At 44.7% G+C, this 219,986-nt stretch overlaps 1 protein-coding gene and 1 pseudogene across 1 annotated transcript; one reads left to right on the forward strand and one right to left on the reverse strand.

The window, feature by feature from the left end:
• Positions 1-20,759: 20,759 nt before the first annotated feature.
• ValRS (Valyl-tRNA synthetase) lies at positions 20,760-203,419 on the reverse strand. The gene is made up of 26 exons (XM_070529138.1): positions 202,907-203,419; positions 200,397-200,469; positions 198,996-199,096; positions 185,587-185,714; positions 179,001-179,165; positions 171,519-171,600; positions 165,467-165,586; positions 159,913-160,021; positions 159,038-159,223; positions 139,464-139,588; positions 138,729-138,832; positions 137,580-137,661; positions 133,929-134,005; positions 122,050-122,140; positions 111,956-112,061; positions 90,956-91,026; positions 90,270-90,395; positions 89,149-89,253; positions 70,969-71,116; positions 65,405-65,532; positions 57,459-57,614; positions 56,124-56,333; positions 51,735-51,846; positions 47,185-47,360; positions 34,659-34,808; positions 20,760-20,949 (listed from the first exon to the last, which is right to left on the reverse strand). The coding sequence occupies exons 1-26, from the start codon at positions 203,069-203,071 to the stop codon at positions 20,881-20,883; spliced, it is 3,165 nt and encodes a 1,054-aa protein (XP_070385239.1). The 5' UTR covers positions 203,072-203,419; the 3' UTR covers positions 20,760-20,880.
• Positions 144,982-146,150, forward strand: LOC139052035 (tigger transposable element-derived protein 4-like; annotated as a pseudogene).
• Positions 203,420-219,986: the final 16,567 nt, after the last annotated feature.

The following is a 219,986-nucleotide window of genomic DNA, read 5'->3' on the forward strand; positions in this document are numbered from 1 at the left end:
CTCCAAGCTCGTAAAAAGAGCTATAGCAAAAAAACTGCATCCGCTCTGCTCTAGACAAGTCATGCGAACATCAAGTTCACGACAGCGTCGACGCCCAGCTAAGGCGTCTGGAGAAGGCTGGGTTCCCCGGAGAAATCGTGGCCTCGGTGGTAAAGAGCCAGATTCGCGAGGCAAAGGCTGGTGGGAGGCGCAGGCTGAAAAAAGACGCACGCCCGCAAAAGCGCCCTGTCGTAGTGCCCTATTGGCACCAGGTGTCTCACCGCCTCAAGAAGGTTGGCGACAGGTGCGGGGTGCGTGTTGTGTTTTCAGCACCGGAAAAGCTGGGACGAATGTGTCGCCTTGTAGACCAATCCCAGAAGAAACCAGCCTGCAAAATTAAGCACACCAAAGCCCTCGTTGAATGTGACGTCGGCGTTGTGTACAGTATTCGCCTCGCCTGTGGGAAATGCTATATCGGCCAAACCGGGCGCTGTCTGAATGAACGCTTGCTAGAGCATCGCAGGAATGCTACATCACTAAGTGGCGCTGGTCATTTAGCCGACCACATACGCCGTTGCTCGCACAAGCCAGCATGCGAGGCTTTTTTCGAACGAACACGCGTGTTGCGCAAATATAGCGATCAGAAACACCGGGAAATATTTGAAGCGTGTTGTATCTCCAATGCAAACGAGAACTGTGTCAGTGCTCCTTCTGTTGCACTCGGGACAAAAGAAATTGATTATCTCAGGGCAAACGGATGTGTCGAATCAGCTAGGCAGGGCGGGACATGAACAAGATTGTACTGAGTGACGTAAATAGAAGAGAGAAAAAAAAAAGAGGGAAAAGTTTCTCTTTTTATTTTTTTGACACCTGTGATGACCTTTGCCTAGACCAAGGAAATATTTTTGAGTGGTCCTGCGCAGTAGCAGTCCCCCACCCCCTCCCCCTGTGTACATAAAGCCCTGTTTCCAATGAATAAAACTCAGTTGAAGTCCGCCGTTAGTGTTGTCTTTCTCGCCTCGTCCTTGTTCAAATGTGCGCTGGAACTATGTTTCAGGCATTGTGTAAACAGCACGAAATTTGGCAGCAGCGGCAGCGGTATACACAGAGAAAAATATGGTTGGAAAGCAAAGGGAAAAAAAAGACCAACCTGTGGCAAAAGTAGAAGTAGATTAGCGACTTGCTCGCGACCGCAACCGCCGCTGCCAAAAGTGATCCCATCATGTACTATAAATATATTGGTGTACAGATTACAAATAAATTAAATTGGACCAATGTAGAGTATGGCATTAACAATGCAATTCACCTGCTCGGGTACTTACAGTGCAACTTTTCCAAAGCGCTGTCTACTTTAAAACTACACCTTTACAAGACGCTAATACGCTCAAAACTTGAATATGCATCTGCAATATGGGATCCCAGTCGCGTTAGTCTTACTACTTCACTTGAACTAGTACAATATAACTCTGCTCGTATTATTCTTTCTAATTATAACTGTACCGAGAGTATAACCTTAATGAAGCTAACCAGCACTTATTCCCCTAGCTAGTCGCCGTGTTTCGCTATTTCATAAAATTTTCTGTCATACCACACTTCACGACGACTTCATATCATGGCCTCAAGTACATTTCGAACTGCATCGATCATCGCAGTAACGCAGGGATTGATTCTTGCTACACGAAGTCTTTCTTTCAATCTTTCATCCCCCGTACATCTCAGGAATGGAACCACCTTCTCTCAGGTATCGTAGCCATCACCGATAACAAACTTTTTTTGTACTACATTAGCTAACATTGTATAATCAGGAGAATCATTGTATTACCAAAACTCACTGCTCTTGTTTGTTTGTTTGTTTTACTCTACGGCTTTGTAACCACTCCCCTCTTTTATGGCATACGGCCCTGAGCGTACTTTAAATAATAAATAGAATAATAAAGTGAAGAGTGACTGCCAGAGTTTCAGTGAACATGAAGCATCATTTCCTCAAAATTGGACTGAGCGGTTTTGAAGGCTTTAAAATTCTTTGCAGTTTTATGTAACAAATAAACGCTGTGAAGGAGCATGTGATACATGTTGGTGATGCCCGCCAATCAGATTTTCAAATAGCAAATGACAGAATTTGTGCATTATCAAGTAGGACCTTGCTACATCACGAGAAAAGAAACAAGTTGGGACTCAACTTGTTACTTCTCCGATTGTCATAAAAAAAAGTCTTCGTAAAAGTCTTACGCTGTTCGCGAAACACTAATAATGCTCCGGACGACTAAAATACGTAAGCTATGGTAAAAAGGTGCATTTAACCCGCCTACTTGGAACGCTGCCTACACATTACCCCCACCGTGCCCCTGCTTTTCCCCAGATATGAACAAGGCACGTATCTTGTTTAGTTCACCGAAGACACCCGAGAAACAAACTGCAAGCCTCACATTAAAAAGAAAAAATAGGAAAAAAAGACGAGTTCAATAATTATCTACAACATTACATTTAATGCAAGTACGTGAAAGTTCAGCAGCGCATTACAATAAAAGTTATCTCCATTTTCACGTAATTTGAAGTTCATACCTCGTGCAGTTGTTTTAGGAGTCTGGGAAACATTTGGAATAGCGGCAGTATAACACCTCATTGGAACTCTTCTTTAAGTAACTTTCTACAAAGCCTGCAATGAACCCACATAGATTAAACACTTATCGCTCGTCACTGAGAACACGATTCCTATACTTCAACGAAATACGAATAAACACAATCACATAGTTTACCCAGGAAACCGGGAAAACTAAGTGCCTTGTATAACACATAAGAGTTGGGAGAAAGCAGGTATTGAGTAAATATTTTCAAAGCACATAGGTAGCCTATACAGTTCAAACTTTCGGTATATATAATCATTGTCATCAGCCTATTCATGCCCACTGCAGGGCAAAGGCCTCCCCCATACTTCTCCAACTACCCCGGTCATGTACTAATTGTGGCCATGTTGTCCCTGCAAACGTCTTAATGTCATCTGCCCACCTAACTTTCTGCCGCCCCGTGCTACGGTTCCCTTCCCTTGGAATCCAGTCCGTAACCCTTAATGACCATCGGTTATCTTCCCTCCTCATTACATGTCCGGCCCAAGCCCATTTCTTTTTCTTGATTTCAACTAAAATGTCATTTACCCGCGTTTGTTGCCTCAACCAATCTGCTCTTTTCTTATCCCTTAACGTTACACCGATCATTCTTCTTTCCATAGCTCGTTGCGTCGTCCTCAATTTCAGCAGAACCCTTTTCGTAAGCCTCCAGGTTTCTGCCCCATATGTGAGTACTGGTAACGCACAGTTGTTATACACTTTTCTCTTGAGGGACAGTGGCAGCCTGCTGTTCATGATTTGAGAATGCCTGCCAAACGCACCCCAGCCCATTCTTATTCTTCTGGTTATTTCAGTGTCATGATCCGGATCCGTGGTCACTACCTGCTCTAAGTAGATGTATTTCCCTTACCACTTCCAGTGCCTCGCTACCTATCGTAAACTGCTGTTCTCTTCCGAAGCTGTTAAACATTACTTTAGTTTTCTGCAGATTAATTTTCAGACCCACCCTCTCCAGGTCAGTGAGCATGCATTGCAATTGGTCTGAGTTACTAAGCAAGGCTATATTGTCACGTGGTAGTGACGTTAACGAACACAGTAGCAGTACTGTGAAAGACAAAACTAGCTTTTATTGGGCGAACCTGTGCCCACAAAACAGGCTACACTTAAAGCACAACGATAACGGCGAACACAGCCGGCGATCGTCGAAAATCTGATCGGCGGGTCAAGCGCATCCGGCTTTTATAGATCAGTCGTGGAATGTTCCAGATTAACCGATGGGACCCGCGTGCCTTCCACAAAGTTCTGCACTATTCGCGTCGCGCATACATGGAATCAGATTACACAAGTTGCGGTGAAAGACAGTGGAGGGAACCATCGATAACATTCCAGAAACTTCTTTTACATGCAGGCGCGTCCTGCGCTGCACGATAACATTTGTTAGGCGGCCAAACGTGGTCGCCCGATAAAGATAAGTACACGTGTCAATATCATCAGCGAATCGCAAGTTGCTAAGGTATTCTCCATCCACTTTTATCCCCAATTCTTGCCACTCCAGGTCTCTCAATACCTCCTGTAAACATGCTGTGAATAGCATTGGAGAGATCATATCTCCCTGTCTGACGCCATTCTTTATCGGGATTTTGTTGCTTTCTTTGTGGAGGACTACGGTGGCTGTGGAGCCGCTATAGATATTTTCCAGTATTTTACATATGGCTCATCTACACCCTGATTCCGTAATGCCTTCATGACTGCTGAGGTTTCGACTGAATCAAACGCTTCTTCGTAATCAATGGAGACTATATATAAGGGTTGGTTATATTCCGTACATTTCTCTATCACCTGATTGATAGTGTCAATATGGTCTATTGTTGCGTAGCCTTTACGGAATCCTGCTTGATCCTTATATATATATATATATATATATATATATATATATATATATATATATATATATATATATATATATATAGACACCATATTCAGGATGACTTGGTTGCTGAAGTTCGCAACCAGACGTTCTTGGGTGGTGCAGGCACTGTAGGTGCTTAAGCAAATCCATAAATTAGAAGTGGCACCTAATGAAGTCATGTACAGGAAGCTTAATTTTTTATTCTGCAGGCTAAGTTGATTGTTGGTGGCCATAATCGGCTTTTCAGGGTTCTTAATCATGATGACCTCCACCTGCTGGAGAAATTCACCCACATGAATGACATCTGACCGCTGGCACTGCTTAATTGTATGTGTCACAGATGATAATTGGCCACGAACTCTTGCCTCACCAACAAAACAAATTATTTCACAACATTCAAGAAGGCCGTGATCTCCACATTGCAGCGGTCGACGTGCAAGGCGACTAGCGGAATAGGCTACTGCTTCATCTCCAGTGTCAGAGTGGAAACAATAAAATTCAAACAGTGCCAGACGACAGTACCAGAAAGAGGAGGAGACAAACACGGCGCTGATACCCTGGAATAAATGTGCTAGACAGCTAGGTGACAGAGGGATTGGTGTCGTCGATGTTAAGTGTGTGGGATGTCGTAGCTGCCGAAGGACGAATCCCAACATAAAAACGTAACGACTCTTTAATCGACTAACGACGGCAGCGGACGAGCGTACCAACGCTACGTTCGTCCCAGTAACGGAAGGTAGAAAGCGGTCCTCCTCAGCTGGGCAGCCTGTTTTTATAGCCACCGTCGGTGACGTATACCTCGGGTGACGCGGCGGTGGCGCTATGCTTTATCGGCCACGCACTCCAGCGTGCAGCTGTGTTATGCGGCGCCGGATGATAGGAAGACGGAGGGTGCGCAGAAATATGCGCCGAGTGTGTCGCCACATCACCTCCCCGCGGAGTGGAGAGCCCTCAGGGCTTGTAAAAATCTGGGCAGCGTACCCGACGTCCGCTGCGTGTAGTGACAGAAGCAGGCTGCGTTGTCGGCGGTCGTGGATGGACTTCTGTGGGTGCACTGGTATTCCCTAAAGCCCAATTCCCCGGTTCGGCGGAATCGGTGTAGGTCGGCTTCAGTCGGTCGATAGAGGCGCGGACGGCGTTCCGTTTAATGCGCAGGGTGAAGCTTTTGTCGTCGCGACGGAGAACTGGGTAGGGTCCGCTGTAAGGTGGCTGTAAGGGCCGGCGGACGGTGTCGTCGCGGAGAAAAGTGTGCGAGCACGTTGCCAGATCCTTGAAGACGAAGGGGGCGGTGTTACAGTGGTGAGCTGCAGGTGACGGGCGGAGGGCAGCGATGGTGCGTCGGAGCCGGGCGATGAAATCGGTGGGATCTGACATCGCGGTGGTGGATGGTGGTACAGCAACCATTAAATTCGCCTGGGAGACGGAGTGGTTTCCCGTAGACCAGCTCTGCGGGTGTAGCCTGAATGTTTGTTTATTTGTTTATTGCCAAAACAACGCTCAAGAGCGGTTTGTCTTGGTGCATAGGCAAAAGGCGGCATTAAAAGCCACCTGACTAGGCCTTTGACACCAGACAGCACGCGCAGCACGCAACATGAGCGCAACATGCTTCAAAACACACTGCATAATATCAAACACATACAAATAAAAATGCATGTACAGAGTATCAAACACGATAAAGCAAGATAAGGAAGAATGACAGAATTAGTCGTCAACACATTCATCATCAGCAAGACAGAAATATTAAGGCCAATGGACTAGAATTGGATTTGAAGAGAACAAAACAAATGTACAACAAAATTACAACTGTTGGAAGAAATACATTTTAGTTAGTTTCCTGAAAGCAAGCAAGGAGGGAGCACTCTCCATTGTATCTAAAAACGATGGATAACAATTCAGTAGGTTCGGAATTTGCCATTTTAATAATTGCACACCGTATCTAGTTCTCGTTTTAATCTTTACAAAGTTTTTATTTCTGAAATAATATGGTGTCTCCGTATTTGTATATGTATGAAAAAACAGTTCACGATTTGCATTTAATTCGAGAAATATCAACTCCAACAAACGCTGTTTATATAACATTTCTATGTGAAGTATCCGGTTCTCGGCAAAGTATGGGGATGTATGATCACGACTAGACAGATTTTGAATGAATCGTATACTTTTCTTCTGCATGATGTATAGTCGTTCCAAATTATACTTTGATGTAACCCCCCCAAACTAGTAGACAATATTGTATACGGGAATGTACAGTACTAAAATAAAGTTGCCGTTTTAATCTTATTGGCAACAACGTCCGAAATCTATTTAGCATTCCAATTGATTTACCAATGATACCTTTTATAAAATTCACGTGACTTGTCCATCGAAGATTTTCATGAAATATTACCCTAAAAACTTGTATTCTGAAGCCTGCTCTAATGGACATGATTTAAACGTTATAGAACTATCAAGGTGAACTGGTTTATTAACGGATGAGAAGACAATGTATTTGGTTTTCCTAACATTCAGTAAGAGTTTATTTGCATCTAACCAGCAGGACAAGTTTTGAAGCCATAAGTTAACAGTACGAGTGAGAGACGAAAGGTTATTAGATGTAAAAAAAAAAAACATTTGTATCGTCTGCGTAAAGGACAATGTCTGTGGTCAGGGGGATGTTGACAATATCGTTTATATACAGCAAGAATATTGTTGGTCCTAATATAGATCCTTGCGGAACTCCATAACTTATGAATTCCGTATCCGACTGTACATTCTTAATTACAACGAACTGAGTACGGTTAGTCAGGTAACTACGCAGTAACTTAAGTGGAAGTCCTCTTATTCCATAGTAAGGTAACTTTGCAAACAGTATGGGATGTTTAATAGAATCGAAGGTTTTGTTAAACTCTAGGAAAATGCCTATTGTATACAGTTGATTTTCTTTATTAGTTGCAATTTTTTCTCTAATGTTTAATAATGCTGACTCAGTCGATTTACCTTGTTGAAATCCGTACTGATATTCGGATATTAGGTTGTTCTTACATAAATGCTGAGAAATTCTAGAATTTATAACTTTCTCTGCTATTTTGGAAAATAGCGGAAGTACTGATATTGGTCTGTAGTTAGAAATACAGTCAAGAGGACCACTTTTATGCAGAACTGAAACCCTAGCAACTTTCATTTTATCCGGAAATATTCCTGTCAACAAAATAGTATTAATTAAGTGGCAAACTACGTCGGATAGCAAATCCGAGACCGCTTTAATTGGGGCTGCTTTAATGCCATCGAAACCACACGAAACATTACTTTTAGGACTTAATTATAGCAGCAATTCCAACTTCGGTAACCGGGTAAAGAAATAAAGTTTGTGGCAAATTGTGTTCCATATATGTTTCAAAATCCTCACAGGTGGTCCCTTCCGACACCCCAAAAGTCAAAAAGGGGTGGTTAAACTCATTAGCGAGAGCCTTACCAGTTAATCTCTGCCCATCTATTTTCATTTCTTGAGGGACGTCAGTTCGCGTTTTCCGCAGTATGTCTTTGATAGTGCGCCAGGTTTTCTCAGGGTCATAATATATTTCGGCAAATTTACTAGCATAATAAGAAATTCGGGACTTCTTAATATCTGAGCTCAACTTATTTCTGATCTTTTTAAATTCTACAAGCATTGCCAAGTCTGTGTTTTATAAATTTATGGAAGAGTTTATTTTTTTCTTTTATTCGACGCAATAGCTCTCGGGTTATCCAAGGTTTTCTTGCTTTCTTACATTTCTTAATTATCTTGATCGGAAACGCACGATCATATGCTCCAATAATTTTATCAAGAAATCCATCATAGAGGTCATTAGGATTAGTCTCTTGCATTAATGTACCCCAGTCTATCAACGATACAAGTTGTCGAAAATTATCAATACAACTCGACGTTATAGGCCTAACAGTAATGCTTGTAGCTGGGTGTCACCCTATGCACCGAGCGTTTCGGAGCGAAACAATAAAGAGACATATGGTCACTGATAGCAGTAGTAGGTACACCAGCATTAATATCGCTTTAACGAGATTTGTGAGGCATAAGTCAATCAGAGTCTCCGAAGTGGCCGTTATGCGTGTGGGAACATCAATAACATTTGAAAAACCATTTAACGTTATAATATCGACAAATTCTGTAACTAAATCCATTTGGTTCAAAATGTTTATATTGAAATCCCCTAAAATAATTACTGCCGATGTGAAAGATGAAAAATACTCCAACATTGGTTCAAAAAAGCGGTAAAACCCTTCTAAGGATCCAGAGGGCGGGCGGTAGATAACTCCAAGTGTGAATACGTTAGCTGTGATGAAAAGGGACTCAAAATCTGGATTAACAACAGAGTATTCGGGTATAACATTATATGAAAATTCATTTTTGATGTAAAGGGCCACGCCACCACCCCTCCTGTTTTTTCTACACAGTGCCTCGCAATTGTAGCCATCGAGCTGTACGACATCCCAGTCACAAGTAAACCACGTTTCACTAAACGCCAGTACGTCGAAATTGTAGTGTACAGAAGACAAAAAAAGAGTGCAGTTCTTCTTCATTGTTCCTTAAGCTCTGCGCATTTAAATGGTAATAAGAAAAAAAAACTTGATTGCTTCTGTTGCACAGATACAACGTTGCGGAAAGATGCGATATCATGATAACGGCAGGAATCCTTTGCCACGGGCATTGGAAATCGCTATCGCATTTAAAGAACAAAGGCTTAACCACCTATACCATTTTTTCGAGGTCATGTTCGTTACGGATACGAATGACGCCATCGCCCTCATCCTTACGGACAAGCACATGCCCATTCTTTTGCCACACATAACGGTAGCATTTTTCTTCAGCCTTCTTTCGCGCAAGCCACAGGAGATGTTTGTTGAAAGCAGTCATGTTTTCAAAGATACGTATGTTAGGCTTTTTTAACTTAAGGACAGAGCGGCTCTGTAACCACGCTTCCTTAAGGGTGGTTGAACGAAACCGAACAATTACAACAGATTCTTTACCGGGCCGTGCTGACAGTCGGTGAAGGGCGTCAACATCGGAGCTCGTTATCTCGGGCAGTTCCAGTGTTCGGGCCAGGTCGTTAATCTTTTCGAGCAAGTTTTCATTCTCAGTTTTTACAATACCGTGAATTTCAATGTTCAGGCGTCGGCTGTACTGCTCCAGGTCATTCAGTTGATGCTTCATTTGCTCAACTACTGGCGAGGCACCCGATTCAATGCGTTCTACCCGCTTCTTCAGGGAAGTAACATCCTTCTCTTGTTTGTTAAGTTTGTCCATTATTTGGTCGTACTTTTCAGAGATAAGAGCGAGTGATGATTCAATGCCGGTCACTTTCGTGACCAGTTCAGGGAGGGCGTCTACTTTTGCGACAAGCGGAAGGAGAATGGAAGACTTATCGTTAAGCTCAGTTAGTTTGCGCTCAATGTTGGAGGCGTTTGATTCACCAGGGACACATGCGCTTCTACTACTAGCCACTACACAGGTTGCACAGTTCCAAGTAGCTTTCAAAGAGTCCTTTTGTTTGCGGAATTTAGAGGCGCTAAGGCCAGAGCAAACTCCAATGTGGTAAGGGTAGTCACAGGAAGCACACGTTATGAACTAATCACCCTCAGACACTTGGCCATGACACTTTAGGCACTCGATCAAGCTTTCCTTAGACATCGCAGAGAAAACGGCAGCGGCAGCAGCAGCAACGGTAGCACAAGAAATAACGTATAGTACAGAAAGGTCGAAAAGCAACCAACCTGCAAAGTAGTTCGGCAAAAATTAGGCAACGTTGAAGCGTGCGCCCGTTGCCGCTGGTGCGTGAGAAATGTCAGAGCCTCCGGTGGTCCGTTCCTTTATATGCTTCCAGCGTCCGTCGTCGATGCTGTCGGCGCTATGCAACTTTCACCGAGCCAGTAGCTTCTTATCCGGTCCGTAGGTCAGGTGACGGTGATAGCGGAGCGGATGCTTCTGCAAAGTAGTTGGGCAAAAATTAGGCAACGTTGAAGCGTGTGCCCGTTGCTGCTGCTGCGTGAGAAATGTCAGAGCCTCCGGTGGTCCGTTCCTTTATATGCTTCCAGCGTCCGTCGTCGATGCTGTCGGCGCCATGCAACTTTCACCGAGCCAGTAGCTTCTTATCCGGTCCGTAGGTCAGGTGACGGTGATAGCGGAGCGGATGCTTCTGCAAAGTAGTTGGGCAAAAATTAGGCAACGTTGAAGCGTGTGCCCGTTGCTGCTGCTGCGTGAGAAATGTCAGAGCCTCCGGTGGTCCGTTCCTTTATATGCTTCCAGCGTCCGTCGTCGATGCTGTCGGCGCTATGCAACTTTCACCGAGCCAGTAGCTTCTTATCCGGTCCGTAGGTCAGGTGACGGTGATAGCGGAGCGGATGCTTCTGCAAAGTAGTTGGGCAAAAATTAGGCAACGTTGAAGCGTGTGCCCGTTGCTGCTGCTGCGTGAGAAATGTCAGAGCCTCCGGTGGTCCGTTCCTTTATATGCTTCCAGCGTCCGTCGTCGATGCTGTCGGCGCCATGCAACTTTCGCCGAGCCAGTAGCTTCTTATCCGGTCCGTAGGTCAGGTGACGGTGATAGCGCAGCGGATGATTCTGCAAAGTAGTTGGGCAAAAATTAGGCAACGTTGAAGCGTGCGCCCGTTGCCGCTGCTGCGTGAGTAATTTTCGGGCTTGAAGGTGGCGTGAAGACCTAGGGTGACGGCTGGGATGGCTTCAGGCCAGGTTGAGTCCAGGTGGCACATGATGGCTGCTTTGAACTGTCGGTGGAAACGCTCGATCATCCCGTTGGCGCATGGGTGGTAGCTGGTGGTCCGCGAGCATTCGAACCCGATGGTCAGCCCGAGCAGCCAGAAAAGGTGCGATTCGAACTGTCGTCCTTGGTCGGTGGTGACGCGGCGAGGGGGCCCGAAGCGGTCAATCCCGCCAGCAAAGAAGGCCGAGGCGACGTCTTCCGCAGTGATTTCCTCGAGGGGCCATGCCTCAGGCCATCGAGTGTACCGATCGATGGCGGTGAGGCAGTAGCGATAGCGTCCAGCTGGAGGCAAGGGTCCTATGATATCAAGGTGGACGTGTTGAAACCGACCAGAGGTCTGGGGAGATGCGCCGAGTGGTGAAGTGACATGCCTGGTGACTTAAGCGCACTGGCATTGAATGCAGGAGTGCGCCCAGCTGCGGCAATCCCGCTCCATGGAGGGTCAGACATAACGGTCGGCCACGAGGCGTGTAGAGGCGCGTATGCCGGGATGGCTGAGATTATGTAGCTGGTTGAAGAGGCCACGGCGATGGGAAAGGGGCACGTAAGGCCTGCTTCGTGCTGTTGATATGTCGCAGTAGATAGTCGTTGTCGATTCAGGTATGGGGACTTGCTGCAGCTGTAGTGAGGACACGCCCTTAAGAAGCTCCTACAGTTCGGCGTCTGTGGTCTGAGCCTCGGCGAGGACATCAGCTGTTATCTGCGAAGGGCTAATAGCTGCCACACGTGAAAGCGCGTCGGCGACCACGTTGTCCTTCCCGCTGACATGTTGGATGTCGGTGGTAAACTGGGCAATGAACGAGAGCTGGTTCTGCTGGACCGGCGGGAGTTTGCCGGGCCGTTGAGAGAAGGCGTAGGTCAGAAGCTTATGGTCGGTGTAGATAGTGCAGTGCTGTGCTTTGAGAATGTGGCGAAAGTGCTGAACTGCTTCGTATATTGCCAGAAGTTCTCTGTAGTAAGCTGGCGAACTCGACGGGGCGGGGGTCGTGGTTTCGTCAGTGCGACTGGCCGCAGAAGGGGTCGTTTTGCGAGCTAGAGTTTCTTGGAGAAGAACGCCAAGGGATACCAGGTGTTGTCTACGCGCTGCATAAGGGCGGCGCCTACGGCGATGCTAGAGGCGTCCGTGAAAAGCCCCAAGGGAGCGTCTGGCACAGGATGGGAGAGAAGACAGACAGACAGACAGACAGACAGACAGACAGACAGACAGACAGACAGACAGACAGACAGACAGACAAAGAACTTTACTAATGGTCCCGAGGAACAGCGTTAGGGTACCTCCCTTTTCAGGGAGTCCCCGTAGCCGTAGCGGGCCGCACCCACGTCGGGGTAGGAAGATCGTGGTCCACCGCCCTGTCGCAGGCCCTCTGGACAGCCCGTAGTTGCTCCGAGAGGTCGCGCGCTTTTAAGGGCTGCCTCCCAGTCGGTTAGAATGGTTAGCGATAAGCTGCGTAACGCAGGGCATTGCCAGAGCATATGGGATAAGGAACAGTACGCCTCCCCACAGTCTGGACAGTGGGGTTCTACATTAGGTGCAAAGTGACTGAATCGGACCCTGGAGGGGAGCGACCCCGGGGGCCGATTCAATCACTTTGCGCCTAATGTGTGGCGGTGCAGAGAGCAGCTTTGCATTTTTCGAAAAGTTCTGTTGAAGCCGGTGTCCACGTGACGGGTTGGTTTCCTCGTAGACCAGCCAAGGCATCATGGAGGGGATGATGATGATGAAAAACGTTTATTTGCGCTATTTTGCAGTGATTTTTGCGGCTTCAGATGGATTCTTCCATCTTCTCTCCAGGGTCGGTTCCCCTAGTCCAGGGCTCCGCTGAAGGTAGCTGCCCTGCGCGCATGCCTTACTAGTCCTCGTTGGACTTTCAGGATGGCGCTGGATAGCATCCTCTCCCACTGTTCCGCACTCGGGTTTTTTATTATGGCTAGCCCATCTGTTTTCTGGCAAGCCCATGTGGTATGGTATAGGGTTGGTTTGTCTCCACACCATGGGCACTTGCTCTCGTACTGCGTGGGGTAGATCTTGCTTAGCATGTTTAGGTACGGGAATGTTCCCGTTTGTAGCTGTCGCCATGCTACGGCGTCTTCACTCAGGACAGAAACCACAAGAAAAGCAAAGTCGCAACAGTGATCAACTCGGTCGGACCTAAAATAAATCACCAGCGCATCAATTCGGAACCGTACGGTAGTTGAGGCCGAAGAGGCAGCCGTGGCTTTAGCGGCAGCGGAGGGCTACCGATCCAACAGGTCCTTAACCATACTCACAGACTCACAAGCAGCATGCCGCAACTACCTAAACGGCAGAATCAGCCACAGCGCGCTCCGCATCCTCCGCTCAAGTGGCAAAACCGTCAACAACCAGGCCAAACACCCGATAGTTTGGGTGCCGGGACATACCGACATCACGGGAAATCAGGAGGCAGATAGGATAGCTCGAGGGCACGCAACAAACCGAGCATCCAACAATACCGACCCCGCTGAGGAACCCGAGCCGGTAGCCCAAAGCTATTCAGAGATACTAAACTACTACAGAGGCATAAGACGAAAATACCCGCCCCCTCACAAACAACTAAATGATGGAGGGGAGCCTGGTATTCGGCTGCGTGTGGCAAGAAACGCCTGAAAAAGTTCAGCATGCCGAGGAAACGGCGAAGGTCTTTAGTGGTGGTTGGTTGAGTGTAATTTTGCATGTCTGAGATGCGTTGAGGTAAGGGTCGAGTTCCCTCTGATGAGACTTAATGGCCGAGGAATTTGACGACTGAAGCACCGAGCGTGCTCTTTGGGACATTGACGAGTAGGCCGTGGTCATCGAGGCGTTGGAAAAGCATGCAGACGAAGGTGCCTGTGGTGTTCGTCGGTGTTGCGGAAAAAGACCAATATGTCATCAAGATAGACGAAGCAGAAGTCGAGGCCGCGGACGACTTCGTCGATGAAGCGTTGAAAGGTTTGTCCAGCGTTCCTCAGGCCAAAGCTCATGAAGGGAAACTCGAACAAGCCGAAAGGAGTAATAATTGCAGTTTTCGGGACGTCGTCCGGATTGATGGGTATCTGCGTGTCGGCCTTGACCAAGTCTAGCACGGAAAAAACGTGGCAGCCGGAAATGTATGTGGCGAACGGGGTACCTGTCCGGAATTGTGCGGGTGTTGAGGGCACGGTAGTCCCCACAGGGCCGCCAGCCTTCGGTCTTCTTAGGGACGAGGTGAAGTGGTGAGGCCCATGGGCCGTCGGAGGGGCGGGCGATTCCCTCCCGGAGCATAGCTTCGAATTCTGCTTATGCGCATGCGGTCCAGAGCAAGACGACGGGCGCGACAGAAAACCGGGGGGCCTGGGGTGGTCCGGATGTAGTGCAAGGTGGTGTGCTGCACGTCACGTGGCAATCCGCTGGGGCGCGTCAAACCCGGAAATTCGGCGAGGATGGCGTGGTACGGTGAATTATGTTCGACACTGAGTACTTTGATGCTTGGCTGGTGGGTAGTCGTTTGCTGCCCTGGCGCAGAATGAGACGGTCGTGGTGGCAGTCCGGAAGGAGGTTGTAGTGTGCCAAGAAGTCTGAGCCGATGATTGGCTCTGTGACGTCGGCGATGACAAAATTCCAATGAAGGTCACGGCGTAGGTTTTTAAGCTGGACGTGCAGGCGGAGCGAGCCGCAAGTTTTGATAGTGAACCGGTTTGCCGCGCTGAGCTCGAAAGACGTAGAAGGACGGGGACCTTGCAGATGGGCTCGCGGGTAGCAGCAAATGTCGGAACCGCTGTCGACAAGGAACCGCTGCTTTGTTATTTGGTCGGTGACGAAGATGCAACGGCCTCCAGTTTGGCAGCTCGCAGCCGTGGCTACGAGCTGCCGTTGGCGTTTCCCCGATTTCTAGCTGAGCAGGGTGGTCGACATATGCATTGCCGTGCTCTGTCCCCGAAGCGTCTATGGTAGTAACACCGGTCGTTGTCACCAGGCTGCTGCGACGGGGTAGTGTTCTGGCTCCGGCTTTGTGAGTGGCCCGTCGGCAAGTGTTAATCCAGGCGTCGTTGAATTAAGCTGAGCTGTCGTTTGATACCGTCGATACGGCGCGCAAGCTCTATGGTGTTCAGGGGTGCGGCGACAGCCTGGACGGTGGGCGACAACGGCGGCAAATAGACCTCGATGACGCGATCAGCGATCCCGGCGAGTTGGTCGAGAGGTAGCGTAAGCTGAGCCTGCAGAATTGCCCGGACGTGCGGTGGAAGTCGTTGAAGCCAAAGTGCTCGCAGTAAAGAATCCTGGACTTCCATGTTGACCGCGAGAGCGTGTATGTGGCGGAGGAGCTGCGAAGGCTTGCGCTCGGCAAGTTCTGCGGACTGAAGTTGTCGCACCTTCTGGTCTTCCGAGAGTGACAGGCGGCGAATGAGCTCCGTCTTGTGGTGTTCGTAAAGGTTGGCCGTTGGTGGGTTGGCAAGGATATCCCGGACCTCGTTGGCGTAGTGGGCATCGAGGTGGGCGACGACATAATCGTAGCGGGTCCGGCCTTGCGTGATGTGCGCGAGGGAGAACTGGCCTCGACTTGGGCGTACCATACCTCGGGCGAGTCGGCCCAAAACGGCGGAAGCTTGACAGCGACACGCCAGACGCCGTGCGGGGCAGCGTACGGGATGCCATCTGCCGGGGTTCTGACGTCCTCGGCGGAGCAGGCAGGATGCTGCTGCACGGAACCATTGGGTTGGTCGTAACGTTCCTGAAGCTGTTGCTCTTGCTTCTGGATCACCTCTTGCTGCGCGTGAAGCTGTCGAAGTTTCAGCTGTTGTTGAAGGGCGTCTTGTTCGTCCATGGCGATGCGTTCTTGTTCGTTGTCCTGGTCACCAGATGTGGGATGTCGTGTCTGCCGAAGGACGAATCCCAACATAAAAACGTAACGACTCTTTAATCGACTAACGATGGCAGCGGACGGGTATACCAACGCTACGTTCGTCCCAGTAGCACAAGGTAGAAAGCGGTCCTTCTCAGCCAGGCACCGTCGGTGACGTATACCTCGGGTGACGCGGCGGTGGCGCTATGCTTTATTGGCCACGCGCTCCAGCGTGCAGCTGTGTTATGCTGGGCCGGATGATAGGAAGACGGAGGGTGCGCAGAAATGTGCGCGGAGTGTGTCGCCACAAGTGCATAGACACATAGAACGAGAATGTTAATGTCTATGGCAATTCAGAGCCGTGTCCTCAAATACTTTGCGCACCAGCTATGTGTGTGTGTGTGATATATATATATATATATATATATATATATATATATATATATATATATATATATATATATACATATATATATATATATATATATATATATATATATATATATATATATATATATATATATATATATTCCACAATTCATGCCATAAGGTAGGCCATAGTTGGGTGCAGCTGACTATAATACTTTATAATCCTGCACTCTTACGTTAGATATAGCAAGCTAATTTTGTGTTTTCACTAGGCGGTTCCAAAAAACTGGGCATGATGGAATGATGGAAGAAGAGCAAACTGATATGTCAAGGAGGCCAGCGGTGCCTAAATCGACCGCTGGGTAGACGTCTTCACATTCTAAAGAAACATGCTCCATAGTTTCCCTATCTTTACCGCAGCAAGCACATGCTTCTTCCTTCTTATATCTCACTTTATAGGTGTGTGTTCTAAGGCTTCTAAGGCCACTCGTTTTTTGCCATTGCCAAAGTTAGTGGAAAAAAATTACCAATTATTAATATCAAAAGCACTGCAGAAGCGGGCAGTGCACACCCTTTTATTCTCTGCAAGGTAGAAACTGACAGAGTGGGGTAGCAAACTGGCCTATAGACCCTTTTTGCGGGGCAGTTTTCTCTAGACGAACGAGATGAGGCTTTCAGCAGTGTGCCGCACGTTGTCTCAGCGAAAACAAACAAAAACGACATCAATACCGCTTCTTTCCTGCTACTGTGGGATCAGCTGTCGGAAATGCAACTGGGTGTTCGCTAATGCACTGGGCTCCATTCATGCTACAAAATGTGAAACGGTTGAGGGAAGCCGTGTGGAGTGATTGGCTACAAAAATAGTGACTGGCATATTAACGAATGGAATGAATCTATGTGACCAAGCCCACGGACTACTGCTACACAAGGATGGCCTATGTTGCTGGTCACCCTTCACGATGCACAGCTTTCCTCGAGGACTTAAAGGACTTCAGACCCGGAACATTGGCAAAAGTGAGTACCACTCGTTACGTACGTACAGTGACAAAGGGAGAACACCGCTCCCGGGCATAGCAAATTTCTCGCACTTTATTTACAGACATCCACCCTAACTCACACGCAAAGTTATGCCCACTATATCGGCCAGGTATGAAGAATAAGTTACCGGGTGCTCACTTGAATCAATGTGCTGAAACATAGGTGACAGCGACTACACACGAATGTTCGAAGCTGAACTTCTCGTGGCAGTCTACAGAGTAAGCGAGTGTCCTACGTAACTTTAGCCAAACATTAAAAATATGCAAAATTTTGTTAGGCTGAGTGACACTGTGCTAACACACTTATCTCCTGCTTTGGTAATGCAAGCTTCTACAATTTCTTTCTTGCTCTTTGCATGCTTCAGAAACCTGATGTCATTGAACATTGGGACACATGAGGATTTGTTGCAATGCGCAGCTAAATGCCTACCATACCAGCTCTCTGCAAGAATACAGGAAACTTTCAGAGCAGTCAACTGGAAAAAGGGAACAGCACAAAAAAGACAAGGACACGAGAGAGCGACACGCACACAGTGCTGACTTACAAGTTTATTTATGAAGCAATGAAGGAATAAATATCTAGGGTGATACCATGTGCAATATGTGAAAGAGAATTATCTGCAAAAAACCTGGAATATCATTTGCAATGCTGATGATGATAACCATGTACCTACAGAGCACACGAAATGCTTGCGATTTAAACCGTCAAGATGCCATTTTCCAAGATGAAAGTGCAATTGAAGGAGAACGGAGAGAATCGAATTCAGTCAATTGAATTCCTCTGGCAGTGCATCAGGCTTTCCTTGGGGAAACCAAATACGAAACCAAGGCGTCCTAATAATGTCATCACTCTGGGTGGAGCGACTGTTCCTGATGGCATGAAGGCAGTTCTTGGCAATGGGCCAAAATTCAGCTATGAACCACAATTGTCTGCTTATCAGTTTCTGGCCATGGCCAGAGATATGGCAGACAAGGCCAATGAACATGAACGGGACCATGCAACCAGAGAAAGCATTGACTGCATTATGAAGAACATGCATCACAGGAAGGCACATCAACTACCATTTAAAACAAGTGGTATCCTGGATGAAGGACCACAACATGAATGTCTTGCAGTCTGACAAGGAAGGAGGGTTTGTCTTGCTACCAGAATTCCTCTGAAAAAAAAAAAAAGCCGCGGAAGCAATTGTGAAGAATTTCAAAGCAGTCCAATTCGATCCAAAAGAGCAAAGAAAAGCTAATCTCAAGCTACCCACAGAACTTAATCTTGAACCATTAAAGAAGCTCACTAGCAAATTCTCGGTTTCTAGAAGTGTTCTTTATGTGCAAAACACATAAGCCAAACCACCCATTAAGAGTTATTGTGCCCCAAAAGACTTCGTGACAGTTGCAAGTCTGATGTTTTTTGCAAGGCCATCTAAAGAACCTGCCGGTGAATGGCCCCTACCAAGTGCGAAGTTCTGAAAAATTTGTGAGTGAACTAAGGGGACCTTGTGTTACAAATTTTAATGGCATCAATGGGTTTTCTGTCGATGTAGATCTGCTTTACTGACTTGCGATGGTTTGCTGGTTGCTGTACGTGAAACACAGTAGGCATAAACGTTGACAATTTCAAAACGCTCTTAGAAATTTCATCTTCAGTCAACAGCCATCAATCATGACGGAAACTTTTATATCCAACGTTCCGGTATTTGTATACGTTCATCCATCGCACCCATGCTTAGCGATATATTTTTATTTAGCACTGACAAACGCATTTACGCTGCTTTGTTCACTCCTCAGTTACGCGCATTTATCGCTACCTTGATGACTACCTGGTTCTTTAAAGCAGTGACCTGGTTATTGCTTTGACGAAGAAATGAAAAATATTCAGAGAATTTTGACCATGCACGGTGGGGGACTAAAGTTCACCTTTGAACTGCTGAATAAAACTAACATTTAATTCTTAGATATTAATCTTTCATTTGCTTCAAACCACCATGTTTGCTGGGCTTATCAACCTAGGTTTAAGAAAGGCATGCTTCCCTATGACAGTGCTAATTCAAAACTCGTGAAAATGGGAATAGCCATCTCCTCTATGTATTCAAGCTGCAATGAACGAATCCTGTGAGCACCAAATGAAATACAGACTCCTACAGCAGACAGAACGTCTTAAAATAGCCGAGTACCCATCTTCTGACATCAAAGCTGCGTGCTAAACACTCCTGCAAAAAACAAAACACTCGGGAAGAAAAATCAAAAAGCATGAAAAAGAAAAGCGACCTTTTCATGTAATACCATATGTTCACAAGTTATCCCACAACCCAAGAAAGTGGCCAATAGGCACCAAATCAACTTAGCATTTTCTGCTCCCTGTAAACTCTCAAAATTATGCAACGTTATAAAAAATTGCAAATGTCAGGAATGCACCACGAATCACGAGAAAAAATTCAACAAATGCACCTCTGACGTCGTTTACGAGATACCTTTAGATTGTGGACAAGCGTACATCGGACAAACCGGGCAATGTTTTAATGATAAAGCTAGGCAGCATAAAAGCAATGTAAAAAACAGGTACGGTAGCCATTTGGCTCCGCATTGCAACTAATGCTCATGTACCCCAATGTTCAATGACACCAGGTTTCTGAAGCATGCAAAGGGTAAAAAAGAAAGAGAAATTGTAGAAGCTTACTACATTACCAAAGCAGGAGATAAATGCGTTAGCACAGTGTCACTCAGCCAAACAAAACTTGAGATAAATTTTTTAGATAAGCACCTCTACTTGCAGGCAGTACGCATGCCTTTTAACCTTTTGGTTATTGTTGGTGTTTTTTGACATGTTATAAAAGCTGGTTGATCTTTCAATAAAATTTCCAGTTGGCAGTACAGCGCTCATCCTGTTCTGTGTGTATTCGTTTGTTGTCTTGGTCTTCTTCGCACTGCTTCAAGTTTTACTCAAAATGAACCAAGTTGAATGAGTCAAGTTGTTGTTGAAAAAATCCCAATACAGCTTTCTGTTGCTCATTATGTGCTACATAAAAGTGTTTTTTCGAGTGTCAAAGAAGCCTGCAAATACACACAAAGTGCCTCGATCAGAGAAACCAGCCAACAAAATTTGAACACTGATACTGAATAGCACAATAACTGCGGTTAAACATTTGCTCTGCAATACTATTTGCTAGGATACAGAATTGGTGGCTGAAGAAGTGTAGATTCCTGCAAGGTACCATGGACCACACAGTGGCATCTAAAGACAAGAAATGTCACAAAGAGCAAAAAAATACCAGAAGCCACTTACCAGAGGAGAGCAGTATAAGTGAAAAATGGCGAAACCAAAAAGGCTGACAGCATAAACGTGCAAAACAAGAGTATTAAGCTTTATTTAAATAAGCACTGCCAAAGCAAGTGCACATTGGTGGAAATACAAAATGTACCCAGAACCATCTTTAATCAAAAATTCATCCATCTTAACTTAGTTTAGTCCATGAGCTTCAATGTACACATTGTCTCAGCAATCCTTGCCAACTCCCCTTCAGTCTGGCGGACCTGAAAAACATGAAATGTGAAACCAGGGTCATACACAACAAAAGAATAGCAAAGGTCATGTCGCAAGGTTGATATGTTTTATGGATTCCTTCTCTGCAACAATGCATCTGCAGCTTTGGTGTCTTTTGGCAAATGAGTGGTGGACACACAGTGGCTCGCTATGCATACTTTTACAGTCCTTGACTAATGAAATTACAAATATGCAGAAACTACTAAATTGCAAAAACTGCCCCGAAATTTATGTTAGCTTGACCCCTTCAGGCACTGTGTGTAGATTTGTAGAAGCCAATTTACTTCATCAAAAACATGATCTTCAATTAAAATAATGATATTTAAAACATGTAGAATGCTTCTTAATACACTTCAGAGTGAACCTGCGCTGCATGCTTTAGTTATAAATTGTAGGTTGTTTTAGTTGGAATGTAGACATCTGGTTTTTTTGCTTGGGGTGTCACTGTCGTCGTGAGGTAACATCACTTTTTTCGTTGTTTTTCACAACATTTTACATCAGGCATCTCTTTTTCAAGTCGCCAAATAAGTGCTTTCCAAGTATGCTAGACACGGTATAGTTCATGTTCTCATATCTGACGTTCCTGTAGAGAGTTCTAGCATAGATTGATTGATTTGTAGAGTTTATTGGCACAAGGGCCAGATGTGGCCAAAGAGCGCCAAGTCGATGATCCGTGCTTGTCAATGATATGCGAGTGTTGATTGTGGGGAGTATATGATACACGGCTGCATAGTGGCCTAAAAATATTCGCTAAAAGGTGGAAAATATACATGTGATGCAATGTGGCTGTAAAAGGGCCTAAAATTTATTCGCTCTGAAGTGCGTAAAATACAAGTATAAAAACATGACAGTGATTGATGGTGTCTGCAATGAAAATACATGTTTCATGAGATATGGATGATCAGTAAAACAACAAATGGCTGTAGCACTAGTGCCTCAGCAAGGCCTTGAAAGCAAGGGCTGGGAGGCACGTGCTCTAGAAAATGGTTTCATTGCAGCTACGACCTCCAGGTGGAGGCCGTGCTACAAGTAGCCTGGCCAAATTACATTTAGGGTGTCAGTTTCAGTTAAAAAGTTTAATACTGTTCCAAAAGTAAAAAGGGGTTCGTTGCTCAGAAAGAATGCTGGGTGTAATAGTATGTGTTGGAGATAAGCGGAGGGGAAGTACATTTTCCTTTCTGCCTCTATTTCAGTGCATTGGATAAGAACATGAATAACTGTAAGCCTGTTGCCACATTTGGGACATGTCGGAGGTTCGCCGTCAAAAGGTAAGAGTGAGTGGCGTACGTATGTCCTATTCCTAATCTACACAGAAGTACTTCCTTATGCCTTGCTTGTCTTTCAGTCATCCAGTTCCCTAATTTTGGTTTGATAACGTGTAGCTTATTCTGTACTGCATTATCCCATTGATGTTGCCAGTACTTCCTAAGTTTATGGCATAAGAAGGGCTTAAGTTCTGTTGCTGCTATGGGTCTATTAACATCCATTTCATTAAAGATGACTGACGTTGCACTTTCGTCAGCAGCTACATTGCCTTTTATGCCCCTATGGCCAGGTACCCAACATAGGACGATGTTTTGGTTGTATATTAAAGCTAAGCATAGTTTTATGTATAGTTTATTAAAAACAGGATTCCTATGTTTTCGAAAACTCATTAAGGCCCTTATTATGCTTAATGAATCTGTGAAAATGATGGCCTTATTGAGATTTGTTTGTCTGATATGTTTTACAGCAGAGAGTATCGCGTACGTCTCAGCCGTGAAAATACTTGTGTTGGGATTTAGAGAATCCGAGGTGGAAAAACATGGCCCAAGAGCTGCATACGCGACACCAGCAGATGATCTGGAAGCATCTGTATAATATTCGGCACAGCAGTACTTCGCTTGGAGTTTGAGGAAGTGTGACTGTATGTGTGCCTCAGGTGCATGTTTTGTTATTTCGACACACGAGGTATCGCAGTCTATGGTCTGCCAATCCCAAGGTGGTGGAATGCGAGTGGGAGGCATTAGGATATTTTCTGGGAGATGTATGTCTGTTTTTTCTGTCATTGCTTCCAAGCGTAGGCTCAAAGGAGTTCTAATACGCGGGCGGTTACTGTAAAGTCTGGCAGCACGCAGGTCGCTAACGATCGAATGGCATGGATGTTCGGTGTCTGATTTTACCCTAATATAGTATGATAAACTTAAGAATATTCTTCGTAGATGTAAGGACCATTCGTTGGACTCTACAAAGAGACTTTCAACAGGGCTCGTTCTAAAGGCGCCTGTTGCCAGTCGTATACCGAGGTTGTGGACTGGGTCGAGAATCTTTAGCGCGCTCTCTGTTGCGGAATGGTACACCACGGCTCCATAGTCGAGGCGTGATTGTACGAGACTCTTATACAGGCTAAGCAGACACTTCCTGTCACTGCCCCAGGTTGTTCGAGAGAGCAGCTTGAGGAGGTTCATGGTCTTCAGGCACTTTTCTTTAAGATATTTTAGGTGGGGAATGAAGTTAAGTTTTGTGTCCAGGATAACACCTAAGAATTTGTGTTCAGGGCTGAAAGTTAGTCTTTCTCCATTAAGGTTAATATCGGGTTGTGGTAGTACACTTCTCTTGTTAGAAAACAGGACACATGTGCTCTTTTGGGGGTTCAATTTGGAACCATTCTCGTCCGCCCACCTTGAGAATCTATTCAAGCCAAGTTGTAGCTGCCTCTCGCAAATGCTAAGATTGCATGACCTGAACCCTATCTGTACGTCGTCCACATACACGGAATAGAAGAGTGTGTGAGGTAATACGGTGTGAAGGGAATTCATTTTAACAATAAATAACGTACAGCTCAGTACTCCACCCTGCGGTACACCTGTCTCCTGTATGAATGGTCGAGATTGCACGTTGCCAACTCTAACATGAAATGTCCTGTTAGAGAGATAGCTTTCAATTATTCTCAGCAGGTTGCCGCGAATGCCCATTGCAGAAAGATCCCGAAGGATCCCGAAGCGCCACGTAGTATCATACGCCTTCTCCATGTCAAGAAACACGGACAACACAAGCTGTTTGTGCACAAACGCTTCCCTGATATACATTTCCATGCGTACAAGCTGATCTGTCGTCGATCTGCCTTCTCTAAAGCCACATTGATATGGATCTAATTTCTTGTTAATTTCTAGATAATGTACCAGGCGACTGTTTACCATCTTTTCAAAAACTTTGCATAAGCAGCTCGTCAATGCTATAGGCCTATAACTATTTGCCAAAGAAGGGTCCTTATCCTGTTTCAAAATAGGAATTATGATGGCCTTTTTCCAAGCAGAGGGAATGTGGCCGGACGACCATACAGAATTGTAGAGAGAAAGAAGGGTTTTTTGTGTTTCAGGCGGCAGGTGTTTAAGCATTTCATATAGGATGCGGTCAGATCCGGGGGCAGATTGGTTGCAGCTGTTTAGGGCTGCCTGAAGCTCTGCCATGCAAAAGGGTCTATTGTATGCCTCGTATTTTGTGCTTTTCCGTTCTAATGGTTGTCCTTCTATTTGCCTTTTGTACCTTTGGAATGTTTCAGAGTAGTGCGACGAGCTGGATATCTGTTCGAAATGTGCGCCAAGAAAGTTCGCCTGATCTTCCATGCTGTCGCCTTGAGTATTCACTAAAGGCAGAGAGTAAGACTGTCGACCCTTTATTCTATTAACTCTATTCCAAACCTTTGTTTCGTCAGTGTAAGAGTTAATGCCTGATATATACTTTCTCCAACTCCCTCTTCTAGCTTGTCGCCGCGTTCTTCGAGCCTGGGATTTGACCTGCTTGAAATTGAGTAGATTTTCTGCTGTCGGAGAATCCCGAAGTAAACCCCATGCCTTGTTTTGCTTCTTTCGCGCTTTTCGACACTCATCGTTCCACCACGGAAGACGGCGTTTTGTGGGCACTCCACTTGTTACAGGGATACATTTGGAGGAGGTGTCAAGGAGAAAAACCGTAAAATATTCAACCGCAGCGTCTATGCTTAAAGTACACATGTCGTCCCAGGATAGACAAGAGAGCTTTTTGAACGTTTCCCAGTCAGCCGAGTCAGTTCTCCAGCGAGGTAATTGTGGAAGGCATTCATTAGCCATTGGTGTGCTTAGAACTACAGGGAAATGATCACTCCCGTATGGGTTTTTAATAACTTTCCATTTAAAGTAAGGCAGAAGAGTAGGAGATGCAATGCTAAGATCTATTGAGGAGTATGTTTTGTTTGCCATGTTATAATACGTGGGCTCCTTCCCGTTCAAAAGACATGCACCTGAAGAAAAAAGGAACTGTTCAATCAAGCGACCTCTCGCATCGCAGCGCGAGTCGCCCCATAGGTTGCTGTGCGCATTTAAATCTCCAAGCACAAGATATGGTTCAGGCAACTGATCTATTAGTGTTTGGAATTCTTGTTTGTGGAGCTGAAAATGCGGCGGTATATATAGGGAGCAGATGGTTATCAGCTTATTTAACAGTACAGCTCGAATGGCCACTGCCTCAAGGGGTGTTTGTAGCTGTAAGTGTTGACAGGCTATAGATTTGTCAGCTATGACGGCTACGCCGCCGGATGATGCGAGGGCATCATCGCGATCCTTCCGAAAAATAACATACTGAAGTAGGAAGTGTTTGTGTTTAGATTTCAAATGAGTCTCTTGGATACACAGCACTTTAGGAGTTAGTTGATTAAGGAGTTCTTGGACATCATCGAGGTTGCAAAGCAGGCCTCTGATATTCCACTGAATAATCAGTGTATCCATATTAAAATAAATGCTGTGCTATGTGTCAAAGAGGACTTGATTTAGCTTACAGCGCCCTTTTGAGGCCCTGTAATTGGAGTTTTGTCTTTCCTGGAGCGGTCGACAATGTCGCGCCGCTCCTTAGGCGTCAACTGCGCCTTCTGACTGGGTGTAGTGTCCATGGCCTCTTGAGAGGCACTGGACACCCGCTCTTGCGAGCGGTGTGTTTTACGCGAAGGCCTTGTCTCTGAAGACAAGGCCTTGGAGCCCACCGTCCTGGTGGTTGGTGGGTTTGTCTTGACCTCGGAGCTGGGCTGACTGGTGCCAGCACCAGCAGAGGCCTCCACTGTGGACAAATTCAGGAGAGGTAGGGCAGCCTTCGCTGCTCCCACCGTGGGGGCGGGTGGCGTTGCCGCACGCTCGCTATGCGTGGCGCTGGCGTCCGCCAAGTGCCGTTGTGGTACTGCCCCCCGACGTACCACTTCGGCGAAAGATGTGCTCTGTGCAAATGTTGGTGAGATGCATTGTCTTGCTTCTCTGAAGAGAAAGTTAGGTTTTCTTTTACCTTTATCGTAATTATTTCTTTTTCTTTTTTCCAGACTGGGCATGATCGTGATATGCAGGGTGGCCACCGTTACAATTACTACAACGGGGCTCAGCCTTACAGTCATCTGCAGAGTGATCATTGATGCCACATTTCGCACATGTTAGCCGCCCTCGGCAGCTCTGGGAAGCGTGGCCAAACCTCTGGCATTTAAAACAGCGTCGCGGGTTGGGGATGTAAGGTCGAACTCTGATTTTGATATATCCAGTTTCTAATGTCTCTGGTAACGTGCTAGAGCCAAAAGTAACTATTAGGTGTTTAGTTGGCAGCTCCTTGTTGTACCGTCTGATCTTTATTCTTTGTATGTTTATTACATTTTCATCCTTCCATCCTTCCAGGAGTTCTTCATCGGTCAAGTCCATCAAGTCGATGTCAGAGATTACGCCTTTGGCCGTATTCATGGTTCGGTGTGCTGTTACACTGACAGGGATGTCTCCAAGTTGTACAAGGTTCGTTAGCTTGTCATGTTGTGCTTTGTCTTTCAGTTCACAAGTAATAGGTCCCCACTGGCCAGCTTGGTGATTTTATAGCCGCCTCCAATGGTCTCTGTGAGATACTTCGCCACAATGAATGGTGAAATCGTTCTTGCCTTCTTGTCAGGTTTGTCACTGTGTACAACGTGAAATTTCGGGAAAGTCTGAGTGGGTTTTAGAGAAAATTGAAATGTAGCATCGGTGCGCCCCCTTTTAGAGGGAGGATCGGTTGAAAAAGGGTTGGAAGTTCCCATGAAATATGTTGAATATTCAGCAACGATGCCAGTCACCCACCACCGAGCCCAACAAGGGGACAAGGCAAGGTATGTGGTGAAACAAGCCCTGCCATGCCAACTGTACATTGTCGCTATAACCACATATGTTATAACCAAGGTAGGTCATAGCACACCAGGTTAACCCTCGCCGCCAGGAATGTTGGAAGTTATCAGAAAAAAAAAGAAGACAGGAAAGACTAAAAGGGAGATGGAAAGACGAAGATGTGCGAAGAGAGAGACAGGAAAAGGCGACTGCCGATTTCCCCCGGGTGGGTCAGTCCGGGGGTGCCGTCTACGTGAAGCAGAGGCCAAAGAGGTGTGTTGCCTCCGCCGGGGGGCCTTAAAGGTCCAAACACCCGGCATTGGCTCAACCCCCAGGATCCCCCTTTCCCCGGACACGGCTAAGCCGCGCACGGCTACACGCGGGAGGGTCCAACCCTCGTGTGCTCGGGTCCGTGGTGTCACAACACACCAAACGCCTGCTGACGCAGACGCCCCTGTGGGGAGTTCTAGCATAGAGTCCACATTGTGTAAACATTAAAAAGCTCACCAAAAACTGAAATTTTTTAAATTCAATCTGAAGCTGTGTGCTTTTCGTTAAGTAGATGCAAAAATGTGAAACTAAATTTTCATTGCACAGAATTAGTTCACAGCTGAAAGGGTAAAGCAGCCACAAGAATATCACAGTGTTAATTTATTATTTTTTCATGAGCAGTTTTTCTGGCAAAAGCCATGGCTTCTATATGAATTTCATCTACTGCAGAGAGATTACTGTCACGGACAGTAAATTAGCTAAGTGTTGAATAAACCGCCTTTTTAATGATGGTTTACGATGGCAGTGCTTACAGGATTACAGCCTCTGACACAACTTTTTAGTGCGCACAAAAGCATGTTACTACAAAAGTACGCGTTAACAGTAAAAAGCCCCACCCAAAGTGTATTAAATCAAATGTGCTGTTTTACTATAAACTATAATATCATCAACAGCACACATTATTGCAAAAATCCTACACCTATGCGAATATATGGCTTATTTTATACTTGCTGTCTACAAGTGTTCGCAAATGCATCTCAATATTCCACCCAGGCACTTGCAACACCACATTTTTGTCTAAGGGCGTGTGAACCATCTAGACTGGCCTCTGTATACACTGACCTGTAGTTAAAAGGTTGCTCAAAGTTTCAAGTTATTGGAAGAGATTGATGCATGTCCACAGGAAGTGTCTGGAATGACTAAAAATCAAGAGTGGCAGAAATGTGAAGAAGAATGCAACCTTTGCGTGATTAACAGACGGGGTTTCACGTCCTATATCAATGTGGGGCTATTAGAGATGTGGAGGACCTTGTATTAACAGTGGTGCTACAGAGGACTTTTGATTTGGAGTAATTTTTTGGAGCAGCAGAATTTTCATATGGGAGCACTTTGGATCAACTAATTTTGCAATTTAGAGCAGGGGTCCTCAAGCATGTTGGTCACAGGAAACCCTGCTAAGCTCCATGAAGTGCCAAGGAACTGTTCGCCTCCCCACATCCCTATTAGAGAGGCTAGCCATAGTGCACGCTTGGTGCCAACAGTGGTGTTGGGCAGGCTACTTTGATGGCAATGTGTAACTCACATGGTCCAAGCTGGGTGCAAACGTCATGAGCCAAAACAGGACAGCACTGAAACCAAGGCGTGCCGAGAAATAATGGCAGTCTTTAGTGCTTATCGCACGGGGACACTTATACCATTTCATCACAAAGTCTTACAATTAGTGCCTGCTCTAATTCGAGTACAGTAAAACTTCATTAATTCGGATTTCACAGGACTGAAAAATAAAAAGCCTGAATTATCGGGGGTATCAAGAAAACAATAAACAAATGCTTACTACGTCAACATGCTTTTATTTACCGAATGAATTGGCAAATCCTGTTTCTATTATGCACAAGAGCAGTGCAGAAGCTGGAATTCTTGCTCTCTACCGACTGATTAGTGCTCGCAGCGGCAAAGGCATCGCGCGACTTCCTTTGCAGCCGCAATCTATGTGATCATGGACGGCGACCTTGCGGTTCTGAAGGCAGCCGGCCGACGCAAGCACACAGTCAAAATGATACTGACATTTGCTGTAACAAGTGTGGCAGAAACCGTGGTCGCCATTGATGTGATCATGGATGGTGACTACGCAGTTTTGAAGGCAGGCGGCCGACGTGCGCACAGAGTCAAAACGAAACTACTGTTTGCCGCAACCGCTACAGACACCATGGTGGCTAACAGCGCACTTAGGAAGGCATGTGGCCAGCTGCCAATGCGGCCAGTTGCCACCACGGTTATGCGCGGCGATAAATGCAAGAATAGAGGCTTTAAGGACACAATTAGGCACGAAGCATTCTGGCGTTGCTATCAGTAACATATCGCGCATGATTTCTGCTGGTGACCATGGTGATGCGGACTCTACCGCTTCATTTCAGTTGGACGCTAGCACCATTTTTGGCTCTTTTGCATTGCGCACATGCGGTGCTCTGCACTAGCCAAGCTGCCATACTAAAACCAAATGAGTTGCACTGTGCCGCGCACCTAGTGTTCACTGTCTTAGTCACTTGGCGAGCGCGGAAGCAAGAAAAATGATCAGTGGCCTGTGGAACCCCAAGGAGGGGCCTGCGGAACCTGTGGGTTCTACAGAGCCCACTTTGAGAACCCATGATTTATAGCAATTTAGATAAACTCACTCTGCATTTTTGGGCACTTTGGATTAGCTGATTTTGTAATTTAGAGCAATTTAGAGATGCTAATTTTAATTTTCTGGAGCGATTTGGAGTACCTTGGAGGAGCAAGTAGCATTTAAACAATTTTAAGAGCGATTTAGTACTTATTTTAGAGCGGTTATAAGGGGCTAGATAGAACAGTTTGAGCCAAACCAGATCTCACAGAGATAATGTTCTTGGGCAGAAGTAGCAGCACTAAATATATTTTGCCCCAATAATGTCAAAAACAGGAAAAGCTAGTCATACATTAAAAATCATGTATTAACTTCCTCGGGTATTTTCTCAACACAAATACACAGGCAAAGGACACTGACTCAACATTATATTTAAGGAATAACACTTTCAAAGTACCTAAAATGTGGTTGTCAACATGCAGAGTTCCTGCCCCGAAACTATCAGAATTTTGACTTTAATAAAATATTACATTTAATATCACTTAGCCATCACATAAGGCATACTTGTTGACATGCAGAACTTTCACCACCAAGTTCTAAAGTTGCTGCAGCTTTTGCTTGATGTCTCCAAGCCTAGTCCTGCTCTCAGCAAGATTGGCATTTGTCTCAGCCTTGGCCACATTCAATCTCCACCGTGGAGGGAGCGTCATGTCACTCAGCTAGCCTCAGCAAGCCAATTCTCTGACACCGCCCCTCCCTCTCTTCGGGGGCTTATCTGCATGGTGGCTCTGGAATGGTTCTGGGGAATGATTATGCCCCCATGCTTGCCAGACTACTTAAGAGACTGTTTAATCAAAACATACTTGTTTCATATGCAACCAAAGTGAGGCAACTGAAAGCTGCTTCTTTTTTATCATGTTAAAGAGTGCCCATTTCTGCTTTATATCCTCTAGTCTTTATCACTAGGCTTCAGGATTGTCAGGTGACGTTCTGTCCACGTTTTTTTCCTTCATTCATGGTTCTTTGGCTATGGAGCTGTCGGCAACACTGAACAAAAGCCGGGTAATACCGTCAGTCACCCTTTACAAAGGCAATGACCAAAAGCATTATCATCATCATGAGTAAGCGTACCATACCATGCAGAAAAACCATGTTGCACCAGTCACCTGAGAGCAAGAACAGACTGTACATTACTCCGAGACAGGAGGAGAATTTTGACTTCCTTTACCTTTAAAAAATTTGTGATCCTGTTGTCTAGCATCCCGCAGCTACAAAGAAACAAGGATTTTGGAAGGTAAGAGGAGGATTAACAAAAATGCACGGCACAGAGTTGGTGAGGCTGTGCAGATTTTGTCATGGTGGCGGTGCAGTTGCTGGTAGTAGATACCATCAAATTCTGAAACTCGTTTTGGCACAGTTCAGCACAATTTTGGTCATTTTATCAGGATGGCACAGCCATCCTGATAATAATCCTGGCGCAATTGGTGCAGGAATGGAATCGCTGAATGAAGTTCGAATGTGTTAACGTGCACCCAATGCTCTGTAGGCAAACGTTTTTACATCCATCTTCCATTTGAATGTGGCTGCCATGGCCAGGAACCAAACCTGCAACCTTGTGCTCAGCAGTAGAATGCCATAGCCATTGAACCACCATGGCAGGTAAATAGGCAGCTCAAGCAACAACACGTTTAGATACTGAAGGGGCTCAGAGATGGGCCCATAAAAGTAAATTGTAATGTGCAATGTGCTTTCATTAGTTCCATACTCTCAGAAAAGTAAACTTTAGTGAACCCCATATTTGACAGTGTTTTGGCTCAATACTGTCTTTGCATGCAAAATACAAAACAACTAATGGGGGAAAAAAAAGAATGTTTTCACTCTGACTTACGGTTTGCATGTGTTGTGATCCAAAACAAAATAATTTTATTCAAAATATTTCTTTATCCAAAGTTTTTTACGGTACCAACTGCACTGTGTGCATTTCTGGCCACATTACCAAAGTGCAAAATCCACTGATGACTGCTCGATGCAGCATACAAGGTGGAACTTTGCCTTTCATTGTCTCAACATAGAGTGGCAATGAGTGCTGTGAAGGCCACTCTGGCACATGGAGGGAGCTCCTTGACTGTATCACGCAATGACGAATGAGAAACTAGGCAGCTGCTCAAGGCTGTCAATATTTCTTTGCCACTATCAAGTTGGCGCTATAGAGAGTGGCTCCCCCCCCCCTAATACGTACACATTTTATGACCTCCCGTGCTGTTGGAGTGCATGTACTATGTTACTGCAGCTCTTTTAGTGGTTCATCACTTTCTAAGTAAACACTGCTTATAAACGAAGTCCACTTCTCCTTCTGATGAATTTGTCATCACAAGTGTCTAATGTATAAGCAGAACTCCTCTAATACATTTTCTATGAGACCACAAGAAAAAAAAATGTAATATGTTCCTTAGCGCACATGCTCTGGCAATGCCCCGCGTTACCTAACGGCCCTCTCTCCAGCGAAGCCGACTGGGAAGAGGCACTCCGGAGCCCATCGCTCCAGACACAACTAGAGGCAATCCAGAGGGCCCGAGAAAGGGCGGAACATCATGGCGTTCCTGCCCCGACTTGGACGCGGCCAGCGGCTTCCGCGGGTCCCCGATAGGGGCCTCCGCTGAAGCTCCTCAGGATCAAATAAAGTTCATTGTCTGTCTGTCTGTCTGTCCAGAAGCGTATCTCGCAATGCTCCGCGTTAAGCGGCACAGTGTTCAGCAAAGACGAAGACAGGGTGGACGCCCTGCGAAGCGACGACCACCAGACCCAGCTCCGGGCCGTCCAGAGGGCTCACGAAAGGGCGGAGGCTCACGGGCTTCAGTCTCAACGTGGGTGCAGCCCGCGACCTCTGCCAACCACTAAACCAAGAGTGGGTGGGGAGGGGTTCCTCAGGACCCAATAAAGTTATTTCCTCCTCCTCCAGAAGCGTATTACATGAACATGCTGTTCAAATCACGAGAACTATCTGTTAAACATTAAAATGATGACACTATGCGCGGCTCCGCCTCTGAAAGATTTAAAGTCACTGACACACAATTTGGACTTGTTAGGGACCACTTAAAAGTTCAAATAATTGGGAGTCCGAAGTATCGGTGTCTACAGAAAAGCCGAGTCGTATTATTGGATGACCACTTTCAGAAATGCCTTCACTTTTGGAAAATTTCATGTGACTAGTGCCTGACACATCGGCGTCTACGAGTGCCAGCATCCTTGGCACAGTACCAAGCATGCTGTCTTATCACGGTGCCAGGATCACTGTCACTCGTCAATGCATCTAGTGCTATGAAACTGATAGCAGTACCTTCGAAGGTGAGCATTAAGAAAACAGCCCAAGTCTGTAAACGCGTTGCTGCGTGCACTTACACTTGCCTGCAACCATTGTCATGCTGTTGCTACAGATAGACAAAAGTATAGTGAATACATGCACTGAATCTTCTTCCCCTAGCAACAAAACCAAAGCCAATTGAGCTGCGATAGCCAAATGATTGCTGGTTTCTTTGCAACCATGGAAGAAGGAAAAAAAGCTAGGAAGGAGCATGACTTCACTCAGGCAGCCTCAGCAAGCCAACCTCCTCTGACGCCGCCTTTCTCTCCGGGGCCTCCATGTGTGCAGTGGCTCTTGGGAACCAATAGGCCCACAAGGTTGCTAGAGTATTCAAGAGACTGCTTGGTACGTGGTAACTTTTACGTATTGTCTTACGAGACGACAGCATCCACTTTGGATCCATCAAGTCGTCATTCTGCACTGTTTCATCTTATTGCTCCCAACAGATACTTGTATTTGCTTTCAATTTGAGCCATGCTGCTTTGACAGTAAAGTATTAGTTACAAGTGGGTGTTGTTCTTGAGGTCCATGCTCAGTTTCTTGGCCCATTAGACTTAAGAAGAGCGACTGTATTAGGTGGGCATGACCTCCGTAGTGTTGCAACACCTGTGGCAAGTCAGGTGCACTGCCAAATATCTGAGGCTATACATTAACAATTCGTGTTTAAAGGTAGGCGACTAGAAGCTACCATTTGCCTATAACGTGACCAGGGCTGACTTCTCCTTTATATTTTTAATGACTAGGCTCCAGGATTGTCACGTGACATACCCTCGTATTTTTTTCTTCCTCCATGTTCGTAACAGTCATTGTCCGGCGCTTCGTTAGCTTAATCACCGCCCTCATTGGTGCAGGCATCAAGAGTGGACTTGGCGCCACTTGAAATTGCTTGAAGAAGTCGCCATGGAACAGGTCGCTATTGATCATGCAAATGAAAAACAATGGACACACGGAACTAACTCAACAAATGGCAAATGCAACCGATGAAGCTTTTCAGCACTTGGCGGCTTGGCTCGGCTTGTCTGCAGTTTTAGTTTAGGCATGGTCTAGAGCTACTGGATCAACTAGGCTTTGCTAGTTTCGGTTTCGAGGAGGAGCTGGCAACATGGCCAGTGACCATGCCGGCGATGCATTCAAAAGAAAATATTGCTATCTTCACTAGTTCAGGTGGTCAAATTGGCATACGGTCATGCAGGCGGAGTTTGAATATTGAAAGGCACGCTGTAAGGTGTCTGAAAGTTCACAAGTTTTCGCTAAGACCGTGTCGTGTCAGAAGCACACATTAGTGGTGGTCAGAAGTGCGCAGCTAGGGTGTTAGTGCAATTGACGTTTTTCTTAACATTTGTTACGTCATAGATGGTACACTCGATATTTTTATAAGCCAAAGTCTCAATGTATTATGCGGGAACATTTTCGGAACAACATATCAAAGGGGATTCTAACACATAGGTGACTATGAACCTTCTGCAGGGACTTGGCTTTAGCACCATTATACTCTGGAAAATGCACGGACGAGGAAAGTATCAGCGGGGTTCTACTGTAATCAGGTATTTGCACACTTCTCATAATCACATATGAACCGGGTAAAGAGGGAGAGAGCAATGCAAACATGCTACTGCCACCAAGACTCACCTTGTCAAAGTTTATGACCTGCACTTCGGCTGGCACCTTTGTAGTGTAATCTGAAGCAGATATTGCGGTCTTCAACTTGGATAGCTGGGTCTCAAGCTTCTCCTGCTTTTGTAACAGGCGCTCCATTTCTTTTGCAGGGTCCACAACACCCTGCATATACATGCCAAGTTCACATACATGGCATATGAGAACAAAAATTTAGAGTACCGATGGCCCACCATTACAGCTTTTTGTTTCCTTCAAGTGTTCCAGAGAAGACTTATTGCAGCAGCAAATGTGTAATATGTGCACCCTCATACAACAAGGCTTTAAATGACACTGATCAGACAGACGCAAGCCTACGTGAGCACTTAAGCAAGCCTGAAGAGATGACCTATTCACTTCAGATTGTGATGAGTTTCCACAATCAGCTTTGCATCTTCTCAATTTCCACAAATGCTTATACAGAATAGGTGACCACAATAGTGTATCACCTAAAAAAGGTGCAAACAGATTCGGTCAACTTTTTTCATCAACATTATGGGTTCCAGCTGTGTGAGCTGCAGAGAGCTGTGACTGCAAGCATTGAAACCTGTCTAGAGCCACTTCAAAATTTTAAAACCTCCTCCTCATGTTTTTCGAAAAGCGCTTCCCTAATGTCACTGTTCAATTTTCACAGTTGTGTGCCATAAAAATCTGCAAGTGCCTTCAGACACTGCACGCAGTGTTGCCATTTTAGCAACCTTGTGCTAGATTTTTTTATTTATTTATTCAAAAGAACCTTACAGGCCCTATGGCAGGGCATAAAGTAAGGGGGGCATATTAAACAGTAAAGGTATAAAAAGTATGAATTTCTAACAAGAACAGTGGAATAAAAAGATTACTGTGTTACACAATATTGAAGGCACAGGGAATACAAAGCAATATCTGAAGGCACACGAACACTTGTTACTGTTAACAGAGCAAAAGGAATACTGTTTATGAAAATAATATACAACATTGCAAAAATGCACGATCATATACACTAGATTGGGCACTTGTGAACGGCATTAAGTGGGAAAAGCGTGAGTAACTTAGCGGAACATGTCAGGATTAGGTATGGAGGCTATGTTATCAGGGAGGCCGTTCCAGAGACGAATGGCACGAGGTAGTGCAGATGAATTAAATGCATTTGTTTTACCGTATATGCACATGAAACTAAACTGATTATGTAATCTGCATGAAAAAGAGTGGGGTATTTGCAGTTGTAACCGGGTTCGTTCATTAGTGTAAATATATTTGTAGAATAAGCACAGCAGAGCGATGTTGCGGCGGATATCTAATGGCGGCAACGGAAGGTCAAGTTTAACTTGTGTAATGCGTGAGTCTATACCGTAGTTACGTGATATGAACTGGACTGCTCTATTTTTTATCATTTCCGTCATATTTATTAGGTCACTTTTATGACTTTTTGTCAGTTTAGAGACAATTTTCTATTTAGCGACCAGCAACATTTCTCGGCAGCATGACTGGACAACTGGTGATATTTTAGCGACTTCAATGTCAAAAATGTTGGTTCGAAAATGGCTCTCTAGAATGCACTTTATTCTAAAATTTACAACTAGGAGGCTAAAATCGGCTGTATGGCACATCAGCTCCATGATGATAAAGCAACAATAGTTTCTTATCACGGAGGCTATGCACTGCGGTTAGTTTTGCCGAGGGAAACAGGCTTCACATTGTGCTTAGAAAGTGCATGTTTTTTGTTTTTATTCCTAAAGAAATACATGGTAATGGCTCTTAATGCTGCGTACACTGCAGTTTCATTAAATGCGTTCAATTGGTGGACGTCGGCAAGTGTAACAGTAAATTAAATTACCAAAACTTATTACAATAAATTTTATTGTAGGATTTATAATGCAGTAGCTGAATAAGATGTATAGACTGTAGAAAGGCGTATATCGAAGCAGCTGGGTTGATTCATGCAAATTTGAATGCACTGCTTCCGTTTCTCATGGCTTCCAGACAAATCATTAATTCACCAAACAATCAGGTGGATGAAGAGGGGGTAACTTTGTATTTGACATGTACTTTCTATAAAGGTCAAGTAACTGTCATTGCCATACGAACGACATGACCAAAGACATGTTGCAAAACTTAGTTCTAGAAAAGTTACAGGCATGCTGTGTACCAATTGCATTTGCATGCTAGGAAGTTTAGGTTACCAGCATTCTTTTGACTGTGCTGAATATGTAACCTTACAATCTGAAGGCAAGTGTATAATTCCAGCTGTCATCATCTGTTGTTTTGTAAAAGTGTTAGTAGTAAAGTGAAAGCCCTTTACAGCCAGCTGACAGCTTCACCATTCATTCCTCAACTTCACGGACACCCAACACGAAAAGTTTTGGCAGATGTGTTGCACTATGTTTGTCTACATTATAGTGTTACAAAATGCTCACATTATTTAAATTTCCCTCAACAGCTTTAGCAGATATTTGAACAACATTACAGAAATATTTCGCGAATACATAGCAACTTCTTTGTCTAAGTTTAGCTAAAAGAAATGTTGGCAACACTGATTGTGTTGCTGCCGACTTTGCAATGTTCAACTATTTAAAAAACTCAATTAGTAATGAGGAAAAATATTTCTCGAATTTCATTATTCCAATTACCAGGGTAAAGCAATAAATGTACATGGTAAACCTTTGTTCATTTGTATCTGTCTCTGGTGCTGTTCTTTGATACAGCATGGTTTAAGAATAATTGTGATGTCTTATACTCCAAGTAGAACACAAAAGGAAGAGGACACACAGCTCTCCGTCCCGTATCTCTTATGTTCTGCTCAGCACACTGAGACATCATAACGAATCTACCGATTAGCCCAAATTCCAGTTCTGCTTTAAAGATTATCGGGTAAGTTGGGCATCATCATCATATCTTATGGGCATCATTAAGGAGTGTGCAATAGAAGTCGGTGGCAACTTTGTTAGACAGGATGCCAGTAAGCTATCGCAGGAGACGAAAGATCTGATCAAGAAGCGCCAATGTATGAAAGTCTCTAACCCTACAACTAGAATAGAACTGGCAGAACTTACCAAGTTAATCAACAAGCGCAAGACAGCTCACATAAGGAAGTATAATATGGATAGAATTGAACATGCTCTCAGGAATGGAGGAAGCCTAAAAGCAGTGAAGAAGAAACTAGGAATAGGCAAGACTCAGATGCATGTGTTAAGAGACAAAGCCGGCAATATCATTACTAATATAGATGAGATAGTTCAAGTGGCTGAGGAGTTCTATAGAGATTTGTACAGTACCAGTGGCACCCACGACGATAATGGAAGAGAGAATAGTCTAGAGGAATTTGAAATCCTACAAGTAACGCTGGAAGACGTAAAGAAAGCCTTGGGAGCTATGCAAAGGGGGAAGGCAGCTGAGGAGGATCAGGTAACAGCAGATTTGTTGAAGGATGATGGGCAGATTGTTTTAGAAAAACTGGCCACCCTCTATACGCAATGCCTCATGACTTCAAGCGTACCGGAATCTTGGAAGAACGGTAACATAATCCTAATCCATAAGAAAGGGGATGCCGAAGACTTGAAAAATTATAGACTGATCAGCTTACTGTCCGTTGTCTACAAAGTATTTACTAAGGTAATCGCAAATAAAATCAGGAACACATTAGACTTCTGTCAACCAAAGGACCAGGCAGGATTCCGTAAAGGCTACTCAACAATAAACCATATTCACACTATCAATCAGGTGATAGAGAAATGTGCGGAATATAACCAACCCTTACATATATAGCTTTCATTGATTACGAGAAAGCGTTTGATTCAGTCGAAACCTCAGCAGTCATGGAGGCATTACGGAATCAGAGTGTACACAAGCCATATGTAAATATACTGAAAGATATCTATAGCGGCTCCACAGCCACCGTAGTCCTCCAAAAAAAAAAGCAACAAATCTCAATAAAGAAAGGCGTCAGGCAGGGAGATATAATCTCTTCAATGCTGCGTATCCGGATCATGAGACTGAAATAATCAGAAGAATAAGAATGGGCTGGGGTGCATCATGAACAGCAGGTTGCCATTATCCCTCAAGAGAAAAGTGTATAACAGCTTTGTCTTACCAGTACTCACGTACGGGGCAGAAACCTGGAGGCTTACGAAAAGGGTTCTACTTAAACTGAGGACGACGCAAGGAGCTATGGCAAGAAGAATGATAGGTGTAATGTTAAGGGATAAGAAATGAGCAGATTGGATGAGGGAACAAATGCAAGTTAATGACATCATAGTTGAATTCAAGAAAAAGAAATGGGCATGGGCAGGACATGTAATAAGGAGGGAAGATAACCAATGGTCATTAAGACTGGATGCCAAGGGAAGGGAAGCGTAGCAGGGGACGGCAGAAAGTTAGGTGGGCGGATGAGATTAAGAAGTTTGCAGGGACAAGATGGCCACAATTAGTACATGACCGGGGTAGTTGGAGAAGTATGGGAGAGGCCTTTGCCCTGCAGTGGGCGTAACCAATCTCATGATGATGATGATGATGATGATGATGATGTGTTTTGGTGGCTGCACAATACTTCACTAGGTGAGCCACTTGTCTTGTCATGATGTCAGTAGCTGCTCCAACAACATGAATGGTAAGCACTGGTTTATATGGAATGTGTGATAGCACCTTCGAAGAACAACCACATGCAAGCCCCTACAGGGTATTCTACTGCCTCTACCACTGCCAAGGTGCTTCTCCTAAATGTGCTGTCCCTTGCCTGTTGTCCTGTGTAGCCGCTAAGTGGCACGTGATGCTATTAAATTGGCTCCGAGATATAATCCTTTCTAGATATAATCCTTTTTGCCCTTTTCTGGTCTCCTGTTCTTTGCAATCTTTCATCACATCCATTGTATCAAGATGGTTCCTGTCACATTTCTGAAAATGAAAGCCACTATGGGCCAGTTTTCACTTGCATGGAAACCCCTGCTTACACGCACATTGCTGAAAAGGTAGGAGAAAAAAACGCAGTTTCGTTAAGCATAAGCCAAACATCATGAGCACTATATGTGTGCACCAGCCAGACTTGTACACATTACAGGAAAAATGTAACCACTTACAACTAATTTTTATTAATTCAAAAATTCAATTCATTAGATGACCAATTACTGCCCCACGAAAGTAACTGAGCAGTTACTAAAAAGTAATTTATTACCTCAATGTTACTTTCCTCCCAACTTTCACTAACATAGCACCAATGCAGTAAATAGAATGAGCTGGCCTGGCTCTTTCAATGTGTGCTCTGCAGCCACCTCACATGTTGTTTATGTTCACTAACTACTGCATTTCAAAATTTTCACTGGTCATTTTCTCCCATTTTCCTGTGAAAACATACACTGAAAACTCGCTCAAAATTGCACACTGGAGGGGAGGACGGTGTTGAACACCACGCCCACAAGATTGTGGTTACTATATGACACAATGCTTGCGTGTGAGTCCTTTATGAAGCACAACACTTCATTGTTGCTGGGGCTCAGAGAAGGTGCCCTCGGTAGGGTGAATGGAAAGCTCAAGTAATCGTCCGTAGGTGATTCCCTGGAATCAATGTCCAAAGTGGCCATCACTATCGAGCCATAATACTGGTTCGATTCATTGGCCAACATGTTGTGGAGCATTATGGCAGTTGCAGCATGGAGTGCCACGCATTAGGCCGTGATTGAGCGATTGTCCGGGAATATGCATTCCTTGCTTCGAGAACGCTGGTTTTAATGCTATATCACAGGCATTGCGTGCAGATTCGGTGCCAGGCGTAAATTTGCACTAAGGGGCCGTAATCTCAATCAAGCACTCGAGCAATCGAGCAATCGGGTGGACACAGCGGACGTCGACTGGCAAGGACGCTAACCGGGACCCTGTTCTGCATTCTGCAGGGCATTTTCCAGATCGGCGCATCTACGGCAACGAGCGGCTACACGTGCTGGGATAGAAGCGATATTGTCGACGTCTATCAACTTCGTCCGGATAACACTGTTCGCCAGATGACAGCATGGTTATTTCCTGGAGACATGGCTCCACTAGCGACACCACCTCGTAGTCGCGGTGTGACGTCACCTGAGAACACGACTATAGAAGAAGCACCTCACCAGTTCATCTTCTGTGGGCACGGCGGATGCTGACTGGCAATGACGCTAACTAGGACCCTGTTCTGCGTTCTGCAGGTTAGTCCTTACAGTAGTTCTTTATGGACTGGTTGTTGTGGCATTATTGTCCTGCCGTGCCCACGGAAGTGTTTAGACCTTGCCTATGAATGTCTTCTTGTGTGCAAGTTGCTTCGCTGTGGGGACATTGAATCAAACCCAGGTCCCACGCAGAAGGAATTGTTTGAAGAGTTGCCTGAGGGTCAAACTGTTATCCATAACAATATTTCAGAAATGAAAGTCCAACTATCTAACATAGAAACATTGATAAATAACCTTCAACAGACGTACACTCAACTTGACAAAAGGTTATCTGAATCTTCTGCGACGGAAGGGGATCAGGTTCAAACTACTCTAAAGTCTATAGAAAACGTTATTGGCTTCCAGTCAAAGAAACTAACTGATCTCGAAGACAGAAATAGGTGGTCAAACGTAATTATTCATGGCGTTTCTGATTGCGACGATGAAACAGAAGCAGCCCTCAAGGAAAAAGTTCTCACCGACATAATGAAGGATAAAATGCAAGTACAATGCAAATCAATTGGCTTCATTCACAGGCTCGGCCGACAAGGCAGCTAACGACGGGTCATCATCTATTTGCAAGATTTTAACGAAAAGAAACTTATATGTTAAAACTGCAGCAAGCTCGAAAATTCAGGCATGTCTGTACAAAATGAGTACTCACAAGCAACGCTAAAGAAACGGAAGCTTCTGTGGGAAAGCGCAAAAGATGAGAAACTGCAGGGTAAAAAAAGTACGCCTACTTCATGATAAACTTAGGGTCAATAAAGATTTGTTCTTTTTTTGGGGGGGGGGATGAGACAAAAAAACATGCGCATCAAGATAAACAATCAACGCTCTCAGCAGCTTGAACCTTGACGCCTTTTCAAAGAATGTGACAAGCACTTGTGCATAATCACCCTAAATGCTCGTAGTGTAGTAAACAAAACAGAACCACTTGAGGTTTCTTTACTAGAACATGACCACCACATTGCCGTCAGCCGAGATGTGGCTGCGGACTGAAATAGCCGACGAGGATGTCTTCCCTAATTGTTACCAAGTTTTTCGTAGGGATCGGCCTTTCAAGGAGGTGGCGTTGCAGTTCTAATTAATGACCACATACAGGCTGTTCTCTTGGAAGAAATTCCCGGCCTTGAATGTTTGTGCATAAAAATCTCATGCTGGGGCCATAGCTTCATTCTGTTTGCCATTTACAGACCTCCTGATGCATCAGCTGATTATCTGTTCAAACTGGAAGAGCACATGTCTCGGTTCCAAAGAAGCAAACTGCTACTTATTGGTGACCTAAACTTAGCAGGCGTTAATTGGGAGCGTTTTGAATCCCATCCTCAAAACAGCAATAATTTAAACAGTGTACTTAACATGATGTTAACACATGACCTAATTCAAATAGTTCAGGAACCGACACGTGTGCAAGGAACTAGCAAATCTGTACTGGATTTGGTATTTTGCCTAGAGGATTACCTGATTACACTGTTGAAGTTGTGGAAGGCATCTCTGACCACCTGCTTGTGAGTGTTCACTTACTCATTGTCGCTTGTACTCAATCTAATAACACTGTGAAACTTTCTTTCGAAGACTACTAACGTACAGATGGTGCATCCACTGTAGAACATTTGGAAACATGCCTTATCGATTTTAATGATACTGATTTGAACCCACTTTGGCGCTGTTTTAAAGATATGTGCCACTACTGTATAGATAAGCTTGTGCCGAGCAAACGTAAATTTGTTCGTAGACAAATGCCGTGGATTACGCGTGAAATAATCCACTTAAAGCGAAAGATAAAAAGGTTAAAGAAACAGCGCTTGCCTTTAGGTCATTTAAAGGAATTAAAAGAAGGTCTTGCACGCACAGTACACTCTTCGAAAGAACATTATTTTAATACAGTGCTGCCAAATTTCATTGTAGAGGAACCAAGAAAGTTTTGGAATTATATAAGTGAAAAAAAGAAACCGGTGTCGCAAATTTTGGTTGATGGTTCTGTGGTTACCGATCACGGGGATATTGCGCACCACTTAAATGACTACTTTCACAGTGTGTTTTCAAATTCCGGTGCTTGTCCATCCAATGATGCAGTGTTTCACCCCTGTGATGTAAATTTTATTTCATACCTAAAAAATTAAATTATGGGGTTTTGCGTGCCAAAACAACTTTCTGATTATGAGGCACGCCGTAGTGGAGGACTCCGGAACTTTTGACCTCCTGGGGTTCTTTAACGTGCACCTAAATCTAAGTACACGGGTGTTTTCGCATTTCGCCCCCATCGAAATGCGGCTGCCGTGGCCGGGATTCGATCCCGCGACCTCATGCTCAGCAGCCTAACACCATAGCCACTGAGCAACCACGGCGGGTGTATTTCATACCTAGGCGTAGTTTCTATGTTACTAAATTTAAAAACTCATGTGGTCCTGACAACCTTCCTAACGTGTTTCTGAAGAGATATGCTGAATCTGTTGCAAAGTTTCTAGTTATTCTATTTTGTATTTCATTATTTCATGGACAATTACCGAGCGACTAGAAGATAGCCAGAGTTGTGCCAATACACAAGACTGGTGACCGCAGATTACTACAAAATTACCGTCCAATATCACTTACATCATCATGTTGTAAACTAATCGAACATATTATTGCCAACCAGATTAATGAATTTTTAGATGCGCACACAGTCCTCTCTAATTTCCAGCACGGGTTTAGAAAAGGATACTCAACAATTACATAACTAGTGACAGTAATACATTCACTTGCTTCATGTATCGGTAAGAATGGTCAAATTGATGTAACATTTCTTGACTTCAGTAAAGCTTTCGATAGAATTCTCCATGACAAACTAATATTAAGACTCAAACGCATTGGCCTCCCGGAAATTTTAATCATATGGATATCAAACTATTTAACCAATCGTTACCAATTTGTAGCAGTTAATGAGCAACAATCAGGTTGCCTTCCGGTCGGCTCTGGCGTGCCCCAAGGAAGTGTGATGGGGCCATTATTGTTTTTATTATATATTAATGACATTACTACTGAACTTGATCCGTATGTTCAAATCAGGTTGTTTGCGGATGATTGTGTGCTTTTTCAAGAAAAAACTTCAATTAACGACCAAATTCATTTTAACTCCTCTTTTGCTAAGATTTTTGAATACTGTAGTGTGAAATGTGGGACATGAAACTTAACACTGATAAGACCGTCTTTCTTCGCTTCTCTCACAAAAAAGCTCCGCTTTCTTTTAACTACAGGCTAGGTATGTCACCTTTGCTAGAAGAGACTAAATATAAGTATTTGGGTGCCACACTTACTAATACTTTATCATGGAATTTACATATAGATAACATCTGCTCTTCTGCATTCCGTAAACTATACTTTTTAAGACATAAGCTTAGAAATTCTCCCCCTAGCGTAAAATTACTTGTTTACAATTCACTAATTAGACCGAAACTTGAATATGCATGCATTGTCTGGGACCCGTTTAATAAACACAATATTACCCACCTAGAAAAGGTACAGAGAAAAGCTGTAAGGTTTATTTACTCTAAATTTTCCTCGTATGACTCACCCGCTGAATTAATGCAGATGAACGGTATCCAATGTCTTGAACAACGAAGAAAAAATTTACGTTTGCAATTTCTTTTCTTGGTTTGGAATCAAGATCTAGCTATTATCCCTTCTCCATATCTGTCGCTTTCAACGTCGAGGCATACATGCCACCATCATCCTAATTCCCTGACGCCGTATTTTGTGCGAACAGATTTATTCAAGTTTTCATTTTTTCCTTGCACTGTAGCCAATTGGAATGATTCTTTATTGCCTTTTGCCACACTTTGATGTTTTTACCTTTGTTATTATTGTTTTGTTGCCATTTAACCCACCCTGCTTGGACCTGTACAAGGTTTGCAGCATTGAATAAAGAAAGAAAGAAGAAAAGAAGAAAGACTTTCCTTCCGGTATACAAGAAACGATCACTTTTGCGCTCTGCACCAGATGTGTCGGCACCTATGGGCATGTACTGGAGAAATGCTGCTGCATGCGTGGAGCGCTGTTGCTCTGCGTTTGGTGCCGAGTTATACACAAGTGATCGTATCTCCGAAAGCAATTGACCGAGAATCCTGCCCCACGGCAGTGCTGCCTCTGCTGATCGACACATGCGACGCACTTTGTACTGTCGGCAATGTGGTTCTATATCCTCGAGAAAGCTCTACAGTATTCCTACAGTAAATTTCTACAGCAACGAAATTTCTACAGTAAATTTTCATTCTGCAATGTATTAGCTATCTGTGCTGTCTCATTTCACAATGAAATTCTCTCCAAAGCAAATTTTTTTCACGTTCCCCACCGATTTCGTTATTGCAAGGTTCAACTGTAATTTGTTACTGAAAGAATTGCTCGACCCCAAAAAGTGCTACTGAGTAAAAAAAGTAATTGTTCAATTCCAAAACTAAAGAAAATGTAACGTAATTAATTATACATCATTCTTTACGTGCAAGTCTGGCACCAGCCCTACTCCATGTACATTCAACATCAAAAGTCTACAGACCACAGGATCTGAGAATATGCTTAGTATTTCAGCAGACTGGACATGGAGCCTGGCTTTTGCATTAACAGTCTCTGCTAGTAGGTATACGTAAACAACACAGTGTTGTACAGATTTACTGGTTTACTGGTACAGATTTACTGGTTACGGTCATGAACTGCTTGGTAATGTTTTCTCAGATTACATGGTTTATCAACTTTTGACGCTGACTACGATGCAACATGCCTTCAATGATCAGGGGTAAGAGACTGCAACAGAGCTAAGAAACTGCACATTTAATAAAAAAGTTTCAGGACCTCTATAAAGTTTTCATTGTAAGGTTCGTAACAGCACAACACAAGATATGGACAAAAGGAAGGTAACAACGATGACACGGTGCTTCCTTTTGACCGTGTCTTACGTTGCGCTGTTATGAACCTTACAATGAATCCTAACCAACTGGCCCAACTTGCCGCCTTCTTGATCCCCGATAAAGCAACTGAAATGTGCAAATCATGTTTAGGGCAATGTTTTTCAATACGCAGCCCTTAGACCTCCTCATATCCACTGGGACTGCTGTAGAGACTGGTGCCACTGACAAGCATCATTTGTCAAAAGAACGATGAAATGTCCGGTGAGAGCTTTGCAGCAAGCTTCCTGTGTAAACTTCTGTCCTCAAGAAAAACTTTGTGGAAATTGAAAGCATGAGATAGGCTTGTTGTTTAACCGGACTTATCCTGCGGATCAAATTAAACAAGATCGAGAAAAAATGTCAAAACTCACTGCCGATTTATTTGGCAGTAAGTATTAGCCCGATTCTAAAACACTTCTAAATCTAATGCATGCCTGCTTTCTGTGTCCTAAGACGAAAACTAATGTAGAGGTAACATTAAAAAGCTCCCGCACAAAGTAGAAATCTAACGCTCACCCGATTTTTTAGTAAGAAAACAGGCAAGGGTCTCATATGTGTTGCACAGTGGCGGCTGAACTCTCAATGTGAGCTTCGCCGCAATACAGTGGTGTTATATGGCAAAACATACGAACGCCTCACATGCGGTTTCCAGCTTAATTTCCTGGGAGGGTGGGGGGGGGGTGGGGGGAAGAAAGGTGCATGTGAGAATTGGGTAAATACCTTAATCCGTTACTGCTTGAAAATCTTCCTAGGGCAAGCCAAAAATAGGCATTTTCGATTAGAGATGACATGTGTTCACCGCATTCACTGTCCCCGAAGCGCTGCAGAGACGGACACTACCAGTAAAGGGGCCGCTATTAGAGTCATCATAGGGGTTAGGCAAGTACATGGTGATGGTCAAGTTCGAATTATCTGGTCAAGGCCAATTTCAGGGTTAAAATAGTGAAAGTGTGAGCCCATAGAAATGCATGAGTGCCAACCGGGACCTTCTTTCGGAGTCGAATTAACTGAAAAAAAGAATTAACTGGAGTTGAATTAATGAAGTCTACTGTACAACTAACTGCTCACCACAATGTGTGTCAGTTAACTTTTGATTTGGATGATCAAACATTAAAATGGGGGCAAATTAAAGTACAGGCTGCCGAAAGTGCATGTTCTATAAATATAATCTGCACTGAGCATGCCAAGGTCACAGCTGTCACACATGACTATAGAGCATTTAAACGCATCCATTGATGAATAATGAGGATGTGGCAAAACATTTCAACAGCATACATGCCTCGCTCCGAACTACCTGTGCAATGACAGCAACCTAAAAGACCACACACTTTTTCCAAATGATAAAGACCATGACAACTGTCAGAAAAGCATTGGCGAATTGATGCTCCCTATGAATACATTTTAGGTGCTACACTCACACATGGTGTGCCTTACCTTCAGCATGAGGTACGCCTGACAGGTGTCAGAGATCGTGGTCACAGCACACCCAACTGGCATGATAGTGCCCTCTGAGAGGAGCTCCACTTCCGATGATGAGGTGAGCGCAGCAATCACCACTGCCAGTGAACGCACTGTCTCCCGGTTGCTGGGACAACTGCACTGCACGTACACTAAGCCAGAGGCAAGAACAACGGGCGAAAGGCTCAGCCGATTGCCTACCAAGTTCAGCAAACAGTTAAAAAAATTCTACAAGCATGTGCTCCCATGTGCACAGAATGGCACAAATAAGCAGTGGGTTTCGAGGCAGAAAGCACAGTCACAAATTCTACTCTTCTTTTTCTATCTCAGTGTGTGCGCTGCACACTATATCTGCTCATACCTACACAGCCCTTTGTCAGCATGGTTCAATTGTCAAACTTTTGACAGTCTAAATTATTTCATGCTGGAATTAGTGCATTTATGATTGCAACCCCATTTTATTTACGGAATGCACCAGTGACTAGCTGAAAAAAATTTTATGGTGCCCACCGTATTCCTCCAGTGAGCCACCCTCTAGCATTATGAGGCTGCCTAGATAATCAAACACACCGAAAACTGGTTGGCCACTGTAATTATCCTAGTCATAATGTGCACAATGTTTACTTGTAAGTTATTTAGCAATACAAATATGTTTGCATGATGCCAATCAACAATCCTAATCTAGTAATTATTTTGGACACTGCCCACACATGTACACACTTAATAATAAAGCAGTAAAGGTAAAGAAAATTTTTTTAATGTGTGGCCAGATGGGAATAAATTTAAGTACGTAATGTATGCATAGTCCTTTCAACCAGAGATAAAGGCATTTTTTAAATTTATTTATTTGTTTCCACAAGCAAGAAGTACATGGTTGTGGCGGAAAAACAACGAGAAAAAAGCTGCAGAGAAAGCAGCTTGACTGGCCCCAGGTTACGTTTACAATGGCAGCAGCAGGGCAGGTGGTAAACGTGTAAAGGAAAAAAAGAGGAGAAAAAATAAAAAAGAGCAAGAACACCAACGGCAAAATTCACTAAGTACAACAGTACACATTCAAGATTGCAGAAACACTTCATGCAGATTTTTTTCGGAACAAGTGAGCACATCGATATTGCATCTGGTGAGATCACTGAGTAAACTGGGCAGCCAGTGGCATAACATTTGTTGGCCATAATTAGAACAAAGTTGAGGAACACACCAAGTCTCAGAAGCTGAAGTTGTGTAAGGGGTTTCTCGTTTTGTGAGATTAGCAAGAGAGCTGAGGGCACCAATATTTTTCTCATATCTTCTGTAGGTTGACAACAAGCGCAGGTTTATAGGGCAGGCAATTTAAGGGTTCTCAGCGCACTGAAAAGAGGAGCGGAATGAAAATCACGAGGCTTATTACAAATGACACAAGAAATTTCTTCTGGATAACAAACAGCTTGTGAATATTTGTGACTGAAGTTGTCCCTCATACGAGGCAGCAGTAATTTAGGCGACTGAAAAAAAGTGAGTTATAAATCAGCAATTTCACGGATTGCGGCAGGTACCTAAAGGAATGGACAACACCCAACACCTGTGACGGTTTGCCGGTGAGGAAATCTAGATGAGAGCGCCATGTCATATCATGATCAAAGTGCACGCCCAGACATTTTATTGCTTGTACAACTTCAATAGTACAGGAGTTAAGCACAATATCTCCAGGTAGCACGACATTCATATTTCTTGGATGAAAGAGCAAGGCTTTGGTTTTTGCAGAGTTGATTGTTAGACCGTTTTCGAGGGATCATTGGTGTACATTAGAGAGCACACTGTTAGCACGTAAGACCAGGTCATCCAGGGATTTGGATGAAAGAAGTGTGGTGCCATCGGCATACATAATGTACAGTCGCGTTCATAAATTAGGAGACCATGCGAGCCCATGGCCGTGTGCATGCGTGCGCTGTCTGGCGGCTCAATGCCTGCTGTCGAGAGTATCGCAGTGCGCATGCGCGTCCATCCTATGTCGCTGGCCTGCGTGTTCGCTCGCTGCGCACCGGCACGCGGGCCGATGATCGTAATTTGCGTTCGTTGTCACCAGGGGTGCGATCGGAGATCTTTGTTCATTTCGCGCTCTGTCCAGCTGGCGGCATGCTTGCAGAAGACTAAGCGTCAATACGCAAAATGCGCTTATACACTTTCACAGTGTAAGACTTCACAAACAACGTCTGTGTCCGCCAATAGGGAGGCGCGATAACGCATTGGAAATATCTGAGCATAGCAGCGTGAAAGCCTGACAATGAGTTGCGCTTCTTCGAACATGGCATTCTGCCGACGATAGCACTTTGTGCCGGGAGCGCCCCACTCCGCAGAAAGCGCGAGTGGTGTCTATTGGCCACGGTGCAAGATATGTACTCATTAGGTGGGGAATCTTGTCGGCTTGCTGAGACCTGAGCAACGGCGCGCTTCCATCGACCCGGTGACGGCAGCGGATACCTACCGTAAAAACCAGAATATAGGTCGAACTTTTTTTCAAAAAACCATCGCAAAAAGTCGACCCTCGACTTATATACCGGACATTGGCGGAAAAACTACGGAAGTCCTGCAACAACGGGCGGATGAAGTAAACAGCCGCCATCGCCATCAGCAGCAGCGCGGCATCTATGGCGGCTAGCGACGTTGTGGCACAGCACACAGGCATTTTGCATTTCTATTGTCGCAAAGTTATATTAATTAAAGGCTGCATTTTCATTTTGTTTCAAAATAAGCGGAAGCCGACGTCAATTCACCGTCGCCTTCAAGAAAAAGGCGATTGAGTACACGGAAGCCCACGGCAACCTGGCGGCACAGCGCGAACTTGAAGTATCCGAAAAGAGCATTCGGTAGTGGCGGAGGCAAAAGCAACGTATTACAACTTGCAGCAACCAAAATAAAACGTCATTTCGTGCCAGATCGCAGCGGACTGCAGAACTGGAAGGCAAGGTTGCGGAGTCCGTCCGAGAGCTGCGTGTAGGACCGCTGCCTGTGACTGCCGAATGCATCCGTTTGAAAGCGGTAGAGATCGCACGCGCCTATGGACTGGGCAGCGAGAAGCACTCGTCATCCGACTCTGATCAAAGGCGTTGCTCTGATTCGGAGTAGCGCTTGCGCACTTCGTGCCCTTCTGTGCACTGTACACCCTGCCAATTTTTAACAGTATCGCACTACCATCGACCCGCGTGTTTGTCAGCACCTTGTCATCACGGCACGGAGCGGCGAAATAGCGAAAGTAAGGGCATGTGTACACATGCGCGTATCTCGTTTGTTTCGCTGCTCAGCGCCGTTAATAAGGTGCTGACAAGCACGCGGGTCGATGGTTGCGCGATACCGCTAAAAACTTGGCCAGGTGCACATGCGAGCAGCATTTAAATAAATACTGTCACCATTGTGCAACCCCCTGAGTCGCCTTTGTTTCACGGTAAGGGTGCCATGTCTTTCGGTACTTTTGCCATTGAAATTTTTTTTTTCATTTTGAGAATTCGTTAGTTGGGGGATCGACCTATATTCCGGTCCGACCTATAGTCCGGTTTTTACGGTAGCTATTGGTGGGACGATGCAACTTCAGTTAAAATGCAGGCGGTGGCTTGCGCGGGCAAGGAACGCTGCATAATACAACCAACCAGAGAATGGCGTCTGCAGGCGACGACGCGTCGCCGTATCTGCTCATTAGCCCGGCGATGCCCTCTCCCCCACCATCTCCCCTCACCATGGTGACCTATAAATATATAAAATTATACTTTCGCGCATCACCCAATCACTTCGGATTTTCCGCGAAGCACCATTGCCATACCAACGGGACATAAAACCAATGAAACACCTTCTGTCTTGAAGTTGCGTCGTACCGCTGATAGGTATCCGCTGCCATCGATGTGCGCGGTTGCACCTAAAGAGTAGATATCTTGCATCGTGGTATCGGCCAGACAGCCGTGACAGAAGCGGGGAAAGCAGGCGCTTCCGTAGTTGAAAAACATCACCGAGATCAGACCAAGGGAATAGAAGATACTGCTCTTCGCGAACAACACTACTGGCGGCGGCGGCTGCAAATTCCTGTGAACGGCGTGCTCGCGGGTGCGCAGCTAGATAGGATGGACGTGCATGCGCACTGCCATATTCTCGACAGAAGGCACCGAGTCGCCAGAAGGCACCGAGCCGCCAGACGGCGCGCGCATGCACACGGCCACGGGCTCGCATGGTCTCCAAATTTATGAATGCGACTGTACATTGTGCCAGAATCAATGTTAATTAAGTCGTTGACGAAAATATCGAACAAAAGAGGGCCCAAGATGCTTCCTTGTGGGACACTTACATGAACAGGAAGGACACTGGATGATAACCCATTTACATGCACAAATTGCTTTCTGTGACTCAAGTAAGATTTAAGTAAGCTGAGGGCAATGCCTTGGATGCCATAATAAGTTAGTTTACGAACCAAAAGTTTATGATCAATAGAATCGAAGGCTTTAGATAAGTCGACAAAAACACCTAAGGTTGCTGCACAAGAAAGGAAAAATGGCTCAGGCACTTACAGTGGACCTTAGTCTTGGTGAGGTTGTAGTCGGCACGTAGAGACCGTACTTTGTGCACAAGGTCCTGCATGAAGCTCACCTCCTTTTCTAAGGACTCATTTCTTGCTGGGAACTGCCAAATAGATTTTAAGAAATGCAGGCATGACTGAGAGAGTCCTTTAAAAATAGACCTATTGAACAAATTAAATACAGGGACAGAAAAGATTTCAGTCAATAAGATATTACTGTTCCATGCCATGCTGCTAAGAGTCAATAGTTTAGGATGCATCAACTAGCTTTCGAACTGTACATGCACCCAACACTGTTTCCAAGGCCTTCCCATTGTTTAGCTGTTTTCCTTTCAATATTACATGTCAGCAGAAATAATGATGCTCCCATGCTCACTGTTATTTTGTGTGTGTGTGTGTGTGTGTGTGTGTGTGTGTGTGTGTGTGTGTGTGTGTGTTTGTGTGTGTGTGTGTGTGTGTGTGTGTCTGCGTGTGTGTGTGTGTGTGCGCGCGTGTGCGTGCGTGAGGTACCTAAAGGTTTAATGAACGTTTGAGTATACCTGAAATATCTACCTGAAGTAGATGTTTTCCACTCACCAAGTGCTATATCTTTTTCGGTCTGTTACATGCCTCACACTTTGTTCCAGTAAAGATACAGTAAAATCTCGATAATGCAAATCCCTTGGGTAATCTTTAGACTTTCGTATCATGTGAAATTCGCATTAGCTATAATAAATGATAGCCACAACACCAAAGTTCAGGTAATATAGGTATACTTGTTTATTTATGACGATTACTTTTAGTTGAAAAACTCCTTGATTACTTTCTGGACCAGTATCCACTCAATGCTCTACAGAATGTCCTGATGAAATGTGCAGAATCTCGTGCTCATTTCTTCACCTACGTTGCCAGACTTCAATACACGCCGCAGTGAGTCTTTTTCGATTGCACAGGTCTCTGTCAGGATCATGGCAGATGCATAAGTTGACTTCACAACTCTGCACCATGGCCGTACCTGCTCAGATATTCATATCATCTACTGCAATCTGGGAAAACATTCAAGTCATCCTGAAACATAACATATTGTGCTTAATGAATTACGGCCAGGACTTCTTCAAAATTCATATCACCCTGAAATTCAGATCAACCATGATCATATCATTAAGATTAAACTGTACACAAAGAAAGAAAAAGAAAGAAAGAGCTCAACTATAAATTTATTATGCTAGGCATGGTACCTAAAGATGTGAATGTTGAGCAAAGCAAGCTCAGACAGCCTCTCATGTGTCATGGAGCTTGCATGTGGTACTGCCCAAGCACATGGCCCAGGCCTGTACAACACAATGGACCGAAACTAGGAAAACTTCAGTTTTTGACAATGTATCATTGGATCTGGTCAGTGAAGCATGCATCAAATGCATCATTAACTCATAGCTGGAAAATGGAATTCACTAAAAGAATAAATTTCTTTGTAGCGCAGGCATGGAGCTTGGAAATGAGAGGACCAAATGCACAGGTCTGACAAACAAAAGCAAGGTGCAGCCCTTGATTTCTGGCTGCATCATTAGGCTTTCAAAAATTCCACTTTCACGAATTCCACATTGCAAAAGCTGTTGGGAGGAGGATTTTCGGTATTACAACACCATGGTGACGGCTTAGCTGGAAGAACAAAGGACGATATTGCAGGCACTGAGTTTTAACCTCAAAAAGCAACATCAAAGCAAACTGTTCTGCTTTTCCAAACTAGGCTAACACATAAAAAGTTCTTAGTGTTCAAGGAAGATACTATATTTACCCAATTCTAATGCGCCCCCGAATCTAACGTGCATTCAATTTTCGTAAGGAAATAAATGGGCACCTGAATGTACCATGCCCCTGTTTTATAAAAGAAAAATTAGCCTGGCTCCGAAAGTGATCTCCCGAAGTGATCTTCGAAAATGATTGACTGAGAACACCGCTCCAGACCACAGTGGAGCACAAAATGAACCCACAGCAACTTTCACAAAAACGTGCTCCGTTGTCATTTTGTGATTACAATGATGCTGCGTCTGATCGCTCTGATGGTAGGCTGTTGCAGTGGTGTGAGCACAGTTTTGGTTTTGTATGTGCAGGAAATTTTCAGACCCATTTTCTCAGAAAAAAGGTGCGTGTTAGATTCGGGTAAATACAGCAATGGAAAAGGAGAGACTACCAGTGCGAGAAGGTTCGTGACATGGGTGCTGTGGGCCTTTCTTCACCCATGCCATTGTCTTTCTTGCAATCCTACCAATATGCCCAGCGGTCAGTGCTACTACAGTAAACCTTCGTTAATTAGACCTCCATTATTTCAGAAAATTGAATACCATATTTACTTGAGTCTAATGCACACTTTTTTCCCGATAAAGTGGGTCCAAAAATTGCTTGCACGTTAGAAAAGAGTACGACTCTAAATCTGCGTTACAGTATCACCATCGGCATTCCAAAACAGCTGCCTCGTACACGCTTTGAGCCTAGCTGTCGTAGCTTCCTCCATGTGCTGCAGTATGTGTGCTTAGGCAATGCTTCCTTTGGCTTAGGTTAGTGCACCGTCCGCCTTCCCGTTTTCTGCGTTTGCTTTATCAGCATGGGAGTGCTGACTGCATGCACATGCCAAGTTCATCACGATGCCGCAATGAAAAGGAAAGCAATCACGTGTGCGGAGACGGACGGAAATTGGGCCGTAGCATCACAGGTATTCAAAGTTCCTGAAACTTGCGTGCGGGACTGGTGCAAACGGGAGAGGCGTTCTACACCGGCGGCTGCTACGTACGGCACAGCCACGCGGCCCCTATCTTGAAAGCGATCTGCGACAAAGAGAAGAGTCTATGCATCTAGGCGCACGGCGCTGTGTTCTTGTCACTTAGTTTGCGTTGAAGCGAGAGGCCGCATGAAGGTCAACTCCCTCACTCCTGCTACTGCACTTTCTCGCTCCAGCGTGTTGATAAAGAATTTCCGCAGTCACTGAGTGAGATGTGTTCATGTTTGCTTGTGTGCGCATGACACCATGCTTGCTAATTTAGCTAGTAAGCGAATGTTTAAAAGTTTATACAGCTGATAAAATTACTATCCTTACTTTTTGTATAGCTGTCTACTAATTTGCTATCGTAATCGATGCTTCACCTTTTGGGCAAAACTGCGACTTTCTTTATTTATCGCAACTTCACTGCATCGGGAGTAAATCTTTTTTTTCCAAATAAGAGAGAGTTGCATTTCTGCATGAAAGAATGCGGTGCGTGGTACTCTAAAGGACTTTTTCTTTCTTTAGGTCACGGAAAACGGGTGCGCACTACAATCGAGAGCATTTTTTTCTCCTTCTTTTTAGACGCGGAAAACGAGTGCACGTTACAACAGAGTAAATACGGTAATTCAAACGCCATCCTCTGGTCTTGGCAAGCAAACGCATTATTTAATGCAATCAAACTCTTGTTAATTCAGACGTATTTGGCCGCACATCGGTTATTTTGGACAACTCTCTGAGCTTGGCAAGCACAGAGCGCTGCAAATGTGCAATGCAAAAGAGAAAAAATGGTGTGAGCATTTAACCGAAATGAAGCAGCGGAGTTCACATCACCATTATTGCGTTGATAGCCACCACGGTTTCGTACACAGTGGTTGTGCCATACAGCAGTTTCGTTTTGACTCGGTGCACGCATCTGCTACACACCTTCTAACTGCATAGTCGCCATCTATGATCGCATCAATGGCAGCCGCGCTTTCTCATCAGTTTTTGCAGCAAACGGTACTTTCGTTTTGACTCGGTGCGGGCGTCAGCTGTGTGCCTTCAGAACTGCCAGGTCGCTGTCCATGATCACATCGATAGGCACCACGGTTTCGTACGTATAGGTTGCGGCCAAAAGATTTCACTTTGACTCGGTGCTAAGCTGTCGAGGATGAAGAGCACCAGCTGCGTCACTATGGGCAGACGATCTGTTGGCGACTAGCTCACTGACGAAAAAAATTATTGGGAGGTGACCGCAGTAGTGAAAAGCATGTCTCAGGTAAAGACGCGAGCCACAGCTGTGCTGAGAAGGAAGTCATGAGGCCTTTGCCACTGATAGCACTAATCAGTCACGAGATGACGAGAATTGCAGCTTCCGCACCGATATTGTACAAAATAAAAATTGCATTTGCTGGTTGACTCAGTAAATAAATAAGAGTTGACGTAGCAAGCATTTGTTTATTGTTTTCTTGATACCTTCAATAATTTGACATTTGGTTTGACATTTGACATTTGACATTTTTTTCCGTCCCATGATAACCAATCTAATGAGGTTTTACTGTAAATGTCCACGAAACAGCACATTGAAAGGCGACCCTATGGACCTAACCTGCACAGAATAATATGCTTAAGCATTCCAGAGTAAAGAATGACTGCTTCACTTGCCTCGTCCACTTCAGGGTAGGCATCGACACAGATACTGGGTGCAAGGTTGGCACGTGGCCTGCGGGGAAGCCGCTGGTACAGCTCTTCTGTCAAGAAAGGCATAAATGGGTGCAACAACCGCAGGCCTGCGTGCAGGCAGGTCAGCAACACCTCAGAAGAAAGACGCTTGGCCTCCGCATCGCTCCCTTGAAAAACAGGTTTCAGAGATTCCTGCATGGGTAAAGCAGTAGATCAGGGGGAGTATTCTATGCGAGCCCACCTAGTGGACTGTCCATTTGAACCACCGCTGATTGGCTGAGGCTGCTCGTCTCCTCCTCACTCGCACAGCTCCACCCAATCAGCACATCAGCAGCGGTTGAAATGGTTTTTATTAGGACTAGAGGAAGAGGACACTCATCTGTGAGCAGGGGGAGGAGAAGGAGCTGCCTCAGAAGTAGAGGAGCTTTAGTGCAGTGCCACAGGGAGCGAAGTCAGGGCTTCTCCATGTTTTTTTTTTTTTTGCGCCCCTCTACAGTATTTTGTTATAATGACTGGATTCTGCACTCTATGGCACAACTAGTCTGCCTTGCACACTGCCTTGCTCAGGAAACATGAACAGAGAGCTTCAATCAGCCACAAAACAGCACACACTTTACTACTACAATTAATTGAGGGAAAACAGAAGATGACATTTTGAAATTAAAAACCAACTGGAAAGACATTTTAGACCGCGTAAGAAGCCTAGTTTCAGATATTGCAGATGTAAAGTAAAACTACCATGCAAAATTTTGTGTCTGATATACGAGTGGAAGCATCACAAAAAGCTTGCAAAAACAGACATTTCTGATACCAAAACTGAAAAAGACAAAAAAAAGCAAATGCCATTACGACTTGCAGAAAATGACAAAGAACCCAGAATGTTGAGAGCCAGCACAGCGCCTGGGCGTGAACCCTGAGATCAAGGGGATAGGTATCATATGCGCTTACCACTAGGTGTCCATGTCAGGTTACATGTTATTTAAAGGCTGTTCATAAGAAAATTAGACATTTGCCAGCCTTGAAACATTGCCAAGATAGTTTTAATAGTACTACTATATAGTACTACTCATATATAACCAGCTCAGCTAAAGTGAAATTTCATTGCAGCTGGCCTTAAGGTATACTAGAGCAATTCGTGCCCCACATATACCTACGCCTAGCTATAACACAGCACTGTCATAACGGTTGACAAATTTTAATGACTCCATATGCAAGAAGAGAAAAAAACAAAGCAGAAACAAGTAGTATAAGTTGACAACACAAACGAACAGGACCTGCCAAAATGCAGGCAAATTCTTGGGTAGTGAGAGCTCTCACCAGGTAAACATCACAGAGTTCATAAAGCCAGAAGTTGTAGATGGCAGTGGTGATCTGCGGGAAGTCATATGATTCAAATCCTCTGTTGCACAGCTCTGTAGCTGCTGACAGCCGAGACAGGATCCATTTGTCCATAAGTGCTTCTTCCTTGGGGGCCTAGTAGTCAAGAGTGAGAGCAGGACAAGCTTTGATTGATGTACCAGATAACTGTTAGGCTCTAAAACAATTAAATGTTTATTGACAAAACTTCAAACAATGCAATGTTGAAGGCCTTACTGGCAATGAAGCTGTAATACACTATGCACAGCGCCTATGGGGAAGCCACTGAAAGCCACATAGCGGCGGCCGTTGAAACCGCAAGCGGGCCTTATGCCAAAGACGCCTGCTTCCACTGCATGCATGACTGAAGGTGTGCGTGCAATTTGCCGCTTGTGCACCTCCCAGATAGTTACTTCGGTGGTGTTAGTGTGCGCAAGGAAATTGCACTGTACAATAGTGGACATGTGTCCAATTTCCCGACTGTCTGGGACGACATTGTCTCCTTATGCACCAAGTGTTTGCCGCAGACGAGCATCAACAAGCTTGCCTATGAAGTGGAGCACATCGCCAATATGCTACTTTCATTATAACGCCCCGGCTGCTAATGGCTTCGTTTGTTGGCTCGTGAACCAAGGTTCTTCATGCACACACTTGCTTTGTTCACATGCCATGTATGTTTATAGTAGGTTGTTGGAGCGCTGTCGCGCCTGCGAATGCATGGTTCATACAGGCGCGGCCACGTGAGAAGCCAGCAACGGTGAAGCTTGCAAACTAGCACGATGAACTTAAAAAAAATAGTACATATAGGACTCTGGCAATAATTGAGAGTTGATTGTTTTTATGCTTGCGTCTTACCACTGCACAACATGGATTTCACATGTTCCATTGTTAAACAAGCAGAGCGTTTCAATGATTTCACAGGAGCATGTGAGTGAGATTTCAGAAGACGCCACAGCTGAAAATTTTCCTCCCTGGCCAGTCAAGAGCATATTGCTTTTATATTTTATTTTTTAGTGTCACCACCATTTTTACTAGGATCACCCTCGCACCCAAATACAGAATTAAACCGTATGTTGTATCGCCTGTTGTAATGCCCCAAGTCTGAATAGCCAATGCAGCGCTTTTTAATTAGGTAAAAGAGTATGTTGACACAATATTAACAGTTTGAAAGCAAATACACGGCATGGCATTAAATAATTCTTGTAAACCACATGCTACATTGAAATAATTGTCAAAGCAGAGACAACTACGGTGAAGTAACAAACATATATTGGCCCATTTCATGCAAAAGAAGAAAAAGAGAACCAGCACTCGCTAGCACCACTAGCAAGAAAAAAAAAGTAACATGAAGGTTTCAGAATTGACCACAACGCGTGACACAGCTGGAATAAAGTGAATCGGCATTAGATGCAGACATCAGGGCTTCGAAGTTCAGGCGTTTCCCACTACCGTGAAGTGATAATAAGAGGCATTCAAAATGAGGTTGAATGCCCTGTCAAAAGTCTTTAATGCTCACAGAAGCCAGGTTGTACAGTCAACATACAGATAGCTGAGGCAAGCATACACCGAACGTTCTACATTATAGGTCGCATTTCAGTGCCACCGATAGGTAGAGCAAGAGCCGATTCCTACAATGTATGGGAGATTGCGTGACACTTTTTTGAAGGCGCCATCATTGACTTTTTAATAAGGAGCCCTTTGTTCAGAGCGTCTAAACAAAATGAGCACTTCACAGCTTCGCCATGTTTGCCATTCGTCATGTTCTATGCCAGTGCCTGCAGTAGAGTGTGCAAAGACAATCACTTTCCATTGTGCTGAACCAGTTGGACGACCAGCCTCTGTCGGAAAAAAGAATTTTACAACATCGATGCAACTTAACATCGCATCACGAGGCCGTGCAAGCACTGCTTCTTGAGATCGACTGGCTTGTGTGAACGCCTGTGATTGCCTGTGAACGCCTTTTCTGTTACCCGTTTTCTTTTTCTTCTTCTTTCTTTTTTCTTTTTTTCAAAGGGGGCATGCCATCTCGTCAGTAACAACAACCTAACGTTTATTGTGTTTTCTGGACTGTAGACGAGGCGACCAAGTTTAAACAACCCGCCGTGATTGCTTAGCGGCTATGGTGTTGGGCTGCTAATCACGAGGTCACGGGATCGAATCCCGGCCACGGCGGCCGTATCTCAATGGGGATGAAATGCGAAAACACTGGTGTACTCAGACTTACGTGCACATTAAGGAACCCCAGGTGGCCCAAATTTCCATAGTCGCCCCTATGGCGTGCCTCATAATCAGATTGTGGTTTTGGCATGTAAAACCCCATAATCTAATAATCTAATCTCACACTAAAAGCGCAGCGACATCAAGCAAAAAATAAAAACATATTAATCGTTCTAAAACTGCAGTAAGCAAAGCACGATTGCTTATCTTCTCCGTTGAACAGCTGCGATCCACTGCCGCCATCGCTCTTGCTCGTGAAGCAGCACCAGAAACTAAGTGGGTGCCTGGCGAGTTCTATTTTTCAAAGCAACTGAACTACGCAACAATTATTTCAAGACATCGCTGAAGGCTCACAGAAGTGTTAAATCAGGATCAAGAACGCAAACGTAACAGAACACGCATAGGCGCTGACAGGAGCAGTGCTCACCCAAGCCCGCCTACAATTCACAGCCTTGGCGACAGGCGGTGTTGTCGGTGTTTTAAGCATGGCATATAACATAACTTGCTAGGGCGAGGGAAGAGGTACAGACAGCAACACAGAATTCAAGAAAAGTGTACAAAAGCTCATCTACTCCATAAAGCTTCCATACCATCTATACACTGTTTGTTCACAAATTTATACAATTAAACCTTGATATAATAAACTTCAATATAACAAAATTCTTCGTAAAACAAAGTACAGTCCATGCCCATTACAACGAATCCAGATACAAGATACTCTCTGATATAACAAACTATTCCCCTTATTTTGTTTGGTCTGCCTATACTACAATGTGCTAAGCACGAGGTCATGGGATCAAATCCTGGCCACGGCAGCCACATTTGAATGGGGGCGAAATGCAAAAACGCCTATGTCCCGTGCATTGCAGGCATGTAAAGATCCCCAAATGGTCAAAATTTATCTGGAGCCCCCCATTAAGGCGTGCCTCATAATCAAATCATGGTTTTGGCAAGTAAAACCCCGCAATTCACTTGAATTCAAATATATTATAATGCAATCAAATGCGCTTTTAACGGACCCAGAAACAACAGATTATTGGCTACAAAAGAAAAATTTTTTGACAAATTTTGTTTAGATGGTGCAAATACAAAATACTTTGTTGCGACAATGTTCGCATGCAGCCGTGCACTGCATTTATCTACAGTTAACCAGAATATAACAAACTTTAATATAAAGAAGTTCTCTATATAATGAAGTATTTAGCTTTTTATAACTTCTTGTCCCTAGAACACAATGGGACGTATTCTTGGATGGCCACTTTCAGCAATATCACTTTCAGTGTGCGCTCATTGATTGGTTGAGCAAAACTGGATGAGCTGATTGGTTGGACAAGCACTATGTCACGCGAAAGGAACAGTATCACCGAAAGTGATTGTCCAAGGACATGTTACCATGTTTAGAACCTCACCGAAACGAAGTGTTTACACACAATTTCATTATAATGAAATTTTAATGCTGCCCGAAAGGCATACTGAGACAATAAATGGAAACTCCCGCAGGCACAGATAATAAAATTGTTGAATTACAAGTGGCTATTTGAAAACGCCCCTCTCAATCTCGAATCATGTGCCGCATGACCAGGAGCAACCGTCTAAGCTGAGCAGCGTTATGTTCCATATAAAGTCAACATGCGAGAAGATCCTATCACACTCTGTATGCTGCATTTTGTGTGCGAGCAAAAGCATGCGAGGGTGAGCCGAGAAGGATGTTAACTTGATGAGCACCATCTTCCCACATGAGCAAGGGGAAAGGGGAGAGCAGAACTCGCTCGTAGTAACACGATCAAGTGTGCACGAGAGGGAGGGACAGGTTGGCACACATCTCCCTCTTTAGAGCAGCTGTCACTGTGCATGGCTGTCAGCACGGCTGAGTGCATATGCAGCCCATGCACCCTGTTTTAGAAGTAATCTGCCACATGTGCAAAGAGTGGGCGTGCCAAAATGATGCAGCCTCACGTGCGCTGTCTTCCTGCACATTTACAGTGCAGTTAATTTATAATGATATTAGGAATGAAACATCGATCATTATAACCGATCATCACTATATCTTGACTACCATTAAAAAAAAACAAAAAGAAAGTACAGCAGCTGCCGCTTCGCATCCAGCTGCTGTGCGAACACTGGTGGCAATAATTTAGCTTGCATGAAATCAATGAGCGACTCGATTGGGGTCGGTGTCAAATATTGGCCATTGTCAATCTTGTTGTCACTGCCATTGTTGTTGTTGCCTCCGTCGCACAACACCGCCGCGACTACGATCACCTCCGTTGGAGATCACTCCGCAAAACGAGGCAGCACTATCTGCACTCAGAAATTTCTCTATCGAAGCACAACCTGTTTCATCGTCAGTTGTGACGTGCTCCCAGGGCTCAGTAATGTCAGCGGCTTCCACTGTGCTGGTTTAAATATCGTGGGGAGTTTTGCCTTGGCGCACAAAGCCCGCTTTTTCCGTAGATCGGCATGGCCCCTGGTTGCAGCTGTCATGATCACGGCGCTCCTGCATGGGCTTGTACTTCTTTCAGCCATGCAAAATTTGCAGCTTCATCTCAAGCAACACAGCTCTGCACTTTGTCGGCAACATCTTCTACTAACTGGGCTGTCCGCTGCTTCGCCGCTGCTTCCGCGGTGCATTTCCGCACCTGCTGAGAGAGTGTAGAAAATGCGGACACCACTTCGTTTCTCGCTTTTCTTTTTCCTCTCTCTATTCATGCATCGAGCACAGTTCCATAGCATAGCGGAGCACAATCGCAAGCAACACAAACGTGAAGCGGCTGGCACCATCTTGAGGTGCACTGCACCATCTCGTGATGCTCTCCGTGGCTTTCAAAACCGGTGCAGAAGCAAAACGTGCTGTGCAGTAATTGCAGCAGATACAAACTCACGTAGGCAAACTTTTCGTCCTGTCTTGGCATTGTTCATTTAAGGGATAAGCAACGCACATGTCATGATGATTCTGCATGAAAAATGCCATCCAGAAGGCAAAATTTGATCGTTGTATCCGGTATGCTGTGAATAAAATATTATTCAATATGTTGTTCTTTTACTCATAGCCCCAATGCATAAGTTGATAGTAAGTCAACTCCTCGTTATAACCAATATATCGTTATATGTTGTATCGTTATAAGTGAACTGCACTGCAGTACTGGAGGTTGCATAATCTCGAGTTTCAGAGATGTGCTGAAGGGAGAGGCAAACGAAGCATTTCTTCCCCGCTGCTGGTGCTTTTCGTGTTAGTGTGGTCCCACTGCAGGTGATATCAGCCACAGGGGCAGAGTGGACACAAAAGCATGGCTGGCTTCACCTTATTCGTACTGTCGATGTGAAAATATCATGACACGGCATGAAACCATATCTTCCATTACAGACTATCACATTCAGCAAACTAAATTTTTTTCTCATTTAAATTTGCCTTTTCCGAATGGCCGATAATTTTTGCAAATTTGCAGCCCCTTCCGTGTGAAAAAAATTTAGTTACTTGCATAAAAGGTCAAATTACAATGTAACAAAATTTCGATATAACGAAGAAAATTACCAATTTTACGACTACGTTATCCGGTAAAACCTCGTTAAAACATAGTAGGCCGGAGCTCGGAAAAAGCACATACTAAATGGTAATACTGCTTAACCAAAATAACATGAGATCGCCCACTTACCTATCTAAAACGGAACACGGAGAGAGTGCAATGAAAGGGCAAGAACATGCAGTATTTATTCACTTCGTGTGACAATGGTCTCTTATTTTCGTTTGATGCTGCGGCGGCCTAGCAGCGATGACAGCGGCCTCAAACTTACTAAAGCTGCAAGCCAGCTTTTCAGCCAGCCCCATTTTCTCAGCAAATGCTCGCATGGCAGATTCCTCATTGCCATTGCCTATCTCCATGCACGGGCACGGTAGTGCTACAGAAGTCGTGGGGCGCCTTTTTCATTGCGGGGTGCTGTTCTCGTCGAGACGATTGCATTCATGGGGCCGACGTAAAGCGCAGCTTCTGCCACTGTCGGGCCTGAATAACCCGTGCTGTCACATTCCGTGTCGTCTTCATCACTGTTGTTAGGCAATACTTTGGCAACAGAGGCAACGATGGCGAAAAGTCGAACCTCGTAGCCGGCATCTTTTCGCGGTCACAGCGGCGCTGCCAAGCAGCTTCGTATTTCAAGTGCCATACACCGTAGTCCGGCGCCGCCTTTGGGCCCCGTTCGATAGCACGAATGATGTCCAATTTTTCTTCTACGCTGAGCACCCAATGTTTTTCCTCCGAGCTGCGTCAGGGCGCAAGTCCTTGCTTGCACAACACCGAAATGATGTTGATGTTGATGTGGCTTCACGCACAAACGCACAGGGCGCTTGGAGACCATTGTTCCGATCTCTGAGGCTTGTTGTTCTGACAGGCTGCCCAATGAAGACGACACACCGCTGTGATTACTTGACGAAAAGTGGAAACACTATGTGTTAACCGATACGTATGCAATAAGCTGGTACAGTTTATGCGGATACAAAACGCATTATGTTCAATGGCTGCTGAGTCAGAGATTTGGTTTTACTACTTTTACAATGAAACTACTGTTTAAGCAGGTACGGTTCAACGAGGTTTTACTAAATAGATGTTTACCTGTAATCAATTTTTATAACGATTTATTTTGAACCTCAAGTAACAACATGTGTTTATACGCGATTACAATACGTAATGAAACTCCCCTGTCACCGCTACGGAATACCAAGGCAATAAATGGAAACTGCCATGGGTGCAGATGGTCAAAGGGTTGATTTACATGCGGTTGCTTGTGGATGCACCTTTTAAATCACATGCTGCATGACAGAGAGGAGCTGCTGAAACAGACTAGCGTTTTCGTCAGTAGTGGTGAATTCAGCTGGTAATTGCCTACGAAATCTCACATTACGTGCACTCTGATTTCAGAGGTCATAAGCCTCATAACTGGTAAGTGTGGCATCAGCGCAGAGCAGTGAACATTCACATCGACGCTAAGCTAAGTACACTTGTATCGCGCATTCGTATTGATGCTAAGCCCAAAGGCACGGGATCAAATTTCAGCCACAGCAGCCGGGACTTGATCCTGCGCCCTCGCACTTAGCAGCACAGCACCAAAGCCACTGCAACACACCGGTGGGTACTGCCAATTTATTAGTGGGCATAGAAAGCAGGCCAGCAAATATGGTTGAGGTGCAGTTCCTATGGCTGAGCCTCTCGACAGGCGACATGTGTGAAGAAAGTTGGTAATATGAATTTGGCATGCACATACATTACCAACCAAGGAAGGCGGAAAAAGAGACAGAGACCAAGTGTGAAAGTGTACGCACGAATGCTTTCCTAAGTGCACAGGTATAGCAGGAGCTGTGACAGCATGCTCAATAACAGCAGCCACAGCCATGGATGAGGTATTAAGTGGAAGTGCTGTTCCAGCTGAGCACACAGGAGAGGAGCCAGCACCAGTGCAGATATTTTGGCCATAGGTAAATGAATGCACCGAATGTCACATGGCTATCTATTTTCCCTACATTTGAGCTCCTGAGAGCTTGTTGACGATACAGCTTTATGTGAAAAAGAGAATGCAGACATTGATCATCCATTGCCCCTGCAGTAAATCTACACACTGAACAGACTCTAGAGCAGAACAATGACTCTCACAGACCTTTCATGCAACAGTGCTTGCATTCATGAAATAGTACCACTAACCGGGGCTATTGCCTCTGGCCTGAAGACATCGCCAAGGGACATGAGTGCAAAGCGTGTGGCATTCCAGATCTTGTTACAGAAGTGCCGGTAGCCTTCCACACGGTTGATGTCCAGGTTGATGTCACGACCTGGGTTTTAATAAAGCCAGATGTAGGAAAAATGGTTTGAACACTGCAGAGTGTCTGCAGCTATAGTTGGGGAGCTTCAAATGGCATCTAAAGGCTATGATATTATAGGTCATGCACAGTGGAGCATAGCTGTAGCTGTAGCTGTAGGCAGCTAAATATGATGGTGTCCTTGGAACAGTCTAGTATATTAAAAAAAAAACTGCACTAGCTTACAGGACAGTAGTTCCTGGAAAGAAGACAGTAACTAATGGAAGGAAGAGATGCTAACTCTGAACATCTGGTTGGTTGCCCTATATAGGGGAGGAGGGAAAACAGATGAAAAAGGAAGAGCTCTAGACAAAGCCAAATATAGTAAGTTGATGACTAAAGCAGTCTTCAGCAAGCAGTTACAAAACATACTTAATAAAAAAATATACAATGTGCTTCTCAGCTGAAATAATGCAGGCAACTGTTTATCAGACTTCACCATTGATCTCACAGCTGCACAAAACAGCTTGTAAGCACAAATTGTATGAAAAATGAATATACAGACCTGTTTTTATGGCACAGTCCAAAGTGAACAAAGAAGACACCTTTCTACAGACTGAGTTTGAAAATTAACAGAACTCTTTTTTGAGGAGAATTCAGACGGTGCTTCAAGAAGCCTTTATTTCTCTATCGCTTTTTACAGTAGAACCTCATTCATACATTCTTGGGAAAAAAAAATGTCGGAAAAGATGTATTAACCGGGAAAATATAGGATTCAAAGCAACTAAAGAATGTTACAGGCTCAACTGTAGTTGACATCTACGTAAAGTATCTATGCAATTGTACATAATGTAATTGTAATCGTAATGTATCTGCGTAATTTATGTTGCGGCACAAGACACCGACACACTTCCGAACTGGGGGGGCTCCAGAGGGCCAAGATGTATTTTGTAGTTTTCCTATTACGTAGTGCTTTAGGACGGTGATCAGAAATCAAAACGAAATCGACCTGGTGGGCCACGCCAGATGCTGCCTGAGCAAAACATGACATTCAGATTGCACTGCCTGCAGCAAGGAACTGTGGCACGTCTGTGGTGTCGCCAACTAAAAGCATGCAGTACGCTTCCAATGACACTACGCCCCACGCACTGTAAAACAGATGGGTGAAGATGCTTATCACAATAGGGCTGGAGGTGATAGCTGTGAATGCCACGTGCGATGACCCAGGACGAGATTTGCTGGTACAGACAAACTTACTTATAATTATACATTTTAACAATGTATTGAGTATAACGATGAGAAGCTGCTGCACCCTCAACTTTTATATGTTTTCTATGATGAAATAACCTACTTACTAATATGCTCCATGCCGCATTATCGGTTAACCGTAAAGTCTGGCTAGTGGGTGTCCGTGCCGAAAGGTAACATTAAATGTGAAATCCTCGAACATAAAAAAGAAGAAATTCGAGCTGCTACACAATGGCCCGCTGCCTCAACAGCCACCATGCGCTAATAATGCGCATTTTCCAGCCTTCTCCACACTTCCAGCCTCATGCGCCTTTCTCCCATCACCCTTCCACCCCTTCGAACACAAATGGGCTGCGCCCATAGCTCTAAGCTCTATGCCGTGCCACCCTCCGAAACACAAACGGACCACGTCAACTGCACTGCTCCCAGACTGCTTGCTGGCCCCTCATTCTTCACAGTCCTGCCAATGGATTAGGTTGCTCGCGCTCATCATTGTTGCTTGCGTCGAAGTCATTCCTGGCCATGTGGTTTCTCAGCCTCATTTGACTCGTCGCCGAAACGGAAGATGGCTGATCCGCTCCCTGATCATCAGCATCGGCAATGCATGACGTTGACGGTGAAAAGAAAGCACACCGCTATAGATTTGGAAACGAATTTGGAAACTTGCTTGCATTGGATAGCAATCGCGACGATAGTGGCAATGACGCGATAGGGCAGGCTGCCTCAACATGGTCCTCACAGGAGGCCCGGCAGATGAGTCAGTCCCTCCAGGGCTTCGTTTTCGCGAGGAACCATCCGCTGCACTATATGGAGCATCTGGATGCCTTGGAGAAGAATGTCTGCTAGCTTTGTATAAAGCAAGCAAAACCAAAGGACAAGGGGTTTTCTCGTGCAAGCCAGTGAAAAGTATGTGGGTAGCGAGATACTTGTGGCATCTATCCCCAGTGTTTCTTCTGGATTTCTCAAGCTGACAGGCTGCTGTGGCACCTTCTCAAATTTTTAGAAGGCCCCTTTTGGAGCCACCAAAGTGATGCCTCGACGGAGCTCACATATCGTTTGCCGCCTGAGACCCCTCTATACAATTGCTATAGCAGCGCTATTCTTGAACGCTGACAGCCACAGCTTGTTACACGCGATTGTAGGGTGCAGGAAGCAGAGTTAAACAGTTAAACGAGCAAACACAATCAGCAGCCAGATGGAGGAAGGTTGTGGTGAGGGGCACTGGCCTTCCTGCCATTAAAGTTTTCTCACAGCAGCTCAGCCATCCTCCTATTTTAATTTTTTTTCATGCAACCCAGTTATAATAATTATCAGTTACAACAATGGAATTTTTGTAGCACTTGAATATTGTTATAAGTGGGTTCAACTGTACTGGGATAAGAAACTAAGCGCATGCCGGCATTTTCATATGAGATGGGCAGCTACTGTTCTCAGCTGTGCGCGCCTCACGCTTTTTCTTCTTTACATGATATAAAAGTCAAAAAACATATCATACTGTCGCAGTCTGCAGCAGGGAATGGCGCCATGTTTGGGTTATTACCTATTAAAAGCATGCAGTATCTTCCAATGGCACCACATGATGTGAAACAGATAGGTGAAGATGCTCATTACAATATAGCGGTGATAGCTGAATGTGGCGTGCGACAATCCAGGTGGAGATTTGCTGGAACCAGAATAAGAAACTGAGTGCGCACTGGCGTTTTCACGTGGGACAGGCAGGCAAGTATTGTGGTCAAGCTGCCACAGTAGGCAGCTACTGCTCTCGATTGCACATGCCTTGAACATTTTCTTGTTTACCTGGCGTACAGCGGCTGGAAAACCTATCATACGATCACAGTTTGCCAATATATTGAACGTTGGTGCCAAAAAAATCATATTTTCAGGTAAAAAATAAGCATAACACAATTGGGTCTCTTTTTTTTTTTTCTTGACTGCGAATGTTAGAACCGGGAAATCATACATAATGGGATTATATCAACGAGGTTCTACAGTATTTCATAGAGGTTATAAACAATTCATATGTTTAGTGCCAAAGTAATAATAGCCAGGCACACCATGCAAAGCTTTCATACTTGAAAGTGGATACAAATAAAGCTTTGAAATTCTTTTGACTATTGTCCAAAAGGATCCTAAATACAGTTGTAGCCCTTTGAGCATAAAATGCTTTTTGTCCCAACTGCGAGCAGGTTTGGATCATGAATCCACAATCCAACAAAAGTTAATGTGAATAACACCGCCCGAGTTCATGCAGATCTAAATAGAGGTCAGAGTAATCAAAGAATCATGGTCGAATAGACATCCCATGCTAGTCACAAACTCACATTATGTACAAGTCTTAAAAAACGTAATTTGCCAGTAGAGACAGGGAAGGGACTAAGCCGTGGCTATGAGGCCTTAGGTGTCGCTGCCAGCCCACAGTGCTAACCACTGAGTTATTGCCCAAGTGGTGTTGGTTAGAAGCACCCTTGGAATCCATTCTGTAACTCTTAATGACCATCGGTTATCATCCCTCCTCATTACGTGTCCTGCCCATGCCCATTTCCTTTTCTTGATTTCAACTAAGATATCATTAACTCGCGTTTGTTCCCTCACCCAATCTGCTCTTTTCTTATCCCCTAACCTTACACCTCTCATTCTTCTTTCCATAGCTCGTTGCGTCGTCCTCAATTTAAGTAGAACCCTTTTCGTAAGCCTCCAAGTTTCTGCCCCGTACGTGAGTACTGGTAAGACACAGCTGTTATAAACTTTTCTCTTGAGGGATAATAGTAACCTGCTGTTCATGATCTGAGAATGCCTGCCAAACGCACCCCGGCCCATTCTTATTCGTCTGGTTATTTCAGTGTCATGATCCGGATCCGCAGTCACTACCTGCCCTAAGTAGATGTAGTATTTCCTTACCACTTCCAGTGCCTCGCTACCTATCGTAAACTGCTGTTCTCTTCTGAGACTGTTAAACATTACTTTAGTTTTCTGCAGATTAATTTTTAGACCCACCCTTCTGCTTTGCCTCTCCAGGTCAGTGAATATGCGTTGCATTTGGTCTCCTGAGTTACTAAGCAAGGCAATATCATCAACGAATCGCAAGTTACTAAGGTATTCTCCATCAACTTTTATCCCCAATTCTTCCCCCTCCAGGTCTCTGAATACCTCCTGTAAACACCTCTACAAAATACTACACCAATAATGTGCAACACGAAAAAAGCTAAAATTTCATATGAAAGGCCCCATGCTTTTCAGTGCAGCACACAACCACCGGATATACTGAAGGAGAATCATTCAAAGTATTCCCATCGCAGAAGTTCTTGGCGTGGCCAAAATTTACTAGTGGTAGAACCAAGCAGGTCTCCCTGGTGGCATGCTTTATAGTAGACTTCCGTTAATTCGACCTTTACGGGATAGACGAAATTCCTCATCAAGTTATCCGGCAGGTCAATTTAAACAAGTTGCAGAAAAAAACTTATGAACAGACAGCCGATTCATTTAGCAGTATTTGCCCGATTCTAAGACGCCCCAAATCAAACTTCTGTGTGTCCAAAGTAGAAGACTAACATAGAGGTAACATTAAGGCTCCTAAACAAAGTAGAAATTTAACGCGCACCCGATCTTTTAGCAAGAAAAATGGGCAAGGGTCTACTATGCATTGAACAGTAGCAGCCAGTTTTCTAAAGTCAGCTTCGCCGCACGGTTTTTCAGTCAGCTTCACCACAATGCAACGGTATCATGCAGCGAAGCATACAAACGCACAAACTCAGTTTTAGGTTTAATTTTCTGGGGAAAAAAAGAAAAAGACGCGCGTTAGAATCTGGTATATACTGTAATCGGGCAATGTGAGCTACTGTTATTGCTTGAATCCTCCTAGGGCAGGCAGAAAATAGGTGTTTTCGAGTTAGAGTGTGTTGAACGCATTCAATGTCCCCTTACTTTCACTGAGACAGATGCTACCAGAAAAGGATAGCTGTTGGGGTCACCATAGGGGTGACTGACTTATCAAGTTCAAATTATCTGGCAAAGCCCAATATCAGATTGCAATAGCAGAAGTTTGGGCCCATAAAAATGCATGGGCACCAGCCGGGACCTTCAGTAGGGATTGAATTTACCAAAAGATCGAGTTAACCGGAGTGATATTAATGGAAGTCTATTGTACTTGCCACAGGCTGCCACCTGCAGCCCCCTAGGAATTGTCTGAAGTGAAAGCCAGACCTAATAATGCTCTCTACCTACCCTGGGACATGTAGGCACAGAGTGCGAAGCGCATGGCATCAGTGCCGCACTCGGGGATGCCTCGTGGGTAGTCAGTCTTCTGGCCTTGCTTGGCACGCTCGATCTCAGCTGGGTCTAGGTTGGAGTCGTAGAGCTTCTGGTTCAGGTCCTGCAAAGTATCAATAGGCAAGGTGCAAAGTTAAGGCCAGGGTGAACAGATGATATCAGAACAGACATGCACCTGCCATAAAAACATTTTTTAAATATTAAAAAGCCAGTTGTGCATTTCGAAAATAGCCAAAAATGAGCTAAAAAACATTCAAATGTATCAAGGACCAATATGACCACAATGAACAATAAAAGTACCAGTTAGAACTGACGTGTTTCTGCTTGTGACATTCTTTTTCTCTTAGTTTTGTGCTGCACCATTACACATTAATTGGCCCAACTTGGAAAAGTGGTTTTGGTGAAAAGGTAGAAAAAACCCGGGGCACTACGCCGACCAAAGAAAAATTTTAAAGAAAAGAAGACGTTTCGGCTCCCACACGGGAGCCTTGTTCACAGGCAAAATAAACAAAGGTGTTCGAACAGCTCGTTTAAATAGTCTTGACCCCGTGACGCAGACTAAAGCCCCTCCATCCACGCGCCACCGCCGCTTTCCTAAGTAGCGACAACCTTTGTTGTGTGCCGCCCTTTTCCCTCACACCAAATCCGGTTTCAAAATTTCCGGTTCCAACGTTTCCGCTTCCTGGAGTTGCGCTGTGGGAATTTCCGCTTTGACTGCTGTAAGACAATGCTGACGCGTGCTTAGCAGAGCTGTGGCAGTCACCATAAGAAGAATGCAGAGGACAAGCTGTTGTATTCCACTGAAGTAGTAGTTCGCGGTCGCCGTTTTCCAAATGCACGAAAAACGGCAGTGGTCTCCAAGTGCCCAGGCACTACATTCCACTGTACGTTGTCTCTCGAGGCACAACCCGTCACAGGTTGACACGAATCAGCGAACACGACCAGATTGCTGATTACAATAGGCGGTGGTTCTTGGATGAAATCGCATTCACAGTTTAAACTGCACCTGGTGCAATTAAAGCCTCTCCATCGACGCGAAAGTAAACAACCCTAAAAAACATAGCGTCGCTTCCACTCGGAACAGGAAGCTGCAGCTACGTAAGTTCCGCTTGACGCCGGAAGCTAGGGGGTGAGTGGGAGAGTAGCGTGGAGGAGGAAGGTAGGTTGGCGGTACTTAACCTGGTCGGCGGTGGCGCGTGGATGGAGGGGCTTTAACGCAGACAGCTTGCATACACTGACGGCAGATTGCCATCGCTCCTGTTCAGAGTGTGTGGCGTAGGCTGAATCATGAGCGACTCAAGATAAAGGGGTTGAGATAGCCCTTTTTTCCCTGGCAAGGACACGTGCCTTTCCCCAGTCGATGCATGGCCACTTCAAGCGGCACACACAGCCAAAGCACTGTATTTCACATTTTCTTTTCTCACGTTGTAATTGTGCTGTTTAAGACACCTTTCAAAGTCACCAGTTTCGCCAATATACAAATAGTCACAATCTGCGGATGGGACAACGTACAAAACACCTAGGAATTTCTCTTTTGGTAATTTGTCCTTAACATTGACGAGCGGTTGTCGTAGTTTCTGGCTTGGAATGTGTGCCACTTGAACATGAAGTGGTTTTATTGAAGTCATGTGAAAGTTCTTGCTGATCTGTACATAACCTGTTACGTGATACATGCACCAAATTTCCACTCCTCCTCAAATTCTACCACAAGCTTGCTAAACATCGAGAAGCTCTTGATGCAGCTCCTGATGTAGCTCTGCTGACTTAAATCCAGACTGACATTCTCGATGTCAGTTATTACAAGAAAAAAAAAAAGATTGTGCAAGCAAAGATAAAATAGCACAAAATGAGATGACACAGGAAGAAGAGCAGTGCAGGTGTTGCGCTCTCCAATAAATGATAAGATGCCAGAAGATAAACATATAGAATTTAACGGTGTCAAAATAGACAGCACAAATATTGCTAGTTGTTCAGTATAGCTGAACTTCAGCCCATAAGATTATGCTAATTTCAAATTGACACTATTCAATCATAACTAAAGCAGAGGATCACTCATCAACTTATGTGATGAGTGACGTGATTTGTTGCACTTTTCGTCGCTTGCCGGTCAAACCACACAAAGTTGCGGTTGACGATGTCAACATGTGGGTTCTCATTCTAACCGGCCAAAAGACAAGCTCAACTGGACTCATGGACCACATTTCCGCTCTTTCTACTTTTACTTTCTGAGGGAGACCGAGGTTCAAACTCACATGTAACAAATTTCTTATTTGAAAGGGCAGACTAACATCCAAAAAAAGTAAAGCCACAAAAGATGCAATGCCCAGTCAGCATGATATGCTCAGTAGTGCAGTACTGCTCTTCAGCACTTCAAGTTAGTAAGCACCTGTGTGAACAGCACGCTTACAGTTTTCACCTTTTTTTTTCTTTACTATAAGTGAGCAAGCTACTGCAAAACAGTTGCACCACAACTACTTCTGTGCCTATCACTTAAAGAGCAAATTGTTTTAGTATCTGGGATGGCACGGTCCTGCACTTTGCACCTTGCCTTTCGCTTAACATTTCTGTAGTCCACATGAGTCGTCATACCAGCAGTGTGAGGCACTGAATAGAATATATATATTTTTTTTTCACCTTTGTTTTTTCTTACCTTTATACTGCGCTGCAAAGCCATGGAAACAGGAGCAACACTTCTTAGATGCATTGCTACAGTGTTTTTGCTGCTGTTATTACCACGAGTTATATGCGACTTTCACCTTGAAGTGTGGTTTCATGGCTGTGCTTGTTGTGCTGCCGTGAAGCCACATGCCACACAACACCTAGCAACCACAAACCTGGCCACTGGACCATTTTGCAGCATTACACAACACAGCCACTATGTTGCCACTCTGCTGCTCACAGAGTTGCTTGATGCATATTGGATTCATGTGTGTAAAAATTCCCTCTGCGCCACTTTTTGGCTAATGTGCTGCAGCGAAGCCTGCCATGTGTACAGTGTGCAGCTATTCTTGCAGTTGGGAATCTAGTATTATATCCATAACATACCCAAGCAGATATGGTATTGAAAGTGCAAGAATGTATGTAATTTTTTAAAAAATTCACAAGTGGAATTACAATTACAGTGGAACCTTGCTAATACATACCTGGCAGGAATGCGGCTAACTATGCACTAACCTTGTGTGTGTACAGAACCCGCTGAGTGAGAACTGGCGCAGATTCTTTAAAACGTGGTGCTCAGTGCAGTGTGGTGTTGGTCATATTGTGCAATTTGTGCACAGCTTGTCATCCCCTAAGCGCATGCTGTCCTTTTATGCGGATGCTTGGTGAACACATGCTTGTTTGCCAATAGCATTTTGCGTGGGTGTCTGTCTCTTAGCATGTGTTCTGCTACTGACTGTGAACACAGCACACGATTGTGTCATGCAGCTTGCTGAGCCAATGCATTGAGTGCTTGCTGCTTTCGTATCTGCAAGCAATGCTCACTTCGACTGACCCCGCTCAAAAAGACGACATAAAATGGCGGCACACTTTAAGGGCAGATGTGGGTCCTAGACCTAACAATTTTTAAATACTTCTTTTTCGAGGTATAGTGCTGAAAACTTGTATATATATGGAGTGATCTGTGCTTATTTTGAACATAAGGACCTTTTTCGTTTATCTCCTTTGGTTCAAATTTTATGCAATTTTAGTTTAATTATCCCCTGCAATGATCTGCAAAATATCTGTTTCTTAGGTTCCACTAAATAGGGTATCAATGACTTCTGCATGATTCAAGAATGCAATAAGACCAACCTTATTGCTCTACCTTACTTAGAACATGAGTTCTGAAGTGCTGAATTTGACACTTGAAAAATTGTATTTCTGGTGCCTTTGAAGTCTCGCAACTCTTGTTCTAGGTAAGGCAGAGCAATAAGGTTGATCTTATTCCATTTATTGAATCATACAGAAGCCATTGATACCATGTATAGCGAAATCACAGAAACTGATATTTTGTAAATCTCTGCAAAAAATTATTTAAAGGAATCTTGAATAGAATTAGAACCAGAGGAGACAAGCGAAAATGGACTGCATATTCAAAACAACAACATAACATTACATATATGCACAAGCTTTCAGCGCCATATCTCAAATAATAAATTTTTTTCTATAGCCCCCTTCCCCAAGTGTAATACAACGTGTTATACAGTGGCAGCCAATATTTTTAAAGTCAGCTTCGCCGAAATACAGCTGTGTTTTGTGGCAAGGCATATAAACGGCGTGAACGCGATTTCCAGCTTAATTTCCTGGGGTGGGCTGGGAAGACGCACATTAGGATTCGTTAAATACCATATTCGTACATCACGAGCTACCATTATTATTTGAAAAATTTTCTCAGGGCAGGTCGAAAGCTGATATTTTCGACGGGAGATGACGTGTGTTCAGTGCATTCACTGTCCCCTAAGCTCTTCTAAGACAGATGTTGCGAGTAAACGGATCGCTATTGGGGTCACCCTAGGGGTCAGGCATGTGCAAGCTGACTGGTCAGGTTTGAATTATCCAGCGAAGGCCAATTTTAGGATCAAAATAAAAAAAGTTTAGGCCCATAGAAACCCATGGGCGCCGGCCGCGACCTTTGGTCAGGATCAAATTAACCAGAAAATTGAATTAATTGAGTCAAATAAACGGAAATGTACTAAACTAGTGTTAAGTAACACTGTTACTAATGTTCATACTGCTGCTTACAACAAGAATGCAACAGTCATTATCATTGTCACTTCTCAGCACTATACTCGGCAGGCACGTAACCAGGATTTTTTTTTTCGGGAGGGGGGGGGGGGCCAACCCAAGGTAACTTCTATGCAAATGAGGGGGGGAGGTACTATACTAGTAAAAATGTGAATAACGGCCAGCATTCGCCATAAAAACGCGTAAACCCACAAAAGAGAAATGAAATAAGGTGTATCTTACAGGTACGCCTGTGCGATACACCTCTCCTTTACCTGGCAAACAAGGAACTATGTCAAATGTACTTGCGCAGGAAGAACACTGCCAAGAACAAGTAAAGAAGCGGAAGTGTAAAATAAAGATTACTTTAGTAGAAAACAACTAAAAAATAACAGCAGTCGGCAACCAAGGTACACAAATCGCACGGAAACCCGCCGTGGTTGCTCAGTGGCTATGGTGTTGGGCTGCTGAGCACGAGGTTGCGGGATCAAATCCCGGCCACGGCGGCCGCATTTCGATGGTGGCGAAATGCGAAAACACCCGTGTACTTATATTTAGATGCACGTTAAAGAACCCCAGGTAGTCAAAATTTCTGGAGTCCTCCACTACGGCGTGCCTCATAATCAGAAACTGGTTTTGGCATGTAAAACCCCATAATTTAATTTTTTAACCGCACGGAGTTGCGTTACTTCGCCAGCCAATCACAGAAGCAAAGAAAATCGTCATCATGCGGCCTTTTCAATATGACGTCGTACTTGATACCTCCGGAGTGTCGGCTGTTCTTGAAGAGTCTTTTCATTGGCGGAAGCAATGGGGATGTGCAACAGACATAGACCAAGTGCATGGATTCTGAGCATTCAACTCTTCAAAAGTCTGTGGTGCCATTCATTTCATTGCTGAACCTGTTTTGCTCATGAAACTTCACTGCCAACAGAAGTGAAAGTTGACAACAAATAGTTGCAGCAAAGCAAGCCTGTTAATTCCATTCAATAAAGAATTAGGCTTTGGCCATTCTACTATAATAGGCAAGGCAAAGTGTATAAAATTACGCGCTAATAATTTTATTTTTGTGGTTACCGCCTTATTTGGGTAACAGGAAAAGTTTTCAAGTACGAATTATTTGCAGCCTCACGGAGGAACAGTGGCTGGTGGTTATGAGGGCGTGGGCGGGGCTTCACTGCAGACTTAATTTGTATCCGACTCTAGTAGCGTTTTCTGAATTAGCTCTGGAAGAATTACAGAGAAATATATATTTGCGGAACAATCGCAGGTCCTTTTGGATCCTTCGTTTACTGCTCTGCCATGTTATGTGCCAAACTGACCATTATTGTTATTTGGGAAGTTACGAAACGATGTGTGGCCGCCAGTCGCGTACAACCGTGTAGAGCGCATGACGCTGCGGTTGTATACGTACTGCGAACACCGCGAAAGGTTTGAGAAACACATACAAAAGTACAGCAGAGAAGTGGCTACGTTAGGAGGCTCGAATGACAACTCTAGAAGCGTCATTCAGAGCACACGGAACTGTTCTCCACTTCCTTTTCTGTTCTACTTCCTTTTTAAATAAAAAGATGTTGATCCATAAATATTTTCATAAACAACGGTTAAATGTGTTAATTTTCGCTTATCCTTCCGTTTGGCTGTTGCCTTGGCTCTCTTCTTTAATAGATCACTTCATTTCTCAACTCCTTTTGTTTCCAGTTGGCACTTTTGCACGACAAGAGCTCTACAATCAGGGTAAAACCAGACCAGTTAACGGTTGACAGTGATATTGCCTGTCAGTTTACGGGTTATTGCCGGGTTTGACGATGGACGCTGTCTCGCATTAATTTAGTTTCCACCTTATCTAACCCATATCGCGAGTATATGGTTCCGAAAATCTGTCAGCGTCGCGGTGGGTCGTTACCTGAGGAAATAATGAAGCAAAAGGAAAAGTTAAATGTAATTGGCGTTTTCTCTGGCCGCAACTCGTTCCACGAGCACACAGACTAGCTGACCATGAACTGAATACCTTTCCTGGTCCCTGGATCCGTCTATAAACAAAGAAGGTTGAACTAACGAAGCAACAGCGATGCACGTGACCGTCGGAAAGATGGTGACAACTCAATGCATCTCGAGTTAATCGCATGGGCACCGAATTGATGAGGAAAGTGGCCGTCACACCCCAGGAAATACAGACATTTAGCTTGACCGCTATTCTGGTAAACGGGAGTGGTTTGGGCGGATTGCCGGATTTGCGGGGGCGTAAACGTGAGCGGCCAGAGCGGTGCAGCCGCCTGGTAGCGTACAGTTCAACCATACAAACACAGAGCTAAAACTGCCGTAACCCAATATATCCTGCTTCGCTACTCGTGCGTATTTTGGCAGCGGCATAATTGTGAACATGATTACGCCACTGTCGAACATTTACACCAGCAGCTCGGCAGAATATAGTAATTAGCTTTGTGTTTGTGTGGTTGGGCTTTGCGCCGCCAGCTGGCACCACCAATCTGGCCGCTTACGTTTACGCCCCCGCTAAACCGGCAAACCACCCGCGCTTGGCGGAATACCGGACACGCTGAAAGTCTCTAATGATGATAATTACCGCCATCAAAAAGGAGTGAAAGCGGGAGCAAAATGTTCACTGTCGAGTAGCTGTCAAGTTTCAACATTGATTTGGCAGCGCTTTAGGAATGTGTGTGAGAAGTGGTGGCATGGGCGGGTAGGGGGGGGGGGGGGGCGGGCCCCTCGGGCCTTCCCTTGGGTACGAGCCTGATAATCGGCATTAAACCCTATCATGACCAAACACGTGCCAGCTGACAAGGCCAGAACATTGCTTTCTAGTCCACCCAAATGACACGGTTCAATAGCCCTCGGCAAGTTGAAAGTTGATACTTGGAAAACAGTGCCACATTGATACTTGCAAAACAGTGTGGCACAAACAAGACTAAAGACAGAGAGGAAAGGTCGGCCCTTCTCCCATGTTGAAGTCATCTGTCTGGCATCATGCTGCCTTAAAGAGGCTTTGAAACACTTTTTTAAGTAATCATAGAATGGCCTCAAAGTCTCACGAATCACATGTGGTCTCAAGAATATCCTGCCAAAAAGGTTTTTAAAATTGTTTAACTATAAGTGGAGTTATCACATCGATACCTGGCTTTCTCTTGCTTTCGTCTTTGCCAGTGCAGTGGAATCTACATAGCGTCTCAAGAAGCCAACAGGGCAAAGACGCAGACAAAACTTGAGTGCCGCAGCATCTCGTGGCAGCCGTGGTAGACTACGCTACACAGCACGCTGCTGCCATCTCGGAGGCCATGCACAGCTGGCACAGCTATGTGCACTGGAAAGATGAAATAATTTTTCTGTCTTTTTGAAATTGCAGACATACCTATATTTTTCATTTATTTAACTTAGAATTAGAAATTATGTACAGTGGAACCCCTGATATACGTCCCCCGGTTTTGCGACGACCCGGTTTTTACGATGGATTAGCGCAGTCTCGGCGAAGTCCCTACAGAAGCAATGCATTAAGAACCCCGGTTATCCGATGCAATTTTACGCCTGACCCACGTTATACGACGACCCTCACGAAGCGCGGGACGGAATGGCGGATGAAAGAAAAGTACCGCAGGTCTCTTTCCTCGCTCGATCTCTCCACATGCGGAGCACTTGACATCGCTCGACTGGTTTGCTCCGGTGCAGCTTTCTTCCCTGCCTCGTCTCATCGTTTGTTTCTCTCTCCCCCACCAGCAGCCGCCTGCGAAGCTCACTGTGCTGAAATAGCGCCTTTTCTTCTCCACAATCACTTTCTCCCTCTCTTCTCGGCAGCGTCGCCTCTCATTGGGGAAGCTCCTCTCCTTCCAGTTTCCCAGCAGCAGATCACCGACAAGGTAGCATGGAGAGGCCTAGGTTTATCGCATGTGTTCTTAGTCATAATCCTAGCGACCAGCGTTCAGCAGAGGTTTTGAGTTGTGTGGAGCAACGCGACGCATGATGTCCTGAAAGCAGACAGTTCTGTCGCTCGGCGACAAGCTGAATATTATCGAGGAAGCAGAAAAGCGGCATGGAGCCATGAAAGCCAGCATTGCCCGGGACCTTAAGATACCCAAATCTTTGCTTAAGACGATCCTGGCAAACAAAGCGGTGATATTGCAGAATGCCAACAAGTTCAGGCTCAAGTGGAAAGCGGCAAAAGAAGGACAGCACAAGACGTTAGAAAAAGTTCTCGTCAAGTGGCTGCATCAAGCACGGAGCTCTGCGATAAACGTTGTCGGCGCCATTCTAAAAGAAAAGGCGGACCTTGTGGCATTGCGTCTGGGCATCGAACGGGTGGCTGGATCGCTTTAAAAAACGAAACAGGATTGTGTATAGCCGCTCCTATGGAGAAAGCACTTCCGTGGACATTTCGATGGTGAACGAGTGGATGGAGTAACTGCCAGAGATGATTGCTGCATACGAGCCCTGCGACGTTTTCAACGCCGATGAAAGCAGTATTTTTTACCATATGCAGCCCGAGCAAACCCTTGCATTTAAAGGTGACAGCTGTCATGGTGGCAAGCATAGTAAAGAGCGTGTGACAGCACTATTCTGTGCTAACGAGGACGGTTCTGAGAGGCTGCCCGTGCTCGTTGTTGGAAAGTTTGCAAAGCCATGGAGCTTTAAGAACTTGAAGACGCTGCCATGCTGCTACAACTTCAACAAAAAGGTGTGGATGACGTCTTCGGTCCTCAGCAATTTTTTGCAGCAGCTGGATAACAAAATGGGTGCTAAAGCACGGAAAATATTGCTTTCCATGGGCAATGCACCGTGCCACCCACCCGATACGTTTAGCCTGAGGAACATAAAGGTTTTTTTTTTTTCGCCCAACTGCACAAGCCGGCATCATTAGGTGCGTCAAGTAAGGGTACCCGAAGCGGTTAGTGCAGCATCGGCTGGCGGCTATGGAGCACAGCGGGTCGTAAAAAAAATATCACTGTGCGTGACACCGTGCATTTTATTGCCAGTTCGTGGAACGCAGTGTCGTGAAGCACAATTGCTAGCTCGTTCAAGCACTGTGCCTTTAAGCGAGAGACTGCCTCCTCTGCTGGGGACTCAACCACCTCGATGCCGCTCGAGGCCAATGCAGGCTTCACCGACAATGTTGCGATCTGTGGCGAGGTGTTGCTGGATGACGCCATCAAGGAGGCTTTGCCTAGTGCCAACACCGCTGCGACATTGGAGAAGGACAACGACGACGCCACAGATGCCGTGCCTGTGCCTACCACGTTCGCCGAGGTGCTCCAGCACATAGACGGCACCCGGAATGTCATCTGTTCACGCGATGCCGCAGGGGACCTCCTTTTGGATGTTGCCCAACTCGAGCGAAAGCTCTTGGTTCAAGGATCAAACAAGGTCCAAAAGAAACTTACCGACTTTTTTTAAAGTTCGCGCTGGCTGGCGGGAATCGCGGCAGTGGGCAGTGGAGTGCCGTAAAGGTTCGTTTGAATAAAGCATGATTGGTACCTGTACTGCAGCATGAATTCTTATCGCATTTACTTTTTTTGGTAATTTCAATTTGGGTTTCCAAGCCCTGCAGAGAATGTTAGTAGTTTAGATTGAAGTTTCTCGTAAATCCGTCGCGTGAAATAAGTAGTGTTCTTATACACATAATTTATGTTCGAATTTTACGACGCCCACAATTTACAATGCTTTTTCGCGGCCCCGAGAAAGTCGTATAATCAGCGTTCCACTGTATTACTGAGAAAGCCCTCGCGATCATAAAATCAGTCAATAGCATTGGTGGGTCTAGCTGGTTTCGATGACACTAAATGATGGCACTGCAAAAGTGACAGCAAGCGATTTGTCGCTGTTCTTGACATGAGATTGTTAATGCCCTGCTGCATGCAGTGCAGTAATCTTTGGTTCACATGCTCAGAGCAGCCTCTACAACAGATTGGCAATGTTTTCTTACTACAGCCAAGCCTCAATATATCGAACAGCATGGTGATTGCAGAATAGTTCGATATAGCCAGAATTCGATGTATAAAATCATGTAAAAAGTGCGTAAAGGACTTGTACCAAACGTGGTACAGTAAATGCTCACTTGAAGCTTTCCACAAAATATTTATTTTTATGGTTGAAAGTACTGCAGCAGTGTAGCCTGCTTTTAATTGGCAGCCATGTGCTTAACCATGGCATCCTCATCATAGTCTGAACGATCCACAAGCAATAGGCCGGTGCCTTCTATTACAGTGCAGTAGTGGCATAGAAGGGCCAAAGCAGCTACAGCATCAGTTAAAGTTGGGAGAGGCACAAAATCAAGCACTTGCGGGAGCAACCTCGGCCAGGTCAACCCCTCGCCTGTTGACCGTTTGGCCACTACTTCCTCTGCGATCTCCATGTCCCAAGTGACGAGCTCCCCTCTACACTGTGCGACATCCTCGAACACCAAAGAGACAAGTGGAGGCAATATGGATGCCCGCACCAAAATTTAAACGGTCAACAGGCAAGGGGTTGGCGCCGACTTCAACCTACATACACTTAGCCGTAGTCACCACCACTGACGAATTCCCGTGGTGCGGTGATACCCCAACGTTACCGCATATCACGTGGATGTGCCCAAATAGACAGCACATCTACACATATAAATCTACACAAATCTACACATATAAATTCCACACAACTAAAAACACAAGATTTTAACAGACAGTGGGAGGCGTGGCTTACAGACAAGAGAGGTATTTATTATGATAAAAAAGCTGAGAGGTCGGCCTGAATCAATATTCTGACCTGCCACTCGGTGTTGGGGGAAGGGGAAAGGGTGTAGACAGAAAGAATAGAGAAGACATTGATTATGAGGATGAAGATGGTGGGAAAAATCTTGAACGCTCCAAGACTCTTCAATGTCTCTTGTCTAGTCCGCTCTCATACAAAAATTTGTTGAGAGCCTTAAGACTATCAGGCTGATGACGAGGATCAGGTGAGGTCCCAATAGAATGTTTTCAGTTAATGGTCCAACGACAAATTTTGACAAGATGTCTGCCAGCGATTTTCTCTATACATCAAATCATGGGCAGATGCACAACAGGTGTTCTGTTGGTCTCAGGAAATACCGCATTCCTCACAATTCGGACTGTCCACCCGGCCGATGAGATGTAGGTAGTGCCGGGTGAAGGCCACACCTAGTCGTAATCTGTGCAGCAAGCTTGCATTACACCTTTGCATATTCGATAGTATCCCTATTTTTATCTCTGGGTCGAGTTCGTGAAGGCGGTGATGATGATGACCTGGCAAGGCCCAATACACTGCGGTATTATCGCGCAGAAGTCTGTACACCAGGGCATAAGTGTCTGATCCTGAAAATGGGATGGACATTGGCGTGGCATTAAAGTGGGCTATCTTTGCCTCCGCGTCGGCGAGCTCAATTCCATGTGAGCCATAGTGTCCCGGAATCAACTGAAACCTTATGCAATGGCCAGCTCTTAGGGCGACAGCGTGTGATTCAACCATCCCTTGAGCAAGGACATACATAGTAGGGTCCTCGTCTAAGGGCAGAATCGATCACCTCAAGTGCCAGCTTGGAATTGCAAAATATAGTCCAAGTCTGATGCGGCTCCACCGATATATAACGAATTGCCTCCAGAATGGAAACAATCTCTGTGGCCGTTGAGGTAGTTTGGTGGTCGAGATGGAAGCGCTTTCTGACTTTCATATTCGGTATTATGCATGCCGCGGTTGAAATGGTTGTTGACACCGACCGCAGTGCGTGATGCTGCTTTGCGTGTGCGACGTTTCTGCAGATGCAGAGGCTCGTTCGGGTGTTGCACATGGAAGAAAGCTTGTGTGTTGCAAAGTGGTGTGGTCTACTAATGTACGTGGTTCATCCGTTGCTGCTGAAATTGCATTGCCTTCCGTGTAAAAGGAGCACTCGGTGATATCCCACTGACCTATCATCGGATAACAAGTCAAATTCGCTCCATCTGAATAAATAATAGTTGCGCTTGAGATGCGGCATTGTCTTAGAGCTGTGAAAGTGTCATGTGACACGAAACCCGGTGGTGGGCAATGAGCACAACATAACATTGTGTATGCATCAGATGGTTCAGGGACGTAATTCCTGCGGGGTGTCGAGGGCGTGGATGGCGAAGAAGGCTCCGCGGTAGTCATCATCATGCTAGACATGCATATGTGTGTCGTCTTCTCGGGAGGATCATGACATGGGAAACTCATCGATGGTCTACTCATACAAGGCTTTGTCTGGTACTGATGCTGTAAGTGGAGGCTGCAGGTGACTGTGGTGACACAGTCGAAATTTCTCGAGCTGTTGGATAATGGAAGGGTCAGCAATGTAGAAGTGAAATCGACTGATCATCTCTTCCTTGATTTTCTCCCACGATTCGTTGTTTTCAAAGATATGTGTGATGGATGGATGAATAACTTTCTTGAGGTCCCCCGGTGCACGCAATTAGTGCGCAGCAGTCCACTCCCACATCGGGAGAGAGAGACCATGCCCCTCCGTCGCGTTGTGAGCCTGATGGACAGCCCAGAGCTGTGCTTCAAGGTCCGAGCTGCGTAGAGCTCAGTCCTACTCTTCCATTGGTGGTCCTGGTCTCCGGCGCCAGAGGGCAGCCCCAGAGCATGTGAGCAAGGCTAGCTATATCCTTACCAAAGCTACATGCATTGTGCGGGTGCGCGTCCGCAAAGATATTGTGCAGGAAAGTTGGGCATGGGTAGGTGCCCGCCTGAAGCTGTCTGTACGTGACTTCTTGTGCTTTATTGAGTGCTTTATAGTGGTAGCAGCATGGTTCACTTGACTAACTTATAGTGCTGGGTGAGATTGTTGTAAGTGACGAGGGGGTCGCGCTCGCTCTCCCATCCTGCCAAGAGGGAGTCCGGGCTCGCACGGTTAGTTAGGTCTCATGCGGCCTCGTGTGCCGTCTCGTTGGGGCTAGGGAGCAGCCCCTTTAATGGTTCCATGTGTGCTGGGAACCAAATGATGTAGTGTGGAGTGAGGTGTTGAGTACCAAGTATTCTGCCGACGGTCGGAGATATGCTCCCTGTTCTGAAGGACAGAATTGCCCTCTTGAAGTGGCAGTATACCAAGCTTTTATCGTCTTCTAGGAGTGCAAGGCCGATGGCCGCCTGCTCGGCCACCTCAGGACTATCAGTGCAGACCGTGCCAAGTTGATGACCGTGCCATCTTTGTTGACCACCGCTGCTACATAGGCTCGTCTGCCAGGATATTCGGCTGTGTCAGTAAAGCAGCATGCTTTCCTGGAGGCGGCCGCCTGTCAGAGGAGTGCTTTGGCTCGAGCAAGTCTTCTGTCGATGTTGTCCTCTGGGTTCATATTCCTGGGCAGAGGGGCTGCCCTGATCTTTTTCCTCTGGTCGGGTGTTAGCCCGTGGCTGTTACACTCGATCTCCCGAGGCGCAACGCCGATTTCTTGTAGGATCCAGCTGCCCGCAAATGTGCCTGGTGATCTGTGCCCGTTCCTATGCCTCCGCAATCTTGCTCAGCGTGTTGTACATGCCTAATGCATCCAGTGCCGCCGTGCTCGTGCGCACGGGTAGACCCATGGCTATCTTGGCGATCTTACGCAGGAGCATTTCAAGCACAGAACCAGAGCAACGGCGGTCGTCACCACCATCGATAAACTGGTCACAGGCGCGTCGATACCGATGACGAATACAGCCGAAGCAGAAGAAGTGGCCATGGCCCTCGCACTCGCACAACCAGGAGTGAGGACCGTGGTCACAGACTCCCAGACCGCCTACGCAAGCTACCGCAAGGGGAACATCTCTCTCGCGGCACTAGCGATCCTCACCAAATGCAAATCACTGGGACGGGCCATTGAGCTCGTGTGGGTCCCGGCTCACTCGCAAGTGGAAGGCAACGCACTCGCCAATCACTATGCCCGAGAACTCTCAATCCGGGCCGAAGACGAGCCAGAGCTACCGCACCACGTGACAGCTACAAAGAAATCACGCAAATGTACAGAAGCGGCAGATGTAGGCTTCCCCGTCCGCATCCGCAACTCAGCCAAATGCAGCAAACGATCGTGTGACGCACGCAAGTGGGGTCACTAACGCATCCTGTGCTCTTGCACAAGATGTTCCCAACAGAGCATGACACTTCATGCCCTTTTTGCAGACGGTCAAAAGGCACTCTAGCACACATCCTTGCCGAGTGCACTAAGCTCAGGAACCCCCCACCATCCCTACCCTCCACCCTCCCCAGCACCAACCCCCCCAAGCGATGGGAGACCTTGTTGTCCAGCCCCGACCTACCGACCCAGCTTGCGCTGGCAACTAGGGGCCAGGAATTGCTGGATGCATATGGGACCTGAGAAGAAGGTTCCACCCCATCTGGTGCCAGCACGCACCAACCGTCACTAAGGGCTCAGTACAAAAGTTGATTCTCTCTCTCTGTCAAGCTTGTCTCTCTCCACTTTGGACCTATGTGCATGGCCGTGATGTACACGAAGTGACTGATTACGAAGGCCTGTGCCAGTCTAAGCAGGCTGTCCTCTTTGAGCCCGTGATGCCGGTTGGCCACTTGTCTCAGTAGGCGCGTGGCGTTCTCGGCCTTCGTGGTGAGCTTAGCAACTGCGATGGTGTTTGAGCCATTCGCCTCTATTGTCATGCCCAACATCTTGATGCAACCGACCACCGGAATCGTGTTGCCTTCAGCGGTGTACAGGCGAACACATGGGTCAGCGCCTGTGTCCCATTCCTTCGGTTTGGGCCCTGGTCTCTTGGGTCTTATAGCAGCAGCTCAGACTTGCTCGGCGAGCACTGCAGGCCTGTTGGTTTGAGGTACTCCTCAGTTGTTCAGATCGCATTTTGTAAAGTGTGCTCGATCTGTCCTTCGCTCCCCTTTGCCACCCACATGGTCACATCATCTGCATAGATGGTATCTTGGAGGTTCTCGATTCGAGTGAGTTGCCTGGACAGTCCTACCATGGCCAGGTTGAAGAGGGTAGGGGATATCGCTGAGCCCTGCGGGGTACCCCTGTCGTCCAGTACGACTGGCTCTGACTGCAGGGAGCCGACTCGTAGCGAGGCTTGCATTCCCCTCAGGAAGTCACGGATGTAGTCATGCAGACGTTGACCAAGTTCAAGTGTTGAGATTTGTTGTAGAATGAAGGAGTGCCGTATGTTATCAAAGGCCTTTTCTAGGTCTAGGCCTAGGATGGCCTTGACGACTCTTGTTGTGCTGACTAGTATCTGGCTTTTGACCAGCTTCATAGCGTCTTGCGTCGCCAGCCCCTGAAGAAAGGCAATGATGTTGTGAGGACACATCTCGTCGTCGTCCAGGTAAGGTTTAATACAGTTAAGCACCGCACTCTCGATGGTCTTACCCATGCACGACGCAAGTGAGATTGGACACAGATTGTCCATGCTGAGAGGTTTGCTGGGTTTCGGTATTAAGACCATTTTGGCCATCTGCCATTCTATGGGAACTTTGCTTGAACGCCACATGACATTAACTATCGCAGTGAGCTGTTTTGCACCGCCGTCGTCCAGATTGTGGAGGGCCTTGTTGGCTATGTTATCCGGCCCCGGTGTGGATCGGCTGTCGAGACCTCTGAGCACTTGTATGATCTCTTCCATGGTGAAATCGGCAACAAGCTCCGCGTTCGGTCGACCCAAGTATGGGGAGGTCGCGTCCTCTGGAGCTGCCATATCCGCCACAAGGAGGTACTTGGCCGTCAGCCTTGCTATGAGCTCGTCCGGTGTTTCGGTCTTGCACGCCTTATATAGCAGCTTGCTCATCACGTCCCTCCACGAGGTCTTGGTGTTCGCGCCCTTCAAGAGGTGTTTCAGAAGGTTCCAAGAGCCGCCTCTGTGTACCTGCCCGTCAGTCATGTTGCAGATCTCGTCCCATTGCTGCCTAGTTAGTGTGGAGCAGTGCTGTTCGATGCTCCGGTTTAGATCCGCAATCTTCTTCCGCAGCCGACGGTTCAGGCGTTGCCCTTTCCATCTTTGCAGTAACGATTGCTTGGCTTCTAGCATGTGGGCAAGTCTACTGTCCATATTGTCAGTTCCTAGGTCAGTGGTGACTGTTCACGTTGCTGCCTCGAGATCTGTCTGGAGTTGCGTCATCCACTCGTGTAGGGATGCATTCGTGTCCTCCGCGGACCTACCAGTCCTCACCAGTGACGTAGTCATTGAAGTAGGTGACCATATTTCATTCCGACCATGATGCAGCAGATGCGTGGCGCTCAAAGAGGCGGAGCCAGTCTTCCACGGGCCCATCATCCGCTGATCCGGTGTACTTGGGTATGTCCAAGGCTTGCAGTGATGCGGTCATGATGCTGGTCGGTGTCAGTGGTGGAGCTGTGCGTTCAGGGTTCACGGCATCATGTTGAGTACTTGTGTGATGATGAGAGGCAGATAAGGCGGCTGTCAGGTCTTTATTCTGTCGACTTATGGACGAGGGTCAGGATAGCCAACTGGCTCTTGTAGACTAAGCTCAGCAAACTGCTCATGCCAGTGGAGCCCTGGACTAGGGGCCCCAACCACAGGACCTAAAATTTTGTTTAATTCCATAAAATTTATCTCTCTCTCCACATCCATCAATCAAAGCATTTTGAAAGACTGTCAATAACAATGTATGTATTAAGTGGCGTCTGCCATGGGGTCTTTGAGCGAGCCCAGTGAATGCGCGCAGTCGTGCATCTTTGCGGAAGCAAACCGCCGTTCCTCACGAGGCGTGGCAGGCGCAGAGCGCGGCACCGAGGAGGAGCCAGTGAGGCAAATGCAATGCATCATTGACGTTGTCAAACTAGCCAAGCCGCCGATTGCGTACGCCACTACATTCAAATGGTACCCTCAGTGCAATCAATGTGTGCAGCCATAGAGCGCAGGAGTCAGGAACGCCCATCGCGACACCGCTATCTTCGAGGGTGTTGTGGGAAAGCTTGCCACCTGTCAACAGAGCACATGTGGTGCACATGTGGTCTGGGGTGGTGAAGTTCAATGTATCTATTTTACGTTCGACCCTGTTCAAAATAAAAAATAAATTCATGTGATTTTCCAGGTGACATAGAATGTATTCGATATACGCAATAATTCTATATATCCGTGTTTGATACATCAAGGTTGGACTGTATGTTCAAAAAGTGTTTCAGGGCCCCTTTAGGTCACCAAGATCTCATTGCAAGAAGAAACATGGCTAGTTGTGCTGGCAATTTGAAGCACCACTAATGACCCTGCTGCAGCAATGCAACGCAATAGCTGTCAGTTCTTTGTCATGATTCGTCTCATACTTATGCAAGATGTACATCAAATGAGGACACCGGAAACCCTTCCTTGGCCACTACATCACCTACCCAGGCTTTCTGTGATGAATAAGAGAGGCGATAGACAGAGAGAGTGAAAGATTCACAACCCCAAACATATCCACTGGCCATTATTAGAGCTCCCATCACAGAAGACTTGTCTGAAGAATGAGCAGGCAGGGGTACACACCTCCAGAGAGATACCCTGGATGACATCGAGGGGGTCGATGACGTTACCTAATGACTTGCTCATCTTGCGACCATGGGCATCGCGCACAATAGAGTGGAGTAGCACCTGTAGAGTAATAAATGAGAATAATTAAAGCAAGAACAAATATTGCAGTGATGTAAGTTACTTTGTTGACAAAATGCTCTCACACAAGAACTATCCATCAATGCCTACTGTTTCGCTGTTTTAGGCTCTAAAGCAATGCTCAAGATACCAGAGATGCTACAATGGCTCTCAAATAAGACAACACAAATGCTGTTTCTGGACATGCAAAGTATCAATTCGCATCATCTCCATATTTCCCCCCTTACATTTCTCTTTATTGTGGCCGATTGACCAAAGTGAGCATCACATCAAGCCTTGCCACGACTAGATTGCTGCAATGGCATGAAGTGTGCGTGCATAACCAAAACAGACATTGATTTCTTTTCATCATCAGTACAGCCATCTTCCCGAGATGACATACTATTACAACCCATCTCATATGGTGTCCGTGGCATAGTGTAGTGTAATTCTTATCAAAGCCTCTTATGTGCCAAAACTGTGTTTGTTCCACATTCACGGCTACGCACTGCCCACACCCTCTTACCAGGTGACCCCTTTATTTCCATACTTTGCTTTTGCTTCAGCCCCTGCCATACTCTTAGTAAGATAAGCTGACTTAGACAAACTATTGGTCAGGAAGACACCTTCAGGTTCTTTGCACAAAATGTAAGTGCAGGGGCAAATTATAAACTAATGTGAAATTATAGAGGCCTATTTTTTTCAAGTTAGCAGATACACCTATCACTGCATTATCGGTAGATGAAGATGACCATTTCTTGGATTATCTTGTTCAAGATATTGACGCACGTATGTATGTGGTAAAAAATAATTTAAAAAGAACCAAGTTGCAAATCAGTGCTTGTAGCATCTATTTTGTGTGCATTTTTACCATTCTTGTATTGATGGTTTCTTCTTTCCTTTTTTTTATTACAACAGCTATTTGTATACTAAAACCCTTTTGCCTATCCACTGGTGAAAGCCATATGCTCAACTCTTCTCAATGCAACTACTGGTCACAGTTCTGAATGCAAACAAACCTCCGTGAAAGGGAGCTTGCCCATGAGCTTTGTGCACAGCATGACCATCTTCGCCACCCAGAAGAACAGAATGTCATGGCCTGTCTCCAGGAGTGTGCCCGGGTAGAAGGCCTTCAAATCAGCAGTCTGCACGAGGCATCAAAGAACAAGCAATTAGCAACAGTCATGTCTACTATCATGAGAAATTCTGTAGGGAGAAAGAAAAAATGGCTGCATGGGTTGTCAGCACTGAGCTCGTAATTAACTGCCTAGGCAATTCACTCATAGCGCTTAGAAGTTCTATTATTCTAGCTATTGCAAAGCACGCGACTTGAGCTTGTTACATATATGCTTTTGCACGCCTTGTGGAGTGCAAGGGATTACTATAACTTCCTCCATAACATTTTTGCATGCTAGGTCCTTATATTGTTATAGAACTGTTTCAATGCCCATCCACCTGTCTTTACAATGAAGGCAGTCTCAGAAAGTTATCAAAACGTGAGGCACAGTAAAATACAAGCCAAAGGAAGGCCAATTTCCACTTAAAAAATAATCGCATTGTGCGCAAAAAAATTATTTGCCTGCATTCATCGCTACATAAAGACAACAATTACCACACACTCAGGTTGACCACAGTCTTTAACGTAAATATAACAGAAACAGGTGCGAATAACTGCCATGAAGTGTAAATGATGTAAACTTCTGACCTCATCTGGCCACCCGAAGATGGAGAAGGGGAATAAGCCAGAAGAGAACCATGTATCCAAGACATCTTCATCTGCATTTTGAGTGCGTCAGAAAAAGAAGACAAGAAAGACATATAAACTCATTATTTCACTGCAAACAGACATTGTTACAAAAGCTATACATTGCCTGCAGATAAGTATTCTGGTACTATATTCTACAAAACTCACATACCTTTAAAATAATATAAAAAAAAGTCAGTGCAGAATTTGTAACAAACATAGCAGGAATGTATGCAAAAGCCAAAGTACTGTCAAAATAAACTGAAATGCAGACAAGCAAGGATCAGAAAGAAGATATTTTTGCCTTCCCGTGCTCACTAGTACTTTCAGGGTCCAACACAGAGCTTAGAACTACATGTTAAAAACTGCAGAATGTTCACAAACTACAGAGGAATTGCATGTTACAGTCTGAAGTTTTTGCAACTAAAATACACCCTAATTATTCTTTTTCGTGTTTCAATTTATGCTGATTATTTAACAAAGGGCCCCGTATACAAAATGCACTTGCCACTTCTGTACACAAGTGTAACAGAAGAGGAGGAGGAGGAGGAATAAACTTTTATTTTGGAAACAGTATTCCGGGGTAAGCCCTGGTTCAACTCTCGGTGGGAGGTCTCCTCATTCCTGGAACCCTCTGGCCTTCGCTGCTTCCTTGGCCCTGGCAACGAGACGTCGTTGTTGTTCCAGGTCCTCGGAGACTAGCTTGGCCTCCCACGTTTCCATGAGGTCTTCGCTTTGTCTGGCATTGCAACAGTCTCTCGGTGAAGGCAATGCGTCTTTGTCTAGATGCCATGGACATTCGATGATCAGGTGCGCTAAGGTGTCCGGTACGCCGCACATTGGGCAGTGGTATCCTTGTAGCGTTGGGTACAGTCTATGCATGATGATTCCGTGGATATAAGTATTACTTTGCAGTCTTCTGAGTGTAGTGCTTTCTTCTTTGTTGAGCTTTGGGTGAGGTGGTGGGTACACCCTGCGTTCCAGCCTGTGATGTTGAAGGATCCCTGAGTACATGATGTGTACGGTCTCTGCCTCCGCTGGCGCAGACCGGGCGTCTCGAGAGTAGGAAGGGTTGGCCCGGCAGGTGTGGCCTCGGGCCGCGGCGTGTGCCGCTTCGTTCCCCTCCAGCCCCTCGTGCCCAGGAACCCATGTCACGCAGGTGTAGGGGATCGGAGTACTGCGGTGCTTCAATAGCTTCAGTGCTTGTGTTGACACGCGACCCTTAGCGTAGTTTCTGACGGCTGCTTGAGAATCGGAGAAGATGACAGCTGCGTCCATGCACGTGGTAGTCGCTAGGGCGATCGCTGTCTCTTCTGCAGTCTCGGGGTTTTGTGCACGGACTGTGGCAGACGCTAGCTCTCTGCCCTGAGAATCTACAACGCTCAGGGCGTAAGCGTTTCTTTGCGGGTATTTGGCTGCGTCGGTGTATCTGGCGTCCGGATCTTGCCTGTGTCTTCGCCGTAGAGCATCCACTCGGGCTTGTCTTCTTTCCTTGTGGTACGTGGGGTGCATGTTGCATGGAATTGGGGCTATGCACAGGGATTCGCGGAGATTGATGCATATAAAATGGCCACTAAGGAGACAACTAACTTACAAAACTCCTGAAGCATTAAACAAGTGATTTTCTTTTTTCAAAGCAGGCTTTCTTAACACCACGCAAGTCACACACAAAGAAACGTCACCACACCCTAAGTTGTGCAGACAGCAAAACTACAGAATACATTATAGCCGCCGTAACTGCATAAGCACAATATAATGAGCATAATGTTAGTCAATGAAAATTGGTTTCAAATCTGGATGTGTTGAATTGTGAGTTTGCAATTAAAGGGGCCCTGAAACACTTTTCTAACTAATCATAGAATGATCTCATAATGAAAGTACGTCACCTCGCAAATCTCTTGCCAGTAAAAATTTTTGAATCCTTCAAGTAAGTGGAGTCAGACATAGTTATTGTACCAATGAGCAGCTTTCTCTCTCCTTTGAACTCCTATAGTGTGCTGGAAGCTACAGACTGGACAAGCCAAGGGGGTAAAGCCCTGCCCAAAACTTGAGTGTCTTGGTGGCGAAAGGGCTCGTTGCGGCACCCCTTGGTGGCTGTGGTAGACTATGCTACGCAGCACACCACTTCCATTTAGAAGGCCACATGCAGCAGATGCAGCTTGTGGGGGTTCAGGCTAACGTGCCCGGACCCGGCTAGCTAAGGTCTAAGGATACATGTAGCTTGTCCCTACTCTGCAGCGCACACAAAGGGGCGGCGCGGCGGGTTCGCTAACTCATCGGCAAGGCGTAGAGACGACTCCAGCCGTGGTACCAACGAATGGGGGCTTATTCCCTGTTATGTACAAAATGCGTGTACAATAAAGGAACATGGCACTAGGGTGGCAGTCGCAGACTGCACGTGAAAGCTCCCAAGAAGTCTGCTTTGCCACGCTGGCTCTTCCGAGCAGGTCCGCCAAACAGAAAGGGGCCGCCTTGCTCAGAGGGGCGCGGGACCAAGTGGGTCCGCACGTCTGACAGCCAAGAGCACTGAAAGTCAATCTGTCAAGTGAAAGTCCGATGCTGAAGGAGAGAGAAGCCGAAGAGAGGGCGAGAGGGGCGTGCTCCTCAGGCACTGTTCCTACCCGCGGCGCATGGCGTAATGTGAGCCGCACGCACAAGCAGCAGGCTCCGCATCGCACCAGCGCCAGCGGCCACAGGGAATGTACGCTATCCAAAATAAGGCTGGAACTGCGTATCTCCAGCGATCGCAAAGGCAAATGGCCCAAGTCGTGTGAACAGGAGATAGAGATCCCCACAAGCTACACGCAACTGTCGTGTGTAGACTGGCAGAGCAAAGATAAAATAATTTACTGTCTTTTTGAGATTGCATGCATATGTGGCGACACACACCGCGCATATTTCTGCGCACCCTTCCATCTTATCATCTGGCCAAGCATACCACAGCTGCACGCTGGGTTGCATGGTCGATAAAGCATAGCGCCACCGCCATGTCACCTGAGGTATGCGTCACCGACGGTGGCTATAAGAACAGGCTGCCTGGCTGATAAAAGCGGCCTTCTACCACCCGCTACCGTGACGAACGTAGCGTTGGTATGCCCGTCCGCTGACATCGTTCACCAAATAAAGAAGCGTTACGTTTTTATGTTGGGATTCGTCCTTCGCTAGCCGCGACATCCCCACATCTGGTGACCCGGACAACGAACAACAACGCATCGCCATGGACGAACAAGACGCCCTTCAACGACAGCTGGAACTTCTCAACAGGCAGCTTCACGCGCAGCAAGAGGTGATCCAGAAGCAAGAGCAACAGCTTCAGCAACGGCACGACCAGCTCAATGGTTCCGTGCAGCAGCATCCTGCCGGCTCCGCCGAGGACGTCACAACGCCGGTAGATGGCATCCCGCACGCTGCCCCGCACGGCGTCTGGCGTCTCGCTGTCAAGCTTCCGCCGTTTTGGGCCGACTCGCCCGAGGTATGGTTCGCCCAAGTCGAGGCCCAGTTCTCCCTTGCGCACATCACACAAGACCGGACCCGCTACGATTACGTCGTCGCCCACCTCGATGCCCGCTACGCCAGCGAGGTCCGGGATATCCTTGCCAACCCACCAACGGCCAACCTTTACGAACACCTCAAGACGGAACTTATTCGCCGCCTGTCGCTCTCGGAAGACCAGAAGGTGCGACAACTTCAGTCCGCAGAATTAGCCGAGCGCAAGCCTTCGCAGCTCCTCCGCCACATGCGTGCTCTCGCGGGCAACATGGAAGTCCAGGATTCCTTCCTGCGAGCACTTTGGCTTCAACGACTTCCACCGCACGTCCAGGCAATTCTGCAGGCTCAGCTTACGCTACCTCTCGACCAACTCGCCAACATCGCTGATCACGCCATCGAGGTCTTTTTGCCGCCGTTGTCGCCTACCGTCCAGGCTGTCGCTGCACCGCTGAACACCATAGAGCTTGCGCGGCGTATCGACGATATCAGCCGACAGCTCAGCTCCATTCAACGACGCCTGGACCAACACTTGCCGACGCGCCACTCGCAAAGCCGTGGCCAGAACCCTACCGCGTCGCAGCTGCCTGGTGACAACGACCGGTGTTACTACCATAGACGCTTCGGGGACAGAGCACGGCAATGTCGACCACCCTGCTCCGCTCAGGGAAACGCCCTGACCATCAGGGAAACGCCGACGGCAGCTCGTAGCCACGGCTGCGAGCTGCCAACCTGGAGGCCGTCGCATCTTCGTCACCGACCAAATTACAAAGCAGCGGTTCCTTGTCGACAGCGGTTCCGACATTTGCTGCTACCCGCGAGCCCACCTTCAAGGTCCCCGCCCTTCTACGTCTTTCGAGCTCAGCGCGGCAAACCGTTCCACTATCAAAACTTACGGCTCGCTCCGCCTGCGCGTCCAGCTTAAAAACCTACGCCGTGACTTTCATTGGAATTTTGTCATCGCCGACGTCACAGAGCCAATCATCGGCTCAGACTTTTTGGCGCACTACAACCTCCTTCCGGACTGCCGCCACGACCGTCTCATCGACGCGACAACGGGACATTCTGCGCCGGGACAGCGAACGACTACCCACCAGCCAAGCATCAGAGTACTCAGCATCGAACATACTTCACCGTACCACGCCATCCTCGCCGAATTTCCCGGTTTGACGCGCCCCAGCGGGTTGCCACGCGACGTGCGGCATACCACCTTGCACAACATCCGGACCACCCCAGGGCCCCCGGTTTTCTGTCGCGCCCGTCGCCTTGCCCCGGACCGCATGCGCATAGCCAAAGCAGAGTTCGAAGCCATGCTCCAGGAGGGAATCGCCCGCCCCTCCGACGGCCCATGGGCCTCACCACTTCACCTCGTCCCTAAGAAGACCGAAGGCTGGCGGCCCTGTGGGGACTACCGTGCCCTCAACGCCCGCACAATTCCAGACAGGTACCCCGTTCACCACATACAGGACTTCGCACATCGCATTTCCGGCTGCCACGTTTTTTCCGTGCTCGACTTGGTCAAGGCCTACACGCAGATACCTGTCAATCCGGACGACGTCCCGAAAACTGCAATAATTACTCCTTTCGGCTTGTTCGAGTTTCCCTTCATGAGCTTTGGCCTGCGGAACGCTGGACAAACCTTTCAACGCTTCATCGACGAAGTCGTCCGCGGCCTCGACTTCTGCTTCGTCTATCTTGATGACATATTGGTCTTTTCCCGCAACGCCGACGAACACCACAGGCACCTTCGTCTCCTTTTCCAACGCCTCGACAACCACGGCCTTCTCGTCAATGTCCCAAAGAGCACGCTCGGCGCTTCAGTCGTCAAATTCCTCGGCCATGAAGTTTCATCAGAGGGAACTCGACCCTTACCTGAACGCATCTCAGACATGCAAAATTACCCTCAACCAACCACCGCTAAAGACCTTCGCCGTTTCCTCGGCATGCTCAACTTTTACAGGCGTTTCTTGCCACACGCAGCCGAGTACCAGGCTCCCCTCCATGATGCCTTGGCTGGTCTACGAGGAAACCAACCCATCACGTGGACACCGCCTTTAACAGAACTTTTTGAAAAATGCAAAGCTGCGCTTTGCACCGCCACACTTCTCTCCCATCCTGTGCCAGACGCTCCCTTGGGGCTCTTCACGGACGCCTCTAGCATCGCCATAGGCGCCGCCCTTATGCAGCACGTAGACAACACCTGGCATCCCTTGGCGTTCTTCTCCAAGAAACTCTCAGCTCGCAAAACGACCCCTTCTGCGGCCAGTCCTACCGACGAAACCACGACCCCCGCGCCGTCGAGTTCGCCAGCTTACTACCGAGAACTTCTGGCGATATACGAAGCAGTTCAGCACTTTCGCCACATTCTCGAAGCACAACACTGCACTATCTACACCGACCATAAACCTCTGACCTACGCCTTCTCTCAGCGCCGCGACAAACTCCCACCGGTTCAGCAGAACCAGCTGTCGTTCATCGCCCAGTTTACCACCGACATCCAACATGTCAGCGGGAAGGACAACGTGGTCGCCGACGCGCTTTCACGTGTGGCAGCTATTAGCCCTTCACCGATAACAGCTGATGTCCTCGCCGAGGCTCAGACTACGGACGCTGAACTGCAGGAGCTTCTTAAGGGCAGGTCCTCGCTACAACTGCAGCAAGTCCCCATACCTGAATCGACAAAGACTATCTACTGCGACATGTCAACAGCGCGAAGCAGGCCTTACGTGCCCCTTTCCCATCGCCGTGGCCTCTTTAACCAGCTACATAATCTCAGCCATACCGGCATACGCGCCTCTGCACGCCTCGTGGCTGACCGCTATGTCTGGCCCTCCATGCAGCGTGATTGCCGCACTTGGGCGCGCTCCTGCATTCAATGCCAGCGCGCTAAAGTGACCAGGCATGTCACTTCACCACTCAGCGCATTCCCCCAGACCTCTGGTCGGTTTCAACACGTCCACCTTGATATCATAGGGCCTTTGCCTCCAGCTGGGGCATGGCCCCTCGAGGGAATCACTGCGGAAGACGTCGCCTCGGCCTTCTTCGCCGGCTGGATTGCCCGCTTCGGGCCCCCTCGCCGCGTCACCACCGACCAAGGACGACAGTTCGAATCGCACCTTTTCCGGCTGCTCGGGCTAACCATCGGGTTCGAACGCTCGCGGACCACCAGCTACCACCCATGCGCCAACGGGATGATCGAACGTTTCCACCGACAGTTCAAAGCAGCCATCATGTGCCACCCGGACTCAACCTGGCCTGAAGCCATCCCAGCCGTCACCCTAGGTCTTCGCGCCACCTTTAAGCCCGACATTCAGGCTACACCCGCAGAGCTCGTCTACGGGGAACCTCTCCGCCTTCCAGGCGAATTTCTCGCTGCACCGCCATATACCACCGCGACGTCAGATCCCACCGATTTCATCGCCCGGCTCCGACGCACTATCGCTACCCTCCGCCCGTCACCTGCAGCTCACCACTGTAAGACCGCGCCCTTCGTCTTCAAGGATCTGGCAACGTGTTCGCACACTTTTCTCCGCGACGACACCGTCCGCCGGCCTTTACAGCCACCTTACAGCGGACCCTACCCAGTCATCCGTCGCGACGACAAAACCTTCACCCTGCGCATTAAAGGGAACGCCGTCCGCGTCTCTATCGACCGGCTGAAGCCGGCCTACACCGATTCCGCCGAACCAGCGAATACCAGTACACCCACGGACGTCCATCCACGACCGCCGACATCGCAGCCTGCTTCCGTCACTACGCGCAGCGGACGTCGCGTACGCTGCCCAGATTTTTTCAAGCCCTGAGGGCTCTCCACTCCGCGGGGGGGTGATGTGGCGACACACACCGCGCATATTTCTGCGCACCCTTCTATCTTATCATCTGGCCAAGCATACCACAGCTGCACGCTGGGTTGCATGGTCGATAAAGCATAGCGCCACCGCCATGTCACCCGAGGTATGCGTCACCGACGGTGGCTATAAGAACAGGCTGCCTGGCTGATAAAAGCCGCCTTCTACCACCCGCTACCGTTACGAACGTGGCGTTGGTATGCCCGTCCGCTGACATCGTTCACCAAATAAAGAAGCGTTACGTTTTTATGTTGGGATTCGTCCTTCGCTAGCCGCGACATCCCCACACATATATCATATTTTAAATTTATTTAACCAAATATCAGCAGTTACATGTTGGTGGGCATCACTACTTGTGATAACGGTACATGACGACATTGCGGAGGCAAGAGCAAGCAATTTTTCATTGTTTATGACAAGAGATTGTAAGTTTTCTGCTGCATGCAGCGCAGTAATATTTGGTACAGATGCGCAAATTGTGGAAGCAATATCTATATGTGCCCTGGTACCTTTATCAGTGCTGGCAACAAAGGCAAGTGGCAGTACTATAGTTGTAAAGCCTGCCACCATCATACTGCCTTAAGACAACTGAAAGGAGAGGCATGTGCATATTGAAGTAAACTGAGTGCATAGATATTTTTTTTATCATGTTCACTTGAGTGAAGCAACAAAGTGTTGCTCTAGCTAAGCCAACAAACACCTTCATCCACCTCCCTTCGTTCTCTCAGGATGGCTCAAGCAACAATACCTCTCCCCACAATAACTTACTCAAATCTCTAAGCAGCAGTTTGCCTAGTCAATGCTACAGATTTGCTTTGTTTGCTTGAGGCATTAGCCGCTGCTCGATTACTGCTTGTAGGCATGTTCATCCTGTGTGTTTGCGTGACTTCCTAGCACTAGTATATAAAAGAATTCCTCTAAAATGAACATTTATTAAGCTGGGACTCAATACAAACACACGTTTTAATATCACGTCCGACTCTGAAGCTAATTAAGACATAAAACATGGCCCAATGGTTGCCTGTGGCCGCTAACGGCGCACCGCGACAGAGAGAACAAAGAACAAAGAACCCCAGCAGTAAGAGGCTGCCTATCCTATGGTCAGCGCCTGCCGTCGCACGCCCCACAGCAGAGAAAAGGGAAATAGAAAGAAACTACAGATGAACAGACGGGGGCAAGATCGGAAGACACTGCCTCAGGACATCAAGACGACGGAAGAGTGCATGCGCCCGCCGAGGCCGGGACCCCGACGAGCCGAAGTAACCATCGGCCGGCGGCGGACAAAAGGGGGGTCGCTGCCGGCAGCGAGGAACACGTACGCACCTTCAGACGCCCCGATTTGGTCTCTCCGGGCCCCGTCTCGCGCGCGTACCCGGATTGCACGCAAGCAGGGCCCGAATCCCGCCAAAATGTTGGCCAATGGGGAAAGCCTGTTGACCTTTCCGTGGGCGGGGTGACAGCAGAGCGACAGTGTTTTATGACCCGCTGCCACCCCGTCCAGGCAAGGAGGCGAGGGACACAGAGCCCCTGGCAACACAACAGAATGGCCCCCACCCAACCACCGCCAGAGCCCAAGACCCCACATCGTGCATTCAACTTAAGGACACATCTGTGGTGTACCGTCTTCACTGCATATGAACTGTACACACTCTTGCACCATAAACTGGCATAGTGGGGAAATAATTTTAAAAATTGGCAGTTTCGCCTGAAGGCAAAGCACTGAAAGTGACAGCAAGGTTTAGCATTGCACTGGAGGTGTCTCGGAATGCTGGCATGATGATGAGCACCACCATCTGTGTTGCAGGCGTCGAACCTCAGTAGTGCATAAAATGAGACCGGCAGAGAACTGTAGGTGTGTGTCAGTGGCCAAAGAAAGGATTAGGTAGATTTAGCTTGATGGTTCCTGTCCGTTGCACTCATACCAAGGTATGCACTACTGTCCGGTATGCATGCAGCTCCGCAGCAGGAATGTTAATGTGTGTGAGCACAACGCTCATGCCAGCACATGAAGCTAGGACCCTACCCTGACTCCAGCAAAGTAGATTGAGTGGAGTGTGACAGTGTATTCACTTGGCTTTGTCACATCTGCCAGTCAAATGCACTGCACCTTTTAACTCTTCACAGGCAAGGCCGCACATGCACGTCAATACCATCACAGCACGGCTTTATTGGCACCAATTCACCTCGAGTGTCCGTTGTTAAGAACGGCCTGCTGAGGTGCAAGTTTTGCCAGCCAGGTGCAAGAGCGGCGTGGACTTTTCCTGGAAAGCCACCGCCATCATCTAGCCATACGGCGTCGCTAAGTCTACTGTGTGCGGAGAACAACACGCCGCGTCCTCGACCCTTTGTCGCGCGATTGCCGAGAAGAGTTCGACGAATCAGGCTTTGTGGCTGAACACGCCACCACTGACCCGGTCTGCCGTGAGCAAGGGAGTTCCCGTGGGAACGTCTTTGGAGGCCCCTTCCCACGCACCGTTCCTGACGTAAGCCCCGAGTTCGGCGAAGTCGCGTCTACCCTCGGTGGGGTCCGTAAAACCGGTGCGGAAGCCCTCCCACTCAAAGGTGGCTCGTCTACTGATCAAACGTTTCTCTCACCTAGGGATCGAGGGAGGACCGAGTGTTTATAAACCGCTGTTGTGCGGCTGCTCAGTGTACTTTCTCTTGCAGTCATGCTGGACAGATGAACTGCAACGTCCTTATGTAGATTCTGTAATTAAACCCATATTCCTCATTCTCTATGAGATGCAGTCCTTCCCTTCAACAACGTCCTCAGTGTGGATAAGTTGGACGATGGCATGGGCCACCTACCATCTAATTCATGCCCGACTCCTATCTTGACAACTGACTACGAGCGATGGGATTGACCCCCCAATCCTCAAACCTGGCTGACAGCTGTGAGACAGACTTTGTGGCGTGGTGCTGTGTCTGCGATGAGTGCTTGGTTCTTGCTTTGACTCTCTAGGCTTCATTTTGTGGTTGTTCTGTTTAGAAAAGTAGGGAAACTGGACTGTTGATTGTTAGCTAGGTTGTGTTTTCTTAGATAGGTTTAGCGAGCAGGACCAAGGCAGTAAAGCAGCAATCATGGAGTTAAGGAGACTGCTGAGACACGAATTGTTGATTGTTGGTGAGGAACTGGGCCTAGATGTACGCAAGGAAATGCTAAAATCTGAATTATTGAAGCTAATTTCCGAACAGGCCAGTGAGGAAGAAATTGAAATGGGGTTGGAACTTCTGAAATCAAGAGAACAATGAGAGAGAGAAGAACAAGAGAGAGAGGAACGCGATAAAGATCGCAAGTTAAGAAAAATGCAACTTGAACTTGAAAGCAAACATTTGGAGTTGTCTCAAGGAAGCGAAGGGGCTCTGGGACGATCAAGTGAGGCAGAATCATACCGCATGGACAGGTTATTAAAGCCGTTTGAGGTCAGGACCGACATAGGCTTGTTCCTAAGCAATTCTTAAAGGACTTGCGAGAAGATGCACTTCGGTCCGAGTACATGGCCACAGCAGTTGTTGTCTATGTTGCCATGTGAGGCTGCAGAAGTAATCGCCAGACTCAGTGCAGAAGATGCATATGATTATGCGAAAGTTAACGCTAGTCTCCTGAAGAAATACTGCCTTTCAGCCGAAGCTTTTCGGCAAAGGTTTAGGAGCACAAGCAAGAAAGATAGCGAGGGGTATCTGGAGTTTGCATATAGCTTAAAGGCAAACCTAGTCGAGTGGCTGAAAAGTGCGGAAGCATAGGAGAGCAGAGACAGGATCATTGAATGCGTGTGTCTAGAGCAGCTTTACAAAAGCATCCCACCATCTGTGAAGCTGTGGGTGCAAGACAGAGAAAATGTAAACACTGTAGAAAGGGCGGTGGAATAAGCCGAAGAGTACGCCATGCGTAGAAAGCTGAACGCCAAGGACGGTAATTGGGACGGTCGAAATGGATCACGGAAACCATTTCCGTTCAAAAGGGGTTCGCAGACTAGACAATCGGAGCCTGCAGACATGGAGGAAAAGCCCGCAAAAAAGAGCAAGGAGAAACCTTACGGCGAAACCGTACAAAAAGAGCAGAAAAGAAAATTCTAATCTTTCAGACCGATCCGCTGCTATAAGTGCCACAAACTGGGACATATCGCTGTGAACTGCGGAAAGCCTGGCGTAGTTTTTTCCTACGTAGATGAAAAAGACGAGAATATGGAGCTTTTAAGCCCATATCTTCACGACCTGCAAGTTAATGGCAAACCATGCAGGGTGCTAAGGGGCAGTGCCGCCACGATGAACATAGTCCATCCGTCTTACGTGACGGTAGATGACTTCACTGGAGAAGTAGCATGGATCAAACAGGTTTTAGAAGAACACAGCGTGTGTCCGCCCATGGCCAAAGTAAAAATCAGTGGACCATTAGGGGAGCTAGTGACCAAGGCTGCAGTTTCCAAATTTTTGTCACTGCAGTACCCTTACATTTTTTCGAATCGTTCGAATTGGTTACTGTGTGACAAAGAGCTTAAACTGGGTTACTGTGTGACAAAGAGCTTAAACTGGGAGAGGGCGTAGTACAGGCATTGATGCGAGGCCAAGCTCGTAAAATCGCATCGCTTTCGGAAAATGCATAAGCTGCTCCAGCAGAAGCAGCAAAAGAGATAACTTCAATAACCGAATCCGAGCTAGGCTCGAGGGATGAAAACACAGTTGAGGAAAGCCTGCCAGCTGACCAGCTCCATGAGAGCGGATCACTAGGGTGTCAAAGTTCACCCCTGCAGGAAGAGCCCGCTGATGCACTCGCAAGCAAGACAGGGTCATTGCTATCACCGGCCTCAAAGCACTTTGATCAGCTCTTACGTGTGGACAGAAGCCCCGTTTACATGAATGCGACAGTGGCGCATCGCATTTCCAAGCGCATTTGGGAAAGGCGATGCGACGCCGTTTACATGTAGCGCCTTAACTCTCGCGAGAACATAGCGCCACATGGTGTCGTATGGGGAACTAGCGCTGGATAGGCGGTGCGTCGGAAAGAGTGCGTTGCACGCCGCCCTGGCGACGAAACGCAGCATATTCCAGCCACACAACCAGACGACACACACACATACGCAGCCGTATTATAGTTCGTATGTTTCCGTTTTCGCGCCGCTTCAAGTGGAGTTTTTGTAAAGAAGCTAGCGCCATCAAGTGAAGAAATGACGAAATAAGCTTTTTAAGCTTTATATATTTTTCACAGTGCGTCGCGGCGAGCACGTGTGTTTCTTTAACGGCTGCGTCGTGTATCGATGCCATGCTTGCGTGGGTGCCTGCCTCGCAAATCTAGCAGTTATGGCTCCGGTCGTGCTGCGCTATGGTTTCGTAAGTATTAGTTGGCTTGAAGATATTCCATATTTCTCTGGCTAGACATAAAAATTCTGATGTTACTTCGCCACAGCAGTCAATGGAGAAGAAAGCTTTATCGCACCAGCTGACTCGTGCAAGCAAAGGTTTGAGTGCTCTGCTGCTTGATCCGTAACAATCCTGGCTACATTTAGCACTATTTACATAAATTTGCCGGATGCATCTCAGCGCCAAGTCCTCATCCGCATGCGCATTTTTATAAACACATAGGTGGCTTAGTCGCGCGTGCGCCGGCACTATGCGCATACAACTCGTATTACAAGGCAGCTTCCCTCCCACATAATTCTTGGCAATGAATGGATCATTTTTACCTTTCGTATCGTTCACTTGGTGCGGTGGCGTTGGAAGGGGCTTGGCGGTGGCATTGCGAAGGAAAAATGGTACATATGCCGGATGGTGCATGCTATTGCTCATTTTGTTTCCGACGAAATACCGACTGCAGATTCTGCTGTTTGGTACTGTCTGCCGTGGCTGACCATCTTCACTATCGAATAAACCAAGGATACACGCGAAATTTGATTTAGAAACCAGTCCGACACCGCTTGACAGGGCGAAAAGACGGGAGCTTACTCCGCTCGCCTGACTGCTTGGATCCAACGCTGCCTCCGTGCTTGTTCGTAGGGTTTAGATGGAAAGACGCAAAAGGATACATCCTCCCTCATCCCGACTTAGTTGTGGCACTTGTATACGCAACAGTATCGTCGGCGCCCTTTTGTTTTCCTTCGACATTAAGGGCACGCAACGCAATTTTCGTCCACGGGGGAGGCTGCAATGTGCATGTTCTGACCGCCAGGGCGGCGCTGCAGGCGCCATGAAAACTCCAGCGCTTGTTCCCCATAAGAGAAGAGCAACCAACTTCCGGTGTAATTGGTTTCCGGTAGTAGGCCGAGTGCACGTTGGTGGTTGAGTGCCAAGAAATAGAGAGTTTTAGTTTAGCGTACGCAACTTATAGCGTACGCTATAGTGTAGCGGACGCAAAGCCACACACATGTTTTGCAGCTTTAGTTGGCCAGCGAGATCTTCGGATCTCAGAGGCCATATGCCGTCGTTGCGGCTATTTTCCAACTCTAGCGATAGGTAGCGCTGACATCTCGAATGTTTCTTTCATTAGGCTTCGACTCGTTCGAAACAAGAAGCGATCTCGAAAACACCACAAGGGTATCCATAATACTCTGTCGTCGAAGCGGCCTGAGACCAAGCGAAGGCCGTTTACACAATCATTTGCTGCGAACAAAGTGCATTTTACAAAAGCAATGCCAAATTCAATTAGAAGCGGGCAGCCGGGACCGCCGCCATGTTGATGGCTACTTCCTTCCCATCATTCCTAATGTGACGGCCCTGCATTTACATGCTCCGCGAGAGTCGACTCGCGCCCGTAAATCTACCCTCGCCTGGCGCATTAATGCGATGCGCCTTCCTAGCGCATTGCTACTGTTTACATGAATGTGATGCGCTAGAAATGCGATGCGATGCGACACTGTCGCATTCGTGTAAACGCGGCTAGTGAGTCACTGGCAGCCGAGCAAAAGAATGACGACAGCTAAGCTAAACTACATCACACAGCTAAGGAAGGCATTGCTAGGCGCAATGTGACGATACAAGAGAGAGGAGGGTTGTTGTATCGGCACTAGAGAGACCGAAAGGGTAGGATTCTAGATCAGTTAGTCGTACCTACTAAGTACAGGGAAGTCTCTTTTGAGTCTCTGTCATGGAAATGGGTGGTCCGGCCACTTAGGCATAAACAAATCAAAGGAAAGATTGCTTATGGAACACTACTGGCCTGGCTGTTTCAAAGACGTAGAAAACTTTGTAAGATCATGCGACGCCTGCCAGCGCTCGGGTAAACCGGGAGAGACATGGAAAGCTCCACTGAAGGTAGTGCCCTTAATAACAGAACCTTTCAGACAACTTGTGATAGACACGGTAGGGCCTCTACCAAATACAAAGTTGGGTTACAGGTACTTGTTTACCATGCTGTGTCCGGCTACAAAGTTTCCTGAAGTTATCCCTCTGAAAGAGCTCAGCTCCACCGAAGTAGTAGATGCGCTTTTGACAGTATTCGCACGAGTTGGGTTTCCAGCCGAAATTCAGGCGGATCAAGGATCAACGCACTGACTTCCACATTCTTACAAAAGTGCGGGGTAAAGTTAATACGCAGTTCTGTCTATCACCCTCAGTCCAATAGTGTATAGAGAGGTGGCACTCAGTGCTTAAGCAAGTTTTGCGGCGCCCTGTTACGAGCACAAGGATGACTGGGAGAATTGCATTCCGGCCACTTTGTTTGCTTTGCGAACGGTTCCACATGAGGCTACAGGGTTCTCGCCAGCAGAACTAGTGTATGGGAGGACACTCCGTTCTCCACTAAGAATGTTAAGAGAGATGTGGGGAGGAAAGAGGAGAGAGTCCAACAGTGGTTGAATATGTGCTAAATATGCTGGAACGGCTAAGCGCAACCCAAGAACTAGTCAAAAAGAACATGGGAGTAGCTCAAAAGAACGTCAAATTCTATTACTACAAGAATGCAAGGCTTCGTACGTTTAACCCCGGAGACCAGGTAACGATCCTCAAACCTTCAAGAAAGAACAAGCTTGAAGTTCACTGGGACGGGCCCGTTAAAGTGTTGCACAAACTTTCATATCCTAACTATGCTCTGAAAATGCCCGGTCGCAGGAAGGAGGTGAGGATATATCACTGCAATTTGATGAAGCCATTAACTATACCATCAAAGAGCAGGATGGCACTAGTACAAAGTTTAAGGAGTATAAGGCGACCTCCAACTCTGAAATCGGCCTAGAAGAAGTAGTAAAACATTCGACAAGCTCGCACGCTCTAAGACCCGAGCAGCTAGATGAGCTAAAAGGGGTGTTAGGGGAATATCTCGACAGATTCAGCGATCGGCCAGGTAGAACTATACTAATAATGCATGAAATAGAGCTGACATCAACCGAACCCGTAAGATCAAAGCCTTACAGGGTGTCTCCAAGACAGAGAGAGATTATGGAGGCAGAGATACAGCGCATGCTAGAGTTGGGAGTTATTGAGCCCGCTGAGAGTGACTACACGTCACCGCTACTACTGGTAGAAACGCCTAACAAGGACCCTCGTCCGTGTGTTGACTACAGGAAGTTAAATGCCATCACTAGGGATCAGCTGTACCCAATACCCAACATTGAGGAACGAATTGAAAGAGTTAGCGCTGCTAAATACATTTCAACCATAGATCTCGTGCGGGGATACTGGCAAGTTCCCCTTTCAGAAAGTGCCAGCTGCTATGCCGCATTCATCTCATCTGTATGCACTTTTCACCCTCTCGCACTCAGCTTCAGGCTGAAGAACGCGCCGTTTAGCTTCTCTAAGTTAATGGATATTGTCCTAAGAGACTTGCAGGAGTTCGCCTTGCCATATCTTGATGATTTAGCAATTTTTTCAGACAGCTGGGAACAACACGTATCGCACCTCAAACAGGTGTTCTCATGGTTTAGTGAAGCCGGCTTACAATGAAAGCATAAAAGTGTAGATTTGTTTGTTCGCAGATTAGTTATCTGGGCCATGTTGTCAGCCAGGCCGAGCTGAAGACAGCTACGTTTGGACAATTTTCTCAGCCGCGCACGAAAACAGACCTTCATTCATTTTTGGGACTTGTGGGGTACTATCAACGGTACATTCCGAATTACTCGCAAATGGCAAGTCCTTTAACGGACGCCCTCCAAAAGGGAGCAACAAGTAGCGTACACTGGGATAAGGACACAGAGAACGCTTTCCAAAGTTTGAAAACGCTATTGGTTTCTCTTCCCGTGCTTCGCATGCCAGACTACACAAAGGAATTCATAGTTCAATGCGACGCAAGCGACAGAGGTATGGGTGTGGTACTTTGTCAGGTCGGCGACAATGAGGAGCATCCTATCCACTATGCCAGCCGTAAAATAACTGTAAGAGAGGAAGCATACAGCGCTTCAGAGAAGGAATGCGTTTGTTTAGTTTGGGCCGCCCAGAAGTTGTCGTGTTGCTTGTACGAAGCGAAGTTCATCTTTGAGACCGACCACTGTCCTCTGACGTGGCTCAATCAAATGTCACACAAACATGGCCGCTTGCTCCAATGGAGTCTCACTCTCCAAGAATACAACTTCTCCGTTAGATATAAGAAGGGAAAGTTGCATAGCAATGCGGATGGTTTGAGCAGGCTCATTTGAATTCGTCGAGTCCGAGTTATTGGTCGATGACTGTACAACCACACATGGGTGCAAGACGCCACTCTAGGGTTTAGTGTTCAGAAAGGAGTGACAGAAGGTATGTGCTCGCCATTGATGCACGGTATCATAGATGAGTGCAAGTCCAAACAGCGAGTGATGCCCAAAGGAACCAGCAGACAAGAGGAAAAACTGGTACACATCTTGTGTGGTCCCAGCGAGTCTCCCTCTGTGCTCGACCTTATCGTTGCGCCACGTGCGGCCGCCAGAACGAGAGCACAATTCCCCACAACTGGTTACTGGAACACTACTCAATAAAGCCTCCAGGGTGGAGTGACAGATGAGTGACAGCCAGGCCATCCCTGCATGTTATTGCAGGTAGGAAAGGGAGAGGCGGAGGGACGGCAAAATAGGCAAATACCTGCACAAAGGTGATAGGGCACACCTCAATCCCAATAAAATAGAACAGGCGTGAACCAGTTGAGTTGTTTCCACAAGAAAAAGTAGCCATTTCTGGCCTATGCTAGTCTACATTACAACTCATTTTACATGTTCATGGTATTTGACATCAGAGTCAACTTTCGCTGCACCAACATGCAAAATCTAAGAATGTCACTAACACTAACAAGCCTCACTTGCTTAAAGTAGAATTCAAAAGAAGACAAATCAGTGTGACAAATGCATGTGAAAAGCAACGAAGTTAAGATAGCCTGCATAATCTAAACAGCTTAACCAAAATAGAGCACTAGCAGTAGTAAAAAAATGCCAGGTACACAGAGTCAGGCAATCGCAAGCACAAAATTTTTAATTGACCTTTTATGTTGTGCAACAAACTTTAATCACACATAGAGGTCAATTTATTACAGATAGCATTAATGAATCCCTTATTACACAAGTGAACTGGAAGTGAAGGCACTTGCTTCAGTTGTCAACATATCAAGGTAAATCACCAAGTTCCTCCATCAAAAGCTCTCTCAGAGGAAGGAAGACCTCCATGTGACATTGCATGCATCTTTCTAGAGATAAGGACAACTTTACTTCTTTTAAGAACTTGAGGTGCTTGTGTGACGGAAAGGACATTTAGACAGTTTTAATTTAGCATACGCAGCTTATAGCGTACGCTATACGCTATAGCGTAGCTTACGCTAAGCAGCGCACATTTTCTACAATTTTAGTTGGCCGGCGATATTTTCAGATCCCAGAGGCCATATACCGTCGTTGCGGCTATTTCGCACCTGTAGTGATAGGTGGCGCTGACATCTTGAATGTTTCTTTCGTTAGGCTTCGACTCGTTCGAAACGAGAAGTTATCTCGATAACACCTCGAGGTTATCCATAATACTCTGTCGTCGAAGTGGCCTGACACTAAGCATAAGCCACTTACACAGTCATTTGCTACGAATAAAGTGAATTTTACAAAAGCAACGGCAAATTCTATTTGAAGCGGGCAGCCGGGACCGCCGCCATGTTTCCCGCAAACCCTGCAAAAACGCTAACGCTAACTCGTTTGCGTTGCGTACGCCCGCTATACCTGCTATTTCGTTTAGCGTTCAGCGCATGCGCAGTGACGACCAGCAATTTTATAGCATACACAATGGTATAGCGTGCGCTATACTAAAACTGTCTATTACTTACAAAACAGCCTTGCCTATTGCCTTAAAGGCCATTAGCTATACAATACGATTACATCTGATTTTTGGATTACTGCACATCACAGAAGCTATGCAGCATGGGTTCAGCCAATACTTTGGAGCCATTCCCTTGCAGCATAAAAAAGTCCCCGAGTTGACCTTGAGCAAGAGAGTTACAAAGCTCCCTTGCAAGATGTGTCAACCAGCACCCTCAAAAAGCATCACTGATTATTTAAAATTACCTTTGGTATGGGTCTCCTGTTTGTGAGCATTGTTTATATTTTTCAGGGTCATTAGCTTTAGCTCCTGTGCTTGACATTGCAGGTTTTAAGTTACAATTGTAATGCACTCTAAACATTCCTTTAACACATACTTAAGTCTTCCCTCTTGTCATGTTCATAGTTATGTAACTTGTTGAAATAAGACATGTTGTAGAAACAAAACAGTAATATCTAGTGTGCAAAAACCTTCACATAAGTAAAGCTTTTCCAACATCTGAGCAAATACCCTTCTGCCTATTACGATTTCTCTACAAAATTTCTCCATATCCAATTCAAATTGGCGTTATGAGTATCTCGGAGGCCAGATAACATTATTTAAGGAGCAGCCTTGCTCAACTTTTCTGGAAGTTCTCACAAGGCTTTGTTTACTTAGGAGTAAGCATAATATGCAAGAGCTAGACAATTGTGTTTTTTTACTTTTACAGGGTGTCTACCAAGTTGACATTTCCAAATTCCCGGAGTTTTCAAAGTTTTCCCTGAGTGCCTTTGCAAAATTCCCTGAGTGACGCAGAACTACGTTTTATGCCAAGACGGGCTGAAACCACATTGCCTGATGCTGTCACTCTCTAGTAAGCATATAAAAAACAAAATTAAAAAGAACGACTTCATCCAGTTTGAATACTAAGGAGTAGCGTTTGTTATTCAAAAAGAGAATAGAAGGGAGGGGTTAGTAAAATGCACAGTAAATAAAATGTCTTCGAAAAAAATTGCAAATTGAGTCGGACATTCTCAAATAGAAATAAAAAGGAGATGCATACACAAGCAAATATTTTCGAATATGAGCTATTTTTATCAACTGATAGCAAGCTCAGTGGTACTGAGATTATCTCTCAACAGCTTGTAAGGTGACCTCAACTGTCCTGACATACTCTCAGCCCGCGCGTGACACCTCAGTGTTGTGTTTCATTGCTTTAAAGAGTTTGCTTTGGCTTGGATGAGGGACACTTGCATCTCGGCATCAGCCAACACTTTGTCTTTTGAGCTCAAGCTCCTTCAAAACAGCGGCAGCACGCTTCCTTTCCTTTTCATTCCTCAATGGATAGATCCTTCTTCTTGTCCTCCTTCCGCCACTCGTTCGCCGCACGGACCATTTGAAGCATCTTCTTGGTCAGTTGCACAGTCCACATCCGATTTTTCGAACTTTCTCGGGGCCGCGAAAACGTCCGAAAATATCGGCCAGTTGGAAAAAATAAATGCATGTCATTTACTGCCCTTAAGGGCTCAAACCGCCCCAGACACGCTCTGAAGGCATGTCAGTACACGTATTAGGCATACCGGTGCTCATACTGTGACAGAAGACACCGAATGCACGCGTGTATAATTAAGGAATACATACTGTGTCCTGTGGCAATAGCCCCTTCCCACGCTTGTTATGCTTCACTGCACTACTTTTGCATATGCTTCACCAAGTAACATTGCTGTACAGAGGCGAAGGACTCTCGGGAACCGGCATTACGCAACGCACCGTGCTTTCCAAGCTTCTAAGCCAATCACGAGGACCACAAAGGCGGAGTCGGTGCCATTGCTGACAGCAGCGAATTCTTTCAACGGAAAACACGGCACCCAACAGCAAGTAGCTTAATAGCGAACGTCTTAGCACTTAGGCCTAGCGTTGCCGCAGTGGTGGCTACAGTGAGCACCGCTTCGAGGCGGTGAGATAATAAAAATGGCGGCGGTGGTGGCTTTGATTAATGCCCGTTTGGGCCTGCGGTCACGGCAAAAAGCGCCAGAAGATCGGATGGCGAAGGGTTCTTGCGTCCGGAATTTTGAGACGTTCTGATACATTGACTCTATGGGGTGCACGGTGGTGCCGCAAAGCTGTCCAAATTATCAGGCATCCGGAACGTCGGTCGTTGACTGTACACTGGCAACTCCTCCAGCCGACGACAGGACATCAAAGACGATTCATTAAGATTCCTGTCGGTTACTCGAGCCAGCATTACCGTGACTTTCAACCCTTTCAAAATAATTGCAGCTAATTTTCCTTGATAGAGGCACAAAGTCCCTGAGTTTTCCCTGAGTTTTTCCAGACTACTCAAAATCCCTGAGAATGCCCGGTTTTCCCGGTTGGTAGACACCCTGAAATTTTACCTTTGTAAAATGAGGTATATTGATGTGATCATAACCAGAACATCTTAGAGACGAAAAGCTATGCAAACCTTGTTTTAGGATGATCTTGCTCTTGGGCACATGAAACCTTTTGGCAGCTTTCTCTGCTGCCTCGTCTACAGTGCGCCCACTGACCCAGTGATCATTGTCAGCTTCCTAAAAATAGGAACAAAGGCAACAATTAAATTTCAAGTGCTGAAAAAACAGGACGTGCACTAGAAATAATTTTAACATAGTGCATCAGGGTGCTGATCTGACAAGGGCACACTGCTGGAACCTAAGAGCAGTTAAGCATGAATGTGTCACACTGGAATTTACAGATTCTTGATGGTGGCCTGTTGTGTAAATGAGTGACATTTCCTTTAACTTGACAAAAATTAAACTGTTTTTTAGGTGAGAATAGAAGGCTACAGCATGAGGAAGCTACACTGTCACTTTATAAAACAGCACCAATAAAGCACAAACATCAGCACTGCAAGAACTTTTTGCTACACCTTTGCTTTTCTGTTGTCACCTTTCAAAGCCTACATATCAAGCAAGTGCTAAATATATTTCTCCTCCACCCCACATTGCATTGGCAATGTGTGATGCCCAAGAATATTGCTTCCCTAACCTATAATTATAAAAAAAATAAAACATCCATACCTTTGTACCTGCAACCTTCCTTTAGATAATACCAACTGCAAGCATGTTGCATTGCAATGTGGTTAATTAACCTTGAAAGTAGGGGTATATAAGTATCAAAATTTCCAAATTCAAATCGAATACTTAGCATCGAATATTGAATCGAATATTGAATAATAATATGCACACGGATTTATTAGCGAGTTGGTTTACATTAACATGCTGAAACAGTGCAATTACATTGTCATTAGTAAAAACATTTAACTACTAAGCCATTATACTAAAAGATTGTGTATTTGGCTCATGTTAGCTTTGCAAAATTGAATAATTTCTGCTGGCTGCCTGTTCTCGCAAACCTGTGCCTTACTATACCGCATCAATTTCCCATAAACTCGGAGGCATCTGACCCTGTACCATTCCTCATTCATCGCATTTGCTGTCAAGTAATATTTATTTATTTATTTCAGAATACTGCAGGCCAACAGTTATGGCCCATGCAGGAGGGGCTATACAAGGCATGTAAATACACTGTGACATAAAAAAAGAAAAAGAAAGAATGGCAGTTTAAGAGATTGCCGCTAATAGACAAGCAGAAAAATATGTATACACATGTACATATTCATACATATATATACGGACACGCACATATACAGCACTCATTCACTCAAACAAATGCTCTTCTAGAGCTTTAACGAAATTAGGGGACTGGAAGATGGCCCCTAGAAGAAAGTTCCAGTCGGAAACGGTCCTCGGGAAAGAACTGTGTTTGAATGTTTCAGTTCATGCAAAAATTGGTTCCAGTAAATGACTTCCTGTGTGGTGTGTTCGTCTAGACGATAACTGTTTAAGTTCTGTGGGATGTGAAATGTTTAGTTTATGTGCTAAAAGGTTATGCAGGAACAACAAACGGGACATTTTCCTACGTACTTGAAGCAGTTGGATGTTATTTCTTTTTATTAGTGTCGTAGGTTAATCAAGCCTCCTGTATTTGATATAAATAAACCTAATCGCTTTCCTTTGCACCATCTCAAGCTGGTAAATGTCCTTCTTTATGAATGGGTCCCATAAGACCGACGTGTACTCTAATTTTGACCCGATGAATGTTATGTATGCAAGACGTTTAAGCTTACTTGGAGTGCCTCTAAGCTTCCGCCTCAGAAAGCACAGCTTGGAAAATGATGAGGAACAAATGTCTGCAATATGCGCAGACCAGGTTAAATCGTCTGTTATTGTAACCCCTAAGTATTTATGATGTGTGACCTCCATAATAGAATGATTTAGAAGGCTGTAAGAGAAAGGAGAAACCTGTTTTTTGCGCGAAATTCGCAAGAGGACAGTTTTATCTAGGTTAAGTTGCATATTCCATTTAAGGCACCATTGATGAACAGCTAATAGTGAGTTTTGCAAGAGGCAATGATCATTACACTCGTTTATGCTCTTGAAGAGAATGCAGTCATCTGCAAAAAGCTTGACAGAGACATTTTCGGAAATAGCAGCCAGCAAATCATTAATATAAATTAAGAAGAGCAGCGGGCCTAAAACGCTTCCTTGGGGTACACCTGACGTAACTGGAAGCACTTCAGATTTACAACCATTAACCTCTACGTACTGTGTCCTGTGTTTTAAATAAGCATTAATCCAATTAACAAGGTGAGTAGGGACGCCAATACTTTCCAGTTTATAAATAAGTTTACTGTGGGGAACTGTGTCAAATGCCTTGCGGAAATCTAAAATAAATACATCAATCTGCACCGATTTATCAAGCACAACAGAAAAATCATGAAATGTTGTAACTGTGTCACAGTGGACATTTCTTTCCGAAAGCCATGTTGTGCAGGTGATAAAATGTTATTTTCAGCAAGATAGGAGTTAAGATAACCCGATACTATGTGTTCAAGCAGCTTGCAACAAGAGGAAGTGATTGAGATTGGTCGATAATTAGAAATGGTTAGCTTGTCCCCTTTTTTTAGAATTGGCACAATGCGGGCCATCCTCCAGTCCTCCGGCACATCTCCCGAAAGTAACGAGACTTGAAAGATCCTCGTTAAGAAAACAAATACCTGTGCTGCAAAACGCTTCAGAAAGGCATTTGGAAGCCCATCGGGACCCGCGGATTTTTTATCTGCGAGTTTACGCAGCATAGACACAACACCGTTCACAGAGATAGTTGGTACGTCACCAGGATCTTCAACTGGAATTCTTGCTGTGGTTGCCCGTTCCGTAAGGAACACGCTTTGAAAATACGAGTTAAAACCTTGCGCTATGATCGTGGAGTCGGTTACAACGCTGTTATTAACTCGAATTTTGGTCAAGTGGTTAGTCCTGCGACCTAGAAAATTCCAAAATTTTGGGGGATCACTTCTGATAAATTCAAGGAGCGTCGTGTCAAAATAACGGGACTTTGCTAGTTTTAACTTATAGGCAAGTTCCTCTTTTAGAACCTGGAACTGTTGCAGACAAGGTATTTTTTTCTTCCTACAGCGCCTTACTTTACGTTTCATTTGAATAATTTCACGACTTATCCAAGGATTGCGGCGATTAATACAAACCTTTCTAAGGACAACAAAATGTTCAATAGTATACTGTACTGTATTCTTAAAGTGCTGCCATAAACTATGAAGGTCATTGCTGCAAGGGTTATCTAACTATGATTGTAAAGAGTCAATGATTGCGTTATCGTCAGCACGTGCGTAGTCCTTGATCATTTTAATCGGTCGCATCCTGGCAACAACTGACGAAACACAACAGAAGAACAACAGACGATGGTCGGAGATTCCAGCTTCAACACTAAGCACTCCATCAAAAAAGGTTTGACTAACAAAGAAAAGGTCTAAGACAGATGTCTCTCAGGTGTATGCATGAACAGTTTGCTTAAGGTTTAAAGAAAACATCAGATCAAGAATAATATCACATGAGGCAGACAGGCCATAATACAGTTTATCCCAATCAATAGCAGGGAAATTAAAATCACCGGTAATAATTAGGTTCCGGTTTTGGTAAGGCAGTAAGCAGTCAAATAAACTATACATGAAAGAATCCGCTGCATCAGGTGCACGATAAACAGCACTAAGAAAAAAAAGTGTGACCATGCGCAGTAACGTGCAACAATAAACTTTCATGCTGATCAATTTGTTCAAGCAGCGTTACGCTTACTGCACGTTTCGCAACCACAGCAACGCCTCCACCACGTGAGCCGCGATCGCGTCTGTATATGACGTAGTCCGGTGGCACAATTCCTTCATCAAGAATACCGCTATGTAACCATGTCTCGGAAATCACCAGTAGGTGAGGATCGTAAGAAATGAGCAGAACTTCAAGACTATCTATTTTGTTTACAATGCTTCTAGCATTCAGGGATATCACACGTAACTGGCATGTATCTGGCGATGAGGTCGTCTTGACGTCACGACAACTACCGGCATTAATATTAATCGATTGCGGTTTATGCTTCGCTTGATTCGAAGAACCATGGGCATAAAAAAAAAGACAGTGATTCTGAACCTGTGGCTTGTCAAGTACTAGAAGCATTGGATAAGCTCACGGTGGAACCTGCAAAAGGGTGCACCCTCGCTGCACGCAAACCCATGCCCCTTGCTACTGAGAGGCTAGCTTTCTTACAGAGCTTCGCCGTCTAGTGACTAAGCGTGCTTTATAGGTGAAATTGTGCCAGCAGCATGAAATTATCGCAAAATGGAGCACAAACCAGACACACTTTCTTGGATAGAAATAAACGCTATGAACCATATTTGCTCCTGCACACAGGAATATATTCGATTTGTTTCGAATACCTAGTTTTTGAATCGTATATGAATATTATAAGTATAATATTCAAAATTTTCAAACATTCGCACACCCCTACTTGAAAGCAATTACAATAGAATCTCATTGATATAATCATGGCTAGTATAAGTTTTGCTATGACATCGATTCACAGAATTCTTTAGCTGAAGTCCACTGCATACAATGTGCCAAACATTGGGCATTGCACATGCTCTTAAACTACAAATGATAAATGCACTGGCTGCAACCATTGCGACTGCTATCAGTGACATGCCAAAGAGAACATGACTAAGGTGTTTTTTCTTTTTTTGCTGCTAAGTAAGGAGGCTTGCCTCCTTACGTGTACAAAAGCCAGACCCTTTGTAGTTGCTGAAGTATTCTCCGCCATTCAACAACAGCACTGCTCAGTGGAACTTTCCCAGCACGGTACAGCCAACCAGTCAACCAAATGACCCTCTTCGTCCTTCCTCACACATCAACAAAACCGTGACCATGACTCATACAGTCCGTTTGCAAGCATCAGCATCTCAACTTCAAGCTTCAAGCTACGACAACTGGCACAGAGGTGAACAGCAACCTCCAAAAGGCTAAAATGCAGCATTTTTTTTGGATATACAAAAGCTCAATGTAGCATCCAAGACAGTTAAAGAAATTTCAGCACAATAGCCCAGCTTCCAGAGTTCTTTGTTAGTTAGCCTAGCAAAAGATATTTTGTTTCTTCACATAAAGTATGATAAAATAACAGGCAATAGCCAATGCTAAAAAAAAAAACTGTGATCTACTGCAGCCAACTTTTCATTGTTTCTACAACACAAAATACAAAGACTAGGAAAGAGTCACAAAACACATAGAATACGCACAGCCCAGTCATTCTTTTCTTTTTGGGTGTCTGATGTATTACCAACTATTCCAATTTACTGTACTCCATAACATTTTTTAAAGCTTCAATGGTGTTGCACATGTTGCAGACATGAAGGATGTTGGCAACTGAATTTGTTGTTTGCAGCTGCATACATTTCAGAAGGCACAGGCACGATGAAGACAGAACATTGCACAAACACACGCACAAAGTGTTCAAAAGAAAAGAAAGACTCACAAAACACACAGAATGTGCACAGCCCAGTCATTATTTTCTTTTCGGGTGTCTGACGTATCACCTACTATCCCAATTCACTGTACTCCTTAACGTTATTTAAAGCTTCAAAGGTGTTGCACATGTTGCAGACATGAAGGGTGTTGGCAACTGAATTTGTTGTTTGCAGCTGCATATATTTCAGAAGGCACAGGCATGATTAAGACAGAACATTGGACAAACACACGCACAAAGTGTTCAAAAGAAAAGAAAGACTCACAAAACACACAGAATGTGCACAGCCCCGTCATTCTTTTCTTTTTGGGTGTCTGAAGTATTACCAACTACTATCCCAATTTACTGTACTCCTTAACATTTTTTAAAGCTTCAATGGTGTTGCACATGTTGCAGACATAAAGGCAGGGTGTCTACCAAGTTGACATTTCCAAATTCCATGAGTTTTCCAGGTTTTCGCTGAGTGCCTTTGCAATATTTCCTGAGTGACACAGAACTTTGCATAATGTCAAGATGGGCTGACACCATGTCGCCCAATGCTGTCACTCCCTAGTAAGCATGTTAAAAAAAAAAACTTATTCATGTTCGAATAGTGACTTAATCCAGTTTGAATAGTAAGGAGTAGTGTTTATTTTATTCATAAAGAAAAAGAAGCAAGGGGTTAGTAAAATGCACAGCGAATAGAATATCTTCGAAAAAAATGGTAAAACCCATTGCAAATCGAGTTGAACATTCTCAAATATGAATAAAAAGGAGATGCATACAGATGCGAGTCTTTTAGAATATGAGCTATTTCTATTAACTGACAGCAAGCTCATAGGTATGAGGCCCGAACTTTGTCACAAGTGAGATTCTCTCTCAACTGTTGGTAATTGCCAACCTCAACTGTTGATATACTCTCAGCCCCCGCACAGTGCCTCAGTGTTGTGTTTCACTGCTTTGAAGAGTTTATATTGGTTTGTATGAGGGACACCGGCAACTCGATGTCAGCCAACGCTTTGTTTTTTTTTTTTTTTAGTTCAATCCCCTTCAAAGAAGTGGCGGCACACTTATTTTTTTCTGTATTACTCAATATGCAGGTCCTTTCTGTTGTCATCGTCCTTCCATATCGCTTTCACCGCACATACCATTATCCTCTTAATTGTACAGTCAACGTCCGATTTTTCGGACTCCCTCGGGGCCGCAAAAACATCAAAAAAATCGGTCAGTTCGATAAAATGAATGCATGTCTTTTACTCTCCTTAAGGGCTCAAATTGCCACAGGCACATCTGAAAAAGCTCTGAAGGCCTGCCATTACACTTATTAGGCATATCGGTGCTTGTACTGTGACAGGAGACGGCAAGTGCATGCGCATATAATTAATGAATACATACTCAAGTATTATTGTGCAACAAAAAAGACACGGACGTACGAGATCACACACCAAGTGCAAGCTTTCAACTCCGCAGTTAAAAACTTGCGCTTGGTGTGTGTTCTTCTTCTCTTACGTCCGTGTCTTTATTGTTGTGCAATAATACTTGAGTAATGGATTACCAACTTGGCCCGGAATGCTGCTCTTATTGAATACATACTGTGTCCGATGACTATTGCCGCTTTCCACGCTTGTTAAGCTTCACTGCGTAACATTTCTGCATTGAAACAAAGCTGACTTTCGGGAACTAACATAGTGCAATGCGCAGTGCTTTCCGAGCTTCAAAGCCAATTGCGAGGACCACAAAGGTGGAGTCGGTGCCATTGCTAGGCCTAGCGTTGACACTATATTGGCTGTGGCTGCCAGAGGGACTGCCTACGAGAGCGCCGGTTCGGGGCGGCAAGGGCGGTGGTGGTAGTAATCAAAATGGCGGCAGTGGTGGCTTTCATTGCCGTTTCGAATCTGCGGTCATGGCAAAAAGTCCGGAAAATCGGTCTGCGAAGGGTTCTTGCGGCCGAAATTTCAGACGTTCTTAAACACTGACTCTAAAGGGTACGTGGTGGTGCCGTGAAGCAGTCTGAATTATCGGGCGTCTGGAAAGTCGTTCGTTGACTGTGCGCACTGGCAACTCCAGCCGATGACACGGCGTCAAAAACGATTCGTTAAGATTCCTCTCTGTTACTCGAGCCACCATTACCGCGACTTTCATTCCCTTTCAATAAAATTGAATCATTTTCTCTGATAAAAGCACAAATTTCCTGAGTTTTCCCTGAGTATTTCCAGACTATTCAAAATCCCTGAGAATTCCCAGTTTTCCCTGTTTTCCTGCTTGGTAGACACCCTGGAAGGATGTTAGCAATTGAATCTGTTATTTGCAGCTGCATACATTTCAGAAGGCATAGGCACGAAGAAGACAGAACATTGCAGAAATGCACACACAAAGTATTGGCAGTCTGGCGAGTGGTGAGCACTGAAACAATGAAAACCCAACAAAATGTTGCAACCCGGGTTCATACAGAACATTTGACTTAATATACAAGGACAATAAAAGGATTCCAAGGATGATTTCAAGGAGGGGGAAACAAACCTTATTCGTACACATGCACAGGAAAATAGTAAGATCTCATTCTTCTTAGCTGCAAGTTCTTGCAACTAAGCATATGCTGAGTACAAAATATGTTTCAATCTCTCAAGTGGCTTTTCAAGTTTTACTTTCCCATTGTAACAAATGTCAATCAGCTTCTAGCTTGATGGTTAGTAGTGTCCAGCTTCAGCCAAAGAAACTCGTCACACTAAAGCCAAATGGCAGGAACTTCCTTTCCACCAAGGATTTGTAGCATGCATAGCTTAGCGATACTCTGGAAATAAAATATCTAGGATCGTTTTCCAATAGACAGCATCCATGGTAATTCAGGGTGAACATTTACTTTCAAGGGTTTTTAAGGGCCCTTAAATCTCTTTTTCTAAATTCAAGAGTTTTCAAGGATTTCAAGAGATTGTGTGTACCCTGGTTACAACAGAGGGGTAGTATACACTTTTGGGGAAAGCTGTGCGTGTCATGCATAGTGTCAAAGTGGGGCATACTTGACTTTGCACTTCATAGTGCATGACCCAGAATCTTTCAAATGCCACGCATGACAGTTCACTACACACTACAAAGTGATTATGTGTCACCAGATTGCCACTTAACTTTAGCTTCGAGGAAAAGAAAAATAGCTTGTTATATCCACTGATGGGGAAAATTTGTCATTTAAATTATGCAACAAGCAGTCATTTCTATGGGGCCTTCAAGGAAAGCTGTGTTTTGTTCGTTATACACATTACTTTCTTGAAGCTAATTTAATTCCAGTTGCAACAAGGTTCATTTGTACAAGCTTTAGCTAATTTACATAAGTGGGAGAAAGGTTATTAGTTGAGCACAGCCAGAATTCAGGCAGCTACCATATGTATGGTACCTGTTTTAATATTTAAGGGCCCCAAACAACTTGGAGCTCCAAAATTTGTTATATTGGTGTCACATATACACTTCAGATCGCGACTAGGGCCGATTCGGATCAGACTTCGTGATCGCCATCAACAATGGTAGCTGCTACATGGTCCAACGATCCGCATCGAGCTATTATTGTCTACTGATCGTCGGCAACTCTCAAAACTGCATAATTAAGCACAAATTAATATTTGCAAAATATAGTTATATTTGGACAATATTTTACTGTTACACCATACTATTGCTAATAAAAAGGGTTTTTATTGAGCTGCCTTCACTTTTTGTTTGTAGCGTTTTCAGAATACTGCACTAGAGAGTGCAGACGTCAGCCTGCGATCGCAATCGAAGCCTGATCATGATAAATGGATTGCAATTGTCTGGACCCGGACCCTGCATGATTGCAATCACAAATAACCATGTAATAACACTCGATTCGGATCAAGCTCGATCCAGATCGGCCCCGATCGTGATGAGAAGTGCACACGTGACCGGTATCACATGGTGGCAGCTGCATACCAGTCTACAATGAACATATAGTTGAAAAGGATTTTTCAAAATGATGCCATAACAGCAAGGCTACAGGTGTTTGTTGATTGACTACATGGCTGCCGTGGTCTCTGACTTGCCTTCGCTACCATTCCCATGGGTGCTCTTTCCTCGTCGCCATGTACTTTTCTGTACTCTGTCTCATCAACTACATGCAGTGCAGTGAAAGCTATGGATTGCATCAGCGAACCAGAATACAGAAGCAGAAGAAAGGCTCTTTCAGTGTCTGCCTCTGATTGCTCTCCGAGTGATGTCAACTGAATGAAAGCATCAAGAAAGGATCAGTGGCACACAATGGGTAAGCCCTCCTCCCTTGATGGAACACACAGTCATCGCTCATCACAGTGACATTGCCATTCCTTGTTGATATACCAATTAACAGCTTTTACCTTGGTGACATCATGCGCATGACCCTCCTGGCATCACAATCTACGAAAATCGGACCAGAAAAGCTCGAAGAAGAGCATAGAATTGTTTTCCGAGTTTGTGGTTTCCCCACAACCATGCCTGCCAAAGCATCTGTACATGATGCTTGATTTTATTCAAAATGTATTTCAAATGTCAGTGACAGAGTGGGCCCCTTATGGCACAAACTTTGTCTCTTCGCTAAATTTTCTACGAACTGTAAGATTCTAAGACATTTCTCTGCTTTCGAGTTGGCAGAAACTCTGATGAGAATAAATAGAGCAGAAAGAAAGAACGGCTTACAGCTCCAAGTGGCGAGCCCTCCCCTTCAATGCTGACAAAGTAGGCTGGGATCCGGTGTCCCCACCACAGCTGCCGTGAAACACACCAGTCCCTGGAAAAGTTCACAGATAAAAAAATCAGAGCATGCGACATCTCCATCCAGGTAAAAAATGCCAGAAGTTTTTCACCTGGTTGGAGGTGCAAGGTTTTGCGGGATTATTTTGAGATCTACATAAACAATGCGAGTTTACTGACCTAGTCCAGGGAAAGGAACACAAACCTTATTCCTTAGCAAAGATAAAACCTGGCGCACCATAATTATAAGTGCTTACAAGCCAATGATTACAATATATCACTGAGGGAAACATGCAATAGTAAAACTTGTGGAGATGGGTTTGCACAAGGCTCACCCTACAAGTGACAGTCATAAATGGGCACAATGCTCCTCCACTTCACAATGCACAAAGATGCTATGGCGGGGTTTGTCGACTCTCCAACGTGATGCAGAGAAGGCTCCGGAATCAGATCACAAACAAGCACGGATTAATTTATTAACCCAAGGCACAGCACAGTGCAACACTTGCAGTGCTTACAGGCAGAGGCTCACAGAACTGATCGAGAATGTGCGCCCGCTACGCTAGGACTAACAAGGTAGCGGTTCAAGTGTGAGAACGAGGAGTCATGAGAGCAAAGGTCCCACGTAACTAACTTGTTGCAGGCCTGTGAGCATCTGCCGATGCAATGAAGTGCTCAGCAGAAGAGAGCTCGGGTGGAGAGGGAGCCCGGAGGCTGCCACTTGGGAAACCTATCAAGGTGCGTCCCAGTGATGTATGCTCGTGCAGTGACTTGACAAAGGGAGGGAAAAGCACGGTTTTAGCTCTGGTGCACTAGTCGTGTCCAACATGTTGCCATTGCAGTGACAGGTACTGGAGATCGAGCTAAGCACATCGTGCGAGCTGAGGGATGAGGCATGAGAAGGGCACCTCGATCCCCAAAAACTAGTGTAGAAATGCAGAAGTTCTTAAACTAAATTCAAAGGGGCCAGACATAGTTGACCAGCATTTCGGAGCTTTACAGTGCAATGAAAAGTGTAGAAAGCCTGTTCTAGAAAATAAAGTGTAGAACCTAATCTAGAAAGTCCCACAGCCCTTTGGGCTCTAATTTATCAAAGATGGGCTCCTTGAATTAGGAGCTCAAAGCTCCTCCAATGGCAGCAACTGCCACATTAATAACTTGCAACGGGACATCAAGAACTGTGGCAGTGTCATGTCTGCAAAGCATGGATAATTTGGTTACACTGAGCTCCTAAAATGGCACGTAAACAGTTTCCCCAACTCAGTAAAACTGACTTCCATTAATATGACCTTGGCAGGACCAACGAAACCGATTGAATTGTCCAGTAGGTCAAATTAAAGAAGACAGAAGAAGCATGCATTGTAGCATTTCATCCTGCCGACCGCATTAAAGTAGGTGTGACTTACATATCACATTCTTTTCCAGGATTTCTGGGTCCTTTTTTTTTTTTTGGCACAGACACCCAGATTTATTTGTTACAGTTAACCCCTGCTGGCAACAATTAATTCTGCCAAATGAAAATTTTGTATCACCTTGTTTTCTGCATCTTCAAAATCATTAAAACCGTACTGCTGCAGAATGTATTAAGAATTTTGCATAGTCCAGTGGGTTTTTTCAAGTTTACAGAATATGGACTCCATGCGATAACTTTCTACAGGAATGTGAAATATGAGAACATAAATTACAGTTGAACCTGACTATATCGAACCCATATACATCGAATTATTCTATATATCGAACAATTTCTGCACACGGTATAGTTACAATGAGTATATATAGCAAAAATTATGCTTACATCAAACAAAAATAGCAGCAACTCCCAATATATCGAACATCAAGCAGCGGAAAAGTGCCCCCAGAAGTTGGCTTTCCCTCACGGTGGCGGAGAAACCCGGTGGCGCGGCTCCATCCAACCGCTCTCCCTACCAAGAATGCGCTGCCTCGGACGAGCCATCGACAGCCCCCTGCAAAAAAATTATCCTGGCCCACCCGCAGCGCTCGCTCAGACAGCCAATCAGAGGCTCTTGTGCCCTCGTCGTGCAAGATGGCGGAAGGGCGAGTTGTCTCGCTACTTTTCTGGTTCATTGTGTGCGCACCTTGTGGGCCTTCTGCCGCAGTGTTGCTGCGATGAAGCGGCAGAATGCACCTTTCGTCGTGAAGCTCGAAACCATAAATCGGGTCAAACGTAGTGAGAAGTCGGATGTCCCCGCAGCTTGCAAGATTCCGAGGAGCACTCTCAGCATGATCTTGGAAAAATATGGGGGAGATTAGGGCTAAAGCGGCCAAACTCGCGACCCGATGCCCGTGGCGCCCGATGCGTACGCACGGCTGTGTACAAGTGGTTCATTCGAAATTGCTTCAGTCGTGCCGGTTTCCACGTGCTCGGTGATGACTGTAAATTCTGATGAATGCGATGAAGTCGTTGCCAGTGTTGCCGAAGTTTGGAGCGAGCTGTCAGAATTTCCCGAAGTTGTTGACGAATCCATGGTGGACAAGTTTGTGAGGGCAAATGATGGTGTCACGAGCACGGGAGAGCCCGAAAACGAAGACTACATTGCCGACATCGTACCAAGCACAAGTGAAAGTGGGCACAATGAGGAAAACAACAACGGTCCTTTACCCACATCCTCCGAAGTTATTGGTGCGCTTGCGCTAGTCCGGTGCTTCTGCGGGAATTCCAGAAGGTTGCAGCTTCAGCTGCTCCGAGCGACTCCTTAGACAATGTGGAGAAGTGCATGGTTCGCAGGCAGCAAAATTGCTCAAGCAGAAGAAAATGCAGGACTGTTTTATGCAAAACTAAGCTAGGTTCATCAATAAAGTGATTTTACAAATGGTATGCGCTTTTATGACATTTAATTATTTAGCAGGCTTATATCGAATTATGCTCTATATCAAACTGATAGGCGTTTTCTTGCGAGTTCAATATAGGCGGGTTCGACTGTATTTATTGTCTCGCATACTTGGAAAGCACTCATCTAGCCACTTGAAATATATACCAGATGTAAAATATATATTATATTATGGGGTTTTACGTGCCAAAACCACTTTCTGATTATGAGGCACGCAGTAGTGGAGGACTTTGGAAATTTCGATCACCTGAGGTTCTTTAACGTGCACCTAAATCTAAGTACACGGGTGTTTTCGCATTTCGCCCCCATTGAAATGCGGCCGCCGTGGCCGGCATTCGATCCCGCAACCTCGTGCTCAGCAGCCCAACACCATAGCCAATGAGCAACCACGGCGGGTCAGATGTAAAAGAATGAAAGAAGCGAACCCACTACATGAAGAAAGAATGCAAACATCCAGATTGCTTCCTTCGGATTCATTTTACCAAAACCCTTTGCACATATTATACCAACACCGTCAGAGCTGACACTCTACAACCCCGGGCCTCCACCCAGTAAAACTGGCCAAGACTAGCCATACACTATCCAAGAGCTCACTCTTGCAATAGAAGCAGCGAACATGTGCAGCACACCAGGCAAGGACAGTATCATGTGGTAAATGATATGGAACTTCGACAAGCTGGAGAAGCTAGCGCTAGTTGGGGAGCTCAATGACATATAGTGCACGGGCGAACTTCCAAAGGAATGGAGACATTTTATCATCTACCTGATACTCAAACCTTCAAAGAAGCCTAGCACCATCAACAACCTTCAGCCTATTTCACTGATATTGACACTGCGCAAACTTCTTGAGCACATGGTGCTTACCTGGCTTGTTTACCACCTGGAGGAAGAGAACCCAGACTAGTTTGACCCGACCCAAACTGGTTTCTGACTGGGTATATGCACACAAGACAGCCTCCACCTGCTGCACCATCTTGTTGACGGAGATAAATCAGGTCGGCCACTCAGGGTCCCAGGGGTCCTCGTCACTGTGGACCTAAAGAAGGCCTTCGGCATGGTGACACACGCAGCAGTGCTGACAGCTTTTGAGAAGGCTGGTGCCGGAACTCGAATCGTAAACGTCATGCAGTCGTTCTTAGCAAACCGCACATTCAAGATCTGCACTGGTCTGTCTTCATCAAGCCACACTCGGAGACAACCTAAGGTGTCCCCTAACACTGGAGGCATACCCCAAGGTGCCATTCTGTCCCCAGTTCTGTGCAACAATGTGATGTGAGGCCTGACAACGAAACTTCAGTGCATTACGAACCTCGACTTGAGATTCTACAACGTTGACATCACTTTATGGGCGGACCCAAAAGACACCAGTGTCACTACCAAAGAACTTTGCGACACCATACAGCTTGTGCTTGACACCATTGATACATAACTACTACCTACTGGCATGAAGCTGTCTTCTGAAAAAATAATGTTTCTTCTCGTCGGTGGGAAAATGAACGGCCCAAGATCTCCCTCAGCCTTACTGGTCAACCTATTGAGTGTCCAGCTGAGCAGTAGGTGTGGACTCTGGGTGTCCCGTTGAGTGAAAGTGGTACACCAAAGGAATGGCTGCGGCAACTTAAGCCCACCTGGCACAAACAGTTTCACTTGATCTGGCACATTGGCAGCCACTATGGTGGTGCGGGAACCCACACCATTTGTATGCTGCGCCTGGCCACATTGACCTCCAGGGCAACTCACAGGCATCCCGAGAGTCGCAACCATACTCGGGGACATAAAGATCTGGGGCAGGAGGCTCTACAGTGACCATAACTTTGACATGCTGGTGGACTGGGTACCGAGACAAGCGGGTGGCATTGGTAACAAAGCTGTGCATGTGCTAGCGAGCGAGAATGAGGCAATGGACCACTCCAACCTGGCCATCCCTATCCTACCTATGCCAAACAACCCAGACTCGGCCGAACATGTGAGCGTGGCCAAACATAAGAGGAGGAGTGCTCTGGTGGTGAAAACTCTAACAAATGACCGCTCGCTGCCACAAAACCTACCACACAGTGCTCAAAGCCAGCACTTCCTCTGACAGAGGAAGTGCCCGTTTTTCTACATGTTCACGGCTGTTATCCCTGTCGGTGCGTGCCTGTCACCTATGTGAATTCGGTAAAATACTTGGGTGTCTTCTTCGACAGTGATATGTCTTGGCACAGCCAGTTATCACTGTCACTGTCACTATCAGTTAGTTGTGGTGGAAGTGCTGGCCTACCGTAAAATTCCGAGCAAGCGCACCCCCCTTAAGCAAGTCGAAATTATCGGCATAGGTGAGGGGGCGCTATCCCAGAACAGCACCAAAATTCAAGATGGCGACGACAAAATCCCGCAAGAAAAAAAAATGCAGTGGGCATTGATTTAGAATTTTATTTAACATGAACTTTTTAAGCCAAAGATTTGTTAGTTCTGTTCATCACTCTCAAAACTATCGGAAGACTCCTCTGAGTCGGTTGCAAAAAAATGTTTGCAGCATTGCACTTAAAGTCCACGGTCAAACGTTTAGCACTAACGAGAGTTCCAATACAAGTCAAGCTCAGCTGCAGTGCATGGCTGCCGACGGCGGACAGTGAACTGCAGCTTGACCATGCTGGCGGTGCCGCAAACATCAGTATGTTTCCTTCTTAGTGTAAAATTATTGCGAAGAGAGGGTAAAGTGGCAACAAAACGGTAACGAAACATTGCTGCTTGGGAGTGTCGGCGGTTCGTTCTGAAGTGCCGTTTGCTACAGATTTGAAGTAAGCCAGAAAAAGCCTAGCGACAATATCGGCAGCGAGTGATCAGCGGTGGTGAGGCCTGGGGCGCCACAGCGTAGCCGCGACCACTCCTCTGTCTCTGAGTGCCCACGCCGCTTTGTCGCAGAGAGATCCTCTGAACTGTGTGACAGGCAGCTCTTGCCTTTTGCCAGGAAGACCAGTCGGTCGGTAGTCCACAAACTGCAAACAGCGTGTGGCAAGTTGCTGTGTCGCTAACGGGGACACGCCTTTACAAAAAGAAAGAAAGAAGGAAAGAAACAAAACAAAAAAGCCATGGAAACCTCTTTTCATGAATTGGATGTGGCAGGCCAGTGTGGCCTGGGTGCGGTGCGTGATAAGAGCGAGGAGCAGAGGGGGAGGGGGTGCGCTTTCCCGGAATGGCACGGAAAGTTCGGGGGGGGGGGGGGGGGGGGCCTTGCACAAGTGGGGGCACTGTCACACCTTAGGCAGCAACAAACCAAACAGCTCTAGCATGGAAGTCAACGAAGCCAAGGACTCTTGCTGGACTATGATGCTGCCCCCAAAACAATGATCACCTGCTGGACGTGCCATACACAAGCTCGACTGACGACAAAACACATGTTGTGGGAGTGCCCTGGCTACAATGACACCCGGCAGAAATGCCTCAAGCTGCTTATTAGGACTTTTAAGCATTGGACATTACCCAACAGTGACGGATCAGCTTGCACAATGCTGCAATCCCTCAAGGGCTTTAAATATGAGGCGGGGATTGTGGAGAGCACCCGCCTCCATTTTCTCCCGCGTACCCGCGTCGTCCCGTTCGAGCCGACATAGACGCGCCCTCCCTTTTTCCATCGCTTTTGTGACGCGCGTACCCCACGCGGCTCACGGGAAAGGGAAATGTATCCGGCGGGCGAGGAGGACTTCCCCTTGCAAAAAGGTAAAAAGGCATAAAAGCGCACCACCGGGGGAGACTCTCTCTTGGGACGCCGACACCTGGACCACCTGGACGAAAGCACCTGCCGCATCCCGCGAGTGATCTCGTTTGTCTGACCCACCCAGACCCCACAGGATAAACCATCATTTGTCATCACTTCCTCTCCTATTTACCCCACTCCCCTGTATAGCCCTTCGAGCCAGACTTTTTCTAGTAAAAGATTCATAAATGAATCAATTATTAAAACTTGCAGCACAGCTCTAATCAAAAGTGTTTTAAGATGTTTGCAACACATTTTAAATATTATTATAATTGCATCACTGCTTTTGCTTTTGATGCACTACCCTGGTGTATACAATTGTGTACATAGCACCTGAAGGGGTCAAACATTGATGTAATGGAGTAGGTAAAATCGGCACTTTACTTCGCCATATTGAAGTTTGACCCTTTATGCAAATAAGTACAGTTCCCAAAGGATTTTTCTTACATGGAAGGGGCCGTAAGAATAAGTCGATTCCAGATATATCAAACTCAGAGATATCAAATTATTGTCTATATCAAACCGTTTTACCACCGCCTTGGAAACACCATGTAGGAGTATAGCATTGTACTAGGCGTATATCAAGCGCCCGTTCACTGCCACACTCGATATTGGCCTCGAGCTCCACCACTAGAAAAGCTGGCGCCACCGTCGGCGTGACGTGCTAGGAGGGATCACGTGGACATAGCGGCCGCGTCGGCTGCTTCGGGCGCGCCGAAGCGAGCTGAAAACGAGTTTAAATACCCTCGTACGCTGCGGTCCTCATTTAGTGGCGAAATTTTCCCACTTCGAGCGTCTCCTTCAAAACGCTTCAAAGCACTACAATAGGTAGTGGCTGCCTTTGAAGGCGCGCAACATGGTCGGCTACTGCTCGGTGCCGCAAGGCCGGACACACGTAACGGAGGCCGGTGTCAGCCTTATTCACACGTAGCCGCAGGACAAGAAGCTGCGTGAAGCTTGGCTCGCGAAACATAAAACCGGCAAACAGTCATCGGCTACAACTCGGGTATGCAGCAAGCACAGACGCGAGGAAGATTTCTGCTACGGCGTCCGGTCTGCGATGTTCTGAAAACGCGCACTGAGACGCTCGCCCGAGTCCGCTGCCCGACTAATGTCATGACGGTTTGGTCTATGAACTTGCCGATGCTATAGATACTGGCAAGTTCAGTGGAGTGGAAAGGCAGCGGTTAGAAGCACATTTAAAAAAAGCATGGCATATGGTCATGTTTGTGTTATGAATTAATGCACTGATTACAAAAAAGGAGAAGCGGGAAATTGCACCCTGAGAACACCGATAAACATACAGTGCGATGCAACTCGAGGAATAATACTGAAAGGTCAAAGAATTTAGAAGAAAGAAAGATTGAATCGTCGCGACGGCACATTACAGTCCCCATAGGCGTCGAAGCCTCTACAATGAAATTATTTTTGAACAGCTCTGATAGCGTCCACGCAACAATGGTTGCTTGTATATTGTCAAATGCTCATATTCTGTGGCCTAAAGCTCATAGCACGGTGAGAAAACGCGCGCGCGGAGAAATCGAAACAGTGTAGGGACAAGCATGCAGACGCGCAGTCGGTCGCTGCGAATCTGCGCGATCGCTGCATTTAGGCTTCGTTCTATTACGCTCCATTTAGTTATACAAACACTATAAGAACATATTTCACATAGTTTGCTCTCGGCGTTTACCTACCTTTCACGCAAGAAGCCGGTTCGGGAGACTCCATCGCGGCAACCGCGCGCAGTGGCGTTCACTGTACGTATTCGGTAAATAAATAGCGTCTTTAAACGATTGTGTGCTTTCAGCTTACCCAAGATTATTATTTAGACACTAAGAAACTTCTCTCGTTTCGAAAGTACTTACAAAAATGTCCGGGAGAGCTCGCGTGTGGTGTTTTCAGTGACCGCTGACAGCAGAACCTATGAGGAGCGTGCCACGTGATCCCTCATACTACGCCAGCGAGGCGCTTCCGATAGATGGCGACTCCGTAACTCCTCGCCGCCAATATCGAGTGCTCTGCCGTGCCCCTGCAAGTGCACTTCTCCTAATGGTACTGTGACCACTTCTATAGTTGGGTACCATTTTAGAAGGCAGCAGTATTTGTCCCTCAAAGGCGGATGCACACAAGCCTCTACCAATGGGCGCGCACTCTAGACTGATGTCATGAGCTGGACGGCCGGTGACCCTGCCGACGGAGGGCATGGCAGCCCACGCTTCGAACTGGGCCAATTCGCATCAGCGCTTCGGTCAACTGGGTAAGGCCTCTCCTGTCTTCTTAAGTTGCACCCAACTATATAGCTTCATCAGAAATATTCATGTCAACGAAACGGCACTGTTTTGGCAGATGCTATCACATTGAATCTGAAGGGCAACAGCAAAAGTGAGCAAGTTTCATCTTCAAAGTACGGATGGCTGGCGCAATAAGGGTCATAATTGCCCTCCATAATGACGGATTTGCTTTAGTAAGCTTCACCAAAACACAACCATGTAATATGGTGGAGCATACTAATAGAGGAACAACTGCAGTGCAGTGAAGCATACTACCTGCAGCAGTTCGTTATTGGAAAAGGGATCACCAAGAACACAAAAAGCATCCTGGTCCAATATGTGCATTCCGTAAGAATGCATGGATGGCACTCTACTTTTCACTGAATGGCTCTGGGCATTGGATGCCAAACTGGAGATGTCGGCACCACCGGGTTTGTCTTGTAGTTTCGGTGAAAGCCATTTTAGGCTTCCGTGAGCGGCCAAAATGAACCTGATTCCAACACCAACTTGGACAGATTTTTACATTACAGCTTGCATTTAAGAAAATCCCTGCGTACCACATCCACCCTACCGCGAAAAGACTATCATGGAGTGACACGCAAGACTGTGATGAGCGGCCATTTAAACAGCATATTGTAATGGGCACATATTTCAGAAACGGTATGTCTCACACGATCACTTTCGGTGACATAATGCATTCCTAGTTCTCAATCATGGCCAGAGGCGTGGCAGCCCATGCAATAGCCACACTGCCTCAAGCACCATAAAATAAGCCCACATCAGTGAGACGTGGACTTCGTTTTCACTGCACTTTATTTTTTTCTGCACACCACAGGTGAACTTCAATGCACACCAAGCCAGAGAGTTTACATGCACTGCACATGGTACGCAAATTATCATCAGTACAGGTCGATGGCAATGTAGCCATGCCACTTAAAATTGGCAATCGGCAAACAAGATGGTCGCCACAACATATTTCTAACACCTGCGATCGCTTCCGGCACTTGCTGATTTCGTAAACAAAAATGACAGTAGCCACACAAGTGTGTTGTGGTGGTATTTTACACAACTTAAGTGGCAGAAAATGCACTTTGGCACTTTCTTTTTTTTTTTTACTTCGTGAGCGTGCGTTACATCGGTAGATAACACGGGGACTAACGTTTCGGCAAATGTCTTTAACCCTTTGAAGGTTTTTGCCGTACATGTACGGCGGCGGTTTTCTGTCCCGCAAGGTCTTCGCCGTACGGGTACGGTTTCGACCCTCCGTTTGAAATTTCGCGCCATAATGACGATGCACGCTTACTGGGAGGTGCTGCCACCTCTTAGGTCTTACAAGAAGCGTTTGAAATGTGTGCTACCTTCTTGGGGAGATAAACAGAACTGACTTCAAGCTTCAGCGCGTCGCGCAGACTGCGGCCACACCCCTTTTGCGGTTTCGGTTTCGCCGCGTGATCGCAACGGAGGCGCGCGAAACGTCATTTTTCTCTTTGTCGGCACTCTGGCAAATGCTGTGGAAGTTGATTTCTATCTTGATTGGCGCTGCTCTTAGCTTGTTTATAACCGCCGCTCGCGAGGTATTCTCGCTCTCAGCGGCAACGCGCTTTCGCGGTTCGGTTCCGCCGCAACGGAGGCGCGCGAAACGTGATTTTTATCTTTGTCGGCACGCTATCGCAGGGGCGGCGGAAGTTGATTTCTATCTTGATTGGCACGGCTCTTAGCTCGTTTATCACCGCCGCTCATGAGGTATTGTCGCTCTCTGCGGCTGCGCGGAGACTCGTGTTTCAAGGAGTACCACACTCTAAAATACTATTGAACATATTGCAGTTCTGAGTGATGCCGACACCAAAATACTGTTCCCTAATTTTTTTTACTATTTATTCCCGACTTTATACATCTTGTACATTCAATATCCGCAATAAAATAATTTGACCACCCGGGAAAGTTTTTTTCAAAATAATTCGACCCTCAAAGGGTTAATACGATATTGCACTTTACTGGAGTGTCATTGTCAAGAGATACAAAATGCATTGATTCCTATGGGCATTCACCGGGGATACAAAAATATTTTGCTGTGGCAAGATTTCGTTGTCTCTAGCTTTATTTGTTGCAGGTTCGACTGTTTTGTTGTTTTTATTTGTTGTTTTTTATTGGTGAGAAACATTTTAGATTTGTATCTCATTACGACACTGCTCTGCTCCGTCGAGGCATGCTCGTGCCCGGTGAGAAAATATGACAACTGTCTACTAAAGCCTAAGCTTACTATGCCACCGGAAAAGCCACGAGTGGACCCGCATAAACTAGGAAAAGCAAAACATGCTTACACAATAGCAGACAATTTTTGATAATTGATTATATCCAGGCTCGTTTTATCGAGGCTCGACTGTATTGTTAAGTTGCCGCGTTATTTCCAGCGAAGCACTGTTCGCGTTTCACATAATGCAAACAAAAACGAACGTCGGCAGCTCCTACAGCAAATAACGTTAGTAGCTGGCTGTGGTTAATGCCTTTCAACAGCTGCAAATGTGGAGTTCCTGGAATGGCAAGGCACTGACAAATAAATTAAAACTTTTGTTTTAAGGATATCTAGACCACCAAATTCACTCACATTTTACGGAGTAATCAAATGGTGTACAAAGAACACAGAGAAATCAAGAGTTGCTGTGCGGAAATATAGTGGCATGACCTCTTCAATTATAAATTAATGCACTTTGCAGGAAGTGTGGAGGTGGCAGTGTTACAGAACTAGCTGCAGGTTGTTAGTTCATGCCTGATCAAGGTCAAGCGGACAAGCACTTTGCCAGCAATGCCACGGGAAATACTAGTCATAAGGCAGCACAGACAGATTATCGGCATTTTTCTTTTTTCCCACAAGCAATTTTTTTGTGTTATCTATTTAAACTTCTTGAACACTCCTCAACATTGCATTTGCGGTGCATACTCCACTTAGTGCTACGAAAAGCTGAGGCTCACCGAACGTCCTCGAGAAAGTAGTTCCAGATTTTGATGTGGTGCTCAGGGATCAGTTTCAAGTTGCCCTCCCTTACATCCTGTAAGAGACAAAAACACGAAGAGCAAGTTTAGTGGGGCACGAGAAGTTGCCTGGCTTGGTGATGGAAGCACACACATAGATACAAAGAAAGAAAAAGCAAGATAAGAAAAGTTATGAAAGCTAATCAGCTTCTCCAAATTTCTTCCACAGTACCACTGAAGAATACAAGGCAAAGTGACCAGTTACGCTTTTTATAGGCGGTTTTAGGCTCGTCCTTTTCGCTGAGTCACTTGCGAGAATCACCAGAGAAAAATTGGTGATTTGACAAATGCTCTCACCTTCTGGCACATTCAAACCATCAGGTATTCCAAACTGGCAGATTAATTTGGGCCCTCCAGCCCCAAGAAACATATTTTCAGTGTCCCATGACCAACCATTGGTACATCTGTTTCATGCTGTGCAAGAACCACACTATTACCAAGGTCACAATGCACGCCATAGGTATCCAGTTTCAGAAGCAATGAAGCCAAACACACGTCTCTGTTGGAGTCACCACATGCTCATAGTGAAGCTGAATATAGGTGATGCATCACTTTAAAAAATGTGAGAAATGTGTCCTACATCATTCATGCTTTAGATGCACAACTTTCATCAGACACAAGAAGAACAACCTAATAGCAATCATCATTTACTTAGTGCAATTGTAAGGTAGACCTCTATGATGATGCAATAAACAATGGCAACCATGTTTCAGTCATCCTTTCTTGAGAGAGCTGGCCACCTCTCAATATGTACATAGAAATGCAATGTACCAAGTCAGATTTGAAAATAATTTCTTTAAATAATATATTCCCTTTGCTTTAGGTTATTTTTGGACAAGTCGGGCCACTTATTTGGGTTTGCTTCCTTTTAGTGAAAATGCTGCATAGCCAAAAAGAAAAACAAATTACAGTAGACTTCCTGGTTAATTCGATCCCAAGCAAACGTTCCAGCCGATACGCATACATTTCTGTGAGCCCAAACTTTTATAATTTTCATCTTAAGTTTGGTCTTTGCTGGATATTCGAACTTGACTGGTCAGCAAGCATGCACCTGACACCAATGGTGACCCCTCTAGTGCCAGCATCTGTCTTGGTGGCACTTAGGGGACAGTGAATACGTCAAACAAATCCTTAAAAAAAAATCCCCTGCTAAAAACGGCTATTTTCAGCCTGCCATAGACAACTTTTAAGCGAAAACTGAATAATTACAGTATTTACCCGATCATAAAGTGCACTTTATTTATTTATTTTTCAAATAATATTAGTCCAAAAATGACCTGTGTGGTGCAATGAAATACAAAACCAAAACCGTGTCAGGGCCAGCGTCACCGCTATTGCCGTCAAACGATGGCGACTCACCTACTATGCTTGCATAGCTCAATGACAACGCACCGTTTTCAGCCCTCGATTATGCAGGCTCATTCTAAGAGCTCAGACCACTTATAACGTAACCATTTATAGTACAGGATTGGTTATAATGCGATCTTTTCCAACTACTACTGTTTATCCTCCCATAGAACTCCATATAATGCATACCACTTAAAGCACAGCTGCGCTATAAGTGGTACAGGTATCAGTTATAGGTAGACCGGTGATAAGTTTCGTGTGCTGCTGTTTCAAATCGCAGATGCAGCGCCACTGCAGCAAGTGCCGATGAAAAACCTGTTTTCTCTGAGCTCCACCACACATGGGTGAAAATGGCCCCTAGCTACATGAACATGTTTGTCGGTTCGAAATAAACTTCTGTGTAGTACTGGGTTGTGCACAGATGCCACAATGGCTACAAAAACACCACCTGGAAGCTGACAAAGGTGGAATGTTATCGATTTCCCTGGAAGTCATACAAAGCTGATTGCAGCTGTCCGGCATATGCAGAGTAAACCAACAAATCTTTTCTTCGCATGTTTTCTTCTGTTTGCTCTTCAAGATATTATTAGGACATAGTCATGCATGTCCCTTTCATTTTCGTTTATTGTTAAGGGTGGGTGAATATTCAAAGTTTCAAATAAAAATAGAATATTAGAAACTAAATACTTGTATTTAAAAAGGAACTATTTTGTATTTTCAAGCACTTCAACCAGACCAAATATTTTGCAACAACTGAATGTCTTGTTAGTCTTCTCCATCTGCTAAACGAAGTATCTCAAATTATCAGAAGTGAAACAACAACAAACATAGTCGAAGGAATGCAGGAACAATGAACAATCAAAGTTTTGTTTTCGATTTTGCGGCGGTAGCCTACATGACAACCTGTGAGTGTTGCTTGCAGTCTGTCATTTAATGTTTTCGGCTGTGTAGTCATGTAGCATTTTTATCTTTTATGCTACGACCAAAGATGTTTTTCTTGTAAGTGGTTCTTTTACATGTCTTTATTGTACACAAATCTTTCGGCTGTGTTTTTTCTTTTTTACTACAACTTCTGTTCTTTTTTTTTTGGCAACCATTTATTTAGTGTATTTCTAAAGCTTCATTTCATACAGCTGCTAGTCATTAAAGCTTGTTTTCAACCAGACTCTAAAGATGTTGAGAAGTAATTTGTGCAGTTTTTAATGAGCGCAGTTTTTATTTGTGAGCTCTCTCTTATTAGAGCTCACCACCTCGTGAGCCCTGGTGAGGCTCTCTCTCTCTTTTTCTATTCAGTACTGGCATGGTAAATACACATGCAGAAATAAATATTCCTGCTGTAAATACACATATGCATCTGCAGTTCGCTATTCGGTTCGATATTCACTATTTACTATTCGTATTCCATTCATACACGAAAAGTGCTTATGGTATTCGCCCACCTTACGTTAGTGAACGTGCAACGTATCGAAATTCAAGTCACTTCATGCAGGTGCACCAAGTAAAAAGTGGAGAGCTCACTTTGTCCGCCTTTGCTGACGGCCTAATCTGATGGCGGGAGCTCGTTTTTAAGCTGGGCCACTATTCCCAAAAGTTACTTATGCTAGAATTACTCATAAGAGAAAGCTACAGCCGATCCTGATGCCTGATCTATTAATAGCGACAGCAGCCGGATGATGGCAATTAAAAAGCATTTATGAATGAGACAATTTGTGGATTCGGGCCGGGACTGGGCGGCCCATTTTTGTTTGATTGTCCGGCTGCACTGACCACTTTCTGCTAGCATCAAGCCTGACCTGGGCAGCCAAACTGTGCCATGCGCACATCTGTAGCCCCAGCCAACACGTGAGCAGGCAATTTTAATATGAGCAGGCAATTTTTTGACCAATTTTCTTGTGAAAAAGGCGAGGGTTAGGATCAGGTAAATATGGTAACCATTCATTGTGACCTGCATTTTTGTTTAGAAATCTGCCGAAAATTGGCATTCTCAGCCGTAAATAATAAGTCTTTGACACATTCGCTGTCCCTAAATGCAGATGTGCTGCAGCCATGTTGGTAACTATTGGGGCCAGACAAGTGCGTGCTGACAGGTCAAGTTTGAATTATTGAATAAGTCAATTTCATGATCAAAATAACAAAAGTTTTGGACCATAGAAATGCATTGGTGCCAGCCAGGACCTTCTGTAGAGATTGAATTAAACGTAATTGCTGTAATTCATGCACACAGAATATTGGATATAGACCAACCTTAACAGCCTCGGCAGCCATCTTTGAAAGGCTCACAAACCACTGGACCTTCGGCAGATACTCCACAATGTCCTTGGACCGGCTGAAAAGAAAATCGGGCTTATTATAATGTATTCATCTCTTAAATTACACTTTTTGTTGATAATGTTACTGCATATTTCTGTGAAAAACTCAATTAAATTTGCTCACTATAATTTTTCATAAAGTCAAAGTTAAGATGAAAGAGCTTTTTCCCCCCTTCTACAAAGCCATCTGCAAGTGACATTCCTCCCTTTCCTTCCTTCTATCGGAGCAGAGTGCCTCAGTCACAACCTTTTATTTTGTTACCCACTTTTGTTACATGGTACATGGGCGGGAGCTGAAGCCATCCCTATCTGCATTTTTACTCAAGTGGCAGTGGTCCGTGCATGAAGAAGTTTTAATGGCAGAAAGTGCCCAAGCTAGAATGTCTCCCCGAGATGTGAGCTATACACGGTCAGCTTGGGCAAAAAGCCAAGTGGACGCACTGTCATGCTCTGCCCAATCACCGTTTTTAGAGGAGCAAAAGCAGCATTTTACGTTCTGCCGATGACATGAGCTTTGCATGCATGAGCACTAGCGTTCCCCATGAGTGGCTGTGTGACAGTTGCTGGGATACAATAGTCTGAGCGAAGTGCCACCATAAGTGTTCAGCTAAAGCTCTGCACTGAGCTTGCACCCATATCAATGTCACAGCTTCGACCTAACAGGAAGTGGTTTTGGCACGTAAAACCCCATAATTGTTTTTTCGACCTAGCACACATATTTTGCTGTAACTTAACAGTAATGCTGCAAGTGACTTATGCATTGCGTCGGTGATGTTCTTCTAAAGGTATAAATGAATCTCGGTGTGTCATGATGCAGCCCCACACTCGCTTTCAATGAACCTTTAAACCAGAAGCCACTGAAATTTGCAAACATAATTGATTCCTTTATGCGAGCTTGCGGAAGGGAGACAATGGGGCTCATGGATTTCAACAATGTTTGCTTTCAATGGTCCTAGAAAGTGTGCATACGACTGCAATAAAACATGGACAGTGCTCAACAAGTAATTTAGTGGAATTCCCCTAACACAAATTAAGAGAGAGGAGTCTCGTTCAATCACAGTAGTTTGGAGAGTGTCAGGAGTACCTGCAAATGGGCACAACCATGGGGTTGTCCTTGGTGCCTCGGTAGAGCCCCTTTTTCTTCAGGGCCTCCAGGACAGCCTTTCGGGCTTCAAACCGCTTCATCCCCTATAACATGCCCAGTATGGTATACTTTTTCCTAGATTGCAGCAATTAAAAACACTAACAAGTAGAATCTCAATATAGCAAACACAGATATAATTAAATATTAAATATAACAAAGCAAATTTATAATTTTCTTTTATATCAGCATGCAACAAATATATGCTTAATGAATACCAAATATAACGAAAGTATTTTTGTATCAAATCCGACTTCATTATAACATGGTTTGACTGATAATGGTACTATGGGCTAATATATTGTGCTTATGTACTTGATTCCAACAAGCACTTTTTTGGGGTGAGGGAAGCAACTGACTAAAATTGAGATACACATTAGAATTGAATCCAAAGGAAAGGCCCCACTAGCCACATTCATCATCACTGGCATCAAGCCTGCCCAGCATAGAGTGAATCGGGCACATCCTGCACGCATTTCTGCATGCTCAGAGCACCCTGTGTTAATGCCACGTGCAACCTTCACATCCATTTCAAACAGATGTCATTATTTGTGCAAAGGCACTTATAACACTATTTCTATTTCATACTTACAGCCTTTTATTTTTTGAGTAATAAAATATGCTCCCATTTATTATGATAATCTGAATGAAGCAAAGCTTGCATAATGCAGAACTCACCGAAAACTCCCCGCAGCCTGACGAGATGGTGCCATCGTCTTCAAATATTGAGATGATGGGAAGCTCTTGGCGCATGGCAACATCATAGTCATTGTGGTCATGTGCTGGAGTGATCTTCACTGCGCCTGTAGAGCAGAGGTCACACACACGGAGATTTGCAGTAGAAGTCAGATTGCGACAAAAACTAAGAAACCAATCAGGGGCCGTATTCTAGAGCGGTTCGCATAGGAACCGGTTCGGTCTGGCTATTACGTCTGGATTACGTCACTAGGAGAAAGAGTGGAACGGGGCGGCGTGAGGGGAACTAACCAATGAGCAGCGGTCTGCCGGAAGATCGCGTCATCATTTTTGTTTGTACTTGGGGGATGGTATAGCAATTGAAGGATGTTGCTGGTTTGATAAAAAAACCTTGGTTTGTATAGAACACTTGCAAATATTATTTTCAGTAATAAATGCGAGCTTGCGGCGCAGACGGCTAATGGGAGTTGTAATTTTATTTGTGTTGTTTTTTTTATTTAGTCGCTAGGTGATGTGCCATACGTTATGCAAACAACTTGCCTCGCTTTGTTTACGTTTTGGACTTGTTCACGCACCGAAACCGAAACGATGTCGTCGCACAAGGACAGGCGGCTTGGTCCTCATGTTTCAGCGAGGCAACGCGAAATACTCGTTTCATTTGTCGAGGAGCACCCCTACCTAGCAAAGGCGTCATGTGTGTTGGGCCAGCAGCTGACGGCAGCTTTCTTTTGCTCCGTGGATGGGAATCTAACCCACGCTTTTTTTTTGCCCACAACCGTAATGGCCTTGGCGACGGCTGTAATGATCCGGCTGACCAAAAGCTGCGACAGTGCAATCGCTTCTTCATTCCCAACGCCTTGTTGAAAGCTCCCGGTGACAAAAAAAAGCAGCGCGCACAGCACTTTCATCATAGTGTTGACACCACGAAATCTTTGAGGTCCGAGATGTTCTTTCAGCTCATCGCAAAGATGTCGCACTATGTCTTTGGAGAGCCTAAAATGCCTTCGAAACTCTTCATCGGCCATGCCGAACGCGTCGCATCGTTGCCTCTCGTCGTGTCGTTGTCTTTCGGCGCTCGCCAGCAGCACAACCAAAGGAGCCGCCATTGCCGTCTCTGTCTCGTCTCGTCTAGGTGCCGGCTCATCAGCTGGCGCGAGACTAGCCGGCAGCCACGGTTGCCCTAGCAACCCTTGACATCATGCTCGCCACCACGCGCAACCCTCGAGCGAACCACTTCTCCACGGTTCCTCTCATAGCAGGGAACCGGTTCCTTTCCAGATGATTGACAACCTGTGTGACGTCAACAAAATTTGTCATCCCGCCCACCAGGGATGACGACAACGAAGTGCCGACCAATGGCAACAGCCAGACCGAACCCCTACAGAATACGGCCCCAGAATATTGCTACATTGCAATTTTTGGTGAACTGCAGTTGGTAGGTCGATGTTGAACTGGAACTCACAGAACACTACATTATATATTATGTATTTACTGGCATAATGATCATACTTTTTTTCCTGAAACATTTGTGCAAGTTTGGGGGTGCGTTCATTACGCTGGGTAAAATTTTGAGTGACTTCTTTTATTCTTTTTCGTGACCACCTCTAAAAAGTAGGAGACACATAGCATGGTGCGGCGTCTGATGCACCAGAACAGCAGCCACATCCGAGGCATCTTGTCATGCTGTAACACCAGATAAGATGCCTGGCACACGCAGGCATCCGATTCGGTGCTACACTACTACAGGATGCTTCATTTCCAGCGGGTCGGATGCTGTATCGGGAGCCAAATCATGCCGTGTGCCTCCTACTTTTGTCACATGCAGGGCGTACAATCAGGCACTATGGCACGGTAAAATGCCTTGAATCCGGCTGCCGTTCCAGCGCGTCAGATGCAGTATCACACACGCCGAATCGTACCATGTCTCCTACTTCACGCAGTGACTTCGGGGTACAATCATTGTGTGAGGAAAAGAAAAAAAAAACACTTATTGATTGGAAAAGTGGGGGGTGCATTCATGAGGTGGGTATATTCAGTAAGTGTCAGTAACAAGAATGCATTGAACGAATGTATGACACTGCTTAAAGGCGTAAAACTTTACAAGGCATGGTGTTCCTTGAAAGGCTATGGGACTCGACTAACAAACAACAAACAAGCCATAGGCAACTAATCCTAAAGCTTCTCCTACTGACAGCAGTGGCATAACGCACAGACAACAGTTCCATGACACCATATGCTATTGCTTATATGAAGGTACATACAGTAGAACTTCATTCATATGTTTTTTAAAAAGAAAGAAAGAACACAAGAAAAAATTTACCAACCGGGAAAACGTATGATCCGAAGTCGCTACCAGTTTAGCACACTTCACTGTCATCACCATCTATGCATTGCTAAGTGTCGTGTGAATTGTTTCAGCATGATACACCAACGTACGCTGAGTTGGTGAGACTCATGCAGGCTGAGACGGGCGATTTCGTTTTTGCCGCTTTGTCAAGCTTACATTCATGCTCCTCGAATTTGGCCTGGGTCAGTAGCTTCTTCAGGCAGGGCATTTTGGCTGGGCATTCTGGGATTTTGTGCCCACTCCACCAGAATCGAGATGCCTAGAGTTGCGGTGCAAGATGCCTCGCGCATCAGGCGCGTAGGCCTAAGCGGCCCAAGATGCGCTTTGTTGTTTTCTATTGCGTAGTGTTTTAACGCATTACGGCACTGTGTAAGCAATTGTGTACACCAAGATAGTGCATGAACAGCAAAAACATTGTTGAAAATATTGCTACTTAAAATGTGTTGCATACATCTTGAAACACACTTCATGGGAATAGTGCTGCTAGTTTGAATAACATGTGCAAAACATTTTAGTACAACGAATGGGAAGGTGCACGGTTGCGTGTAGTTGCTCGGAGTCAGTATGTCATTATACGTAACAGGTTCATCTCTTTCATTGTTTTTTACCAATATTTTGCATCAGGCATTATTCAAGTGGCTGCATAGAGAATTTTCAAGCCTGTTACGCATAAATAGTTGATGTTATCATTTTTGATGTTCCCATAGTGAGTTTTCACATGGATACCACATTCTGTAAACTTCACTAAAATTCACTAAAGAATTGAAAATTCTTTATCTATTCCGCAGCTGTATTCTTTTTACGATTCTGAAGATTAAAAATGCGGTGAAATTAAGTTTTCAAACAACAGAATAATTCAGCGTCTGAAAGGGTGAAGGCGGCGATGGGAAACCGAAACGAAATCAAGCTGGTGGACGACGCCAGAATACGATGCCGCCAGAGCAAAACATGAAGCTCACTTCGTGCCACCTGTAGCTGGGAACGGGGTGCATTTGAGTTATTGCCTATTAAAAACGTGCTGTATGGTTCCAATAGCATCATGCCACACGTGCTGTGAAACTGATAGGGTTGGTGACGAGAGCTATGAATGCAACGTGCGACGACCCACAGAAGAAATTTGCTCATACCGGATGAAGAAACTTAGTGCGTGCTGGCATTTCACGTGACACGGGTAGGCAAGTACAGAAACCTCGTTACTATGAACGCTACATTAACAAACTTTTAAGATTACCGAACTTTACAGAAATCCCCTGCTGACTTCTTATACTTTCAATATAAAAATATTTCAGTTGTACGAACTTCAGAATACCGAACTTTCAGAATAACGATCGTTATTCAGTTTTCCTGTGATGTTAACAATGCCTCAGTACTACGAACTAATATCCAGAAATCTGGGAATTCTTAGATTTCTGTGTATCCTTCACAGCAGCCGAAACAGTAGGCTAGCAGACGACAAGGCGCACAGAGCGCACATTACGGCGCATGGGTTCAGAAAACCTGAGACGGCGCCAGAGAAAAAAAGCTTGGGCGAGCGGAGGAGATGACGCATCAGATTTTGCAAGTGCATGCTCCGCCCAGAAAAGAGTTGCCTAGCAATGGAGGCATGCCTCTTCCTTCTTTCACCCTTCTTTCTGTACATGCCTCTTTCTTTCGCGCTTTTATCTGCAGTTGTACTAGCTACATGCACGTGATAAAATGTAACCGCCATTCTCAGGGGGATGCCACATGGCTTTGCACTTGACAGACGGTGTCGTTTATGCGTGCTCGCACTTTGACATAGTTAAGGTGCCTGCCGCAAGCGAGACAGTTGCGGTGCCCATGGGCAAAAAATGTGAAAAACAAACAAAAAGCAAGAAACATTGCGCTTTGGTGGTGACATACAGCTACCCTTTTGTCAGTAGTTTTCTCGGTGTCAGCATCTGTTTCGTGCGTGTCATTCTTATTATATGGTGCTCCGTGGCAGCGGGATCAACGGAAAATAGCAACAGCATGTGCCGAGAGCCAACAGTGACATTTTCATGATAGCTCATATGGCGACAACTTATGAACTGTTGGGTTGATGGGCGCAATGGTTAACACTGGGGCTTTCACTATAAAAATCTTTCAGAGTAACAAACAGTTTACCATGGTCCCCTGAAGTTTGTTATACAATAGCCGACCGATTTTTCGGACTCCAAGACTTCGGGCTTGATGGATATTCTGGACTCCACAAATGCACCATCAGGGTTCCCATAGAGCTAATGCATTTTCACGACCAATTTTTCGGACAACATAAAGCCAGAAGTTCGATATTGCGGACAAAATTTGCCACGACGGACCAGCGCTATGAGTCAGGGAAGACACTAGTTTGAATCTTGAGCCACATGGCTAGCTTCAGATCGGACATGAAGTAGCTTGGATCGGTATAGTAACTTGATTAGCAAGTATAGGAGGCGCCCAAATTTACACGGCAATGGTGGTGCCTGTTGTAAGAAATGCTGATCTTAAAGGCCAAGCTTTTGCCTGTGGCAGAAGCGATTTTGAGAGCCGGAAACTGGTCTTGCGCTGCCAGTTCTGGACACCACCCATGAACGCCAGGTGATGCTCACGATAACCACCATCATCATCACTTTTGCCTGAATGTCGTAGGTGGTGTCGCGCACGTTTTCGTCCAGCAGTGCTACGCTGGCTTTTATCTAGTACAGTGCAATTGAAATCATCGCCTGCCATTACTAGCCGCCATACAACATATCATCGCTATTTTAGCGTGTTGTGGCCGTTCATTCAGCACAATGCTGATGTGTTTTCGACGCCATGGCACCTGCTCTTCACCCGCCTCCACTGAACGTGTCAAAGAAGCGTGGAAAATATTTGACCATGATGCTGGACAAGAGGGCTGCCATCATCAGGCTTATTGAGCAAGGACAGACCCAAGTCGATTTTGCGAGGGAGTTTAATATCTCCAAACAGACCTTGTCTGATTACGTGAAAAACAAAAAAGAGATCTTGTCTGCAGTCGACCAGTCGCACTGCAAAACTACAAAAAATGACTGGAAAGGACAACATCCGAAGTTTGACGAGGCCCTGCAGCTGCGGTTGAAAGGTGTCCTAGCAAAGAACCTCCCCGTTTCGGGTAACATGCTCAAGCAGAAAGCTGAGGTGCTCGTATTAAAAATGGGCATTCAGCACTTCAAGTTCATCGATGGGTGGATCCGTGGATTTAAGAAAAGGCAAGGAGTTTCTTTCAAGAAAGTTTTCGGAAAAAGCAGTGCCGTGGATCAATGTACTGTCACAGATTGCCGGACGAGTAAGTTGAAGGCTCTGCTACAAGAGTATGCTCCTGCAGACATTTTTAATTGTGACGAGACAGGCCTATTCTTCAAAATGCTCACCATTCGCTTTCCTTTAATAATAAGGCCCACGCTGGTGGGAAGCATAGTAAGGAGAGAGTAACTGTCATGGTCGGGCCAAAGGTGGTTGGCACCAAGAAGCTACCCCTTCTAGTGATAGCAAAGGCGAAAAACCAGCATTGCTTTAAGGGTGCAAAAAACCTTCCTGTGTGGTAAGCAGCAATACAAAGGCCTGGATTACACAAAGCCTGTTCGAAGATTACGTCCGCCGTCTGGACCAGATGTTTGAGCACTAGAAGAGGCAGGTAGTAATAGTCGTAGGCAACTGCGGGCCGCACGGTGCTGTAAACAACCTGCAAGCTATTCGTCTCAAATTCTTGCTGCCGAATACGAGTGTGCTTCAGCCGATGGACCAAGGGGTCATCAAAAACCTCGAGGTGCACTACTGGGACTGTTTACTTGGTCGCACACTCATGTGCTTTGACAACGTACTCTGTTAACCTGTTCTCAGCACTCGGCATCCTAGCGGATGCCTGGAAGGCTGTTCAGCCTTCGACGATTGCAAATTGTTTTAGGCATGCTGGATTTTGCAACTCTGAAGAGCCCGTGACCGAAGAGGCAAACAGCATCGTTGAAGACATCGACACCTGAGAGCAGCTGATTGCCGACTTGCGCAGCATTGGGATGGACCTTTCCACTGCTGTTACTTCTCACGAGTTTGCCGTGATCGACAACAACACAGAGTTGTGCACAGAGCTTACGGACGACAAGATCGTGTGCCAGGTGACTGCACCGCCGCAAAGTGACTCGGAGTCCGACGACGACACTTCTGGCCACTCGCAACCATCAACGCAAGACGTTGTCAACGCTCTGATATTATTGTCTAGTGTGTATGACGAGATCATGACGCTTACACAGATGCATGTAGACGTTGTTACAAAAAGCAGGAATTTCAAACAAGAGACCATCCGCGACTTTTTCAGTCCAGCTTAGCTGGAATAAAGTTCGGTTTTGCGACTCACGGATTTTTCGGACTGTTCTTTTATTCTGACTATTTTTCGGTGCCCTCCAGGTCTGGAAAATTGGTCGGCTACTGTATTGAGATTTCACTGTAATGCGTGCAACATGCTGTGGCGGGCATGTACTGCTCTCGATCGCATATGCCCCATGCCTTTTCTTGTTCGCATGGGATCTAGTGGCCAGAAAACATATCCCACCATGACAGCTTGGCGATGCAATGAATGCTGGTGCCTAAAGATCGTGTTTTACTGGAAAATATTAACCGGTAAAAAAAAGAAGTGTAGCTGCACTGGGCCACTTTTCATGTAAATCACGAACACTGGAGCCAGGAAATCGTATGAAATGGTACTGTATCAATGAGGTTCCAGTGTACAGTCAAACGTCAATATGCTGAACATGGATATATTTAATTATTGTGTACATCGAAAACGTTCTATATTACCAGGAAAATTGCAAGTATTTTTTATTTTGAACGGGGTCGGATGTAAAATGGACATATCGAACTCCGCCACCTCAGACCACATATACTCTCCCGCAATGCCCTCGAAGATAGCGGTGGCGCAATGGGCGTTCCTGACTGCTGCACACTATAGCTGCACACAACGATCGTGCCAAGGCCACCATTTGAACGTAGAGGCGAACGCACATGGTGGCTTGGCCAGTTCGACAACATCAACGACGCATTGCATTTGCCGCACTGACTCCTCCTCGGTGGTGCGCTCTACGCCTGCCGCACCTCGCGAGGAATGGCAGTTTGCTTCCACAGAGGCATGACAATGCAAGTTTACTGGGCTCACTCATAGACGGCTTGGTAGACACCACTTCATACTTTGTTATTGAGAGTGTTTCAAAATGCTTCACTTGATGGCTGTGGAGATCACAGCTGAAGTAGCGGCCAAACAAAGATGCGGCCGAGGTTGATCCCACAAGATGTTGCCCCACTCCCAACTTCAACTGAGGCTGTAGCTGCTTTGGCCCTTCTACACCGCTACTGCAGCACAATATAAGGCACCAGCCTATCACTTGTGGATCGTTTAGACTATGTTGAGGATGCCATGGTTAAGCATACGGCTGCCAATAAGAAGCGAGCTACACTGCTGCAGTACTTTCAGCCAAAGAAATAAATACTTTGTGTGAAGCTTCAAGTGAGCATTTACTGCACCACAATTGGTTCATTGATTGATTTTTACAGGTCAGGGTGTCTACCAAGTTGACATTTCCAAATTCCCTGAGTTTTCCAGGTTTTCTCTGAGCACCTTTGCGAAATTCCCTGAATGAGCCAGAACTTTGTTTTATGTCAAGACAGGCTGACATCACATTGCCCGATGCTGTCACTCTCTAGTAAGCATGCTGAAACAAAAAAATGACTTAATCCAGTTTGAATAGTAAGAAGTAATATCTATTTTATTTAAAAAGAAAACAGAAGGAAGGTGTTAGTAAAATGCACAGCGAAAGAAATGGTAAAGCTCATTCCAAATTGAGTCGAACATTTTCAAATACGAATGAAAAGGAGATGCATACATAAGTAAATATTTTTTAATATCAGCTATTTCTATCAACTGATAGCAAGCTCATCTGTATGAGGACCTGAAATTTGTCACAACTAAGGTTCTCTCTCAGCAGCTGGGAAGTCAACCTCAACTGTCCTGACATACTCTCAGCCTGTACACAACATGTCAGTGTTTGGTTTCACTGCTTAAACAATTTATTTTGGTTTGGATGAGGGACACCTGTGTCTCAGCGTCAGCCAACACTTAGTTTTTTTTAGCTCAAGCTCCTTCAAAAAGGCGGCGGCACCCTTCCTTTCCCGTTATTTCCTCAGTGCGTCGGTTCTTTCTGTTCTCATCCTCCTACTACCACGCTTTCACCACATGGATCATCTGAAGCATCCCCTTGGTCAGTTGTACAGTCAACATTTCATTTTTCGGACTTCCGAGGGGCCGCAAAAAAAAAAGAAAAAAAAATGGGCAGTCTGAAAAAAATTAATGCATGTCTTTAACTGCCTTTAAGGGCTAAAATTACCACAGGCACGTCTGAAAAAGCTCTGAAGGCCTGCCAGTACGCTTATTAGGCATATCAGGTCTTGTACTGTGACAGGAGACGCGGTGCACGCATGTGTAATTAAGGAATACATACTGTGTCCCGTGACAATTGCCCCCTTCCCACGCTTGTTATGCTTCACCGCCTAACAAAAGTGTACTGAGGCGAAACTAACGTTCGGAGACTGGCATTACGCAACACGCTGTGCTCTGCGAGCTTCAAAGCCAATCGCAAGGATTAAAAAGGCGGAGTCGGTGCCATTGGTGATAGCGGCGAATTATTTCAATGAGAAACACGGCACCGCACGGAGCTTAATAGCGAACATAGAAGCAGCTAGGCCTAACGTTGCCGCGGTCGTGGTTACGGCTGCCAGCGGATCTGCCCGCGAGAGTGCCGGTTCGAGGCGGCGAGATAATCAAAATAGCGGCGGTGGCGGCTTTGATTAATGCCATTTCAGACCTGCAGTCAGGGCAATATACATTGACTATATGGAGTACGTGGTGGTGCCGCAAAACCGTGCAAATTATCGGGCATGTCCGAAAAATCGGGCGTCTAGAAAATCGGTCTTTAACTACTTTGGCAATACATCGTGCCGATGACACGGCGTCAATGACGATTCGTTGCGATTCCTCTGTTACTGGAGCCAGCATTAACACGACTTTCGTTCCCTTTCAATAAAGTTACAGCTAATTTTCCCTGATAGAAGCACAAATTCCCTGAGTTTTCCCCGAGTTTTCCCAGACTGTTAAAATTCCCTGAGAATTCCCGGTTTTCCCGGTTTTCCCGGTTGGTAGACACCCTGCAGGTCTATTACACATTTTTTGTTGTGATTTCATATATCAAATTCTGGCTATATCGAACTATTTCGGGATCACTGCGCTGTTCGATATATTGAGGTTCGACTGTATATCCAGCTTCTGCTTAGGTGCAAGTGTGTGTGCCTTGCAGAGCTGGACAAAGACGCTCTCAAATACAATAATCCTTGCATTCTCACATTCATATGATGCCATAAAATTCTGGGCATAGCAGGGTGACCCCTACACATAGAAATAATCCATTAGAATGGGTGATTCTTGTTCAAAATGTCACCATTACAAATTAGAGACAAGCACTTGGCATCGGCTCTTAGTAATAAACTCAAGAAAGGTTCAGTAAGGTGGCAGTTTGAGCGAGTTGGTACTGCATTCTGAATATATGTCAGCGCAAAAGAGAAAGGGACAAAAAAGATGTGCTGTTAGTTCTAACCATAGAGTTTCATATTAGTATACCTAGAGGCAAATCTGGCGCTGCGATCGTTCAACCATCATGGGAATGATGGGAAGTACAGGCTTCGGATTGGCATTCTATTGACTGGCGAACCAGTCTACGAGTATTTTTTTTGGCAGTTTTGGTTTCGCTCCAAGCACAATCGCTATAACCTGCAGTGGGACAGTGCAACGCAAAGCTCTCTGCCTTTGTTATGTTGCTCGGAGTGGCGATAGCGCACTGGGCCAGCGACTTGGACGATGCTTGTGTTGCGGTGTGGCGTCGAAGCCCTGACGAGAAAGCGGCGGCATCGTAAACGTTGAAAGAACATGCTTTGAGCGTTTGGACTTTGGTTTGTTAAGCGTGTTAGGTTGGCACTGTAGCGTTATGTGCTTTATGAAACTTCAGAATAGGACAAAGAAGGCACAACTGATACAATACATATACAGTTGTACTTCTACTGGCTTGACAATCAAATTTTATTGAGAGCTTCATTTTGCATTGCTCGTTAATGTGCTCATTGAAATGCGTGTTTTAGGACTTTGAGAACACAAACTTACTTGTGGTAGGAAAGATAGCTGCTTCCTAGCTGTAGTCTAGTGTCGCACAATGGGCACCCGCAAAGCCACGCTGTGACGCTTCAGAAGCGGTACACCAATATAAATATGATGAAGCATACTCGTAGGAGGCCACTAGCGTCCTAGCTAGCACTGCAGCAGATGTGCTTAAAAGTACTTGAAGACGTTCAGCAATCGTGACAGCAGACGCAACCTTTCGAAAGAGCGAGAGAGTTCGCAAATGCCTGTCGTCTGCGAGAAAAGTCTCGCGTTAAGTGCAGCGAGAAGGCGTCGTAGCAGACGACACTTGTAGCATTCCGCTCAAGAGCGCAACGCTTTGTCACAATACAGCATTTCTATTTTCAGAAATACTTGATGAGTATTTTTATATAAGTACATGCACGGTTGTTTTGCTGTTGCAAAAATGAATAAATAATTATTCTTTGGCGTTAAATTGGGACCAGAATCGCACAAGTATGCATACCCTGATGTGTCCTGGTGACAAACCATAGTAAACCATGCTTCCATCTCAAAGTCATTCAAAAAGTCATTCAAAGTCAGTCAGTTTATGTAGCGTGTTGTACATTATATACCATACTGCAGAAATAGAATTAGATTTTACGCGATAATATTTGAGTATAGCTTTGTTTACTGCACCAGAAGGAAACACCACTAGTCTAAAGACCGAAGTCAATCCGAAGCCTGTACTTCCCATCATTCCCATGTAGGTTGAGGCAACGCTCATGAGAACCCCCGTAGACACTAACGCTACATTTCCCTCTAGGGCACTTATTTAGAAACTCTATGGTTCTAACTGATCTTTCATACATGCATGCGCACAATTTATACAAAACATATGTCTTGCCTTTTTCCATTTCACACTCCCATATATTCAAGAAGGATTACAATGCCATCTGGCTACCATTAACAAAAAGTCTGTAACATGCAATTGCACTGCCACTCAGGGCTAAGTGTCCTTGAGACATGCATATCTACAACACAGGGGGAAGAGACATCAAAATTTCACTGTCAAATCAAACTGTAGGGTTTGGTGTCGCAAAGCATTATAGTACAGGCTTATTAAGGACACAGTAATGGGGAGGAGGGGAGGGGAGGTTCTCCTCAAAATGCAGCCTCCACAAGTGGGAGCTGAACCCCCGACTAAGTGCTCAGCAGCAGAACGCCATAGCCAATGAGTCACTACAGCAAGTCAAGATCAGTGCTTTCTCGCTATTGCTAATGTATAATGAAAATTTCTTGACTAATTTCGTGATGCTAGAAAACTTGAACAGGTCTTTCATTTCAGACTGCTGTTGTGCTTCAGGTATGTCACAGTAGCCAATCTTAAAGGGACACTAAAGGCAAATATTAAGACAAAATAGATGATCAATATACCATTCCAGTAACCTCGCAGCGATCATTTCATGCCAAGAAATGACTTAGTTCAAGAGAAAATAGCCTTTGAAGAGTTGGCATACCTTTAGCGCAATTCAAATTGAATGCCCCCGAGCGGGGAGTGATGACGTTGCATATGCCATCACCGCCTTCTACTGCTGTCAGTGAGCAAAACGTAAATGCACGGCCATGGAGAAATCAAGCCAAGATAGTGTGTTGAATGAGCCACTGTAGCTGCTCTTTGTCAAGTGGCGTGGACCGTTCGGGCATCCCGCGACATCACATGGCATAGCATTCTCTGCTATTTGCAGTTTGTATGAGTTTCGTGAGCCAGCAAAACCAGCACAGCACTACTGAAACTACTGAAACGCAAAAGCGCGGGTGGTGCAGAGTCAAGCGAAAAAGAACTTTTGACCGCCTGTGTTGTTGTCAAGGGTAGTGTCAATGAGTCCTTTTTTCTAAAAACTGAATAGAACTGGACAAGTAGCATTTTCTTCCGTCTTATAATGCAGTGCAATCTATTTTATTACGAGTGGTTGAATACTACAGAAAGATATATAATGAGGCATGCCTATGTCATTGGGCTAGTTAGTACCTGAAGGTCAAGGGGAAGTCTCAAATCTTGTTCAAATTTTCCCGTAATTTCTCAATTACTAAACTCTATTTGTGATAATACAGTCAAACCTCGATATGGATATGGAACATGGATATATCGAATTATTGCGTACATCAAATACTTTCTATATCACCTGGAAAATCGCATACATTTAAATTTTTTTATTTCGTATAGGGTCGAACATAATATGGATATATCAAACTCCGTCACCCCAGACCACGTACGCTCTGTTGACTGGCGGTGAGTTTTCCCGCAACACCCTCAAAGATCGCGGTGGCACAATGGGCGTTCCCGACTGCTGCGCACTATAGCTGCACACATTGATCAGGCCACGGGTGCCATTTAAACGTAGCGGCCTATGCACACGGCGGCTTGGCTAGTTCGACGATGTCAACAACGCATTGCTTGCCACACTGACTCCTCCTCGGTGCTGCGCCTCGCGAGGACTGGCGGTTTGCATCCACAAAGCCCCGCGACAGCGCATGCTCACTGGGCTCACTCGTAGACGCCTTGGCAGACGCTACTTAATTAATGTTACTGACAGTGTTTCAAAATACTTCAATCGACAGACCTGGAGATTGCAGAAGAAGTAGCGGCCAAACGAAGACGCTGCCCAGGTTGATTCCGAAAGCGTTGATGTTGCTGCGCTCCCGACTTCAACTGCTTTGGCCCTTCTACGCCACTACTGCAACGCGGCCTATTGCTTGTGGATTGTTTAGTCTACGTTGAGGAGCCCGTGTTTATGCACGCGGCTGCCAATAAGAAGCAGGCTGCACTGCTGCAGTACTCTCAGCCAAATAAATACATAAATACTTTCTGTGAAGCTTCAAGTCAGTATTTACTGCGCCACGATTGGTGCACAATCGGGGATCGCTGTTTGGAGCACGCATTCAGTAGCACTGCACGCGATTGGCCTAGGTTAATTACACGCGGCACAATCGACCACGCACTCCGGGGTTAGAAGTCGGCGCGGCCTAGGCCAATTGCGCGCGTTGCAACCGAACGTGCTCTCCGAACAATAATTCTTGATCGCGCCCTTGGTTCATTGAGTGATTTGCAGAAGTTTTCTAGACGTTTTTTACGTGATTTTATGCATCGAATTCTGGCTATATCGAACTACTTCGCAGTCACCGCACTGTTTGATATATCGAGGTTCAACTGTACTGATGCCTTAGACATTGTCAAGCATTAATCTATCATTTTAGCTTGACCTAATATTTTACTTAAGTGTCTCTGCATCTGTGAGATACAGCCATGTCGTGAACCGTACTCACTATGGTCGTGCTAAAAGGGGTTAGCATTGTTTGTCCTTGAGATGCAAGGCGTACCCATGTCTGCTATGGGGTTAAAGGGAAGCTGAAACACTTTTCGAAAAAAATGAGTTCTCTGCGGCATTCTAAAGTTTTGAGTCCCCTGAACACGAATATCTCGTTCAAAAAGGGCGGAAACAAGCGCAAGCGGCTGTTTTTTCATGAAAACGCGCACCAGCGCCTCAGGGTATCGCGCGAACGCCGCTGTTGCCCGTGATTGGTCGGAGCCACTGTGACGTCAATGGCGGCAGTCGCCGGTCGGAGCCGCCGTTTCAGAGCGTAGCACGCTGTTCTGTTCTGGCTTCATAGCTGAGTTGTAAGCATTATGGAACGTTCTCGCTGTCTCGGACAGCTTGTATTTTAGCCGTACATGTTCGAACCGACAGCCGATACGGAAAACGATGGTGGCAACGGCGGCAACGACGATGTTGAGTGTGCCAAAAGCGAGAGCGATGTGTGCACCTTCTCGCGCGTTGGAAATCTTAGCTGTTACGTATGCTTTTTTTTTTTCATGTAGCTGCACGTTCCAATGACGGGAGAAAAAATGCGCTAAAGTGTCACTGAGAACTTGCTGCTGGAAGAATGCCGAAGCACTAACTTCTCATTAGATTGTAAACACGGGTACAATTCCCCGATGTCAAGCACCTTGCCGCTGTTTGTCTAAAGTCCCGTGGTTTTCTGAGCGTTGATACACGATCGCGAACATAAGTGCCGCGTTGCAAAGCGCGCACATGTAGCGCTGCGAGGTACAGTCATGGAAGTTGCTTATCATACACATCCAGATCGAGATGGTCAGGGGGATTATATGTGCAATATTCAGAATATGGTTCGACGACTTTGCGATTGCTCGATCAAGAATCGGTATGCGCGCTCCATGCTAGTGTTGACATAAATATATTAGGCAGTTTTAGCACCGCCGTGTGGTAAACATGATAACTGCAACCGTACGTCGAATGTCACTAGGCAAGCCTATACTCCATTTCATACCTCAGGTGCAACGCTGTGGAAGCTACGCACGAAGTCCGGTTACCAAAATTTATTACTGCGCGCGTTTCCGTCTATGGTTCGCAGCGTGACAGCGGCGTTCGCTCGCGCGAGCATGCACGTGAAGCTGCCGCGACAGGCTGCAATGAAAGAATGCCGAAAAGAAAATTGATTTAAAAGAACGTGTTAGCAACCGCATAAGTACACGGATTGTTTCTATGGGTAAATTCTTTTTTTTTCATTCAGAACTGAGCTTATATATGAAAACTTTTCTCAAAAATCGGGTCAAGAAACACCGAACTTTCTCTAAGTGCGAACGCAGCCACTGCAAGAAGTATCCCAAGCCTCCACAGCGTTGCACCTGATGTATGAAACGGAGTATAGCAACGCTGGCAACAACGCGTTTCCGCATTTGTCGTAACGCTATCCGGCTATCGCGGAAATGGTCCGAGCACAGCACAGTTGATTTCGTCGCCACGAACTTATCTCTCCTCACCGCACTGCGCTGCAAGTTTCTTGTCCTTCGGGAACTTGCGAAACACAACATCGTCTCGCCCGCGTGTGTTCGCGCAGCCGAATGCTGCATAGAACGAGGGCATGTTGGGCGCCCTTGCTGTAGGCACTCACGCAGCACAGAAGGAAAGAACAGTTTACGAAAATCGCAAAACAAACGTGAGCGGCGGCGGCGGCAAATCTCTCGTAGCGTCGTTCAGTAAAGCGCAGGACGGAAAGAGGCATGCCAGCGCATGCCAGCACGCCGGTCCGGCAGCTCGGTCCCCGCCAGTGACGTCACTCTCGCCGGTTCTCTGTTCTGGCAACCACCTCACCCGGCGCTCCGGGAAGCGATGGGGGCGTGTCCGCGGGGGTGATTTAGAAAGCGATTTCCGCCCCTTATATTAACAAAACGAAGAAAAAAATTTCGGAACCGTAAATTATTAGGTCTGTTCTTCCCAATCCCAGCAATTCATGGAAATTGAAAACCGTTTCAGCTTCCCTTTAAGCGGGGATGCGGCCTTTGAAAACCGAAAAATCGCGAAAAAGTCAATTTTTGGAAAACCACATATTAGGACAGCATGTCTTATAAACTACCATTTCTGTAAATATCAACGTCTAATTCACCGCAAAACTATTTCAAATAAAGTTTATAACGAGCTGTGGCAGCCCTCGAGCAGCGAGCGAGTGCTCAAAATACCCTACTTGGCGTGAACACCTTTTCTCCACCGCTCCCCCGGGCGCCGCCATTTTGGCATTGTTTTGTTCATGCATTCTCGTGCTTTTCTTTCCCCACCACTCGTGGTGGCAGCGGCAGCGCGGGAGAGCCGTAAGTCGCTCATGATTGGAGGGCTCGCGAGAGCTTTTAAGTTTCCAGTGACTGAGACGCGAAGCTGAGATTGGGCGAAGCGCGCGCTCCTCAAGGACGCGGGGGAGCCTGCGACTCCCACTGGCTGCTGCGTGCGATGACGTAGTGGTCTCCTACATAATGCGTCCGGCCATCATCTGCTTCGGCTCCTCCATCGCCGGCACCCTTTGTGTGTTCCGCTTGCCACTGTCTATCTCTGCAGCCGTTCGCATGTTCTCCAAGTTTTCAACATATTCAACCATCTTTACAAGACCATTGTTGTGTTTAGCCTGCCGATTGTTGTGCGGTCGGCCACGATGCACCCAAAGAAACTCGAGATGCTACACGTGTTCAGTGCAAGCAAGCATTCTATGAAGCTCGCCCGCATGACAAAGCTCGCCGCTCGCTCGCGCGCCAACGATGATTGCACCGATGGTTCCTGTGGGGCAGCTTCTGCTTCATCTACTCAAGAGCGTGGTTGCGTCGACGCTTCTGGCAATGTGATGCCTGCTCCACCTGCGCAAGAATTTGTCGTGACGAGTGTACCTGGTGTCTCGTGCTCGTCGACAGTGGCTTCCACATCCTCCCTTTCATCTGCCTCGGACAGTGCGATCGCGTTGTCTACTGTGTACTTGAAAACATGTTTCCCAACGTGTGAGGAGAAAGAGGCAGCGAATAAAGAATGCGCTGCTGTGCAACGAGGACTTGGCGCTATGTCAGCAACGGAGCGAAAATTTCAAGCAATGGAGTGCGATCCTGAAGCTGCCACCCTACAAGCGAAGGCGAAAAATTTCTTCTTGTGCAAATGGATGCTTCGTGACTGGGATAAAGGTTCAAGGAGGCACCCAACTTGGACTTGCAAAAATGCTTGAGCTGCTATGTTTACATTGTGGAGTAGTTGCAAGCTCGTGAAGTTCTGCTCATCAGGATGACTCAATGGCCTTTGACGTGACTATAAGAGCCATTGTGGAAACAAAACAGATAGGGAAGGGACAAACAGCCCTCAATGACTTTTGGGCAGCGATGAACATGCCCCATCATGGCCTGCATCATAAGACTTTTCAGAAGTATTTGAAGAAATTCAGGGAACCGCAGACACAGTGCATAGACGAGTTCTATGCAGAATCTGCTTCTGCTGTGAAAACCACCTATAAGGAAGTAGATCCATATTTCAGCACAGATATCACAGTAAACTTTGATGTAACATGGCACAAGCAAGACCACACGTCCCATATTGAAGTTGGTGTAATAATTGAATATCACACGGGCCTCATCTTGGATGCCATTGTTTTATCGAACCAGTGCCTTGGTTGCCAAGTCGGACCAAAGCCTGGAGACCCAGGCTAGGCAAGCTGGCAGAAGGATTATGTGTGCCAGAAAAACACTGATTCTGTCTGGGAGGATGGAGGTTGAGGCAGCTGTCATCCTTTTATCACGTTCGGTGCCAAAGCACAACCTCCGTTACACAATGCTCGTGTCTGACGGAGATAGTGCCACCTTCTCTGCCCTTGTGCAAGAAAATGTTTATGGACTAGTCCCCATTTCGAAAGAGGAATGCCTGAACCACGTCCAGAAGAGGATGGGGACAGCACTGCGCAACCTTGTGCAGAAATGTGACAAGGCTTTACGAGGGAAGGGAGGCTGACAAAGGCCCTCATCGACAAGTTGACCGACTATTATGGCTGGGCCCTACGGAACAATTCCAGCTATGTGGCTGCATGCAGCGTGCAGTGATGGCATCGTACCACCACGACTTGTGCCCTGAGGGTGCAGACAGGGGTGTCGTCATAATGCCAGCAAGAGTGATGGTGTGCCACTTCTGAAGCATCGATACAATCTTCCAGACTATGCTGCAGAAGCACTGCTATTTGTTTATGAGCACCTCTCACAGGCTTCTCTTCTGCAGCGCTGCCTGGGAGCAAAGACGCAGAATGCATCAGAATCATTTCACTCTGTGCTGTGGTCCCGGATGCCCAAAGAGCAGCATGCATCGCTGATTGCTGGGGAGACGGCACTGTATAAGGCAGTTTTAAGATATAATGCTGGCTGCCACAGGGCCACCCAAGAGCTATGCTCATCAGTGGGGCTGACACCTGGCCACCTGGCCATTCAACGGGCAGCCAAGAAAGATTCTCTGCACTTGAAAAAGGCCAAGAAGTGATCGCAAGAGAAGGTGGAAAGGCGGCAAGAGAAGAGTGTGCCTAAGGACATCTCCAGTCACGCTGCAGGGTCGTTTTAGACCAATATATGTGCTCAAAACTTTCAAAGCTAATTTTCTCAATATGACTTTTTTGGCTGGTGAGGCTGCTTGTTCCAGCCATATCTCTGTAACCACTCATCAGATTTCCGGAAGTTTTTTTTTTTTTTATTGTGTATCTGAATAAATTTCTGAGGGGAAGACAAGCCCTTTTTTATATATTGTGTCTGTGATTTGTGATATTTAATCAAAATTTGATTGATAAAATCTTAATCACCAGCACTAAATTCGGTGGTGTGCTAAAATTTTTCAGCAAAGAAATTTTTAAAAAGGCCTCTGTCTTGCCCTGAGATATCCATCTGGGAATCATCATAGTGAATTTCACAGTTGCAGCACCTTTTGAAAATTCTCCCGGCCTGGAATGAGAAAACCATGTGCACCATTCTGACATATTGCTGTAACTTGAGAACCAGTGAGCATAACTGCATGAAATTTTGTAGTTCTACTGATGCTTTTGCTATGAGTCTATTCTGAAAATTTCATTAAGATATCTTAATAAACAAGAAAGTTAGTATCCGAGGGTAGCCTCCCCCCTTAACTGGGCCAACTCGGTCACTCAGCCTTTCATGGTGCATTTTCCCAGCTACGGCATGCACCTTTTCCTGTTTGGAGGGCTCATGAGGTGGCCCTTTCAATGGGAGGTCATCATTACCCATCTCCAAATCCCTTTTCCAACTCTCAAAATTAGAGTGCAAGTGCTTGTGCTCTGAGCTGTCTTCCTCATTCCCACATATGCCTATCTTGAGTGTTAACATGTGTGGTGCATGACTACATCGTGCTATTGTTGCTGTACCACTGGGGTGCCTCCACTTTACGCCCTGGCAATAAGAGAACTATCTAGTTTCTGGAAATACAGAAATACTTTAAAGAAAATGTGACACTTTCATGAGGGGAGCCTCTCCTGCATTCATTACTTGTCAATGTACTTGCATGCGCATTAATCTATGAAAAACAATACCACCAAAATTTTGAGGTTCTTACTCCTGCAATGTTTTTGCCATTCTGTCTGTATCCAAATGAAATGGTAGTATCTCTCTTACCCAGGCTATACGGTATGTAACCAATGGTGGGAAAGAGGCAAACACACAGTCATCTACAACGGCTTTTTCCCACTCACCTGTGCCAAATTGCATGTCAACAAACTCATCAGTGACAATGGGGATCTCCCGATCACAGAAAGGGTGCACCACATATCTTCCATGGAAGTCAAAGTACCGTGGGTCATTTGGATGTACAGCCACGGCGGCGTCACCCAGCATGGTCTCAATTCGCGTTGTTGCCACCACCACTTCCTCATCTGTTTCTGTGATAAATCAAATAGGGAGGAAATGGTCAAGGCATCACAAGCAGTGTCGCCATGTAATGTGTCCAGAAGGCATTATGTTCATTTGCACACCACCCGTTGCTTCAAGGAAAAAGAATAATTAGTATTTTAATGCTGCAGCAGCTATCACCAGTGTAATGAGCCAAAACCAGGTATACATTATAGATCCAATGCCCCTTACTCCGACTGTCCCGAGACTGAGTTCTGCGAGTCCCTTTGGGCTCCACAATTAACTTTCTTGGTTTCTATCTGCATCTAAAATGATACTTGTGCACCTACACTTTCTCTAAAATGATACTTGTGCACCTACACTTTCATCTTTCTGTTCAACACTGTAGATCTACCAATTACTTGCTCATCTTGTCATTTTACCACTAACAAGAATGCTTTTAGGGGTGTGTGAATACTAGAATATCAATGAATCAAATCGAATTGAATTGAATAGTGAACGTTGAAATAATTCAATTTGCTAATCTAATATCTATTACTCAATTTCTCAAATTTCTATATATTCCATGTAGAGAGCCGTGCGGTGTTGTGTGCTCCACAGAGCCCCTCGTGCTCAATTCCACCCAAGTGAGCATTTCACTTCGTTTTTGGCACAAAAAGAGCGCTGTACCACAGTCCAGGTCACCTTAACTCCAATTAGCAAATGGGAATGCACTGACCCGAATCCACCAGAGGGTAGGCAAAGGAGATGAGCACACCAAACTCCACCTTGTCCTTATAGCCTGGCACAGGGAGCAGAGTGCGTCCAGGCAGCTCTTTTTTATCAACCTATAGGCGCAAAAAAATTAGCATCAAGAGATGAGCAGACATTCATTACTTCGTCAACTGCAGGACGTACACTTGCAAAGACTCTGGGCACCTACTAGCTGCAATGCATACACCTGCACATAGAGTCACAATTTGTACAGCTGCCCACATCAGTCATGCTCAAGAAAGTAGAGAATATTCTTTTCATATTTTCTTTCTGAAGTCTTACGTGCCAAAACCAAGATCTCTGATTATGAGGCACGCTGTGGTGGGAATGTGCTGAAAGAAATGGGATACTTCCTACCAGTTATTCTAGCGATGTCGGAGCCCTCATTTGCACTAAAAGGATTTGCACTCAAGTGAGGCATCAAATTGAACACTACACCGTGCAAAAGCGACAGCACCCCTGCGTGAATAGTCGCGAGTTTGGCCTATAGTCACAAGCATGGGCCACCCTGGGCCAACTTCAACACCACTTCACACACATGAAAACATTGAGGACGGTCTCAACCATGCAGTCACTACTGAACAGGCAGTTTTATTCTGAGGCGAAAATTCCATCATTGAAATGATGGCTCAGTCAACCAATGGGCTGCTGAGTTGACCTTGGATTGCCCACTATAAGTACTGTTGCCGTGATATAGGTAGTACTCACACTAATGCTCACAAACAGTAATTATAAAACAATTGTTATAATTACTGTAACTGCAGCATCCCTTCAGCTTTATCACAATGAGTGTTAGAAGCATTATTCTCCAGAATTATGATAAGCTGATTCAATTTCTCTCCCAACTCTGTTCATTGTAATTACATACTATGTAAACCAGTAAACAAGAGATAAAGTAACAAATATAAACAAACAGGAGCAGCTATCTCTAAATTCATACGACAACTAGTATAGTGCTTTGAAGTGCCAGCTAACACTATGTACCAGCTTACAAATTGTAGCAGAGAACCTACATTCATGTGCTAAATCATAGCTTGGCATGCAATTCGGAAGAAAAAAAAAACTCGAAACAAGAAAATGCAAAAAAGCAATTATCAACACCAGATAAAATCTCGCCATTTCACCACAAGCTGTGTACTGTGCAGCCTCATGATGCCAGACATGAACATGAAAGTTTATATGCAAGATAGACTATGAAAAGAGAATTGCATGCTACTTTCCATTCCAGACTTAACCTTTGTGGTTGCTCACACAGTCCTGACCATTTGAACAGTATGAGCGTAATCCTCACAAGTGGTAGTCCTCACTATCTGCCCGTCCCTTATATTCCTTATTAAATAAAAATGCAGACCAGTTTGCTATTAGAGTGGGCATGGCGAAACGGCTGCGACCATGCCGCTGACCAAGAAATTTGTTCCCGTTATGCAGGTTTTTCTGCTGACGATCGCCGGTACAACTTCACAAGATGTGGGTCGAGGAAGGACACTTCGAGATCAACAGAAGTCCCGACACATGGCCGCAATCAAGATCATAACTCAAACAAGGCACGCTGGACACAACCCTTCAAGATATACACATTTTCGTGATGTCATGCGCCACGGACAGTATAAAACCATGACCACAGGATTTCTTCACCAGTGGGCACGGAGAAACGGCTGCAACCATGCTGCTGACCAAGAAATTTGTTCTCATTATACAGGTCAGTTGTTCCTTTTTTAAAGTTAGGTGCAGAGATGAGCTTTTCTTACTGGTTTTGCCTTGCCCAGGCATTTGTTTGAGTACTGCTTATGACTGTTACGTAGTTCTTACAATTTTGCTAAGGGGTGATGTTGAACCCAACCCGGGAGCCACTACAGCTGAAATGCTTCAAAATGTTCTGAGGGGGCAAGCCGATATCCGTGCTGATGTTGCTAAGATGAAAACGAAGTTTAGCAAGTGTAAGCAACTCATTCATGATTGCGACTCGCGTCTTCGATGACTAGAGCCAAAAGAAAACTCTTCGATAATTACAGCACTTGAATCATCGTCTGTGTCCCTTCAGAATATGGTGACTGTAAAGCAGAAAACTTGTTGACATCAAAGATCGCAGTCGAATGTTATTGTTTATGACAGTTTTGAAGAGAGCGAAGAAAGTGACGCATCTTTAAGAAAAAGTGTTGTTAATGACGTTTTTGATGAAAAACTCGCAGTTAAATGCAAATCTATAGCCCGTATTCACCGTCTTGGCCGCCATCGAGGCCGCTGCCCAGTAACTGCCTATTTCTAAGAGTACACTGAAAAACAAGCTGTCACTCAAAATGCGAGCAAGCTTAAAGGAACAAATATTTTCATCCAAAGTGACTACAGCCACAAAACACTGCACATGCATAAACTTCTTTGGGAGAGCGCTAGCTATGATTGAGAGAATAAGAAGTGCACATCTCTTATTCATGATAAGTTTAAAATTGATGGTACACCGTTTGCATGGGACAACGTTAAGAACAAACGTGTAGCACTACCAATACAAAGGGGCGTCCCACATTGACGTAATGAGCATGCGGAGACAAAGCACTTAAGAATACTAAATTTCAATGCTTGAAGCCTTGTAAATAAAGTAGGAAAGCTTGAACTGTTACTTCTTGAACATGACCCACATATAACAATAATCACCGAAATCTGGTTACATTAAAACGTTAGTGGTTCGGTTCTATCTCCTCCAAACTATACTGTTTTCTGCTGAGATCTCCCACCTAGGGGTGGTGGCGTAGCCATAGTCTTAAAAAACCCATTGTCTGGTGTTGTTATGAACCAAACAGATGGTCACGAAAGTTTGTTCCTACGGGTAAACTGCTGGGGCTACTCTTTTATTGTATGTGCTGCATATAGACCCCCTTTGGCTTCTCCTGAATACATGTCCAAACTATGCGATCACATGGCGTTGTTTACTAATAAAAAGGTTATACTTGCTGGTGATTTTATTACTTCTTTTCATTGACTGGCGTAACCCCGCTTCATTCTTTGATGTTGACACAACCCCGTTAGTGAATATTATGATCATGCGTGATTTGAAACAAACTGTTACAAAGTATACCATAGAAGTAGGTAGCACCTGTTCAACAATTGATTAAATTTTTATTAGTAACGACATATCTACATACACTGTGGATGTGGTTGACAGTATCTCGGATCATAAGGCGGTGTGTCTCTTCTTTCCGCCAGGAGTTACGATGTCACAAAAAAGGCAAGCAAAAAACACTAATTAAGGATTTTACTAAAGCTGACAACCCCGCCATATTGGACTGTTTGTGGGACTTTTGTGATAACATGATGGGCAGCATCACGACCCTCTGGGATGCTAAATTTAGGTAGTTAGGTAGTTCACTAAATCATTGCCTGACTTCTTGATAGAAAGCCCTGATAGATTCTGGTGATATTTAGAAGAGACATATGCTGTACCCCGTGAAATATTCGTTGACAGTTGTCTCAGTAATGATGCCCCGAAAATTGCTGAGCAGTTTAACCATTACTTCTGTTCCCTATTTACCACTTCCAAGTAAAAGGCAATGCATGATAACTCTCTTCCAGTAATGTCTCCCGATTTTATAACATATGAGGATGTGCTGTGTTTGCTACTTAACCTAAAAACGAAATCCTCAGCTGGTCCAGATATTATTCTGAACACGTTTTTGCAGAGGTATGCCGAACCGGTTGCAGATATTTTGACACGTTTTCCATCTTTCCTTCGAAGATTCCTTAATTCTTGATGATTGGCGTACGGCACGTGTAGTGCCAGTGTTTAAAAAAGGCGATCGTCTGAACGTCGGAAGCTACATGCCCATTTCTTTAACTTGCACGACATGTTAACTATTAGAGCAGATAGTCACATATTACATCAACTCCTTTCTTGAAGAAAACAACTATCTGTCGCCTTTCCAGCACAGCTTTAGGAAAGAATTATCAACAATGACACAAGTGGCCACAACAATTCACGAGTTCGCCGCATCGCTTGATACGGGAAATCAAATAGATGCTATATTCTTGGATTTTAGTAAGGCGTTCGACTTCGTCACACACAGCAAATTCATTTCGAAATTACAAGGTATAGGCCTACCTGTTAACCTAGTTAACTGGATTTGCTCCTACCTTTCTGATCGTAAGCAATATGTACAAGTGAGTGACTGCACATCTGGCGTTCTGCCTGTAACATCAGGAGTCCCTCAAGGTATCATTTTTGGAGCTGTTCTTCTTTTAGTGTACATAAATGACATTGTTACCTCCTTAGATATGTTAAGAGTAAGTATAAAGTTATTTGCAGATGACTGCATACTTTTTAAAACCATTATCACTCCCAATGATCAACAGTTCCTACAATCTAACCTTTGTGCCGTTTCCAAGTGGTGTAAGGATTGCTCTATAAAACTAAACAGTAATAAATCAGTCTTTATGTGCATTACACACAAAAATTCCCTCTTAATTACACGTATTCTCTCAATAATTGTCCTTTGACAGAGGTTGATAAATACAAATATTTAGGTATTACGATTACAAACCGCTTAACATGGTCAAGTCATATTACTAAAACATGCTCATCCACTTCTAAAAAGCTAGGTTTCTTGAGGCACAAACTAGAGACAGCTCTATCAGAAATAAAACTACTGGCCTATAATGCATTTATAAGACCTAAATTGGATTATGCTGGTGTTGTTTGGGATCCATATCTCAAGAAAGATATTAAGAAACTTGAGATGGTGCAACAAAAAGCGGTCCATTTTATGTTTAATGCTTACAAGAGAAATGACTCATTGTCAACGCTCATGGCTTAACATCCCTGTTTTACAACAACGAAGAGTAATTGCTAGGCTGAAATTTCTCCCCTGACTATATTTTGGTCAATTTAACATTAAACCTGAAACTTACTTAACACACCGAAATTCTAGGCAAACTGGACATACACATGTACATACTCTTGACCCTTACTTTGCGCGCACAAATTTTTTAATGTGTTCATTTTTTTCCTCGGACCATAAAAGAATGGAATGCGTTACCGTTGGAAGCGTTTTGTGATGGGGATAATCCTGACTTTGAGAGCTGCATACCTTTCTGTTTGTGAACACAGTACAAGCTGTGGTGTCTCTTTTTTTCATATTGTGCATCTGTTTGGTTGTGCTTTGCATTTTTGCTCTATCCTGCTGACTTTTGATTATAGTTATGTATCATACCGTGTTCTACTGTGTCACTATGTTTTTTCTTTTTGTGTGTGTGTGTGTGTCTTTTTTTAATTTCTTTTGTCAACTGCTTTCGTTATGTCCCCCTGCTTGGTCTTTTAACTGCAGTATGTTGTAAATAAAATAAATAAAAATTTGTGTTTTGTATGAGCAAAGTATGCGTGCTACCAATATAACAATGCTCCAGCTTGGCTCACCTGGTTGAGTGGTTTATATGCGAATAACTTTGCTCTCGGACAAAACGCATGATGGGCACTAAATATTGAAGCAAACTACTACATAGGACAACCCCGGAAAAACAAAAGTAGTGCACACCTCAATGTCAGAGATGGCTGAGCGCAGGGCACAAGACCAGTTGATGAGTCGGCAACAGCGGTAGATGAGCCCTTGGTCATGCAGGCGCACAAATGCTTCCGTCACTGCTTTGCACATTTTCTGCACAAGCAAAGCACCACTGTCAGCACACAGAACCAAGAGAAAAAGCTTTAAATTGAGTCCCTTCCCCATGAAACTCATGCAAACCAAAATACAACATGTCTAGTAAAGAATGGTACTCACTTTTGAATAGTTCAGTTGCTCAGTAATGTTATGGACAGGCTCATAGTAAAATTGTAGGTGCACTGAACTGTAGGTGACTGAACAGCTTGAACAACTTTTTAAATACGATCCCCACATAACTGTAGTTTCTGAAACGTGGCTACATGGTGACATCGGTGATGTGAATGTAATCTCTCCTTCATATCAAATCTTTCAACGCGATCACACCAGTTGAGGTGAAAGGGTGGCGATAGTACTCAAAGATAGTTTTGTCGTCAGCGTACTCGCGCAGACTGACGACCACGAAAGCCTTTTTTTTTTTAATGTAAACTTTTAGGGCCATATGTTTGTCTTGTGCGCTGTCTATCGGCCACCATCTTCCCCTCCCGAGTTTCTATCACTACTCTATGATTACATGTTGTCATTAAAGTGTCGTCACATCATAATGGCTGGCGACATTAACCTACCTTCCATCAAGTGGTCAAAAGTCTGCTTCAGATCTTATTGATAGTCTTCTCTTTGACATTATGTTTACCTGCAACTTGGAGCAAATTGTACTTGAGAACACGCGGGTAATTTCCAATCATGGCTCGATACTATATCTTGTATTTCTCAGCAGAGATACTTCTTCGTGCGCTGTGGCTGTTGAAAAGGGTGTTTCAGATCACAAGTTGATACTAGTCACTTGTAAACTTGTTGATTGTACACAAAATCCAAAAAGAGTTCTGAAAATGGTGAACGATATGGCAAAAGCTGATGATGAATCCATTCTTGATGTATTGTGGCGGCTAGTCGACCAGCTACCCCACACTAATGCCATTTCTTTGTGGCTTTCTTTTAAGAGCACTGTACAGCATTGTTTAGATAACTTTGTTCCTGATTGCCATATTAAAACGAGGCGAACAAACCCTTCGATTACCCGCTACATTTTACACTTTACACGAAGGCTAAAGAGAGCCAAAAAGAGATTAAACAGAAATCCTGACCGCATTCAACAACTTCAAGTTCAACTTTCCTGCGCGCTATCTGCATCTCGAAATAAGTATTTTTCATCAACCTTGCCAAGTTACTTAAAGAGTAATACAGAAAAATTTTGGCGCAATATGGGAAATAAAGCTTCTGATTTAGAAAAATTAAAACACAATGATGTAACAGTTACAGATCTCACAGAAATTTCTAGAAATTTCATTCTGTGTTTTCTTTAAAAGATGATACAAATCCTGATCTTGTTCTATCCTGGCTACATCCAGATTTCATTACCTTTGAAGGTGTGTCTTCTCAGTTACTGAATATAAAAGAAGAATGTTCTGGGGGCCCTCACAGAATTCCAAACTCTTTCCTGCGTCAATACGCAGAACCAGTATTGCACATCTTGTGGGGATGCGCGACCCTCGCGCCTCCCCTGATGTTTTTCCCGCATAGCGCGTCTCCTGTCGTGCGGCTTCACCGCACACGCGGCGGTCCGAGTGGTACAGGCGCAGTGCGAGAGATGGCGCTAGTGTTGCGCGCCCCCCAGGTTACTTGGGCGCCGAAAGGAAAGCGCTTGCTCTCTTTGGGTTCGGGAAGCAAGCGGGACTGATGTCTCCCGCGTGCGCAGCGACCCATGCTTCTGCGAGACCGCCTCGCGTGGCCGCCCTCGAACGCGCCACGATTCGCGTGACTGTACACGCGAACGACCAGGCGTTGGGATCCAGCATGGGGCGAACATATTCGCTCGCTTGCGGCCGCGGTAAGTCGGACTTCTAGATTTGTCGCGCGCCCATCGGCATGTTTAGTGGATAGCAACTCGGCTAGCAGGCATTGATGTATGAAAGGTGCAATAAATGCCCTTGTGTTTGTTTGCACTACTGTGTTGTCGTTCCTTTGTCCCAAGAGTACGGTGTGAGATATCCCACATTAGACCCCACAATCTTAACTACTATTTTCTGTGAATCGATCAAAACGGCAACCTTACCAGATGAATGGCGCCTCGCCAGAGCTGTAGCTGTGCGCAAAAAAGGAGATCACCTGCTGAAAGAAAACTAACGCCCGATTTCTCTGACGTCAGCGTTCCGCAAGGTACTCGAACACATTTTATTGTTCATTTTATTACCGATTTCCTCGAAAGTAATAACCTGCTGTCTTCAGCTCAACATGGCTTTTGAAAACACTTGTCAATGTGCACGCAGCTTGTAACAACAGTCCACGATATCGCATTGACACTTGATTTGTCTGGTCAGGTAGATTTAATTTAATTGTGTCCCTCATGGAAAACTTTCCCTGAAGCTCCGAAACCTTAATCTTCCATCTTTCATCATAAGTTGGATAGATGCGTATCTTTCAAATTGTGCTCAGATCGTTGAGGTGAAGGGACATGCTTCTAACATATTACCAGTATCTTCAGGGGTTCCCAAGGAAGTGTACTACGGCCGATCCTTTTACTAATAATATATAAATGATTAAGTAAATATGGTTGATTCTAATATTAATATCCAATTGTGTGCTGACGACCGCGTTCTATATAAGAAAGTAACCTGTCAACATGATCAGGTTGACTTGAATTTCGCCCTAACAAAAGTTAGTGAATGGTGTACCCGGTCGTCAATGGTAGTAAACCCCAATCAAACGGTCCTGCTATGCATGACGAAGAAAAAAACAACCATTCACACTTAATTACCACGTACAGGGAACACCAGTACATGAAGTAAATGAATATAAACACCTGGGAGTAACCATTACTAACACGCTTTCACGGTCCACGCATATAACAAAGGTCTGCGCATTAGCTTCACGAAAATCTGGTTTTCTGAGACACAAGTTTAAAAAAGCACCTCCCGAATTGAAAATGCTCACATATAAAGCGTACATTTTACCAAACCTAGAACATGCATCAGTGGTTTGGGACCCTTTCTACAAAAAAGATATTAAAAAAAATTGAGATGGTTCAAAGACCCCTTGTATGTTTTATTTTTTGAAAGTTTCGATCAACAGATTCTCCTACCAAGTTAATGAAGAAAAATGACATCCCTGTGCTTGAAAATCGCCGCAAAATTGTGTGCCTGAAGTTTTTGCATTCCGTTTATAATAGGAAGGTAAATATACCTGCGCAGACCTAGATACAGCCGTTCTTACAATGCGCATCCAGGCATCGTCATGTGCATAACCTGCTCCTATACACTGCTCAGACAAACATATTTAAATATTCTTTTTTTCCCCTCCAACAATTGTTCAGTGGAACAATTTGTCATCAGATGTCGTTTGTGCTGATGACTTCGAGAAAGCTTTGCTCGGTATGAACACTGACTGAGCCCGAGCTTTTGTGTTCTGCTTACACTATTTATTGTGCTGCTTTCAAAATATGTTACTTCTTTTTGTATAATCTGCAGGGATAATTGTTCAGATTGTAATTATTGAATGTGGCTGTATAATCAAAGTGATTTGTATATCATCATCAGCAGCAGCAGCCCGGTTACGCCCACTGCAGGGCAAAGGCCTCTCCCATACTTCTCCAACAACCCCGGTCATGTACTAATTGTGGCCATGTAGTACCTGAAAACTTCTTAATCTCATCCGCCCACCTAACTTTCTGCCGCCCCCTGCTACGCTTCCCTTCCCTTGGAATCCAGTCCGTAACCATTAATGACCATCGGTTATCTTCCCTTCTCATTACATGTCCTGCCCATGCCCATTTCTTTTTCTTGATTTCAACTAAGATGTCGTTAACTCGCGTTTGTTCCCTCACCCAATCTGCTCTTTTCTTATCCCGTAACGTTACACCCATCATTCTTCTTTCCATTGCTCGTTGCGTCGTCCTCAATTTAAGTAGAACCCTTTTCGTAAGCCTCCAGGCTTCTGCCCCGTAGGTGAGTACTGGTAAGACACAGCTATTATACTCCTTTCTCTTGAGGGATAATGGCTACCTGCTGTTCATAATCTGAGAATGCCTGCCAAACGCACCCCAGCCCATTCTTATTCTTCTGGTTATTTCAGTGTCATGATCCGGATCCGCAGTCACTACCTGCCCTAAGTAGATGTAGTATTCCCTTACCACTTCCAGTGCCTCGCTACCTATCGTAAAGTGCTGTTCTCTTCCGAGACTGTTAAACATTACTTTAGTTTTCTGCAGATTAATTTTTTGACCCACTCTTCTGCTTTGCCTCTCCAGGTCAGTGAGCATACATTGCAATTGGTCCCCTGAGTTACTAAGCAAGGCAATATTATCAGCAAATCGCAAGTTACTAAGGTATTCTCCATTAACTTTTATCCCCAATTCCTCCCAATCTAGGTCTCTGAATACCCCCTGTAAACACGCTGTGAATAGCATTGGAGAGATCGTATCTCCCTGCCTCACACCTTTCTTTATTGGGATTTTGTTGCTTTCTTTATGGAGGACTACGGTGGCTGTGGAGCCGCTATAGATATCTTTCAGTATTTTTACATACGGCTCGTCTACACCCTGATTCCGTAATGCCTCCATGACTGCTGAGGTTTCGACAGAATCAAACGCTTTCTCGCAATCAATGAAAGCTATATATAAGGGTTGGTTATATTCTGCACATTTCTCTATCACCTGATTGATAGTGTGAATATAGTCTATTGTTGAGTAGCCTTTACGGAATCCTGCTTGGTCCTTTGCTTGACAGAAGTCTAAGGTGTTCCTGATTCTATTTGTGATTACCTTGGTAAATAGTTTGTAGACAATTGACAGTAAGCTGATCGGTCTATAATTTTTCAAGTCTTTGGCGTCCCCTTTCTTATGGATTAGCAATATGTTGGCCTTCTTCCAAGATTCCGGTACGCTCGAGGTCATGAGGCATTGCGTATACAAGGTGGGCAGTTTCTCTAGAACAATGTGCCCACCACCCTTCAACAAATCTGCTGTTACCTGATCCTCCCCAGCTGCCTTCCCCCTTTGCATATCTCCCAAGGCTTTCTTTACTTCTTCCGGCATTACCTGTGGGATTTCGAATTCCTCTAGACTATTTTCTCTTCCATTATCGTCGTGGGTGCCACTGGTACTGTATTAATCTCTATAGAACTCCTCAGCCACTTGAACTATCTCATCCATATTAGTGATTTGTATATATGTGTATATATATGTGTATATGTATATATATTATATATATATATTTGTGTGTGTGTGTGTGTGCTAGACATTGGCTTTCATTATTTTACTGTCCCTTTACTCTCATCTCTTCTGTTTTTTATTGATCGGCTGTGGTATACTCTTGTATAATTATTGATTTTGATGTGTGCAAAATTGGTTACCTGCTCCTCTCCCCTCCTGCCTGGTCTTTAATGACCACAGCATTTCCTAAACAAACAACAAAATATATATTGTAGCCGAATCATAGGCAAATTTAGCCAAGCTGCCCTGTAACTAGGCTACAAGTATATTTTGCACCTATCATTTTGAGTCTTTCATTTTAAGGTGATGCAGACAAATAATAAACACTAATTGTAGTTACAGTCACCTTTGCCATTTCCCTTTAAAATATTATTTTTCAGCCCTCCTGTGTAAGCAGGCAACCAATTAGCTCAAGCAAGCGTACCACTGGGGCTTTCTACCCTAAATGAATAGTGCCACAGCTTTCACAGCACTGCGTGAAAGTTACTGATGCTGTGAAACAGTATTCACATGTTAACACACAATGACCATGCCCAACATTCTTAGGTTCTACTTCAATCCACCCTCCCTCATTGGAATGTAGCTGATGGGACCGTGAATTGATGATCAAGAGTATCACTGTGCAACAGCAATGCAAAATCTGTGCAATGCATTCGCAATCATAGCTCCTTGATCAAGCGAGCCTGACAGGGTTCAAAAGGAAAGTAACTATACAATACTCACAGGGTCCATGGTGAATGTTGCACGGTCAAAGTCAACTGAGCAACCCATCATGCGCAGCTGTTCGTAGATGCGGTCTCCTTTCCTGAAATTACACAATGTAACCATCAACACAAAAGATAAATATACCTAAGCTGTTACTGTATAACTGTCAGTCTCTTTACTTCTACAACACACAGGAATACTTAGAGCCACTAAATAGAGATGATATAAACAGGTTGTTTAAAGCATGCATGCTATGCATATGCTACAGTTAAACCTCGATATAACTAACCTCAATTTAATTCTTTTCGTGATGTAAAGAACTATTTTTATTTCCCTATCTTAGTTCTGTTATAAACTGTGTATTTTCTTTCGCAATTTAACGAACTTTTCGGCCATTTCAAGCAGGTACTTGGAGACTATGGCTGGTGAATCTCGCACGAAATGATAAAATGTCTGCTAAGGACAAAGTTATCTTGAAGCATCGTTCCTTCCGTATAAAAAGTTTGAGTGGCAAAAACTGCGTAGAAGTGCACACGCCACAACACAGTATACAGGAAACAGCACTGTGCCATTTCTCACGTAACAACTTGCGGAGGCCAGGTGCAAGGTGGCTCGAAGCGCTCGGAGAAACACGGGAGCTGATGATTCCTTCAGCGCAAGGGGAGTGGAGAAGGGTCGAGTGCGAGGTAACGTAATCAAGCATGCGCTAGAGGGGGACAAGGAACACACGCCTATGTGCCCTCTTCCCCTAGCGCGTGCATCTCCTCTCCTGTACCCTTGCTGTAGATGCGCATGGCTCTCCATATGCAGACCACGCGCCGCATTTTGGAGGTGATCTTCGCAAGTGCAAAGGCCGAGCCGAAATGGTTGGTGCCTTTATGTGCATTCTGTTCCCGCGTGTCTAGTGTTGGTGGTCGCGTAATCTCAAGTTTCCAAGGCGTGCGAAAGTGTTCGCTCACGTTGCGAGAGCGAGTTTTTTTGCTCATCGAGTGATCTTTGCCTGAGCACACGTGACATCAATGAAACTACGAACCTTGCTTCAAGTAGATTTCTCCTTGCTATCGCCTTCAGTGGTCCACCTATCTGGCAAAACTGCTACATTTCTTTTTCTTTTTTTTAAATCTGTATCGTTTTGCACTTTTGCTTTTAATTTGAGGGTGCTATCTGATTACGGCTGTAGGCACTAAGCACGGTACGCCATTGTATCTAAGATTTATGGCGTCACGCGATGCATTGCTCTCAGCTCAATCTGCACTGTGTGCACTGGCGTTCATAACCATGCTACTATAGCGCGACCTTCTTGGGATTTAATAAGTGATTACTGACAAGATACTATCCAGCAAGAATGTCCTGAGAACTTGTGAAATGATTTCCACTGCTGGAACATTAGAACCTCAAATTAATGAAATTCGCAATTTAACGAAGTTTTTCGCTGCAAGTACAACTTCGTTATATCAAGGGGGTGATTCCACGAGAGATCAACACGGGTCAAAAATTTCATATTTTAGATTTGATTGAATATTTTATATTTTATGCGCATATCACTCTGTAGCACTGAAGTGAGCGTGGCTTCTTTGCCAAATGAATATTTTAGGAGGAAAAAAATAATGAGATTCTTCAGTGTGGAGGTGCCTATTTAATGCACAAGGCATTTTCACAAATTCACAACAAGTGAAAAACAACATGTTACAGCTAGAAAGAATACATTCTTGTGTGTAAAACCTAGACGTAAAGAAGGGTCAGCTAGCACTGTTTCAGGCTTCCATGCAAAATGGAAGTGTTTTGGAAAAATTCCTTAATTTGCTACAATCTTCAAAAGTTGCTATATTTACGATTTTTCATCAACTAAACCAATACATGCAGCCTTTTGAAATTTGCTGGACTGCAAGAGCTTAACCTATTCAACAATTGTGCTGAGTATTCTTGCTGCATCACAAATGATCATTTCTACGATTCGCTTCAAATTAGAAGTTTTGACAAAAATGAACGCAATTAAAAAATCAAAATAAAAACAAACATTGTAAATTTTTCTCAAAATTTCGTAAGCAACTGTTCACAGGCACGTGAATAAGAATATTAAAGAACATGTTGCATTATTTTGTTTGTAACCACAATACAGGTGGTAGAAATGAGAGCTTTGCCAGAATGCCGCAAGGTGCTAAGAAAAAGGAACATCGGGGTAAAAAGAGCGTGGATAAGGCTCTGACCTGCCTAAACTTGACTGTAATTGCGACGTAAAGCTAGTGTTGACCTTATAATTAATACTTCTGTATGAAAGTGTGTTTAGAACACTACTTATTCGCTTGAATAGGAATAAAAAAGCGTCAACATAACCATTACGTGGCTCAGTTTATTTAACAGCAAGTGCGTGCGCCTTGCAGCGTAGATAATTTGTGCCTTCTGTTAATGTAGGTTTGTATTTCTTTGTGTGCTACAGAATTAACGGTCAACTCTTTATGAATGTACACAGGTAACAAAATGTACGGCAGGTAAATGCCTCTAAAAATGTCATACTGGTCATTACATGAACGTCACTATACAACATAAGAGGCGGTGGTGGGAGTGGCAATGGTGTTGGTTAAGGCAGGGCCAGCTGGGGGATAGTTCCAGCGATTGCTTATTTTACCACCTCTGAAGAAAAAGAAAAAAAAGGAACTGTTAGAACCCTATATAATCAAAAGTTCACAGTCCCTAAGGATCACCACTTGTCGAAAAACTCACAGTTTTTTGGAAAAGCTGGAAAGAAGCACGAGACTTCCTCTTTCGGATACTTGGGTCTTTTGCGAAACATTACCTGTTCCACGCACTCTTGAGGAAATTGTCTTCTGTGCAAAGCCTCAAGTGGAGCATGTATTTTTTCATTGAAGTATTCGCAGGACCAGATGAACTCTCAGCCAAACTTGCTGGTATACGATGTACGAGATAGTTGAAGCACCACTGACAAATGCTAAACGATGATAGCGTGCTGAGAACACATCCCAAGTGCGCAAAGCGCTGCAGTACTGGCAGCGCTTTCCGCATTTTTCTATACGGCCAACTGATCCAGAGGGCTAGATCACGCAGTTCTAATGGAGTGAATCCAATACGCAGTGGCACAGTTGCTTGCCTGTTGACTTACTGACACATCAGTGTACACTTGATGATGACCTGCATATGCCGCATGGAGGCCGGGAGAGGGCACAAGGAACTTCGAGCACAGCCGATGCATACGCTGAGAAAAGCTTGATCCTTTTCCAATTACCTGCAGCAGTGCGAGACACTAATGCAACACGATCGAAATTGCTGGCGTCAGGCTCGCTTGACCAAATGTGTCAAGACCGCATGCCTGGAACACGTGGCAAAGATTTCCACTGGTTCTCTTTGAGGCGGCGAAAGGTCTCTACTTCGTCCGCATCTGCATAGAGCAGTTTTACGTTTTTCAGCGTTGTGGTCATCTGCGCCACCATTTCAGAGGCTGACCTAATGACTGTAGTGCTGTCTGCTCTGAGATTATAGAGCGAGGCTTGGTGCTTTACTAAGACACCAACACCATCGCAAGCGTTTTTGCCATGTCCTGTGGCCTAAAAAAGCCACTTTGATGATGCGTGCTCCTTCTGTGACAGCTCGTAAAGCTGATACTTGATTTTGAAATGGCTACTGGCACCGTCAGACACGTATGTAACATGTTTGTCAAGCTGAAGTTCTTCCTTCATGCACTCATAGATTTTTTCCAGTGCAAAGCAAGCGTGTGCAGCATCATGACATACGTCATCACTGATGACAGCAAAACATTGAATGGATCCTCTACTCGTGATGACACACGTAAATAGTGAGACCTGCTTTTTTTTGTGCCAATGGCATGGTTGTACTTCGTTCGGTACAACAGCTGTCCAATTCTCTGCAAGGTCAAAGACACGGGATCCATGCTGTCGATTCCGTTTGGCGTCGTGTATTGCTGATGCTTGAATGCCCCTTATGTAATCGTGGGTGATCCACTTGACAAGCCATACTCCAAGCTCCTGGAGAAAGGTAGTAGCCTGTGCTGTCTTTTTGACGAGGTCGCCATTTTTCCACACTGCATTGTTTACCTCTGTCTCTTCAGGGATTCCCAAAGTTGCAGTAGTTAAAGCATCCTCATTTGCACAATAATTACAATCGCCCAGGAAACAATCAGTCGTGGGCGAGGTGTAGAGACATAGTAATTTGAGGTGAGTAATTGTGTAGGCACCTTCAGTGAGCACTTCTAGCGCAGAAACACACTGTGTAGCGTTGCCGCAATACATGCAAAGGTACACTTCTTGTTGTGGAGCAAGAAGAAACCATTTTGGCCAGAGAAAAAAAAACTTTGAGAGCCCAATAGATGTATCCAGATTGGCTTCCTTAAAGAGACGATATGTCTCCCATACCGAGCGGGTCATGAACCTCTTGGCAGCATACTCTTTGTTCCCATCAATCGAAACAGACACTACATCCTTTTTGTTGGGATTCTGCCGAGCACATCCATGCTCGTCTTTGGTATAATATTCCACAGCAGTCTGGACGTCTGTTGGGTTCAACCGTGTTCTCTCAGGCGCGCCTGGTGCTGACCATATTCCACGTTTCTCGCACAACGTCGGGATTTGTATATCATGTAGGCTGACAAATTTGGAATGAGAGCTTGAACTTTTTGGCACTCCAGTTGGCTTGGCAGCAGAGCCAACAAGCGCATCCGTTCTTGGTACGAAGACCACATGTCATAGGCTTCTGTAAAGTTGGTGAACTATTCGGTGCACATGCCGCATTTGGTACCTGAGGGGTCCAAATGGCGCTTGCACTCTACGAAGTGAGATTTGGACCTTGCTGTGCCACCGAGTTGAATTTGCTTTAGCACCAGGCGAGAGTTCCTTAGTCGCGAATCCGACTTCTGCTAAGGAATGTGAAGCAAAGTTTCAAGTGGATGTAGGCACTTCTTTCTACCTCCCAGTTCGTCTTCTTCTGGTAAGAATTCATCGCCTCCCGTGGATTCACTTCCCATTCTTCTACACTCTACGAACTCGATCAAAAGAGACGATTTTTACAACAGCCGCATCTGAAAGCATGAACTAAATATGGGCGCCAATGATGGCCGAGGAGAGGCATGACTCCACAAATTTATATTGGAAATTCAGACATTTTAGAAGGGCGTGGTTGAAATAATATTTCTAGTTTACCAAAACTGCCTTTACTTCGCAATTACGGTCAAGTTTAGGCAGGTCAGAGCCTTATGCACGCTCTTTTGACCCCGATGTTCCTTTTTCTTAGCACCCTGCCGCATTCTGGCAAAGCTCTCATTTCTACCACCTGTATTGTGATTACAAACAAACTAATGCAACATGTTCTTTAATATTCTTTTTCACGTGCCTGTGAACAGTTTACGAGATTTTGAGAAAAAATTGCGATGGGGTTTTTTATTTTGGTTTTTTAATAGCGTTCATTTTTGTCAAAACTTCAAATTTGAAGCAAATCGTAGAAATGATCATTTGTGATGCAGCAAGAATATTCAGCACAATTGTTGAATAAGTTAAGGTCTCACAGTCCAGCAAATATTGAAAGGCTACATGTATTGGTTCAGTTGATAAAAAATCGTAAATATAGCAACTTTTGAAGATTGTAGCAAATTAAGGAATTTTTCTGAAACACTTCCGTTTTGCACGGAAGCCTGAAACAGTGCTAGCTGACCTTTCTTTACGTCTAGGTTTTACACACAAGAATGTATTCTTTGTAGCTGTAACATGTTGCATTTCACATTGTTGTGAATTTGTGAAAATGCCTTGTGCATTAAATAGGCACCTCCACACTGAAGAATCTCATTATTTTTTTCCTCCTAAAATGTTCATTTGGCAAAGAAGCCACACTCACTTCAGTGCTACCAAGTGATATGCGCATAAGATATAAAATATTCAATGAAATCTAAAATATGAAATGTTTTACCTGTGTTGATCTGTCGTGGAATCACCCGAGGTTCGACTGTATTACTTGATGGCATTTTCATGATGAAGGTTGCTTATACGTATTGTGCTGCTGGTCAGTTTATTGTTTCAAATCAACCCAATTTCTTTTTTTTTTTTCGATAGACAGATGTGATGCTGAGAGATATTGAAAAGCAGAAGCTTGGACACTCTATGATTTCACCTGCTATTTAGAACAAGCCAGAAAATGATAGTCAGTTATGTAGAATGGAAAGAGAAGCTGGCACTAATAGCAGCCACCATAGAGGTTCACTTCGAATATTCCTCTCTGAAATAAAACTATACGTTCTTGCATCTGGCTGGTGTTATAGATTCACCATGTACATTATTATGCATGCAGTCTACCCAAATGTAGAAGAAAATAGTTAAAAAATTTAAGAGTACTTTATGATCCACGATTGAAGGTGTAGTATGCTGCCCCTAAAACAGCATGTAGCCTTGCATTTTACATAGAAGGGCTATAAATGGTGCAACAGCAGTTCACAGTGCGCCACATAAAAACTAAGGAGTCCATAGAATCCTAATATAACTGGTATCTTATATACCAAATGTAATGTCAACTAGGTACAGTAAAATATTCTCATCAAACTGATTAGGCACTACAGTGAAATGTCAATATAATGAACACGAATATGATGAGTACTAAAACGTAATGAAATAACCCTAAAATTTATTTAGCCATGCCTTATCATTAACGAAACCGAAAATTAAAGAACAAAAACAATGTTGGTTACAGCAAAGTGAATATATGTTTGTTCACAGCTCAATCTTGTAGCCAAAGTGTAAAATATTCTGCAAAATCAACTTGAAACGGGACATTGTAGACATGCATGTGTATTTTGGCCAGCGATTTGGCTTAGCTGGCCCACAGCCAGCAAGCCAACGTGCTGATCCCGTGTGACAACACCCATTGAAAAGTTCTGTGTTAATGGCAGTGCAAAGTGTATGTTTTTAATTTAGCATTTAAGTGCCACATTTTGATACAGCAGCCCACCAACAGGCTGCCAGAGTCCACAGGAGAACCTTTGCTGGCCTGCAGGAGGCATCACACTGGCGTTTCTTTCACATAGATGTGAGCATGAAATATTTTCCTAAATATTTTTTTTATAATTCTATATCACTATGTATCCTTACAATGAATATTGAATATAAGGAAGGTATTTTTTATGTTAAATGCACCTTTGTTATGATGAGGCTTGACTGTATTTATGGCAGTTTGGACTAATTGTACTGTTTCAGTTTTTTTTATGCCTTTCTTTGAGATATGAAAGCGATGATCTTATTTTGGCAGCTTCTACATGTACAGTCACGTTTCATACGAGCTGCAACGTAGTGGGCATGGCCGAAGGAGCCCCAGACATGGCAGTGCAGTGCCATCTTTGGGGAGCATTCGGGCACAACCACTGTGTTGCAGTTCATATTGAATGCAACTGCACCTACGACCAGCCCAATTTTCAACAGCTCTAGGTGAAAATGGGACACCGCAAAAACAACCAATAAATAAATAAACAAACAATCAACAAAACACACATACTCTTCCTTCCACTTCCAGACCTCCCGTAGGAAAGCCTCACGGCCAATGTTGTGGCGTGTCTGCGCTGCCTCACGCCACAGCTTTTTCTCGACCACCACCTGAGTGGCGATGCCCGCATGGTCACAGCCAGGGTTCCACAGCGTGGTACGCCCTTTCATTCGGTTCCTGTATTTAACACAATTGTAATATCAAAAGCAGACAACAACGCAGATGCCAGTGCCACACTTAGAACTCCCGGGAAAAAAAGTTGGGAGATAAATGCATAAAAACAAATTTCAGTCTTCTAGCATAGCCATGCAACATGAGATTGACTCAATGCATTGGACTAGTTGAAAAGGCAGACAAGGGCTATGCAATGACTGTATGTCTAGGCTGTGAAGGAAAGAAAATTTGTAACATCTGTGGTTGAGATTTTCGCTTGTCATTGTACCATCACACCAGAACAAAACACTAACAGGAAAAAATATTGAACACCTCTTAAGCCTGATTACTTCAAAGTGAGAGGTGTGATTGTGGTGACTAGCTGGGTGCTAAGTGCGCTCTGGCCTCCAAACTAAGCCACTGTGAATGGGGGCAAGTGGGGGCAAGTTCAAGCTGCTCTTGCTATATTCCTGAATCATAGGAGCTCAAGACAGGATGATCGTCATCACGTCAGAGCTGTCACACAGACCACCAGGTAGCAGTATTCTTAGTGGAATAAATGGCAACTACAGGTGGAAGCGCTTCAGTTGTCAAGTGGTAAAAGCCCCTAGCTTGCCTGCCTTTCTCTGCATAATGGAAAGCAGGACAGAAAAGGAATTGAGTGTACACGGCGTAGCTTGCATACAAGAAAAAAAAAGGCAGGGGATGCTGTCAGCATTGACATGGTGACCCTTGTCATTCGACTCAAGTTTGCCACATAAATGGGCACTAAGGAGAAGAATGGAGAAGTGCCAGTATCACAGCTATGCCAAAAACAGTGGACATAAGGTATAAGCATTTGAGTTCTTTATTATGTATAGGGTCAGTCACACATTTTTCTCTGCAGTAAGACACTGCCAACAATTTTCAACAAATTAAATTTATTGTGAATAAGCAGGACCAGTTGCTCCAACTTGTGCGCTATTTATAAATGGAACACCAAAATAATTCCCTAGAAAAACCACTAGCTTTCATTTTATCTGTCAGTTGGAACAACTATGTTCACATCTGTTATGTTATTTCCTCTGTTGCCCAAGGACTAAAGTTGTGCGCATGAACACTAAATTTCCAGCTCTAATCAAATTCGAACGCTACACAACCCTTCTATGATATGCCTTTCATAAGGCAGCATGGTCAGAGCATACTAGCTGAGAAATATATCCTACAAATGTGCTGAACATGGCAGTTAGTGTCACGGGGGCTGGGCTTTCCTCAATAGCCCCAGGCCATGAGGTTAGTTACATGAGGGTTGGCCTGCAGTTAGAGGATAACCGCTTTGATTGCATCTTTGAAATGTTAAGCAGATTGGTGCGGTGTGTGGCATTGGATGGCAAATATTTTTAGTCCGAAGCAGTTCACAGGAAAAATTTCAGGTGAGCAGTGGTCTATGCCACAGGGTTGTACATGGCGTGGCTTATATAAAGGGGAAAATAGTTTGGTGATGATACAACTGATTCTACTTTAACGGCAAATTGTAGAACTTGTTAAAAAGACATAATCTAGACACTTTATGCAGAACTTCCAAGGTTAAGAAGATTTGTTTCAGAATTTAGTCTAGATGCACAAGTATTGTAAGAGCCATCAGGAGTAATAAATTGAACTGCAAAATTTTGTACTGATTCTAATACCTTGCATACAAATTGAACTGCACAATTTTGTACTGATTCTAATACCTTGCATACATTAGCCTAGTTGGGGTCCTATATTGCACATGCATATTGCAATTCCATACAGGCAAAGGTGAGGTAGGCTAGTAGCTTCATGGAACAAGATGCCATGCAAAGAAAGCGACACAAATAACCAAGGACTTGGTTGGATTCATAGGCAATATTCACGATATGGCAAAACAAGTTAAGATTATTTGTTAGAGTAACACCTAAGTACTTACATGAGCGGACGGATATTTCAGAGCCAAATATGCTATACTTGCATGAAATGTACAATTGCCTCCAGTGAAAAGAAAGTAGACTTACTTTGCTGACATGCAGATTCCTTAACAATTGCTTGTACCAAACTTCAATACTGTTATGGTTTCGTTGAAGCAGGGCACAGTCTGAATTACTTGTGATAGGGCGGTAAACAATACAATTGTCTGCAAATAATCAAATATTAGGGGAAGTGCTGGTAGGTAAGTCACTGATATAAATTAAATAGAGCAATGTATCAAGGACAGTGCCCTGGGGTATGCCTCAAGCATCTGGAGGAGTTGGAGAGTAGCATTTGCTAGCAAAACCAAATTGCACTAACAACATCTGCTTATTCAATTTATAGCAAGAGGGCTTAGGTTCAGAGATTACAGCTTCAAGAGAAGCCTTTTATGTGCGACTTCATAAAATGCTTTTTCAAAATCAAGGAAAAAAGTGTTAACAGGTATGTTTTGTACCAACAGGTAAGTGAAGTTTTATAAAAAACACTATTTATTTACTCCATCCTCAGAGCAAAGATCCTGTTGAGGGTGAGCAGCTAAATAATAATAATAATGATGATGATGATGATGATGATGATGATGATGAATAAATTTTAGAAAGGATTTGTTAAGTTCAGTTTGCCTACTGTTCCTGCACAAACAATGCCATGTTCAAACCCTTTATTTTTTTTTGTTTCTTGCAAGCTGCAGTACTGTAAATGGCAACATGTTATGTGGTAGCATGTGCTTCGTAATATTTTAGTGTGACAGGGAAAACACAGGGAAGGCGGGAGATGGACATTCAAGACGATGAGCAAAACAAGAACAAGGTGAAAGCAGGAGCCAACGTTTCGACAAGTAGACTTGTCTTCTTCAAGGCGACATATGCTTTCCTCACCACAGTATATGTAGATGGGGTTCTTCTAAAGGGGAGAAGGCGTAAGGTGGGTGGGTGCGGAAACAAGTGAAGGTGTGTTAGCGGTGAGGGTGTCGAGCTTTAGAATCTATTCGCTACGCTAAATTTAAAGCTATAGGCAACAACACCTCCTTCTTTCTTTCTTTCTTTATTTCTTTGTTTGTTTCTTTCTTTATTTATTTATTCATTCATTCATTCATTCATTCATTCATTCATTCATTCATTCATTCAAATACCCTAAAGGCCCAAGCAGGCATTACATAGGGGGGACAACAGTAAGCACAAAGCAACGCAGCACTACAATGTGTACAGAAGTCGTTGACCGTTCACAGCATGTTGAAAAGAAAAACTTAAAATATAAAGACACATAGCAACAATCATCAACAAACATTCAATTGTTACAGAGAGTAGCGTTATATATATACACACATATATAAAATGGGGAGAGGGGAAGGATGAAGGTTACAGCTCAAGGTGACGTTTCAAGCTGGTTACAAATGCTTCGTAATCAATGACAGATGCAATGGTGCCAGGCACAAGATTCCATTGACGGATGGCTAGGACGAGAGGCGAATGAAAGAAGAGATAAGTGTGAGCAAACATGGGTTCAACTTTGAGTTGGTGGTCAATGCGTGGGAATATGCGATGCGCTGGCATGAAACGGGACATAGCAAAGAAAGAGTGGCTGTGATATAATTTGTGGAAAAAGGACAGAATGGAAAGCGTTCTATGTCTTTCAAGAAGAGGTAACTTGAGAGCTTTCTTTATTTCAGTCACACTTGCCGTACGCGAGTAGTTCTTCGATATGAATCAAATGGCTTTATTTTGAAGAGACTCCAATTTTGTTATTAAGTATGCTTGGTACAGGTTCCAAATCAAAGAGGCATAATCCAACTGCGAGCGCACTAATGTGGTGTATGCTAAAATCTTAGTGTCTGCATTAGCTAAACGAAGATTGCGTCTGAGAAATCCAAGTGTTTTAGAAGCCTTGTTAATAACTGTATCTATGTGAATGTTCTATGAAAGGTCGGATGCTAATTGGATCCCTAAATATTTTATGACAGGTACCGATTCTACAGTCATGCTGTTTACAGTGTTATGACAAGGTTCGGGGTCAGATTTTGTGATAAATGTCACGGCTTTTGTTTTCGAGGTATTAATTTTCATTTGCCATTGTGTGCATCAATTGTTAATCTTGTCTAAGTCTGATTGTAACTGAAGTGAATCAGAAGGCTCATTAATTTGACTGTATATCATGCAATCACCCGCAAACAATCTGACCGTAGAACCCAGGTTAATGCTTATGTCCTTAATATCAACTAAGAATAAGATTGGTCCGAGCACACACCCTTGTGGTACTCCAGATTTAACGTGAGAGAGGGTTGATGAATGACCATTAACAAAGAATGATTGGTAGCAATTGGCCAAAAAATTTTTAATCCAAAAAATAACCTTCAAATCAATGTTCAGATTGTCTAGTTTTTTATTAGTATTTGTGTGGAACCTTATCGAACGGTTTGGCAAAATATACAAATACGGCGTCTATTTTAGAGTGAGCATGAACAGCACAATGAAGGTCAGTAATTAAATCGAAGAGTTGTGTTTCGCAAGATCGACTGTGGAGGAATCCGTGCTGATTCGCAAAAAAGAAGTTATACTTCGCCAGACAGCTCATGATGGCCAATGAGATTATGTGTTCTAGTAATTTGTACTGACGTTGGTTAACGAAATCGGTCTGTAATTTGACGGGTTAGAAGCATCACCAGATTTGAAAACGGGTATGACACATGCAATTTTCCAGTAGCTTGGGACACAGCCCGTATCTATTGATTGCTGAAAAATGGCAGCTAAGATGGGGCATATTACAGGCTTTGCTATTTTGAGTAATTTAGAACATATTCCATCGGGGCCGGGTGTGAAGTTACTAGGGAGATGGTCTATGGCAGAATATATGCCTTCTGGCTTAGTTTGGTTTCTTAGCGTTTTTTTTTTTCTTTCCGTTTTTATTTATTTATTTATTTATTTATTTATTTATTTATTTATTCATTCCATTTCAGTCTTTCTTTTTCACAAGCATCGGTTCCTGCTGCTCCTTCTATTATCTCTTTCAGAGACATGATAGCCCATGACCACCAGCAAAACAGGTAATAGAGGGCTGCTGTGCACGCCATTGACACGCCGGCTGACACACGGGCGTTGACACGTGATTGACAGACGGCCATGTCCCTGGCCTTGTGCACAGCTCTCCTTTATTCTCAATTTGACACCTTCGCCGCTAACACACATTCGCTCATTTCCGCACCCACCCGCCTTACGCCCTCTCCCCTCTAGAAGAACCCCACTTATATATATATCGTGGCAAGGAAAGCATATTTCGCCTTCAAGAAGACAAGGCCACTTGCAAAACGTTGGCTCCTGCTTTCACCTTGTTCCCATTTTGCTCATCGTCTTTAGTGTCACAGGGCCTACATTGCGACCAATGCACACCTGAACATGTACTCTAGAAAAACCAGATGTTGGTGTCCAGCTGCCAAAATGTTTACACCAGCTGAAAGGTTTCTACTTAACAATTTGTCTCAACACAATAAATTAATGAAGCACGATGAGTGTACAACCATGTTGTCCAGATCAACAATCAATTCACTGTGCCATGATTCCCATGAACACGCACAGGCCCTCCAAAGTCAGGTGAGGTGCTCCACACAAAAGCTGCCTGCACTCGTAGGCTTCGGCTTTCATGCTTAATGTTTCTACAGAGCTGTTAAACACCACTCTTGCTCCATGTGCAAATGACAAATGGCGACTATGTTTTCTCAGACAAATTGATTATTTCCATGCCCTGATGCTCCGTTTTGTCAACAGTAAATAGCCAAGCCAAGTGATGCATCCTGACAACCACACATTTGTACGCCAGGCAAACCATGCAGAATAAAAACCTTGACAACACCACAAGTGGTGCACAATTTAATACTGTACCTCGAACTAAATTTATTTATTTATAAATAATGACATTTCTACCATTTAAAGAAAAAAAGCAGCAATTTTGATGTCTGCAACTTTGAGGACAGAATTTAAGACATGGCCATATATTCAAGTACAAACCACACAGACAACTCTGATAGCCACACCAGTGCAATTTTGACCAAGAAATCATTTTCCTGTCTAAATCTGCACCACATCTCTCCCCACTGCCACTTTCAGTGACTCAACAATGCACGATTCTGCAAGAGGTTATAACAAAGCTACACTAGGTTGCCAGGGCTCGAGGTCAAACAAGGAGAAACAGGAAGTAGAAAGTTAGCTCTCAGCTGCAGTCAGTTATGGTCACAAATGCTCCAAGCCACAGTAAAGAACAAGCACTTAGTAGCTAAAATAAGTCCCCGCTGTCAAAATGTTGGCTCCAGGCTGAGGCTTCTCTAGTCTGCCCCTTCTTCTGATAAATTTTCCTTGCTCTGAAACTTTCCCCGTGCTTCATTCATGCGCCATCATCTGATGACATGGAATCACCGGGGAGCTCTCCGGACAGCTTGAGCCTTTCCTCCGCAGGTTGAAATGCTAGAAAGGCAACAACAGCAAGCACTCACCAGCGGGTTATGGCATCTTCGACGGCAGAGGTGAGAGCATGTCCCAGGTGTAGGGTGCCAGTGACATTGGGAGGCGGGATCACCATCACAAAGCGCCCTTTTGGATTCTCAGCCAAGATGTCTCTACCCTATGCACATGCAGCAGAGTAACCAAATTCAGTGAGGTGCCAAGTCTTGAAGCAGTGCATTGCACCAAGAGCGAGAAACCTAAAGCAGTACCGAAACTCCCACTGCTGTTGCACAAAAGTTATGCAAAATACAGTAAACTCCCAGTTGTATGAACGTCAGTTTAATGAATATATCAGAATAATGAACTTTTAGAAAATCCTAGGTGGCTTTTCTATGTATTCTAAGCAAACATTTTTCAGTTATACGAATTTCTGAAAAGCGAATATTTCTGTTAAACTAACTTGATCAGTGGACCTACGCTCATTTTTTCAAATCAGTTTAACGAAGTATTGCACTCTGCAGTGCAGGCATAGCCAATGCTCACCACCCCCAAATAGCCCCTTTAGTGGCGTAACAGTAACACCGGCTACAATTAGAAACTGCTGGCATAAATCCTGCTTTTCCCGCCTGTGCGATGAAAGTGAGCAAGAGGAACAGCACAATGAGGTGATCGACCCCAGGATGTGAACAGAGGTCTGTCACCAGCTGGATGTTGACAGCAACACCTTGTTTGAAGACTACGTGCAGTGTGACAGTGAGCTTGTTACCTGTGCTAAACAATCGGATCTGGAAACTGTTTCCAGCATTTGTCCCGAATAAGAGTGCGACGAGGAGGATGCAATGGCAGAGGCAGATTCAAATCCTGCAACTCTAGTCGAGGCTGTAGGATGCCTTGAAAAGCTGTGAGACTTCCGTGTCTCAGCAACAAGTTGTGCCAGAGGAAGCACACACAAACAGACTCTCCGGACAGCTTTGTTACTTTTTGCGCTTTAAGAGCACCAATGCAAATGAAAATTCTATTTTATTTTCAAAGTGAGATAGGCAGCAATGTAACTATTGTGCACTTCGTATATATTGATTTACATAACTCCATAAATTGCATTTCACACTTCTCAGTCGCTGTCTGCTGTGCCTTAGGCTGTCCCATATTCTATTGAACATTCAGTTGAGTGAACTTTAAGTTTAGTCAACTATTTCCTTGGGTCCCTTGAAGTTCACTCAAGTGAGAGTTTACTGTAATGCAAAGGACAGAAACACACATGTAAACAAACAAGCATGTACAAGGTGAAGAACATCGTCTACATCATACATTGTGCATCATCCCCTCCATCACACAAATTTTGTACAAGCCAGCATTCCTACTAAAGCAAATTCAAACAAATTTCTGCTACACGTAAATTTCTCGGCCACACTTCTCTGAACAAATAAGCTCCTCACTTCTTTGCCCAATGTGTGGAATCAGGAGCTTTTATTCCGTGAGGACAAAGTTGGTGCTTACTGCTATGTGATGACACTTCTATGTTACCCTTGTCAACAAACAACAGTCCTGATTCATTAAGAGAATGCTTTTTGTGGCAACAAAACAAGAGTGATTCACAAATGATACACAAAACACCTTTGGTGATTTCAGCTTCAATCTCTCACATGCCTGGTTTGATCAAGCCTAGGATTCTGTTTTAATATAGGTTAGTGAAACTAACAATCATTAGTCTCCTCACAAGTCTGCAGGTGTATAGCAGAAAAGCCAAATCTCAAGGGATTGTCCATAGTGTGAAAACGTCAAATGATGTGCAGTTCACAGGGGATGTACGCGGCTATTTGGTCCCCGTTTGTTTTTCTAGATATTAAACACCACGCATGAGGAACACATTGGACACACAAGGAGATCAAACAATGAATTTCTTCTGGATCAGACATATTTATAGAAGGGTGAAGGGTAACAAAAAAGAAAGTAAAAAGTTGCAATCTCAAAACCAGGAAAGGGACAATTTGCTGATGCACATAAGAATCTGTACACTTCTCGTTCATCATGGCACATTAATTGTGGCATGGTAATCATGGCACCAATTGTCCATAAATTCTTCCAGTTTCACACCTCGCAAAAGGTACTCTGCTAGCATTCTTCGAGCTCTTAGCGCATGTATAGTTGTTTCTTTTCTGGAAGTAACCAATAAGAGTGCATCAGGTAACAAGCAACTTATGGCTTTGTGCTTGAATACCGGACCCAAGTGGTGTCAAGTTCCACATCTAAGAAAGAAAGCTTTTACAAAAGGTCATGAAGATTTATAGGTGTGGCTGATAAGAAAAAAAAAGCTGTTGACTGTTTTATATGCGAAACACAATCCATTTTAAGTAAACGATACCTTGATGTGGGCAAGTTGGTTCATCTAGCCGACGGCTTTCTAGCAGCGCAAAGTACGAAGACGGGAAGGAACATGTACATCAGCACCTGTCTGTCATGTGTATTTCTTGCCATCTACGTTCATTATGCTGTTACAGAGCTGTCAACATTTTGAATGTTGGAATGTTCATGAAACTGCCAAATGATCCCTATAACGAGAAGCATCTCAAGTCCCCCTCACATTATTATTTGGTGTCATTAAACGTGAGACATAAATAGTTTTCTCGGCATTTTCTAAAACTCCCATTTATTTTCATGCAGTTCTTCTACATTTTGTTGTATGTGTGAAAAATAAGGCATTGTTTTTGTACAGACTTTCTAGCAATGTTCTTGTGTCTAAAGGCTCCAGTGGTGTTCAAATATTGTTTGTAAAGAGTACACAATTGATTTGATGTGCCCAACTATCACACAAATTTCCACTCTCATTTTGTCCAATGGTGTATGCCCAAAAGCTGTGTAATCGCAATGGTTGAGCGTGAAGATAGCAAAGTTCTTAAAAAATCCAATTTCAATCTTACCAATAGTATTAAAGGGTACAAAAATAATGCATTTCAGGATCTCCTCACATCTGCATTTCCACAACCTCCAGAGTCCTGAAATCCAATTGACAGGTTTTGCTAAATGCTTATCCTATGGTAATTTGTATGCTAAAACATTGTGAATGCAGGTCTTTTTTTCGCTTTCTAAACAACCTCGGCTTTATGCACATCACCGTCCAATATGTTGAACATTAGGCTTCTAGGAGGCCTTTCTGACCTAACAAAGACATTCTATGCTAAAATATGCATTTCTGTTATATATTTGCTGTGTTTTAGCGATAAAAATGATCTACAAGGGCAAACCAGAACGCCTTTGCCCCTATTCTTTATTAGCCAAAATAAGGTACATATAGGTAATTACAAATATGTATACTATTCAGGCACATATGCAGGATTTTTTCGGGGAGGGGCCAACCTAAGGTAACTTTTCTATGCAAATAAGGGGGAGGGTACTTTTACTAGTACAAATGCGAATAATGCCCACCATTTGCCATAAAGACGTGTAAACCCGCAAAAGAGAATAGAAATAACGTGTATCTCACAGGTATGCCTGTGAGATACACCTCTTCTTGGAAAACAAAGAACCACATCAAATGGACTCGTGCATGAAAGATGCGCAGGAAGAACCTTGCCAAGAACAAGTTAACCAGAAAAAGTGCAAAATAAAAATTTCTAGTAGCATTCTGTGACTGATCTCTGGAAGAATTATAGTGAAATGTATATTTGCGGAACAACCACAGTTCTTTTGGATCCTTCTTTTACTGCTCTACCAAATGCCAAAACCGACTCGTGTTGTTATTTGGGAAGTTGCGTAATGATGCCTGGTCACCAATCCCGTACAACCGCGTAGAACACAGGACGCTCTGGTTCTAGACGTACTGCGCCCACCACAGAAGGTTAGAAAAACGTCCCCATCAGCACAGCAGGGAAGTGGCTACTTCAGGGGATGGATTGATAACTGTAAAAGAGTCATTCAAAACACACGGAATTATTCTCCACTTTCGGCAGCGTTTTCTCTACTTCCTTTTTAAATAAAAAGATGTTGATCCATAAATATTTTCACAAACAATTTTCGCTTTTCCTCCCTCTTTGGCTGTTGCTTTGGCTTTCTCCCTTAGTAGATCGCTTAATTTCTCATCTCCCTGCTACTCTTGTTTCCAGTTGCCAATTTTGCACGAAAAGTACTGTCAATTAGGGAAAACAAGACGAGGTAAGGGGTGACAGTCATATTGCTTATAAGTTGAACAGTTATTGCAGGGTCTGATGATGGACACTGTTTCGCAATATACTATATTCTACCTTATCTAACCCCTATCGCGGATATCTGGTTCCGAGGATCTGCCAGTGTCGCGGAAAGCCATTACTCAAAGAAATAATCAAGCAAAAGGAAAAGTTAAACGCAACTGGCGTTTTCTCCGGCCGCAACTCCTTCCATGAACATACACACCAGCTCACTATGAACCAAGTTTCTTTCCTGGCCCCTGGATCAGTCTAAACAAAGAAGGTTGGACTAACAAAGCAACAGCGATGCGTGTGATCGTTGAATGGATGGTGACATAAAAATTGTGTTGGGCATTATAAATAAAATAAAATATTATAACTAAAACAATAAACTACGCCCTGCCTGCTGCAAGATGGGGACATAGAAATTGTGTTGGGGAATAAAAATTAATGAAAGTAAAAATAATTAAAACAAAGACTAAGCCCTGCCTGCTGCACCTAAGTATTGCAGGCTGCCAAATTAGAAAGATAAATAAAAGGAGCGTAGTTAATTAATTTTGTATTGTAAAAAAAAGGGGGGGGAGTCTACCACAAGGAAAACCACGGCCAACGGAACAGATGGCTGCGGAATTTATTGAAAAATGATGCATAAATTACAATAACACATACATCTATTCCAACATGTCTTGAATAGATGGGGACAGAAAATGGTGGTGGGCAAAGAAAATTACATTAAAAAAAAGAAAGGTTTAAGCCCTGCCTGCTGGGGACAACTGAATTCATCTTGAGTTAATCGCGTGGGCACCGAATCGATGAGAAAACTGGCCTCCAAACCCCAGGAGATGTCGATAACTACCGCCATACAAAAGGAGTGAAAAAAATTGACAATCAGTCCACTCTGTGAAGATGGAATGGCAGCGAAAGCTGACGATAGTCAAAGCTCTCAAACGAAAAGCAAAGTGTTTCACCTCAGATGCGGGTCAGCCTCAAAATAGTGCAACACCGGGCAGACCCTCGGCGGAGGTGAAGCAGGCGTTAAGCGCTCCCCAAACCTGGGTCCATCCCGAAGGTAGTGCAATGACGGGCCCGCCCGTGGTGGAGGTGAAGCAGGCGTTAAGCGCTCCCCATACGTGGGTCCATCCCAAAGTTAGTGCAATGACGGGCCCACCCGCGGTGGAGGTGAAGCAGGCGTTAAGCACTACCCATACGTGGGCCCATCCCGAAGATTCTGAAGTGCGCGTTATAGGTTCCCGAGTCCACAGGCGTATGTGTCATTGATAATGGACCCCTTTTGCACGATTACCAGGATCGGCCCACATAATGAGTTTTTCTGTTAACGGATGCCGAAAAAAACTACGGAAGTTAGTCAGACACTGCTTTCGCTGTAAAAGGCAGCTGAATGTTAACCCCTGGTAGATTGATTTGTCGGCGCTTTAGGAATGTCTGCGAGGAGTGGTGGCGTGGGCGAATAGGGAGGGGGGGGGGAGGTATGCCACTTAATTTCGGGGGGGGGGGTGCCCCCCCAGGCCCCTCCATGGGTACGTGCCTGGTACTGCTCTAAATACCTCACACTATTTTTCCACATAGTCCCACGCCGGTTCAGACATTTGTCCTATCGCAGCACTAAATTTGAGAAATGCTGTCATCAGTCAGCAAGGAATACGGTCTTCCAGGATGCTCATTGTCATGCAAGTCTTCACAGCCATTTGCGAACTCACACCACCACCACCTCACTTCTCAAAACGAGACACCTTTCTCCTTATGTGGGCTGCATTTCCCTGTGGATTTGAATGGGCGTTCGCCCCTTGCTTTATGGAAAATGAATCACACCTCGTTGCTCGTACACCGTGGATGTGTGAAGCACCACTGCCATCTTCAATTGACAGCAGTGCCGTGCCGCAGAGCTATCGGCAAATAAGGCCGGGCCAGTCCCAGAAAGGTCCACCGCTGAGAATAGATATGTTGACTTCGCCTTTACAGCCATAATTTGGCTTAAAAAAAAAATAGGGGCAAAGACTTTCTGATTTGCCCTCATAAGAGGTTTTCTATGCATGGAATAAATGCCTGTGTAGATACATGTTGATGTGCTTGATTTTCGACAGGTGTCGCAGAACACGCTTGAGAGGAATGCCAATAATTCGAGAGCTTCTGGTGAGGCAAGAAACAATGAAGCTTCGACCATAACTGCTACACTGTAATATAAGTCCTAGTAGTATTTGCTGACTAACAGTTTTCTGCAGGCTGAAAGCTGCTTGCATACTAGTAGCACCCAAGAATCTGTTCTCCAATATAGTGCAAAAATTTTCCATTTGTAAGTCTCAGAAGGATAAGATACTTTGCGACTTCTGACGTGGCACACTGCAGTGACTCAGTGGGTGTGGTAATCTGCCGGTCAGCATGAGGTGACGCATGCAATTACCAGCCGCGGCAGCTGCATTCCAATGTAAGTAGAATGCAAATCCACACTGTTTCACTGTGGCATCTTTCATAGCACTCGGTTACTTTAGGACACAACCACATCAATAAATAAATAAATAAATCAATAAATCCTTATGCTCGGCCTCTTCCCACAATTATGGGACACAACGGCTTCATGCTACTGCCATGAGCATGTTTTATGTTTGCGTGTTTCCTGTGCTCTTTTCTGTAATGCCTTGTATCCACTATCACTGTTTAGTTATTCCACAAGGTCTTAGAGTAACACAAGGTCTTTAACAGTGAAAGCTGCATGCAATCCGTCTTTTTCGTTTTCCTGTGCTGCCCTCTGCTACACGCCACTGAAAACATTCTGGAAGGGTGCCGGCGCTTTCGCTGGTTGATTTGTGTACCTGCACGCATGTTGAGTGCAAGTCAATTGTGCATTTCATAGATAACGATTATGAATGGCTTCTCTGGGGCAGCATGTCGTACCTGGAAGCCCCGTAGCACTCACCGACTACCGGGTGAGAAGGTCTGGGTGCGCTGTTGTGACAACAGAGCAGCCGAAAAAGACACGCCGAGTTCTGTCTGCCGATGCAGCTGCCTTAGAGTTTGTCATCACTGAATTCTGCTCTTGCACCTCACTTTTTGTATTCCTTTTACACATTCTTTTGACATTTCACATATTCAAGCAGTCTTAATGTGCAGCCTTCCATGTAGGCCTTACCAATGAAGTGCATTAATTTACATCGACATCTAGAGCCATAGATAGTTGTTAGCTTCAAATATTGTGTAAATGGCACACCGCTGATATGAAATAATGTCAAAACGTAGCGAAACATACATATCTGCGCATATGAGACACGTTGTTCCACCCTGAGACAAGTCAATATGAGCAGCCAAGCCACTTAACAGAAACAATGATCCAGACACATACATTATGGGCTGTTATTACTGATTCCCACTTTTCTTTAACTTCATCATACTGCCATAAAGTATTATTAGAGAAAACTGGGCTCGGCATAAGCACTAATTTATAGGCTGTGTATAGTTCTTTAGTGAAAATGCAGAAACCATCACTGACACCGTTGGTAGCTGTGCAAGGCGGTTGTTTATGCTACTGTACCGACTGCACCGTCTCTTGTTTTCCGTTTGATGCAGAGTTAAACAATACATCTCTGACATTAAGAAATGTGTCAGCAGAACAACGCGTACAGACCCACCCCTCTAGGTAGCTAATGCGACCTTCAGGAATGGGGACGTACAAATGTTGGCACAGCACTCTGTTGCCACTTACTGCTCATTGCATACACGCCATGCGAAGGGTAATTGACATCAAATTGCTAAGGCCAGAATAGAATTTAAAAAAAAAGTTTCCTCAGTCCTAACTGCTGATTTTTAAGTTCCGGTCCACCAGTAGCAGGTGTACAAACTCAACGGTGCCAGGCTAAAATTTAATCTAAACAGTATCAACACTGGCTCAAACTTCATGTGCACAGCTTGCAAGGGCTGAAGCTAATGAATTTCAACTTTGAAAACACGTTTCGACTTATTTTGAGCGCGATTAATTATAAGTACAAGTGAAGGCACTGTGACTATCGCGTTGGTTCAGCGGCTGATCGCGTGGGGTTTGGTTGAATGATGGCCGGCCCGCTGATTTTGTTGATGCCAATGACAACAAAGCCCATCGCACTACAATAACTCACGCTCGTTGGTTACGTTGTTGTTGGCCTGGTATGATAAAATGTTCTCCGCGACACACTGTGCTGAATAGTTGGCCAATCGTTCGCGTCAGTGTCTTGTCGATCTTGTATCAACACAGTACTGCTTGACCTTAAATGAGTATGTGAAGTCAGACACGCGCTGCCACCGCTAGCAAGAGAGGGTCCACACTGCAAGAAGACTTTGTCAGCAATATGATGCTTCTGAAGTATCACTCATGTGTAACAGAGGGGTTTGTCGATAGATTTTCTAGCCATCAATGAAAAGCAGCAACTATGTGATTCACAGTGCAGTCTGGACGAAGCCCTGGCCACTTTCTCTTTTAGAATTGGAGTTGCAGTCTCACTATGCACGTTTGCAGCACCGCACAGACATAGCGCCAACAATGCAGTACACAGCACGAGTATTTGCAACAGTTAGCGTCCGTGCGTCTTTTTTTTTTTTTTTCAAGGGACTTTCCCCAGAGATCGGGCTACACGCGCATCCCTTCCAAAACATTTTGTGATTAATCTGCTAGGGCAGGGCGCATGCACCATCGCACCGTGAAAAAGGCAGATTATTATGCGAGGCGCTCACTCACCTTGCCCCATAGCCCTAGCTGGATGGCCGGTCAACCAGTTATAATAAACATGTACAAGTTTTGCAACTTTTTCATCAGGAAAGCAAGCACAAAAAGCAAACACTACATTATTGAAAAAATGTATAAAGGGATACTAACGGCACTGCCTGCCACTTCAACTCGAGGCAGACTCAGGTTTCGACAGATACCCGTCCTCTTGATTTATTTTTTACCAGACCAACCTCAGTTTCTCATGCAGCTGCCACCATTTCATTTTTTGTTAGTTTGTTGTTTTTCTTATATCATCACTGTTCACCCCTTCTTCCACATTTGGGTTAGTTAACCAGGAACTTCTGCAAAATGCACATCTGCCCTGCCTATGGTGTTGGCATGCCATGCCGGCACACTAAAAATGACACCTTCAAAAAGTGTAGGTGACAGCCACGGTATTAGAGCTACCTTGAAATGGAAGCTCCTTCTATGTATAAAGACAGTGCCACTCTGAATAGTATGCACATCTCATTATTGGGCCAGTGATGAGATTTGCAAGTGAGACCCAAAAATCAAACCAAAATGGAATGCCTGTCTTTTTATTTGCCAAGTTACAATTAATTGTTGCTGAGCTAGTTGCTTCAGAGTCTACTGGTAGAGACTAATGAGTGTGAAATAGAGACGATGGCTATGCTAGAAACAAGCCAACAAGAGCATCTGTCCTGTTTACTTCTTTTTATAACAGTCGACTTCATGCTCATTAATACTTTTTTTTTTCACCTGCTTCTATGTTGAACTTCATAAGCTCACTAACTTTTCTTTTGACACATACATTATTTGCCATTCTTTTATTAAGCATTCAACTCAAAACCGTGCAAGGAACTATCTGAACTGCAATAGTGGGCAGTTAAAAGAATGTCCCAGATCCACTTTATTACTCTCAGTCAATATAAAAGATAAAGAAATACATACACAGCTGCCAAGCCATAATTCAAACTTCTAGGAATTAGACATTTTGTTTATCAGATGTTCAAAATTCACATACTAGAGCAAGATATGGTCCAATACAGAACTAGCCAGTTCTCACATGAATGGGGACATAATCTTGGAGCAATGCCTCTTCCAATGCTACTTGTTTTTATGCTTTAGCAGTGGTCAAAGCGACTATCTGTCCACATAACCAATGGGATCAGCCAGCCATGAATGGTGGATAAGAGTGGCGTAGAATTGTGTAGAAGGCACTGCTACAATATTGCAGCCCAGAATTATGGCACTTCCTGCGCAACACAAAATATTGGGCGCAGATATCAAACCGATGATACTTTGTGAAAAATGAAAGAAGGCAGAGGGTATCACTACAAGGTGCAAGTCTGGGACCATAGTCACAAATGGGTTTGGGACACTATCTTGTAGTGGCACCTGTCAATGCACACAGTGACTTGAATAACATACATAGGCATGCTTTGTCTGCCCTTTCCTCAGCCATTCTTGGCTGCATTGTTTTTCTGCTTGAGCTACAGACAGCTCACATAGCTCCTCTCTTTACCAGACCTTTGAAAGTAATAGTGAATTTTAATGGTTAAATTGGTACAGTTTTTCCTAGTTCCATGGGCGAGAAGGCATTCCTGTACAATTCATTAGGTGTAAAATCCAATGTTTTACTTACAATTTAAACTAAACCTCTTCTAATACACAACCTTAAACCTGCAATTTTGTACCACACCAATCCAAGAAATGGCACTGTTGTCGACAAAAGAGAAAAAAATTGCTCCAAATTGACCAGAGAAATTTACTATAAGGCAGAATGTGTCTTAAACATGAAGAGTGAGAACGAGAGAGCAGGCAATGATATTGCACAGTAAGACTGATTTCATAGACCAGTGCAATGAGTTAACCAGTGGCCCATTGCGAAGCGTACAAATTGGTTTCCATGAACAGCAGACATTCTTTCTATGATTGTTGTGGAGTAGAACCTCAGGTTCAAATTTAGTGCAGCACAGGCTGCTTCTAGCATGAGGCAGATGCGTGTGAGGTCATTTCACGCCTCTGCCACACATTGGCTTTTCACTGGCAACACTGCACTTACGCTTCTGAAAAGTGATAGCAAAATCATGCATCTCAACTGGAAAATGTACAGATGTCTTGAGGGAATGACTATGCCAATACAATATGTCATGCTGCACTAGTACTTCCTCTGCCAAACCCAGCCTGTGCCACTAGTCGTAGCATTCTTGCTGCGCAGGTAAACTATCTTGTTAGCGGTACTGGCAAAGGGCCCATAGGTTCCAGCGGGTTAATAATTTTTTTTTATTATTTTATACTCTGTAAAGAAGACCCTGTTACTTCATTCTCCCAAATTTTTTTTTGCCTAACATGAGGCAATGGGTGGTGTAACGCTTAATCTGGGTAACAACATTTAAAAGCTTAAGCTTTTATACAGGCTACTATAATACCGAATGCCAGTGTAGAAAACAAAAACCACTGACTGATGCAACCAAACCTACTGCAACCTAGAAGCAATGTATTTATAAACTGCTATTTCACGTTAACTATCACTCTACATAGGCTCAATGTGTCTCAGCATTCACCTCTGCTGTTCTATCAATCAAGATGGCAAGTGTGTCTAGAATAAAAACATATATACTGCCAGACACATCCTTCAAAATTTACTGCACTTGGCATAACATTGTGCAAATAGAAAAATGTTGTCAAAGTTGGAAGAGAGAAAAAGAAAACCTTTCCTTTTATCCAGAAGTGCAACTTGCAACGGAGAGGTGCTGTGTTATAGCCATACACACAAGTACACACTGATGTTGTCAATTATAGAGTGCACATATTAGCTGTAAGAAAACTTCTCTCGTAACTCTCATACTACCTACAGTGACCTGCATTTTTCCTTTAAAATTTTCTGAAGAAAGGCTTACCCCTACTTGGTTATTGCTCAAGTTTTCCAGCAGGGCTGCCTTTCATGGTCTGGATCATTCAATATAATACTTTGCACTATTACTTTGCTGGTTTGTAAAGAAAAAAATGTGAATTTGCCTTCATCTGCACCTCTCGCAGTGTCATCATCATCATCAGCAGCAGCAGCAGCAGCCTGGTTACGCCCACTAAAGGGCAAAGGCCTCTCCCATACTTCTCCAACAACCCCAGTCATGTACGAATTGTGGCCATGCCGTCCCTGCAAACTTCTTAATTTCATCCGCCCACCTAACTTTCTGCCACCCCCTGCTACGCTTCCCTTCCCTTGGGATCCAGTCCGTAACCCTTAATGACCATCGGATATCTTCCCTCCTCATTACGTGCCCTGCTCATGCCCATTTCTTTTTCTTGATTTCAACTAAGATGTCATTAACTCGCATTTGTTCCCTCACCCAATCTGCTCATTTCTTATCCCTTAACATTACACCTATCATTCTTCTTTCCATAGCTCGTTGCGTCGTCCTCAATTTGAGTAGTACCCTTTTCGTAAGCCTCCAGGTTTCTGCCCCGTAGGTGAGTACTGGTAAGACACAGCTATTGTATACTTTTCTCTTGAGGGATAATGGCAACCTGCAGTTCATGATCTGAGAATGCTGCCAAACGCACCCCAGCCCATTCTTATTCTTCGGATTATTTCCGTCTCATGATCCGGATCCGCCGTCACTACCTGCCCTAAGTAGATGTATTCCCTTACGACTTCCAGTGCCTCGCTACCTATTGTAAATTGCTGTTCTCTTCCGAGACTGTTAAACATTACTTTAGTTTTCTGCAGATTAATTTTTAGACCCACTCTTCTGCTTTGCCTCTTCAGGTCAGTGAGCATGCATTGCAATTGGGCCCCTGAGCTACTAAGTAAGGCAATATCATCAGCAAATCGCAAGTTACTAAGGTATTCTCCATTAACTTTTATCCCCAATTCTTCCCAATCCAGGTCTCTGAATACCTCCCGTAAACACGCTGTGAATAGCATTGGAGAGATGTATGTCCCTGCCTGACGCCTTTCTTTATTGGGACTTTGTTGCTTGCTTTATGGAGGACTACGGTGGCTGCGGAGCCGCTATAGATATCTTTCAGCATTTTCACATACGGCTCGTCTACACCCTGATTCCGTAATGCCTCCATGACTGCTGAGGTTTCGACAGAATCAAACGCTTTCTCGTAATCTCGCAGTGTGTGATGTCCAAAATGCAGTGGCTATGGTCCCATTACCTGGGCACTTCTTGCATTCACAATATGACAAAGCATGGCCTTCAAGATTAGTTTCCATTATTCGCTGGGAGTGCATGTGGAAATCAACAGGGGCTCGAAGGGAAATTCACATATCTTTTTTTTTTTACATGACAAACCACCAGACAAGTCAAAGTGTCAAGTGTTACACGAGACCATAAAATATTATCTTTGCTGCAAAATCTGAGAAAAAAAAAAGAGAACATGCAGTAAACAACAAATAAAAAAAAGATATTTTTAAAGGAGAAACATGGGTCACTGTACATTTTTGCAGTCAATCGCACTCAGCACAAGGATGCCAAGTTGTGAGCACACAGTAGCAAGAGCTTCTACAAAGCATTAGATCACCATAACAGTAGCGACATCAATTGCTGTTTAGCCAAACCAAGTGAAAACCTACCCCATATTCAGGCTTGAAAAACTGGCTCTTTTCCCACCAAGGATACCAGGCAGCCTCCACATATCGTGGGCTGTATGCATCTGGCATTGGACCTGATGTGTCTGCACAGGGAAGTTATCATCAACATCAGAACATAGACTACCCCTTGACTACACCTCAAGAAGGTGGCTGCATATCCTTCAGGCTATGCAGCCATTTGGTTTGGTGTGTTCACAATAATATGGCTACTTGAGCAACAACAGTGCACTTGATTGTAATGAACAAATGAGGCATGAGGAGGTGAAATCTCCAGCCGCATTTGTATAACAAGTGGCCTGACATTTCGAGAGTGATTTGACCTCTTCTTCAGGGATGACCATACATGTTTGACTGGAGAAGTGTTCACTTCTTTAGGTTTTACCATGTCAGATAGAGTTAATCGATTTGTTTATTCAAGGGGTTTAACATTGTAAAGCTGAGGGCTCCATATTAATTATGCCACCAGGGGTTCTAACGTGCACCAAAATCATGATACGTGAACATTTTTGCAGATCGATTCATGTCAAAGATGTTTACTTTTACTGGTTAGCTGCACTGTCACGCATGTGTTGTTTTATTTTCTGCCAGTAACCATTTCTGACCAGATCATCACTGTTACAAAGTTATCATTTGCTGCAAGATGCACCTGCTATATCCTGAATTTCTTCCCCATTATTGGCAATTCTATAACGAAATAGTCTTGCATAATAATACTGCATGCGTGACACAAATAGTGTTGTGCATTCTTAAATGTACACAAGCACCACTGTTTACTTTGGACTGTAAAGTAATACATACAAAATTAGTGAATAGACTTGACCCACGAGTTTAGATTCGATAACAGACAACATTGCTCATCACAACTGTTCCAATTTGAGTTCTTGTCTTGCTGAGTACAAGTTCACCAAATGAACTGTTTAAAGTTGATTCACATTCTGTGCCTGCCTGTGCCCTGTAACATGCGCATGACAAAATGCAGCTTTTTTTCTCACCATCAACTTTCAGATATAATTGCAATAACAATGTAGCAATGATGCTTTACTCTGCATTTCCCATAGCTAAAGATTTGAAACAGCAGACAACGGCACCAACCTTTTAGAAAAGCGTGTTACAATCATCAGTGAGAGACTAGAATTGTTTAACACGTTCAAAGTGGAATGTGATAGATACACTATATATCATTCAAACTCAGGTATTATGAAGTACCTGCTCAAGTGCATGCTTTTCAGTGCTTGTAGTTACAAGATTGGAATAAATAAAAAAGGATAGGATGTAGGTTCTTTTTTGATTGTACAGAAGGGCTGGTGAACTAATGAAACAAAATATATAATTATGTGGCTACGTTGTGCACCAATGCCAAAAAAATATGGCAAATCTGCTTGCCTTTCTTTTCTCCTGGTGCAGTTGGCTTGTCATAAGTGATGACTTCTTTTTCCTTTTTCTCCTTGGGCTTTTTCTGGATAAAAACGAAGTAAAAACATGCAAATTATCAACAAGTCCATATCAAACGCTGTATTTTACCTGTAAGTATGAGTGCCTTTGTTAATGGCAAGATTTCTTTTTCCAAACCATTTTGCGACTGCAGGAATCTCATTCAAGAAGACACCGGACAGTGTTTATAAGGCAGCCGACTTCGTCTCTTAATGTCGACTGGCCCTGTTTTCGTAAGCCACAGGTGGTTTTTTTGCAAGCGCTACTCGAGCCTTTGAGTCATCATCATCATCAACAGCATCATCATTATCAGCCTATTTTATGTTCACTGCAGGACGAAGGCCTCTCCCTGTGATCTCCAATTACCGCTGTCCTGTGCCAACCAATTCCAACTAGCACCCGCAAAATTCCTAATTTCGTTGCACTACCTCGTCTTCTGCCATCCTCTATTGCGCTTCCCTTCTCTTGGTACCCATTCTGTCACCCTGATGGTCCAACGGTTATCCACTCTGAGCATTACATGACCTGCCCAGCGCCATTTTTTTCTCTTCATGTCAATTAGAATGTCGTCTATACCCGTTTGTTCTCTCATCCAAACCACTCTCTTTCTGTCTCTTCAAGTTATGCCTAGCATTCTTCGTTCCATCGCTCTTTACGCAGTCCTTAACTTGTTCTCAAGCATCTTTGTCAGTGTAAAGCTTTAAAGTAACACCAGCACATGATACCCCCATCGTCCTCAACATTATTTTAAGAATACCTACCCCCCTAATGCTAAGTTTCTTTCTTCATGAATTCTCAATGATTTATCTGGATGATCACTAAATGCATCTTCAGACCAATGCTAAAATAGTGACAGTTGCATCACAGATATAATGAAAAAGCAGGTGTAAAAAATTTTCTTCTCCTTCTCTAGAGTGGTCTTGTTCAACTAGACTTTTTGATGTTACTCCTATCTATCTAGCAGAATTCTTGGCTGTAGTATTAGCACTGCGCAACTTGAACCCTTTTATTTGATCACTAGCTATTATCAGCAACTCTCTGTTTATCTCTTACAGTGTGTAGAGACTTCAAAGTTTTGCAAGCATTACATCTATTGGCTCCGTCTCATTTGAGTTTTTCCTGTTTAATTTTGGTACCTGGCATAAAGGTTTGCCTTTGAATGAGTGCACCTCCATTCCATCTCAAAGGCAAAGGCTTCCCTGGATGGCCCTGTAGTTTGTTTTTGCCCCGACCGCCTATATCACTGCTGCTAGGTTTTGGAGATTAAAGGTGCTGGACGAGTTTTATAAAATTAGCCTGACCTCGCCTTCTGACTACCACCACCTACTATTCCCCTGGAGTCACAAATTCTGCCCAACAAGCAAATTAAAGGTTGCATAATTGAGGCTATGCTGCCGAAACCCAGCACTCAATTTCTATCTGCACAGGTATGGTTTGGCAGAATCTCCTTTGTGTATATATTGTGGTGTATCAGAAGCAAATGACCACTTTCTGCTTGCTTATTGGTGATACTCCTTCATAAGGTTTCTCGAGGTCCTTATAAGCAAGCTTGGCCTCTGCATGAATCTCCTTGTTCTGCTTCCCTACGAATCTTCTATGTTGGGGTACAGCCACTGGAATGTTTGCAATGTGCTAAAATACTTTATTCTTGCCTCCCATTGTCTACCTTTATAAGTTAATTTATAATTATTCTTTTAATTTGCGATTTATTCCATACAGTAATAAGACCGTTCCGCTACGAATACTGTGCAATGATAAGTCTTTCCCCAGCCAAACAGTGTTCATTTTCTCAACTTCAACTAATTTTGAACAAACTGCCGAATTCTTGGCTGATCCCCCACGATGGGCAGGTGCCACTTTTGGAAAGCGCTAGCACGGACTTGCGTTGTCGTAGTAAAGCGCCTACGGCTGCGTGTCCGTACGAATTTCGGTGCTGATTCGTGCTTGAGAGCGCGACGTTCCCGAACAATAACGCGGGCGATAGTGCTTCTGGTGCATCATTAAAGCCGTGCCCAGTATGTTTAATGATCTCGATAACCCATTCAGAATGGCCGGTAAAACTACTAGCTCGAACAGACAGAGACGTTTATTTCCGCGGTGAACGCTGCGTTTGGTGCAAATAACAAAAATGTATAAAGAGGCAGAATGGATGTCTCAAAAGTTCGGGCGCCCAATGTGCACTGACACTCAATACAGACGGGCGTACGTACTGTGAGCTGTGTTCTCGGTAGTTTAGAATAAGCGCCGCTTTTAACTCTTTTGCTATAGATACCGGCAGATCGCGACCAGAGAAAGAGAGCGGCTTTTATTAAGGACGCCGCACGCTACACGCGGCACTTGCACTGTGAAGGAATGAATGAAACCGGCTCGTGGTTCCGAACGGCCGCGTTGACTCAAGGTCCTGTCCGTGACGATCGCTCTAGGAATATCAATATGGGAAGGGAAGATACTGTCCCACTTACGTCGGCTTTGGGCTGAGCAGTTTGCAGCTTCTCCTGCTTCTGCTTGAATTTTTCCAGCTTCTCTCTTTTCTTGGCCTCCTTCTTGAGTTGGACAGCGCTTTTCTGACCGGGTTCGCAGGCCTGACCGGCGTTGTCGTGTTCGGTCATTTCGACGTCTTGAGGCATGGTTTCACGATCTGCTGTTCCGTTCGGCACGCTAGACAAGAGCCTACACACGCACGTAGGCTCGAACAAAGCTGACAAAAAAAGCCGGCGCTACGCAGCGAAGCTGCCACACAGACACGATCGCACGATGAAGGGTTATATAAAATGCGTTTCTGACGAAATGCACGCGGGCTACTGTCGCGACGCCTCGCAGACGCAAGACCCACTTGCTGAGGAACGCGCCGTCACAAACCAACGCTGCACCACGCAGCACCAGCTACAGTAGCTTACCGCGAAAGGGCGAAAGTGAGAGGAGAGCGAAGGAAACTGATTCAGTAGGGCCGTACTGCCGTACGTTCGCCGCTGCCTGTGTTTGGTCCCCCCCATCCACGCGCGTGTATGGAGGGGCTTTAGGTCCCTTCACACTTTTGTAAGCAAATATTATCACAGATCTACACCCTATTAATAAAGCAAATTATTTTAATAAAACTGGCACAATTTCTTTTTTTTTTGCTATCTCACTTTTTTGTCTATTCTTTTCATCCCGTGACTGACTTAACTCTACGGCGTAAACTGCTGACACGCACGTGGTAGGAGCGAAATGCCATACTAAAACGCTGCTGCCACGCACGGAAGTGACGTCACAGTTATGATGACGTTGTTTAAACAAGTATGGCGTGTTCCGGTTTATAGTTTTGCGCGCGCTGCTGGAGCTGCTTCAGCTTTTCAGCTTAGCTAAAACAGAATTTTACGGTTTCTTACTGTGTTGTGTGATAGAATGTTGTTCTAGTTAGTTGCGCTGGAAGAACCGGATGGTGTTCGAGCTTGCGATCTCGAGCCACACTTGGGCGCAACGCTGGAGCAGCTCGTTTCTTTATGCCTTGGAGCGCGTTTATGGTTGGTAGTGTGGTCTTGTGCAGCTCCTGTTACGTTTTTCAGTGCTGTTGCTCTTGTTTGTTGAATTTACTGATGTGAATGGAGCATATGTGGGCTCTCAGTTTGGCAGAACTTTTTGCTCTTATGGTAAAAAACGTTTAAACTCGTTCCAAATGCCTGTTGCTGCAGTTGCCGCTTAGTGTTGTGCATCGATCGCGAAAAAAAAAAAGTTTCATCCTTCGTAGGATTGCTGTTGCAGATATTGCCTAAGTAAGTGAGCTGTTGCAATTTTTATATGGCACTCGATGTCGCATTTACCTGTACTGTTTCTTGTCTTGCATGTTCATACTGTTCCCTTGTTTATCGGATTTTGGCGGCTAGCGAATCGCGACTTGCTTGAGCACCTGCTCGCCACAGTTCTAAAGGAACATGTTGAGCAACCCCAATGTAAACTATGAAGACAAATATTGCAGAACGTGGCCCAGCCGCTCATAGTTCTACTTTGGCTCAATTTTGTTCTAAAGCTTGGCTGTCTTGAAGACGAAGAAATTTTCTTAAATTTCTTCCAGCTAGTTTGATAAGCTGCTATTTAGTATTGCTTCTTGTGATGGCGCTATGCGAGGTACCAGGTTTGCGCAAATGTTCCTCGCAACTTGTTTACAAACATGATGTAGGTTCATTGCAGGAACCTGCATTAGGTTATAGATGTGAGATGCACGCTAATATGACCGGTGTGGGTTTGCGGGTCCCTGCATGCCACTCTCAAGCAAATGCCAAGTTTCCATTGTATGAAGCTTCCTTGACTTCGCAGGGCTTGTTTGGTTAATCCCTTCATCTGTGCAATAGAATGCTCATTAGTCATGAGCCTTACCCTGATCCTCTTGTCCAACAAAAAAAAATCTTTTAGGCATTGCATTAGGGAATATATCTGAGTGCCAATGTGACAATTTTTGCCTCTGTAACCTTTTTTTTCTCCCATCTTATCAGTGAAGGCCTTGTTCGAACAGAGTGCCATGCAGTGACAGAAATTCTCATCACAGTAAGAAAATCTCTGAAGGAGATTTTTGAGTCTGACTAGGACTTCGTCTTGGGCAAATTGGTGAAGTCTGCTGCACATTGTTTTTGTGTGCGAAAATCTATTTACAGAAAAAGGACACATGAAAGTGCGAACTACTAACTGATTTAATGATTCAAAGGATGAAACATAGTGTACAAATTTTGTGCACAGGCAAGAGGTGAATGTTGTGACAGTGTTAGTTTGTCTTTTAATGCTACAAATAGCCATTATACAAGTGCACCTCTGGGGAATTAAGGCAATTGAAGTGCTACTAACATGTGCACTCTCTGATAAAATATACCTTCGTGAGCTCATGCGATGTTTTGTTGCTACTCCTGCACAGGATCATAATGTGCGAAAGCACGGCTCATATGAGCAGGCCTTGCAATGTGTGCTGCACCATCCGGTTTATTTAAATTGTTTGAATGCTCCCTCAAATAGTCATTCAGGCATTGGGCCGTTTGGTCCACGTAGAACTTGCCACAGCTGAGAGATATCTTATGACCAACCCACAGCACAATGCTCAATATGGTTGGCGTGATTTTTCATACACCCTTGTCTTTAGGTACGAGAACACAATTGGGCTAATTTGACAGGTGTATAAAGGAACAAATGGGACATTGTATCTAGCAGGCATGTTCTTGAAGCTGTGGGTAAATTTGTGCGCATATTTGTACATGAGGTGTACAATTTGTACACCTCAGGCCTAGTGGCGTCTGTTCCGCTTACATTTGATTAGCAAGTCCTTGTCGAGCTGCTCTTCAGCTTTCGGGAAATGGATTCGGCCATGGCACACATGACCTAATTCCCCCACCTGTTCGCTAGTTGCGCTTCTGCTGTGACGGGTGTTGCGACGCTCGCCACCAAGGTGCTCTGTCAGGAGCATATACTAGATTGACAAGTAACCTTATTTCCGCATTTCTTGTCAGCAATTTGGGCACACTTAGCTAAAACTTTCATGTTTAGTGCACTAGTGAGTAGTTACTCTAAGCACCTTTATGACAAGTTGACTGTCTTTGCTATGCGCTTAGCTGAAAACCTTCTATGTTTTTAAAGCTGATTCTGAACAGTATCCACAATTGCCGACCAAGTCACTTCCTTTGGCCTCCTCGGATGTTCTTATCTTCCAAGCTGAATTAGCCTTTATCGAGCTGAGCCATAATTGTTTGACCAGATGATGAAAATAGGTAATGAACTCGGAGAAAGCATAGGGTAAATTAAATATGCATTTTTGGAATTTATAAATAGTATGGATAAGGGAAATGAAAGTGGACGAAAAGATAGTTTGCTGTAGGTAGGAGCTGAATCCACACGACCTTCATTAGGCATGTAGTGCCTTACCAATTCAGCTACTGTGGCACTCACCCTCCCATCCCCTTGGCATAAGCCACTACCACTCACAGCCACAGCAGCAGACGTCTTAACTGCAGGCATCATAAAATACATCAGCAGGTTCAAGGGCTCTGACTTCGGCTGCCCCTTGATGCCCTAAGACAGGGTATGATGGTTTATTGGCCATTTGCCCAATTGGGGCAAGTGGCCTGTTGATGTGATTTGATCAAATGAACAGGCATTTGAAATCCCACTTACTCAATTGGTTGTACATGCCGTTACCAAATCTGTTCTTTGAAAGGTGAAGCGTTCCTCACTAGGACACACCATCGGACATAAGAAGAACAGATATCACTAGATATGACTTCGTGCCATATGTGCTCTGAATTAGCCACAAATTGAAAAACTTGACTAGTAGATGTGGTGCCCCAATGGTTTCTCCCGCACCGAAGTGATTAGCCCAATTGTGTCTTTGTAACACGAGTACTGAGAGACAAGGATGTACAAAGAACCATGCCAAGCACTTTGTGTGTTGTGCTGTGGGGGTTATCAGCGCAATACCTCTCTGCTGTGGCAAGTCCTATGCAGGTCAGAGGGACTAGTGTCTAAAGGGACACTAAAGGCAATTATTAAGTCAAGCTAAAGTAATAGATTAGTGCTTGAAAACGTCGAAGGCATCACTGTTATTGCGAACAGAGCTTCAGTAATTGATGAACGGAAGTAACTGCAATACGCAATTAGAGGCTGCCCCAGCACATTAAAGTACCAGCCCGATGATGAAGGCACTCCTCATTAAAGTTCTGTCGCTAGGACTTATCTACTAGTAATAAAAAGATTGCTGCATTGCATTATAAGATGAAAGAAAATGCTATTCATCTAGTTCTATTTGATATTTAGAAAAAAGAACCCATTGAGGTTACCCTTGAAAGCATCGCCCACGCTTACATGTTTTAGTAGTTTCGTTGTCACATGCAGAGCTGGATTTTCTGGCTCGCGAAACTCGCACAAACTGCAAGTTACAGAGAATTCGATGTTTATGTGATGTTGCGGGATTCCCGAACAGTCCGTGCTACTTGATCAAGAGCAGTTGCAGCGGCGAGTCCAACGTTCTGTCTTGGCTCGGTTGCTACATGGCCGGGCTTATGCATTTTGCACAGAAAACTGTAGCACCGTCTGTAGGGTACTGTTTTACTCACCAATGGAAGTGAAGGGCAGTGATGGCACAACGTCACCACTCTGTCCTCAGGAGCAGGCGAATTGAATTGCTCTCTAGGTATGCGAACCCTTCAGATGCAATTTTCTCGTAAACTATCTCTTCTTGGCATGGAAGAAGCACTGTGAGGTTTATGGAATGCTACTTTAATAGGCAATATCTGCTTAGTATTTGCCTTTAGTGTCCCATTAAATGGCCATAATAGGAAGCACTCAAACAATTCAAATAAATTTCATGGTGTGCATCTTGGCACGCTTTGCAAGGCCTACTAATGTGAACTGTGCTTTTTGCGTGTTATGATCTTGGGCAGTGCATGAGTTCATGGAGGGATATGTTATTAAAACAATCCTGCATGTGTTAGTTAATATAATTCATTTTAATTGCATGTGACCTTAGAAGCAGGCTAGTAGCCAATAAACTGTTGTATGCTACCCCAAGGCATTTAGGCGGTCAAAGTTAGGGGCGTCGACCATTTGCCTGCTCCTAAGACCGATTAATGGCAAATCAGTTTTGTGAAAGCCCGCAAAATCAAGGAGGGTTCACGAAAAGGAAAATTCTCATCAACCTGACTTTAGCACAATGTCCTGGGTTCCATCCCAGGACCTGGAGAAAATTTTTTTTCAGCTATGAAGCTTTTTTTTTTGAAGAAATCCCTTATGGGTTTTTAAAAAACTGCTTTGGGCTGAGAAACCTATGAAGCCATCATTGTTTTAACATACATCACATGACATAGCCATAGGTACGTACGATTGTATAGCACATAATCACTGATAACTTGACAATCCATGCTTTTCTTTCATATGCTCGTCCAGTACACATGTAGAACGCAACAGTCTGCATGTTGTAAGCTGACTTCAAATGGCCGGAGTAGAAATCATGCTGTCAGTGTCACACAATCATAGTCACTGACGTCTTTTTGCTTTTGTTACACACATAGTTCATTTTACACAAACATGTTGGTCCGCCTAGCAACACTTCACGTTAATCATAACAATGTTGGGTTACCAGCAAAATGTTACCATAACATGGGTTCCCATAATGCATGGGAGTCGCTCCATTTTGATTTCCGACTTGTGTAGTTGTTTAACCCTTTTGCTGGAATTCAAATTAACAAGTCCTCATTGTTAATTACATGAATGCAATAATGACTTGCAGGCTAAGGCAATGTTTTCAGACTTGCGACGGAAGCACTGTGAGCAGAGGTGTATGTACAAAGAAGTTGTGCGAAGGCTAGGTTTGGTCATCCTGGTCACCAATTTATGGGAGGCAGCATGAAGAGGTAACTAGGCTTATTCAAGCCAGCCAGCCATGGTGTCACGGGATCTTGGGAGCAGCCGTTCAGGTCGCGTGCACTAGCATGTTCTATTCTTGCTTTGCCTGTGCGTGAGCCCATCTTCTTTGCCTATGTTGGAAGTGATAGCCGCGCGGCTACAAAGCCCATCTCCTAGTGCGAAGTGCAATTGAAATAAAGTCCAATGGTAAAGCCCCCAGGTAAAGTGTGCAGACAGTGTCGTCATTGGTAGTGTCGGGTTCTCGCAATCTGAGAGATATACACCAAGCAGCACCGGCAGCATAGGTTGTGAGTGAAGCGCAGCCACATATGATACCAAAGTGAGAAATCGCAACCTGCCACAGGCACTCGTAGATGCACGGGCCTGTAGAAGTCGGAGCTCCAAAAGTAGACCATCTGGCAGCTTGGGACTTGCGTGGAGATAGCGCAAGTGTTGGTCACTCATGTTGTTGACTTAGAAGTGATTCTCGAGCTGAAGAAACCAGATGGCAAAGTTGCTCCTGCAAAATTTCGGTAGGCCATGCATCTGCGGAAGATGTGAGCACAACATCGGAAAGCTTGCCTGCTGCTGCTTTCAGTGGAATCTCGAATGCCGATAGCATCAGGGTTGCAGTGGTCACTCAATGCATCACGAAGGTTGTGCTTGTGGCAATGCCGCGCCAGCGAGAGTGAAATTTGTGCCTTGTTGAGTCGGTGGCTGAGCCTCTGAATTGGTGATGAGTGAGTTGCCCCGAGTGGAAAGCGGGCAGCTTGTGGGGACGTCTAAGGAAGAACAGCGACGAGCTGTAAAGTAGCCGAAGGCGCTTGCGTTTAGCCCAGTGTATTTCTTGGAAAGAATCGTCGAGCAGCTGCCTTTGAGCTGGGGGAGGAAGCTCATGGACCACGTAGAGGTTTGATGCTGGGGTCGGCGCATGCCGACGACCGGCACGGGTGGAAGCAGGTGATGTGGGACGACCATATTCAGAATGACACGATAGATGGCGAGAGCTGTTGTGATGGAGCACCAGCTGGAGGAGAGTGAGTGCTCGAGGTGACATAGTGAGCAAGGACGGCTGCCCACGAGTCCTTGTACAAGTCAGAGCAGGGGCTGAGAGCCGGAGCCTGGAACCTTGTTAAGAAGGAAATGGTTGTTTAGCGGGATGATCCAGATGTCCAGCATGTCAATGTAGAATTCCCATGCCCCCTACAATCGCAAGACTTCTGCCAAACCGTGCGAGGCCACGTCACTACTCGCCTTGGTAAAGTCGGTGCGCTGATGCTGGCATGGCAGGGCTCAGTCGTCCTGGTCACCAAGTTGTGGGAAGGCTGGGCTCGGTCAGCTGTGTCATCACTTTGAGGGAGGCAGAGCAAAGAAGTAGCTGCCGTAGCCACTGTTTGTTTAAGCCAGCCATGGTGCTACGGGATCTCGGGGCAGGCTGACACCGCGGCCGCTTTGGTCAAGTGCGCTAGCGTGATCTATTCTCGCACTACCTGCATGTGAGCTCATCTTTTTCGCCTGCGTTAGAGGTGACAGTCATGCCGCTACGAGGTACTAAACATGTTTACTGTTTGAGCATCTCTGAATTGCATGAGCTATTAAATACACCCATCACACAAGTGCAGAGCCCTTCCGCTTAGTCTATCTGGCAGGAGTCTTTTGTCCTGTAAATATTCATGTTTTCCCTGTCCATTGTACAGCTGTATCCTGCTACGTCTACTTGGTTAGATGCCGACGCCAAACTTGGAGGAAAAAGCGAAGCTAGATCCTTATTAAACGACTTCAATGTGATAGAATTTTTACAATTATCAGCATTCAAAATTAGCTCTCATTACAAACCACATTTAAATTTGCAAGAAACTCTCACTAAAAGGCAAAGCTTATACTTTCTGATGAGCCTACCTTGTGCATTTTCATTCCTTAAGAATTTGTGTACTTTTCCTTATAGCTTTTATCTTCAACATTAAGTGAACAGGGTTTTTCAACTTATCGTCAAAAGACATTTACACAAGAACTAAAATTCGTGCTATCTTGTGCTGTCAGGCCAAATTTAAGCTTTTCTGTGTTGTATGTCATCTTGCTTTTGTGTTCTACTTGGCGCTTAATAGACAATTTATGCACAAACAAACCATTTGTATTACAGACTCTTCAACTTTATATGCAAAAAGTATTGCCATTGCAGACAGAAAACACTGAAATATAGTAATTCTGAGAATTGTTTTCCACGCAAGAAATTTGGTTGGCTTTGGGCAAGGGTCTAAAAATGTTGCATAATTTGGTTTCCTAAAGTCAGTTTTTCCGTAATACAGCTGTAGTCACAGGACATGTGTGTTCCTTAATTACAGACGTGCGCACCACATGTGCTTACACATGTGCTTAAGATACCCCGATAGACATTTTACACACAAACAAACCATTTGTATTACAGACTCTTCAACTTTAAATCCAAAAAGTACTACCATTGCAGACATAAAATACTAAAATATGGTAAAAAATTCTGGGAATTGTTTTCTGCACAAGAAATTCGGTTGACTTTGGGCAAGGGTCCAAAAATGTTGTGTAAGTCGGTTTCCTAAAGTCAGATTTTCCGTAATACAGCTGTGTTACGCGGTGAAGCATGTCAAAAATGAAAAGAGGTTTTTGTCACAGGACATGCGTGTTCCTTAATTACACATGCACGCACCTGCTGTCTCCTGTCATACTACAAATACCGACACATGTAATAACTACTGGCAGCCATTCAAAGCTGTTTGTGTGGAGATCTAAGGCCCATGTTCTGGGGTGAAAAGTGCGGCCCTAGCTGTAAGAAAGTAACGTTTTGTTTATCAAGCCAAAGTTTATAGTGTTCATGTTTTTTAAGTGTTTAATATTTCTAGAATAATAGCTACATCCTTGCAAGGTAGTTGAAATAACAGCTCACATTGCCCCAGCCATGTCCAAAGTAGCTCTGATGGCCTGCTAGTACAATAAATAGGTGTATTGGTGCTTTTACTGACAGGAGACGGAGGGTGCACAGACGTATCATTAAGGGGACACTAAAGCAAACCAATAAATCAGTTTAGACTAATAAAGCATTGTTTTAGAACCCTGCAGGCAGTCATTTTAAAACAATAGTTTGGTTATTAGATGTGAAAATGAAGTTCGAAGTATCAGTATTTGAAATTCACGCCAAAACCTCGATACAGCTGCGTCAGTGTGACGTCAGGGATTTCAAAGTATATTTTTGCATTTGGGCAGCGTTGGCCGAGTAAAAATTCCAGAAACTTCATATTTGGTTCCTTTAGAACACAATGTAGACAGTCTGTACCGCTATGTACTTAAGTAGGACCTAGAAGATACCATCCAAATCCATGACGTCACAGCGACCAGGTCTGGGAACTTCAAGGAGGCGTCGCCACCCGTCTTTTGTTTTTGCACTTTTTCTGGTCTACCAAGCATCTTATACTGGTAAGAATGGTGTTTTTGGTGTTGTAGAAAGGTAATTTACTAATGCAGAAGAAATAATTTTTCTCTTTATTGTCACTTTAAGGAACACATTATATGTCCCTGACAGTGGCCCCTTTCCACTTTTATAATATGCTTCGCCGTCGTACATTGCATATGCTTCACTGCATAACAAGACCGTATTGTGGCGAAGCTGATTTAAGGAAACTGAATTATGCAACATTTCTGGGAACCTTACATGGCTTCATTCTGTAGAGGCTCTAGGAAAAGGCACGCTGCTCTATATTCGCAGCAAACATAATCTGCGTCATAGAAAAAGAAATGTTTGTGATGTTTATTCGCAAAATATTCATGTAACGTCAGCCAAAATATCACCTGCCGTTTTATTGTGGCACTGCTGCCAGTAAGCCTGAATACCTGAGTGGGTCTGAGTAGTCTGGCTCTGAAAATTGCCCATTGATAATATTTGCATTCCGTTAAGATCAGTTTTTGCCTTTACTAAGATGCAAATGAAAAAATGTTACTGGGATGTAGCATTTAGCATGACCTTTAATACGTCCCGAAGACATGGTGGACCGATCACACTGAAGGCGCAGTTCAATCTTAAGCTGGGTCCCCACAAGAGATGAAGAACACGATGTGATGATGGTCATGTGCAGATGATGAAGTGCCTAAGAAATGCCCACATTATAATTATTTGTGTCAATAGAAGAATTATAAGCAACCTCTAAAAATCTGACTTGTGATGAAATTGAAAAAGTTGGCAGGTATGTATTATGACATTGATGCAGAAAACATTCATTTTGTCATTAAAGAAAGTCATGTATGCATTCACTTTTTCATCTTCCCTCTTGTGCTTGGGCCTTCATTGGTCTGCATTGTGCAACAGGTAAAATGATGAGAAATATAACTAAAGACAAATAAAATCCTAGCCTGCTAACATACGCCTGCTCAGTACACTATTGACACGCTCTGGTTTATTAAGCGTGCTCACCTGTCAATTCAGGCACAGAAGCAGGTCCTGTTCTTGAGCTGAAACATACACAGCCATGCTTACATAGGAAACAACTTTCAGGAGGCCAATTATTGACACGCATTGCAGATAGTACTATGGATCAAGCATGAAGCTGACCACAATGCCCTCGAACTCTTCCCAACATACATATATTTTCTAGCATCCTGGACCAACCTTCTGGCCATGCTTTGAAGCTGCTGTCGGGTTTCGAACCAAGCCCAATCTTTCTGGCTTTGTTGTCCTCCTCGTCGTACCATTTCCCCCCTCATTTATGTTTGTCTTATTGAGATAGATATTATGTGATGATTTTTCATTTGTGTGTAGTTTGGGCAAAATCAATTTCGAGTAAAACAAGCCACCCAGCTATTTTTATGGCCTAATTGTTTTTGCGCTCATTGATCATGGAGACCTACCTGCACGGCTGCATGTATATGGCAACTAAGTTCTCGTCAGATGTTATGTGAATATTTAATTAATAAACTTCATTTACATTTCTGCGCAGCACAGACCCATTGCGGCTGCAACTATACTGAGCTGCATGGCTGTTCGCAGCATCATTACGGAATAAAATCTGCCAGTCTTTATTTAATAAACAGTCAACATAGTGAATAACCGAATACTATTTTGTATATTCTAAATTTAAGTACTTTATGGCTTGCACTGTCGTGTTCTTATAACTTTGGCAGGCCTAAAAATCTCAACAGACCATCTAACTATGTGGAGTGATTTTTTAGCCATTACATATTCATTGCGTTTGCCTGTTTTCCACATGGCTACCAATAATCAGTAGATATCATGTCGGTTATTTATATTTGGAATTGGTAACTTTCCAAAAACCTCATAGTACCCCCCCCCCCCCCCCCAAAAAAAAATCCATCGCATACATGCAATAAAAGTTTAATGCACCCATGGAAGGGGAAGTAAATCGTAAAGATTTAAGTTAGAAGCTGAGAGTAAGATGGTATTTCGACGTGAACAGCAGACTACAATTAATAAAGCAGTGGCACAAAACAAAGCAAATGAAAAAAGTATTGTTCAGCCAATAAAAACATTTCACTGTTGCTGCAAGGTGAGAAGAGGGAAGCAGCCCTGCACTCACCCCAGCAACTACAGGCTTGACCGAAGGGTCCAAGACATCTCGAACATAATGTCCACACTTGGCCAAAGAAGCGGGAAACATATCGAGAAGCTTGTGTTCTGGCCACAGAAGCGGGAGCTCACAGGCCTTGTGTTAGAATTCTGTAGCCTGGTGAAGTTACAAACCGTACTCTTGTAGCGATGTGTTGGCCAGGTTTTGACTGGTTGCCCTGGTCCAGTGAAGTCTTGACTGCATGTCTTCAACACAATCCATGGGGCAACCTTCCTATGTGGCTTTCATCCATGTTCCAGCTATTCCCTTCATTTTTGTCACCCGGGGCTTCGTGGTCCGCAGTGATTAGTCCCTTACTTAATATGTACAAATAGGTCCTTTAATTTTCCTGTTTTCTTGCCTTGAATGCCCTCATACCTATTGCAAACAGAAAAGGAAGATAGCACCACTCTTCTATCATGATCGTTCACATTAGAGTTCCATTAAAGGAGCAAGATCAGGGTATCCATGGCATCTGTCTCGATTCTTTACATTTTGTGCCATAATACCCAGGACTCGTACTGTGGCTGCAGGCGTCATCTGTAAGTTTGGGAGGTGGGAGCACCTTCTGCTTGCTTCAGCTCCTGTCTGACCTTGCCCTTCAGCACAAGTCTAAAGTTCACAAAGCCAGGATGCCCCCGGAGGTGAATGACACAACCTGTCAGCCCAGCCCTTGGAGCAGCCAATGACCTGCCTATCGATGCGAAGGACAACTGCAATGACAACTGCAAAGCTTGCAAGGCTGGGACGATAAATTTCTTCAGTGACATCCACCTTGAAGGCCTAGTCCTTGAAGTGAATGGCGCATAGAGTGCAGACTTATCTTGCCACCACAACGATGACTATTCCATAGCTCACAAGGCTGGGATAGCAAGTCTCATCGGAAGGCTGATCGTGCAGGCCTAGCCCTTGAAACCACCAGCTGTGTGTCTGCCAATAATCTGTGCCTTCATCGTGATGGGCTCTCCAAGGTCTGCAAGGCTGGAACGCTCAGGTCATCCCATCTGAAATTTGGAAGCTTTGCCCTTCAAGCATCCAGTACCACCATGGCAGTATTAAAGATGGGAGGAACTGCAAGGATCACTAGTGTTTACTAACAATTATGTAGCATCCTTGTCTGTGCACTCACAAGTGCCCTAGGGACCTAAAAGACTGAAATATGGGACATTGAGTGGCTGAGAATTATGGGAATATTCTTGCACACTGACATCAAAGAAAAGTAATTTTCTTTGATGTCAGTGTGCAACTATTATGTGTCAGTAACAACTATTTGTGACATCTATGTCACAAATAGTTGTTAAGTTCAACTTAGTTTGCTTTCAACGAGAGTGACGTAGAGGCTTGTGAATACATTGAATTGGACATCTGCTGCAGTAAAGTGAAGCTCGAGGTCCGATTGACCAAATTAGACAAAAAAGCGCGTTACACATCCGCCAAGCCAACAGGGATTTTAATAAGCAGGCCATAGAGCTGGGTTTGTTCACATGACTAGAGGATGCCCATTGATAAAGCTAAGTAACTCGGTCTAAAGAATGCTGCAAGAATTTAACACTACTTTAGTAGCGATATTCTCACAGCAAACAGATGCGTTGCAGAAGCAACAGTCATAGCTCCAGAAGCACAGAAACTCGGAGGCTAATCTGAATTTGTGCCACAAAAGCCATTCTGTTCTCTGTCAGCAGGTCTGCTATGCTGTGTCGGTCAATGGGTGCTGTGTCTGCCCTGAAGACGGCGACAGCTTACCTTTAACTGGGACTGATAGCCCATCTAGCACCACTGCTAAAGTAATGTTAAACTTTTATCCTAAAGACAAAAACGCAAAACAAAGCAAGAGGGAGGGGGGGATGAAGCTTGCAGAAAAACGAGACAAGGATTCTTTGAGATAAGGTGTGGCAGTCATGATAAGAACCAGAACGATAAGTCAAAAGAGAGTTTTTGCACTTTCGTGTGTGATCAAACGGACAGGCATCATACTGAAGGCGTCAAGAGGAGCACAAGGATGAAGCAAAGGCACTTGGCAGCTTGGAAAGACAGTCACGCAATTGAATGCAGAAAAATTGCGGGAAACAACTCAAGCACCCGAATGCAAGAAAAGAGTGAAAATAATACGTTATGTTAAAGAAAAAGGATTTCCTTTTGAACACAATATTAATATAACACTGCCCCACTGTACGATACATCAAACATTATACACAGCTTCAAAATTGCATAACTGTGCAAACTCAGCCTGAAATAGATGGAATAGAATTTGTTCCTTGTGAGCAAATCGGGATTGTGGCTTGCATAAGCTGAATGTGTGCAGTTTTTGCTTAGCAGAAAGGTTATTAATTAGTCAAACTTCTATGGTGGTGAACAAAATAGGAGTTCGGCAATGGGAAAGAAAAGAACATTAACATTTGTGTGCAGTAGTGTGAGAGTTAACGTGGGCAGAAGTGCAATGTGTAAATAGGGTCTATTTTGGGCAGATATACCGAGATATAAATTGCACTGGTATTGTACTGAATCAAGTTATCTTGACATGAAGCAATAGCCTGCCCTTTAATTTGCATAGATTTTGCCATACAGTCTTGCATGGCTGTTAGACTACTGCATACTTTGGCAAAGCCAAATAGCTGTCATGCTAAATGTCGTGTATAAGGCAGCCATGTATGTCTATCCACGAGAAGGCATATCTGTATTTTATGACTGTGCGCAAGTTTATTGTTGACAGATACCGTATGTTGTGCATAACATAAAGTATGTCCTTGCATTCATAATGGACGGCAATATTTTTCAATTCTACCCTGCCCCCCTCACTCTAGGTCTTTGTCCAGAGAAGGAATGCCCACTGCTTGAGTGCCCGTGACACAGTCGATGCTGCTTCAAGCTTCAACAATTGTTGTGTCAGTTACAGCTATGCAAGCCAATATTTGCACCAAAAAGATGTTACTTAGCTCCTTCAGGTTTTTTAAATAAAGTACTTTACCAACAAAACTATGCCCGGGGGCTGTCCCCCTTCGACTTTTCTTTGGCATTTACAACACATCCTAAGACCATAAATGCTTATTCAAAGCACCCAATACACTTTAGGCCGAACATTGTCTGCAAAGTTCCATTTGAAGAGGTACTGACATGATATCTTCAATTATTCCTTTTTTTCTCTCATTAAATTAAGGCTTTAGAGCTCTAAAAATATAATAACAAGCCTTGGAGTGGCGTGATTTAGTATAATAGCTTTCCTGGAGCCGGTTTCAGTTTTGTTTTCTGGGAGGATACTATGTAGTGACATCACAACACAGTATGTGGTCATGTGAGAAAAGGACATTGCAATGTTTTGACACTCTCTTGAGGCCTCCGGCTAGCTCAGTCGACTTGTGCACTGCAAATTTTGAAGGTCAATGTAGCAGCACAGTGGACGACTGAATGAGCTAGAGCGAGTGTCATAACATCGTAATGTCTTGCTCCCACATGACCATATACTGTGTCGTGACATCAAGGCATAGTATCCTCCTGGAAAACAAAAGTGGCTGTAAAGAAGCTACTATATTGAATTATTTACGGTGTTTTGAGGCTTCACCCCTCAAACGCTGTCTGTCGTCTTCTCTCTGCCACTCTTCAGCACTGGTAAATTCAATTATAAACGTGCACTAACCAGCTCAGTTAAGCACACTCGTGCAGTATGTACTACCAAGCGCTTTTTTATCCCCTTCCATGCCGCACTGTTACCCCAATGGAGGCGAAATGAAAAGGCACCCATGTATTGTGCATTTGGCGCATATTAAGGAAACCCAGATGGTCATAATTAATGTGGAATCCCCCACTACGGTGTGCCTCGTAATCATATCATGGTTTTGGCATGTAAAACCCCATAATTCATTTCATTCTGATGAGAAGTGGCTAATGTATTTTTAAAACCTCAGTTGACAACGTGTTTTACCTGCTCAGAAAGAATAAATTTGCTTCTTGTGCTGTCCCATGGATTATGCATTGCCTTCGATCAAAAGCCTGACTAAGCATTGAGACACATCTTGGCTTGTCCATGGCAATGCTAGAGAATGCGAAATACTGTTTATGAGCTGAGCTTGTTTTTGGCCGTTTTTAGCAAAAAGCCACGGACGAACCTAGCTCGTCGAAGGCACGGAAAATGTTAAACATACCACTATGTGTACAAGTATTTCATTTCAGAATCAAGTAGTGGAACACAAGCTGCACACCTGGCAAGTATTGCTTGTACAATTGACGGAAAGCTAAGTCTACCAATCTTGCTAGAAAGCACGCCTGAAATGATGCACGTCAGCAATTCCAAAACTAGACAGCAAGGACAAAAGTCTAAGAATGCAAGGCATGCGGTGAAAGATGTTGGGTAGCTTTCGCAAAGAAACTGCGGGTAAATTATTAGGCTACTATGAAAATGCCTTTGGCAGACCAGTTCTTTTTAATAAGCTTGATGACACAAATTTGCATTGCTTAGACAAAGGAATACTGTTAAGAGCTTGGGGTCATATGGCTTTCAGTGAAAGGCAATAAAGAACAAGTCTTAGCACAGCCACCTACATGCTCTTTTTGTTTGGACAATGATTTAAAGCAAGGGGCCCGGCCCGGGTGGGGGGCTCAGAAGCAGATTAAGAATGATGTATGTAGGACATGCCCACACATCATTAACAATGGCAGATGAGATAGGTGATATTTCTGGCTCCTGTTCCAGACATTAAAATATGAAGCAGATTCTCTCTACAATGACTGCTTTATCATCAGGTTTATAATATTACCCTTTTTTATACACCTAAACTTATAAAAAGGAGCTGCAGACAGGCTTCACACAAATCAGGTAGCAATGTCTTGACAAATTGGCTTAATAGCATCAGCATTAGGCATATACTTCCACAATCCTGTTCATTAAGTACTACTTGGAACATATGCAGAGGAAAGGTCACTTATATTGATATTAATTAGAGCTGCATGAATCTCGGAACTTTCAAGCAACCAGAGGGGCTCCATGCTGTAACGTCTTCCTAGTTGTATTAGTATGTATGGAATACAGGTTTAGTCAGATAAGTACACTAAAGGCAAAACATTTTTCTTAGTGACCATGGTTCTTTCTTTTGTGTTTCTTTTTCAACTTGGAAGGAGAGAAATGAGTGCAAGATGATGGTTGTCAGTACATTTAGATTGCCACAACAGAGTGGTTAATAAAAATGGAGTTGCCGTGAACCCGTTAAACGCATATCCAATATATAAAGAAGGGAACCTTAGCAAAGCTGCACAACCATTAGTCAAATCAGTTCAAGTGCATATACTAGTTAAAAAAACAAGCTTAAAATATAATGTACCAAATATTAATTTAGCCGTCATGTATACCACTCATAGGTGCTAGCGTGGCTGAGTTAGTGATCAGAAATGATCCTACAAAAAAACCATTGTTGTAGAAAAAACAAAATCCGTGTTCCTGCTAGGGTTTGAGTTCATGACTTAATTTATAAGCCAGGTGTTCCATACATGACATGGCAGCAGTTTCATTCTTTTCTTTCTAATGTAGACACAATCCAATAATTGTAACCCAGTGTACTTGACCACATTTGAATGTTCAACAATTCAAATGCTGAACTCTTAAGAGTACTAAAAG

This window comes from Dermacentor albipictus, unplaced genomic scaffold, assembly GCF_038994185.2.
Source record: "Dermacentor albipictus isolate Rhodes 1998 colony unplaced genomic scaffold, USDA_Dalb.pri_finalv2 scaffold_17, whole genome shotgun sequence".
Classification (NCBI taxonomy): Eukaryota; Metazoa; Arthropoda; class Arachnida; order Ixodida; family Ixodidae; genus Dermacentor; species Dermacentor albipictus.

Bases quoted from the DNA above. Each gene is read 5' to 3' on its own strand.
- ValRS (XM_070529138.1), bottom strand. From the start codon at position 203,071: ATGCCTCAAGACGTCGAAATGACCGAACACGACAACGCCGGTCAGGCC. The intron at 139,589-159,037 runs GTGAGTGGGAAA...TCTGCTCTACAG, and splicing joins TGACATGCAATTTGGCACAG to GCGCAGTGAAGATCACTCCA. The intron at 47,361-51,734 runs GTAAGTGCCTGA...CCTCTGGCTTAG, and splicing joins CACCAAGACTAAGGTCCACT to TGTACGTGCAGTGCAGTTGT.